Genomic DNA, 288,358 nt, shown 5'->3' on the forward strand with positions numbered 1-288,358 from the left:
TGATGGATGTACTATTAGGTCAGCATACCAGATCCATTCTTTGAATTTGTGGACATGCTGTTTGCTATGCCATGTCCTTCTTCCTGCTCTTCCATGCCTTTCATAGGAGCGAAGCACCTCTCCTGTATAAAGACAGGCTGAGAGAGCTGGACTTAATCAGTTTGGGGAAGAGAAGACTCCAGGGAGAACTTAGAACAGCATTTCTATGCCTAAAGAGGCTGACAAGAAATCTGAAGAGGCACTTTTTACATGAGCATGTAGGGACAGGACAAGAGGGAATTATTTTAAGCTGACAGAGGGGAGATTTAGATTAGACATTAAGACTAGACATTGTGACTGTCTCATCCCTGTCAGTGTTCAAAGCCAGGTTGGATGGGGCTTGGAGAAACCTGGTCAAGTGGAAGGTGTACTTGCTCATGGTAGGGGGCTTGGAACTGCATGATCTTTAAGGTCCCTTCCAATCCAAACCATTCTGTGATTCTTTGATGCCAGGCTCCCACTATGGTAGCCTTCTTCAGCTCTTGTTTGTAACTTCTGTTGAGTAATACTGTGAGCTGGAAAACAACTTCTTTGCTTTCAGCAAGAAAGATAAGGCGATCCCATCAGCAGTTGAGTCCCCCAAGGGCACCTTGGGGGTCAGTCTCCAGAGGTGATGCAGTTGCACATCAGGCTGGAATATACAGAGGTCAAGCTTTGGAAAATCTTGTGACATGCCCAGAGAAGCTGTGGCCCCATCCCTGGAAGTGTTCAAGACCAGGTTGGCTGGGGCTTAGAGCAACCTGGTCTAGTGGAAAGTGTCCCTGCCCATGGCAGGGGGTGTGGAATGAGATGATCCTTAAGGTCCCTTCCAACCCTAACCATTCCATGATTTTTATTGCCCAGCCTACAGCTGGGCTTAGATAGACATAACTAAGCACTAAAGCCTGTTCTTTTTCTTGCTTCACTGTACAAGTGCATTCGTGAGGAGAGACTAAAACACAATTAGAAACAGTGTAGGTAAGTCCTAAGTGCATGTAATTTTGCAAGGGTAATATCATAAGCTGCATTTTCAAGAAATAATATTGTCCCTTTCAATAAACTTTCTTCAAGGTTTGTACCTAGTGAGTGATGTCAGAACTCATGTAATTTTATTCTGAGAGTGAAACAAGAAAAGTGCACCCATTTCTTTGTAAAAATAATTCACAATATCCTCATCCATATGGTGAAGGAAACCCTAGGAAAATATCATATTGTCCTTCCAAAAGGCAACATTCCTCCATGTACGGTAGGTACTTCCCTGTGATGTACCTGAAGTTCCCAGTAACTTCTTGCAGAATTCAGCTACCAAGTAATTGGGAAGGTGTTGAAAAAGTGTGAAGACCAGAGGAGCACAAGGATGTAAATGCTTATGCTAGGTCAAGATATCCCATCTATTCAGTTTTGATGTTTGACCTGTGACAGCACCAGAGGCTTCTGCAAAAGTGCATCAGGAAAAAATCGGTTTTGTAAAAACATGGGAGAGGAGAAATTGGGAACAAGTTGATATATCTGCCTCAGATGTAGTCAGAAGAAACAGGTAGGCAAATTGAATGCATCTGTATCAATTAAAAATGTCTCTATCAATTCTTTCCAGGGTGTGTCACCTTTATATGCTAAATTACATAAACTTCTGTAGGAATTATCTCAAACCGAACCCAGGGAAACGTCTGATAAACTGAAAGAAGTGCTATTAACACTGAAAACACACAAGAAAGTTATTGAAACATCAGACCACACCAAACTGACTGAAAGAGAATGCAAAGGATATCATTATTAAGAACCAATTAGCAGCCAATTGCTTACGTTTGCATCCTGTGGGTAACTTCCAGGAGCACAGCCTAGTTTATTTAATTCAAAGGGTTTCGGGAAAAAATGTGGTCTGGGTTTGCTCTGTACCACCTCCCTTGTGGCAACACACAGCTTCAGTAATGCTTTAATACAGCAGCAGAGGAGTGAAACAACGCAGGCGCTAAGGCTGTGGAAAACTCTTCATCCAGTCTGACAACTCAGAGGGAAGATGTCATTCTGACACTGAATGATTCGCTCCAGGTGTACATCTTGTGAAACAGGGAAATATGACACTTCCCTCTGTGCCAGAGGATAATTTTCTTACTCAGACGGTGAACAACGCACCTCTCAAAACTGATGTTTCTTTTATTTCGGAGTTTGCCAAGCATAAGAAACCAACAGGCATGAAAAGAATTGCGGTGCCAGAACTGTGAGTTGGAAACTTAAGCTTGGAAAACGCAATCTTATGCAGATGTGGGCAGGACTTTTCTATAGGCATGTGTCCTTATTGTGGAGGAGGTAAGGAAATCTTCCTTTACTTTGCCTCATAAAACAGCAAACTCATACTTTGCAAAGGTTTTCCACCTACAAATCACTATATAAACTTGGTGTGTGCTTTAATCAAGCTCTGGAAAGCAGTCTCTTGTATTTCTCAGGTACACCCACCTCTCCTACAATCCTATGAGTCAGCCAACATCCAGGAGCCTTCTTCCAGGAATCTGGCCTACTCAGAAACCCAGCTAACAAGCACTGGCAATAATCAGGGCAGAGGGCTGACACCATCTTGATAAAGGGGAAAAAACAGAAGAAGTTGGCAGAAACTCCTAACAATGTCTACACTGACCATTAAACAAAAGGCCCTAAAATTGCCATAGACTCCTCTTCAACTGTTTTCCTTTATCAACTACATAGTAAAAGAGGACCCCACTTCTCTGTCACCGATAACCCAACTTCTCTGATTTCAGTTATGCATCAGGCTTGGTTCAGAGTCAGCACATGTCACGGCTGAGGGTGAATTTCTGATGCCTAAAGAAAGAAAAAGGGCAACTGTTTTTGTCTACTGTCCTTTTGCCAACCAGTCATTAAATCCCAGCACAAAAGCTGAAAAAGCAGTGATGGGAGCACCCTCACGTGTTGGAACTTCCCAAATCAAAGCCAATAAGCAATGACAGCTGGCAGCTTTAGGTTTGGTCTTCCCCAGGCTGGTGAGACTGCAGGAGAGCAAACTGGCACCATGCTGGTGTCAAGATAAGCCAACAAAAGCCAGTGGCCTTCTATGCCAGGTGACCTAAAGCTGACCTGAGAGAAAGCTGAGATGGCAGTATTAGGAGTAAGAGGGTAATGCCCTACTCTTCCCACTGTCTTTCACTGGGGGACTGTAATCCCAGCTGACCTTGTTCTCACTGGTCTCTGTGGCAGCATCTGATGTCTGTCAGGGCTGCAAACAGCACAGAGCGCTTGGAGACTGCTCTCAAGAACTGCCCATTGCTGGAGGTGGTATCTAGCAGGTACCGCAACTCCCACAAAACATACTTCATCAGAAAGAGTAAGCATCTTGCCTGCTTCAGTCCTTCTGAGCATGTCACTCCATTGCTATGCTCTCTACACTGGGTGCCACTGACTGCCAACAGCACTTCAATTTAGTCTTCCATCTGCAAAGACAGCTACCTGGCTCAGCTAAAATAAGGAGGCAAATAGAACAGATGGGAAACTGCTTTCTTAGCCTGTGGAAGTCAGGGGGATTTTTGAGTTTTTCGTATCTTGCACTGAGGAAACAAGACCTCTCAAGGACTTTTGTGAAAAATAAGGTATCTCTGCCCGCTGCAGAAAAACTACTAAGCCACTAGCTCAGACACTTGGATAGAGCTGTGGAGCAAACAAAATGAGTTCTCACTTTTTCTAATTCAGAAAGTGCTGAAATCCCTCTCCCACGTAATCAGGGAGGGGGATTCAGCTATTCCAGGCAAATCTGTGCCTGATCTGTACCCATCAGTCCCCTTCCACCTCCCTTCTCCCCTCAGATTCCTATCTGGGTATGAGCAATCTTTCCTGTACAAAACAGTACATTTTTTGTGAAGCATACAGTTTTCAAAAATTTGCATTTCCAACAGCAACAGTTTCAGCAGAATATGTCACTGGCCATGGAGGTGCTGCAACCCTTCCTCTTCCCCATGGACGGAATTTCTTGGGATGTCTCTTACTGTGGCCACAACTAAGAGCAAAACTCACTGGTAAGTCCTGACCTGAACATATGCAGCCCAGTTTAACCAAATATTGGTCTTGTAACAGTGAGAAGAAAAAAAAGTTTTTCCTTTTTTTGTGTGTGCTTTTAATAATTCTCAGAACACAAAGACAACCCATAGCTGGTGCCCACATGAAAACCTAAAAACTTTCCCTTCAGCATCTGACTCTCTAATGCTATGCCATTCAAGTGAAAGTTAAATATAAGTTGGAATAACTGTCTGCAAGAATGGAAAAAGGTTGGAAAAGAAGACTTAAGATTTAAAATAAAAACAACTAAAATGCATAGGGAAAAGAAAATCAGAAAATCAGTCAAATTTATCTGAAATAATTACCTAAGGAAGAATAACTGCAAGTGCCAAAACTGGACAAGAGCATGGGTAGGTGATAACAGCTACGTGGAAGTCAGAGAGCAGGGCATCGAGGTTAAGAGGGCAGACACAGGGACCCTGTTTGCAGCACAGTAAGGACAACAGCCTGGGGAGGACAGCTCCCAACATGACTGTTTCACCACCTGCACAGCTGCTGTTGTACCAACAATAAGTCAGGTGGTAGCAACAGATAAATAAATGATCATTCACTGCAGCAAACCACAATGTGAGTGGAGCTGGATTCACCCCTCCACCAGGCTGCTTTGGGTAAGTTGTAGCTCTGCAGAGACTTGCACTTCCTTGTCCCTCTCACCTCTACACTGTTGGAAACCAAACCCTTGAAGTGTCTGTATGAACTGGCAGGCTGCCTGGCCACCCTTGTCAAAATGGCTTGGCAAATTTGAGCCGAGTACCGAATTGCTCACACAGGGACTGCTTCTACTTAATGAGCCACTTGATACCCAAGGCACGCAATTTCTCTGCACTCTTAGTAAACTGAAGGACCAGCTACACTCTGTATCTTGATAACAGTAAATCACCAACAGACCATGCACACAATACTTCAACATTGGAAAAAATTGGAACATTGACGTTCATGATGAAAAATACCCCACACAGTTTTAATGAGGGAATGAGCAAAAGGGAGATGAACAATGCTGAGGAACATCTTGTGCCATAGGCTGATTTACTGCAAGACCTTACTTGCCATGGAACTAAAGTTGTCCTCCACTAATTCCTGGCCTCAGCTTAGCTTTTAATAAAACTCAGTAAATCTTGCTTGCTCGGTCTTGCACTAGGCCACACTGGCCTAGCATATTACAAGTAATTTTCCTTTTCTTGCTTTTTTTTTTTCTGTAAAACCTGCAGCAAGTCATTGGATTTTCCCCACCTTCTGCCCACAAGAACAGTCCATTGTACTTAGTGAGGAAATCTTTCACAGTCTCAAGTACTGTGATACTAATAAATCTCTCAGACAACAGGTCACTGAGCATGAAAGCACACGCCCATGATGCCTTTCCCTTGCTAACCTTTTCTTTCCTTCTCCTTCCCAGCTTCTGAATCCAACCTGATCCAATTTCACTTGCACCTGGGATCTGTTCCTGAGAGCTTTACTCCAGGCACAAACAGCAAACCAGTGTGGTATAGCAAATACTGGACCTCCTTCTTCCCGTCTTTAACATATCCCTGAGGTGGTACAAAGCCTCACCTGCCTTCCCAGAAGCTACCCCTGATATGGAGCTCTGCTCCATAACAGGCTGCCCCTGGCCCTCCCACTGCTGGGTAGACTTCCCTAGTGCAAGTAGACCTGGACAGGGGAGCTTGGCTTCTGCTCTCCTGCCCAGACCCAGGGCACAAGGTACTACCAGAACATCAAGCTGCACATCATCATCACCCCTGAATGGCTAGGTCTCGCACAGGTGCAGAACATTAATGCTAACAAGAGGCCTATATGCCAGACAGCAGGTGGGCATATGCCTGACGAGCAGCTGAGCCAGGAGAATAGCCTCTCACTCAGAAACCTGCCTATGCTCAGCCAGTTCCCCAGCTTCCTACTGCAGGCATATACCTGGCAGGTCCCAACAACATGGTCCAGAGCACCTGTGGCGGCTAAAATGCCTGGGCCAGCTGAATGGAAGAGAGTGGCTTTTCCGCTGGCACAGTTAGGGCTGAACAAGTGGAAAGCTCTGGGCTGTGTGCTTTGGGATTTGACCAGCTCCACCCTCTGTGCGGCTCTTTAATAGCACGTGCCATGCTAAACAGCCTGATCCTGCATCAGTACTCTACAAAAATCCATCACCTCACTGGCACTGGTTAGCACCAGGCAGGATTATGACCCATTTAGCTGAACCAGGCTAACCACAAACAACAGACCAAAATGGTTTGTGAAACTGGACAGTTGTACTGTGAAACAGTACATTCTTTTAATGCAGTGTCTTGTTAGTCAACAGAGTCTGTAAGTGCGTTAGGGATTGGGCAACTCATTGCCAACAGTGCACCCAGCCAGATTTGAGCCACAGCATAGTTTGTCAGGCTAATGTAAAAAGCTGGTCCACCTTACTGTATGAAAAATACTCAGCACTGTGAATGGTTCCTACTGCAATGCCAAGAATAATACCAAGCGAGAGAAGAAAGTTACTCAAGTGAGTCTGGAAACCATTTTAACCCGGAATCAAATACAACTGGGTGTTTTTCTTGACAGAGTTTAAGCTACATTAGCAAAAGCGACATGATTTCAGCAATGTTTAAGTGTTTATAAAAGCCTAATGCAACAATGTTTTTACAGGGGGAAAAGACATTTTAAAGGTGTCTTGGAAATGCTAAATATACCATATTTGTAGCAATTCATTCATAACATTTTTCATCATATTTCTTCTGGAATAGACAAGTTCCTATAGCCAGCTGACAGAAAGATACAGATTAGCCCTGAAAATACCTCCATGCACTTCCACTGAAAGTTTGCCTGGGCACAGGAGTGTTAAATTTGCAACCTCTCGAGTTGTTGAGCCGGCTTACAGTTGGCAGCCACCTCCATTGGGAAAGCATGGCAGGCTGGAGTTGCTCCAGAGGTAATAACCTCTTCCCTGCCATCTTCATCTTCCAGGAGCAGTGCAGGGAAGAGAAGGCCCACCAGCTGCCCTGGTAGCAACAAGACAACAGAAAGATTACAAAACCTGTGCTTCCCCACAGCCTCCTCCCCTGCAAGCAGCTGTTGAAAGAAAAGATTTCTCCTGAAAAGCTGTAATTAAAATTTAATAAACTTTTTCATAAGGAGAAAGAAAAGTGTTCAAAAAACCTGACACTATTTCCATGAAAAAATACTACCAGAACTCCACAAAAAATCAAAAGTTTTAATTCTGGAACAATGACCATTTTACAAAGAGATTTTAGAGACTGAGTGTACATCTTCACAAAAGCAACAAACTAAGGCATGTTCTCCAAAGCCATGTTTAGAAATTAAGAGATTTTTAAAAGCCATGTGACTTGATCTCATTTAAACCTTATCAAGATACAGGCAGTAAAAATTCTAAAAGTCTGACTTACTTTTAGATGAAGTGGACTGTCAGTTTATACAACTGTCATGAGTATGAGCTAGATTAATTTCAAATCACTGAAATAAATATTCTAGTAAGAGCATGGAGCTGAAACATTATTTTAAAGTGCTCTTTAGAAACCCAACATTTCAATTATAATTAAGAAATGTTAAAGATCTTACATTCCTTACATATCAAGTCTGAAAGTACAGTATGTACACAATCTACAGTCTTGTTTTTATAAATAGGAAATAATTTATCTATATATCTCAAACATGACTACTAGCTGAAGGGAAGCTTATAGACTATTTCTATTTGACCTGAAAAAAGGAAAAAAAAAGTCATCCCATACATAGAGATATGGGAATGCTATATCCCCAGAACTGCCATTTTGGCTGATCTCCTTGATTAATTCTTATCTGGCAGATACTTCACCCACTCATGAAGCATCTGCCAGCACGTTGCCAGTAGAGAATGACAGCGTTTCCCTTGTAAAGGAATTGCTTGGGTCTCTAGAACTGGCAAGGCTGCTGCTAAGAGAATATGTAATGAGACCTAAGTCCCTTAATTAGAACAGAAGATATATGCACTGCAATGTACTAAAGTTTGCAGAGATAAAAGAACTCTGAACTAGACTGTCAAAAAACAAAAATTTGGATTTTTTTTTAGTTTTTGAATGAAATGTAGTGCTTATAAAAAATTAAGACAAAACTAACATGAGGCATTTGTGACAAAGTTAAAAGCCTATCTCAACTTTCTCATAAAGCCCTAATCAGTCCCTTTCAATCCAGAACCACAGTGTAGTTGCTAGTCAAGTCTCTCATCCCAACAGGACTCAGCCAAATCTCTCCAGCTCACTACTGGTGCTCTCTGATTCTCATGTAACGGTTCTGCAGCATGTGGCATTCCCCTATGCACAGGTTAAGCCTGCTTCACTCAGGACTAATACCAGGTACCTGTGAAATGCTAGTAGTGTACATCACTGTGCTCCCACACTGCACACACTTTCCAACAATCCCCGTCAAAGTACAACATGATAATATTTTCAAAAATACAAACCACCTTAAAACACAGAAGTGTTCATGAATGTACAATAAAAATATTTAACTTCCACCCATCGTTTTTCATTTCTTGGCTGCCACAAAGAGCAACTTTTTTTTTTTTCCCTTCCATTCTTTTCAATGATTTTGAAACTCGACTTTGTAATTTTCAGACAGATACAAGAGTATACCCACTCACATATAGTAACATGATTACAGTAAAATCAAAAGCCACAAAATAAAATTATGGTGAACATTCTGTAAGTGGAATTTTAACTTTTGGTCAACATTTCTGCTAGGCTAAAGGCCAAAATATGCTGTACAAAACCACATTAACATCTGCAAGAATAAGCCTCTTGTTTACTTTAGCCTCAGCTTAGTGTGTGGTCAGCCTGAACTATGCAACTTCTTAAAAGAGCAGGTAGATAGGAGACTGTAAAGCTCTATTTCTTCCTAGCTGTACCCATAAGCAGATTCTTCCCTTGTGAAACAACATTCACGTGAAAAAATTTACTGTGGCGCTCAGAATTCTGAGTTGAAGGCAAATGCAGGTGTATGAGCAACAAGTCGTCAAGGTGACAAACGATTCAATGGACTGCCCTCTTCTCCACCTGCAGCAAGCTTGAGCGTCTTTAGCTTTCGAGGGGGATGCTGGGGACTCTTACGAAGGTTGTCGTCCATCTGCAGGGAAATAATGAGAGCCGGATCTGGCAAACAGTAGAATACAGATTACACAATTGTCTGTTTGTCAGCGCTGCCATCATTAATGCTGGTTTGGGATATTTTTTTCCCCTGTTATTCCAGGCCCAGCTAAAACTGATGCCTTGGCTCCTTTCCACTCCCAAAGATATGCTTGTTTCATTCCACTAGCATATGGTGCATCAACCCCAAAGGGCAAATAGGTTGCTTCTGCTCAAATAATTCTATCAGCATTACTGAAGAAAGAAACACTGCTACCTTCTTCTAAGAGACCAATGTTTCAATTTTGTACCATAGCCAAATGCAGCAGCATTTTGAAAAAAAAAAAAAAAAAAAAAGCTGAAAAAAAAGAAAACTGATCAAAAGTCAAACTGCTAGTATCAATGGATGATTTTGCATGTTCAGCACCTTGCAAGAACAAACCTTTTTCAAATTAGAAATGTTCTGGAGGCGCTGAGTGAATTTAGATCAGTTACTGATTTCAAAAAGTATTTAATAAAGTGCTTCTGACAAGACCTTTTCAAAGACATGTTAAAATTAATCTCTGAAATATAAAGATTCTACATTTTCATAGGAAATCAATCTAATGCCCTGTGCATAATGTGGTATCAAAGACAGTCTAGTTACTACAGAATAAAGCAAATTGCAGAAGACAGCACAGGGTAGTTCTCCAGAGATTGTCTAGTCCATCCCACTTCACGACAGGAGTCTTTAAAAACTTCCACAGCCACTTCAATACCACAAAAAGGAGACACAATCCATACCTAAAGCTACAGAAGCTGTTCATAGTTAATGATTTATTTCCTACTCTGGTCTTTTCCAGGAAAAAATGCCTCCTATCCTTCTAGTTAAAGTGTTCCGTCTGTATCAGAACACTAATTCTTCACAAGTCTTTTTCACATGAGTTGCATAGCTTTTGATAGGTGCTAAGTGACACAGCCTTAGAGACAAAGAATACAAAGAAATAAAAGCTGGATGTAGAACAAGCAGAAGGAAGAGTGACTGTACGTTAGTGACTACAGCGTTCAGTTGGGAGCAAGGAGAGCTGGCAATTGGTCTTAACTTGAAGGACCATTTCTGGGTCTTGATCAATACATTTCATTTCTTTCCTGGAATGTACTTGCAGAAAGACATCTTCTTTAGTTCGTATGCACACTTGCAAGATAATGCTTTTGATTGTAATGAAAATACTTTTGAAGTACAAGGCTTCATTATTATTTTCAAATGACATAATTCTTCCTGCCTCTCTACATAAAGTAACTCACTTAGAAAAGAAGCAGTTAAAATAAAATGTCCACCACACAGCTGCATTTGTCATGCAAAAGTATCTGTGAACAGGTAACCACAATGAAGCAGGAATATTAGAGATTGAAGCAAACATAACCTTTTCAATCAAGTTGGATTCCTTATTTACAAGCTGTGTGAGTTTCTGCAGATTAGCATCTGCTGTATCCTGTCCAGCCGGAGAATGGCCTGGAGGGTGAAGGCAGAAAGATGAAGAGTGAAAAGCTATTTAGAAAAGCCTTTAAATCCTTAAAAATGAACCCACATTGGAGAGAAAGTTCATAAAGTATTTTTACGCAAACAAGAAATTAAGTGTAAATGCCATTCTAAGTGAGAAAACCAAGAGTATTAAGCATAAGCCATAGCATACATGTGTATTTTTGGCAATGCTTGCAGAGCACAACTCACTACCTCATTTCCCCACAGAAGCTCTAGCATAAACTACATAAAATCTAATTCTGCCTTGGTTCGCAGATGGAATACTGAAGTCCTAATCCAAACAAGACTACAGATGACAAAAAGGGGGAAATAAACAAAGCTTACCTGAGGCAGTTAACCTGAAGTAGCAAGTTAAAATATCATCACAGAATCGACACAGATTGGGAAGCTGTTTCAAATGCTCTTGTAGATGTACTCTGGGGAAGCACACTTTATAAATTGGCGCAAGGAAACCAAACACAAAGGCATCCAAGGTGGTAGGCCTGAAAAGAGTGACAAAACAAAACAAAAACCCAAAGTGACTGAAGTACAACATTAAGACTGCTACAATATAACTGCTTTGTGTGTATGTCAAACACAACTTAGGACAGAACAGAGCCAGCTTTTCCAGCATTCCATCTTTTCACATAAATCTGTTAAATGCTTTGATTTCAAATCAATCTGGTAAGTGTACAGATGATCTACTGAGTTCAGCACCTCTGAACTAGAGACATACTGGCAAGCTGAAACACTAACTTCAGCATTAAAATCCAGTCATAGTCATGCTGATAAGCCACTCTAAACCATATTTCTGCAGTATAAAAGCCAAACTGTATGTCAGGGGACCAGGATCCTCTCCCACAAAGTGGTCCAACTTCACTGGCTAAAGGAAGAGATCATTCTTTTTAGGAACTGCTGGCACTATGCCACTGGCAATGTATGTTTCCTGCTCTGTGGACGTACCACAGGAAGAGGAGCGCTCCCAGACATACACCCTCCACCCATGAAGGTGCTGGTATCACCCCCCGGCTTAAAGCAGTTTTTCTACATACAAGCACAGGAGGCAACATTCACGGGCTAGAAAATCACCCGTTAGTGCAACATTAACTCATCAAGCACCCGACATTTTCTTAGCAGCTGTAGTCTGCCCCTCTGGAAAAATTCAGGATAAGGGAGACACCACATTGCCTTACTCCAAATGTCTTCTTAGTGACCTGTTTATTTATTCAAATTTATCTGTAAAGCAGAGTGTGAGATGTGAAACTACTGTGCAGCACTTTTTATGTTCAAAGAGATAAAAAAAACAAACCAAAACAAAAAAAGAAACTTGTGCTCACACAGTCATGTGGTACCTGCATTATTAGTCATTAAAAAGAAACAAAACCTTCAAAACCAAAATACAAACAACAGAACAAAACAAAACAAAAAAAATCACACTCACGTATCTCCAAAGAAAAACTGAGATGTTCCCAATCTCTTCGACAGGAGATTTAGGCACTCCTTGGCATCTCTGTATATCTGATAAGACACAAAACTGGCTAAGAGCCCTAGGTTTAGCAAGGCTACTATGCATAACATCATTCATTATTTGACAGCGTGCTAGGCTGTTTCAATTCTCGTCTTTGACAGCATCAACTTACAAATTCTTTATTACACAACACATACTTGTGCTTCCACTTCAGGGAGAGTGTAGAGTGGAGGCCCTCCCCTGGTCAGCAAAATCCTGTTCAGCGCTTCCCTGGACATCTTTCCAGGCAGATACAAACTCAGTGGGAAGGTAATCCTTGAGGCAAACCATGGTTTTGTCACACTGCAGTAATTTTCAGCATCAACCCAGAAAGTGTGCAGCTGTATCAACACAAAGAAAAATGTGACTGGAATTTCAGCAAGAAAAGTAGATACTTCTCAAAAGTTTGATGTGCAAGGCCTCTGTCACAGAAACAGTAGCACCAGTAGCACTGTAATTTAAAGCAATCAGGCTCCATAAAGAACTATACTCATTCTTTAAGTGTAGGAGTATATAATTAAGACAACAACTTCCACCTAAAGAAAACAACAAAGATATTACAGACCTATACACACATGCATAAAATTACATACACACTCATGTTTATGTATGTGCACATATCCACACTCAAATGCACACACACTACACATAGAAAACATATTACAAAAAATGTTGTATGCATACAGTACCAGGTTGAGGTTTCTGTAATATTCTTTCTAATTTTATACAAATCTTAAAGTTTTATAAATGGTGGCTTGTAATCCTGCAGGTCAGCTGAAGAGGCTAGTCTATGGTATCATCTGGTCAGAATGTTTTTTTCCTGTACAACTGAAGCCAAAGTCATTCAAGAGATCTGATGTCTGAGGATTTTTATAGCTGTAATATACTTACACTAAATTGGTGAGGGCATGCATCCATGTGTTATTTAGAAATTAAATATGAAATTATTTTGATTTCTCAAAAGTTCTACCTGAACTGTTCAAAAGGTTTAAACAGTTGTGCACCCCACATCAGACATAACACAACTTTTTCAGAACACTCAAGTGAAAAACAAACAGCAACAATAAGCTGCTTTCAGGATATTGTTTCCTGAAAAGCACATAAAATAAAAGCAAATCATAGATGCCTTTTAAAATGTGTTTCATACATTCATTATTATTACTTCATACCCCACAAATAAGTACTGCATTCAGCCCTGGGGCCCCCAATACAAAAGGGACGGGAACCTGCTTGAACAAGTCCAGAGGAGGCTATGAGGATGATTCTATGGCTGGAGCACCTCTGCTACGCAAACAGCCTTGTTCAGCCTGGAGAAGAGAAGGCTGCGTGGAAAACTCACAGCAGCTTCCCAGTATCTGAAGGAGGCCTATAAGAATGTCAAAGAGGGACTCTTCATCAGGGACTGTAGAAACAGAGTACGGCGTATTGGATTCAAACTTACACAGGAGATTCGTGTTAGATGTAAGGAAGAAGTCCTTTACTACAAGGGCGCTCTGCATTTGGCAGTAACAGAAAAATAACTTCTTTTTCTCCCTCTCAGTAGCTAGTGCAGTGCTGTGTTTTTGACTTTAGCCTGAGAACAATGCTGGTAACACACCGATGTTTCAGTTGTTGCTAAGTAATTCTTTCTCCAATCACGGACTTTTCAGTCTCATGCTCTACCAGTGAGGAGGGACACAAGAAGCCAGGAGGGAGCACAGACAAGACACTTGACCCAAACTAGCCAAAGGAGTTTGTGGTATTCCATACCACAGCATGTCATGCCCAGTATATAAACTGGAGGAAATACCTGGAAGGCCCAGATCACTGCGCAGGTCAGGCTGGGTATCAGTTGGTGAGTGGTGAACAACTGTACTGTGAATCACTTGTGTTTATTGTTTTCTTAGAATCCTAGAATAGTTAGGGTTGGAAAGGACCTTAAGATCATCTAGTTCCAACCCCCTTGCCATGGGCAGGGACACCTCACAATAAACCGTGCTGCCCAAGGCTTTGTCCAACCTGGCCTTGAACACTGCCAGGGATGGAGCATTCATAACCTCCCTGGACAACCCATTCCAGTGCCTCACCACACTTACAATAAAGAACTTCCTCCTATATCGAATCTAAACTTCCCCTGGTTAGGTTTTAACCCGTTACCCCTTGTCCTATCACTACAGTCCCTAATGAAGAGTCCCTCCCAGCATCCCTATAGGCCCCCTTCAGATACTGGAAAGCTGCGATGAGGTCTCCAAGTCGCCTCCCCTTCCGCAGGCTGAACAGCCCCAACTTTCTCAGCCTATCTTCATACAGGAGGTGCTCCAGTCCCCTGATCATCCTTGTGGCCCTCCTCTGCACTTGTTCCAACACCTCCGTGTCCTTTTTATGTTGATGACACCAGAACTGCACACAATACTCCAAGTCAGGTCTCACAAGAGCAGAGTAGAGGGGCAGGATCACCGCCTTCAACCTGCTAGTCACACTCCTTTTGATGCAGCCCAGGATACGGTTGGCTTTCTGGGCTGCAAGCGCACACTGCAGCCGGCTCATGTTAATTTTCTCATCGACCAACACCCCCAAGTCCTTCTCCGCAGGGCTGCTCTGAATCTCTTCTCTGCCCAACCTGTAGCTGTGCCTGGGATTGCCCTGACCCAGTTGTAGGACCTTGCACTTGGCATGGTTAAACTTCGTAAGGCTAGCATCAGCCCACCTCACAAGCGTGTCGAGGTCCCTCTGGATGGCATTCCTTCCCTCCAGCATATCAACCGAACCACACAGCTTGGTGTCATTGGCAAACTTGCTGAGGGCGCACTCAATCCCAGCGTCCACGTCACCGACAAAGATGTTGAACAAGACCGGTCCCAACACCGATCCCTGAGGGACACCACTTGCTACTGGTCTGCAGCTGGACATCGAGCCATTGACCACAATATGGCCATCCAGCCAATTCTTTATCCACCGAGCGGTTCATCTGTCAAATTGATGTCTCTCCAACTTAGAGACAAGGATGTCATGTGGGAGTTTTCCTTTTCTCCTTTTAGTTTTATATTCTCTCCCCTTGTTATTTCCCTTATCATTATCATTATTGGTGGTAGCAGTAGTAGTTCTGGTTTATACCTTAGTTACTGGACTGCTCTTCTCTTAATCTGTGGGAGCTACATTCTTAACGATTCTTCTCCCCATCCCTCCAGGAGCAGGGAGAAAGGAAGAAGGGGGGGACTGAGCAAGCAGCTGCGTGTTTCTGGGTTACTAGCTGGGCTTAAACCTCAAAAGAGGGTAGTGAGGCACTGGAACAGGCTGCCTGAGGAGCAGTGATGGACAGAGTATTGGGCAACCCGGTCTACTGAAAGGAGTCCCTGCCTATGGCAGGGACCTTAAAGATGATCTTTAAGGTCCTTTCCAACCCAAGCAATTCTATGAGTCCATGAAATACACTCTTCTTTCCTTTACAAAAGTTGCTAGGCAGTATTTCCAAAATTGCACTAATTCTAGCCAGGACTATGGCTGAGAGACTTTAGTGTCTCTCACACTGGGCACTTCTTGTACCATTCACTTCCAAAAATTCTCAATACTTACCAGAGAAGGAAGCAGCTTCTCTTCAAGTAGTGCAATATATGCCAGTGTATCAGCCCCTTGTTTTGCAGACAATTCATAATCAGCATTGTATTTCTACAAATTAAGAAAAAAAAAAAAATTACATACTATAAATAGCGTTACTGGGAACTTTCCAAAAAGATGATTAGCACAACCCGAAGTTGTTTCAAATTTAACACCTATCAAGTCAGCAAATAAAACAACATTTTTCGGGACAGAAATCATGCACTCACTAGAATTTCCTTTGTTCTTCAGGCCAGCAATGTCAAACCTCCTTGCATCTCCCTTTTCTACATCCTCATTCTTAGATTTTTGGGCCCTCCTATTCCCACAGTAACTCTTGTGTCTCCCTCCTACTGCTTTCCAAGCAACTGTCCAGTGATACAGAGGCAATTTTTCAGTACTTATGGATGTAACAAACCTCTGGAAAGACCTCACCTTTATCTTTGAAGAAGAATCTGACACTTAAGCTGGTGCAAGCATAAAAAAGGCACATATTCTCATCTTTTGCTTTTGACTACCATTCTAAAAGTTGAGAAATTGGATGCTAACAATATAAAGGACCAAATGCACAGTGAAATTAATGCAGTTACAGTGGACTGAGCTTTTAATTCTGACACTGGATCCTCTTAAAGCATTATCTGAAGAGTTGATAAGGTTTTTAAGAGGGAGATAAACTTAGTCAAACAAAGGGTCAGTGCTGACCCTTAGATATCTAAAATGAAGTATATTATTCAAACATTTTAAGCCAAGGAGGGTTTTTTTCCTAACATTAATGAATCTTTGGTATTCAAATTACTATGACGCTTCTGAATTTTAAAACAACCGTCTAAAATTCCACCTCTAATAGGCAGTTTTCAGATCCTGCTTTTCTGCCCCCAAAGTTTTAAAGTTTCACTTTAAATCTTGACTAGGCAGGAACTGAGTTTCTAATGTAAAAGCAGAACAGTGAGCTGGAAAATAACCTTAGAAATAAAACGATGATGCAATGCTTTACTAGACATCTTTATACTTTGTCAAAGAAGAAATCATATAGCTTTATTCTTTGTGAATAAAACATGAAGAAATCTGCAAAAGGCAAGCAGGAGTTGACTACATGAGAACATGATGTGCATCAAGAAATGCTTGCAGACATTTTTACACTACAGGCTATAGAAAAACTACGTAGATTAAAACTGACACCATATTATCCTTTAAAAAAGAGCACTCACAGATGATTATCCATTTAAGCAGTTAAAACCACACTTCCTAAACTGTGATATCCTAAGTCTGCAAAGTCATAATGGTGGTAAAAGTGTTATAATTAGGAGCAGGGTGCTCAGTGAGAAACTGTTCAATTAAGGCAAATTTGTTGTCCTTTTCAATGAATATTTTTCTCATGCCTATTTATGTATCTTTCACATAACTACCCATCAAACTTTCAAACAACTATCTCTTATCCACCATTTTGCAATTCTCATGCATGTATTAGCAACAAGAAAGCTCTGGGTGTGAACTGAGTTCCAAGTTTTCAGAAGCCTGTATCATTGTATACAGTTGACAAGAGCCACTATGAGGCAGAGAAAACAAACCTTTTGGAAGTGACCTACCTGCTTTCTTAAAAAGTTTAGTATTTTTGCTGGCTGAGAAATGACAATGTCTTCTGATATGAGGACTGGCACATCCCCTAGAAGGCATAAATAACACAGTCAACAATTTATGTGGATTAGTTCTAACTTAATTAGAAAGCAATCAAGTCACTTCATCTACTTTTCCTCATGTTTGGATCTTACTAACATGTACACACAAACTATGCTTTAACTAGTAGGGGAGTTCCACCAAGGTCACAAATACATTTAGGGTATTATGGCCTTCATTAATAACAACACATAAGAAAGAGCCCAATGTTTTCTGGTAAATCGCTGATACTTCGAGAACCAGGCTCCTTGTCCAGATTTCAGATATTAATTTTAAGACAAAAATTCTAAGACAGTCCAACTGCTCTCTCAACTCATTCACCTCTCGACCTCTCCTTCCTTCTACGCCTATTTTTCCCTCCCATTCCCCTCTAAATCATAGAATCATAGAACAGTTTGGGTTGGAAAGGACCTTAAATCACCTAGTTATAATCCCCCTGCAAAGGGTAGGGATAATTCACACTAGACTGTGTCACCCAAAACTCCATCCAAGCCAGCACTGAACGCTGCCAGGGATCGAGCATTTACCACTTCTTTGGGCAGCCTGTTCCAGCCCCTCACCATCCTCACGGTAAAGAACTTCTTCCTTATATCTAATCTGAACTTCCCCTGATTAAATTTAAACCCACTACCTCTTGGCCTATCGCTACAGTCCCTGATGAAGAGTCCCTTTCCCGCATCCTTGCAGGCCCTCTTCAAATACCGGAAGGCTGCTATGAGGTCTCCACGCAGCCTCTCTTTTCCAGGCTGAACAGCCCCAGCTTTCTCAGCCTGTCTTCATAAGGCAGGTGCTCCAGTCCCCTGATCATCCTCATGGCCCTCTTCTGGACTTGCTCCAGCAGCTCCATGTCCTTCTTATGCTGAGGACACCAAAACTGCACACAGTACTCTAGTCTTTCTAGAGTCACTGCCCACGCTACCACTGCATAATCATGAACCTAGTACTTCCCTTCTGCCAGAAGCCTACTGGTCAGACGTTACTCATCAGATTGCAGGATCAAAGACTGCACACTGTAAAATTTCTGTAACAGGTCTATCTTATAGCAAATTCCCAACATAACTGCCACAATGAGCCTATCATGACTGTGCTGCTAAATACTATTAAAGTAACAATTATCAGCAACACTTAACTATTTGGATATTTTTCTTCATAGATATTATGTATTTTGGCTATGAAGTATTTGGCAAGTACACCCAGCTAGTTCTTGGTATTTTCTTCTAACAGAAAACAATAAGCTTAAAAGCAAGAGCCAAAGGTACTACTTCTGCATGGATACAGTAATGCCTAAACTGATAATGTGGAAAGTGTAAAGTAAAAAAGTACTTTAACCCTGCAGTGATTTTACCTCCCTGGAATACACCAAGACAGTGCTGAGCAAACAGATAAGCAATGCATAGAAGTATCTGACACAAAGAAGTCCTCTCTGATGCCTGATCTTCAACTTCCCCAGCAACTAGGTTGTTAGTCACCTTTTCTGAGTCAGCCTCTCTAACTCAGCACAGTACTACACATCCCAGCTAGTGTAAGTTTATACTCTTTGAAGCTCACATTCCACTTCCAGCTGTATCAGCCCATTAAATTATGTATAATTCTTTAATTATATAACATTATTTCCATACACAAGTCTAGTTACTACCATCATAAACAGACAGGGCGCAAAAAGCTTAAGAATTTGTTTTCATTATACAACAATTTAGACTGCTGACAGGAACAGGTATGTCCTTGGCACTACTGCTTTGTTGACTGCCTGCTGCTTCACCCATACCCATTTTAATAAACTGTCCTTTAAGGCACTTTATTTGTCTTCCTTTGTTTTATTCCCACAGATTCATCACACTTGATCCTGCAGTCATTTACTGATGTGTGGTGAAAGCAGTCAGCCTTCACCGGGCCAGGTTACACCCTTGAACACAAACCCAAAGCAAATGCAGAAAGAACACAGAAATTGGAACCCACGTTTATGACTTGGCTATGATTAAAGAATAAAGAACTCAAGGATGGTACCTTTGCGAGCTCTCCATGAATTATTTATAGTATTCACTGTCAGGGGAGCACCAGAAAATTTGGCATAAGCCTGCAATAAAGATTAGGGGAAGTAAGTCCGGTGTGTAAGAGAAGTGTAAGACAGCACTTCAGGAATTATTTTAAACAGATGCGGGCACTGAGGACCGACTCAAAGGACACGCACCGGGAGGCGTATTCGGTTTTAGTCAGTCGTCAGTGCCCTGATGCACTTCTAGGCAATGCCGGCCGCGCAGGCCGAGGCCAGGCAGCCCACCGCAAGGCACGATGCCCTCGGAAAGAGCAACATCCCGGGACGCCGCTGCCGCGCGCTCCGCAAGGCGCCACCACGGGCCCATTCATCCTCACCTCCCACCTACCCCCGGCCGAACACGGCGGCAGCGGCGGCCCCTCGCCCAGCACAAGGCTCGCCCTAGGGGGACGAGGGCGGGCGCGCCCAGCGGCGCCGGCGCCGCCTCTCCCGGGAGAAAGGGTGCCGCCGACAGCCGTGCCGGCGGCAGGCGAGACCCGGGGTGCCGTCTCGCCGTCCCTCCGTCCCTCCGTCCCTCCCTCCCTCCCTCCCTCCCGAGGCGGGTGGCGGCCGACAGCAGTTACCATGACGGTTAGAGACTCCGGGTGCACTGACGGCAGCCCCCAGCCACCTCCCCAGCAGCTCAGCTCCATGGGAGCCGCCATCTTGTCCGCGCGGTGCTGCTGCCCTCGCATGGCGACGCCGGAGCGCCCCCGGCCGAGCCCCGGGGAAGGACAAGTCGCCGGGTGGGCCGTGGCCCTGTGGCCGGGAGGCTGCGAGGCACTCCCGTGTCACGGTGTTCGGAGCCTCCAGATCGCCGCCGCCGGCTGCCGAGGCCCGAGGGCGAGACCTTTGGAGGCGTCGCTGGGGGTAGGGGCGTCGGCTGCTCCAAGCCTTTTACCTGTGAGGGGACGCCGCCTGCGCTGAGGCGCCATCGTTTTACTCTGGGGCTCCTGCTGCTGCATTGCTTGAACCCAGCTCTCTGGCTCCGTTACTACACAGGAAGCTGTGACTTCCCAAAAGAGCAAATGTGGCTTTCGAGCAAATGTGAAGATCACTTGCCAGGAATTCGGCTTTAAAAATAAGGAATTCTGATGATATGGTACCAGTTTTGACCAGGTTATAATGATAACCCTTTCAGGGTTTTGGTTTTTTTTTGTTGTGTTTTGTTTAGTTTTTTCTTTTTTTGTTTGGGTTTTTTTTTGTTTGTTTGTTTTTTCCTATGGACTATTGGAAGCATCAAATTGTCAGCTGTTTCATTTCAGCGTTGGTGCAGACATGCCAGAGCATGTCTGTATATTACATCAACTAAAATGTTTCCATCCTTCCCACACAATTGACTTAAAAAAAACCCGTGTGCAGACCACCCTTACTCGTGTCTTCTGTGTATGAAGAAATGAGGAGAACGAGGTCAAAGCTTCATCTTCACCCCACCCCAGATCCGTGGTTTCAGATCCGCATGAATTTTGTGGCAGAAACGTATGGCAAATCTACAACACAGATCTTGAGACCGTTCTGCACCAGCTTATGAGGAGTACAGGAGAGGAAACATGTATCCATTTCTTTTCCTCAGGAATAAACACACCACTGGCAATATTAACAGTAGGGAGAAAAAAAAAAACAAACAATCAAACAAAAAGAAAAAATACACAACAAAACCCACTTTTTTTTTTTTGTTGGTTGGTTTTTGGGGGGGTTTGAATTTTTGTTTTAACTGCTAAATTTCTTCCTGTAAAGAAGTACTTAAGGTACATATTCTTAAGGACACCTTTGTTCTCTTTTCTGCCCTACAGGGACCAGCTAACTTCTAGTCACTGCCTCTGAGTACTTTGCTTTGGCCCTATGCCCTCACTGGGATGTGCAAGGGAGATTCCGAACAATGAACAGCTGTGATCCCAATCATCTGTTTCTATAAGGAGGATGACCTGGCAGGACGTTCTTAGTCAGGCTGCAAGGAGGCTTAGCAGGTAAATGTTAGAGTAAAATTTCTTTGCATTGCCTTGGGGCCCAATTCATCTCTGTGCTGTTCTGGAGTCCAGAGCAAAGATGGAAGGTAATCTGCATCTTCCCTCACCCATCCAAAAGCTCTTCAGGAACTTTTCCTCTTGGTTGCCTGAGTGGAATTCCTGTTAGTGCATCGAGAATGGATATGTGCCTTGACTTGAAAAAGTAGAGCCGTGTTTCTGAAAAAGTAAAATTTCTTCTGAAACCCATGTTTGAAACCCTATGTTCTAAAAAATTTGTATGAAAATGTGGCAGGATCAATCCCAGAAGTGTTGACACAAATATGGAAGGAAGTGGCTTAGAGCTGATATTTCGCTTTCGTTAACTAAGACTCTACATCTTAATTGACTCTTGCCCATTAATCCTGATTTTTAATCATCCATATAATTCCATAAAAACAGTGAGTCTCCTGATTCATATTAAGAGCAAAATATGAAAGCTGAATTAAGCAGCAGGGATTCCTTTCTACTTCCCCTGCCTCATTACTTGGAGTTTGAGCAAGTCATGGACATTTCCACAATGCAGCTTCTATAATGTTGGCAGCTTGTCTGTATTCTACGTGCTTAGAATTTTACTGATTTATGTGAACTAAACATTTAACTAAAAATTAAACTAAAAATATTTTAACAGTTGAGGTTACCTGCAGATTCTACATATAAAATTAAACTCATATATATTTCTGTAAGAAAGTTACTTGCAAAATGTTACTGGCTTTATGAAAGTCTCCTTAAAAACAAAATGCCTTAATAATCACATTTTGATTCTTATCCAAGATACTAACCTCCAGTAAGTTAAGCTGGAGTATGTACTTCAGATAATACACAAAAGTGAGAAGGCAATAGCTACTATTCCATTGTTTTTATTGAAAATTACAATTATAAGGTCAAATAGCCCCTTCCAGACAGCAGATAAACATTATACTTTGTGAAAATTCTTTAAAGAATGTTGTGCTTGAACACAAAATTCCTTTCAGGAGTATATCTGTAACATTCTCCAATAATAAAGCTCATCACAGAAATGAAAACTGGAAAAATTGCAGTGAGCTTTATGTGTACTAGCTAAGTTCACCTAAACATGGACTTAAGCTTCTGTTTATAAATACTGTGAACTGGTTGCCTTCTGTTATATTGTATTCTGCAGCATGCTGTATTTGCTAATATTGCTTCCATGCGCATTCTTAGCAAATAAGCACAAAGAATAAGCAGATGTAGAGTACAAACGGAATATGACCCTCATAAAAATAACCAATACATAAAATACTACAAACAACACCCTCCTCCCATAAGGTTGATAAGCACCAGTGCAAGAGACTTCTCTGTAATTAAATGAGAAGTGAAAATTGATAAGTTGTGATTATTTAACAAATACTTTTGACAGAGATGGGATTTTCTTCTTTTTTCAAGAAAATATTTCTGATGTTTTGATAAAGTCGAATAAATGGCATAATAAATGGTTTCATATAGAATAATAGAATCATAGAATAGTTAGGGTTGGAAAGGACCTTAAGATCATCTAGTTCCAACCCCCTTGCCATGGGCAGGGACACCTCACAATAAACCGTGCTGCCCAAGGCTTTGTCCAACCTGGCCTTGAACACTGCCAGGGATGGAGCATTCACAACCTCTCTGGGCAACCCATTCCAGTGCCTCACCACCCTAACAGGAAAAAACTTCTCCCTTATATCCAATCTAAACTTCCCCTGATTAAGTTTTAACCCATTACCCCTTGTCCTGTCACTACAGTCCCTAATGAAGAGTCCCTCCCCAGCATCCCCCTTCAGATACTGGAAAGCTGCGATGAGGTCTCCACGCAGCCTTCTCTTCTCCAGGCTGAACAGCCCCAGCTTTCTCAGCCTGTCTTCATACGGAGTGCTCCAGTTCCCTGATCATCCTTGCGGCCCTCCTCTGCACTTGTTCCAACACCTCCGTGTCCTTTTTACGTTGAGGACACCAGAACTGTACACAGTACTCCAAGTGAGGTCTCACAAGAGCAGAGGGGCAGGATCACCGCCTTCGACCTGCTGGTCACGCTCCTCTTGATGCAGCCCAGGATACGGTTGGCTTTCTGGGCTGTGAGCGCACACTGCAGCCGGCTCATGTTAATTTTCTCATCGACCAACACCCCCAAGTCCTTCTCCGCAGGGCTGCTCTGAATCTCTTCTCTGCCCAATCTGTAGCTGTGCCTGGGATTGCTCTGACCCAGGTGTAGGACCTTGCACTTGGCATGGTTAAACTTCGTAAGGCTGGCATCAGCCCACCTCACAAGCATGTCAAGGTCCCTCTGGATGGCATTCCTTCCCTTCAGCGTATCAACTGAACCACACAGCTTGGTGTCATCGGCAAACTTGCTGAGGGCACACTAAAGTCCCACTGCCCTTGTCACCGACAAAGATGTTGAACAAGACCAGTCCCAACACCCATCCCTGAGGGACACCACTCGCTACTGGTCTCCAGCTGGACATTGGGCCATTGACCAAAACTCTCCATATGGCCATCCAGCCAGTTCTTTATCCACCAAGTGGTCCACCTATCAAATTGATCTCTCTCCACTTTAGAGACAAGGATGTCACGTGGGACAGTGTCAGACACTTTGCACAAGTCCAGGTAGATGACATCAACTGCTCTACCCCTGTCCATCAGTTCCATAGCCCCATCACAGAAGGCCACCAAATTGGTCAGGCAGGATTTCCCCTTAGTGAAGCCATACTGGCCATCACCAACCACCTTGTTGTTTTTCATGTGCCTTAGCATGCCTTCCAGGAGAATCTGCTCCAAGATTTTGCCAGGCACAGAGGTGAGACTGACTGCTCTGTAGTTCCCTGGGTCATCCCTTTTCCCCTTCTTGAAAATGGGGGTTATATTTCTCTTTTTCCAGTCGTTGGGAACTTCACCTGACTGCCATGATTTTTCAAACATGATGGACAATGGCTTAGGACCTTCATTTGCCAGCTCCTTCAGGACCCGTGGATGGATTTCTTCAGGTCCCATGGACTTGTGTACGTTCAGGTTTTTAAGATGGTCTCAAACCATATCCTCTCTTACAGTGGGCCCAAGGTCTTCATTCTCACAGTCCCTTCGTCTGCCTTCCAAGTCTTGGGTGGTGCGGTCAGAGCATTTGCCAGTGAAGACCAAGGCAAAGAAGTCATTCAGAACCTCAGCCTTCTCCAAATCCTGTGTAGCCAGTTCTGCTAATATCTTCCAGAAGGGGCCTACGTTGTCCCTAGTCTGTTTTTTATTCACTATATAATGTATAATTGATGGTGTTCTCTTAGATAGATGAAAGCAAAATTTTACTATCCTTTTATCCCCTTTCTTTTGTCTGCTTAGTAAATGCTTTAATACAGAACTGTGATGATTTTGCAGATGTTTTTGTGTCGGGCATTTAAGCCTCTGTTTTCAAAGAATGTTTTTTGGTGATGCAGGTCTTCCCCTTAATAGATAGTAGAGCAACATCAACACTGCTCTAGCTCCATGTATTAACCTCTGCAGCATCTGTGCCACCTCCATCCTTTAGCTTGGGGAGGAGTTCTGAACTGAGACAGAAGCTTCTAGGGAGCTTGTGGCACTTTAAGTTCTTCCTTCCTTTTTCATTCCACACCCTTGCCTCCTGCTATACCTCCTTTCAGCTTCCCTCTTTCTCCATGCCCTATAGTACTTGGCATCTACTGCTCTGTTTTTCACACTCCATTGTGCAGCTCTCTTGCCAGCCTAATGACACCACCATGTCATCCTGTCACTTAGCGCTGCAGGGGCAAGGATAGTGGAAGTGGAGGCAAGGCATTTCCTGCTGTGTGCAGATGTATATATGGAAGAGCAGCAGCGTGAGGAGGAGGAATAGTTCTGTGCTGGGACACGAGGGGTACAGGGGAGCACCATCCAGCCTGGCAATAGGCAGAGGAAGGAATGAGCAACTGAAGGAATGGTTTCTGTTACACAGAGAAGCTACGAAGTAGGGAGTGATACAGGGTATATACCAAGCAGGGCAGGCAAATACAGAGTGAGTATGGTCCAGCTGGATGTATTTGGAATCTCAACACAGCTGCACCGGAGAGGAGCCCGCCCTCGTGCTCTGCCTGGGGACAGGGCCTTCAGTGTGCCCTGCTGCCCCTGCCCTGCACTGTGCTGTTTCTTGCCTTCCACACAATGAGTGCCCCAAGGGCTGATCTCTGGTGCTTGTTAGCTGTATACGCCAAGCCTGATGTGACTGAACATTATTCAACACTATTTTTCTCACTGAACACAAAATTTTCCTCCTATTCTTGCCTTTCTTTTAATGATGTAAATAATATCAGACAGTTACAGCTATTGCAGCTGCATGCTGAGTAGGTAGCAAACTATGAGGGGATCAACCATTGCTTCCTGGGTTTCAGGGAGCAAATCATTTCAGGGATCAACCATTGCTTCCTGGGTTTCAAATGTGGGAGTCTGCAGGGCTGAGGCACAGAGAAGCACAGGACAAAGAGAGCAATGCAGCAGGTTGGGAAGCCTACCACATGCTGTCAGCTCCATGGGGTCCTGTGGAAGACTCCTTCTGTGAGCACGGGGGCTGCTTGATGGATGGTTTCATGTGGGCATGAAGATACTGGTGGTGCTGTTCAGCCCTGAAAGGGCTTGCTCGCTCACTCACTTGCTCCTTTTCTCCTGTCCTTTCTAAACACCAGCGATGTAGAGGCTAGAATTTTCTGAACTAAAGGGGAAACAGTGGGATAATGACATCCCAGGGCACACACAATACTGAAAATTGTCGTAGTTGGAAACAGAATGTTTTTTTAAAAAATGAGTTTGGTAAAGTTATCAGGTCTGGGGGTTTGTTAAGACAAGCAGCCTTTTCCAGTAGCCTCAACCCAGGCAGTTTGAGCTCTCCCAATGCTCCTGAACTCTCATAGTGAAATGAAAGAGCAGGTAAGACATTCCTCACTTTGCCAGTTAGAGTCTTCTAGAAACCCAACCTGCCCAGTGTGCAATCAGCATGGCCCTTTTGGTGACACTCTTAGATAAGGAAAAGTGGAAGAGTTAAACTCCTGCCAAGACCAAACCTACAGACCAATGCATCTCCACCTGTTTTGAATTCAATGCCATCAAATACGCTTCCGTTTCCAGGGCTCCTCAAAGGGCAGACTTCAACCAGGATTCTGACAGACTGTTATTTTGCTGAACCTCAGCAAGACTGTGAGGGTGATGAGACACTGGCACAGGTTGCCCAGAGAAGCTGTGGCTGCCCCATCCCTGGAAGTCTTCAAGGCCAGTGGATGGGGCTTTGAGCAACCTGATCTAGCAGAAGGTGCCCCTGTCCGTGCCAGCGGGATTTGGAACGAGATGGCCCCTTCCAACCCAAATCATTCTGTGACTCTGATCTTCAGCTCTGCCCAGGCTCTGTGGACCCCCACCAACGCCGGTCGTTCCGAGCTCGGCCCCCGACCGTTCCTTCCTTTTTGGACCACCTCAGGGCTCGGCCTTTCCCGGGCGCAACCCTACTCCCCTTCCCCCCCGCTTAGGGGGCAGGGTAGGCAGGGTAGCCCGGGCCAATGGCCTACCGCCCGCCGCCGTCCCTCCCCGGACAGGGGGCCACCGCCCTTAAACTGGGGGGCCCGGAGCAGAAGGTCTGCCGTCCTGCGCCGCGCTCCTCGGCCTGCGCGTCATGGGGTGTGAGCGCGGCGCCGCTCTGCTACTGCTGTCTCTCGCCCTGCAGCTGTGCTCGGGCCGCGCCGCCTCGCCCGCTCCCCGAGGTAAGCACCTCTCCGACCCTGCCTCCCTCCCGCTAGCACCCTTGACAGTCCCCTCTCTCATCCAGGACGGCATTGGGTTTGCAGCGCCTTGTCGCCCCAGGAGGAAGCCGTGTGCCGGCAGGGAATGCGGTGGGGAGTCGCCAGCTCCGCCGGCACGTGCACATCTGCAGCCGGAGTTGTCGCGGGCAGCTGGTTTCTGCTGGCCGGCGGGGTGCTGAGAGCAGGCGGGAGCCGCCGGCTGCCCGGGACGCCTTGGCTCGCCCGCAGGGGGGACCCGGAGAAGGTGGTGGTGGTGTTGGTGTAGCCTCCCCATCAGCCATCCCCCTGAAATAAGCAAAAGATGCTCTGGTTTTATAGAGGTGCTGGTAGGTGTGTTGAATATCTGAAGGGCTCTTCTTCCGTTTCAGGTCCTCTCGAGAGGCGAATTAGTGAGCTAGGAAAACTCCTTGGAAAACTACTTCATAAAGTGCGCAAGAAAAATATTACCTTCCAAATCCATAATTACTTTGATAATATCATGCACATAGTAAATCTTTATTTTAGAGCATGCATGAAATGTGTGGTATTGTTACCCAGCAGTAGCTTCTGACTGGAACCAGCTCAGCTACCAAATGCAGCAGTTAGTGTAACTTGATGCGGCTCCGGCAGTCTTAGAAGTGTGCGTTCTTCTCTCTGCGTTTTTAACCCCTCCATTGTCTTACGAAATGATCTTTGATATTTTAATCGGCTACTTCATTCTTTATTTAAGTGAAGCAGATCTAAAAGATAGTCATTCAGATTAATTTACTTGTATTACCGAAAGCTTTTATTAAAGTCCTTCTTGATGTAAAAACATTTCAGAAAATTGTTATATTGAGAAGTAGGGTGTTGCCATACTTAAATACAAACAAACAAAAAACACCAAAAAAAACCAATTGAGGCAGATCTCCAGCTTGTAAGGGGCAGTGGCCTGTGAAAGGTGCCACTTTCAACAACGTAAAGTGTTCACCTTGTTAACAGTCATTAGAAGCCGTTGCAGTGGGGTTAGGGTTTCACTCCAGGTGCCTAAGCCATCATTACTTACCTTGAAAAGTGCTGAACAATGTTAAGTTTACAGTTATTATGGTTAGCTGTGAGCGGAGAAGAACCTTGGAGGGTCTCAAAAAGCTGGTGTGACATGGCAGCAGGATTAAGGGAAAGAAAAGAGTCTTTTATTTTGAACTCCATTCTCTTATGTGCCACTAATTTCACTCCTCCATGCCTCCATCTCTTAGGGTTTTATGTCCTGTTTTTTAGTTCTCATCTGAAGGGATAGCCTTGATGTTTTTGGGCAGATCTCCAGAGCGGTTTGCCACTGTCTCAAGGTGTAGCTGATCCCTCGTTAGCATTTTCACAGGAGGTTGAGCAGCTCCCTTCTAAAAACCACAGGAAGCAGGTGAGGGAAAGAATTCCTGGTCAGTCTCTTGAGTGGGCTCTGTTTAGCCCCCTGGGTATGCATGCTTGTGCTCAGAGGCATGCCCGAGTCTTCACTTTCCCTGCATGGATTGAAAACAGCTGCTTGTGCCTTACAGCACTGGCAGTCCTTTTCTATCCATTTGTTTTAAGTCTAGTGTTCCAGAGAGACAAAGAGAGAAAGATGAGATTCTTCTAAAAATTGAATCTGAAATCCTTGTGAATCTTTTTTTTATCTTGTTCCTTCCAAACAAGCAGTTGTCTCTGTAGAGTCCAAGAGCTGTCTCTCTGACAGCTCTACTGAGGATATAAAATTAGTTTTCATAACCCCATTGCACTTCTGCTAGCCACTTTTGCTAGCATGTGTGTAATTTACACTAAGGATGGATCCATACACGGACTGCATCTACATGCTAGTCAGTAGAAATATGCCAAGAGAGGGCTCCATAACACGGGTGCTGAAGGATCCAGTTGAAGCAATGTGGTTTATAGAACACACCTAGCAAACCAATTTGAGCACTGGTTTCAATATGCAAATTTCGGCAAACGTTTTCCATGAGGTTAGACAGACATTTGCCAGTGTTTAGTCATTACTTTAGTAATACCTCTCCTATATTTTTAAGTGTTCGACTGTAGCAGAAATTAATTAGTCTCACAGAAATTGATATAAAATCTGCCAACAGACCTAGAAGGATTAGATAAAATGTATAGCTATATTTTATTTTGTCTGAGACTTAAATACGGTATTGTGCTGCTCTAGGTGAGAAGATACAGCTCTATTTTATGAATGATTATTACCTGCAAAATGCTGTTGTATATAGTTGTGAGTTGCATTTCAGTCTCTTGCTTGGGCAATTGCTTTGCTCTTTGTACCCTGAACATGATAAAATGCCCAGCCTTTTGCCTCTGCTGTCTGGGTCCCTGTTTTCAGTGGGAGCAGCAGTTGTCCTGGGATGCTGTAAATCTGAACTGACTGAAAAAGAAGTCCTTTGATCAGATCCATCTCAGATACGTGTTTCTTACTTGTTTGACAACAGTATAATAAGTGCATGCAAATCAAGGGCCTGATTCTTATTGTATTGTGTCCTGGAAACTATCCATAGTCATGGAATCCTTAGACCTAATACAAGTGTAGACTTAAGCAATGATCTGTATTTCAATGGTTTCATGAGATGAAGGGGAAAATCTCTTTATTTTTGGGAATTGCATTATCGTCTAGATGAATGGATGCTCCAGAATGAGCAGTGGAAGCAGCGTGATCCCAGGGCCTAATGTAAGGTTATATACCCCGTGGCTGAGTGTAGGTCTGTGTGCTTATGGGGTGGTCCTGGGTGCTCTTTAGTCTCCTCCTGCTTGTAGCATATGGAAACACTGCATTGGTAGGATGACCCCATCATCTTAGTCAATGAAGACAGCTTTGAGGTCATGCTGGGTAGAAAGGACTCCTATCCAAAGTTCCATTGGTTTTTGGCCTGGAAAACTGAAGTGGCACAACCTCAGGCTCCAATCAATATGCTGTCATCTGCTTTTGCTGTCTGACTGGTGTTTAGGGCTCTTCTCCAGTGGCAGCTCTAGAGTATTCTGCTGGTGTGGGAGAAAAATATGGCCCAGCTATGATAGGCCTATGGAATGGCAGTGGTATACTGTGGCTAAATGGGCAATTATATTTAAATAACACTTGTGCATAGTCATTCATCAGACTTTATTGGAAGGGTATAATATATACACTTCTTAAGTAACAGTGGGTTGAAATAGAGATTATCAAAAAACTAGCGGAATAGTTTATTGAGTTTGGAGCCATCATGGATTTGGGAACATCGAGGAAAACCCCAGTTCATGTTTCAGTGCTGTAAGGGGAGGTAGCTGACATATACATGTTTGCATAATGTCATATATATGTCATAATGCTTTTCACTAATTCATTGTGCAGAAATTGCAAGAAAAATTTGAAATGGCTTTTACAGTTCCTTCAAGGTTTGTTCTTTTTTTTTTTTTTGGGGGGGGGGGGGGTGCAGTGTTGTTTTTTTTTGTGTGTGTGTTTTTTTTTGTTTTGGTTTTTTACTTTATCTGTGCCAGAAGGAAAAGATAAGTCTTATTTATATAATACAGCTTCTTAGATGTCAGTGAACTGAGAAGGATCTTATGAACATCATATTGCTTACTTTGCTTTTTAGAATTTTAATTGGTGCACTGTAAATGTCATCAAAATGGTTCTTGGGATAAGTACACTGGAAATCTGAATTTTTTGATGCTGAATCCTCAGATGGGGAGGAGAATCAAAAGAATGCAACTCCCCTGGGCTGAGATAAAAACGGTTTAGTAACTAAGGTATAACACAAATCACTACTGCTACCACCAATAATAATGATGATAAAGGAAATAATAAGGTAACAAGGGAAGAGAATACAACATCTCACCACCCGCTGACCAATAACTTGCCCCACCCTGCCCAACCGAGCACCTAGTCTGATACCTAGTCCAGCCCCGCAGTGAACTAGCCCTTCCGGGTAACTCTTAGTTGCATCCTGGGCATGACATGCTGTGGTATGGAATACTTCTTTGGTCAGTTTGGGTCAGGTGTCCTGTCTCTGCTTCCTCCCCGCTTTTTCCTCCTCCCTGGCAGAACATGAGGCTCAGAAAGTCCTTGGCCAAACTAAACATTTGAGCAGTAACTAAAAACATCAGTGTTATTAGCGCTGTTCCCAGGCCAAAAGTCGAAAAACACAGAGCTGCACCAGCTACTAAGAAGGAGAAAAATGACTGCTACTGCTGAACCCAGGACAAAATGTGAATGCAAGCATCTGATTATGATAGCAGAAATAGGTTAAAAAGCTTTCTGCTGAGGTGCATCCTCAGAAGAGAAAAATTTCATAGCTCTACCTGAAAATACTGAGTGCTGCAGTTTGAAGACTAGATATTTCTATATTAGTAAACTTACCAACAATTCTTGTTTAAAAAAAAAAAAGTTGCTAAAAGATAATCCACTGCAACAAAATCTGTATAATATTTTGACAGACTCCTAGAATAGTTTTCATGGAAGGGCCCCTTGAATATTACCGAGTCCAGACCCCCTGCCATGTGCAGGGACATGTTTCACTAGATAAGGTTGCTTTAAATGTCCCTGCTGATGCCAGAGCGATTGGACTAGCTGATTTTTAAAGATGTTATTAATTTTTGTTTTTGTATTCTTTAGGTAGGACAACTTGGGTTCATTTTAAAATATCCATATGGAAATAGCAAAGAGCGTATAATCTGCAATGGTTGGCTTTAGACTGCATTCTTCTTTGGTCATTTTAATTTTTAAATTGCTGTTGAAACTCGCTTATTTTTCAGTTTTTGATCTTCTTCCGTATTCCAACGAGAGAGTGGTAACAAACTTCTTGCAACAAGCACTTAGTGATCCTATGCTGAATGATGTGTATTTGCTCTCATCGTTCAAACTGCAGCCAAAGAGCACAGCCACTGTATTTGGCCTGTATTCACCAGCTGACAACAGCAAGTATTTTGAATTTACAGTCATGGGACGGATGAATAAAGGTGAGTTGTTTGAAGTATGCATGAAGTATTGTGGGGGGAAAACCACTGTTGGTTCCACAGTTAATGGTGTGTCACGGATGTTGAAAACTGCGTGATTAACCTTTGTGCTTGAGTAATTCCTGTTGCATGCTGTCACCGTTTAGCCCCCACCCCCCCCCCCCACCCCAAGATAAAATTGTTGGTTACATCCTCTCTCACTCCCCTTCACTTTTGTTCGTCTTGCTGGGTGCTGCTCTTTCCTGTCCAGGGGAAGCTGACCTGACCATCACCTGGTATCTCCACTATGCTCTGAGCAATCCTGAGAAGGGAGTTAAAAAAATGTAATATGCAGAAAGGAGTCAGTTCGGGGATTTTTTTGGTGGTTTTTTTTTTTTCATTTGGGTGTTTTTTTCCATTCCCTTTTTTAATTTTCCCCCTTGGGACAATCACTGGTTCTTATTACTCAGGAATGCAAGGGACACACGCACATGCCGCCTCATGCATATGAAGGGCAGGTTTTTGTTCTGCTGACCCTGGAGGTTAGATGTGACTATGCAAGACAAACATTCCTAGCACTTGCAGGATCTTTTGGGTGAATTCAAATGTGTGTTCTCTGCTTACTGAAATTAGTTAATCAGGAATCAGAGTAAGAACTTCAGCAGACTTTTAGATATGGAGAGCTTGCATTGCTCTCTAGACCACACTTAGAATATACTGCAATTTTAAGATCCAGTGAAAAATTAGTGAATTATGCAAATTAGTGTTGTGCTGTTGACTTCACTACTGCCATGATAATTTGCTGCTACAAATGTTGTAAGCAGGTAGCTAAGGACAGTATACTGAGAAACTCTACTGGTAAACTTTAGTTCATACGTAGGAAAATGACTCTGTGTACAGAGGAAAAGCACACCTTTTGCTTGGGAAATGTAGGGGGATGAGTTAGATGTAATGTTGGTAGTTTCATCAGGTCTGCCGAAGTCCTTCTGAGTGTGGGGAATAGGAGCATTTGTCCTGTGTGTGTGTTGGGGGTGGCCACACAGCCTTATCAGTGTCACACATTTCCTAACACTGACTTACCTGATCGGTAAAGAAATGATAGATCACACATACATCCCCTCTCTCACTTCCGCCCTCTCATACGCACAGAATTATGTGTGTAAATTTTATATATAGGTCTGCGTAGGTATACACAGAAATACGTCTATATCCATACAATTGTGAATACATCAAACTCTTCTGACATTCAAAAATACCTGCATAACTGATTGTTAGTGATATGCTTTAACAGACAGAAGAGACATACTGGGGAAGGTTATGTGGTTTCCTTCGGTTTTGTCCTCAGTATGTTAGTGTTGTATTTGAGAAGTGTCTGTAATAGGATGATGCCATATAGATAGGCAACAACATAAAGAAACTTGTCCTGTCAGTGACCAATGTTGAGTTGATGGGAAAGATCTGTAACCTGCCAGTTGTAGAGGTCTCTTTGCCTGCTTATTGCTTCAGTACACCTTGTTGAAGGTGTATGGTAGTTTGTGAGTAGTAGTTGGTATTTACCCAGGTGATTTCTCTGGAAGTGTCATATGTGCTGCTTTATACATACGTCTGCTTTATACAGTAAGTTAAACTACATCCAGGAAATCATTGTGTGAGCTGAGAGTATGAGGTGTGGGGGCTGTTTGTGATCCTGTCAAGATGGGAGATCACCACTTAAGCGCTCATTTGCCATCTTAGCAAAATGCAGGGTCTAAATATCTATAGTTTTGGAAGGGTGTGCATATGCATGGTGTCTTCCCTTATGCACCTAAATCTGATCTAAGTAGTCCAAAGCAGACCTTAGTTATCCTATATTAAGTGCCACATTGACATCTGTGTTCCAAATGGTTTGTTCTGGTTTTGCTGTGGTATATCTGGTAGTAAAATGTTCATAATGCCTAAATGTTTTTAAAGCGCAGGTCTGAATTTCTGGGCAAGTGTTCAGCTTCTTTTGGTTAGACCAATGTACTTTTCAGAGGCAAATAGCATTGGTGGGGTTTTTTTTGAATGATTCTGTTACAGATTAAACAGCAGTAAGTGCTTAACAGTGATGTAACAACAATTCTGTGAAGCAGTTCATATTTACTTGCAGGTTTACTAATTTCATTTAAAATCTGTTTCTTAAATGGTACAGGTGAGCCACTTACTTTAATGAAAGTCAGTGTAGAATATCGCAGCAGCAAACACGTAATGCAGGGGCTTGGATGAGTTAAATCTTATAGAGGCAGAGGCAAAATCTCCCTTTGAAAGCCTACTCTAGTTAACCAGATGGATATTTGGCTCTGCCTGAGGAAGGAATATTTGAGCCACCTTCCAAGCCAGTGCTTATTGTCCTGAAACTATTCTGGCAGGGTACATTATGTCTGCCACCATCTTTTCATTCTTTCTCTAGCTTACAGCTGTGTTTGGTCAATCTGAATGCAGGGCCATGATCCAAAGACCATACTTTCGTATGACCAGGTGTGCATAATATTCACACAAATATAACGCCTGTGAGGTGCTCTATCCTGCCAGATCTTTGAGGTTGCCAAGAAACGCTACCTTTTAGCAAGTTACAAGTAACCTCATGCATCTTTGTGGAAATCTCAGCTCTGGCAGTGTCTTGACATAGACAGCAGTAAAAATATTCCTGATACTGATCACAGCTTCTGGGACATTAGCAAGAGCATAGAATCTAAAGATGGAGACATACCCTGACCTATTTATGCTGGTATAAATCTGAATTCTTTTAATCGTTAGGCTGAACAATTAGAAAAATAGTTGGGAACGTGTACTCAGTAACTCAGAAGGTCACCAACAAACAGAGGTATTGCAGCATCAAAGAAGGTACATTAGTAGCTGAGAGATGGAAAGCTAATTTGTTGAATGAATAGAAATGGGTTGAATTCAGTAGGTGTTATTAGCTCTGAACCTAGTAAGAGTTTTTCCCTTCACTCTATCCACGATTGTAGTTTACCTCATGTTAACACAGGTTATAAACACAGGTATGAAGGTCAGAGTATTTGTGAGCTCTTCCTTGATGCAATAGTAGCAGCCCTCTGGACTTCAAAGAGCCAGTACTTAACTGTTCAGGTGCCCATCATCTGTGTGGCTTGACATCTCAATGCACATAACTTATCATGAGGAAATAAGAGACATACAGGCTAGTGATCAGTGGGATCTTTGAAACAAGGTCTGACTAACAGTGTAGAGCAATTATATACTCTCTAGATGCACTCGGCTTGTTGCTTCTGAAGATACGCGTTAGCAGAGCCTGGGAGAGATTTTGTAGAGAACTAGCTAGTTGGTCTGAGAGATTTAGCTTGCAGATCCTGGGTTACCAATCCAATTTCCTTAGGAAAGAGGCAGTTTTTCAATATTATGCTGCAAGTTTTTGTTTGCTGTTGTGTTTTTCTGAAGGTGAATTTTACGTCATAAAATGAAAATTTGTTGGGTGAATTATCAAGTAGGTCTTTCACTAATGCCTTAAAAATAGTTGAGAAGGGGCTTAGTCATCTCTAGGGGTGGAATATATCTTCTGTGCATTATATTTTGGTTTTACTGTTTGTTGCAGAGAAATGCTGGTTACTGGCTCGGACTCATGCTTCCTTTGGTTTCCTTAATGCTGCATTTGGATACACTGTCAGATAGCCTCACTCAGTGCAATATGAATCACTGAAACTGATTTTTCTAGTTGTACTTTTCTGCTGCAGAGTATTTCTGGGTATCAGATATGTACTTGCCAAAGTGCTGACTGGAAGCTCTCCATTGCACCCTTTACTTTTACCACTTGTATTTTGGCATATTTTGGCCTGTAAAGTGATTTTGGGTAAACCAGTTAGAGAGGCCTGGACAGAGTAGGGAAACACACTCTGCAGGCAGCAGTGCTTTAAAGACGGGGAGTCATGCAAGATTCCTGGTAATCCTGCTCTGAAAGTCAATGTCTCATTTATTATTACTCATTTATTATTACCATTTATATCTGCATATGGAATGCATTTGCAAAAGCTGACATGTGGAAATATACCAGAAGAATTGCAGATTTCCACATGACCTTGCTTGACCAACCTTGGGTTATCAGCTGCCCTCTGATAGTTCATCTGTGTATTTTGTACTAGTGGTGCTGCGCTATCTGAAGAGTGATGGGAGGTTGAATTCAGTGATCTTTAGCAACGTCCAGCTGGCTGATGGGAAACCCCATGCTGTCATCGTATGGCTGAGTGGCCTGCAGCAGGGATCAAGCACCGTAGAGTTGTATCTGGACTGCCTGCAAGTAGGTGCCATTCAGGACCTGCCAAAAGCGTTTTCAGCTCTGTCTCAGATGTTGGCGGTGGTAGAGTTACGCACTTTCCAGGAGAAGCCACAGGTGAGCTGAAAAACTGGGAGCAGGCTGAGCACTTAAAGGGATCACCAGGGATCCTCTGTATCATTGTCTCCTGACCTCAGCCCATGCAGTGGCCAAGCTCTGTACAATGTGCTTCAGTAACCTTAGTATTAACTTGTGAAATAAATATAAGTTCCATATAGAGCAGGTGAAACCTTAGTTTCATTGAACCCTGTAATAATAGTTATGCTGTTTGTTTGAAACACAGTTTTGTAGCTTATTAAAAAAAACAATAATAAATTGCTGCCTGCCTTATTTCAGGCTAAATTTCTTGGGGATTGAACCTTTTGCAAGGATTGAGCTGGTGCAGTAATGGCAGCTCTTCATCAGTTTCTAACAGCTGTTCAGTATGAGCAGCCCTTGGCTGCGTAATGTGGCTTTACGCTTCATGATAAGCCACATGGACTAAAAAGACAAAAGAGGGGGACTTGCATGGTGTAAGGGTCCAGTCCCCATCTGTTTGACTACAATAGCTTTTTTTTTTTCTCTGTCTGAGGTTTGCATAGCTTCCTGTCACCTCCATATCAACAGTCTGAGGTAAACAGTGTCTTCTACAAACAGCTTCCTTTGTTGTTGATGCAACATATGCATTAGAAGGCATAAAGGCATACTGCCCCCAAGGTTGCCCCATTGCTTTGTTTCATTTCGGGCTTGAAAATGATCCTGTTTATATGGAGAACTGCTAAGCTGCCACGTTCTTTACATGAATGTAAACCTGACTGGGAGTGGTGGGGGAAAGATTACTTTGTATTCTATGTCACGGATATAAAAATATGTGAACTTCCTGGTATGTGAGATCATATGAATCAGAACAGTAAAAAAAAATAAAGTTTGAAATAAAACCACAGCTATGTAAAAGTCTGGAAGGCAAAGCTTAGGAATTTTATTACAATTCAGATGGTGATGGGTGGTCCTGAAGGGGATGGTGTAGGAGCCCTGCTCGGGGAAATGGACAACCTCCCCAAAAAAATAATTTACTTTGTCTGATACTTCACACTTTTTCCATTGTCCCAGAATTGTGGACTCTGTTTTTCTTGTGATTCCAGGATGCACTAGATGAGCTGAAGCTGGTAACTGGAGGAACACTTGCCCAAGTGGGGAACCTGCAGGATTGTTTTCTTCAACAAATTGAACCTGTTCCTCAGTACACTGGTAAGGCCTGCAACCAGAAATTTAAATTGTTCCTTAGGATCCCAGTGCAAGAAGCTAATGTGATGAATATTAATAAGGTGGAGAAACTCTAGGGATAAGTAATAACAGTTGTTTGACTGAACTACAGCCATGATAATTTCCTGTAAATGTTTTAGAAATAGCTCAGTTTGGAGAAAAAACAGTCACTGTTGCTGGTGATAAAGCGATGAGGAGTGTTCCTACTGAAGGAGAAGTCTTAATGATTAAAAGAGGCTTTTTAGCCTTATTTAGAAGACAGACTTTTGTGAGCCTGATCTATTGGTGTCGACTTCGTAATATTTTAAGTATTCAAGTTGCAGACAGGAAGCAGTCCTAAGTGTGATACACTGCTACAGGCATAGTGAAAATAGGTAGGTAGAGTAGCAAGACCTGTCAATGTACACTACAATGGCCAGTATTCATATTTTGATCACTGGAGTGTACCTGAGAGGGGAGGAATGGGGTGTGAAGAAGGACACAGGAGACTGCAGAGCATGTTGGTGCTACAGCTGCAGAGCCCATGGGTGCAGGAGGGGAGAGCCATCACGAGGCAACCACTAGCCCTGCTGCAAGTTAGCCAAGGCTTGTGTCACCTGTTGAACTGGAAACCTGCTCCAGAACCAATTCCTTTTCTGCATGTGCTGAGCATTATGGAGACTGAGCAGGGAACAGGGAAGAGAGGAAGGAGCTGAAGCATACTGAGATTTCTGCAGGTCCCCAGGAGGTGGGTGAAAAACCCCCTGTGATGGGCAAGCGTACTCTCTAGCCTCTCAACCCAGTAAACCTGGGGTAGACTGCCCCACCTCTATTCCTTCCTAGTCCTTGTTTATCTGCCATCCTGCTGTGGGTGTGAGGGACAAGAATGGGTTCACGCTGTGTGTGCAGTATGTTAATATGTGACAACTGGGCAGGGGGAGAAGTGAGTGCCAGGTTTGAAATGGGATCACTAAGAAGTTCTCTCTCTCACACCATTTCCTGCCTCGCCTGCTTATATACACCCCCCACCCCAGCACCCCAGCAACCCTGCAGAATTGCTAGTTTTGATTAGAATAGAGTCAAGGTACACAAATTTTATATGAGGGCATCCTGAGTATATTATATGAATGTAAGAGTCAGTGGTGTGCAGCAGTAACAAAATCTGTTTTGCCTTTTAATTATTTAAATCCTCAATTGTATGTGCTTCTGTTTTCTTGCTCGTTAACATGTGTATCTAGGCAAAAAACAGAGTTTTATCAAAAGTCTATCTTTTCCCCCTAAATCGACAGACATTTACACATAGAAAGGAGGGGCAATTCAGTGTTTCCTCCTCTAGAAACTCGCAGCTCTGTGAATGAGGTTTCCAGATTGCAGACTTGCACCTTTCTCATTTATAACTTTTTGCTCATTAATCAATAACACAAATGGCAGCAACACCGAGACATACTGTCTCTCCCTGGCTGCCTCTGCCTGGCTGAGCCTCTCAGATTCAGTTGCTTATTACCTTCAAGTGGAATTAGTATCATATTAATAATAAAACAACTTGCATGAATATATTCAAAGTCTACGTAGTCAAATCCACCAAAGGAAAGTCACAAATGTTCCAACCGCGATATTAACTCAGCTGCATTGCACTTGGTATATGCTTCATGGTGTCCTTTTACAGGAGCAATATATCAGACAACCACAATTTGCCTTCAGCAAGAAAAAGCTGGAATGCAAAAGCTTAGCTGTATAGGGATGTGAGACCTATGTATCTTGGTAAAAGTGTGTGGTTTTATATTAATTGGAAAATGCTTGGGAAAGCATTGGATGGAAGAGGGACCCAAGCAAGCTGAATAATATTTAAGGATTACTTCCTTCCAGCTCAGTGGTGATGCATCCCGACAAAGAGGAAGTCAGACAAAAATGCCAGGAGGCCTGTGTGGATGAACAAGAGCTCCTGGACAAACTCAGACACAAAAAGAAAGCCTACAGAGGACAGAAGGACAGGTAGCCTGGAGGAATACAGAGAAAATGTCTGACCAGCCAGGATCAGGTTAGGAAAGCCAAAGCCCTCACAGAATTAAATCTGACCAGGGACAACAAGGAGAGCTTGTCCTTGTTAAGGACAAGAAGAAAAACCTCTGAAGGTACAGTGAGGGTAAAAGGAAGATGTCAGAAAGTGTGAGACTTCTATGGAAGGAAACGGGAGACCTGGTTACCCGCGACATGGAGAAGGCCGAGGTACTCAATGACTTTTTTGCCTTGTCTTCCTTCACTGGCAAGAGCTCCAGTCACACTGCCCAGTTGCAGAAGACAAAGGCAGGGACTGAGAGAATGAAGAACTGCCTGTTGTAGAAGAAGATCAGGTTTGAGACCATCAGTGGAACCTGAAGGTGCACAAGTCCATGGGACCTGATGAGAGGCATCTGTGCGTCCTGAGGGAACTGGCAGATGAAGTTGCCAAGACATTATCTATCATATTTGAGAAGTCATGTCAGTCAGGTGAAGTTCCCACTGACTAGAAAAGGGGAAACATAACCCCCACTTTTAAAAAGGGGGAAAAAGGAAGAGGCAGGGAACTATAGGCCAGTCAGTCTCACCTCAATGCCTGGCAAGATCATGGGGCAGATCCTCATAGCAGTTTCTGTATGCTATGACAGATGGACAATAAGGGGGTGTTTGGTGACAGCCAACATGGCTTTACTATGGGCAAATCATGTGACAAATTTGGTGGCTTTCTATGATGGGGACACAACATTGGTAGATAAGGGAGGAGTGACAGATAATCTGTGTGGACTTGTACAAAGCATCTGACACTGTCCCACGTTGCATCCTTGTCTCTAAACTGGAGAAGCATGGATTTGACAGGTGGACTGCTTGGTGGATAAGGATGGCCACATGCAGAGAGTTGTGGTCAATGGCTTTATGTCCAAGGGGAGACCACTGACAAGTGGTGTCCCTCAGGGGTTGGTGTTTGGACCTGTTGTGTTCAACATCTTTGTCAGTGACATGGACATTGGGATTGAGCGCACCCTCAGCAAGTTCGTCGATGACACCAAGCTGTGTGGTGCAGTCGACACACTGGAGAGAAAAAACGCCATTCAGAGGGACCTGCACAGGCTCAAGAGGTGGGCCCAGTGTAAAACTTAGGAAGTTCAAAAAGGCCAACTGCAGGGTCCTGCCCCTGGATCAGGGCAATCCCAAGCACAACTACAGGCAGGGCAGTCCCGAGGAGAAGGACTTTGGAGGTGTTGGTTGACAAGAAGCTCAACGTGACCCAGCAGTGTGCTCTTGCAGCCGAGGAAGACAACTGTGTGCTTCAAAAGGAGTGTGACTAGCCGGTCAAGGGAGGTGATTCTCCCCCTCTTCACTCTCGTGAGATCCCACCTGCTGTACTGAGTTCAGCTTTGAGCCCCACAACGTAAGAGGCATGTGTAGCTGCTTGAACATGTCCAGGGGAGGCTCTAAAGAGGATCAGAGGGCTGCAGCATCTCTCCTATGAAGAGGCTGAGAGAGCTGGGTTTAGTTCAGCCTGGAGAAGAGAAGGCTCAGGGGAGACCCTATAACAGTCTTCCAGTACCTAAAAAAGGCTAGCAAGAAATCTGGAGAGGAATATTTTACAAGAGTATGTAAGTGGCAGGTCAAGGGGAAATGGTTTTAAGCTGACAGAGGAGAGATTTAAATTAGCTATTAGGAAGAAATTCTTTTACTATGAGGGTGGTGAGGCACTGGAACAGGTTGCCCAGAGAAGTTGTGATTGCTCATTTGGTAAATGAGATTAGTATGTTGCATATAATCATCATCATAAGATCATTCAGGTCAGAATGAAACTTTTGAGGTTATCTAGTTCATGTAGGGTACCTGAATCTGACATAATTAAAAAAATATAGCGTGTTGCACCAGACCAAAGGTTCTTCTAACCTAGCTAGTGTTAGAGACTAATATAGACCCAAGGACAAGAATTAAGAGTGGAGTTACAGTGTGGTTTTCCCTCAATGCTGTCCTGTTTTCCAGCAGTTCATAGTATATAGAGCCCTCCCTCAGAGATGGAGTCTTTGTGTTTTGTACTTGTCCTGGTTAATTTTTTTCCTAGCAGCTGGTGCAGTGCTGTGCTTTGGCTTTAGTCTGAGAATAATGCTGGAAATGCACCAGTGTTTTAGTTGTTGCTAAGTAATGCTTACCCTGATCAAGGACTTTTCAGTCTAATGCTCTGCCAATGAGGAGGGGCACAAGAAGCTGGGAAGGAGCAGAGACAAGACACCTGACCCAAACTAGCCAAAGAGATATTCCATCCCACAGCACATCATGCCCAGTATATAAACAGGGGGGAGTCACCCAGAAGGGTCTGATTGCTGCTTGGGTTGGGCTGGGTATCTGTCAGCGGGTGGTGAGCAACTATATTGTACATCACTTGTGTTTATTGAGTGTTTTTTTTTATTTTCACCTTTTAATTTTCACTTATTTGTAGTATTATTACATTTTACTTTAGTTATTAAGCTGTTCTTATCTCAACCCACTGGGTTTACATTCTTTCAGTTTTCCCCCCCATCTTGCCCAGGGAGGTAGGAAGCAGAGGGTAGTGAGTGAGTGGCTGTGTGGTACTTGGTTGCCAGCTGGTTTTAAACCGACACTATATATGTTTCTTTCCATGAGTCTGTCCAGTCAGTTTTGAATGCTTGATTAAGAATGTCTCCTGGTAAGAAATTCATCATGTCTGTGGAGATACCTTCTTCTATTTACTTTGAACCTGCCTCTTCTAGTTCCATGTGCAACTTCTATACGTAGCTTTTTTGATGGAGGATTATAGGCTGACAGGAAACTTCTCTTGTCAGCCATGACCTACAATTTAATCATGGCTGGATCTCTGCCCAGGTAACCACAGTCTCTTTGAATGATGTTTCAGGACTCTGACTTTGCCAAATGGGGGCAAGTAGGGTACTTGAACCAGTGTTGTTCCTAAGAAAGCTAGAAGTATCTGTGAGGCATTTAATTACACAAGCTAGTGTTTGTGCATTTGTCCTGCCTCTGCCAATTAGCTGTGCAATGGAGCTGATGCCCTCTTCTAAATCCAAGGCCCTGTGCTGGAACATGTTGCCCAGAGAAGTTGTCAGTGGAAGTGTTCGAAGTCAGGTTGGGCTGAGCTTTGGGCAATTTAACCTAGTGAAACATGTCATTGCAATGGCAAAGGTGTTGGACTAGGTTATCTTTAATGGTCTCTTCAAACCCAAACCATGCTATGAGTCTATGCTGCAGACAAGCAAAAAAAAAAAACCACACACACACACAGAAACCAAACAACAACAACAAAAAACCCAAGCAAAACAAGAACAGACCCTAGCAATCTGTCCTAGCAGCCTGTGTGCCAAAGTTCCAGTGTGGGATTGTGAAATACCCGTGATTCTGGTGCCTTCCTCACAGATAAAACTAAGACAAGGTTGGGACTAGAACAGGGGCAGGTTCTGGAGCAGGTGGTTCACAAGTTTTTAAACTTACGCAGTGTTTTGATGAGAAAGTCCGAAATGAAGAAAACTTAGTATGTTAGGAGTGGGATAATTCCCACTAGACATGGTTTGAAGTTTGAACCAGTAACGTAAATGTTAAGAAAAGCGTTTTTCACATAATTTTTCAGTACTCACAAAAGTGATACATGAATAAATCTCCCTGAAGCCATTGGATGTAATATCAAAATACCCTGCCTGATTAGAAGGCAGATTAGAGCATATATTTGTGAAATTTGTTAAGACATACAGACTTGGAGAAGTAAAAAAATGGCTGCTCAAGAGAGCTACAAACTCAGAAGTGAGCCACAAATAGAAGCTACTACAAGGTAATGTACTAACCATGCTCTCTGCTACTCTTCTGTCACTAGGTCAAAACTAGTGTTTCATTTAACAGCTGGGCGTCTCGTGATCTTGGCTTATGGACAGATGTAACTTTTGGTCTTGTCTTGGAGGTCTTCAGTTTGTTGCTTGTTATTGAGAACTGGCTTTAGTGTGAATTCATAGCATGTTGGGAATCCATGCAAACTCTGCACCTCCTAGAAGCAAAGGCAGCCATGAAATGTGTGTACAATGTGATGAGCTGCCATTTGGAAGAAAAGCCAATTGCAGGTCTTAAAAGGACTGTTTCCATCAGAGCGGGCACTCCTGATGCATGGTCAGAGCTGCACAATGAGTTTGCTCAGAAAGCTGGATAACTTCACTTTGAAAGTGTGCAGGAATCAATTGTGGTGACATGGAATACACTTACAAAGGGTGACTTCCCATTGTCTGCTGAGATACTTCATGCCCACCTTGCCCTCCTGCCCCAGATGAGTTACCGCTATAAGCTTGAAATCCTAAGGTGTCACTTAAGGTTGCTGGTCTCAGGTGTGGAGGGAACCAGTAGCGCTGATGGCATTAGTTCCTAGTGGTGCTAGGCCCTACTAGAGAGCCTTGCCACTGCAATAATGGTAGAAAAACAGACTCATTTTCTCTCCATGGAGAGATTTTTGATTTGCCTGTTTCTGTGATACACAGTGGAGCTCAGTCTAGAAAACCGTTAAGTATGCAAATCACTATAAAAATTGGAAATAGATACTGTGTTTGGTCTACGGATTCCTACAGGGCTTAAGTAACAGTAATGTCTGCCCTCCTTAGCTCTTCATGGTGTTTCCACCTTGTATCTCAAAATTATCATGGCAAATAAGGGAGAGTTGTGTGCACACTTTCGCATTGTTTTTTCCCTGCAGGTGATTTTAATAGGCAGCTAATGGGTCAGATGATGCAGATGAACCAGATACTGGGAGATGTGAAAGACCTTCTCAGGCAACAGGTACTGTATAAAGGCTTCAGTGTGAAATATCCCAAGCTTGCAATTTTAATAGAGTTGGTGAGAAATTCACATAAGCAATAAACTCCTGTGTAGAGTTCATTGACTCAGAGGTACAACACAGTGGAGAAGAAATAACCGTATAGGTCCTGGTACCCTGGGTTTGCTATGGAGGATCACTGAATGTAGGAGTGCTTATTCAGATACAGAAAATCTTATGTCTTAAGTGAAGAGGAACTAGAGTAACCATCCTAGCTTGCTGTTAGGTAGAGGTAGGTCTATCAGAACTGAACTTACGTTTGTTTCACTTGCTTGTGGGTATCAGAACGTGGTGGCACAAGCCTTTGGTTAAGTATGTTATTCCTAAGGGTCTGCTGATGATGGCTGAAGTATAGCAACCGTTATCACTGCCCTTAATTTTATGGTATAAAGAACACCTGTATCAAGATAGACTATCTATATTGCATGGTTGGAGAAGAAATCGTAGAATCATAGAATAGTTAGGGTTGGAAAGGACCTTAACATCATCTAGTTCCAATCCACCTGCCGTGGGCAGGGACACGTCACACTAGACCACGTTGCCCAAGGCTCTGTCCAACCTGGCCTTGATCACTGCCAGGGATGGAGCATTTACCACTTCTTTGGGCAACCTATTCCAGTGTCTCACCACCCTCACAGTAAAGAGCTTCTTCCTTATATCTAAGATGAACTTTTCCCTGTTGTAGTTTGAACCCATTATCCCTTGTCCTGTTGCTATGGTCCCTGGTGAATGGTAATGGCTCCTCTGGCAGCCAGGTGCAAAATAACTTGCCTGTATCCAAATAACATTTGGTTTCTATATCCTCAAGGTCAAAGAAACAACTTTTCTGAGAAATACCATAGCTGAGTGCCAAGCATGTGGTAAGTATTCCTGGTATTCCCAGTAAAAGGCAATCAGATGAGATGTACAGTCATTTAAAAACTAGTATTCATTGCATCAGCTTTATGTTGTTTCTAAGAAGTACTCTTAAAAAATATTACTTTTCAGTGTTTTAGATATATTGGACACAAATTTAAAATGGATTTTCATTAGATAAAAAGCTTTCAGTTTCCATAGGCCTGATAATCATCTATCAGGGGATAAACCCCTACTAAATCAAGCAGTACCACTCACCCTGTACTGTCAGTTCTTGCTCTGCTGGAAAGCTGCGCCATGTGTTCCTGGGGAGAGAGACAATGCATGCCAGGAATCTTATGAACAATCTTAGTAGGAGAACAAAGGAGGAATCATGTTCTGCTCTAGCTGGTATTGTCAGTCTGAGGAAGATCCTATGCAGTCCACCTGAAAGTCATCTGATTCTGAGTAGGCAGTCACTGGTGAACAGCAGGAAGACCCAAAACATGGTCTCCATCTTTTCACTAAATAGAAGCAATACTTTCCTAAATGCCACTGCATGGACCTCCTCCATGACTGACAATCAGGACATACATGCACTCAGTATAAAAACCAGAATACCCCCTCACTGAGTGGGGCAAAAGGCTTTAAACTCATCAAGCCTTTTAGTTTATTTCTTCTGTCAGCCTCATCAAAACTCAAGTTGAGCTCCCACCAGATTAACCTTTATGTGTAAGTCTGCATGCATGAGTACCAAGGTTCAGCACCTGCCAGTCTCAAACAAACTTTGTTGTTCCCTGGGCCTGGTCTCTGTGCACATAAGCCAGTGTACTTGCATGTCCTTCTGTGTACTCATGGGCTGCCAGCTGCTGCTTCTTTATTCCTCTTATTTGTAGACTGTCAGATGTGCTCTTGAAAAGTCATGGCACTGTTTTTCTTATGAAGTGGTAGTGTTGCCAATTTAGCCAGAGAAATGTGTTGTACTATGACACGAGTCCCTTGGGGCATCCGAGGTCACTGGCTTTCAGTTTCCTCCCTCTGGCCAGAAACAGATCTGTGCTGGGACTAACCTAGCAGGAAGGCTCCCATGTGTAGCCAGAAGCACGTGGATCTAACAAAATAGCCTTAATTTCCCCTGTCTGGGGACACAACAAGCTCCTGGGCCATTCCCTGCAGGATGTCTCTTCAGCCACAGCACAGCTGGTAGCAGCGTTGTGCAGAAACACCAAGCCCCTGCTGTGCAGCCTCCTGGGGATTTCTTCAGAGCACTTGCCAGCTAAAAGCCATGATGGATGTTTCTTTCAGTCGCTGAAACTGTTGTTCTTTCTGCATTAAAGGTTTGGGAACTGTGAATTTTCCAACTCAGCTTCCTAGGCGAAGTAAACCCAAATGCGAAGTTAATTCCTGCTTCAGGGGAGTCAGGTGCATGGAGACAGCAGAGGGATTTCAGTGTGGCCCCTGCCCTGAAGGACTCACGGGAAATGGAGTTACCTGCTCAGATATTGATGAGGTAAAAAATAGTGACTTTCACTGAATTTTAAAAAAAAAAAGGATGGGGGGGGAAAAGCTAAAAAGCAACTGTTTCATACATATCAATGGGTTGCTGGTCCTTGCTGTCTTCAGCATTTGCTGACTGCTTGTGCGGTAAATATTTATTCATTCTGATTTGATTCCACCTCCTTATTTTGCTGTTGCTGCAACTTTATGGAGGTTATATGTGTTAAAACTTGAAATACCCTGGTGAGTTGAGAAGTCACTTAAAGGACTTTAATTTTGGAAAAAAAACCCAACCAAAACAAACAAAAGAAGCTTTTGATGTAGTTGTTTTTATTCCCCAAGAAGATGCAGCAGCTTTTGTTACAGGCTTCAGAAGCCCTTCTTATCAATATGGGCTTGTTTCTTTGAATTGTAGTGCTTCTGAACCAGCCTTGAAGACCAAAGTCTTCTCTTCAACCCAGACTGGAGCAATGTTTTTCAGCCTTGTGTTAAAAGTCTGTGAAAGAAAATAAACATTTATTGTTATTGTTGCTTTTTTCTTCTTTATGGTTGTGTTGAAAGCTGATAATGTTGACTTAAATTTGCTTTTTTTTTCCCTTGTGTTATGTTAGAAAGTCAGAGCTTGCTTGTACTAAGGACTGAGTTAATAAATTGACATCTGAAGCAGTTAAATAAAATCTGTGTTAATTGGAATGTGACATTCAGAACATAAACAACAAAACCACTTCCCAGTTCACCACTTTTTTTCTGTATGATGATTTTTGCCATTGCTCTTTAGTGATTTTTCTGGAAAAACACCTGGATGTAGTAGACCAGGGAACCAGGAGAACTAGGTCATTAACTGTGCCTGCAGATAGCACCATACTACCAACATGGCTGCCTAATGATGTAGCACAGCAAAAGCAATTCCTTTTTTCTCCTTCCCAGGCAATAGGAGATGTGCTTTGACTGCTCTTTTGGTTTACTCCCTCCTGTAGGCCATCAGCAGAAAGGATGCAATGTGTCGAACTTTTATCTGCTTGTGGAAAAGTAAGTGGGTTGAGTGTGGCAGCTTCCCGAGTTGCAGGCAATATCTTTTGTTTTGCCTCACATGACATGTGCTATGTCTACTGCAACAGAAGGTGCAAAAAACGGAGGTGAAGCCCTGAAATGTGAATGCAAGAGGTGAAGCTGAAAGAGCTGTGGTGAGAGTCTCAAGCCAGCCTAGCTGCAGCCTACCAGTACAGATAGTTTCCTCCTCCTGAACCATACCTAGACTGAGGTGGAGCATGGTGATAATCTCCCTGCCATTTTCAGAGTTGGAGCAACACTACTCTTGACAGCAGTGGCAGGAAAACAAACTGAGACTGGTCTGTTGTAATATGCTTTCTTATATGAGGCCTTTACATGAACACTGCTACTAAAATGTCACGTAGTCTGGTGTGGGTCTTTTCACCAGTAAATAACTTTTAACAGCTGGATTTTCACTTACGGTTGTGCAGGGGGGGAAAGAGGTAATAAATGGCAATAGCTTTTCATTTTCATTCTCTAATAAGAGAGGATGTGTCATATTTGGTTTCCTGAGTTAGCTGAGAGTATGAAGTAATATTTTTTTATTATTTTTGAAAGCTTTTTTGGAATCTTCTGGGAGAGCACCTTTCTACTGACTAAACTATTTCTGTACTTCCTAGTAGCTGGCATTTAAAAAGAAGTTCATATAAAAATTCTGATAAAAACAAATCTAGAAGATGCCTCACTCAGTGCTGCCGTAATCTTTTCTGAGGTTTTTAGCATCTCTGCAATATGCTCCCTTATTCATTACCAGTTTGAAGACATTACTTTCATATCCCGTATCTTGGGAGCTGCAGCTCTGCTCTGTTTATGTGTAACTTGAGTGCCCTCTGCTGCCTGTAATAAAAAATCCACATCAAATAAGGAGCACAAAATGTCTGTCCTAGGTTTTACGTTTTCCTTATGCTAGTTGTGGACCTACTTCTAATAGATCTTTCCATCAAACACACTTTGATATTAAACATGCCTTTTCTTGCTCCATGACATATGTGTTTAGTTACAAGTTGTATGTTTGTTGTAGGTGGGTATCTTCTGGCTTGTTCTCCCTCCATCTTGCAGATGTTTTTCTGTTACTGATCAAAGAGGGGAGAAAAATGCATATTTTTAAAGCTCTTTTCTGTTTCTTTCTCATATTTCTTATTTACTGTTATCTTTGAGCCATGTGTAGCATGATGGTATGTTGAAGTTTTCAGTACCCTTAGAAATACTACCTAGTATGGAGAGGCAGCAAAACAGGATGTGGTTTCCCAAACTGGCACCCACAAGGCAGGTGAAATGGGTCATAACTGTTCTGTAAGGCTACATGATGGCAGGAAAGCAGATGGTGCCTTCAGGCCAAGGGTGACGCTGTGAGCGTGTGGAATTCTGGGAGAAGTACCAGTGGGCCTCAAGTCTAGAAATGCGTGAGTGCCACTGACACATCCTTGCTCATCTGCCTTATGTTTGGGTTACTTCTGGCTGTGAGACTTGCCCAAATATAAATGAGGGGAGATGCTGCTGCCACTTTTGTGTGCACAAAACAAAACTGGAGGACCATTTGATGGGTTGTAGTTATACAGCTGTCTGTCCTGGTATTATGGTTGGGTTGCTTCCAGGGGGCTCTCAGCTTCCAAGGGAATTGAACCTACCCAGCAAAAAGGACTGGCATCAGAGCTTAGGGCATCAACTGCAGGCTATCATGGAAGATTGCAGACAGCTGAAGACCTACTGGGATAAGAAGTATCTGCAGAGTCTGTTCCTCTCTAAGCCAGTTCTGAACAGAAGACATACAGACATTACACATAGCAATGCTGTTGACTGAGAAGTCTGTGTGCATAGTCAGGATCTGGATGTTACTGAAGCACAAACGTGCTCGGTTCATTTTTTCTTTGCAGTGTCGTTACAACCCTTGCTTCCCTGGAGTGCGATGTGTGAACACTGCTCCGGGTTTCCGATGTGAGTCTTGTCCCCCAGGATATACAGGACAAACCGTGCAAGGGATAGGCCTCAGCTATGCCAAGAGCAATAAGCAGGTGAGTGGCAGCATCCCTGTGGCAACCGCCATTGCAAGTTGCTGATTTATATCAATGCATCTCTATTGTACTTTATTTATACTTCAGTCATTCCATAAATGCCTTGTGTAGTTAGGCAGAGCTGAGTGTTTCAATCAGAAGATCTGAGTTGTGTTTGCTTGGCTTTAATGGGAGTATTAAGAGTCGAATACTCAGATTAGTATATAAACAAGAAAAAATGTCAGTAGCTTCACAGGTATTTCTGATCAAGGGCACTCTGTTGATATCTGCAAACTGCCTTTGAATTAGGAAGAGTGTGATAGAAAAGGCCTATTGTCATTTTTTTCATGTTTCTGTAGCATCCACCTTACAGTTGTCTAAACTCTTGTGGGCAAACCAGAAGCCCATCCTAAGTCTGAAATTTTCTGTATCACAGAGATCCATTGGAAGGTATGCCTATGGGTATGTCTGTGCCATTCTGAGAGTGATTTCAGGAGAGTCTATGACTCTTTTCTAGACTTAAATTTCAGTGGCTTTTCTTCAGACTTGGATCTCAGATTGACACTGTTCCTATCACATGATGATTTGTTTTGTTGCTAGGTCTGCTTAGATATTGATGAATGTCAGAATGGTGGACTTGGACTCTGCGTTCCAAATTCCCATTGCATAAACACTTTGGTAAGCACCTTTTCATTTGTGGCTTTAAAAAATCAACTGTTCTAAAATTCCTTGAGGCTAGGATTGGATTTATGGCTCTGATTGATGAGCTGAATAATACAGTTTGTTGGCTTCATCTAAATCAAACAATCGTTTCCTCTTTTCCTGTCTATTAATAAAAAATCAATACTTTATTTGTCATTAACATGTCCCTTTGAGCTGTATGCTTATTGATTTCCCTGAGGAATGTCAGGAACTCTTCTCTCCACATCATCCACTTATGTGTGTTTGTGAGTATGCTATTGCAAGGAACCTCCTTTGAAAAATTAAATCTTTGCTTCTCCTCTTCCCACTTGGGAACTGCTGCAGCAAGCTGTTCTAGGTGCTCTTTACATAGGAGTGACGTCTTCACTTTGTTAGGGTATTTACAGAGTACCAGGTATCTTCCTTAATAAGTACAGGGAGGAGGAGAGCTGCGATTGGTACATTTTTAATACACATAGGTATTTAGTCTAGGAGAGCAAGCATAACAGAAGTACAAACAGCTATGCTTTGAAAGGTTTGAAAGATATTAGGCTCCAAAAGAACAGGGCTCACAAACCTTTTAAATGCTATGGAGCAAGTTAGACCTTTCACTTAGAATCACAGAATCAGAATTATTTAGGTTGAAAAAGACCCTTAAGATCATAAAGTCCAACCATTTACCTAACACTGCCAAGTGCACCACTAAACCATGTCCCTAAGTGCCACATCTGTGTATCTTTTAAATAACTCAAGGGACAGTGACTCAACCATTTCCCTGGGCAGCCTGTTCCAGTGCTTGATAGCCCTTTTGGTGAATTTTTTTTTTTCTAATATCCAATCAAAACCTCCACTTGCACAGCTTGAGGACATTCCCTCTTGTTCTATCACTTGACACCTCATTACATGCTTCTTTTCAGGTAGCTGTAGGAAGAGATAAGGTCTCCCCTGAGCCTGCTTTTCTCCAGCCTAAACAACCCCAGTTCTTTCACTTGTTCCTCATCATGCTTGTGCTCTAGACCCTTCACCAGCTTTGTTTCCCTTCTCTGGACCCACTCCAGCTCCTCAATTATCTCTCTTGTCGTGAGGGGCCCAGAACTGATCACAGGATTCAAGGTACGGCCTCACCAGTGCCCAGTAGAGGGGGATGATCACTGCCCTGGGCCTCCTGGCCATGCTATTGCTGATACAGGCCAGGATGCTGTTGGCCTTCTTGGCTGCCTGGCCACAAGCTGGATCATGTTCAGCTCCGTCAGTCAGCACCCACAGTTCCTTTTCCATGAGCAGCTTTCCAGCCACTCTTCCCCAAGCCTGTAGCATTGCATGGGGTTGTTGTGGCCCAAGTGCAGGACCTGACACTTTGCCTTGTTGAACCTCGTACCACTGGCCACAGCCCATTGATCCAGTCTGCCCAGATCCCTCTGCAGGGTCTTCCTCCCCTCCAGCAGACAAATGCTCCCACTCAACTGGGTGTTGTCTGCAAACCTGCTGAGAGTGTATTTGATCCTCTAATCCACATCAAAGATAAGACTTTAGTAACTTTGATTTACTATAAAATAAAGATATTAAACAGAACTGGCCCCAGTACTGAGCCTTGGGGAACACCACCTGTGACTGGCTGCCAACTGGATTTAACTCCATTCACATCCACTCTTGGGGCCCAGCCACCCAGACAGTTCTTTACCCAGTGAAAAGTAACGAGCAAGCAACGAGCAGCCAGTTTCTCCAGGCGAATGCCCTGGGAAATGGTGTCAAAGGCTTTGCTAAGGTCCAGGTAAACAACAGTCACAGCCTTTTCATCATTCACTGAGCAGGTGACCTTGTCATAGGAGATCAGGTTGGTCAAGCAGGATCTGTCCTTCATAAACACGTGCTGACTGGGCCTGATCACCTGGTTGTCCCATATGTGCCACTTATGCTACTGTAAATACTGTTCTGCTATAGCTGGGTGTACAAAGCAGGCTTTCTCCGTTACAAGGGAAAGTTTGAAAGTATCCTGTGGGTGTAAAAGTGGTCCTTTGTGCAGCTAAGTATTGTTGAGGCTATTAGTAGTGTTTGAAATGATTGCTTGCTTTGTGAATAACGTTGTTTTTCTAGGGCTGCTTTCAATGTTCAGTATGATTTGTGGTTTGGATTTTTTTGTGTGGTTTTTAATTTGGGGGTTTTTAATATCTAGAACATTTCTATCACTTGCTGTATCTTACTGCATGACTAGATATAACTAGTTCTCTTCAGGAAGTCATGAGGACCTGTTTGTAGATGGCAACAAGTGTCCTGCCATCTGTCAAAACAGCAGTGTGGGTTTCTTACTCCTGTCTCCTTTACAAACAGTTTGGTCTGGAAGTGCTGCCTTAAAGGCTATTTTAATGCATACCAGGGCTTGATATAGGGCAGAATTTACTGAGTGAATTCAGGACACGCCAGAAGATATTAGCCTGGCATCCATTAGGAGAAAGTGCACAGGCCGGTATGTTTTATATAGGCTATACCATTTGCATAGCCCAGTGATTATTTTACTCCTCATATATCTGCCTATATTCATCTTCAGCGTGGAAGTATGCAGACAGCACAGAGTTAAAGTTTGGAATGAAGCTAGGAACATAGGACAAAAATAATACCCAGATGGGCAGAAAATGTATATGTCTGTGATGGCTGACTAGGACAGTCCTGACAGTTCCCTTTACAAGATTTGTATGGGAAGAGTGATGGTGTGAGAAGCGCCTCAATTTTACCAAGGGATGGATGCACAAGTTTGATGGAGATCTAACTGTTTCTGTTTCTCAACATGTCAAAAATAATTATTCTTTATAAGAGAAAAAAAAATTGTTTTCAATAAACTTTTATGTCATAGGTTACAAATCTACAAGTGTGTGAGTTTTGGGGTTGGGTTTTTTTGAGACAAAAGCCATATTAAGGGTCAAAAGAAGAGCCCTTCTTACCAGCATTTATCCATTTATATCTCATGGTGATCATCCCAGCACACACTTCCTTGGCTTAGCTCCTTGGGGTTTGTTTACACAAGAGAGTGGCATAATATAAAATATATATATGCATCTAGGTAAACCACTGGAAAAGGTGACGTGGATGTTCTTATTGCAGTGTAAATGAGGATGACTATGTCTTCAGCTCCTGAATTCTTTTCTGAAGACCAACATTTAACTCAAATTGGCTTACAAACATACAAGTTAAGAAAAAAAAAAAAGGAGCAAAGACATGCTGAACTTTCTTGTCTCTCACTGATTAAAAATTGTGCCTAGTTGAGTTTATTAAAAACTGATGGATCTGCTTTACACTGAAATAAGAGCATCCAGTCTGATTAAACAGGTGCTGCTTACAATTTTACATGTTTTGGCTACCTGGAAGCTGCCTGGAAGCAGCTCAGACTGATGCTGGCAGGAGCAAGGCATCATGAAGAAGCTTTTGCTGCTGCATAACTTTTCTCTGGCTTAACAAAAGACTCATCTAAAAGGCAGCAGTTGAGCATATTTTTCGACTTTCACCAAGGGAACCAAACCTGATTTTTGTGTAGGAAATAGTTTGTTCACAGTGCAAAGAGGCCTCATTGGATGAAAGACTACACTTGCACAGCATAAGCAGTGTGGCATGAATCTTGCCCACGTGTCTGTTTTAAAAGAAAAAAAGTCCCGTTAAAGGGCTGGCTAGTAACTTTTTGTTCTTACAGGGGTCTTACCACTGTGGCCAGTGCAAACCAGGATACACAGGAGACCAAATCAGGGGATGTCAAGCTGAAAGAAGCTGCAGAAATCGAGCCCTCAATCCATGCAGTGTCCATGCTCGTTGTATTGAGGAAAGGAGAGGAGAGGTTACATGTATTGTGAGTTCATAAATTCATGCTTTTGTACAATGAAAAATAGCCTTTTTTAGGCTGGAACTGGGAAGGTCTTTGTGTTGGGTATTTTAACTGGATCCTAACTGGGCACACTAGCCCAGACCAGCTATGAAAATAACCAGGCTAAGTCTGTCTTGCAATTGCTTTCTTCTTGCAGCATCTCTCACGGCTGCATCTAAGGCAGCCATGCTCATTTACCGTATTTACTGTGTCTATACAATTAGATCATTTGGGAATGGCTTTTATAGACTTTCTATAGTCTCCTCAGAAAGGACTGTTGAATGTCACTCTACAGAAGACATCACAAGGACAAATTCCTCTCCTGCTACTCATCTGCATAGCTGTGGGATCCTCTCTGCATACCCAGTGTGCCTGTACTTGCCTGCTGACAGAGATGATGTTTTTCTAAGTGAGACCAAGACCACAGATTCTAGATGTAGGGAGGCTGTACTGTGCTTTCCAGCCATGGAACCAGAGGAGCGCCAAGTGGCACATAACTTCCATTGTAAGAATGTAACTGAAGTATATTACTTAGTTTTTCCAGCTTGCAGGGAGAAACAAGAGACTAATCCTGTGTCCTAAATCTGGATACAGTGCATGCTTTTGCTGGCACTTGTTTTGGTCTCATTTTTAAGTACATCTGTTTCAAAAAGAATCTGAGATATTTTAAGTCCGTACTGTAATGGTAAGATAGCTAGAAACTTGTGTTAGGCAAGCCCTCATTTTAAGGATAGGACAGAGTTTGACATGCACTTCTATGCATCAATCTTCAGTTACAAGACAAATTAGGTGTTAATTTTAAATAGTACCACTCTAATTGGCTAAGAGAAACTTGCATGCAAAAGCACTTGCTTTGCTGATGCAAATTTAGTAACTGTCAGCGCAGTTCTATCTTAAAACTTCCTCTAGTTGCAGGCGTATTCTTGAGATACTGAACAAAACACAGTCATCCCATCAAGCCATGGTCCCCTTGCTGACTACTAGCTGCATATTCTAGGTCGCATCTTCCTGGTCAGTGTCTAAAATAAATCTATAAGCTTCCACTGATACCATTGTGTTGCAGACACACATTCCATTTAGCATCAAGTCTTGGCTCTTTCTAGCTGTGTCTAGATGTAGAAAGCTTGAAACAAAAGTTTTCTTTCCGCATTTTTGAGAGATGGTGAAACGTACCTCACTGTAGTTCAGGGACTGTCCATTCCTGGTGTACGTTTGTGTTTTCAAGACTGTTGTGGGGTTTCCTTCTTGAATATTGCTATAGTGACTCATTAACCTTTTGGTAGTACTACCATGGTGTTTTATTGATAGTGTGGCATTGGCTGGGCTGGTGATGGTTATATTTGTGGAAAAGATGTTGACATTGATGGCTACCCTAATGAAGAACTCTCATGCTCTGCTGAAAACTGCAGAAAAGTAAGACATTCTTTCTTAATCCTATAATAATTCAGAGAATGAAGGGGTAAAGAGGAAGAGTGAAAGAAACACGATTAGATGTATTAATCTTTTTTCAAGGAATTTAATTTATCTGGCTAAATTGTTTTACGTTTTATTCATTGATTAATTAAAACAGTAATAGAAAAGGTCACTGAAATTATGAAGGCATCCAGTTTACCCATAGAGCACTAGACAAGTCTCATTTTATGTCTAGGACAATTGCAGATTTGTCCCAAACTCTGGACAAGAAGATGCAGATGGTGATGGGATTGGAGATGCCTGTGATGATGATGCAGATGGAGATGGCATTCCCAATGAGCAGGTGCTGTGTATAGATCTGGGGGGAGGGGAGGGTCTGTGTAAACAGTAGGATTTCACACTAGTGCAGTAGGCAGTGATTTTGAAATGTGGCTCACTACTATTTGCCAGTGATTATGTCATACATTCAGAGTAAGCAGCTGTCTAAATCTTGTCTTTTTCTTTTACAGAATGCTCGCTATTATAAGACCTAAAAAACCCAGCCTGTTTCACAGAGCCTTAAATCCCTCTGTGAGGGATTTACTAGTGTATGCTCCATTATATTTTATCATTGAATTCTAGAGCTTTTTGCATACAGAACTTGTGTCCTTGTCACACTTTCCTATAGCATGGCCTTCAGGAACATTACCTTCATTAGTGTCTTTTTAAATAGTAGGTTGACCTCACATCATATTCCACGAGGGATCCAAACCCCACGCAAATTAATGGGTGTCTTGCCAATTGCTTGAAGAAAGCTTTGAATCATGTTCTGAAAGTGAAAGAGGTTTCCATGTGGGTACACTACTGCAGAATGTATCAAGAGATTAAAATCAGACCATAAAAGCTCTTCTGTGTTCACCCCATACCCTCACAAGCCCACTGTGGTTCTACATGAAGATCTTTCTGTGGTATTGTGTAATGCACTTCCAAGATAGAAAAAAGAGCACTCTATTCAGATTACAAATGTCCATACGGAGCTAGGACAGACTGGCAATCACAGAAGGTCTGTCCCAGGCTGTTCTGCCACAGAAGCGAAGCCTAAATCCAGGTAGCTTGAAGCAACTGGTTTTATTAATGTTCTACAAGGAAACATGTTAAATCCTCCTTTAACTGTAAATCTATATGCAGTTTCAAGACCTTTGCAACCAGTAACTTCTGTATTGTTGCTAAGCTGTGTTCTGCGTCCATGGGTGCAAGAGGGTGAGATCATGGGTGTACTAGATGGCAAGGGAAAGTTTACACCAGTTTGAAATAAAGTCTTCTCCATGTGCTTCCTGATGATCTTAAGAAAGTCAATAACAGTTTGACAAAAAAAAAAAGCAAAAAGCAAAAAAACCCCAAAACAAACAAACAAACCCCAAAACAACATCCAAACCAACTTGTGTACTTTTGTGTCAGAAAGTCATGTTTTTCGAAGTGTTTCAGCTTTGGTTTGAGTCTCTACCAGAAGGCGGCAGTGGACTTTCACTGAGAGCATCTGACAAACCCTGTTAGGGTCCCTGAGCTACAGCTTTTGAGGAAGACCATGTAGGAAAGCCAGGGCACCAAAACAGGTTACTCAGTTACTCACTTTGGACAAAATGAGAATCAGAAGTCAAAGTTATAATTAAAGGCTTATGATCTGCATGTTTATATTTACTGTTCCCCCAGCATGATTCAAAGGAGAACTCTAAGGGACACATGAAATCTTATCTAGAGCTAATCATAGAATCATAGGTTGTTTTGGGTTGGAAAGAACCTTAAGATCAAGTTCCAATCACCCTGCCATGGGCAGGGACACCTCGCCTTAGACCATGTTGCTCAAGGCTCTGTCCAACCTGGTCTTGAACACTCTTAGGGATGTTCCTGTTCCAGCGTCTCAACACCCACACAGTAAAGGATGTCTTCCCTCTATATAACCTAAACTTCCTCTGTTTAAGTATGAACCCATTACACCTTTGTCTTGTCACTACAGTCCCTAATGAAGAGTCCCTCTCCAGCATCCTTGTAGGCTCCCTTCAGGTACTAGAAGGCTGCTCTGAGGTCTCCACACAGCCTTCTCTTCTCCAGGCTGAACAGCCTTGCTCAGCCTATCTTCATATGGGAGGTGCTCAAGCCCCCTGATCATCCTCGTGGCCCTCCTTTGGACTTGTTCCAACAGCTCCATGTCCTTTTTATGTTGAGGACACCAGAACTGCACACAATACTCCAAGTGAGGTCTCACAAGAGCAGAGTAGAGGGGCAGGATCACCTCCTTCATCCTGCTGGTCATGCTCCTTTTGATGCAGCCCAGGATACAGTTGGCTTTCTGGCCTATGAGCACACACTGCTGAGCCATGTTCAGTTCCTTTTCTCATCAACCAACATCCCCAACTCCTTCTCCGCAGGGCTGCTCTGAATCTCTTTTCTGCCCAACCTGTAGCTGTGCCTGGGATTGCTCCAACCCAGGTGTAGGACCTTGCCCTTTGCTTTGGTGAACTTCATGAGTCTGGCATTGGCCACACCTCAAGCATGTCAAGTTCACTCTGGATGATATCCCTTCCCTCTTGCGTATCAACCGAACCAGACAGCTTGGTGTCAGCAATATTCACGTAAAATGTAAACTGCCCACAGTAATACTTTTTAATGAAAATAGACGTGAATGTAAGAGTTTTATAAATCCACAAAAGTAGAAATTAAGTATTTGGGACCCAATTTGTGCCTGATTTGGATCTGTGTCTCTTGCAGGATAACTGTGTCTTGGTTCCCAATGTTAATCAGAGAAATAGCGACCAAGATATATTTGGAGATGCTTGTGACAACTGCCGCAATGTTCTGAATAATGACCAAAGAGACACAGATGGTGATGGGAAAGGAGATGCTTGTGATGATGACATGGATGGAGATGGTTGGTCATTCTTCACTTCCAGCTTCTCTGATGTTCTTGAAACTTGCCCAGAATGTGCCATGTGTTAGGAGATTTCCTGTCACCAGTTGCATTGTCTTTGTGAAACCTGTATTTCCAGTCCTTTTCATTTATATTAATATGTAACTTTTAGCCTTCATTGGAAGCCCCAGACACTGTAACAGATAAACCTAGCCATGGTTTTTGTGTAAGTTAGGGTCATTAGTCATTCAGTAATTCCTTAAAGGTACAAACATGCCCCAGAGTACCCAGCTGCTGCCTATCCCAGATGCTGAAGAGCCACAGAATTTGTATTGCTGTAGGAGCTTAAAAGAAGAATCACAACCCTTCAAACGTAATAACAAAGGTGAAATGTTCCATCTTCTAAGCTGTGAAACAGGAACAGGATAGCATGAATTGTATATAATTCATGAAGTGTGTGTGATGGGGTTGAAAGCTGTTCTTTAGTAAGATGTTTCTAACTTCTGTTAAGTGAACGGATGCACATGTAAGAAGGCTCTGCTGTGTGGGCTTATAATGTCATTCCAAGATGAAGTAGCTGCTGAAGAGGAATAGCATCTTTACTGTTCTTGATGTTTATGTTGTCCAGTAACAAATGAAGGAATTGTTTTTAACTAACATCTTGTTTTTCAATAGGTATTAAGAACCTTTTGGATAATTGTCAGAGAATCCCCAACCAGGACCAGGAGGACACAGATAGTGATGGTGTTGGTGATGCCTGTGATAGCTGCCCTACAATCAGCAACCCAAATCAGGTCAGCAGGCACAAGGAAAAAATACCCTCATTGAGGGATAGGTGCTTTTGAGGCTAAAAAAGGAGATGAGAATCAAGCACCTCATGCAGGGTATTTACCTTTTTAACAGTAGGTATTTGGGCAGGTTTTATGGAGCTTCAGAGTCTCCTGACAATGGGAAAAGGGAGGTACCAGGTGTATTATCATAGTTTGGGATGTTGTTAGCACTTTTGCCCTGACAGTATCTTCTGCTGGAGTGCTCTGAAATATGGGCGTGCTCCAATCCCACAGAGTCCAATGCCAGACCCAACACAGTGGTGTGATTTAGTTACACTTGATATTTCTTTATTTAGGACAAAATCCCAGTGTCCTTATTTAGTAAAACTTTTTGTTGCTGCTAGGTGAGAAGTCAGTGAGACTTTTCATGTTTTGAATTCTGATTAAGCCCCTTGTGACTAACAAAAATTGCTGGAAACTTTATAGAAACAGTAGATTTTCAAAGCTGCTGAAGACATCAGCTGTGGTTAGAAATGAGGGATACTTATTTCCAGTAGTAGAAGAATTTTGCTTGAACTACTCACCTTGCTTGAGCTGCTCCAATCAAGTTTAACCCTGTTTACTCATTGTCTGTTGGTTTTGTTTTCTTCTTCTTCCTTTAAATAAACTATCTTTTTGGTTAAATGGATGATGCAAACAAGAATATATGTTTTGTGAAACAAATGTTTTTCCATGCTTTTATTTTAATTGCATTTGATTTGGTTGTGTTTTGGTTTAGTACTGCCATTTTAGTAGATGCTCTCAGCAGCTGATACTGGAACTTTCACTGTTTCCTTTTGCAGTCAGATGTTGACAACGACCTGGTTGGAGATTCCTGTGATACCAATCAGGACAGGTATGCTGTGTTATGGCTTGTAACAGCAGCAGGGAAGGGGAGAGGCCTGTCTTGAGCTCAATCAAGCTCAGACTTCCTGGAGACCTTTAATCCCTCAGACTAGCCTGAATTTAACTCCAGTACCTCCTCAAAGGTGTTATTTCAGGAAACATTGTTTGAACCATCAGCCTTGTTGTGTCATTTCCCTGCGGCAGTACAGTTAAGAGCTTTTCACCTTTAGCCCCATGTTCACACAGGCTTCCTGCAAGTTCCTGTGGAAGTGACATTCAGTGCAGTTCTCTGGCTGTAAAACCCAGAGCACTCCTCAGAACTTTAGTGAGGTAAAAGGCTTTTTTCTTTTATTTTCATTCCTCTTTTCTTTCTTTTTCAATCCAGCAGGAATTTCAGTTAAGGGCTGCATGTTTTCCCATAAGAATCTAATGTTCCAGAAACAGAATTTTATTACTAAGTGTAAATTAAAATAAAACATATAAAAAAAAAAAAAAAGATAAGCCCCTTTGCTTTAGCACAGCAAGAGTGACAGTGCTCCTTTCTGGCTTTACACACCCTGAGCATTCATGGGGCATGTCCTGTGACAAACTGCTCACACCTGCCTGGAAGCAGCTTCTGCATAACCAGCATTAGGGGTGGCAAGTGCTCCCCTGCTCTCCATACTTAAATGAAGAAGAAAGGGAAGTGATAAATCCTGTGCTGGCACAGCATGTTGTCAGCCACAGGTGGCTGCAAGGTCTTACCCCCAGGTGGTTAGTGGGTGCTGCTGCCTGGGATGATAAGTGCAGGGAGCCCACTTCCTGACCTCCACAGGGAGCGTTCCCAGTCTTGGGCCACTAGCTGCAAAGGGGCCCAGCTGAGAGCTGTTTTAGGTAGATAATGGCCTTGGTTTTTTCCTGGTTTAAAAAGGGACATGGTTTCTTTTCCTCAAACCTAGCTAATATGTATGAAGCATTTCCTGATAGAAACACTATAGTTCTGCCTGAGGTTAACCTTTCAGTAAATGTATGTGCATGGTCCTCATTGTATTTCATCTTAAGAATATGCAAATACCAGTTGCTCTGACCTAAAAGTACTTTTCTTAAGCAGCGAAAGATGGGTGGGAATATGCATAGCTGTAAGTTGCAGCACTGCCCTAATTTGGCTGCATGTCACCTGCTTTGCCTGGGTTCAGCATAAAGCTACTGAGAGGAAACATGCCTGCTTATCACCAGGAACTATTTGATTTATGGTATATGTACAAGACACACCTGATTTCAGGCCATTTTTTTTTGCACAGATGCACTTAACTGTTGGCATGGAGAAACAATGCAGCCACCCCATAACTTCCCAAACTCTTTTTCTGTAGTCTTTCCCCATTCCTTGTGACTCTTTACTGTAACCAGCTGATGTTTGGGGCGGTGCTTGGGAGCTACAAACTGCTCTGTTTCTCTCTATGCAGCTCGCCTGCTGGACTGTAACATAAGAAAACTTGATATGCAGGAGGGGGAAAGTGGTGCTTGGTTTTAAACAAGTCTGATTTCCCGTGTTCCTGCAGAGTCTTCCATAAATTCTTATTCACACTCACACCTACCTGCACGTTCATGAGCAGCAAGACACTTGTGGACAACATGTCTGACAAGGGACATCAGCTGTTGAGTACTTGCTGTCTCCTGGATGCCTTTGATTGATGACACTGAACTTGTTGGATGTGTCTTACACATGCTTTAGGTGTGGATGTCATTTGAGATCTTGGGCTTTGGTACCTTTTCCCACTCCCTGTAAGGTTTCTTTTTCTTGTCTGAGTATTTTTATAGCTCCAGGCTTAGTCTTTACATTCCTGCTGCTTTATTGTATGGTCTGTGTTTGCTGCTTGTCTCCTTGCTGTTCAGCCACCTGAGTGACAAGAGGTTGTGGTGACCACTGTCTGTTTCCTGTTATGGCATGCCTCCAGTGCAATTCCCACTTGAGTACCCATGCTGTCCCCCATGCAGAGGCAAGAGCTGATGCTGGCATGCCGTTTCTTTCTGTTTCTTTGCTCATAGTGATGGCGATGGGCACCAGGACAGCACAGACAATTGCCCCACCATCATCAACAGCTCCCAGCTGGACACGGATAAGGACGGGTTAGGTGATGAGTGTGATGAGGATGATGATAATGATGGCATTCCTGACCTCTTGCCCCCCGGCCCTGACAATTGTAGGCTGGTCCCCAACCCAGGGCAGGAAGATGATAATGGTAAGATGGGCCTTCAGGAGCCATTTCAGTGCTTAGGCACTGTGTCCTTCCCCAGGCACTACACATGTGCACCAGGATCCAACACAGTCACTGCATCTGCATACACTAGTGCCAGGAGGGAACCCAACACACAGGGACCCTTTGGCCCAGGCAGGGGACTTCGAGTCCCCTCCCCAGGCACTACAGCCATCAGGGCTGAGACTTCAGCTGCTTCTCAAACACCTTGATCCACCCAGAGGTGGCTACTTGCTAAATCATAAACCTTTCACTTCTCTGATGCATTCAGGTGATGGAGTTGGGGATATCTGTGAGTCCGATTTTGACCAGGATGCAGTGATTGATCGGATTGATGTGTGCCCTGAGAACGCAGAGATCACCTTGACAGACTTCAGGGCCTATCAGACAGTGGTGCTGGACCCAGAGGGAGATGCGCAGATTGATCCCAACTGGGTGGTTCTTAACCAGGTAAAAATACATCTAATTTTTCTTACCTAGCTGAGAAAGATCTTTTGAAAACCACAGTAAAACTGTCTCTGTAATTGCTGGACCTCTGACAAACAAGTGGAAAGTGGAAGCTGTTGTTGGTTGACTATTTTACAGGAGTTATAACAAAGAAACATTTTTTTAGCATATGATAGCTTTGGTGCTTCTCATAGTCTAAAATAACTACAGGGTGGTCAGCTTCTTCTGGGTAGATTTCACTGCTGCGAAGAAGGTGAGTACACGACTTTTGTGTCACACTATTTAAGTATTTCTGTAGCAACAGTTTCATGAATCCTTCCCAAAATTTTGGAAGTCTGACCTGCTGTGTAGCAGAGCATTTACTCTAGATGGAGTCCAGTAACTGTTACTTATACTAACAAATCTTAGCGTCCAGGAGGCTAATGTGTTCTGAGTCACAGGGAATGTGCAGTTTATTCCCACTGGCAAAGTCACTGCCAAGCCAGCTGAGATGTATACGCCTTCCTTAACTCAGTCCCAGCAGTCAGTTTAATCCCAAATTCCATGATCAAACTGTACAAGCTAAGGGTAGGAAAAGCTCTCTTCCGCCCCAGCCCTCTGGTTCAGTGTTTTGCAGAATCAAATTTTGCAGTAGGAAAGGCAAATCATTCCTGACTCAGGGCACACAAGCAGCTGAAACATTAGTATTTTATTATAGTCCTCATTGTAATTCAGATTAATTATAAATAAATATATAAAGAGATTATAGAATCGTAGAATAATTAGGGTTGGAAAGGACCTTAAGGTCACTGAGTTCCAACCTCCTTGCCTTGGGCAGGGACACCTCCCACTAAACCATGCTACCCAAGGCTCTGTCCAGCCTGGCCTTAAACACCGACAGGGTTATAAATTATTATTAATATTATAATATTATTTCATATTACATATTATAATTATATATTTATATTGACATTTTTATTTATATTATTATTTGTATATTATAAATATTATAAATCATTATTTGTATTATATAGAATTATAAATAAATATCTATAAAATGATTTAATTAATTACAAGTGTTACTGTGAGCAAAGGGAGGAGATGAGTTGAGGGAGTGCTAGAGGGAGGCAGAAGGGGCTGCCAGGTGTAGCCAGTTCAGCTCATCACAGACGCCAAACAGCCTAAATTTACTCTTACAGGGCATGGAAATTGTGCAGACTATGAACAGTGATCCTGGCCTTGCTGTTGGTAAGTACCTTTTCTGAGGTTCAAGCTTTACAGCAAAAAACTTAGAGCATGTGAACTCATTTTCTGCAGACTTAATTTAACCCATGTGTCCCCCTCAGGTTACACGGCTTTTAACGGCGTTGACTTTGAGGGCACTTTCCATGTGAACACCGTGACAGATGATGACTACGCTGGCTTTATTTTTGGTTATCAAGACAGCTCTAGCTTTTATGTGGTAATGTGGAAACAGACTGAACAGACGTACTGGCAAGCGACTCCCTTCAGAGCTGTTGCAGAGCCTGGCATTCAGCTAAAGGTACTGGTCATAGCTCCTAGCTTGTGACACGGCAGTCACCACAGCCTGGCTATGCCATCCTGCCGTGGGTTGGCTGTGCCACCAGACTATCTGACTACTGTGGGCTAAGCCATCATGCTGTGCATTTGCCAAGCCATCACTGCATGGTGGCTGCTCTGCCTTACTGCTATTGTCTCCCTGAAACGCGCAAAACTGCCACACAGCCCTTTCAATAGCAGTATTTGTTAGGGAAATATATGCAGTCTTGCCCTTGCTCATCAGCTGGAGGGCTTAGTCTCTGCTGTCATTGTGCTCTGACTGTAGCTGGTCAAACTGCCTCCTTGTCCTTATTTTCCGTGCAAGCAGTGGCTCGAGTTAAAAAAAAGAAGTTAGGAGCATGTGAGCAGGAGGGAGGGTGCTTCTGCAGACCTGCTCCCCTTTACAGAAGGACTTATAGCTCCTGAAAATCACATTTCTCTGTGATTGGCATTGGCAAATTGTATTTCTGCAGGCTGTGAAATCCAAGACGGGCCCTGGTGAGCACCTTCGCAACTCCCTCTGGCACACGGGGGACACCACTGACCAGGTCAGGCTGCTGTGGAAGGACCCCCGAAATGTAGGGTGGAAAGACAAAGTCTCCTACCGCTGGTTCTTGCAGCATAGACCTCAGATCGGTTACATCAGGTAAGAGAGGAAAGGATAGATATGGTGAGTACAGATACATGTCTGCCTAAACTGTTGTTTCTCAACACCTAATTCAGACAACAACCTGGGAACTTGTGAGATGTTTGAGCTTTACACTGATGAAGCCTTGTAACAGGCTAGACTTTTGAAATTCAGCCTGCAATACTTTCCTTAGGAAACATAATTCCAAGTTATGCCTGTTTGTAACCCGAGTTTTATGCCATCTGGGTGTTGTAACTGGTTACTACCTTAATAAGCCCTTTCCTGGCTTTAATACCTTGTTTACTAAGCAACTGATGGCCACTTATCTCATAGAATCATAGAATAGTTAGGGTTGGAAAGGACCTTAACATCATCTAGTTCCAACCCCCTGCCATGGGCAGGGACACCTCACGCTAAATCATATCACCCAAGGGCTCGTCCAACCTGGTCTTGAACACTGCCAGGGATGGAGCATTCACAACCTCCCTGGGCAACTCATTCCAGTGCCTCACCACCCTAACAGGAAAGAATTTCCTCCTTATATCCAATCTAAACTTCCCCTGTTTAAGTTTTAACCCGTTACCCCTTGTCCTATCACTACAGCCCCTAATGAAGAGTCTCTCCCCAGCATCCCTATAGGCCCCCTTCAGATATTGGAAGGCTGCTATGAGGTCTCCACGCAGCCTTCTCTTCTCCAGGCTGAACAGCCCCAGCTTCCTCAGCCTGTCTTCAGACAGGAGGTTCTCCAGTCCCCTGATCATCCTCATTTCAAAATTTCTTAATTTTGATCCCTTAGAGTATTTTTGTTGGAATCATGATAGTTCATTTACAGATTCTGGGATAACAGAATTGGTAAAAGTTGTCCACTTAAAAGGTTATGATCCTAACTAAGATCAGTAATTGTTGTGACACGATAGATTTGAGATTACATAGCATATATTCAGAAAGTTTGTCAAAGCTGTGTAATGCATGTTATTTATTTTGTTATTTGAAAAACATAAAAGAAATCACCCCTCAGGAAGGAGCATTTCATTCTGCACCATCCAGGTCAACAGGAATTATACCTGTAGATCAATGGCAGTGTTAAAATGCAAAAAAACCAAACAAACAAAAAAAACCTGGCATCATCAGCTCAGTTTTGCAGCATTGTAATAGAACAGAAATAGATGCATGTCAGTTGTTCTTCAAAAAATCACTGCCATGCAGTTGAGATGCAGTAACTTGATATTATATTTATTCCAGTTTTCTGGTGCAGAGCATCATCTTCATTGGTAATGGGAATGAGCATATTTGACTTCCTGCTAAAGTGGATTATGAGTATTTATTCTATCAGTTGTGTCCCAGCCACAGGGCAGTTGTGAATAGGTCTTGGGTGGCAACTTTTGTTTAGTCCAAGCTGTTTGTGAAGCTGCTTCACAAGCAAACATCTGCCTGTGGTTGCAGTCTCTAGCCAGCCTGATTAATGCCCCCTGCAACTGGGAAAGCTAGCGAAGTCAGTGTCACAGTCCTTCAGAAATTAAAGGCAGCCAGGCCTAAAGTGAACCTCTGCCAGCTCTCTGTCTAAATCTTGCTGCGGTCTGTTTAGTCCAGGTGCCACAGACCATAATGCGTCTAGCAAAGGTTTTCTGAGGCATCAAGGAAGCATAGGAAAAAGTCACTTGAGGCAAGACTCTCCCACAGAAATCTATTCATTGTACAGACGCTTTTGAACTACCTCAGCAAATCAGGAAATAAACTCAGGAACATAACAGGAATTGACGGTTGTTTTTTTTTCTTATTTTATAAAAAGACACAGGAACTTTCTTTCACTTTACCACTCTCTGTTTTCTTGCATGTCAGGGTCCTCATCCAAACAGGGTCTTTCAGGCTCATCATCCTCTAAGTCACTTACCCAGTACCCCAGAGGCCGAGGACTTGGTGCAGACAGCGTTGCAGCATCCCAGCTAGCTCCAGCATGGTTCTGCTGAAGCCCTAAATGCAGGGCACATGCTGGGAAGCTTGCAGGGCACAGCTCTTCCCAGAGCTGCTTGGGAATTTGCAACAACGAAATGCCAGATCATCAGAACTGTTCCTGGAATTAATCACAGTCACATTTTTAAAGAAACTCACAGTGAAGTTTAACATTCAAAATGGTTTGTTTGAAACTTTGCCTATTAAAAGAGAAAAAAAGGTTTAGCTTCAAACTGTGTGAGACAATATCCATCTGGCCTTCTTCAACTGGCCTAATCTGGTTCTCCCTTTCTCCTGTAACTGTTGACTGTGGAAATTTTCAGAGTTAAAGCTCTCAACCTGACTGACTACACAAAAAATATTCCAGGGCTTTTGTAGGATGTGTAAAAAACCCCCAAACCCACCAAAACACCCTCCCTCTCCAGCTCTTGACAGCATGCAGCATTACTGCAGTCCCCGGACTCCAAGAGGAGCTATCTTAGCTTCTTTTTCTCCTATGAGAAGCAGAGAGAATACCATTTCCAAGGCTGGAGCTGCCATCGATAATGAGATTACTTTCATGAATGTTGCAGCCCTGGAAAAGACATAATGGACCTTCTGTCTGCTTTCATTAAGGGCAAGATTTTATGAAGGCTCTGACCTAGTGGCAGACTCTGGTGTAACTATAGACACCACGATGCGTGGAGGACGGCTTGGAGTTTTCTGCTTCTCTCAGGAAAACATTATTTGGTCCAACCTGAAATACCGCTGCAATGGTAATGTTGCTTTTACATCATTTTAGCTAACAACTAGCAAATGACCATGAAGTAGTGTGGTAGTGTGGCTGCTGGATTAAGCCATTTTGCATCCCTTCCATTGCTTTTCGTCCACAAGTTATTCACAGCTGTGAAACTTCTCCCCTGACACCAGCAGCATGCTCCAGCCCAGCCAGACGGGAACTGACACCTCACAACTGCTCCTCCCAGAGCAGTCACTCTGCTGCAGAGATTGTGCCAACTAAGTAGTATAGCTGTCATCAGAGAATTAAATACGTTATTTAAAACCAACCAACCGTGAGCTGTACACACACAATATACATTCTGGGGCCATTATACATGTAGGATGCCTTGAGCTGTAAATACAGCATGAAAGAAATCTGGAGAGCCACTGGGATCAGTCACCAGGCATCAGTATCACACGTGTATTTGTTGGTTGCTCCTGTCTGTGTTAGGACAAGATCATGAGATGTGCTTTGTCCCATGGAGGAATCCTTCTCAGACTGTCGGATCATGCTGGCTTACACCTCTTGGGGTCAGAGCCTCCCATCTTAGCCCTGATCTCCCACTGTATAGAGTAACTCAATCCTTGGTCACTCACACAGAAGCTGTTTGTGTCAGGACATTTCTGCCCTGGCAACACTACCTTGCTGGTAGTGAGGTTGGAGAGGCTGCCCCGCTCCTCTCAGCATCAACCCTTACCTGACCAAAGCAGCCTTCAGAAAACAAGTTACTAGCCAAGTTGGAATAGTTTCTCTGTCTGCTGTCTGTGGATCCAAGAAGCCAAGACCATGTCTGCGGTGGACACAGCCACTGCACAGCCAGACCCTGGCTCCGTGGTGTGTTCCGATGATGGACCCTGGTTCCTGGGCACTCGGCATGCTTATAGCTAGTGCTTGGACGTCATGGTTAAACAGGGAAACTTTTAGACAGTGGTACTTTCAATTATAAATTACTTGATAAGAGTCTGAAAACAGACGCTTATCAAGTAATTTTCGCAGACATATGTGATTTCCCAGCAATAATATTTCAAAGCTGCTGCTGAAGCCATAGATACTGTACTGGCAGTGAGCAGGTAGTGACTTTGCTGCAGGCACTTCAGTAGGTCGATTAAACCCACTCAGAGAAGTCTCTGGAGTCCCGAAGCATCCTGCTTTCATTTTAGAAAAAGCTTAAAAGGAATTTTCAAGCCTCAAAAAAAGGTCAACAAAAAGCAAAGAACTTGCCCTTTTTTGCTGTATACTGTGTGTATTTACATAGTTACTTCCTTTTTGAGTTTAGTTACCTGTCCTGCATCAGGGTGGAAATAACCAAAATAAAGCTGAGGTCATGCAGTTGAGCTTCATTGTTGAGACTCCATCTTTGGCTGCAGCTTTAGCTCTATGGTTAGCTCTGTAGCTGTCCAGATACAATGGGAGCTGGCAAAGGCACCCTGCAAATTCAACACTTCCAGAAGAACTGTAGTTGCTCTTATGACATTGACCCACCTCCAGCTTAACTTTACCAAAGTGGTTTTCTTCTACCAGTCCTTGAATTAATGTTTCTGTCTCTTCTTGCGGCATGGGAAACCATTACAGGGAAGTTGAATTAGGAGCCATGAGAAACAGAGGCGCTGACATAGAGACATGTCTGGGGTACAGAGAAAGACAACCACATTTTCTGCCTTTCCAGTCAGCATTTACTAATAAAAATATAGATGTGGAAGCCACAAAATTTTTGGATGGAAATGTAATTTGAAGGTTGGTAGTGCTCCATTATGGGCTGGCGCCATAGCATGCACTGTCTAGTTAGCCTCCCTCTGCTTTTCAGTGGTATACAGCTAAAACTGAGAACAGTCCCTGTTCATTCTTAATGCATAAACAAAAGAGAAGGCATGGTACCTAAAGAAGAATATGCAGGTAATTCATTAATTGAAGTGCTCCCTTGTTTTGTCAGAAGAGACTAAACTTTTCCATATTTTCCTATTTTCAGATACCATCCCAGAGGACTTTCAAGAATTTCAAGCTCAGCAATTTGGAGTTGGGGATATTTAAGAACAAGCAAACTAACACTGCTATTGCAAACAATAAACCAATATATTTTAAATCCTTATATGATTGTTGTTGTTGGAGTGCACACTGCAGCTTGTTCTCATTGATGTGACTTTATCAGACTTCTTTTTTGTATAAAAGTAAAAATAAAAAGGAGACAAAATAGCCTGGAGCTTCACTTGTTTTTGAATTTGCCCTGAAATCTAGGGAGCAGCATGTAATGGGGTGACACGTGGTTTCTCAGCAAAAGTTTGAATCTATTGCTATTTTGGATTTGATATTAAAGAGAGTGGGGAAGAAAGTGCAATTTTGTCTATCTGAAATGTGTCAGAAACAACAGGTTGCAACCCGTCACAAAGTGGTTGGGAGCAGTCTGGCAAAGCCAAGCGCTTTTTAGTACCTTTCCAGTCCTGCTAGGATAGTTTTCTCTCCTGTGGAGCAGTTCAACTCCTTTGGTAGGCCTCCTCTAAGAACTCTATTAGACCTCCCTCCCTGCCCTCCCACTCCCAGGAAACTGTGAGTAACACTGTCACATCCTGTAAAAGCCAAAAAGCTGACTGCAGGGCATTGTATTCACAGCTTATTACTTGCATGTGACTAAACAAAAAAAAAAAAAAGGACATAGGGAAATAAATGCAGAGTCACCTATACAGAGAAAATGATCCTAATTTTCACATATGCAAAGCCAGGCTTTGACCTGCTGTCTGCACTCAGAGCACTCTCTCAGCAGGTACTGCACTCATGAAAAGTCACCAAGTTAAAACCCCAAACCACTGCATGAAGCATTAGCAACCATTAAGAAAGGACTAAAAAACAAACAATAAAAAAACCACCCTATCACAATGCACCCTGTAATTTGAAGTATAGAAAGGTGTTGGATACCATGTGATTTCTCCTATATTCTTCTTCAAGCTGAAGTAAGGAAAGGGAGGGTGGGACAAGCTCCAAGGACAGCTGAAGAGAAGGATATTGCAGCCTCTAGAGTAATTGCTTTAAAAGGGACAATGGAAATGGTATTTCAGCAGGCAGGGAGTATGGTGAGGGTTTAAAAAAACAGAAGTAGCCCTGAGCAAATGAAAAGCTGTGGCTCCTTCCCAGCATGAGAGCACAGGGAAAATGTGGAGTTATCAGGTGAGTGCATCAAAACAATAAAAACATTTCCTGTTCTCAGTACAGTAAAAATGCCATTGAAGTTTATGGTGCTAGCAAAAGCTTGGGGTCCAGGAAGAGTTTTCACTCGGGGCCTGTCCATAATCACCAAGGCTTCTGGGAGCAGCACAGCCCTGGGACCTGACTCACGAGGGATCCCAGAGTCACAACGCTGGAGCACTCATCTGGCACAGCACTTAATTGTGAAAGGGCCTCCCGTGTCAGTCCTCCTTTCCCCTTGGCTTCACCAAACCCAACTTCAATCACTAGGTTTTCAACTGAGGACTGGAAGGCTAGTTACTTTGAAGCAACACAGAGGGTATTGTCACATTATGCTTAGAAGATGAGAATAAACATCTTTTTCTAGCTGAACATAGGCTGTAACTGCAGTATTATTTGTTTATGAAAGAGAACACAGACTATGAAGCAAATTTGTGTCTTCCTTCTCCTGCACTTGCATTTCACTGGATGGAGCTGCCCTTTACCAGGCAGAAATGCTCTCTGGATGGTTTGGGTGCAGTCTGAGCAGGAGCAGTTTCTCATTCTGTGCTGTGTGAGCCTGCAGCACACACATCTTGCACAAGTGGTCTGTTCCTCACAGTGGGTGCCACAGGCCTGGCCCACCATGCCCTGCCTGCAGCGTGTGCTGGTCAGAGCATGCCAGCACATAGCAGCTCCACCAGGAAACATCCGAACTCCTGCCAGCCTCTGAACCTCCACCCATTGTGTCCTCTCCCATGGCTGGAGGCTCTCCTGGTACAGGGGCTGGGAAGGGAGCACCCTGGCTGTTGGTCACACCAGCTTGCCACCTTTGAATCTGGCCATTCCCAGGCTCTCTTCAAGTCTATGCCACTGTCACTGCCACTGGAGACTGGAAGGAAGGAGGCTCTTGTGCTGTCAAAGTCAATTGCATGAAGCTGTGAGCTTCTAACCTCCCCCAGGAGAAAACACACTGCCTTTGTCAGCCGGCAGCCACAGAAACCAGTGGCAGCTCAGGCAGCTCGAGCTCTTCCTTTGTTTCAGAAGGTGCTGTTGGAACATTACAGCAGGCTGCCAGAGCTCACTGCCTGTTGTGTTGACACACCAACTGCTGGAACTGAGGAACAGCGAACCGAGGAATAGTGAAGTCCGGCTGTTGCAGACAAACATTTGCCCCTGGGTCATGGTCTGGGCTTGGGAAGCCTCCTGCCCTTCACCTTCCCATCAGAGACAGTGCGGTCCCTTGTGTGTGTTTAAACAAGCTCCTCTTGCATCACCACCTCTTTCTGGATGATTCTGCAGCACAGATATAGCTCCATGTGTGGCCTCTGGCAAGTGAAAATGCTGCAATCCTACATCTTTCAAACCCTATGTGTAGCTTTCCCTTGCCCCCACCACCTGCAGAGCAGAGCAGCACTCTGCTGGAGAGCCAGCTGCAGAGTCCTGGGGCTCTTGCGCCAGGGTCTGTCGTCTCACCACAGGTTAACTCTTTCCTGCATGCTACAAACACTGTGACAAACACAGTTCAAATGCTTCTGTTCTCCTGGTTTGAAATGCCAGGGGAGAACATCCTGCCGTGGTGCTGCAGGGTGAGGTGAAGGCAGGGGTGGGCACAACAGCAGCAGGCTGCTGAGCAAAGACTGCTTGCTCTCACAGACTCTTTGCACTGCTCAGGAGCCACCTGCACCATGTTCAAAAGACAGAGCCTACCACTACGCACACCAGAGCTGCATGGAGAACAGCAGCCTCCATTCCACCCTATGAAACTTGGTCAGCAGCTTCTCATAGCCACAGGGAACCCACGTCTTGGTGTGATCTATGGCACAGACACAACCAGCCCCAGCAGGCAGGCTGCAGCCAGCCGATGCTGATACAAGACTGCAACAGCCCAAATGCGGATGGCAGGAAGCAAGGACTGCAGGGCGGTGCAGGGAGATGCAGCACTTTCCCCGGTGTGGATCTAGGCGTCTTATTCAGCTGCTATCCACCACACCATCCAGGCAAGTGAGAAAACAAATGAGAAATCCTTGTCTATCCTTGGCCTGGGAAATATTCTGTTTGTGCTGTCAGAGGTATCCGACACATCTCAGAGCTCGATTGTACAGATGAATCTGTGCAACCTGTCATCTTGTGAAGGTCACACTCTGGAGGGATTCAAAACCGTATAGACAGGGAAGACATGTAATATTCCATAGGCCAACATGTTCATTGCTAAACAATGTCCCAGTGTAGTGAATAAAAATGATCAACCAGTTTACCATTACTGCCTCAGCAACTCCTTACCTCATATATTTGTATATGTCTCAAGTTTCTCCCAAAATAAATGGACTTTTCAATTTTTATACAGAAGACCAATTCATTTCAAATGTAAGAAAAACTTTATTGGTCCATTAAACATTAAATCTATAACAATACATTCACTCAGTATACAAAAGGAAGTGTTCATAAAAACCATTAACATGCTTTAAAAAAGGCAAAGCTGTTGACTATTTTACAATTAAGATCTTAAAACTCTGACTTCTTTACCAACCCTTAAAAGTCAAAGTGTTACAGTTACTACAGATCACAAAAACTCACAAAAAAAGTTCAATAAATGAGCAAACCTCCACTTCCCTGGGCTACAGCTTAATAAAATAAAAAAGAAACAAAACACACACACACCAAAAAAGTTCCCTTGAGATATTAAGAACCTTGTAAAAGACTAATTAAAATCCCCTCATTGCTAAGAAAATGCATTTACATTTTGACTACTTTGCATCCAGTTTTCAAACATGGCATATACCAGACCGGGCACTGCTCCTCGTGGTAAACAAAAAGCGGACAGTGAACCCGTATGTTCTCAGTAACTATTTTCTCACCTTGCATATGGCAAGTTGAACAATTTTCTCTGAAAGTCAATGCTTTTTGCCTTAAGTCTGTCTGTATGGATGCCCAACGACACCTAAGCACCTGGACATGTGTTGGTTAAAGGAGAAGTAAAGCCCTGGTATGAGTTAAAAGGTATTATTTCCCCATAGCTTTCCAAAATTCTTGTTGGCTTCACACCGAGGCTTCTTTGGCAAACATGTGGCTGCAGTGGTGCACCCCGCAGCTCTGCTGAGCAAAAGCCCTGGAAGCTTTCAGCTGCTGGAGAGGTCTCAAAGCTGATCACTGTGGCTCTGAAGAAGTTTGTGCAAATGGCTGCCCAGCACAGCCCTGGGAGCTATTGGAGACTGGCAAATGGGGCTTGTATCTAAATAAATTCCACCTTTAAAAAAAAGCATTATTGAACAGGTGGGAATGAGTCAAAACCAGGTTTGATAAACAACCAACAAACCAAATCAAAGCTGGATTTAAGACCCCCTTGACACCTACAGAGTTTCATCTGGCATTAGAAAGCAGCCACCATGCCAGTCTCCTGAAGTTTCTACTTCAAACCCTGCACAGTGTGCCTGCACCCCTGGCAGTGTTCAAGGCCAGGCTGGACAGAGCCTTGGTTGACATGGTTTAGGGTGAGGTGTCCCTGCCCATGGCAGGGGCATTGGAACCAGATGATCTTAAGATCCTTTCCAACCCTAACTAGTCTATGATTCTATCTCCACCCGTGGGCACATGGGCATTCTGCCATCAGGATGTTGAAAACACAGAGAGATACCAGTTCCCAAGTTATGTATTCTGTTACAAGAACAAAAAGCCAAAGCTTTCTAAGCACTCGACCGCTGGCATTCCCTTGCACAGTCATGTGAAATGCTCAGTTCAAATTACTGTTTACAAAATTGAAAACACAAAGTAAGATGTCATGGCGCTCATTATGTGTTTTCCTCCCACAAGAACTCGTAGGCCATTTCAAAATACAAAGAAGCAGTTTTCATAGAGAAAACTGATCCATATAATCAACTATGATCCTTGACTTTAACACTGCAGTTTGTCCTGCTATAAAAGGAAAGGATCAACAAGACATAGCAAAGAATTCTTTGCTAGTTTCTAGCACCAAAGACATCCCACTTGACAGGAAGCAGAATGGGAGTGAAGCAGGTTTACAATGCCTTTAAAAACAATCCAAGGAGAAAAAGGCAAATAAAACAGGGAGAGACAACCAGCAAACAAAAGACATTGCTTCTAAAGCCCAGAAGGAAAGATGAGAGCAAAACTGTAGCTTAAGTTTTAGCTTAAGTCTGCGTGGAGACTTGAGCTAACCCATCTAGCCACACAGGTACAGTCTCATGGTATCATGCTTCAGCAACGTATTCAGGAGAAAAGCCTAACAGCTGATAGCAGAAAATCTTTATAGCTAGTCAGCTATAAAAGCAGTCAGCGGATTATTCTGTTACCAGTCTGTTCAGAGATGCCCATGATAGCATGGGCTGCTAGCCAAAGTTCGAGCAGTCTGTCTTGAGCTCCCAAATTTTGCTGATGCACTGGTCAAAACCAGAGAACTGTTAAAGGACAGCTTTTTTCAATAGTGCAACAGTTACTTCATTAATAGGAACGTTCTAGCCCAGAAATGGCCACACCAGTGGCCGATGAAGCATTTGTACGTGCACAGTTCATAATCTCAAAGCGCTTCTAGATCTGTAAAAAGGTGCTAAAACACAAAATAAATAAATAAATAAACATGCAGCGTTTATGATTCTGGGGGGGACAAGCCCTCGTTCTGACTATGCATAGATTAGCAACACTGAATTACCCATTTCAGATGAAAGTGGCCCAACCCAGCCACGATTTACTGAATTAGCTGGGCAAGTACAAGCTTTTTGAACCCCATGGAAATGCTTGAAGTGCAGAGCTAAGAGTATCACAAGCATGTAACAATACTGATGTGTGACCACAGTGCTGTTCCTTACTAGGCATCCAGCTGCAAGGGCTGCCTGCACGCTTTGAGGAACTAGGTGGTAAACAGCAAACAAGCACACTCATCTGCTTTCCAAACATTCATAATGAGGTTTTATGGTATCACTTATTAGTGCACCTATCTGGATTCAGATATTTGCTCTCTGAGTCCATCCCACCGATTCTACCCCAAATAAGAACCAGTCATGACTGCCGCTCTCAGTTGCCTTCATGAGAAAAACTAAAACTGTTCCAGTCTCGGACAGTGCAGCAGTGAGGCTCCAGATATCCTTTCTTACGACAGACAACTTGAAAAAGTAGAAAGGTGCTGATAAAATTATTTCACCTTCCCAGCGTAACTAACTTGTGCCAGCAGTCAGCTCCTCCAAGAGTTCATTACATGATACCACTAGTATTAACTAGAGGAAACTTAGTACTGGACATGTTCTCTAGTCTTCCTGTGTTTGTAACGACAGCTTCCTCACTTCATACCACCCAAAAATACTAGGAGCCAGAAATGCTGCTCTGCTTAAGCCTGAGAATTCAATGAACAATTGCAGCACAAGGCAGGATAGACACCAAGCAGCTAACCGCCTCAAGCAGAGCAGACACCTGCACTTTCAGATATGGGGAGAGAAAGTTAACTGTTTACAGTTTAAATGTAAATGCAAGCAACAACTACTCATTTACTTAGAAAAGCATCAGGCTATTTGTGAGTCTTCCCAGATCACCTTACACTGTGCAATAGTATCTGAGACAGTCTCCCCTAAGAGGTTTGTCAAGCACATATTATTTTAGTCTTCCACATGCACCATGGGTCTGACTTCAGTCTTGGACACACCAGCACGATGCACAAGGCAGTATTACCCAGTCACAGGCTCAGTTCAGGTTTTCCAGTTCCAATGCCACCTGAATTATCAGCTATCACACCAATAGGTAGGAAGGCACTTCTTCAGAAGGTTTTAAAAGCCCAATTGTGTGAGTTGTTTGGAATCTATGAACTGGGCATTTGAATCCTCAACCCTTGCTGAGGATTTTGTTAAGTAGTTGCACATGGAAGTTCACAGTGCAGATTTTACAGTGAATGGTAAGGCTGTAACACTTGCTTGGCCAGCAGGGAGCCATGCCTGAGGATCTAGGGGTGTTGAACACCCAGGTGCCAAGAGTTACTGATTCATTAGAAAGGCCTGTAGATACACAGCTGGATCTGCGACTGCAGCACGGACAAACAGGTCAAAGTTATTTTCAGGGTGATTTCCCACAGTGTTTGCTCAGAAGTAGACAAAGCAGTGTGGTCAGGCACTGGTCCATTCCCACCCTACCTATACCAGCAGATCTAGATGCTTAAGGTCAATAGTGGAAAGAAATGATGAAGTAGCAACTCAGTGAGGCAAGGGCTGCGTAAAAAGAATGGACTTATGCCTCACTATGGACTTCACTCTTACAACCCTGTTTTGTCCGTGTAAAAACTACTTCTTTACATACAAACTATAAAAAAAAATGAGCACAATGAGGTGCAGGGAGTCCCTATGCAGGCAGATACTGCCTACATAAAATAAGTCTCTTTGTAAACAAATAAGAACATCCAATGGCCAAGGTATATGTTAAGGTCATCCACATTTATGACTGCTATCAGAAAACAGTTACCATTCCCTGCCTTATAACCTGACATAGTGTATGCCTTCTTCTGCAGCGCTCCATGCCCAGATTGTTCTGTTAGAAAACACATTGCTAATTAAAAAAACCAAAGTTTAGTTTCTCATAGTACAACACACATGGCAACAGAAGGTAACTCCTGCAAGCCTCTATACTTTAGGGAAAGCCTTCACTAAGGGAGGAGCAAAAGCCTGGACTGTCTCAGCTGCAGCTCACAGCTCTAGCACTAGATCAAGATTGTTTGTTAGAATAACTGCTGTGAGTTAGGCAGGACAGCTGTTAGTCATCATTGCACAGCCCATAAGCTCTTATCTTAGGGATGAGATAAAGGCCTCTATATTGACAATGTGTTAACAAAGGCCCTCTTCTGCTGCAGAAGGATCTGTGTGATGGGACTTCAAATGCAGAGAGAGACACACTGATGGGCCCCCATGCCAGCAGAGCTCTTGCCGAGATTAGAACCTTCCAGCAGAAGCAAAAGGGAAGGGGAAAAACTCTGCTTTCCTCTCCAGAGCTATTTGTTGCTCTTCTAACTCCATGTCAAAGCTAAGCTTCAACTGCTTTTTCCCCCTAGATACACACAGGAAGAGCAGCAGGGGAGTCACTTCTGGACAGATTCTTCCTTCCCTTAGATCTCATGACATGTATTTTGAGGCTTTTAATCACCAAGGGTAAGTGGTGTAAATACGCAGGACTGCAGACCTGTAGAATTTGTTTGAGGTAAGAGTACATGGGATTGGGAAGATCGCATCCCTAGCAAGCTCTAAGCAGGACAGAAGCCTTAAGATAACCATAGCAAAAAGGCAGCTAAAATGGTAATGAAAACAAGAGCAGAACTGAGGTCTGTTACTTTAGGATTACTCTCCAGGTGTGCATCAGCAATTATTGCAACAGATCAAATAAGGCATGCAAATATTTTGGCCACCACCCTGGCCTCTATTTTGTGCTTGACTTTGTTTTGCAGAAACTACTGGTACTTTTAAGGCTCCTTCATATATCAAAACAAGAACTGCTATGTCTGTTGATTTTGTTTATATCTTGCACATTTTATATTGTGTGTAGATATATGTAGGGAGAAAAAAGCCAAAACCTCTAAGACTAGCATAAGTCACAAATTCACCCCATTGGAACGTAGACAACCATACTAGGTTCAATCTTATTCAGCATTTAGGGCATCTGAGCTGTTGTTCTACCACCATATTGTCTGCTTAAAGCCAACGAAAGTGACATTGTACAGTTTAATATTGTCAAGTCAGTCATATGCACTAAAGCAGCTGCTGTTACATTTGTGTCTTCTGGTTTTGTTTTTCTGACTGCTTACCCCACTGCTTGAAATAGAAAGTCTCCAAAAGAAGTCTAGTCTCCATTAACGGATTGGTTGGCTAAGTTCCAACCCAACAGCAAAACTAACATCAACAGAGGAGTATAAAAATACAGCAGTTAGAAAGAATACTTTCCAATCAACATGCAGGCAGAAAAGGAACATGATGCACCACAGTCCTTTTCTGACCATCAAAGTATTTAAAATATTATAAAATTAGTAACAGATACAGAAGTGAAGATCCTGGGAGGTCTTTAGACACAAGCTGAAACAGCAAGGTAGGAAAGTAAGCGAGCACTCCACTTTTAAATTTGACAGCAACTGGCAGTGCTCATGTAATTAGCATTTTGCCAACAGCAAACATCCTGAATAGAGAATGTACCATATCTTAAATCCTGGTGCACTACATTCAACATGCAATTTAGGAGAGCTGGCAAAGCAAAGTTGGACAAAATTCAGAGTTTAAGAATTTTTGCATAGAAATCCCCTTCTGTTAACCACTGGACCAGATCTGAATTGCATAAAATATTCAGGTGCCTTTAAAAGTTATAACAGAATAAATACTCTATTATCATTGGTACATTCCTTTCTCAATCTAGGTAGACAATAACTTAATGTATTTAATATTTAGATAAAGAATTTTTACTAGATGCTTTGGCAATCAAATTCTTACATATTCTCTATTTCTAAAGAAGTATTTAGTTAAGTTTCTGGAAAAAAAATATCTGGATAATACTTACAAGAATTATATGCTGTACAGAACAGCAGTCCAAATCATCACTGCAAACTGTAAAGGACACAGTTAATAGAAGAGTATGGAAAGGAATGTATATTTGCTAGAAGATAGCCAGCATTCACAGGAAGGAAGAAGATATATCTGGCCAATGAAGCCAGAGAAAGATTGTCAGTTATTTTAAAAGCATTTTCTTACTTCAATTTATGCAAAAACTCTGTTTCCTACACTCCACACATCAATATTACAAAGATTTGGAAGAGATTTGTAATCTCTTAGGTAATGCTTGTTCGTGAAAATTTAAAAAGGTAAAAAAAAGTCTTCAATCCTGTCTTTAGTCAGACTAAAAACTTACTCACAGGTACCTTATGATAAATGGGGAAATAGGTGTTTCCTCATTACAAAATTACTTGTATTTTATTTGTAAGGGGGGGGGGGAGGATGGGGGAGGGAGAAAAAAATATATAAACCCAGAAAGACTTTCTGAGTGTTCACACTGAGAACTCTCTGGTTGGGCAACAGAGTGGAGCAATGAGAGTCCACAGGTACAGGCAGACACAAACCCAACATGAGGCCATCTTAATCCAGAAGATGGACCAGGTTCCGGTGAAGAACTTTTCAATCTGAGCACTTTCATAACTGTGAAAGGAAAAAGAAATAAAAGCAATAAACTCACTATTTATATCTCAGACTGCAGACTCCCCCGTTTTTTCAAATGGCTCACAGACTTCAACTAGGTTAACCCAGACACAAAACAGGGGAGAGGAGCCCTTTGTAGAGCAATACCTTGCACAGGAATCATCCAGGAAAGACTTGGAGTGCCTCTTCCAGCTTCTTATTTAAGAAGAGAAGACACACTAACGGCAGAAGTTCCATTCACATCTCCCCTTTCAGTGCAGAGGACTGCTAATTAATTAATTATTTCTCAGCTTTATAGAAATATACTTACTGGAACCAGTGAGTTACTGTCATCATCACGTAGAGCGAAGCCAAGAAGAAAACAAAGTGGAAATAGGCATAACTGTACACCGTGCCTTTCTTCTCGTCATAAATCACAGACTGGCCTCCCCTTTTTTCAACGTGCTCTTCAGCATCAGCTGTTAAAAGACAGGAAAAAGAAATATTTTGCAAATTTGATGAGAAATGAAAGCAACAGCTGGCTTCACCAAGAACACAGCAAAATATCCATGTTGTGTTTTAGGAAAGAATGAATACATAGCAACACTCTCCTTGCTTTCAGGGCATGGACCTAAGCCTTTAGTAAAAGAAACTGGACTGCCACTGAAACCCACCTCCTATCAGCCTTCTGGCCCACAAGCTAGTTTTTTAGCATTTGGGCCTTTAAAGTGCTCTACCTGCACACACAATACTCTTCTGGCAAGTTCAAGCTGATAACCCTGATTGTACCAAGTCTGTAAACAGGGCACGCACGTCCCCGTTCATTCCTGAACCGCAGTCTATGCAAAGCTGCTGAGCCAAAAATCTAGCAGGCAATCACACCCAGAAGCATGCAAAGAGCAGAGATTACTCTGTTGCAGTAACGAAATGTCCTTTAAGAAATCATTAACTAACCTGCTGTTTTAAATGGTATTGTTACATCACCTGCTTCCTTCCCTAGCCTAACTTTGAGCACTTCAGCTGCTTCAGTTTTATATTCAACAGCACAAGCAGGTCTCTATCTGCAGCTGTGTCCTTACTCTCTTGGCTTTGGTCTGAAAACTGTGAGTGAGGTAAATTGTGTGGTGAAAAATGTAATTACCGTCTCCATCAGGCATGCAGCAAAAGCAGCAACGAGCTACCTGTGGAACAGACAACAGGAAAGGTAAGAGTTGTGCTACAGCAAAGAGGCAGAACAGTTGGTAAAGGAAGGTCTGCTATGTCTAGGTTACAGACCCTAATGTAGACAAGTCTAGTTTGTATGTCCAGCCAGGACAAAAGTCAAATTAGGATTTGCCAAGTAGTTCATAACAGTTTCTAAGCTTTGGGAAAACCTACTCCATAAGATTTTGAGCAAATTAACTATTCTTTAAGGATTACTCCACCCATCTTATATAACCCATGGTCAAACACAAGTGCAAATACTTATGACAAAATGGTGGAACAGCTATAGCTATAGTACAGCAGTTGCACATTAATAGTTCAGACGGTACTTACCTCCTCAGACGTGCATTTCAGTGCTTTTTAAATAAAAAATAACTCTACTGAAATTAAAGGGTAAGGAACTTTCAAAACCTTGCCACATGGGTTGGAAATCAAAACTACACAAGTGTAAGTAAGTCAGAAATGTACTTATCTTTGAAGGATTTTGCTGAAAAGAAGCCAGAATGAGTACAAGCAGAATAAGTAAAATCAGAAATCTGGCTTTACTCCTTTACATAAATTAAGAAAGGAAAAGGAAAGCTGAAACTTACACTTCTTGTGTTAAGTGGTAATGTATATGGGAAAAGGATGCTGACCATCCAATAAATATAAGTGCATTTTCTGCACCATATCACAGTGCAAGTCAGCACCTTCTATAGTGTATCACCCACATTATTTGTCCCAATAAAATCCTACTCTGTGTTTTATTTTGGTTGTGGTCTGATGAAGACAATGAACTCTGTTAGGAAAATTCCTTTCCCTAACTATTATATCAATTGGGATTTATAATACGAAAGTGCATTAACTTCGTTTACTTGTATTAGTTCACAGCATATACTGCAATGTAATGATGTAGTGGAGTTTTACTGGAGGCTTTGGTAGTGCTCATGCTTCAATAAAATAAACCTCAGGACTGCCCAGCCCTGGAAAGAAGGACTTTGCTTCTTGGAAGGTTACAGCTGTCCATGAAGCATGAAAGACACCCCTGGACAAGCAAGATAATGCCAGCATCCTAGCCCCTCCAACATATCTTTGAAACTCTCCCAAGCATCCTGGATAAGTAACTATTGCAAGACTGACCCCAGGGATGTCTGATCAATGGACAAGTGGCAAGAACACTGCGGAAACAAAGTTGTTTTGCGAAATTTTACTATGACTAGTAAAACCCACCACACCCAGTGGTGTGGGTGTCAGGGATTAGTCAGACAGAGCTACACCTGAATGCTTGAAGGGTATGGTAGGAGGACCCTGTGTAAAACCATTTGGGGTGCCCCAATCTGTCTGAGACACCCCATGCGCATGAATAAATATTTACCCTTGTGATTCCAGACTTTGTGTTCTAGCCTCTCTCCTTGGTTGGCACAGGCCAGTTGCAAGTTTTTGTAACATGCCCAACTGATACCTACCCTGAAGAAGTCTAACCACCCTGATAAACAGTAAGCAAGTTATTGTGCCTGGACAAGATAAAAGGAAGCCATGGGACACTATATCCTTGAAATAGCAACAAAAGTAGACCAAAATGTGGGAATCAGCAAGTTTTGAGAAACATAGTAACAGACAACAGGGCATGTGCAAGAATGGAGTTCATCTAGTGGACACAATGGGGAAGACTATCAAAGACCACCAGAAGACCCTGGACGACCACCTAAGAGACTGTGTGCACATGCGTATAGGACACTTACATTACAATAATGAGTTATAAGAAAATTATGAATATGCTAATGGTTTATTGGAAAAGTAATGCATATGTATGTTTTATCCTGACAAAAAACTCATAGTTAAACTGCCATGCACGCATGTTAGGTGGAGCGATCCCCTGTGTGTCCAGTGCTGCAATAAAGGATGCCTGCTTTCTAAAACTCCACATTGAGTCTTAGAGAGTTCTTTGACTGAGTTTCACAGTAACACAACAATCAGATAGTAAGCTTTTAAGGTAAATTTTCCAATGGGAACATCAAATGGCAGTTTTTACCCTGCATATCCATGATCAAATGTACTCACAGGTTCACAAACTCATAAAAAGCCAAAAAGCTTATTCTTTTCTGAGCCTGGCTGAGTCTCAATAAAACCCTTACTCTGCATTTTTTCTACTGCTGTGCCAAGCCTCACCTACAGCCTGAGCAACCCTCGCGTTGCACTCACATGCTGAAGCAATGTGACTTAATTGCAACCTCTTAATCAGTTGTAATTAAGTTGCTGCACACACAGAGTGAGGAAATTAGTAATGCCGACACACATACTCCTAGCCCCTTGTAATGCTTGTTTGTCTTGAGAACACAGGCAGACCTTTCCACACCACAAGCAACTGCAGAGCTCCATTCAGGCTCCTGGCCAGAAGACAAAGGCCCTTTGCAACAGGGAAGGCAATCAGAGTGCAATTAGTGGCTCTTCACCAGTCATTTCTTTATGTTTATGCTTGGCGGCTCTTGTGTCCCTCTCTAAAACCAAACGATCTGGAAATAATGCTGTCGGCAAGCACTGGGGCGGTGAGCTGCACCTTCTGGGGAAGGGGCACATCCAGGGCCCGCTGTGTCAGCCACCCCAACCCCATTGCAGCTCCTGCCCCAGGAAGGTTAAAAGCATAAGTTAAAACTGCAGATGTCAATAACACCAACAGCAAGAAAGCTACGGATTCATCCTCCAAACACATACACACGTTTGGAGAGTGACACCAGCAAGCCTAATTAAGGGGCAACTGTTACACAGCAAAACACCACTCGTTTCCCAGTGCATCCTGGGTGTTTCCAGGATAAGGTGGCCAAAGAAAAAGGCAGGTAAAATGAAGAAAACGGTCCTGCTGAAACAGGGACAAGAAACATAATCCAAGATGAAATCATAGGCAAAAAGAGAGGAAGTACTTATGTGTGGAAATAAAAATAAGAGATAGGATCTTGGGATGACTCAGTTGCTATGAGAACAAAGGCAATAAGTACTGAAAAGATTCAGGAACACCACAACTTCTTCTTCTGATAGCTTCCTAGCAGACTTTTCCTTTAAATGAGAGGACATGAGCTTGTGTGGGGCACAGGAAGATTTACAGGAAGTGTGCAGGATGTTAAATAAACTACAAAAGCAGCAGATTATTTGAGTACATAAAGGTATCTCCATGGGACGAGCAAGACCTGCAGAACGGCCAATGTGGGCAAGTATTCTGGTATGGACTCCAGGTATAGTCTGGTTTGGTCTGGTCTAGCAACCAGAACCTGCACGCTACGAACAAGCTTTTGTTTTCACCTAATTACAGGTTACTTAGCCATGAAAAAAAAACAACAAGAAAAGCACATGAGGAAGCCTGCACAGAAATCCTGTGGGAGAAAGCAAGAACTCACTTCACTTTCGGGTGTTCCATATATGCCCCTCAGTGCTTCTGAGCTTGCACGTGTTGTTGAGGTCAAACTAGGAGCAAAAGAAGATAATGTCAAAACCCTCGGCACAAGGATAAGCCTAAGCATGATTTCGCAACACCACAGCAAACATAAATAGTTGCTTCCGTGCCTAAGCTAAGCATTTGCCTACAGCATCGAGCACTAAGCATGTGAAAAGTTTGTTCTGTGTGAGTATACACCAGCCACAGCCAGTCACTGGCCAACTCAGGCTGAATCATGAGTTTAAAAGGAGGTGAATTCATCACAATCATACAGCAGCAAAAACAGCTAAATGATCCAATTCAGAAGAGATCTCCCCTGCTGTGCACAACCAATGCTTTTATGTTAACTTTACAGCCATCACTTTGGCTCAGCATTTCTGTAAAGGCTTTCTGGCTAAGGAACAGGTCACTGGCAGCAGTTTGATTTCAAAAGTAAATTACCAACAGTGTACCAGTGGTCAGAAATCACTTTCTTGCATGACTGTAGTTGTCTGGGGGGAATCATATCATCAATTAGGTTGGAAAAGACCTTTAAGATCTTTGAGTCCAATCCTTTCTAGTTTCTTCTGAGAATAACCATTTCTTGCCCAGTCTTCCCCGTTCAGAATGTGTAATGCAAATCTACCTTCACCCACAGGGAGACATGTGTTAATGCTTTGCTGCACACACTACACCTTAGTAAGCAATACTTAAAAACCTTTCCCTTGAAGGCCTTCTTACCTACCCGGCTACCTGGCGCACTTCCCCTGCAGGTTATGTGAAAGTTGTCTGCGTTCCTGAAACACTTTCCTGAGGCACTGAAAATACTGTTCTAATGCAAACTAAACACATGATATCCATATATTTCATATCAGAATTAAAAGAAACACATGCATATTTGACAGCATAATAATAGCTGTGCTACTTCTTCAGAAATTCTGGTTTTCACTTCAAAATTAGAAAGGAGTTTCAGTATGTGAATTTTGAAGTGGACTGATTCAGAAGCAGAACTTGCTCAAAAACCTGCAGCAGGCAGGCAGCGCTGTTTCCTGATAACCTGCACAGCCAAAACAGGCAATACAGGTGACAACACATCACCTTTCAAATAAAAGCAACTCCTCACCTCCCCATCCTGAAGCATGACTGAATTTATTGATGTGAGCTGCAATGATACAAGGTGAGCATCACAAGTGTATGGGCACAAACAGATTTTTCTGGATAAGGAGATCACTGGCAAATCCTGATGGCAATACTGCACTCATCACTTGCTTAAAGGAAGACCTAAACCCTCCCAGTTTTGTTAATTTGAAAGACCCTCAGGGAACAGTCTTAGCCTCTGCCAGGAGGCTACAGAAATTTCAGGTACCTTTGCAGATGGTCAGAACTGCATAGTTTTTCTTGCAGAAAGAGTAAATTCAGAATCAAACCACCCTGAGACTGTCTGAGATCCTGGACAGCTGGAAACTTTTCCCCCTCCACCTCCAGATGTAAAATGCTCTATTTGGTTTTAATGAAATGTATTTGTTTCAAAAGTTGTACTATCTTGTTGAACATTTTTGGCTAAAACATCTAACCATTCTGAAACTGGGGGAGAATGTGAACCTTCCAGCTCAGTTCTATTTCTCCCCGCTATTTTGTCTGCATGAGGCAAGCTATACGCCTTCTCTAGTTAGACCATGACATTACATTTACAGTGAGGCAAGTGCAAACCCTCAGACTTACCAAGAATATAAAATGCAGCCAAACAAAATGGTAGTACCCAGGCCAGTAACTAGGTTTTCATCTCTGTGCAGGTCTTGACTAAATTCAGGTACACAGATTGTGATGTTCCGATTGTTTTCATCCAGGACTTCACAAAAGAAAACAAACAAAAAAGTACAGTTAACAAAGCTCATTCCACTGCATTTCAAAGTAGTCATCAGACTGACGGTATTCAGCAATATATCTTTATTAATTCAGACACTGGTATATTTCAGTTGTTTCTATCTACCTTCTAAAAAGTTCATCCAGAAAAAATTACATAAATCTGATGTGGCATATTCTGTGTTTCAGGCAAAACAAAAATGCAGCTAAGTAGTGTACTTAAATTTCTTATTTGATGAGAGCAGACAAACAAGGAAAAAGACTGGTGAACTGTGAAACAGGAAGTTGGAAGTTTACCACCATTTCATCCAGGACAACATATAAGAACAAGGTAGTAGAGTCTCAAGACCATAAATTTCTTTGGCAGCAGAGGTGCCTTGAGGACAACTGTGAAATTCATACTCAGTGAAAGAAGATGGTGTGTAGTTGCCCTGTTCTCAGATGCATATACAGAGGCCCAAAGTAAAGGAGATGCACCGCTTACAGGCAAGATTTTATCTGAACATCTAAACAAATACTACTCCTAGGTCCCTGAAATGAAATTAACTCCTTGTTCTAAGATGCATCTGGCTTTTTGGTGTGCGGAGTCAAGGTAAGGCAGAGGCAAGTCAAGCATTACCCCAAAGCAGGAGATGTCACCTGCACCTTATTTCAAATCAAGAGCTTTTGGAGCCAGTGCTGTTCAGACAAACTGTGTTCCTATCTCCTCTTTTCTCCAGCAGCCACACTGCACGCCCATTGGGAGAGCACAACTGTTTGTAAGAGCAGAGGGCAAAATGAAGTAAAGGCTGCATCCCAGTTAAAAATAAACTCAAAGCCAGTATTCTGACCTGCTGGGGGAGGACTTTGCATGGCCCCACAGAGCTGCACAAACATCTTTATCAGCGGACAGCAGGGACAGCATGGGGGTGGGAGCAGAAGAAGGGACAGCAAGCCTTGGAAGGCAAGATGGAACATTGCGGCCAGAGATGTGTAGAAGCCTCTACCTGTCCATCAGGGACACCTCTGCAGCAAGGCAGATCCACTGTTTAGCAGGCCTTTTAGCTAACTCTGGCACCAAAAAGCTAAGGCACATTGTGATAAGCACAGGTTCAGTAGACATTACCTTTTGTTTGCCCGTTCCTTCTTAAGACATTTGCAACTCTGCTTTTTGTTGTAAGTTGTAAATACTTGTGGCTTTCATTTACTTCAGGCCTGGTTTACAAAGTGGCTGAATGGCAAGAAGGCCAGTTTGAAAGTCCCTCCTTGAGGAATGAATCAACATTAGATAAATTCATGGCAAATCTGAGTAACAGGCCATGGGACACCTTAGCGTTAGCACCCCACACATTGTCCAGCACATGCCACTGTAAAAGCAGCAAAGGCGAATATGAGAGTCCTTATCACACAAACAGGGAAGAAAGGAACATCTCAGAGAGGATGACAACCATGAGAGTTCTCTGACCTGAGAAGATAAGGAAGAGCAACAGATTCAGAAGGTCTGAGAGAGTGTGCTTGATGCGTACTCTGACCAATGCAGTAACCACACTTGCAGTACATACAAAAAGAATCATAGCATTCATTTAACTGCTGAAGACTTTGTCTGTCACAAGCACAAAAGAACACAGGGCCTATGATTTAATGCCACACATCACTTTCTTCCTCCCTTTTTTTAACATTGTGTCAAGTCTTGTGAGTAATTCAGATGCCTTCTAAATTAACTTATATGTTCATTCAAAAACACTGCTTAAGCTCCTTAAATAAATCTTCCACCTAAATACTGTCTGTCCACCTTAGCTCTAGAAGACATTTTTGTGTGTGCCTGTGCCTACACAAGTTTGGGAGAGATTCTTTCCCCCATCTCTCCCCCTTCTTCTTAAGAGGTGTCTATAAAAACTTCCTCCTGCCAACAGACTTGTTCTCTTCTAGTTACTATTTCAGCTCTTCCAGTTGAGCAATAATAAAGAAGGGTTCAAATTAGCATTACTAATTTGAACCAGAAAAGTCCTCTTCAAGTGAAAAGAATGCTCCCTGTCCAAACAGGTGAATGTGATTGTTAACTGGGAAAAGGAAAGTTTGACTTGTGTTTGTAATGTCTTGTTGGTTTTCTGTAGCATAAAGAATTGGAAACTCCAGGGAGTTCCCTTCTCCTGGTTTGCAGTGCCAACGGTTAGAAGGCAAGTCAAGTGGAATACAGAATCTGTGCTGAAGAGCATCATCTCAAACAACTGCAACCTAACTCCACGTCCTTTCTCAGAATGTCTTCTTTCAAAATGGAAGACAAGTTTTTGCTTCATAAGGAGTCCACAGCTAAAGCTATCTAGCATAACAATTATAGAAGTGATTTTAGTATCAACTGTGATGGCCAGCACTTACTAAGCGCTGGGAACCTAGTAAAATTTTTGATGGAACTGATCACACAGCTTCTTCCAACAGCATCTAAGCGCCATTTGTTCCAACTCCTTTCCCATGATGTGACCAAACACATTATATATTGTATGAGAACATGCACTTGCCACACAAGGAATAGGCTAGAAGACTCTAGGAAATTTGATGGCAGGAAACAGGTACATGGAGAGTGCCAATTTCATGGTTTCTCTGCTGCTGGAATTATTTCTAGTGTTTGCAATTTCTTCTGCATAGGCCAGAACAGACCAAAGCCAGCACTCCAATATCCCTAAATTTTTTAATTCATGTTTGTTAAATTCTAGCTTTTAATACATGTCTAAAAGAATTCACGTAGAACATTACATAACTTACTAGTTTCTGGTGGCTTGCTGGACAGTGCAGAGAAAGTGAGGTACATGACGTAGCAGCTGATAACGCCTGACTGCAGCAAACCAGAATGGGGCTGGCCTTTACAACAAAGGGGAAAACAAGTTATTTTTGCAGACAATTTAACAAACTGAAAAACAAAATCATATCCTTTAAAGAGCAGCACATCAGTATCCTTCAGAAGTGTATCTTTCATGTTTTATGAAAAGAAGTGTATCTTTCATGGTTTAGAGCCATTCATACATTTTTAAGTCAGTTTAGATACCCTTCCAGCAGCATGTAAAGAGAAAAGAGTGTCCTTTAGTTCTGATGGCTGTTTTAGAATGGTATTAAAGATTCCCTGAAAGTGGTGAATCACCCCTCTATTCTCACCAAAAGCACCAACTTTCCAAAACCTCTTGACGTGACAGTTTTATTTGCCTGTAAATTTTGTGTTGGAGTAACTCAAATTACTATTTCCAAGTCCAATATATGCAAGATAATAACAGCACACATATATGCTTCATATACTGAAACATAAAATACTCTTGTCAACTCCTCCAGGCCCAAAATTTACAGATGGTAAACCACAAGCAGTCAAAAGTAAATGGTGGATGAATTTGTCAGCTATTACTCAACTGCTATCACTGCAAGAGTTGTGTAAGCTCCACAGTGCATTACCAGCCTAAAGCTTTCTTCACACTATGCCTGCCTGATGGCACACCCAAAATGTCTCACAGTTTTCTAGTTTTAGCAGTTGAGCTGATGACCAGCAACAGCACTTCATGGTGTAGATAAAGGATAGGGGCAAGAGCAACACCAGCTCTGAACTATCTTGAGATTTTCTGCCTGGACACGGCTCATGCCCCCAGGCACACACCTGTGACAGCACCAGAGATCCAAGAGGAAAAATAGATCAGTGGACTCACGATTCTGGACACAGGGCGATATGGCCACCAGTGACACAAAGAGGCACAGGCCACCGTGAACACCAATCAGGACTTTGTTGTACATGCAGCCCTCTGAGTGTGTGTAGAAAAGAGCCATGAGCACCAGGGCTGCCACAGCAATGGAGTACAACGTGAGAGTGACCAGAGCAAGCAAACCGTTCCACATCTGCTTGTGCTTTGCACCTGCAGTCCTGCGGAGAGAGAGAGAGACAGTACCTTATCTTTGTCTTCCCTTCCCTAAAAGAATTAAATTCTACATAACTGAATTATTCATATCCTCTAATACAAAAGAGTGCTTACTTTCCTGAAATGTGTAGGTCACTACATCAACAAGGCCCTTGCAAGGGTCCTCCCGTGAAACAGACGTAAACATTCCTTAGCATTAGTGTTTATCTTCTGTATTATCATGGCCAGCTGTTTCTATAATCATAGCCCAGCATGACTCCTAGACCTTTCAATGTCTGGGATCAGCCCACCAGCACATCTCATCCAAATACCTCAGGGATTTCCTCAGTAGGAACTCAGACTGTCGCAGGTTTAGCTAGCAAGCAGTGCTCTTCACAAAAGGACAGCAAAGGCACGTTGTTTGGCATGGCCTCTCTTCCGCTCCTTGCGCCACCTTGACAGTTTTACCACCCCTTCATTCAAAAAGCCTCATCTCCGTTTGAGTCTATCTCATCAATTTCCCTCAACTAAAGCGCAGTTCACCTTGTATTCTTCTCTTCGCCTTCCAGACTCCTCTTGCAAAGATCACCAGTTTTTTAGGGGCAGCAACTAAAAACGCTGTTTTGTCACAAAGGGATTTTTGGTGCTTGGGTTGTTTTTCTTGTTTTGCTTATTGTTGTTTCGTTTTGTGCAAACATGACTTATTTTTAAAAGAGCACCTAATGGAGGGAGTGCTAAAGTTAAATGCTGCTGCTGGAAAAGAAAAGCAGCTACAGGAATTAGCCATAACAAAACTGTGTGATATAAGGAGTTCTCACCTCTTCCTCCTTGAAAAGGTTTGCTAAAATTCTTTCTTGTCAGTCAGTACGATGATTGGAACAAGAGAGGACTGCAAAGGTTTGTAGAGGAAGAAATGAGAAACAGAAAGGATGGAGGTGGAGGCTGGAGTTCTTGCATGTATGTGGGAGAACAATTTAAATATTTTAAATTTATGAGAGGCTAAGAGCTAGGAGGGTAATAGCAAATATGCCTGAACCAGAAATGAAGTCAATACCAAAATGGGGTATACGTGGGTTGATAATGGAATCTTTCATATATATATGAAAAAAGTTGAAGAGAAAGTAGCAGTTCTCATGTCAAGAAACAATTTAAAAAAATGGATGTGCATTAAAATGAAACAAAAAAAGCAGGATTTACCATTTTATATCACTGTATACAGTTTCACTGTTACATTTTGCAAATCTAGTTTTACCCTCTTGCACCACTGTTTCTTAGCAGATATGTTTTCATATAAAATATAAAATAACTTCAAGGTTTTTGCATGCTAACATGCTACTGATTATCAGAAGCTAAGCAATTCCATGTAAGAATAGATCAGCAGAGTAGAAGTGAATAAAGAGAAAACATCTGGGGAAGGAAAAAGTGGATGAAGCAAAGGTGAACAGCTCTAAACATTGAAATGAAGGGTCTTCTTTCAAAAATTACATCCATGCTATTTTTAAATTCCTTGTTATGAGCAATGTAATGTTCAGGAGTCCACTAGAATTTTATGCAAGTAACTATTTGCCCAACACATACCAATTTTTATTCCATTTGTGTGTAAACTCAACAAGCAGGATGAGCTGAATGGCAATGAAAAGGAAACCTCCAGTTGCTCCTACGTAGCGCCAGGCTGCAAAGCAGAGGCAGAAAATAGGTCAAACTGCAGTCGCCTTTCCCTTGAGATAAAATGGAATCACTGTCTATGCAGTGAAGCCGTAAATGCCGTTTAAAGATCTCAAGCCCGCAGACGTAGCAGAAGATTTCAGCTGAAAAGCCAACTCAGCTAACTGAAGATTAGCTACCTCATGAATTCAGCTTCCAATGTACTCCCCTTTCAAAATAAGCCTGTTAGGACACTTATGGAGTTTCCATAACCTAGAGAATTTTCGTGGGGACTATGAGTTACTATATTCAGACAGAAAATACTGAAACCTTTATTTGCGACTGGTGGCATGAAGACATTCCACAGGAATCTAAACCCTGAAATTGCAAGGTACTGGAACACAGTACTATAAAGGGCAATTTCTTTCCGTCCAAATTCCAGTACCACAGAAAAACAAAGGCGGAGCTTACCTACTTACAAATGTTGTCCCGAGCCACTCCCAAAGAGACTGGAACACTTGGTATTCACTTTTAAGAGAGGTTGTTTGACTACTTAACCACTGACCTACATATACTGTATTTAGGTAGCTGTTTGGATACTTCAGACAATAGATATCTTACGTACAACATCAGATGTATCTGAGAAAATACAGGTACCTATTTAAATGTTTAGTTGCTTAAACAGCTTGCGCAGCATGCTATGCAGTACATAGCCTGTACATGACTCCAAGTACGCAGCTGATTTCAGATGACACCTGTAAAACTCAAGTTCAGGGACTGACTGTTTATCAGGATGTGCAGACTACAGGTTCAGAGAGAGAAGTCAGAAGGCAATTTCAGGAAGAAAGCTTGTTATGCTGTATCTCCACTCTGGGTTAGGCTGGTTTCCCTTTGAGAAACAGCATTCCTAACCAACGCAAAAAGTTCTGCTTCCCCTTTTCTCCAGACGCTTCAGTTCAAAATTAAAAGGGTCACTTGCAAAGATGATAAGCAGTCTCTCTTGCTTATGAGTACAATGCATTGCACAAGTGCATCTTTCTAATCCAAACAGTGATTAGATACTAAGGACAAGTACATATAGCCATCCCATGACTTCATGGGCGAGAGGAACAGGGATAAGGAGACCTTCACTTCCGGGGCATCTAACTGAGCCAGGACCAAACAATGCCTGTCTGGTGCCAGGGTGTCTTCCAAAACTAGAAATGCTTCAAGGCACAGCATCCTCAGCAGAGCACCCCAAAAAGTCTAATTTTACCTTCATGCATTTACACCACCAGCCTGACAGCTAACATCCCAAATTCTTTCGCAGCACTGCAGGTTTCCAGCAGCAAACACCAGCATCCAGAAAGGCACTGTGCTCCCTCAAGAACCAGCACCTCTCCATAAACACAGCATGAATCTGGCTGCTGCACTACTGCAGAGCAACCTGCACAAGCCAAACTAACAAGTGGCTCTATGCCCTTGAGAGAAGCATTTCTTGTGCACCATTACAGCTCTTCCCATCTTAAACAATCTGAAGGACAGCACCTACCCATTTGGCCTGCTCCTGGTCAGAAAAAAACATGCTCTTTACTGCATGTAAACTACATGAGCTTTTCTCATGAAAAGACCATCTACTTTCATGAGAGGACCACCTACTCTGTACACAGTTTCCCTCAAACTTTGCTTGAAGAAACATGGTAATATGAATGAAGCAGCACTACAAAACAAGGACATACCATTGAGGAAAGTGTCCTGATCAGGAATGAAGAAAGCTCCTGAGCACATTGCTGCCAGAAGTATAAGTTTAATCAGCCAGAATCTAGACAAGAGGAGAGGGGAAAAAAAAAGTCATTTGGTTACAATAGGCATTAGAGGTCTTCAAGTCAACTATCATGAGAGAAATCTTTATTTAAAGCCTGAGATCGAACAAAAGAAAACCCCCCTTTGATGACTGACTGACGCTTTAGTTAGTTCTCACTTGACTGCATTATTTCTGACAAAAGCAGAAAATCAGCTTTTGGGTTGGGTTGGGGTTTTTCTGCTTAGTGCTACATCCAGCTGGAAAGCAGGCAACACAAACTGGTAAAGAAAAGTGGAAATGAAGCAGTCAAACAAATACTCACCCATTATGAACGTATGCGCGGCAGCTTTTGCTGCTGTTAATTTTGATGGTGAATAAGAAGAACAAAAAGAAGAAACAGGCCATTCCAAAACAGACTTTGTACACTGCAGAGTATCCCACCAACTTCTCACACATCTCACCCGCCTGAATACTCTTGCACATCTGCTTGTAGAAGGGAATCTGAAAAGCACATGTTACAAGCTGTTAGATAGGACACAGGACTCCTTGTAACCAAGCATGTCTGCATCTGCTCACCACCAACTTTTCACTGGCTTCTTTTAACATATTTCTTTCTTGATAACCCCCTGCCTGGATTTAAGGTTCAAGAGACATAAATGTAAAACACAAAGGACTGGAGTTGTCTAGAGCCTCCAGTCTCAACTCCCTCCACATGCTTTGCGGGTACAAGTCCATCTTTCTTTCCTTTACTGCCCATCCCCTAAACCTAGGGACCCTCTCCCACCTTCCCATGCTTAACAGAAGACTTTGATTGCTTCAGTAATCAAGGAGGGGCATGCAGGGGGCTGCAAGGCAGGAAGTTTTGGCTCATGCTTCCCTCCATGGATATGTAGACCAAAGCACACGCAAGTGGCACAGGGGCAGCAACCCCCTCCTCTCCATCACAGCCTCTGAAAGGGCATTGTGCCAGCTGCTCTGATTTTGCTTTAAATTAACAGAGAGGCAGGAAAATTCCACCGTTCTGTTGACTCATTAAATATTTGCCTTTGAGGCCCTACTCTTGCCACAAGGGGAAAGCAAACAGCTGCACCTTTTGGCTTCAGTCTCACATGCAGAAATGACACTGGGTGCTCAAAAAATCAGGTCTGTGTGGCCAGGACCCAGTCCTGTGCGGTGCCTCCATGTAGACACCCCCCTTGCAGCCAGGGAGCCACTGAGCTGTGCAGAAATACAGACATTTGGTTAGAAAACCACTGTCGGTTTCTAAGAAAAAGCCTCTCTGTATGCTCACAGGTCTCAGCTGAGGCTGGTGAGACCAGTCGAACAACACACCAAACCCCCTGGAGTTGACTGCTGCTACCTGCACAGGTCACTGGAGGAGAGAGAAGACATGTCTGCCAGGACACAACATGTAGAAATAAGTACCTTGGGCAAGGGAGATGGGAATCAAACTTCAGAAAGCATTCAGCCAGGAAAGATTTTGCTCAGGAAAAATATGCAAAGACTGTGGGCAACACCATCCTTGAACAATTCCAAGAAGTTAGCAAAGATAGCAGACACTGCTTCCCTCAGCCTGCAGGTCGGTACACAAAACCAAGACAGGAAAGAACAAACAGGGCCCAAGAGCAAGTGATCAGGCAGTTTTTCCAGCTGGGTAGAAAGAAAGCCGAGATGCAGGAAACAAGGGGTAAACATGTAAACTGCAGGCTTTCAGCCACTAGTTTCTGTAAGCCTGCTTCTGTCAGCAGGGTATGCAACTTTCCCTGACATGCCAGCAACCCAAACCAGTCAGGAGCTCAACAACCCTCTTGCAGCTTCCCAAAACCAGCAAGTATTTTGGCAGCTCACAGCAAAGTTAGGTTGCTGTGCTAAGGGCAGCTAACATAACTACAGTATTGAGCTGATTCTAGATGGGCTAGAACCAGCCAACGAGACAAAAAGCAGGTCTCAATGCAGCTGCGCAGTGTTACAGGAGCAGATTCAAGCTGGACCACTCTGAGATGCTCTTTCAGGAGTAACTCAGAGGTGAGCAGCCACCGTGTGAGAAGCTGGACAGTAAATGAGGAGCTGTGGCTAACTTGCATCCAAGAGTTTTTAGAGAGGTGCTGAGAAATTGCCTGGAGCAGCAGGCTTTTCCCAGGTGTTGAAAGGCTATAAGCCATCAGATTGGGCAAACATGCCAGCATTCAAAACAAGCAAATGGATTGACTGGAATAATTAAGAGACCTATCAATGCCGCAGGGAAGCCAGGGCAAGCCAAGAGACCACAGCAATCCCAAGGAAAGCAATTGGCCTATCAATTTTTGCTTTCCAGTTCTTTGCTTATAAGATCAGTCAGCAGAGACTACAAAGATGTATAATAGCAAACTAACAATATTTCTGAGAAAATTGTGGATTTGCTTGCTATAGATGACCAAGGAGACAGATTTCTGCAACATCTGTACTTGGAACCAAGCAGCATTTTGCTTGAGACTTACAGAACAAAATAAAAAAAACACCCTGGCACCTGATTAATTGACTAAATTAAAACCAGATCTTTGTGTAACCGTAAGTGGGCATCTTCTTCAATTGCATAGGTTTCTACAGATGGGGTTTTGACCCTATATGTTCTTTTCTCCATTTAGTAGTAATTTCTTTACAGATCTGGCTGAGAGAAAATGGATGGATTCACAAGAACAATAGCTCAGTTTGTGCCTACACAAGCAACAAAGACCTCAGCTGTCATGTAGTATGCACAACACTATGCAGTAGCAAGTGATGACCGCAGGAACGGTCCTGTGGGATTGAACACCGTTATTGGAGACCCATGAACCTGAAGGAACAGAACAAGAATAAAACCAAACTCCTGGGGACCCCAGCAGATAATAAGCACGAGCACAATGCTGGTGACAAAAGCACTGATATAATGAAAAGAGCATGTTTTTGTGAGAGGATGATCTACTGGTGGGAGCAATTTATCAAGGCTTATGTGACTTTTTCACTGAAGGTTAAAAAAGACTAGGTTTTGGGAGGGGTTTTTTGTTGTTTTGCTGCGTTTTTTTTTTTAAGTTCTCTGTCTCTGAAATACGTTCAGCTGCTGAACAGCCTGCCCAGCCCACGTGATTTACCAGGCTTTCCGTTTGCTGGGTGGTTTTGCCAGCTGTTAAATCATGGATTAACTATTTGCCAAGTTTGATATAGTGAAATATTTACTTTAAAACTTTAAAAGCAACATAAGCTAATTTTTCTTTTGGCATCTGAGTAGGGGACAAAGCATTCTTCCTGCAGAAACTCAGTATCCGCTCAGATAACGTAAATGCCGCTATTGCTGCACAAGCAATGATGTTATCATAGCAATGTCAGCAATTTCCCGAGTGCAGTGAAACCCTTTGAGATGATAGCAACATCTACAGAAACAGGGACAGGCAGCCCTGAACTTGCTTTCCCCTCACCGTGAACTGCTGCTCCCCAAAATAAATGCAGTTCAAGAATCAATCCAACACAGCAGCACAATGTCCAGGCTGAGGCTTGGTCACTTCTCCTGCCTGTACCCAAGCTTGTGAACGCAGAAGCGCAGAAAATAGCTTTGGAGGGAGAACTGGAAGGAAGAAGTGTGTAGAAATGGGCCTGAAGAGCCAGAACAAGACCGCTTTCATCTGGATGTCCTCATTCAACAGAGGGAGAATGTGGCAGATGAACTTTGCTATAGAAGCAGAGGAAGCATGAAAGAAAATCTGTGTAGGTGGAGAGACAAGGGCAAAAACACATGCAATCTTGCATCTTGATGATCTTAAAAGTCTTTTCCAACCCGGCTGAGTCTCTGATTCTCTGATCTACGGCTAAATTTTCATCAGAGATATGCAATGGGCATCTGCACTTAAAATCCCCATTTTTAGTAGCAAAGTTGAATTTTAGCATACTGTAATACAGTTAAGGTCCAAGATACAAACCTGGCTAGGGAAAGAAGCCTGAAACCATGCTCTGCCAGAACACAAAGCCATCTAGAACTGAAATGCTTTGACAAAACTGAACTGGTTGTTACTGGGTTTTGTTTTCCTGAAAACATCTTTCTTAATTTTCCTTTCATTATTTAAGTAGGACCTGGATATTTTCAGTGTAAAACATTAGTTTTGCAACAGGTTTAACAGTAAAAATTTAATTTAAAAAAACCAAAACACTACTTCAAAAGACCAAAGCAATTTTCTTCCTTTTCTTCTCTCAATTACCCTTTTGAATCCTGTCAAATTCAACTATTTGCTTCAACAGAACATCTTTGAGTAAAGTTGTATCTGTTTTTAAAAAAAAAACCCAACAGAATTACTGGAAAAAGAAAATTATATATGGATATATGCATAGAAACACTTCAAGTTGGATGCTGCTTTGCTTCATTTTGGAACAGAATCAAGTCTCTAAACCATTTTGTGTAACTGAATATTGGTCTTTTGTGTGTTTCTGTCCACATGACTGAGGCTCTCATGTCTTGATTGATGCTCTACCCCATCATTTGGCTTGATACACAACCTTGCTCCTCTGAAATCTATTCTACACACCACTATCCAAAATAGTTTCCTGGTCAAAACTACCCACTCCTTCCCTACCCCTCCTGTGCCTCTTACTTCTTCCACAGAAATCAAACACAAATGCCTTAGTTTCTTTGGACATTTTTCAGAATTTAACCCTTTAGGGCTCTCTTGGTGTCCCATGGGTGCAGGAACAGCTCAGGAGAAAACTCCCCCCACAAAAGACAAGTGTCCAACTCTTAAGGCTCATCACAAAATATGATGTCCTTAAAATCTTGCTGGTTAGACTAGGAACTAAGGTTTTGAAATGATACCCAGGTACAGTGTCCTCCCACTGACACATGGTTCCATCTATCTGCTAGCTTTGGTGAGGATGTGGAAGCTGAGACCCCTGTGACAGGGACTCATTTTTCCAGCCACATTGCAGGGCACAGAGTGGTCCCCAGCTCCGGGCTGGGAGCTGCAGAGTCTGGAAAACTGTCATAAATGTTTTTTAATAGGCAGAATGCATGACCATGGGGGTAGATTAATACAACAAAACAAATACAAACTTTTTTTTACAAGTCTATTTAAGGTGTCCTTAAAAGATGTACGTTCACTGCTGCTTCCTCTCAAAAAAATGCCAAAGGACCAAGTGCTACAATAAATACTTTTAGAAGTACTTTAGACTTGGGAATTTATAGTTAATCAACAAAAAAAAAAAAAAAAGACTGACAAGGGGGAGATTCCTTTCATGTAACAGTGTCCTTGAACTCTAAACTGGTAAAGAAGACACATGGTTGCCTGCCAAGATTATGGCTCCGTAAAGGACTGCACTAAAATTTTATTTTTTATTTTCATAATAATTTTAAAAAATCTGATTAAAATTAATTAGAAGTCTGTTTCCTCTCAAGGAAGAGGGTTGAGGTCCTAGAAGCATGATGCACAGCGTTTGCTTACAGCCCAGCTTCAGGACTTACGAGTGCTCCACAATCCAGCCAAAAGCAGAGGAATCAGTAAGTTCCCAGCACTTTCAAAACACTTTCAAAGCACAGTTCATCACTGGGAAACTGAGGACTGGTTAGCCTGAATAAATATTTCCAAGGTGCACTCTATTACACCTGGGCTGAATTAGCTTCAGGAGTCTTTGAACTTTCAACAGCCCCAAACATAATTATTAAATTAGAGAGCAGATAAAGGAAGCCTACTTTCATATGGTGCATTTACCATTCAAAGACATCAAATGTTCTAAATTAAGAGGGTGATTATCTTTCCACTTCACACTAACAGCTACTTTATGCTATTTCTTCCCACACTGAGCTTTCAAGACTATGAACTGGAAAAGAAATTTGGCAATACTGAAAAGGATGTTGTTGAAGGCTTCCTGAATCACTTTTCTGTTGGATAAAGACAGAGTATTTTTGTTAGGGGTACAAGCTGCATTAAAACCACACTACTGATGGAAAATGACTTTATGAAATTTGGATATGAGCACGTAATTTGTCTCCTACACAGTTGAGTTCCCTGGGTTATTCACTTTTTTGCCAAGCTAAGCATCCAGTAAGTCAAAGTAATTCTTGGCAAGCAAATTCAGCATGCACATGTTGAGCAGTCACAGCTCACAGGCAAGCATCATGCCTGTATTGGGTACTCTTTCAGGGCGGTCAGCAACTGCTGGTAGCCAGGGGTAAGAAGGTGGTGGTAGAACAACTCAAGCAAAGTGCTAGTAAAAGAAAGAAAATCAGGACAGAACATACAAAGAGGGTACAATGGGAAGAAAGAAAGGTCACTGGCAGCACAGCAGAGAAACCCTTAAACTAGCCCTATCCTAAGCCTGCTGGTTCATCTGTGTTGCAGCCATAGGGTGCAAACACCTTGATCTTGAATGGTGAAGAGCTAAGTGTTTCACAGAAAACTGCAAGTCAAGCACAGAAGGTAAGCTCAAACAGCAATTGGTTAAATGAGGAAACAGCCTTAACTGTGCACTCACTGGCACTCGGTCTTGGGAGGGTAACACAAAACAACTAGGTGACCTTCTTAGTGAGGGAACCATTCTGAACCTCCAGGGCATGCACAGCCTTGAAGCAGGCCCAATGGTGAGTTTGGTGGAGAAACTTCAAGAATTAAACAATCCAGTCATTGTTCCCTCTACTTAAAAAAACAACTTCTTTTCTTGTAGTTTGTAGGGGATGAGAGAGAGGATTTGTGCTATTGAGAGCAGCTTGGGCAGCTGAAGAAACCAAACCGAAGACAAGGTACATCGGGTCCAGTGTTGAGACTGCAAGCAGGCTGCTGAGCATTTAGCTTAGGAAAGTTATATTAAGACTCTGAAAGAAACCTGAGTTTTAAAATCTAGTTTTAGCCACAGCTCTTTCATGCTTTAGAAGCTTTTTAATTAAAAAGACAATTAGAGATGAATAATATCTTCTGTGGTTACAGCCCATGTGAATAAACTGACTCAACACACACTGAAGAAAACCCCTTGTAAAGGATCTGCATGGCAGTAGTCTGTCACACAGCACCAAGAACACAGAATTAAAATTATAAATACAACACTTGAACAGCTGTTTTCTAATTCGCTACTTCTGCTACTAAACAAGTTGCCAGAGGCGAATTCAATGCTGGACTGAATTGATTTGTTCTACTATAACATGTCCCCTAATGGGCTTTAGTGACACTACCTGTGCAGCAAACCTGGGATGGGTTCACTGCAGAGCAATGAAAGAGGAGGAAGACTGCTAGTCCTGTGTCCCTTGACTCTTCATGTTGTGAAACACACTCAACAGGTGAGAAATTGACAGGAGGGAGACCCATTTCCTCCCGGGGCAGCAGTGGGTTCATCTGTCTTACTCACGTGCGTTTTCATCTCGTTAGCTACTGTTGTTGACATCATGACACAACAGATGATAGTCACCAGCATGAAGTAAAGCGCATACATGAAGCGGGTGCTGGTTGACTGTTTGATCTTGGGGCAGCATTTGCAGCACAAGGAACAGGCAGCAATACCGCAGCAGCAGGCCAACTGGAAAGGAAGACAAAAAACACAAGTCATTCCATCACCCCCTTTAGGTTTCTATTGCAAAAGTCAGTCAGGGAATCTGTGAGACTTTCTGTAAAACTCCAGAATTTCTTAAGTCCTCTCTTCTCAGCCGAGCAGCATTTAAGTGGAAGCAGATTGCCTTGTTTATCAGAAGTCACTAGGTTGAAGCACATCAGCTTCTAGTTTTCCCACACGCTAAAGCTGAGTGAAGAGGATGAGGAGGAATTGATCCAGATTTTCTTAATCCTGCTCTTTACTATTGCTGTGCAACTCATGGTCCTGACATGTTTCACCCAGCAGAACAGGCATTGCAATGGTAAATCTCTGTTTTCTGCAATACACTCTCCCTCCTCTGTAGTGATAAAACAAATCTGCACAAGAGGGGCACAGACCCCCAGATTGTTTACTTCTAACATAAAGACAAAACAATTTGGTTTTTAAGACAAGCTGGAGGCTTTGTTTCAAAACAAGCTGTGCAGATCCATTTCAATTCACCAGAACCATACTGTCCTTTTTAGGTCCCATTTCTGGTGCACACACAAACAAAAAACTGTTCTTTTCTGTAATTTCTGATACAGAACTTTTTATGCTACCAAAGACTTTGAGCAAATCAAAGCGAACAGGAAAACTGCTGAACTCTTGGAAAACTTTCAGCAACACTCTGGGATAGCGGTCTGAAGGCTTTGTAAACAGACAACAGCTACAAAGAAAGCCAAACAAACCCAAACAAACAAACAAACAACAAGCTACAAAAGTTCTAAATATTTTGGGAAGTAGAGAAAGACTCTGGAAATACTGGCCTTGCTGTGAACAAAGACAGCTGAGCTTGAAGGACCCAAAATACAACGGCATCATCCTGTACTCAAGAAAGCCAGAGAAGAAAGAAGACAAAAGAAAGAAAGGCAAATTCACAGTTATTTCACCCTTTGCAAAGGTGAAAATGGGGATCCCACATACAGGATGGCAAGGGGAAAAAATCACAGCTGCAAGGAAAATAATAGCAAATCACACTTCAGCTGCTACTGTCTCCAGTGTTTAATCATTATTAGAGACACTATTCCTTGTGTATTTTAGTTCTTTTTACCTGCAACTGAGGGTCCACCAAGACAAAAACCAGGAAGCACAGCAAAAAGCACATAATGGCCTTATTCAACAGGGAAAAGGTACTGGATAAATCCTACAAGGGCTCTACCTTGATGCTTATTATTTCCTAACTGTTAGCGGTATCATTAACTTTCAAAGAAGCTGGATTCACCTTCCCTGCCTTCTACATTTAGAAAAGTCATATATAAAAATATAAGCCTTATTTTTATACATAAGGCAGCACTGTTCTTGGCCAAGCCAGTCCTTGCAATAGGCAGCAGCTTCAAATGGCTCATGTGTTACCCCAGCAGCCGTGACCACAGGAAGCATTTTTGGACATCAGCAGGCAGCCAGGAGCAGGGAACATTTCTTCCAGGTCTCAGTGCTGCCAACCCAGAGTGACCTGAGCCCACAGCATTCCCATTTTTGAGGGTCTCACTGTGGCAGGTGTGTAGCACAGGGGTGGTCTGTGGCCAGTGCCAGGGACTCAAGAAGACCGAGGTTGCTTTTTCCCAGTGTTTCCTCATCCCTCAGAGGGACCATGGATCAGAGGATCCCCTGCTGTCTAGCAAGCAGCTGTACAAGAGGGATGGGTTTTCTTAGCCCTTGACAAGGGACTCAAAATTCACAAGTGCCACATTCGAGTCACCCAGACAAACTTTACTGGCTTGTATGTGCCTTTTTCCTCCCAGGAAATTTCCTCTTCCAGCACCAATGACTGTCCAACCCAGAAAAGAGAGTTTCATGTGCCTGTTTGCAGACACATATCTGACGTAAAACCACAGAGTCTCACAACCAACACGGGTGATCAAACATTATTTTGAAGAAGTGTCTTGAAAAGATTCCCAGCTTATCGTTTCCTTGCCATGTCTATCTGCTGCAACACCCAAGATCGGGCTTCCTCCCTTCAGCTCTGCAGAAAGCAGGTGGCAGAGGCCCTTGCCTCACTCAACAACAGCTCTTGGGTTTGCAGGAGACATGAAACAGAGAGAGTCCAAGCCTGCTCCCACGTTGCCCTTCCCTCCATCCACCGCTGGATCTCACGCCAGCAGAGATGGAGGCCTCAAAGCACACAGCTGCTAAAACTGCTGCTGCTGCAAAGCAGAAATTCGCCCCAAAACACACAAAGCTCCAACTGTGGGGAATAAACAGAATGGGCTCGTGCTGGCACCAAAGCTGGAAATTGATGTGCATAAGCACATCGTGCAAGTATACTTTCAAAATAGAAGGCAGTGATGGCGGGGTGGCAATTTAATTTTTTATAGGTAGTGAAATTAAGTTAACTTTTACAGCATCAATACAATTCCAAGAAACAAGAAAGCTATCGTAAGTTACTGACTCAGTAAACAAACGGAATAGTAGCATTTCAAAACAAAAGTGTACCAAGAAAGTATAATTCATCCACTCCAGAATTGTGGGAGGAAAAAACAAATTAAAAAAAAATTAAGATTAAAGGTCCTTTCAGTCTGTACCAGAGAGATCCAAAGATCCCACAGAGAACTTCAACTGCTGGACACACTTGCCATAACACTAAAAACTACAGTACAAAAGTAAAAAGGTATGCAGCTTTGGCATTTGTAAGGGAAACATTTTCCTAAACCAGGCGCTAGAGAGCTCTGCCAGTGAAATCCCATTTGCATCCAGCAAAGTGTCTGCTATTCCAGTCCTGGGTCTCTGGACCTGCTATTTAAAGGAACAAATACTTATATGGAATATATAGTTCAATTTATGCATTGTACCACATTACTTGGAGAGACTTTAATGATAGTTTCTAATACTGAACATGCACCCTATAAATTGGCAATACTTGTGAAAATACCAGTGTCTTCATCTTTTTTCAGCACTCCTTTCTGCACTCTGAATAGCCATGGAAACCACAGAAAGTTGGTTAGGTTATTCAGCCACAGTCCCAGGCTGGGTGGTTTGGGGTTTTACCCCTTTTTTTTCTTTTTCTTTTTTTTTTTTTCCCCTTTTTTAAACTCTGGTTATGACTAACTACATTCCATAGTAGGCCACCATGAAAGAAGTGTTACCCAAAAAGTAAATCAAAACAGTCTCTGTCCCAACGAGTAAGACGCTGGCTACAACCCACTGACCTGAGAGGTGTCAAAATCTTTGGGTGACAGGCTTCAAAGCCCACATACACAACAAGTTCTCTGTTAAGAAGTTGCAGTCAACATGCAGCTAAACTACACAGCCGCTTTTCCATGGGCATGGCCCATCTCACCTTGCCTCTGCCTTTTGACTGCAGAGAGGATCTGCCCAGGGGCTCAGGACCCACTGGTGCAGAATTGCAAGCCAGTAACAAACCCTTCCCACGTCAAAAAAGATGACTGTGAAAAAATGCAGGTAACGTCATAAATCTTTTACAGGTTTAGCTATCATTAAACTAAAGCTCCTCCAAAAGATGCAGAAGGAACCCATCAGTGGTTTTCAAGACACAGACAACCCAAGGCCTGTGATAGGTGCCCTCAGGCAGGCCTTGGGAATCCTGGTCTGTATCTACAGAGCTTCTTCCAAGGCCAGGGTCCCCAGGAGCGCAGGGCAATGGCATCCAAAGGCCAGGCTTCCCTGGCAGGAGTCTCATGCTGCAGTGGGTTCTGGCTTCATCTTTCTCACGCAAATGCACTCAGCAGCCAGGCAGCAAGTACAGCTGCCCCAGCTTCACATCCCCTCACCAGGTGAACACCACAGTCTGACAATCATTACAAGCACTACGCAAGTATTTATGCTTCCCCCAAATACTTAGGATGAGCTCACACTGACCCACTGCGTACACCAGCCGCCTGCTGTGCTCGGTGCTACCCTTTCAGATCTCAAGGAGGGTGAAGTGCCAGCTTGCCTGAGATCCCAAAACTTGAAAATCTAGTTAGTGTACCTGAAAGCAGACTGTGCCGTGATCCGCACTGCCAGGACCATGGCTGACCTGACTGGTTCCACAGCAGCAGCTGGGGAAGGCTGCCTGGGGAGCGTTCCTGATGAAAAAGAGTCAAAGCGCAGCTTCACAGGCGTTTCTAACGGTAGCCATGCTGGCTGCACAGCCACTGCTCCCCCCAGCCTTTCTCCTCTGCTGGCCACTCGCTCACTCCTAATCTGGCATCGCACCTCAGTAGCCCTGACTGTTGTTTCTGCTGCTGGGGGTGACCAAACAGAACAACCTACTGGGTAAAATAAACTAAAGAAAGTGTGGAAATGCCATATCAGCACTTCTCAGCTCAACGGTGGGAATCATTTTACCACTTCAAGTGAGGGCACAGTGCACAGACAGAAGGAGAGAGCAGAGGCAGATGTCCCACACCAGTCCTGCGTGCTTTGACCCTTCTCTGACCAGATGTTTCAGTGGCATTTTCCTAGCACCCCATTCAATTTGAGAGCAGTAGGGTACTGGCAGTGAAGAGGAACAGTGATTTCTACATGCACACAGTGAGGAGCAGAAGCAAGCAGACTGTGTAACAGCCCTAACTGTGCAAATCACTTTTACAAGTATAGGCTGGCCTGAACATATTTGCATGCTCCCATTCTATGCCAGCCTGGGCAGTTCCTATGGTTAACAAGAGTTAGGTTAACAAAACAAGGTAAAAATAGGCTTACCAACCTGAGCACAAGCTATTGGCTCCCTGCAATGAATACTCCACCAACATAAACTTAACATCTAACACACACACACACACACACACACACACAAGACTTGATTTTTGCAAGCTGTGATCCAATCTGATAGATCAGTGAAATGAGGTGTGACAGTAATGTTAAGCACACACACAACTACTTACATACAAGACTGAGAAGTTAATGTGTCCTGACTACTACTTTTAGAGAGACAGTGACATTTTTAGAAGGTATTTTCCACAGATGTTTCCAAAAAAGTCTCAGAGGTCCCAGAAAATATTTTGCGTAGCCATTAGAACAAAGTGAGGAGTTTCAGGATCCCTGCCCAAAATAGCCTATGGTATTTTTAAATTATACAAACCATAGGGAAGTATCAAGCTTATCACAACAAAGCACTCTTCCTTTTGGGAGTCTTCAACAGAAGTGGTAACAATCAAAGGGAAGAAGAGCATTGGAAAAAAAAAAAAAAAAAGAGTGCATACTTTAATGAAAGGAGGACTCAACAGTGTTTCATCTCTTCCCTCCCATCTGACTGCCCAGCCTGAGCAGCTGGGTAGACCTCATGCCTTCTGGCTTGTCCACCGAGCACAGGAATGTGCCTTGCTGAAGCTTCTTTTCATGGGGCGCCTGCAGCAGTTTAGCTTTTCATGCACTGCGTGATTACTTGACTACCAGCACTATCCAGGCCCTAAAATGTGCAGAGAATGCAGTCACTGAGCTGCTAACAGCAACATCTATATAAACACCCAAAAACCTACTCTCACAGCTACATGCAGCACCCAAGCAGGCTGGAAAAGCAAAGCAGCCAGCCCTGCATGAACAAACATCCTGAAGCAGTTATACACCAGCCCTTGGACTTTTAGTTTCATGCAAGAGCCAACCCCTTTGTAAGCGCACTGGTTCATGAAACCAAGATGCTTGCTGCCAGGTGTCCCAGGTGTGAGCTGGGCTCACACTATTATTGAAACCACCCTCTGCTATGCATACACATTTTGCAAAGGTTTCTTCAACCAGACACATGGTCACACAGTAGTTTGTCCTCTGAAGCAACTAAGCTCACCAAAGAGACTTCATTCTGTCCTTTGTCTGACTTAACTGGCTTTTCACTGCTGCTTCTTTACTGCTCAGACTCACCACATGGCTTAAGCCAAGACGTCTTCTGACCAGCATACCAGTTAATCAAGTGACGATCTATTTTTGGGAGCGCACCTCATGCTGCAAACTGTGCACAATTAAAACCGACTTCAGACTACAGTCACGCCAGCTGCTGCCCAAACACTGCTTTCAATGAGGCTTTCCTGCCCCACGTGTCCAAAGCAAAAGGGCTTGTGCTCTGCACCGAGGGCCAGAACTGCCACACAGCACAGAGCAGCACTAAATCTAGGTGAGAAAGCAGTATCCAGGATGGCCACGCCAAGAGCTAAACTGCACGTGAGCCACTGACAGGCTCGGCCAGAGCTGAAGCTAAGCTGAACTGGGGACAATTCCCTTCTGTCTCCATTCCTCAACATTCTCAAGCATTACTAAGTGGTGACTCAGCTCAGCAACAGACAATAATGTCACTGCAAAACGTCTAAAGACTGCACAACTGCTCCTCTCCTGACGATTTTGGAAAAATCAAGACAATTGTTTAGTCTGCCATGAGCCCCGCAATGCATCACATCACCCAGTTCCCCAGCAGTATGGCTATTTTTCATTAGCATAGACCATCTGGATTTGACAGCAGTATGAGGTGGACTGTCTGTCCCTTTGGTTGCTTATAGCTATCACCAAAACCATAAAAAAAAAAAAACCTCCCACCTTCTAATTTGTCTGCTGCAGTTCCTAGGCACTGTTCTTGATGCAGCTTTCTCCACTAGCTTACAGGGCCTTTTAATTACCTGGTCTTTTCTCCCCACTCATCAAAGAAGGAACCCAAGCCATTTACCCTCAGTCTCATTTGAAGGCTTTCAGACTTTTCCTCCCAGCACCTAAATTGTTTGGGGTTTATTCCTGCACTCCCTCAGATTTCTCCTACAAAATCATGGCAGCATCATCAGCCCCACTGCAAAGCACCCAGCCCTGGCTCCTCTCCCCAGTGTGTGCAGCCACAGAGGGGGTGAGACTCTCCTGCAAAGCCTGCCCTCCATGCACATCTTGCATAGGCAGCCAGTGGCTGTACCTAAAAGGTAAGTTTTATTTGCGCTGGGGCTATGCCACGGGAGTTACATGTAAGAGCATCTAGCAAGCCAAACACTTTGTTAATGGTTCAATAGCACCCTCTGCTCTACCTGCCCTTCAATCATGCCTATGTGCTTTTGGGAGCAATTTTAAACATACTCTCAGGTCACTGCTGAAAAGAAACCACTATTTTCATCAGTGATCTGATCCTGAAGCTTCCTTGCATCGATCCCTTGACAATCTCCATTAAAAGCAAACTCTGCTGGGTGACAGGTTCAACTGGCCTTTCCTATCATTTCATATTTCACAGTTTTCTCATTCCAGCTCATGCTGCAGACGCCTCTCTGCCTTTCACAGCAGAAGACCTGTTAACAGAACAACTGGAAGATTAAAAAGACAAGTCAGCAATGCAAAGTCTGACAACTTGAGGCCATCACTTCATACAGTGAGCAGGTTTTCCGCAGGTTAGCTCTGATGTTTGAGACCAGGACTCTAGAGGTTGAGCGGCTGATGCAGATGAAATGTGGTGCACAGCCAGGGACAGAGATTGAAGGGCAGGGCAGTAACTGCTTAAGTCCATGTACCACTGCAGTGAAGAAGCAGTTCAAATGAAACGTCTGTATGCATGAACTTAAAAGCATCTATCTGGAACAACTGCTTCACTTCTGAGTGAATTAAAAGCTCTGAGCTGTTCCACAAAGATGTTGTGTCTTTAAAAGGTGGTTCCATTACTGAGTCCAAGAGGACTTTAAGGCAGGGAAAAAAAAAAAAAAAAGACATAACAAAGATATACAAACACAAGCTGAGAAAGCTGGGGCTGTTCAGCCTGGAGAAGAGAAGGCTGCGTGGACACCTCATAGCAGCCTTCCAGTATCTGAAGGGGGCCTACAAGGATGCTGGAGAGGGACTCTTCATCATGGCATGTAGTGATAGGACCAGGGGTAATAGGTTTAAACTTAAACAGGAGAGATTTAGATTGGATATTAGGAAGTTCTTCCCCATGAGGGTGCTGAGGCGCTGGCACGGGGTGCCCAGAGAAGCTGTGGCTGCCCCATCCCTGGCAGTGTTCAAGGCCAGGTTGGATGGGCTTGGAGCAACCTGGTCTAGTGGAAAGTGCCCCTGCCTATGGCAGGGGAGTTGGAATCAGACGATCTTAAGGTCCTTTCCAACCCAAACCATTCTGACTCTATGATTAACACTTCGTACAAAGTTACAGAAACTGCTGGTACAAAACAGGAACTGATGATATCATGAATATCATATCATATCACCACATCATATTAAAAAAAATTTAAAAAATCTGCCTGCTCAAAGCACTGTTAAAGGTGTTTCAGTTTAGATCAGTGTCTCCAGGAGCCAACTTCATAAGCTTCATACATTTCCAGATTGGCAGGCTCAAGATGGATCCTCCTCACATCTTCTATTGCTTACTTCTTGATAAGCATTTCAAAATACAGTGAGTACTCAAGAAGTATCTTGAATAGTACTCCTGAACACTGTTTTGCCAGTGACTGTAATATAAGCCAAGGAAAAAAAAAAACGTATAAGATAGGTCTCTTCACACTAAGAATGCTAAGAATGGTTCCTGCTAAAACTCAGTGTGAGAGACGACAGGTTGACAAGTTTTGTATCAGCCCTGCGCTAGACAGAAAGAAGTGCAAAACTTTTCATTTTTCACCTGTGAACATTTGTATGTTTAGATACTTGAGCACACACCACCTCTAATTGCTGGAAGCTCCAACCACTAAACTGCACACATCAGTCCACACATAGTTATCACTAATTAAAATGAAATGACATTACTGGGTGTGTCAGGACTCCCTTCAAAACAAACAAGGGGGCACCTTCCCCCACATGCTATCATGGATGAACACTATTGTCATTCTCAGCTCTGACTGCCCCAGTCCCTCACTGTCTCATGCTGTAGCACATACTGACATTGAAGGTGTCTCTTCAGTGACCTGAATAATGCAGTAGGCAAAATTCAGTTGGTAGAATGGTTGATCACAGCCTAAAATTCTAGGAGGTCAGGAAATAAACATGTAAAAACATATTGGAGCCCACACAGTTAAGAAAGAAATGAAAGTGCCATTAGTTCAGGTATGCAAAGGACCTTGGAAGCAATCTAAGGTCCACGCATCTTCACACGGCTAAGTTGAGAACACCACCTAGCCTCAGCAGGTATTTGGGATGACAGTAGTCAGCAGCAGTTGCCAGCTCCATATGAGAGCTTATCCTGTAGTCATAGCTCAGGCTTCCAGGCTCCCCCAAAACAAGAGTGTCTTGCGCCACCAACTGCAAGTGCATCCCCTGTAATGAAAGTCTCAGTGACAGCAAAAGCACCCTGGAATACCTACAGTTGCAAAAATCAAAATAAAAGCAGTACTAGGACTTATATCCTTCTGCAGAAAAGTATCCCCTTGTCCTTAAAAGTGAAGGTCCTGTTCTTATACTGCCTTCACTCCACAGCTGTAGAGCCATGTATATTTAAGCTGTTTCTTTAAACCCAGAATGCAACCAACCTACAGGATGTGAGAGAAAAAGACTAAAAAAAATATATCAAGCAGCAATGGAAGATTAAGCAGGAATGAGAAAAACTATCTTCTGCTAGAATGAGACAGTCTCTTCTGCTTCTTATGCAGTGCCAGGGCAAAGATTCCAACATAGTGACGCAAGTGTCGGATGATACAACACTTCAAGGATCTCACTGTCTTTTGGTTGCCTTTTCTTCCCTATCTAATCATTTTTGACTCCAGCAGCAAATCTTATCCAGCTACAGCAGGCAGATAGGGGCCTCAAAGATACTACATTATTACTATTTCCTTGAAAATAGGCAAAAGGTTTAGCAGACAAAAATGATCTCTCAAACCTGAGCAAGGAAAAGTCTGCAACACGAGTTCCGTATTTAACAGGTAGGGAATAGATGTAAGCTCAATGGACAAAGCTGCAGAAAAGTAGGCTTTGCTAATTCAGTTGTTCAGGCAGCCAGTTATTTAAAACAAAACCTCCATGTTTCTGCAAACTGGGGAAAAAAGTTCTTCACAAATCTGTTTTTCCTAACTGCATTTAAGTGGAATGAACTACAATACAGACCACAGACAGCTAGTTTCTTCTTCGGCCACGATTAATAGCACTGGCGGTGGCTTGAAAAGGCAGGATGTGTTTTGGGGAGCACCATGTGGAGTGGAGCCAGGAACCATTCCACAGCACTGCAGCATATCACACCATGCACATGCTCCCACCAACGCCCCAGCATCCCCAGGGGACACAAACCTGGACGAGGATGACAGAGCCACCCTTTTCACCCTGTGATGAAAAGAGAAGACCACGAGGACAGGACTGCAAGATCCTCCTCAGCCTGCAGATGCAAACAGACAGTAGTAGAGAGGCATGCAGCCATGGAGCACATGGCAGGGCTTCCCTCCCTTGATCCAAAAGCCATGAGCCTCAGAAGTCGTAAGACTGGCTGAGGCAATTACAAATAAAGCATTTATTTTCTATTAAAAAAAATATCCAAAACCTAAACCCAAAACCAAACCCCTAACCCCCCAAACTTTAGAATAAAGAGGTCTGGGTATAAATAAAAATCTTACACCCTTATTGCATTTACTATAGCATATGATAGAATTCTAAGTGCCGAACAATACTAAGAAAATCACTCAAGATTTAATAGACCTTCAGAAATAGCTTTATAAGCTTTGATAACTACCAGTTCTTATTGAAAAATCCACCTTCTTGAAAAAATCCAGTTACAAAATACTGCCCCCCGCCCCCCCTCCCCCCCAATTAATGTTAACAATATAAATTACATTTGTTTAACTCTGGAAAAAACATATTCATTGTAATAAAGATTTTCTGCAACAGCTGCTTTTCTTAACCATGATCTCAACTTTATTCCCTTGAGAATAACTACTGAAGAAAAGCCAAATGTAAAATTCTGTTTCCCGTCAATTTAAGCAGATGTTTTTATGTAATCAAAAGCATTGTGGAGGCCCAAGCCAAACTGTATTCTCACTGTGTTCTCAAAATAGGCCTACCAACGAAGCACTAGCAAAAGAAGAAACACTTAGCAAGCTTATTACAGCTCAGAAACCTAAAAACTGCAGTTCTCTTCGAAACAAGGTTGTACACTGCTTGATAAAAAACAACTTCAGAAATTACAATTTATAAATGGCCAAGTTCCCTGAAACCAAGTTCCCAGGGTCCCCCTGGCAAGGATACAAGTCACACAGCAACATTAATTAAGACTATTCTAAATAATTTTTGAGTGCAAAATCAGCATAACCGAAGTACATTGAAGTTTGGCAGCTTGCCGCTGTATCCTTTAACAACAGGAATCTGGGCTGTGAAGCCTGAATTCATTTACTGACAGGCACCATCAACCAGATGTATAGCGTGGTTTGACCCAAAAGTACGGATCACTCTGCGTCTACTTCACACCAGGAAAATTTGCTGGCATTACTCAAGGAGAATAAAATGGGTATTCAGGTGATGTTAACTCACAACAGAACTCTGATATCAGCTACGGACATCCACATTGGGTAACTGCAGCTTCACAGCTCAGAAGGATAATACCAAAGTTTGCAGGCAGTTCTAGGAAAGCAGATCCACAGAAACAGAGATGGACACAAGATATATACAGGACAAAAGTACTTTTTCTAAAAACCCCTTGCCCCATGGGATATCAACCCCATTATATACATTTTAGGGAAAAAGGAGTTACCCAACCTCAATGTAGGTTTTCAGGACTTGTATGAAGTTCCATCTGTCCTCAGGCACACCATCTCTGTTTCTGGAGACAGGGTCAACTGCATCTTTGGGGGAACATTTAAGGAGCAGCCAAATTCCTTCTCAGTTTTCCAGCTTGATTATCACTACCCATAAAATACCTGAGGAAGCTGGGTTGGGAGGGAAAGAAGAACTTCTATCCCTTTTGTTTTTTCTGGTGAATGTTAAGTAAACATCCCCTCATCAAGGCTGGAATAAATCAAGCCATGAAGGCAGACCATTTTTCTTTTAACAAAAGTTACACTGCATGCTATCGAAATGTGGTTTAAGCCATTTATCATCTTAGCCTGTAAAAAGGTTATCCACACTAAGTTTGCTGGTGTAACTCCAGCAATATGCCATACTTAGCACAGATAAGCCTTACATCCAGAATAGCGCTTCAGCCAGCAGGATACATCTCCCCAGGGTATTACATAATTTTGGCACTATGACTGCATGCACTTCAGAGCTTTTGCTTTGGCTCCAGCATCACTGAGGAGTTCAGTTTATTCACAGACTCCACAGTGACACATCAGTGTCAGTAAAGCACATTACTTTCAGCTATTACTATGCAGTGGCTTTAAGAATGCCTCAAAGTTTGGTCACACTAAAGCCATGCCATTCACCACACAAGTCTCACAACGGTTCCTGCCTCTTGGCATTGAGTTACTTCTCCATGAGCTACACCAAGAAAAAGCCATGCAAATGCAAACGGCCACGAACCACGGCAGTAACAGCACCCACTAACAGCACTTTGTGAGCTGCTCCAGAAGCTGCTTCACAAGCTGCCAAAACGGACGCGAAGCAGCAGTCAGGGAGGCGTCCTGCTCTAAGAGGAGCATCAGCAAATGAGGTTGGTTACTGCTGTCTCCCGAGACCACCCAGGGCTGCTTGGCAAGGCATGGGGAAGCTCCTGGAGGGGATGTGTGCAGAGGCACGCTCAGCAATCCTCCCAGCCCAATGGAGACTGGAAGAACCATAGCCAGAAGACCAAGGCTAGCCCGGGATTCAACCTTCAGGAGAGATCTGAGGCTTTCTTCCAATTGGTTCACACAAAAGCATGGGAATAATGAGACGCTGAGGGTGGACAGAGTGATCAAAGACAAAACAACGCTAGACTTAAAACCGCAAAGTGTTTAAATATGTAAAACAACAAGAATACACTAATTGGCTAGTCCATTGCATATGAGACATGGGCAGTAAGCAGTACACGTGTAGTAATGGGTTTCTATTGCAGAAGCCGAGATTTGGGAAAATGAAGCACAAAATAAAGTGCCTGGCGGTGATGCAGTCTAACACCACACTAGAGAGGCAACTAATAAGGACAGGAATCCTTCCCTGGAGCGAAACTAAGGAGGAGGTCTGGACACGGCCTTGCTACCACCTTTCTCCTGCAAGTCCATGGTCCTTCATTCATGAGAGGCGGTGCAGTCAAGAAACAAGGTGCACCCTGGTAAGACATGGAGCACTGACTCCCCACCATAGGTGCTGAAGGTCCTGCACTGCCCTCCGTCACCACTTGCTCTCATCCCTCACTTCCTCCTCCAGCACCTGCACTTGCTGATTTGAAGCCCACAAGCCAGATTTGAAGGAGTTTGTGGAAGGCTCTGAGGAGCGCCAGGCAGCCAGCAGTTAAGAGAAATGTTAAGTCCATTCCACTTCTTACACTTCTCGCCTCCCCAGCACCAGGCACCAGTGGCGATTACCTGACCGCCTCTCGTCGCTTCGAATAATCCGTCACCCCTGTGGGAGCTGCTCCTCTCAGGGCAGGCTGCAGCATCCCCGTCCCACCCGAACCCCGCTGCGCGGCGCAGGCGGAGATGCACCCAGTGGAGGCAGGCGGCGACCAGCTTCCCCCCCGAAACACGCGGGGAATCCACCAGGACCCTCCCCTGAAACACCGCTGTAAGCACTCGAACAGCCCGGCCCTACGCACAGGCGCCTCCGCGGCACTCGGCTCCCCCAGTTTAACGCCCGACCTGCGCTTGGAAGACGGCTCCCGCGGAGCCTTACCGCGGAGATCGCCAGGCTCCGGCCAGGGGCAGCGGAAGGACGCGGACCCCCGGCCCTGACCTGTCCCGTCCTGTCCCGGGCTCTCCGTGCCTCGCCACGGGCGTCACCACTCTGGCGCTACCCCGGCTCCCCAGGCAGCCGCCGCACCGCCGGCAGGGCCCGGCGTCGCGTCCCGGGGATGCCCCGCTCCGGCGCGCTGCGGTGCGGCTGGCGGCTCCCGCACCTCCCGCCGAGCACCTGCCGGCCTCCCGCGCGCCAGCCCCGTACCTGGCCGGCGCAGCAGTGCGCGGACATGCCGGCGGCGCGGCGCGGCCTGGCTCCCCCGCTGCCTCTCTCATGCGGGAGCGGTCCGGGCCGGGCTGGGCTGGGCTGGGCTGGGCACGGCGCGGAGGGCAGCAGAGCGAGCGCCACCGCCTCCGCCCCGCCGCCGACCGCGACGCCCTCAGCCCGGCCCCGCTGCCTGGCTTCCGCTGTCGTCAGCCCGCGCCGCGGGGGGGGCCCGCGCCCGCAGCGAGCGTGGCGGGCGGCGGGCGGGTGTCGCTGTGTGTCCCCCCCGAGGCGGGTCCGCGGCCCCCGGCGGAGGGCTCGGTGCCCCCAGAGCGGCCGGGGTCCCGCATCGCGTCCTGCCCGGCAGCCGGCGCGCCGCGGGCGAGCCTGTCCCCTTCGCTTCCCGAGGCGGCAGAAGCAGCTGCTCCGTCCGCAGCTGACACGTTAAGAGTGAATCCGTGCGGGACCGTCCCCGCCGGGCTGTGCCAGTCGCCTGCTCGTACACCAGCTAAAGCACCTGCTTTTTAGCAGTCAGAATTTCACGAATTCACGGAATAAGGGGTATAAACAGGTGGATCTTAAAACACCAGGCGTCAAATTTAACACTACAGAGCACCAGCCTCGGTTTCAAACTGCCTTGCGGCGCCCCACGGCCATTAACAGCCCGACACCTTTATGGAAAAGTCAGGGCTGCTCAAAGAGTGGCTTGAGGGCTGTGCTTTCCTAGCAGAAGCTGAGACCTTTCCCAGTGTTTCCAAAATACTCTCTTCAGCATCAGTTGCGAGGACCCAGGTGTAGCACTAAACGGTGGTTGAGGATCTGCTCTTTTCCGGTACGGTGATGGACGTCTTTGCTGAAGTTCTCTATGGAAAGACTCACGCTGTATGCTTGCTTGCCTCTGTGTATGTGCTCTTTAATACTGAAATTCTCTGGAGCTTTGTTTATAGTCTTAAACTGCCCTAACTTTAGGAATTCAGTGTGTCTCAAAGCTGTTAAACTGCATGCAGGTACACACATGTAGATAACGTAGCTACACCTTCCGAAAAGGACATTGGTGTGGATTGCAGTATGTATTGTGTAAAACCCCTTCCTCGTTCCACATTTGGTGTGTGTAAACAAAGAGGAAGTCAACACTTTAGGAAGTGGATCATCCGATGAATCGTTACGTAGTTTAGTGTTATACTGGGGGTGGAAGAGAGCAGCGTTACCTTGAGGGTAGTTTGTAAAAAGCAGACATGTGCTGTGCTTTTACTGGTGCTCTAATATCTGTACATACTCAGCTATTTACCACTGAAACAAGATTCATTCTGTCAAGCAGATGGTTATTTAGCTCAAAGGACACTGATGCAAAGGGTTGACCAATGTACAGGGGGGTAGTGCAGGGGGGGTAGTACAGGGGGGTTGGACGGGGGATTGTGCAAGGGGGTTAGAGGAATTTGTTTGCTAGAGGAATTTGTTTAAACAAATAGACTATCTGTTGTAAATGCCTGCTAAGCAAAACAGAGGCCTCCGGTCCTGTTAATGAACAGATGCCTGAAACCTCCGGTCCTGTTAATGAGCAGATGCCTGAATCTACTGATAAAGGGAAAAGCAGAGGATTTACAGCTGGAACACTGATCAAACTCTACTGATAAGGGGAAGGAGCAGAGAATTTATGGCTGGGAAACTGACCAAACTCTACTGATAAAGGGGAGAAGCAGAGAATTTACGGCTGGGATAATGACCAAACTCTAAGGCCACATGTAAAGACTAGAAAAGGTGAAAAGTGCAAGAAGAGGAAGACTCATTTACTTCATCTTGAAGACCCCTGCCCAGAGGAGGAAGACTCATTTACTTCATCTTGAGACCCCTGCCCACGACCGGAGGGGGGCACTGCGCAGGCGCAGAGGACTTTCTGGCTCATTATAATACGAAGCGGGGATAGGACATGAATATGTATAGGCGTATTGTGTAACCTCATGAATATATATAACTTTAGAGAATAAATGTAGAGGGAAACAACACTGAGATACGCATATCTTTGAGGAATTATCCCTATGCGTCTCAGCGCTGAATAAAAAGCATACCTACTTTACAACTTTTAATGAGTTGTGGAGTTTATCCACGCATCAACACCACACCAGCCTGTGGGCATCCCAGAGTACCCCACCACAGTGCAAGCACTGATGGGATGACACTCCTGCCCTGAAGAAGCAAGAGCAGCCCCAGCCTCAGGTCAGGACTAGGTGTTGGAGTCTCAGCACACCATCTCCAGTCTGCAGCTCCTTTCCCCAGAGGCAGGGCTGAAGAGACAGAATCAAGACTTGAACAACAGACAGGAAAGCAGTGTGGCCAGCAAACAGGCAGTGGAAAACCACTGCTGGTTTTAACTTCAAAACATAGCTTCCTGAAGCACGTGGTTAAGCATGGGAACGTGAGCATCACAGCAAAGTAACAACTCAGTACACTGCAGTCATCTTCTATTTCTTGTCTAAGCTTCCTACACAGTCACCAGATGCTGACTGGTCAAGCTTTGCTTAATTTCCACATCTGCAAAATCAACTCAAAACACGAAGGAGAATTTGAGGTTTAATATAGAAATGAAACTGTCTTGCAAGGAGAAGCTGATGCAGGTGACATATGGTGGAAGAGCCCTAGGTGGCTGTTCTACACATCAGCATGTCTGCAATAGGAAGGCGCATTTACTGAGTGGGGAACACTGTTAATTCCCTGCTGCATGCAGCCCTCTTTTAAGTGCCAGCCAACACTGCTATCACCAACATGAGTAAAGCCAGCCTTTGCACTGAAGAGCAGAGCTCTATAATGCACTTCTCAATTGGTCAGAGCCCCAGAGCCTGGGATGTGCAACCTGGCTTCCTGAGTGAAAAATTCATCACCAGAAAGGCTTGAACTTTCCTGCTGTGCTACTGGCAGGCATGAAGCAGGCTAATCGCAAAGCAATGAGCAGCTGTTACTGCGTGAAAAGAACTGTCACTCTGAAACTATCAATGCATTTAGAATAAGGTTTACCCATCCAATACATACTCTGAAACCAGAGAAGGCTAATCTGATTCGCTCGCCATGAATCTTCAACTCATAATCCCTGCCTCAAACTATTCATTTTGGCAGGGTGTCTCTTTGAAGAGATGTTAAATCCTATTTAGGGCTTTCAAGTGACAGGGAGTCCATAGCATCGGCAGAGAAAGGCAAAGTGCTTTGGCCTTACTTTGTATAAGGAATTTTATGAACATACTTTTAGAAGGATTTAGTGAGACAGGCAGAATGGGGGCAAGAAATGGCCCCATAGAAAGTAAATCAGCAAATGGATCAAATTAAAAGTCTGGTCTCAGTTCAGGTGCCAGGGAGCGAGAAATGAAGAATAGAACTGAGTTAGAAGCTGTAACTACATAGCACTTGCCAGAAATCCCCCGGGTAAGAAGCCTGTTTGCCCTGGGAGCAAGCTGCATTGTCATTCAGCATGTGCACAAGCAGAGCACAGTGGCAGAACCTGAAGCCCCAGAAGCACTTCCCTTCAAGTCATTTACCTTTGGGCAGCCTACAAAACTCTGCCTTCAAGGTATCCAACCAGTTTCATATGCACCAGTGACCATGGCACATCAGCTTTGCTCAGGTCACCAGGAAAATTACTACCCTTGAATCCCAACTGCAGTTACACTTGCAGATGTTACACCTTTACGTGCACCCACTTTACTCATTCCCTACTCATTTCTGCATGGATGACTGTAATAGAAGAAGAGGTTCTCACTGTCCTCCTTCACTGTGAGAAGAATGCAGTGTTATTACCTCTATAGAGAACTTAAAAGTTATTAGTGGTGAAGCAGAAAGCTTTTTTGGCATAGCACAGGGAAATTGTAATTTACCAGGAATGCAAAACACACTCTGCTTCTTCAGTACTTGCATAGTATGACCCAGCTCAGTGTATTTTAGGGTAAGAATATTAGGAGTTATGCCATTTTCTTCATACCTTCCAAAAGGAAGCTGCAACTTGGAATGGTGTTTTCAATGTTGTGTAGTTTCAAGATTTTTCAGTAATTAAAGGATTTTGGGTTGTGCCAGCTAGCAAAAGGAAGAGCACAAAGAGAGTGCATCCAATGAGAAGGAGAAATCTACCACTTTGCTGTTTTTCAGGTGTAATGAGATAACAGAAAAACTTTCCAAGCTTAAATGCATTCAGAAAGAAAACAAAACCAGATTGTTACACATTGTGGTGGCCTCTTACATAAAATTAGTTCAGCTTCATAGTGTAAATTTAGACTTTATATGCTTGTTAAAATACAAAAGATGTGAAATGGCTTTTTAGGTAAAGGTCTATTTTGCTCGAGTGTAGTAATTAGACACTAGTCAAAAATGAGGTTATGGGAGGGAGGGGAAATGCCTGTGCAAGTAAGTGCATGCACACATTCTGAAAACCGCAGCTCAGATCCCAACTGGACCTCTTTTACAGCTAATGGCTTGACTGCTGCAATGGTTGCTGGAATGCTTTCCTCTGGAAAAGGTATTCTGGTGAAGAGGAGCACCATGCAAAGGCATGATCAGACCATCCTTGCTTTGCAGTCTGGGTGGCTGCAGGCCATGATAAATGCATGACTTTCTCTTTTTTTTCTAAGTATACACCAGAACCTGGATTATGGACCACTTCTCCCCAGATCCTCTTAGGTAGCTAAAAGCTTTCAGAAGGTATGGCCTTTGGACATCTTCCAAAAGCCAGTGTATCCAGGAATCATGCCAGGACCAGCTGCCACAGCACAGTATAGCCCAGCTGTAGATTGACAAAAAGCAAGGGGGCATCCCTTATAGCATATATCAAATATAGCGGTATTCATTACTGCTATAGTTGGAGGATCACCTTCAAGTTTGTGAAGGTCTGGGGAGGCACTCAGAGCAACTGTAATAGCAAAGAGAGCACTGAATGATCTGCCAGCACATGGCAAGGATAACCTGCAACTACAGACCTCTTAGATGGGGCTGATAAGAGACTGTTGGTGCATGTGGGGACAGACAAGCACATGCCATTGGCCTTTCCAGAATATCACATTTCTCATAATGCTAAATAGTGGTATCTTGTATTATCTCTTTATTAGTGGTCAGTAATACACACTAGGAAAAAAAAAAAGAAAGAAGCTATGCACTTCAGTAGTCAAATTTGGCTGATTTTGATCAAATTAAATGTTTTAAATCACTTACTTGACTTGATAGAAAGCATTTCATAGCATTTGAATATTTTAGTATTAAAGAAATCCCCAAGGCTGGTATTTCCAGGTAAATCTGCTCAAAACCCCAAACACCTCACCTTTTATTTTGAGAATGATAGTTTAATAAACTGGTTGCTTAGTCGTTTTTTCACTCCAGTGTTGAAGTGGATTAAAATCTGCACTTTCTATTAAGGAAACACACCAACTAGACCTTTCTCAGTGGGCTAATTTTTGCTACCGAAGTACAGAAGAGTAGCATTACACAGCTTTGCACTGAACTCTCCAAGTGATGCATTTGCATGCTCATTGTTGATCCTTTTTAGCACAATACTGTGCAACGCCAATTATGAGTGTAATTCTTTCTGACCTCACAGCAACTGTATGCAGTATCGCTTTTCATTCCTAAATTAGGATTTTATTCTAGAATGTTTTGGGTTTCTCGATCACAGCTAAGACCCTTACCTTGCAAATAACTGACACAGACACTTGACACGGGTGACACTGAGGAAACATGGTGCTAGAAGAGACAGCAGCTTCTCCCAGCACATTTACACGTTTCTGACACTCAGGTAATCACCCAGCAGCAAGGAGTCTGGTGCTGCCTTGAGGCAGGAAGTCTTACTGAGGTTAATGAGTAAGTGAGTAAGAGGCAGGAAAACTGCATGCCCCAGAGTTACAAGATAAGGACAATTAAAAGAAGTTCTACAAGAATAGGAAGGCTATCAGGATTAAGCTGCATGCTGAGAGGGAGCCCGGTTGTCCATCCTTACAAGGAGCCTCAAGCTACCTTGATGATTCTCGGAGTCAGAAGTGTTGGCTTAAGATCACACAGTTGTTACCACATCCGACCACCTACCTTACTCCTCTGCCAGATGCTGCCCCTAGTGGCACGGAAAACTGGTGCGGTTCAGGATTTCAACTGCCCCAGTTAAATCTGACAGATTAAAACTGGTTTCTACCATCATGTATAAAGATAAAAAACACGGTGGCACTGTCTTTCTGCACTGACGACTTCCTCAGGATGCTGATGTGAGAAAATCAGAGTAGCTTCTGACATATGGGTAAGTTTCAACTAATAAGAAACAGACAGCTTGAGATTCATCAACCCAGTAGTAAACTTCTTCAGAATTGCCAGACTGCCGTATTTTATCTTTTGTCAATGAACTTCTTCTGGAGAGAGAGATATTCAGTCACAGATTGCAAATCTGCGCAGGCTAACATAAGCATCCTTTGAGGATACCTGCTTACTAGCCTGGCCCAAACTCGAGGTTTCCCCAGACCAAAGCACATAGCTGTCCTGAGTTCAGCAGTAGCAGTCATTTTTACTCCTTCTTGCAGCGCTGTGTTTCTGACTTTAGGCCTGGGAACAGAGCTGATAACACTGATGTTTAGTTTGACCAAGGACTTTGTGACATGTATTGAAGTCAGCTTAATATAACTGTCAATGTCCCTAATGAAGTGGCACAAATCTCTTGTGGTAGGCAATATACCATGTTTTACTAACACTTTCTAATTACGAGTAGGGTGATGCGCCCCCTCTCCTCCTCTCTTCTCTGCATACCATTCTGTTCCTATCCCAATAATGAATGCTGTTGGTATGAAGGCTTCTGGGCACAATTTGAGCTGACAGCACAAGAGGAAATGGTCACAACAGTGATGGCCTCTGAGCTGACTACAGAAACCCTCTTAGAAAAAAACTTGTTCAGGACCTGTCTGCCTGTGGATTCTGTGGAAGGAAAAGACAGAAACACACACACAACCCCCTGACCTTTTGTTTGAAAGAGTTAAGAGCTTCTAAAAGTAAATAAATTGAAGATTTTCTGAATAAATTGTTTGCAAATAGAAAAAACAAAACAAAAACAAATAAAATAGAACAGAGACTATATGAGGCTAGTTCAGTGGCATCAAAACTAAGATTTTAGTCCAGCTGTGCTTGGGGAAGCTTGAGAATGAGAAATTGGCATTACAAAATGAACACTGTTTTGCCAAGTGCAGTTCTCAAGCTAGCAAGAACAGGGCTGCTTCTGCACCTTTCCAGGTAGTGGTGGTGGAACCAGGGGGAACACAGGAGCAGCAAATCTAATTCTCAGCAGGTCCTTGGAAAGACTGGTATTGACAGAAGGCTCTCTTAGGCAGTGTTGTTTTTTGGAACCAAAAGACACTGCAGCTGTGCATGTCTTTTCCCCAGCCTCTCACAGTACTGGGTTATCAGCAAGGTGTATGTCAAAACACAGCCTGCCATACGTATTTAAAGCACTCAATTTAGTTCTCTGAGAAGTCTCTCTGTCTCAACCTAACAAACTACATCCTAACCTATACCTGTTTTATCCTGTGATTTTATTACAGCCTTGTAGAGAGAATACCTTACCTCAGAGACACAGTTGACATAGTTGAGTATGAAATACAAGGTGGAGCAGAGGAATTCAAAGAAAAGAAGGCCTAGCTACAGCGTCTTTTGCAACCATCTCTCCCTTTTCCCAGAGAAGCAAATGAGTATTGAAAGGGCACAGGTGAAACCTGCTCTGTAAAGGAATCATTGCATAGGAGCAGATGTAGCATTAACAGTCACGCACTGTTAATGAAGTGCAGTGAAGAAACAGCTGAGTAGGAGTTGAGCAAGCAGTGTACCTGCAGTGTAACTGCAAAGCAACAACTGTATACTACAACTCAATCTGGCTCTGAGCCTTCTGGGTCAGAACAAAAAGACTGCAGAGATTACGCAGTGTTGGCACCAGTCAAGAAGCAGGAGACAAGATGAGGCTGTGATAATTAGCTGTCCTTGTTCTCCATGCCACCATAAGTAATACTAGTATCTGTGAGAAAATGAAATCAATTTTTTTTTGACAGAGAGCGCCTTCCCTTTCTTGCACTGTTGCCACAATAAATGCAGCAAAACTCACTGTGTACTTCCCCTTCTGTATTTGTTACACACTGTGGCAACAAAGTGCAAGAAGAAAACAAATGTTTATTTGTATAAACACTATCAGTATAGAAGTTGCTCAAATTCCATTAAGTCTCTAGGTAAGAGACATGGAGTTTGCAAAGACAAGTACTAACCTTTCAGAAAGAAAGAGCAGTGACTCATGATAAAAAAGTTGGTAAGGGCAGAACTACTATCTTAACCAAAGACAGAAAGTAATCAGATTATGTTCCAGTGTGCAACCGTACAATTTAGACTGTTGCACAAGCACATGCAAGAAGGCTCAAGACAAACTAGCCCTGACTGCTGGGGTTCTGAACAGAAGCCAAGTAGACTGCAGCAGCTGTACATTCAGTAAGTTGATGTGATAAAAGAGAAATTGCCAATGCTGAAGCATAATTAACATGATAAAGCTTACAAGGTAACCAAGTCACAAATTAAACAGTATTTAGATGACCCAAATACTCCTTCCAGAGTTCTGACCTGCCTTCACTTATAAATGATAGGTTTTTTCACATTATGAAAAATATATGGGCTGGCAGACAGCCATAGGTACATCAAAGATCCAGGTGAAAAGTGTGTTATTTGTAGTTTTCCTCCATAGGGTATACATCTGTGAGCAATAGCATGTAATTCAGCGTAAAGGCTCTGCAGAAATGAAGCTGTGTAAATCTGTAGATATCAAGCAGTTTTGACAGCACAAGTCAAAGTACCAAGACATCAAAACCAGAGAAAGGAATCTTCTTTTTTTGTTTAAAACCACGTTTATTAAAAATGCAGGGTTAATTAAATCACTGTTTCATCACAGAAATATTAAATTCACATTTTGCATATTGAAATATTACAAAATAACCATCTGATGGCTATTATAGTTTTCTTTCAATGACTGGGACTTGGGCCATTTTCATCCATCACCCACAGCTATCAAAAAATCAGCTTTTTTGGTAATCCTGAAAAATATAAATCACACTGTTACCAAAGTAAAGGAGTACAGCCCCCTCCTCAGGATTTTAGTATTCATTTGATACTGTTCCTCAGATGCATCTTCTCTGAGCTGCTTAATACTGTTTGCCGCAGCAGTAGTACATGATAACTTTTTCCAATGAATCAATCTATGACACGATGCTAGAACCCAAGCGCACTTGAATCAGTATGCATACTTCAAATGAGTCCCAAATTCTGTAATTGTGTTAACTGCATTTGAGATACATGTAAGTATTTCTCTTTGTTGGTTTAAAAAGCTAGCCAGTTAGTTGTACTTTTAAACCTAAAAAAGGCAAGCTATTCTAAGGCTTAACCCTGCCCCACCACACATATATATTCAATGATTTTTCTTAGGTGCTATCATCATCCAGCAATAAGCTGTCAGCAGGAAGTAACCCTTTTAGGGTCTGCCTCATTGTTTAATAACATCTTTGTTTAGTATCACCTGTAAAGATGATGAGGCCAGTACTTTTTTGATTCTATTCCAGATCTTGTCCTGTCACTTCTTCATCTGCTACTTATTTGTAATGTAGGTAGAATAAACCATAGCTGCCTTCTGGGATGGATATCAAGCTTATTATGAAAGAACCCAACAGTTTTTACCTGCCCTATAGGCAGAGGTCTCCTCTAAAATACACTAACACTGAATCACACCCATGAACTTTAAACGAATGTCCAAACAACACGAATTCTTAACTTTAGATACAATGTTGTTTTTTTTTCCACAAACCAATATAGAATGGTTCTGAAATTAGACAGGTTCCTTACACCGCATTAACTACGGAAAAAGTTTAGTGCTGTATCTTTTATATCTGTTTTGCGAACCTACAAGTCTGTAGAAATGCAGATTAATAGGACTAGAAATTAGTGTCCTGGGGAAGCAGTGCTGCTTTTGATTACATGTTTGCCAGAGTGGAGAAGATGGACAATGATGTCATCATAGCATCAGCGTCTCCACATACCTCACTGATAAGAAATAAGTGGTAGCAATACCTAAAAATGCTGCATGCTTAATACTTTTTATGGGTGGTCATCCATCTAATGAGTTTTGTCCTGACAATAAACACACTTTCTTGAGAAGTACAGCTGCCACACATTTCAGTTGAGTGAACACACCCCACAAGCTACAGAGGCTTGTTCTTGTGGAAAAGCAGCTCTTACACTGATGGCATGTATCTTTCCCTCCTGCCAGCCAGCCCCTGGTACCATTTTATAAGAGGGTACCCATCAGTAATCAGTTCATCATGCTAAGTTCCAGAATGCTACCTCAACAGGGCTAAGGGAAAGAGAATGCACTGGGCAGGATGAAAGCACAGGCCAGCATAAGAATTTTAGGGAATGCAATTTATTTTTTTGAAATTACTTTTGCACATTTCCACTCTTAATATGAATAAAAATGTGCTGTACTTTGAATTTTATTTAAACAAAGACAGTAGGATATTCTTCCAAAGCAATATTCAGATTTTAACTTTAGAAGGATGTCATAACCATGTAAGGATGTCATATGAAATCCAGGGTAGATTTGCTAGTTCTGACACTGGCTCTCTCCTTTAACATTTGCTGCCTAGCAGATGATCTACCTTTGAGATCCTCTGATTCTGTCAGCTCAGCTAAGGCAGTTACAGAATACAATGGAAAATTCACAACACAAACCCCATCATGTTTCCATTACCATTATATTGCTTTTTATACTGATACTTAAATGTCTCAAAAAGTAATGCTGACTTCCTAAATGCCTTTGTTGCAGCCAAAATTTGAGATTAGAATCTTAAGATAGTGAAGTAATGCATTTTACTCTTTAATTTGACACAGAGAAACAACAAGCGCCTAAAAAGTAAGTTGGACTCTAATAATGTAGCTGTCTCTCTGAATCTGAGAGGAAATGCACTTTCATGGAAGCATCTCCGTTCTAAAAATGTATCACTCTGGTATTAAAACAATCTCATACTGGCCATAGCAATGATGCTAACCTGACGGCTGCTATCTATCATATTCTAGCTGTTAAGATGACCAACTCCCAGTTTAAGAACTAGTATTTGCCATTCTACTAAGAATTCTAGGTAATCTAGCGGCAAATACAAGTCTTGAGTACTCAGAGCTTTTGCAGTCTTAACAGTTCACTTGCTTCTTCACTCCTAAGAAAGTACAGAAATGTCTTCTGAATCCAGTTTACATTCTGCCATTTGTTAGAATAACATGCTTTGTTTCTCTCTCACACCCTCCTTTTTTTTTTTTTTTTAAGTAATGTAAAGTTATTTCCACCTCAGTAGGATGTCTCGGGAAAAAAAAACAACAACACAGGGGTGGGAAACCATAATAGCCTGTGTTTTAAGGGGCAGTACCAAACCCCATTGTAGAAATTAACAGAATTGGGTATTTCTCCTAACAAACAGATTTCCAAGAGATACTTTTTTTTTCATACTAGAAATATGTTGGAATACAGAACTAAGTCATTCTCACCAGCTCCAGCTGGTGTTGGTGCCCATGGGTGTACTGCATTCAGAATTTTTGTTTTGAAACACCACAGGTATCACATTTTCTCTGAGCATGTAGCAAGGTTACCTTGATCTACTCCATCTGTTCTTTTTCTTTTTAAATTTGGAAGTGAATTTTGTTGCTCCTTCATGACTTCTCCAGGACAGTTGGGTCTTGGCAACTGATTTCCTGGCGTTGGTCCTGGTCGGTTACTGAAATACTTTTGTTTCAATGCCTTAATGATGGGAGAAAATAACACAGTAGTTAAAGTGTCAGAGCACCATCTATAAAGAGGTTACAATGACGTAAAGCACTTGCAATTGGGATTTCAAAACTACTTGGATACTTTTATAGCAGGTCACCTTGTGGCAAACCAAGATTCTGTGATCTCAATGACTACCCGTCACACTTTGATTTGTAAGCCAAAAAATAATTACTTTTAACTAGTACTCAAACACCCTAACAAAACTCTAGACAACACTGCAGGTGGTTTTCTACAAACAGCAGACTTCTAGCTCTGAAAAGCTCACATTCTGAATAGACAGATGAGACAAGAGGATAAAGAAGTAGTAATAAAGAAAGATCAGAATATATCCAAAGTCTTGATCTGACCCAAGACCTGGACATCAGCTATTCTGCTAGCTTTTAAGATAGGTCTTTCCCCAAAATTTAACTGTGCTATTTCTCACTGTAAATTCTGAGAAAAACTTAATTAGATCATAAGATAAACACAGGTGAGCAGGGTTAATTTCATGTACTGGAATTACAAACCCTATTTTAAAATTTCAAAATTCCAGAGCTTCCATAAATGGTGGTTAAGGAAAAGAGGCTAAACTCTCTCTTAGTTCATCATTACTTTTGCTGATGTCCTCTACATGGCATTCAATGCCAGCTATATATTAAGCTAATACAGTAAGTGCAGGTTGTTTCCTGCCTTAAACTGTGGTGTTGCCAATAAAAATGCTAGACTAGAAAAATAATGTATATTTAATATTCAAGTTACTATCCTACTATATGCCCTGTAAAATTACCTCATTTGTACAAACTAGTACAGAGATGTCCCAAGCATAGCAGAACTAACTAGCTGGAAATTTATAGCGAAAGTTCCTAAAGATGGTAACCAAAAAAAACTTGAATGTGCTCTGGAAAAGTCTTCTAGTAAAAAGATACATGCATTGATGTCCTGGATTTGGATCTGCCTTGCTTAACAAGCAATGAGGGAATCCTGCCCTTCAGAGGCCAACTCTTTCTCGCATGCTTCCTTAACAGTACTGGGTGATGGAATATGGTTTTGGAACTGCCAACTGCTGTATCTTCCTCATAGCAGAATGCAATATTCTGAACTAGAACATTCTGCAAGGTTTTCATTCAAAATCCTTCATTTAGTCCCATCAAGGACTAGGGAAATCAAGATCAGTTTCACCCCAGTGTAATGGAAAAGGATATTCAGATTATAGTTCCGGTTTAAAACACCATAGAATATCACGTTAAAAAAGAATCCAAAAAAAGTTTAAATGAAATTGAAAAAGAGACTGAATGAAGTAAGGATGAAAACCTTTCAAACCCAGGGAATAAGACATGCTACGTTAACACTAAAGTTTCAAGCTTTAGGTGGCTGTATTTTGAATGTCAGATATGAAGAATGTCTGAATGCCATGATTCATACAAATTTTAGTTGTCTACCTTTGATATATATTGGAACAGGCACGGCTAGTCAGCATTATTCAGGCCTGTTAGAGTTCTTACTATGGAAATATGTTTCTAGTATTACATAGACAAAGCTATACGACATTACATTTCAAACCTGGCTTACTAGCTTCAAGGTACATTTACATCCAGTATTAATGGTAGGTTAACAAACATTAGGATATAATGCAAATGTACTATACCTGAGTAGCTGTAAGCCTCATGCAAGGATTAAATGTGAATAAGCCTTGCAGAAGATCAAGCAAATCATCACCAGCTGCACTGAAGATATGGTGAAGGGGCATTCCAGGAAAAGACTTAAATGTGACATAATCTGGAAGACTTGTCATCCCCTAGAAACGTGTATAAAACAGAATATATGTTTTTCAAGTTAGCACAGAGAACTGCTGTCTTTCATCAGAAACAAACTATCTTTCAAAACACCTTGCTAATTCTTTGTCAATGAAATAAAATTAATTTAAGAACAGCAGCTCCCGAAGACTTTTTTAAAAAAAAAAAAAACCAACACCCAAAAAACTGTTACAATTATTTCTCACTTCTAAGTGCTTTCCTTTCCCTGCTTTAGTGGTGCCCAGTCCAAAAGGAACACTGCAGACAAATGATGTAAAACTTTTTTTGTGCGTGTGTGTGAACTGACATGGTAGAAGAGACAAGATCCACAAAAGAGTCACAAAAATGCAGTCTGCATTTTCTTCAAGTTAATAATACACTGTCCTCCTCCTCCAAGTTATCTGATCATCCAAAGCATTTTGAAAGGCACAATCGAAACTTTTTATCTAGGGAGTGGGGAGAGAGAAAGAAAATAGGCAGGTAGCAGCAGATGAATTGCACACTTTTTTTTCTCCTGTAGGTATGAAATCAATCCCATTGTATTCAAACTCTATCATAAAAATTATCATGTAGCAGACAATTATCCAAGCATAATATTTTAATATATTAAATATTTTAAAATTAATATTGTATTATTGTATTTTAAAATACAATATTAACACTGAAGTGGAAAATGCGCTCAATTACAATCCTGACAATAAAGCTTTCAATTCTTGAAAGGCATGGGTTTGCAAATTAATTTGGGAATGCATCATCTCTGTCATGCTAGTATCTCCTGTTCTCTCCTTTCCCCACCTATATCTTAACTCTTCCTCTTCAAAGCAAGCAGAACTGTCACTGCAAAAATCTTCATGCCTTTCATTTAGAATCTCAATGCAGTAACAGAATTGTGTTGGGCTACAAATGCCTTACACAGTATTTCTCCATACAGCTATAGCTCCATTTGGTGATTGCTTACTACGGCATTCAAGCACCATTTACACAAAGGAAAAGTGGCATAGAGAAGGAGCAGAGGCGGGACAGGATGACTTGTCTAGAGGGTGCTTTCACGACTCAGTTACAAAAAAGGATGGTCTGATGCTGTGTTTTTTAACCTGTGCAAATATCCAACTACGGCATAGCAGCCCAGCAGCTACGCTGCGGGAACATCATCACATGGCCTGTGTTTTCATAGGTTTGTGGCACATAGGATAGATAAAGCGCATATTCTTCTGGCTTTTGCCAGTTGTTGAACCCATGGGTGTAGTCCATCAACAGAGCACAATTGCTCACCTTTTCCAGGAAAATACATAAAAAAACCCAACAGACTTGTAGAATACTTCTAAAGATGGGCCCTATTGTCTACAATGTTGTTTACTTTCTGGTCTGCTCCTCAAGATGATGTTCATTAACTTACATGCTCGGACTTGTTTTCAAGTGTTAAATGTTGTATAACTGGCTACAGACAGAGCATGAAAAGAATGCGCTTGATGCAGAAAGGCTGAGCAAACTTACAGGTCATTATTTTTTTTTAAATGTACATTTCTTTACTGTAAGGGCGGTGAGGCACTGGAATGGGTTGCCCAGGGAAGACATGGAACTGTTGGAACAAGTCCAGAGAAGGGCCATGAGGATGATCAGGGGACTGGAGCACCTCCCATATGAAGACAGGCTGAGAAAGTTGGGGCTGTTCAGCCTGGAGAAGAGAAGGCTGCGTGGAGACCTCATAGCAGCCTTCCAGTATCTGAAGGGAGCCTATAGGGATGCTGGGGAGGGACTCTTCATTAGGGACTGTAGTGATAGGACAAGGGGTAATGGGTTAAAACTTAAACAGGGGAGGTTTAGATTGAATATAAGGAGGAAATTCTTTCCTGTTAGGGTGGTGAGGCACTGGAATGGGTTGCTCAGAGAGGTTGTGAATGCTCCATCCCTGGCAGTGTCCAAGGCCAGTTTGGACAGACATGGTTTAGGGTGAGGTGTCCCTGCCTGTGGCAAGGGGCTTGGAACTAGATGATCTTAAGGTCCTTTCCAACCCTAACTATTCTATGATTCTATAATCAGGGAGTTCTGGAGCCCCTGTGCCCATCCGCTGGTCCAAGCTGCCCATCTGAAGAAGCCATGCCTTGCTTCCTGTCAGTCTGCCTAATAACCTTGGTTAGGTTACATCATTGTGTTTGACCTGGTATTACTGAATTTATTGTCATCTCGGAGATAGCTATACTACTAATTTGTGTTGGTTTCAGTACCATTACTCCGAGATAAACTGTTTTCCCTAAAGCTGTTGGTCTGGTGTTTCTTACTATACCCCAAATCTCTAACTTATCTAGGCCAAACTAAGAGCCTAAAAATTGTTCCTACTTCTGAAAGCTATTAAAGGCTTTCAGGTTAAAGCAGACTAATTAACCTAGCATCTCAAAAATATAAAGCAGGAACAATAACTTCATACCAATATCCATGGGAAACTGTGGATCAACACAGAAAGGTAATCAAGAAGTTCCATTACTGTTGCTTAGTGCTAACAACACTGCTATACTAACCAAAGATTTACTGAGAGAGACAATAAATCTTAGCTGCTTATCCTACTTTGTGAGATCAGGCAGCTGCATTCTGAAAATCCACTTGAGTATTCTGGTACACTCCTTAATTTTAAAAGCTAAAACAGAGAGTTATCAAGTGAAACTAATGTCAGTCTGATAAACAAAAGAACTTACAGGCCACAGGTCTTCTGTTGGAGTGCCTAGTGTTTCAAATATCTTTGTTAGCTGGTCAAGATCAGAGTCTCCAGGTAAAAAGGGAACCTAGAAGAAGGCAACAACATTTGATTGAATTAACTTCTGAATTTTAGTTCTAGAGAAAAACTGTGAGCTATGCCTCCTAACTGCAGGGCAAAACATCTTTATGTATCAGATGCCCACAAAGATACACAATATTTGGGGGTTTCTAATGATGTCCAAATAGATTCTGAAGGTTTCTTGCAACCCAGGTTTGACAGCACTGACTTGATAGCAGAAAGCTAACTGTAAACTAAACCACCAGCATATTTATGTAAAATAACTAAACACAGGAAATGTTTTACATCTCATTTGCCAGTTTAAAGTTGATAGGTCACAGTGATCTTTCCATAATCTGCTCCCTGAAGTAAGGTTTTATATATAATCAAAACATTTAAAGTGAATTGTAGCTAGATTACACAAGCAGCAGTAAGACTGATGGAATGAGGGAGAGTAGTGACCCACAAGGAGAGAAGCTGCCTAATCAGTGTCATACCTCATTTAAACTAAGCAGAAGACAGAAAAGAGGTTACCTGCCCTGTTCAACTTGTAGCTTGCATATCAGGTACCCAATGCCAAGAAAAAAGGGACTTTGTAGCAAAAGCAAAATTATGAGCAATTATAGGCCGTAATGAACAGAGACTTCCAATGACTGTGATGTTTATGGAACCTTAATCTATTCCAAACCTTCACTTTTCTTACTGCTACCAAGTTTTTGGGAGCTTTTTTCCCTCTCCTTTTCTTTCTTTCCAAAAATCGCCTAATTGCCTTTGCTTGCACTGAAGGGCAAATCCATAATGCTTACATTTCAAGACTTACCCTAAGAAGCAGTTCAGCTAAAATACAACCAACAGCCCACATATCGACACCAACACCATACATTCTAGCACCAAACAACAGTTCTGGGGCTCGGTACCACCTGAAAAACACACACATTTTGGAGAAAACTCACAAAAGGGAATCCTTTGCATATTTTGCAGACCTGCTTTTTAAAGTCTATCTTAAATAAGCATGCCATAAACATTAATAAATATTTTAATTGGGTCAAGCTTTAGCCTTGTAATAGGGAATGTGAATAGCTACAAAAAGAAGATTCTCAGTGTCAAGATTAACAAAAAGTAACAGCTGCCTTGCTCTGAAAGCCAGGCTCACAGGCAGATACATATTATTTCCACATGTTTCAAAAGAGTATCACACACCGGAACAACCCCACCAATGCGTGCTCCAGCAGTACTTACAGAGCCTCTGCTGAGCAATGCTTTCTTATGTTTCTTTGGGAGGCTCTTGCCACTACAGCCACATCACATGAGCTGGATGTCAAACTTTCAAGATGTTGATTTGGCATGGCACATTTCAAGAGTCACTGCAAAACAGCTACACAATCACTATGTAATTAAAAAACAGTGTCTTACCTTGTTACTACTTGGTGTGTGTAAACTCTGTTTGGGCTTCCAAAAGATTTTGCCAAGCCAAAATCAGCCAATTTTAAAACCCCATTTTCATCTAGCAACAAATTATTTGGTTTAAGATCCTGTCAGTACAGAAAGCAAAGAATGACTTTTTGTCAGTGTTGATAAAAAACAGGCATATAATGAACCTCCTGGCAAGTGTGCTATCACAGTATTCTAATATACAGGCTTCTGATTCTATTGTAAGTCTACATTATGAAGAAAAAAAAAACAACTAAAAAACCACCCACCAACCCTGGAAATCAAGTATTTAATCATACACAAAAAACATAGTGAAACACGCTGTCCTGGGTTCAGAGGTAGCAGTGATTTTTCTCCTGCTGGTGCAGTGCTGCGTTTCTGACTTCCAGCCTGGGAACAATGCTGATAACACCGATGTTTTTAGTTGTTGCCAAGTAATGTTTACTCTGACCAAGGACTTCCTGTGTCTCATGCTCTGCCAGGGAGGAAAGGAAGTTGGGAAGAAGCAGAGACAGGACACCTGACCCAAACTAACCAAAGGGGTATTCCATACCACAGCATGTCATGCCCAGTATATGAACTGGGGGCAGTTACCTGGAAGTACTAGATCACAGCAAGCAGCTGCATGGTTCTGAGTTACCAGCTGGGCTTAAAAAAGGACACACACCCATTTGAATATTATCATATCTAAGCTGCAGAATTGTTGGATTCTTTAGAAAAAAAGACAAACCACAACAGAACAGTATCTCCCAATAGGTTTCAGCTTTGCTGAAGTAACAGCAGTTCTATCTTGACTGCATAGCTGCCAAATGTATAACAGAAAGACCTTGCAAGTATTTCAATTAACTGTAGGAATCATGGAAGTGATACAATTTAATACAGTAATAGTGTCCTGTGGGTTGACCTCTGGCCAGCAAAGATGCACCCACACAGCCATTTGATCACGCTATTCTGATTTCTTCTCTTGCCTCCGCCCCAGCAGGACAGGGGAGAGAACATGAGCAGCAAAAGTGAGAAAACTCTGGGAGCAATATTACAGCAGTTTAACAGATAAAGGAGAGGGGAAAAAAGCAACAAGGCAAACAAGCAATGCAACAGAAATTAATCACTACCTTCCACAGCAGATAGTACCCAGACAGTCTATAAACAGCAGCCACCATGGAAACCCCAACACCCCCTTCTTCCTCTAGCCCAGTCTTTATTGCTGAGCACAGCGTTGCATGGCATGCAGTATTCCTCTGCCCAGCTTGAGTCAGCCATCCCAGCTCTGTCCCCTCCCCAGTTCTTGTCCACCCCCAGCCTCCTTGCTGAAAAGCAAGGAAGCCCTGACAGCACCCAAGCATTGTTCAGCTATAGACAAACATCAGTGTGTTACCAGAACTGTTTCAAGCACAAATAAAAAAAAAACAAAAACAAACAAACAACACACACTGCACATCTTACAGGCTGTTTTGAAAGTTCAGCCTATCCCAGCCAGACCCAATTCAGTGTTCACCAAAGTTACATGTAAGTTGAGGCACTAAATAACCACATCAATAATTCTTACACTCCTGGTACTGCTACTGTCTCTCCAGCTAGCACGCACACCTACGGACTAACAGTGTCCAAGCTTCAAAACTATCATTAGACTTCAGGCTCAAATTCCATCAAATGTGACTTTTGTTACAGCATCCAGGCTGTCAATTTAGTACATGCTTACCCTGTGTAGAATCCAGTGCTGATGCAAATATTCTAATCCTTGAAGGGTCATCAGCATATATGCCTTGATATGAGACTGTGTCAACACAATACTAGTATCCTTTATAATAACCTGTAAAGTGTTAGATTGATAGTAAGTCTTACCATGCAAGATTAACTTACTTCCATTCTTCCAGATCAAAAGTTATTTCATCCTTTAAGATCAAATTTAAATTGGCAATCATGTATTTTCTACCATTCTCACCTTTTTTTTTTTTTCCCCAGGAAAATGTCTATTCTGGAGATCAGAAATTGAAATGGGGAGTCCAGACATCCTACATGAACTTTGCATAACAGGCAAATGAGAAAGTGGTGGTGGGGGGGGGGGGGGGAATGCAAGTATATTATTTTATCTCAATTCCAGTTTGATACCCAGGCTTTACAAGATAAAGATGTATACACAAAAATTATAAATGTGTTAGTGAATTTGAAATTATGTTCCCGCTTATTCCTTCTTTCTTTATGCAACCTACATATCTGGTCTTTGTGAATGCAATGGTTCCCTCTTCTATTTCCAAGAAGATAGGAAGTATGACAACTTTACTGTATTTTAACTAATTGCTTACATTTTCTACATTCTCTGCTTTTTTAACATGAAAATTCTATGTAAACATCCTGTTTGAAAGTATTTTCTATATTATGCCCCAACATGCTTATTAATATTACAGTCCAGTTCAGTAACAGCATTTCCTAAGTTTTAAGTTGAGACTTACAAAAATAACTAAGACTACACAAATTTTCATGTATGCAGCACATGCACAATCACAACAGGCTACAGTCCAAAATGGTGGCCTGAGTGACACCACAATACAGTTAAATGCTCCACATACCACTATGTAGTACAGAAGTATTTTATTCCTCTTTGTTCACTATTACCTTCTTCAGCTCTAAATGTTGCATAGCTACTAAATCAACAGAATAAATCCTCTAAGGAGTCTACTCATTAACTTCTTTTAGCAAAAACCTGATCTAACCTTTTCAGTCTTGCATTCATCTGGCTTTCAGCTAGCCTGTCAATGTTTTAACATTTTAAATGCAATCCCTAGTTCTTACCAGCATGCGTAATAATCCTGCTTAACAACTACATTAATTTCAATCCAGAGTAGACATAATGTGTGCATATACAGATCTGACATGAACTGCTATCTAGGACAGTTTTCCAAAACAAAAAATCTTGCCCCATACTATCTCATATAAAGACTTCCATAAAACCAAACTGACTTAAGGCCTTGGAGAATGAAGATACTGACTTGCAAGTACTTAGCATCATTACATTTTTAAGAATGGATCAGGTGCATGTGACTTTAGCACCAGCTCATCACTTGGTACACTTTAGTATTGCACTTATTTGACCATGTTTGATGATACTATGCTTAGCACTTGCACTCTGAGAGACTGATCTATGGATTGAGGTACTAGAAAACTAACATAGTAAACAATCTGTTTCCTGAAGACCATGCTGACAAATATTTAAAACCAAAGGCATTATCAGCTGAGAACTCACAGAAACTGTGAAATTGCTCAAACTACTTTTAAGACATGATCTTAACCAACTGGCAACGTAAGTCACCTTTCTCATATGGGCAAATGTACTCTTGTTAAAACAGTATTAAAAAAATAAAAAACAAACATTTGAAGATATGGAAATAAAAGTAATTAAAAATCTTACCTCTAGATCTGTTTCCATAAAATCAAATACCAAACTAATATTGGACTTGTGTCCAAATGCATCTTGAAGCTGTAAAACCAAACACATTTTGATGAAGCTACCCTTGTACTTCGAGTTTTCTAAATTTATGCACCATTGTAGTCTGCATGTGGATTTTCAGCTTGCTGAACTGGTTTAAATTTTTCAACTTGCAATACAAAAATTCTTATTCAGTTTAGCTTCTTAATTCAGTCTCACATTATTAAAAAAAAAAAAAAAAAAAGAATTTTCACTGTGTCAGCGACAACAGGCAATTTAACCTTGTCCTCTCCCCAGACTTTGCTGTTCTACAAAACTCCGACCCTTCTGTGAGACCAGACTAAGTTTTCCTATGGATTCAGCTCTGTGTATCTGCTTCCTGTAAGCATGCAGTACTTAGAAATTTTAAAGTATCTTTAGGTCCAGCTATCTGCAGCTGAAAGCCAACCAAAATGCAACTGAAATGGTACAGGTTTTCCTCTTCCAACAGAGGTTTTAGATACCAGCACAAAAACCTAATAAGCCAAATGAATCCCACTTTATCACTGCTTATGAAAGCCTGCTTTACACTGTCACCAGTTCCATATGAAGCAAACAATCAGCTAAATTCAGCACTGTACTCACCTGTAAGTCTATCAAGAGAGATGTAAAATCAGGTAATCTAAATTTCCACAATTCTCGCCACCATTAACATTCACACAGCCTCGGGCTAAAAAGTAATACGATTTCAAAGCAAACTACTTTGTCCTTGTTACTGAAACAGTTGGGTTTTGGTTTTGTTTTTGGTTTGTTGTTTTTTTTTTATTTTTTTTTTTTTTGCTATAACAATTGGTTTATTGCCCATTTTGGGCTAGAAAAAAATAGCTGAAATAAAATCAAGTATCATGTCCATGACCCAACTAATTCTAAATTTCAGTCTGAGTCTGTACCAAAAGTATTTGAGGACTGATTCTAGAAGTAGCATTCATTTTACTTACACCAATAATATTTGGATGACTTAGCTCCTGTAACAATTTTATCTCCCTGAGGGCTGTTCTGTTGATTCCTACATTGAAGAAAAAAAAAAAAAGGAAGAAAAAACCCCAAAGATGAGAGACAGAACAAAATTTAAAACTTTGGATTAGCTCCAAAGAAATCTCCTACTCTGTTAATCATGGACAATTTAGTACTGCAACATAACTTTCACATGACTCAACAATTTGTTAAACAACAAATATTGCCATAGGTGAGATTTCTGCAGAATAAAAGTGAATGTACACTTTCTTCCACAACAAATAAATTCTACACCACAGTAACCTGGTTTAGATTATGAAGCAAAATGTTCCCCCTTTGGCAAAGAGGGAAATTCTAAGCAAAAACCTCGGGGTGGGGGGCAGGGAAGAGAAAATCACAATTCTCTGGCAGCCTGCTCAGCTGTGAGGACTCTGGGATTGGTGCTCAGTTTCTCTTAAAAGTTCTCCCCTTCAAACAGAATTGGAGAATTCACTACAGAGATTCTTCACTGGGAAGCTGGTAACCTGATGCAGGATACGTGAAAAATAGCAGCCTACGCACATACAAGATTCTACTGCACCACACAGGCTGTAAAAGAAGACCAGGATTATTGGGTTTTTACTTGCTATATCCATGCCTAAAGGCTAGTCAGAGCACACAACCAAAGAACGCTACTCTACAGACCCAATTTCTCAACAGAAGACAGACTCATATAAATACAAGAGTTATAAGATTGTTGTTTTTATCAACTTTTGTCTCACCAAAAATCACAAAAATAGAGCAAAGGAAACACCTGAAAACAGAGATAAATACTCCCACCCATCTTAAAATATTTAAGACAGAGACATGCATCAATACAAAAAGGTATTCTAAACTCAGTGCTGCAAAGATTATTATTCTATGCTATATATTCCTGTTTGTATTCATCTTAAACTGAGAAAACTAAGTGGTTATATACTCATATTTAGATCTCTACTATGCATGCAGATAGCTCTGCTGCTTTTTTCCGTCCCTGCAGTTTGGGAACCAAAGCCCTACTAAGTCTTATGTAACAGCTGAGCTCATTTTCCTCAGTTGAGGTGTAACAAATTAAAAGGTCTCAATTTACAACAACAAAGCAAATAAAGTAGCAAGAATTTGGTTTATTACTCACCATCTTTAGCTTCTGATCTATGTCCCAGCTTAATCTGAAAAGAAATGTTTCGTATTATATAAGGTTCAGCTATCTGTCCCAAAGGTAGGGGGCACACTATTTAGCATTGCTCTTCTAAGACACAATGAGTTTCAGTACCATGAAGCACTTTACCAGCTAGGGTTGGTTTTGGTTTGTTTTTTTCTCTTTAAAAATAATAGTCTCTACAGTATTAGTTTTTAAAAAAGCTTAAGAATAGACATGATGGTGCTGAAAACAGACATAATGCAAACTGGCTGCACAAAATGCTTTGTAGCCACAAAGCTTTATTATACTACTAATGTGCTTCTCCTTAGAAAAAAATGAGAGCAAAGTAACTGACAGTTGTCTTAGAATGATTGTAGTAAAATCAGCATACTCTGTAAACAGGAGCTGGTCCTATCTCAGTCATCTACTATCCTGAAATTTTCAAGTCTAGAACCCTACCATTGCTATTTCCAGATTATAAAAGTTAAGAAAACATTCTGATAGAAACAAGAATGCTTTAAGCAATATGCTGCCAGTAACAGCCATAAAGTATTATAATGCTAAAAGGGATTAGTGTATCAAACAAAATTACATACTATTGATACAGTTTGACTTGCTTAGTAAGGGAGGCTCTTTAACTAACCAAAGCACTGTAATGTGCATTTTTTCATCCCCTACAAAGTACTAGAGCTAATCACCTGGTTTTAATACAAAACCTTCTTGCAATCTCTTAGAATCATAGAATAGTTAGGGTTGGAAAGGACCTTAAGATCATCTAGCTCCAACCCCCCCCCCGCCATCTTCGGATGGTATGGACTGAAATTGAAACAAGATGTTAATATTTTCCATTGAAACTGTTAAATCATGTAAATGTCAAACTGCTTATTTTGCTTGGCTATTCCCACATCTAATCTACTGTAAGCTAGGCCTGCGAAATATAACCACATTGCTAGAATAGGATGTAAGCATATTGTAAAATGGACTCTCTGTCCATATGAAGCAACTGCAACAAATGTTGAAAGTAGTCCAAGGAGCTTATGTAATCAGAACATAAACTGTGCATGCTTAAGCTAAAAGGTAACTAAAGGATAAGTGATGAAGAAGGAAAAATCCCCCGAGGAAGTAAACGGCCGCCGGGAGGGTCTAAAGGTCCAGTAATGTCAATAGATGGCAGCAGAGACCATGAAATAACGAACTTCATGCCTACGCAACCAGTGCTTGGAATGGAGGGAGACACGCTAAATAATTCTCGAAAAGTTTATGTATAGGTATTACGTAAAAAAATATAAACTATGTACTGACAGCTATTACTCGGGAGCACTTATGGAAGAGAATCCCCAGTGCTACCCCAGGGCCACTAATAAAGAACACCTGCTTAACTGTATCTCGTGCTGTTGAGTCACTTTGTTTCAAAACACTTTATGACAACATACGTTTTCAACATTTGTATTCAAGCAGGTATATTAGAAGATCTTGTCTCGAAAAAAAATTTGTCAAAAAAAAACCCCAACCAAACAACCTACCATAAACTTAATCAGTGGTAGCATTTCTGCACTGAAGAAAATCAGGGACAGGAGGAGGCAAGATTGTGGGGGAGTGGAGCAAACTCACACGTTATTAGGGACTAACAAAGTCTGAAGTTTAGAAGTGTGTGTGGTTTGTTGTTTTGGGGATCTTTTTGTTGTTGGTTTGGTTGGTTATTGTTGGTTTTATTTTAATTTATTTTTAGAAATCCAATAAATAACCGAAATCTCAAGCTGCAAACCAGGCTACCTTTCAGAAACACAAGACACAGATGTTGAAGACAAGTTATTTACATCATTTGAACAAAACACTCTAGGAACAGGAACACATATTCTCCCATTATCAATCAAACCGGTAAAAAAAATTAAAATAGGTCATTAGGCAAACCAAAAGCAACCGGACACTTGATCACTGTCGTGGTTTAAGCCCAGCTGGTAACCCAGAACCATGCAGCCACTCACTCACTCACTCCCTCCTTTTCTTCCCTCTCCCACTCCCGGAGGGATGGGGAGAACAGAATGAATATAAATCCAACGGGCTGAGATAAGAACAGTCCAGCAACTAAGGTGTAACACAAAATCAGTACTGCTACCACCAATAATAATAATGGTAAGGGAAATAACAAGGGGGGAGACTATAAAACTAAAAGGAGAAAGAAAGAAAACAATAAACACAAGCGATGCACAACACAACTGCTCACGACCTGCTGCCTGATACCCATCCCAACCCCAGCAGCAATCTGGGCCTTCCAGGTGACTCTGCCTGGTTTATATACTGGACATGACCTGCTGTGGTATGGAATACCACTTTGGCTAATTTGGCTCAGGTCTCCTGTCTTTGCTTCCTGCCGGTTTCTTGTGCCCCTCCTCACTGGCAGAGCACGAGCCTGAAAAGTCCCTATCAGAATAAGCGTTACTTTGAAACAACTAAAACATTGGCGCTTTACCAGCGTTGTTCTCAGACTGAACTCGAAAATACAGCACTGCACCAGCTACTAAGTATAACAGTAATTGTTACAACTGAGCCCCGGACAATCGCACAACGGGAGAATACTCCCGATACTCACCTTTTTAATGGCCACGATTCGGTCGGTGTTCTTGTCCTTCGCCTTATAGACGGTAGCAAACTAAGAGAGAGACGCCAGCGTCACAGCCGGGCAGGCGATCCGGCAGCCGCGAGGCCCCCGTTGCGAAGCTGCTGGCGCTTTCCCTCAGGAGGCGGTCACGGAACTCTGTTGCGGCTCGCTGTCAGGAGACAACCTGCCTCCCCAGCCGCCTTGTCTCCCCCCATCCCCACCTCCGCCCTACAAGCGCGGCACCCCCAGCCTCACAGCGGGGCAGCCCCGAGCGGAAGGCGAGCTGCGGCTAAGCCTCCGCGCAGCCGCCGAAGCCCGCTCAGGCCGCTCACCTGCCCCTCTCCCAGGAAGTTCAACTTCTCATAGCGCTTGGCGCGCGCGCGCACATCCATGGCGACGGCGGAGGCGGCGGCAGGGGCACCGTGCGGGCCTTTAACTCTGACCGTTTCCGGCCCGCCGAACTCGCCCGCCCCTGTGACGGCTGCCTCAAGCCCCGCCCCCGCGGAGCGCGCAGGCAGCGGCTGCACTCAGCGCTGCCGGAAGTAGGCTCCAGCTGCTGCCGGCCCCGCCTGCCCCCCGGGAGCAGTGGGGGCCCGAATGGCACCCAGACACAGACGACTAGTGGGCTGTGCGCTGCACACCCGTAACAGCGTCCTCTGGAGGGGCCAGAAACCCCCGCCGTGCCGGAGCACCCCGGTTTCACTGTGCTCCCAAGCCCAGGCCTCATGCTTGGTCACTGCCGAGACCTGCGCAATAGCTCAGCCACCCCTCAGAACACTGCAGCGTTCCCTCCCTGCCCCCAGAGTCGTTCCTCATGAAACGTCCCAATCTTCTGACGTGGCAAAATAGAATGCCGTAGTTATATGGTCAAGTGTGCAAATGGCTAATTAGGAAACATTTTAACGGTGTGGACATCAAGTATAGTCAATGCTAGTTAGCCATCAACAGAAAACCCTCCTCAATCACAAATTAATATCGTGTATTGTGTCAGCCTTCTCACCTGCTTTATGAGAGTGTATTAAAGCTATTGGTATACAATCATTTTTAATCTTAAAGGAAATATCTTTATTGTGAATACGACACTTCACTCTCCAACAATGGCTTGTGAACTATCTTCCATACTTATTCTGGACCTCCACGCTGTAAAAGAAAAGCAAGAGTTAAATATATTCCACTAAAAGAAAGGGAAATGGAGGTAAAATCTTTTCACACTGTTACAGCCTAACACACAGTGTTCTGGTTTTAACTTCTGGTGTATGTATCGATTTTTAATCTACATAAGAACATGTGCAGAGTGTCAAATACCTGCATCTGCTGCTAACACCTCATTTTTTCTCAGGGGAGGATACAAAAAGATCAGCACGTGCAACCTACAATTACAGCTGCATCCACTTCTTCTCTGAAGAAACCTGTCTTTGACTCGCTTTAGAAAGGTCTGGCGATCACAGCAGTAATAAACATAACTTTTAAAATTATTTTCCAAACTAAAATTATTCCAAAGTAAAACCAAAGCCAAAGTCAGCCATTACAATCTTTATGAGAAATCAGAGAGGTATTCCATTCATATTTTCCCCAAAAAATTATTTTATGATCTATCTCACTGTTAGAAAATTTATGCTAGAGGTCAAGGAGTGTATTGCTATGGGAAGCAACTAATTTCTAATTATCATACTCTACCCACAAACACATGGGAAAACTGACTTTTAACTTACTAACATGGTTACACTGAGGGCGTCTTTATCATTTAACAAAGCTATGGCAAGCTGCTTCTCACATCAAACTCAAACCGTCTCACAATTTTTTCATATTTTGTGCATTCTCCCTTTTTAAGCATCAGTATTTGCAGTAGAGAACTGTTACAGAGCAGGTTTTCTTGCCTTTCATGTATGATACCTTATTTGCAAATATTGCAGAAAATATCCATATCAAATTTAATGAAATGCTTCCACTACTAGAAATACAAGAGTTAACTTATTAACAACTCATAAAAAATAGTTTGAGAAGTATTCTGGACTTAAAACCTTCACTGGCTTAAGTATGGACTCCTGTCCTCCCATTCAGCACATTCAAATTACACACAAAACAGCTGCTGCAAAAAAGCTGCAATGAGGGTGATTAATGCAGGCTCTGACTATCACCAGGTATCTGCATGTCTGTTTTATGTCTGTATTTCTCTACTCAGCAATACACAAGCTACTAATTAGTGAAAATTGGGTACCTTCAGTACTAAGAATTTGCAGGTTGGGTATTGTGCATCAAAGCCACGAAAGCTCAGAGCACACACACAGAAAGAATTACGAGGTAGTAAAATATCTGAAACTTTGGGAAAGGTGCAGAAGGAACCTAAACGCTACATATGTACAGACAACACACACTAATAAATGAAACTTACTTGAATATAGCCAATCTCTTCATCTGTCATAAGTTTCCTTCTGTATTTCTGAGGTAAGGTTCTTACTAACTCGTAAGTGTCTGGTGTACCTTGTACTCTACTAACAGACGGCGACGCTCTGCCTCCTAGAGACTCCTGTGCTTTTGAAGCATGAACAGATGGCACACTTGCTGGTGAGGATTCCTGTACTGAAACCCAAATTGCAAAACCATTTACAGAAATGTAACAACACTGTAAAATTAATTAATGGGCAGCAAATAAAAATTACCAGTTATTAACAGTTACCTTCTTTGTAACAAATACTTAAAAGATTTAAACATTCTACTTCTCACAGCATGTTTTTATTTTTGTTATATGTATCAAGAGCATAGTGAAAAAAGTCTGACAGTAGGAGAAAGCATATTCAAGTGGCAGAAATACCGATTCAGGAATAGAAGATAAAATCAGCATATATCCTAACAGGCTTCTTCACTGGGAAGCTGTACTTATCAAAAAAACATAAAGTGTGTGGAGGCAGCTAGGTAGAAAGATAACCAAGATAAATAACTAAGATCCAGTGAGATTATGCTTTTTGTTTACTGCGACTGTAAAGTCAGACGACTGAAATAAAGGTAGCGAGTTGTGAGCTTTATCTTTTTGTAAAAAAGAGATGAAGCTCACAACCACAACATACCACAACATGCAATGCGGTGTTGTACCCTTTTCTAACATAAAAAATGACATCCTATCAGATTTTGTTAATGATGTGTAGAATGACCACGAAATACCAGATTATCAACAATCAGTGTTTATGAATGCAGAGACCAAGAAGTACATAAAGCACAGCACAGGTGAGGGCTAGGAGCTAGGCTTCGGGAATTCACATTAAAGAAGTTGTCTTGATTTTGAAGATAGGAGAAGAGATGATAAAAGGGCAGCACTGTCCAAGTCAGCACCAGAAACCTTAGGTCTGTCCCACCATGGTTGACTGTAATGCAGAAATATGCAACTACCCCACCTCGCAGGATGGAGTCTCACAGCAGTATGCTTACTTCATAAACACCCGGAGGTGTATATGTAAGGTTAAAACACCTGATAAAGTAGAAAGCTTCCATGGGGAGACCTCTCAGTACTCCTGAAAAATGAGCCAGACAAATGCAACATCTAAACAACTGGGAAGGTGGGCCTATATAACTATATGCAGCATCAAGACTAGGTGAGTCAGAGAATGCAAGGAGTTAAAATACCATAGTGCTGCCTGCCTCAATCCCTCCTGTCTCTAACAAGGCCAGTGAGGACACGAGAGGAGACAGTTTTAGCCATAGTGGGCTTGAGTCAATGGCAGGATTGGGGCATCAAACACCTGTGGCTATGTGATTGAACCACTACTGGTTTAAAATAAAGACAAAAAAAAGTCACCCCTGAGAGGCATATTCAGAAGTTCTCTGTCAGAGGACTGTATCTGAAGATCCCAAGTTGATCAGGTGGTTGAGGAACAATGGAAGGTCCCAAAAAGCACGGCAGATGAAAGCCCATCAGAAGGAGCACACTTTGAACAAGGGCAAAGTATTTTTGTTTCAAGAAATAGCACACCTTATGTAAGAAAAAACCCAAGAAACAGCTTCTCCAAAATTGTTCCACACACCACAAAAATGTCTAGAGATTTGCCAAGGATTTTCCACTATTGTATGTTTCAGTCTGAAGTGCAGTTGGAGTACATGCATTAGCCAATTAAAAACATCAGAGGACAAGTCTCAGCAGTACCAGACTGTTGCTTTAGCTCGAACACAGTCACTACTACACCTTCCTGTTCTCTGTTTGAGGTCATCATGTTGCAGGAGTAACACAGTAACAATTCTGTTGGCCTTTCAAGCACCCAGGCCCTAAATGTTCAAGCTCTACCTGCAAAGCTCTGTTTGGCTATGCAGAAGGAACAGCCTGGTACACTGAAATGCAGTCATTGCTACAGCATTCAAGCAAAATGAGGTAGACTGCAATTTACCAGTGAGATGACAGAACGTGGTTAAGGTAGAAAAGTCTAACATACTTAAAAGATATAGCCCCAAAAATCTTCTGATGCAGACATAAACAGGAGGTAAGCAGCACGTTTTCAAGCCTCTTGAGACAGCAGTTCATTGGCATGAGAGGTGCTGTATTTGGCTGAACTATGCACAACATACAGAATTCTGACAAAGCTATTGCAGAAAACAGTTCCTGGAGGGTTTTGATGTGCACTGTAGATATTTTGGAATGTTAATGAATAAGCTAAGTCACAAATGCGATAATGCTGTGGCAAGTATTGTGGTGTGGTACCATTTATACAGAAGTGAGAGGTTCTGTATAAAAGAGGCTCCTTCAGATGCCTCCTACTTTAGTTTCAAATGCTTTGCTGACTGAAAAGGAGTATTAAACCAAATTATCGCTCATGTAACTTTGATGTTTAAATATAACAGTATTTGGAATCCTGTAAATATCAACATAGATGGAGGCATAAAAAATAATGTCAAAGATTGCAATTTTTTTTTTTCTCAGCATTAATTAGTAGCACAAGGAAATACTTTTTAAAATATATGGCTATAATCACGGTTTTAAATACTGCAGACAGCACACACCCTGACTAGAAAAGATGAGGAAAATGCAACATAATTTCTGCAAATACAAACTGACTTGGGCATAATCATTTCAGGCAAATATTAGTATTTGGAAAAATGGGATTCTTCCTGAATCTGCCTTGACCAAGAAATAAAGTCATGCATGTATTATGTGTATTCCCACGTATAGTCTGAAGAGTCAAAGAGCTACCTTCAACTAAAACAACCACTTTTCAGAAACTGCTTCAAATCAGTTGACTTGCATTGCTGAAACAGAAAAATTGTGTGCCAATTCTTAAATAAAACAGTTAATGCAAAAAAAAATAAATGAGGTGCAGATCGGACCTACAGTTGAAATACTTACTTTTAGGTCTGGGACCACTCAATCTGTCAGGGAACTTAATTAACGGAGTATGTGGCTTCACTACCTGGAACAAGGCAAGGTATGGGAGAAACAGCGAGAGTAAAATATATTTCTAGAACACATTACCTCCACAAAAGTAAAATGGAACATACAATGTATTAAACAACCACTTCTATCCTGCTGCTTTCTGCACCACCACTGATACACTTGCTACCTATTTAAATTCTGTATTTACTCCAGGAGAAGTGTCAATTTTAAAGGTACTCCTCCGCCCTAATATCCAGAGCAGGAACAAGCATTCTCTTCCTTTTCTCACTGCAGTCTATATGTGTGTGCGCAAGAACTGCTACCGCGGACACACAAATTAGAACTTTTAACACATGGACTTACTAGCTGTGCTCTGCCCGTATGCTTGTTCAGCTGGCTGGACAAAACTGACTACCTCCATTAAAAAAAAAAACCAAACCTATAAATTACAAAGCTTGTAGCCGAAGCCACACTGCTTATTCTTAAAACATGTCTTCTCAAGAACACTCCACGTCTCACCTTCACCTTGAAAAAGGATGGCTTAGAAAGGCGCTGCCGGCTAGCCCCCTCCCCTCCCGCACACCGCACCAGATGGTGCCGGCTGCTCCACAGCAGCCTTCGGAAACACAACCCAGCACCAACAACTAGCGGGCCCTGCCGCGCGTCTCCTCCCCCGCGCCAAGGGCACCAGCCTCCCTGAGACTCCTCAGGCGCCGGCCGCCGCAGGCCTCGGGGCAACACACGAAACGAGGCCCACCTCAGAGCGGAGACGGGCTTCCGGCCCCAACCACCCCTTCCGCGGTCCCCGTTAGCGAGCGCTGCTACCTGAACGACCCTGGCTGCGGCCGCCATCTTACTGCCCATGACGACCCCTCGCCACGGCGCCCCGCCGCCGGCTTCTGAGAAGCAGCGCCGGGCCCCTCCCACAGCCGGCCTGTGGGCGGGCATACGCCTGTGGCGAGGTACACAGCAAAACCCACCGCACAGCCTTGACGAAAACAGCGTGTTGTCTTTATTGGGTGAGAACACGTCCCGCCCATCCCCCGAAAACGTAAAAATCACTTGCGAAGTTAAAAGCGACAGTCTTTTAACATTACGTGCGATGATGTGCTCAGTTTCTCAAGCATAAAACAAAGATGTGGGTTATTCAGTGAAAAAGTCAATTTAAAATAGCGCTTAAGACGAAGTCATCCCTTTGCCTGCACTTTGCCTAGCATTCACATATTTTGCTATGTGGGATGGCAGGCACGGATTGTATCCAGTGCTGGACAACTGGGCTGTAACTAAGCAGCACATAGCACAGGCACAACCGATTACTACGGGCAGAAAACGTTCACTGTAAAATTGAGCATACATAAAAATTTAAACACTTCATTAATGCTTTAATAATACAAAAAAAAGAAAATAAACCCCAAAGATCTTCCAGTTTGGACTCCACACAGGGCTTGGGTTAAGCTGAATTTTACATAAAACCTTGAAATGTATCAATTCTTCTTTTTAACTTGGGAGAGTATAGCTATAAGTGGTCTTTTCAGATAGTTTCATAAGCCATGGCTCCTGTTCAAACATTTACTGTATACCAGGAACTAAATTTCACTTCAAAGAATTGTGTGACTACATTCTCAGTCTCTTCAGTGAACAGACACCCCCAGAAAGGTCAAATTGTGTTTTCATAATGTGTATTAATTTATTAAATTCAGGAGAGTGAGTATGTACACTATATGAAAAAAATTAAAGACCACCTCTCCCAACTCAGATTTTTTTTTCAAGCTGTAGAACAACTGCCTTTAAAGATGGATCTTCTGCCCAGTTAACTCTGCTTCCAAGTATGATGCACTGTAAGAAAGGAAGTTTGGTTAAAAAAAAAACAAACAAAAATCATGAAAAATATTATTCCCACTAAATTCTCTCAAAATCTGTCCGGTTTTCAATTTTTAATTTGGAAGCCCTTTAAATTCACAGCAGTATTTGAAGTAGGTGGGATGGGACAAAGAAGAAAAGTAATTCAGATCCTGTTGCCAATGCATAGGTAAAAAAATAAGTGGTGCTTTGAACTCCCCAGAGATGCTTGCACACTATCCCTATTTTTAACATAGGAATTTAGAGGATTTGTTTTTTAACACATAAAGTTTGCCTCAAACTTAAGATACCACAGTTGACATTCTCACCCTGCCATTCTGGACTGAAAAAGGGAATTATTAAAGTTAACCAATAGAAGATTTGCTCTACTTATGGCTCGGAAGATCTCAGGAATACAAAACCCGGAGATCTAATCTAAACCCCACTAAAATGTTTAATTTCTTGTTCTCAATATGAGATCTAACCTTGTTATCAATGCAAGCTAGTAGTAGATGGCATGCAACACAAAACCATGCAACTCGCTTTTCTGTCTTTGAAATTCTTCTGATCATCAAATTCACAGTGTGATTATATCCTGTCTTTACCTGAAGCCCCCCACTCTGTCCTCTCCCTTCCCCATTTTTTTTAAATAAACTTTGTACATGCTGAACTGGGATTTCATAGCCTGTTTGCAGATAAAACTTGAGAGCAGTTACAATTTACTGTGTAAATTAAGTGTGCCTCCCATCTTTGTACCTAGGTCACTAATCCATGTGGCTAGGCAAAGGAAGCCAGGACAAATCACACAGTGAGAGGCACAGTTCCTGGCTGCAGCACAGCATATGTGACCTTTACTGAAGTGCCCCTCTGAGCACAGGATGCTCCAGAGGCCCCTTCACCCTATACCAAACCATGAGCTTTTCTTCCTCGCTTTGTCTTCACACTCCAGATGACGTGCCAGCCAGCTACATAGATTCAGGCTAGTCTGCAGCATCTGATACCAAATGAGTAACCAAAAGACAGAAAGTTACTGGAGATGGGCCATGGGTGCAGGCCAAGGCTTTCACAAGGCTTCAGTGGGCAACACAGAGAAAGCACAGCTGGTCAGAAGGGCAGAGTGCAGAGCAGCAGCCTGGCTCAGTGGTATCATGGGATTAAGACCTACTTATTTTTCCTAACCATGAGATAGGGGAACTGATTTGGGGGGGTGTAGGGGTGACTTTTGACTTTCAGCATAAGGAAATACAGCCACTGCTTTAACAGACATTCTTTGAGAAAATGCATTGTTTTTATACCTTTAAGGGAATAAAAAGAGTAAGACAGATTGATAGACTGTCTTGAAATTCCATAAATATTAAAAAAAAACCTCTGACAATTTAATGCTTGCAACCTTTAAAGCAATAAAGATTTATTCAGTTTTCCTTTCATATAGCTGTTTTTCCATTACTATTGTTAAAGTCATTAGAAAACAGAACGTTGCCCAAAGTTACGTTTACTAGACACTATATTATTGTTATTATTGCAAAACTGCACTCTGGCTTTTAAAAGCTGAAACACCTTACCTGCAATACATTTTGAATTACTGAAGTAATCTTTCTCTCTTTCTGGTAGGCAATACGCATCTCCTCCAGCACTTTCACCTCCCCAGTTGTTTGTTTCTCCTTTAGTTTGTTCATCATGTCATGGATTTCCATTAGTTTCTGTCTTCCGACTTTTTTTAGTACTTTTTCCATTATGAGGAAAATGAAGTGTTAAAGAATAGTAAGATGATCAGCAGAACTAAAGATCTGCTTTTTATCTCACAAAACATCTAAGGCACTCCCACTGCAATACCCTTAACCTCACACTCCATCCCTTCCCACAGTATATATCAAGATATTCCTTTCACACAAGAGGCAGTATGTCCTATGGGTACCTGGTATCAAAGCACATTCATTGTTTCCCTGGCTGCTAGCAAAACAGAAAGTACTTTGTACACTGTCTCTTATTTTCATCAGACGCAGACTGTAATTCGAGTATCTGTTCTACATCTCACCTACAGTTGTCACAATTTTCATTGTCAGATGTTTAAGATCTTTCCCCCTTTTTCAGATTTGACTGGAAACAAATTCTAAAGTTGTACAAGAGGTATGTGTACCACATCAGTGAATATTACCAGTGTTCTATAGGAAGCCAGGCTAAAAAATAGACTGAATAAAGCTATTTAGAGGCAGTTCTTACATTGGAAGAATGCTGACACAGCATTCCTCCCCTTATTTCTGAAGATATTAGGGGCGTTCACTTTTTCAAAAAAGATAGATACTTCCTTGCATTAATTTCATTACTGTCAACATACACACCACTTTGTATGCATGAAACACAGTGACTGTTAAAACTGTTGGCAAACCTGGTCATGTGACAGTAGGTTCACTCAAGAAAATAGATTCCGAAGGCTGACCGCATCTAAATTTGACTCACTCTAACAAGCCTACTGAATACCAACATACATACAAAGATTCTTTGCAAGTAAATTCCATCCCCTATTCTGCAAACATTTCATAAAGGTGCAATCTGCCAAAAAAAGGTACTTTAGATATTGATTTAAATTACTAGATGATGCGTAATTTTCTGGGGAGCTTACACTAATAATAAAACACCACCACATTCTTTGAGAATCTTTTCGTGTCTCCCATTCTAATGGTCAGTCTCATGCTCAAGTAGACAACACTGCAGCTCATTTTTGCAGTACTTCCTGCTCTTTTCAGAAGTTTTATAACTGTGTTGAGCATCTGGTAGTTACTTCAGATGTAAATTAATACTGCTACAAGAACCTTAAAACATGAACTGTACATTCAAACAAAGTCAGTATAGCTAACATGCTTACAAAGTCTTTCCTTTTGAATGTCAGCCACTTTCTGTTCCTTTTCACGTACTTGCTGGAAAAAAGGAAAAAAAAATATTTCTTAGACTCCTGGCTCCAAAATATTTTGAAAAATGCTAACTCCAATCACAAAAGCAGTTAAGGGCAGCTCTAGAAACAGACTTTCTTACATACTCACTTTAAGTAATAAATTCAGTGACTTTAACACCAGTAGGCACTGCACCTTTTGGGCCACACATTTAGCTTCAAAGGACTTGTAAAATCTAAATACTTTCAAACTGCGTTTGTGCCTATCATGTTGACCTGAACAACTGCAATAGAAGCTATGACTGCCACTTACCTGCTGACATACAGCTACTGCCTCGCTGAGCCTTACTATGTCTTGCAGAGTTTCCAGCATCAGTCTAAGGAAGGAACACAGTTGCATACATTAAGAGTATTAATGAGTCAACAGCATAAATGTTTTAATCAAGGTTATTTGGATTAAACAAAAAAAATCCCCAATCCCCTCCCCCCCCACACCAAACTGCATTTTTTTTTTTTTAACAGTAATTATACTAAGTATTGTTGTAGGAGCCAAACAGCCTCCTTAATTTCCCTCAGTTTCTCAGTTTCAGTTAAGTCTGTCTAACATTTCAAATCACAAAGCTTGAAAGGCATCACAGAAGCCTAACCACTTGAGAATGGCTAATTGAAGCTCTTGAATTCTGGCATGGGGCAGGGACATCATGATGATGCAATGTTTTCAGCTGCATTTCTGACAGAAGTTAAATTTCTTATATTACGCTTCAGATGTGTTCACCTGTTCATATTGGGCAGGAAATTAAAAGCTGATTCTAAACATGTTCAAAACTTTCTGTCCTTTTTCAAGGACATTCAACTTCTACACAACAAATTAATGAAATAATGAAGGCAGGAAAGCAGCGCCAAGGCCCTGTTACAAGCCTGTAATATGTGCTCAGCTATTATAAATGTAGATAACTCATGTATTAAAGGCAAAAAAATTCTTCACTACAAACAGTTCTCACTAGTAAATAAAAAATTATGATCTCGGTAATCAAAGATTGGTTAGTTCAGATGTAAATCCACCCTGGGTGTAAGAGTCCTGATCATGCAGATTCCAGCCAGAAGGTGGACGGTATATCATTCAGTCAGAACTGGAAGAAAGAAGCTTGCTTTTTAAAAAAGGTACAATGCAGTAATGCAGAAATGTATCAGAGAAAACTCTGTAAAGACCATTCCTTTCCAGCCATCCTTTTCCCAAGAACACCTTACTGTGAGTCATTATCATTTTGCTTCATTTTGTCTCTCAGGGCAGCCATAACCTGCATCCTGCATAGCATGGAGAAAAAATAAAACTGATGAGAACTTACATGAAACTGGGAGAAACAGACTGAGACAAGTAACAGAAAATATATTTCCTAGGCTCCATTTATAGCTACTTTAATATTGGAATTATATATATAAAATTCTCAGTACCTTTTAAATATCATGCTTCTTAAATAAAGGGGCTTAATCCTCGGGACAAAAAAGGTTCATCTATGATTACTGGTGAGTGGCAACTCCCTTCTCTCTTGCAAACAAACTAAGAAACCATTAATCCCACAATCTGCAGAAGGTAAACTGGGCAAAGGTGGGAATTCAAATGAACAGCCATGCAACACAGGAAATACGTAATATTTATCCTATCAACTACCTTTTCATAAGCATTTGTAAAATGCAGCCAAGAAATATGTTTACCGATTCATACAGTCAGACTTCCACAGTTTTGCAGAAACCTCTGAGTTTACATATTTCAACTTGATTCCTCCTTCCTCCCCTTTCCCCCCAGTATCACCAATTGTATTCCTACTGGTTCAGTGTTAGTAAAAGTCACTCATGTTTGTACCACACCCTGTATCACTTTGAAATCCTGTTTTAATCAGAATTATGTATACATGTATGTGTGTACGCACAAACAGAAAACCTCCAAATAAACAGGAAGAAAATTCTACCTTTGCAAGGCTAACGTCTTGCTCCAGAAAGAGGCTTTTTCATTCTCAATGTCTTTTTTATAATCTTCTATGACACTGAAGGAAAAAAAAACCACAAAACCAACAACCCAAAACTAAACACACACACACAAAACGACACAACACCCCCCTCCCCAAGAAAACAGAATCCTAAACACTATGAAGATATCAAAAAAATCTAAAAGCAGTGTCACAACTTTAACTTGCTCTCTAAGTATCTAAAGATTTTTTCCTGTAAACCACAAATTATTAAGGCTAGGAGTATTTTAGCATGCTCAACTTGTATTAGTGAACTCTAGCCATCTGTAAAGAGCACTGCAAATTTAGAAGCCACATCAGATACAAAACTACATCATCAGACTGAGCAAAATATTTCTTCCCCCATAATTTCCTTTATTTTCACCAGACTTCTGCAAAGTAATGATGGTTAATCCAGAGATTTACTATACAGCAGTAGCTAGAGAGGACCTCCAAACTCAGTTCTTAGCCCTTATCTTCATTTAAAATACATCAGAAGTTTTAAGTTATCCAATGACGTACATCTGCACAGGCTTTTGCTTGCCAGCGTAAGAGTCAGCTGCTTTACCTGCAAAGACAGAATGTCATTAACAAAAAAGGCACAACAGAGATTTTTAAATGCAATCTACAGAGCATAAAGCAGCCTGACAACTGTACTAACAAAGTATTTCTTAATTCTCCCTCCACACCTTATCATCTCTTCCACTATTAGTGAGCTATATGTAAGAAATTACTAGGCTTTACTGTATTTCCATTTAGCGCTTTTGAGACATGTCAAAGCTAGTTGGCAGCACTGCTCTATCTATGCAGCCTGGCTGGTTCAGTGGAAGATACAGGCAACGGAAACACGATAGGAACAAGAAAAAAAGCCTTAAATCAGTATTGCTGCCAAGCACTTAGGCACACTTAAATAATCATCGCTTGTCTGAATGTCAGAGAAGCCGAAAGTAGAAACCGAAGGAGAGAAAGAGCAGTGAGCAATAACCGGACGGCAGCTTTATAAGCATTTAAACATGTTTCCAACAGCTGTCTAGAAACTGAAGTCAGATAATCGGTTAAGAAAAACATTTCATTGTTGTAATGAACACTTTTGATAACTTCAAAACATTTACGTCTATTACAACGTTACGTTCAGGGAGGGCAGAGGGGGTTGCTGGAGGGAGCCAGCGCAGGGAGAAGCTCACCGGCGTCAGCTACAGCGCTGCACTCCAATAACTGCTGCTTCATCTGGTCCTTCAGGCTGCAGCAGAAGGACAATGGTCAGGCCCCGCGCCGCTGCCCCGAGCAGCGGGCGCCAAAGGGGCCCCGCAGCACCACCCGGCCCCCAGCACTGACCGAAGCAAACAGAGCACGTCCACCGCGTCTAGGGCCTGCTGCTCATCCTCCGGCGGCTGCTGCGGCGGCGACTGCTGCTGTTGCTCCGCCGCCGCCATGACTGCCCCGCACTCCGTTCAAGCTGCGCGGGGCAGGGACACCCAGCAGCCCGCGCGCGGCGGGCGGGCCCTGGGAAGGAGCCTGCTCTCCGCCCGCCTCCCCTCTCCACAAGGGGGTGCTTCGGTAGAACGGGAGCGGAGTCGAGGAGCAGCGCACAAACGGGACGGGGGGGGGGGGGGGCAGGCAAAGAGCAGGTAATAGCCTCGGACCCGTTTTCTCCTTCAGGAAGCTACACACAATTAACATAAGTATACTACAGTAAATAAATACTGCGATAACAGAGCTACGCTGCCACTCGACTAGTACAGACACCACATCAGACATGGGCCTCTGCAGCCGCGCCAGGGCCCACCCACCCCAACGCTGCTCACAGCCTCAATGCCTCAGCGGTAGGCGCGAGTTACCTGTACGACTACAAAATAAAAACCACACAGAAGAAAATGAAATACTTTATTAAACATCCCAAAGTATAAGCAAAATTCATAATAAGGGTTTATAAAAACAATGTTGGCACTGACTTTGTGTGGGAGGTAAAGCTTTTTAGTTATTGACAGACTCGGCTAGATTCCAGATGACAGGTGAGTTCAGCTGTTCGATGGTGCTTATCTTGATGGTTTTAGAGCTAGCATATTTTTTCTTGATTGCCTGCAGAGGTAACTTTGATTCAGTTTACTCTGTTCATAAATTTACACTATTCCAGCTTTCCCAAGCCTTTAATGGCCAAGCCAAACCCATCCTGGCACACACACCCAGTTCATGGCTGGCTCACACCACTTTGGCAAGAGCTTCAGTTGAAGTCTGAGAGCAGTAGCACAGCTAAGCCAGCCTCAGAGCACCACACATTCCCCACACATACTCCCCAACTGCACCACACATATTCCCACCTGCATCATGAGATTCTTACTTTCTCCTTGGTGGTAGCCTTATTCGCAAGAACTACATTCTTTGCTATGTGCTGCATAACTGGGAGGAGGTCACTCTCAGTGTAAGATGTGTAGCACTGTAGAGTTTCTCTCTGAAAGGAAGGGAAATCATTAGACAACCTTACCAGAACAACCCATTTATCTGTTTATCTTCTCTTGGGCAGTTTTGGTCTCCTGCCTGCCAGAGGACGGTTAACAATTACTGCCCCTTTTTAACAAGTCACTGAGAGACAAGCAAATGCTGAAATACCACAAGGAAGCAGAAGGTGGATACTTGGCCTTTTAAGCTGGTGGAGATGGAGAGCAGGTCCCAAACTGGGTGATCTGACAAGCATAACTTACCCACTCACATCCCTTGAGAAGTTTCAGAGACAAACAAGAAGCAGCTGCTGCAGTCTTGGATGGAGGGAAGTGAACCATATCATAGTCCAGAATGGTCAACTCCATCAGGTATTCGGCCAGAACACGCTGTCTTGTGTTTACCTACAGAAGGAGAGTTGAATATTGGCTATCTCTGAGGCAAGAGCATCCTGTCAAACCTTTGTTTAATCAAGCAGGAAGAAATACTTCCTTAGCAAGCGTTTTGAGAGCTAAGGACTCGAGACTTAAGTGGCTTAATAGCAGAGCAGTTCTGAGCTGTATTAGGCTGCTTAGTCTAAGACCACTCCTTTCAATAGCAGTTACCTGCAGTACCAGGCAGATTTTTTAACTCCGATTTTGGGTGGGTTAGGCTCATGTGACTGAAAGCAAGCAAGACCTGTTTCTACATGGGAGACAGGCCTTAACCAGGCTTAGCTGCTAAACTTTTGTTATACTCAAGTTCTGAACCTTTTAAACAACCTGCCACAATTGAAAATGGCATTTTCCAGATGCTGCTTATATCAACATGTGTTCTCAGCTCTACCTTTGCAACTTCTAAAGCCATATTTAGGAATTGTGAAGCTAGGGGACAATTCAGATGAAAATTCAGGGCTTGCAGGATCTGAAGCTCCATCTGGATGATTTGTCTGGTTGTATAAGTGTTACTGGTTACATAGACAAGGTCTGCAGCATGCAAGGGACGCTGTTCTTCATATTTGCTGGCAATGAACATAGCTGTGACACCAACCAGCTGCAGCATCTTCTTAGAAACAGTATTGTCCTGTAGGAAGAAGCAGTAGAGATTTATATGAATCATAGGCCTGAGCTCAGAGCACAGCTTTTCAATGTAGCCTGTGTAAGATTTGTTCAATGGCAGGATGTTCATATTTGCATATACAGAGTAACTGTACATCATCTCTTGCAGTCATCTGCAGGGGTTTTGGAAGGCTTTGAGATCAAATCAGGTAGAAGAGGAAGCAGTTTTGATACATCAAATCCCTCTTCACAGCTGAGGGGGTTATGTGGTGCATAAAATTCAACATCAAATGCCATTTGTTGGTCAGCTATATTTTGTTAAGGGTTACATGTCTATGATGGTATTACAGATCAGTGCTGCCTGTGCTTTTGCTTACAGAAGAAGGAATTTCCTGACACATGGCAGAGACACTCACCTGCAGGAAGCAATCTATGATGGCAACTGACAAGTACAAGGTATCCTGAAGGAGTTTGAAGCTTATCTGTACTTGCACAAGCCAGTCTATTAGTACAGCACGCATTTTCCCATTGATTTCTTGCCCAGTCAAGTATTTGGGTCTGATAGTTCGATTTTCCTGTGTGGAAGGAATAGAGTTAATAAATCTTGTCACTTAGCTACAGCATTACTATGTCTAGCCTCTGTGGCATCTTACAGCTTATCAGAGCTCAGTATAGGCAAAACCTACAGGCATAGGGTTTCCTTGTTTACTAGAGATGGGCTAGAAAGAACATGGTATTAGTACTACTAGTTGATTTATCTAACAACCAGTATGTGTTTATGTAATCAGCTCAGTTTAATCTTGCATTTTAAGTTGGGATATCCCTTACTAGTGCCTCAGGAAAATTCATGGGTGAAAGTGAATACCAGCTCCAAACCACACCTACGACAGGTTCAGTGTGTCAGGAGATGCCCCCTGAGCTCTGATCTACTTCTACCAACCTCAAGCTCTCTCAGATACTGGTAGATGTCCTTCGCATAGTCGTGGAAGTACTCTGGGTCGTTATCATCTTCATCAGCTACATTTTCCACATGAAGCAAGTCATGAGAACAAGCCTGACGCATCACATCATCTGATGGTGCACATGCAGGTATTTCCATGGGGATTTGGGAATGAGACTCCAGCTGCAAGGAAATTCAGGATCAGCCCAGGCAGTACTTCCCTCAGCCCACTGCGGGCCGGGCAAAGGAAAGCTCCTGTGGGGTGAGCTACACCCAGCAAGGCACTGAACTGCTCACGACCTCTATCCGAGGGCACGACTGAGGGCCCCTGCTCAGCACGGCCTCACCGCATACCCAGCCGTGGCAGAGGGCGCACCGCCTCGGGCCGTACCTGTTGCGAATGGGGTTCTGGCTTCGGCTCCGGCGCTGTTGGCGGCGCCCCCTTCTTGGGAGCGGCTCTCCTCTTCCTCCTGGTAACGTGGTTCGCCTTGGGACTGGAGCGCAAGGGTCTGCCGTCCGGCTCCCCCCCGCCGCCTCCACCGATCGCCGCATTTCTGGTGGCCCCCTGTGCCTTTGGCTCGGTGACGCGGTTGCCGATGTCCACCAGCGCCGTGCGGGAACTCGGCCTCGTACTGGGGCCGGCCACCGCGGATCTCCTGAGGACCGGCAGCCCGCTGTCTCCGCCTGGCTGCTGGGGGTGCTGCGGGAAGAGAGGGGGCCGGGCGGTCAGCGGGAACGGGGGAGAGGAAAGGGACTGCACGGCTGCACCCCCGAAGCCGGAGAGTCGGGGGAGATGGATCGGGGGAATGGTGCACGCGCCGCGCTGTCCACCTGCCCCCACCCTGAAACAGGTGTGTCCGGAGAAAAGCCGCGGGGGGGACTGCAGGGGTACATGAGCTCACACCCACGAAGCAGGAGGGCTACAGACGTGACTCCGGGGAGCAGTGCTACTGCTCCTGAGAGCTGAAGGGGAACCCGGGAGGACCGAGGGAGTACCTAAGGAGAAGCGTGCGCCCCACACCTCCACCCTCCCCGCTCACAGGGAACTAGGGCGCGGCGCGCCCCGCACCTGCCCGCGAGCCCGCAGAGCTTCGGGGCGCAGGGAGGGGAAGGTGTCAGCAAGACACGGATGACCGCCACCCTCACATGAGAGCGAGCAGGCACCCAGCCACCTAACCGAGTACCGCTGGGCCGGTCTTGTCCTTACCCAAGAAATCGTCTGCGACATGCTAGGGCAGCGGGGAGAAGCGGAGAGCAGAACGATGGACGCAGCGCTGAGCACGAAAACAAGGCGCTGGCTAGCCGCTGCCTATTTATAGAACCCGTCCGCCGCCTCTTATTGGCTGCCGGCGGTCCTCCCTCAGCGCGTTCTTGTGGCTACCGGCGGCGGAAACCGGCGTTCACCGTGTTACGGCCTGGGCGGACGGGGGCGTCCTTGTGCCGAGGTTGGGGCCTCCTCGCGCCGAGGTTGGGGCCTCCTCGCCCGGGGTGCAGCGGTGAGCGCCTGGAGGCGGCTCGGAACAGTTCTCGGTGTCCTGCCTTGGGCTGGCTCCGGCACTGCCCGGAGACGAGCCAGAGCGTGGCATTCATACCGGAGGGTTCTTGCCGTGCTGTGTGCGTCCCACCTCACGTTTTAACCAGAAAAGCCAAGGTGCACTGCATAAACCGGTATTGAAAACTACATTTATTCTTTCCTCATTACATGTACATAGATCACTTACTGCCAGTTTGTTGTAAATCTTTGCTTCGTCTTTGAAAGTGTTCTGTTGCCTCTGGCTGCACACAAGCAACTGACTACCTGGAATGCTCCCCACCACAGCATTTATTAACCATGTACATCAGTTGGCCCATACCGGTGATTTGAAAACCTGCCCTTACAGCACAGCTGCAATACATCTCATGGGGGGAAAGCCTAAACCCTTTTTTTTTGAGGTTTATTGCCAGATACGGGCTCTTTTTAAACAACTTTAAGATAGACAATGTTCGTTGCTGTTGTCTTTATGTCAGGATAGCAGGAAAGCCACTGTGCATGTGCTGGGGTCACATGGGAAGAGCTACCAAATGCAAGTGAAGATGCAGATTTTTGCTTGCCTGTGAAGTAGCCAGGCATGAGCTGATCTTCACTGCTGTAATCATCCAATGAGGTCCCAGCCACCTTCATTTGCTTGTGGTCCTGTTGCTAGCAGCTGAAGTGTGCAATCAGCATTTGCTCAGAGAAGTTGTGTCAAGCATTAAGGCTTTTCAGTGATGTTACACTAACTTGATTTGAAAAAGGAAGAATTTGAAAAAAAGTAGGGAAAAACCACCTACCTATCCCCACAGAGCTATTTCTGGGTTTGTTGAAATGCTCCCAGCTCCAGTCCAGCCATGGCAAACACCAGTGGCACATGTAAATAGTAACTGAAGCTTTTTGTTCGAGAATGGTTTTCAGAGCAAAGGGATCACCCTGCTTACAGGCTGAGTGTAATTGCAGCACTGTTATTCAAGTGACCTGGGCCTTCTGGAGGAGGTGACATGAGAAAACCACTGCCAAAGGCAAGAACTGAAGAAAACAGGTTCGAGTTCTGGGCACTCTGCTGGCTCTGCAGCACAACCCTGAGAAATGAGGGACTGTTACCTGTGCAGTCAACATTCATCACTACATGCAAAAGCAATGCAACTTCCAGAAACGTTCTGAGCACAGTTTTTCAAGTCAGTCCTGTACTGCAGACAGTGTTTAACACAGCACCAGAGGAAGAGAATGGATTGTAAACTTGTTTGTAAGAGTCACAGAAGAAACTGTGTAAACAAGAGCAGACGAATTGCTCAAGGACATTCCGAACTGCGCTGCTGGTGGGTCTGATCATGTAATTCCTACATCAGTCTACCCTTAAATTCCACTAACATGAAGTCTGGCCTTTATAACAATACTCAGGTGCTGATCAGTATATCAGTAATATAAATTTATACCAGAACAAGAAAACAGTATGACGAAGTAAGGCTGCTGTGACACACAGGTGAAAGATGTTACTCATTCTCACTAACCACTGAACAGACTTGCTGAATTCCATAGGAAATATCTAAGGGCTTCAGACAAGAAGGGGGCACAGCAAGACTGTAAACAGATGTAAGGGAAACTACCTCTGAAGACACGGTATTACCCTGTTGACAGGTTTTCACTAAAGACAGATTTGTTTTCTTCACAGTATGAAGACCCCAACACACATTATTTTTTCTTAAACACTCTTTCTCTTTTGAGGCAAGAAGTCTGAATTTACAGTTTGTTTCTGCAACCTGTCAAGCCGCAGACTAATGTCACAGCTCACCATTCCAAACCTGAACTGCTTCCTTTGGTAATAATTGAAGGTACACCTGGCTACAGGACATCTGCAGCTCTGCTATGGTATTACAAAAAAAATCGAGTCAACACAGTAATGTATGTTGAAGAGGTGAAGTTCAGGTGAGTGCTAGGATGGTCACTGATTAATTACTTTAATTTTTGAACTGTTGCATTTGCAGTTTTTCAGAGAAAAAGTACCAAAAAAAAATTGTTTTACAGGTTTTTTTTTTTTGATTTTCTCAGGAAACAGAGAAGTGTCTGCAACTTTCTCCCCTCCCTATTTCTCACTGTTAACTGTGGATTTCTCTCCTTAAAAAACATAATTTGATACAAATTTTCACTGGTAACATCTATTTGCTCACTAAAATTAAGTTTAGAAATCAGATCTGTTTGCCAAAATATAACATAAAAACTGTGTATTTATATTATCTAACAAAGACTGCAAAACACGACTTCACGTTGTTTTTTACTCCCCATAAAAAACATGCTGTTTTTCACCCGGAATCTTCAAGCTATGTCTGCATTCTAATATAAATTATTTCCATTTCCCACTACTAATATGAAATGATAATCATGATGTTCCATACTTAAGACAAAGTATGGAATATATCCCTGCTCATCCACAAGTTGCAAGACTTCTGTTTAATAAGCACTACGTACAGTATTTAAGATCTGCATAATTTTCACATATACAGCAAATACTCAAGTCCATCTAATTTTCTTTACAAAAGCATCTTGATGCAATTTTAATAAAGACAGTATGCTTAAAAATCTCAAATATATAGTACATTTGTTCCTGTACATGTATGTGCAATATCTCCTGGCAGAAATACGAACACAGAATACTATGGCTTCCCCATTTACACCTCCTTTGGCAAACACAACTTTGTATCACATGATGTAAGTACCATCTTTGAAGTATTTCATGGATTCTAGTTGCTGAGTCATTGCAAGGACATCCTGAAACCCCGTACTGAGTCCAGACATGTGCTGAAAATAAGCTTCCTTCTCCACTTGGACAGTTAGGTTGTTTACACCAGCATCTTTCAGAATGGCTGTAACCTGAACAGAACAGTATGGTTAACATTAGCATTACATCTCCCAGTAACTTGCAGCACTGTGGCTCTGAAGTACTGTAGATTAAAAAAAATATCATCATAAAGAATTCAGTTTTCTGGGAAGAGAAGACTAGCTCCAGAGGGTATGGCTCTGCAACTTCTGCATATGGGGTAGCTCTCAGGGTCTTGCATAGGAAGTATCCTTTTAAGGAAAAGAGAAACCCAAGGCAGACAGATACTAGTAAGCTACTTATAAACCCATGACTAACACGCAGCTATCCCTACTGCTTACTGCCTGTTTTGCAGCATGAAATCCACCTCACCTACTTTTCTCAGAGCAGATGTAGTACCACTTTCAACAGTGAGGAAAAGAAAAAAAAAGCAAACCACCTTTTCAAATAGCTCTTCATGCAATTCCAAGCTAGCAGGCAAGGGGAGTACAGCACTAGAGACCAGCTCTGAGACATTAACTAATAGTTGCAAAAATAATCACAAGCAGCAGCTTCAAACTTCAGTTTACAACTGAAATTAAAACAGCAGGGTGTAAAAACCTTGCACTCACCTGCTGTACAATTCTCTGTTCCATCACATCTGGTATCACTTGCACATGTATTGTACCTGCCACAACACTTGCAGAATGACACCAAAAATGAGGATCTCTGTATGATATGACTCCCTCTATTTTTTGAATCTGCAAAGAAATTACATTAGCAGCATTTAATTTAAGAGCACATTTTAAACGCGTGTATGTACATAGCTATTGGTGACAAATACTTCACAGGGAAACAAAGCTGGACAGCAAAGCAGCTTTCCAGCTAAGACACATTCAGAAATACGTAGAACTCAAAAGTCACCTTGCTACTACGGTCAAAGACTAGAAGCTAAAAGTAAAACTAAATGAAAACCCCAGAAAAGTGCAATGTTAAACAGGATGAGAAAAAAAAAAACAAATAAACCTACAATTTAGGGCACAGATCCCAGCCACATCAATAGACACACTGAAGAGAAAACTGGCTGGGTATTTACCCATTTCTAGGGCATTTGTTACCTCACTAAGCAGGATAAGCAGCTATTTAGTTATCATAGCTGGACTTAAGTCAGAGATACAGTATTTTCCCATAACCTGTCACTTTTTTAAAATTGATTTTTGCACTTGGTCTGTCTGGGATGGATTGGACTTTTTTTCACAACAGCCAGTAAGATGCCGTGCTTTGCATCTGTGTTCTGGTAGCAGATCAGTGTTTGTCTATAGCTGAACAATGCTTGGGTGCTGTCAGAGCTTTCTTGCTTTTCAGCAAGGAGGCTGGGGGTGGGCAAGAATTGGGGAGGGGACAGAGCTGGGATGGCTGACCCAAGTTGGGCAGAGGAATACTGCATGCCATGCAACACTGTGCTCAGCAATAAAGACTGGGCTAGAGGAAGAAGGGGGTGTTGGGGCTTCCATGGTGGCTGCTGTTTATAGACTGCCTGCGTACTATCTGTTCTGCAACTTGGTGCACTGCTTTACCCCCCCCCCCCCCCCCCCATATTAAACTGAGTTTAAATTGCTCCCCAGTTTTTCTTGCTTTTACTCGTCTTGTTTTCTCCCATTCCACTGGCAGCAGTGGTGGTAAAGTGGGGAGCAAGCAAGCGACTGCTGGCTGGGGTAGCAAGCATATTGCTTTCCTGTGATGTATTTTTTTTAATGCTTTTCCTATTATATTTTAATGAACTGCTCTTCGATTGCTTTCAGTAAGTATTTTACTTTTCCTCAGTCTCCCAGAATTGCTGTTTTCCCTCATCATAAAGTGAAAGCCCACTCTGCACCTCAGTTTTCTTTCACTACACAAGCCTCTCACAGACAATTTCCATTTATTCTTTCTTGCTCTGCAAAATCATGGAGCAGATCCTCCTGGAAGCGTTCTCATGCAGACAAGTACACAAGTCCTCCTCTACTAATTAAGAGGCAATACAGGCTCAAGATACAATTCTGTAGCCTGAACTGTACACATCAAGTTTAAAAAGACTGCAGGCTTTTGTGACTTGCTATGTTACTTTCTCAGTACTAAGTACCTTTCCCATGCTGTTAGTGTACTTATCTGAAATCACAGTACTACACATAAAAGCAAAAAACTAGTTCAAGTTCTTTTAGTTGCAAAATAACTTTTATCAGTAGAACTCCCAATCCTGTCATATCTCTGTAGAACAGACTTAAAACAACTTGAGACATGAAGTTGTCTAAGACAACAAAGGCTGTCATACTGAACTGCTCAAGTTTACCAAGTGTTTGCATCGGAAAACACTTAGAATTGTAGTTCTGACCTTTTCTAAAGCAGCATGCAGATCCTTCTCCTGATCTGGAGGTATCCTCAACAAAAGCACTTGACAGGCATCTTTCAATAGAGGGATAACGCTAAGAAAAATCAATGTAGCAATAAAAAGAGAGCAGAGTGGATCAGCTATGAGCCATCCAAATTGCTGAATAAATATCGTGGATACAATAACACCAATACTGCCAAGAGTATCGGCTAACACATGCAGAAACACACCTGAAAACAAAATAAACTGATTAAGTTGAACAGTTCTGTTTAAAAGGTACCTATATGCTCAATAAAAGAAACACAGTATGGCTTAATAAAGATAATAAACACACCTCAAGCAACTATTAGAGGCAACTATCTTCCCAACCCAGTGCAAAACCACCCCAAAGCATTTATCTTTTTTATATGTAATTAGAAATCAACAATAATATTTCTAATATTTAATTGGATATCAACAATATTCGCTTAGAAATCAGTATTTTAGTTAGAAAAAAACCCAACAAACCACCCATTTTTACTCGCCAGTGCAATGATCTAAGCAGGCATTTGCAGATTAAACTGAATGTGAGTACTCTTGAAATTGTTAGTGTGATTCACACTATACAGCATATTCATTTAACTCTATACAGAAGGACTCACTGATTCCCAGAAGAGGTTAAAAATATCACTGTAAATACACTGGCCTGACAGATACTAATGCATGACTTGGATTTTGTATGCTGATTCTGCTCCAGTTTTGCAAGAATATTGTCTATCTGTTACTGCTAGGAACTTTACACAGTTTATTGCTTTAATGGTGGGTGACACTCAATGGGCATAGGAAAGTAATCTCTAAACATTTGTAAGGTCAGTGCTAGTTAAGCATCAGGGTTTTAAAGAATAATGAAATAGCTAAGAGTATGGGCAGACTTCACAAAAAAGCCAGACAACAGAATAGCCAATTTGAATTTGGATGTAAAATAACCAATGGAATATGAGACTATTCACTAAAATGCTTATGCTCTGACAAGCTTACACAAAAAAATCATTCCTTTCTAGTTTTTTATAAGCCAGGCAGTTGGTAAATAACTACTTCCTAACTACTAGGGCAAAAATTCCAAGAAGGAGCTCTGCTGTAGTTTTATATATATTACCCTTCTTGGTTAGCTTCTGATTTTAGAGTTGAAAAAGACAGTTTCATCTTTACCACCTTATCTTCTGAGTCACAGACAGAAGCATATTGCAGATTGCTGGTATGCATTTGTTCTTTTACTCCTTATCCCTCATCCCAGTGTTTTTACAGCCAGAGGTCACATGCTACCTAGAAGCATGGTAATATCTTTATAGATAGAGACCTTGTACTTTATTTTTCAAACAGAACTTAGGAACAAGGACTTCAAGCTTATTCAATAATATTGACTGTTTATTGATATTAGCGAACACTGCAAATTAATGCTTTCTATTGATCCCCACGTATTACCCACATCTCAGAAAGCCACACAAAGAAACATTTCAAGCTATGTTCCTTCAGCTTAAACTCATTGATGAATCAACAGTTTGAAAAATTCATGTATACCATACTAAACGACTGTCAGATCACTTCTGGAGAGAGATTTTAGGAATGATGCATAGCAATAGGTCTCATTCTGAAAATCTTCAAAAGTCTGCTGGAAATCACATACACCATTTATGGTCCAACAATGTGTACTTGCCTCTCATGTTGGTGTTCATGCCTCCTCCAGAAGACCCGTGGGAATGTCCATGGCCGTGCCCATGGTCACTGTGTGAATGGCCATGCCCATGGCTGTGGCTGTGCCCATGGTGAGAATGGCTGTGATCATGTGAGTGACAGCCTCCCCGAGAAGCCCCATGGGAGTGCGCGTGGCTAAAGGCACAGATACCAACGAGGTTTACGATCAGCCCTCCAACAGAGACTGGCTGTGAGAGGGAGAAAAGTTGTGAACTTCACTGCCTCTTCCCAGGTATTCAAGTTTGCTTTCTAGAACATGGTAATCAAGAGTCACTGTGCACCTAATTAAGGAAAACTGTGAAAGCATTAACATAAGAAGAAGGATTATTCTAATATGGATTCCTCACCATATTCCCTTCAGTATACAAGCTAGTTTCAAAGGAGTCTTCTTCCCCTCTCAAAAAGATCCACTTTCCCTAACCCTCTCCAAACCCCCACCCAATAACCACCACCAGAATGCAAAACCTAATATACACAAATCGGGGCAAGATAGCAAATTTAGTTTTAAGAAAGGGTGATTGATTTTATTTACTTTCAAGAAGAGATAAAGTGGTTTGAACACAAGCTTTGCTTCGCTTTCACTGGCAAAAAAGAAAAAAAAATGTATATTCTATCTAGGACATGCACACCCATCTGAAGTTGTACTTGGCTGAAGAGTGAACAATTATTGCTTTACTGGTTGAGTTGTACGTTTTATCTCTCTGCCTATTTTTCTACTCTCCTCTTGAAAAACTAGCAAAGTATAAGAGTTAACACCAGCTAACAAAGGAGTTAAGCAAGTCCTACTTGGGAATCATTAGGCCTCTCCTTGGCTATGAAAGCCTGTGCTTTTGTGGAGGGGGTAACCTCTTCCATTCCCAAGAAACAAAATCAGTAGTTAAAATGGAGCAAGCATTAAAGATTAAAAAGAACGAAAAATCAGGCCTTGATTCCAGCATTGCACATTTCTTATTGTGTCTACATAAAAATCTTTCTCTTTGTTACCGAAGACAGCAGGAGAGCACAAATTCTTGTGTGTGTGTGGGGAGACAAAACAAATGAAGCTGGAAATGTGATAAATGAATGCTTGGATTTGCAGTCTCAGTTAAACATAAAATTGAAGGAAATAAGCCATTACTTTTGCAAGAAACACATGGAAGCTTGAGAATTTAAGCGGGGAGCCCCTGAAGAGGCTGTGGAAGGAGACACCGGTGTAGTTAACTACGCACATCTTCATGATTGTTTATGCCACACTAACACACTCAGCACAACGTTATGAATCCTGTCTGATTTTTCAGCTTTCTCAGAGACTAACACAAAATCTTTTCTGTAATAATTAGCCTTGGTATATGTAACAGCAGAACCAAATTTAGTCTTGTACAGATTCTTTAGTATCTTTCACTGTGGAAAGACCACCATCTAAAAAGATTAGAGCTGTAACATCTTAGGAAAGAAATCAATTTAGCTGTCATAATTGAATTACATTCTCCCCTATGTAGTTTTGTATTTTAAAACTAGATGTAGTTTGGATTTTAAAATTAGAATATGTCAAAAAGTCAAGGCACACTTTAGATCTCTTGTGTATGCTATTTTAGTCTGCCTTTTTCTTTCTAAATTAAGATAAACATAAAAGAACCACTAACTGCCAAAAAACATTCAATCTGAATGATGACACTTACAGTTAGCATGTTTGTATCTATGTCTGGAGGATCTACCAATCTGGCCACTGATTCCATGAAGACAAAGAAAGCAATTACCATCAGAAAGAGTCCATTAATAAAACCAGAGAGAATTTCTACACGTCCATACCTGAAAGCAAACACAGGTACTTTTGAGAGTGAAAAATGGTTACTCTTAACAAATTTCAGAATTATAATATGTAAAGTTACAATACATTTAATACAGCATTAAGATGGCTTTGATTTTTTTCCCTCAAAGACACAGGGTCAGGCGTCCTGTCTCTGCTCCCTCAAGGCTTCTCATGCCCCTCTTCACTGGTGAGGCATGAGGTTGAAAAGTCTTTGATCAGACTAAGTGCTCCTGAGCAACAACTAAAACATTGGTTTGTTATCAGCATTGTTCTCAGGCTAAAGTTGAAAATACAGTACTGCACTAGGTACTAGAAAGGAGAAAAATAACTGTTACAGCTGAACCCAGGACAGTATATAAAAGATATAAAACTGCCCATTCAGGACTTTGAAACTGCTAAACTGCTTATGCAATTTAACCGTACAGATTTTGATTATGTCAGCAAAATTTAAATCCTCTTATGAATGCTGACTTTCAACATGTATTTTTGTCTGGCATACATACATACATGGAGCAAGTCAATTTCTAAATAATATTAACAGTGATAAAGTTTTATTTGTAGAGATAAATTAAGATGGTATTTCAGACACACTTTCACAGAGGTAAGGAATGAACAGCATGAACACAAATGGAACAGAAGAAACACAGCAAAACACTGACAGACACATGTACCATTAAAACATTTGAAACATTCTCTATAGCAGGGTGTTTTGAAAATGAGCAAGTGGAATAATTTTCAGATAGTCCTTAAGAACCTAGTATACATACCCATAGGAAAATATGCGAGTTGCTTTCCATCTTGTCATCAGAGCTGCAAAAAGCCCCATCACTAATGCAGAACAATCAAAAAGCATGTGAAATCCATCAGAAATAAGACCAAGGCTATTGGTCCATACACCATAAAACAGCTCCACAAAAGTGAAAGCCTGAAATGAAAAAAAAAAAAAAGCAAGAGGAAAAAAAAAGCTTTATTTTTCCCTTGAATATTAACTTGTAGTTTGATGTCTTGGTAGCTAGTGGGAAACTCTTTTCATAGGATACTCCACAGTTTTGAATGGTATTGTTCGAAGTATTTCTAGAACATTTTCTCTTGCTCCAACAAAATATAAGTGATATATTCCAAGTCTATGAAGAGACATTTCTGAACCTACCCTCTTAAAAGCCTTAGACCTAAAGAAACAACCGTCTGCAGGAGTAAATTTAAATTTTCATTTAGAATTTTAAACTAACATTGCGCACACAAAATTTTAAGCATTTTGTCATTAAACAGTGTAACAACTCTGATCTGATCTATTATTAATGCAAACACAGTGCTGTCTATACATCTGAAACAATTTTCTTGACAATTAGTTGACTGCTTATATCTTAGGAATTAGTTTTGAGAAGGTTACACAAACATTTTTATTACATACATTTTCCCTATATGGTTTACTATTATTAATTTGTATGCCTATAAACTTTCCAATCTTTCATATTCCATAATGGAATTCCTTAAAGTTATCATGAGTACTTCTCCCTATCTTCCTGGATAATTGCCAAGGGGAAAAGAGAGATCTTTGCAAATGAAGTCCTATCAGTTTTGCTTACTGAATCATTTTTTCCTACCTGAGAAAGAGAGATCCTAGAAATAAAACCAGCCTCCTCCAAAATGACAGTGATTAATCCTACACTTACTACTTTATTGTCCCCATCCTTGAAGACCCTATCAGATTCAGCTTATCTGCTGGTAACATTGAGATACTTCAATCTTAAATGTACCACCATACAAGTATTTACTTACTGGTGTAAGAGTTACATAGAGAACCAGACCCGCAGTGTGACAAAAAATCAAAACGACCTTCCACTTACTTTAAGATTATTGTAAGAATATTCTGTTTTAACATTTCATCTGATGAAACTATTCTACCAGGGGTCACTTTAAAGACAATTAATAATGGGAATTAAAGAGTAACTCTTCTTACTGTACTATGCATGTACTACTGTCATTCGGTTTGAAAATAAGAAAACAAAACCCCATGCACTTACCAGGTTTAGGCACAAGAAATAGAAGATCTGCCTAGAGTCATACTCCTCAAGGATTTGTTTCAGTGACTCCTTAATAAACCGAGGTAATGACTGGGAGCTCTGCTGTAATGCGTCACCCATGAAGTTATACAGAGGAGTGCCTTCAGGGGAATAGCCAATAAGGGTACCCTTTTGCCCTTTCCTGGAGGGGGAGGACAGGATATTGGCAGCTGCAAGGAAAGTATTGAAGTTTTTGTTGCTGTTTCTAAGCTTCACAGCTACTTTATAACATGTTTTACCAGCAAAGCTTACAGGAAATACGCAGGCAGCAAAGTGACTGTCAACTTCATCTTGAGGTTTATTATTAGATTTCATTGCTATGTAAGATTAGAGCATTACTTCCGCAACAAAACAGGCCTATTACTTCTTCATCCAAACGAATTCTGCACACATCCATTTTTTGACTGGCTCCCCAGTCACATGAAAAACAGATTTATTAAAAGATAAATAAGAATACGTACATAAAATGAAGAAGACAGCACTCACTACCACCCCTCCAGAGAGAACGTGCTCTGTGCTTTCATGGTGTGGTGGCTTGCTCATAGCTCGAAGCTGGTCTGTTATTGGATGTGTCCAAAAATTGCCGAAAAGCAGTGCACTAATGAAAGTAAGAAAGGATCCATATCGAGCACACGTGGAAGCTTCCATCTTGACAGAGCATATAGATTCCACATAGAAATCCAGGATCACAACAAAAAAGATGACTGTTACAAAAGGCATGATGAGAGAAGACCAAGACTCTACTTTACTCTGCAACAAAAAATACATTTCAAACAGTGTTGTTTGTCATTAGATGTGGTTATATGTACACTGACTAGCATAAAATATAGTTCACTTTCATTACAAATGTTTTCAACAATCCATCACAACATAAATACTTTTACACTTTCGATTTATCATATAAACCCAGAATTCCAGATATAGAGAGACACATATAACTAAGAGGCACCACAGTACTTTATTTTAAATACTTCCATGCCCTTACAAGCAATGCTACATGCAACACAATGTTTGCAAGTATACTCTCCCCTAAGCATGCAGGCATAGCAAACACGTATTTAAATTACAACAATCTATTCCTCAGGAATAAGGAAGCCCTGTATTTATACAGTCATCAATACTTGTGCGATGATAGTACATGAATCCAGGATATAGTATCTGAGCTAGAAAAATGAAATAAAGTTACCACACAAACAGGAAATTAAGATATCACACAGACACACATCAAAATATAGAGGGAAAATTTCAAACAGAGCTTACTACAAAAATAACGATGGCAACTTTTTAAAGTTGGCAATTTTAAAGCTATTTTAACGGAAAGATTTAAACTGCACTTCACAAGAAGCATTATAAAAAATGACTGATTTTTGTACTTGCTACCTTACCTCTGTTGTCAGAGAGAGGACAATGACCCAAGGGGACAAAAGAAGGACAGAAACAAGATGAGACAAAGCTTGTAGACGCTTGGCTCCACCTACATCTACAGATAGTTTTCTGGAAGCCATGTGGAAACCAGCCTTACAGCACAATGCCAGTACCAGAAGCAGTACTCCTCCCTGGAAGCACAGAGGGATCCTGTTAGCATTTCTTAAGAGCCCAATACCTCACTCCAACGTGACTGAAAAAAAGATTAAAATGCTTTCCTTATCAACAGAAGGCAAAGGCAGGCTATTTACTGTAATTGTTATTCTAGTTAAAAACAGTAGCACAGCATACATGGTTATACCTCAGCTGTACATAGGACATATACTATTATAGGATATAGGATACATACTATTCACTAGGATATATACTATTCACAACAGCCTGGTATGACTTGAAGTTTAAAACTCTCAGTAATGTTAATCTGTATACAACAGTGATTTGGTGTGAAGAGCACATGAGGAAAAAGAAAAATCACAGGAAATGTGGCTTTCCACCTATTATTAAAAAAGTGTTGGAAGCATACATAAAGCCCAAAAGTGCCATGTCACCTTAGTCTCTAAGCTTCTCTTAACCTTTTCCTTCACTTACCTTTAATTGCACCATACCACATTTCTTCACAATATTTCCTTTCAAAATTGTTCTATAAATGAATCACAAGATACACACACAGCATCTCATCTCCCTTAGGTCACAGTTGCTTTACACACAGTTAACCAGTCTCTCTTAACATTTGATTTATTTTTACATAAATACTTTCTCAGCTGCTGCATATATATTTTTTTCCCCTGGTTTAGTCCTCAGTGCAGCCACTTTATCAACAAGACTAAGCTAGGGTTTGGCTTGTGGTACTGAAGCTGCTCAGAGTCAATCAGGATGTAAAAATTACAGTGCTAGTTCAGTTCCAACATGGGGTGGGGATGATGAACATTTTGGTTTTGATTTAGGTTTGGATTAGCTCTAAGTTGGTGAAACTGTTATCTGCAAAACTTAGATAAATATTAGCCTACTAAAATATAAGTTATTTACCTTGTGATCTGCAACACCTAGGAAAGCAATTATTGTATACAGAACATGGGTAAGAGCACTGTCATGATGCCCCTCAGCTAAATAAAAGAAAGTTAAGGCAGAATTTCATTTGATGATTTTTTTTTCCCTTTAATCCAAAGAACAGGTAAAGGTAGTAGAAGACAACAGAACGCAGAAGTAAGCAAACTGAGCTTTAGGGTTTGTCAGATTCTTAAAATTTAGAAAATATTAAAATATTTCCACAGAAAATAGGTAGTTAAAAATATGGGGGGGGGGGTGTGTGTGTACATTTTAAACATAAGACCATAGTCACTGCTGAATACTGCACAGTGGTATCATGGTACAGGATTTAAGTTAATTTTGGCAACCAGACTTTGAAAAATATATTCAAGAGCATTAAAAATTAGATCAATTTTCATAAAAAGCACTAAAACAGTGATGTATCTAAAGTTTCATCATTCCAGTTTCTAAATACTTAAACTTTGAAAAAAAAAGAGTAATTGACAAGTACAATGCATCAAATATTAAAATCATAGTAACTTTTGGGAAAACTAGAGGGCACTTTAACAATAAATTTATTTACTGAAAACTCAATTGATTAATCAATGCTATCCCTGAATATACTATTTGCATGTTTAATTCCATGTTTTTATTATTTCTTCACTAAGTTTACTGTCACCTTGTTTGGTTTTACTGCCCATTGTTAGATGTACCACTTTTTGCCAGAATGCTTTACCATGTTGAGATGAACTGTTGAAAACTTACTTCAGAATTACTTCCAATTTACTCAGTGACTTTTAAAGCATGTTAGTAAGCTTCCACTTTGCAGCTTAACATCCATTGTTGGAGCTACTGCAGGCTACTTCACATTACTTTTCAGCCCAGCAACTGAACTGAGATTACCGCATTTGCAGAAGCACAGTAATTCTTTGAGATACCCTGCAATACCTGAGAACTCCTGGCAGACAGGAAAAGCCTGGCGACTGGAAAAAGGGAAACACTGTGTCCATTTGTAAGAAGGGTAGAAAGAAAGACCCTGGGAACTACCAACCTGTCAGCCTCACCTCTGTGTCTGGGAAGACCATGAAACAGATCCTCCTAGAAGCTGTGCTAAGGCACATGGAGGACAGGAAGGTGATTCAAGCACGGCTTCATCAAGGGCAAGTCCTGTCTGACCAACCTAGTGGCCTTCCGTGACAGAGTGACTACATCAGCGCAGACCTCATCTATATGGACTTCTGTAAGGCCTTTGACCAGGTCCCCTGCAACATCCTTCTCCCTAAATTTGGGAGATGGATTTGGTGGATGGACTTCAGTGGATAATGAACTAGCTGGATGGCTGCATCCAGAGAGTAGTGGTGTTCCCCAGGGGCCTGTACTGGGACCAGTACTATTTAATGTCTTCATCAATGACACAGACAGCAGGATTAAGTGCACTCTCAGCAAATCTGAAAATAACATTGAGCTGAATGGCACAGTCAACATGCCTGAGGAACAGGATGCCATCCAGAGGGACCAGGACAGGCTTGAGAAGAGGCCAAGTGCAAGGTCCTGCATCTTGGTCAGGGCAACCCCTGGTATCAATATAGGCTGAGGGATGAAGAGGTTGACAGCAGTCCTGTGGAGAGGAACTTGAGGGTACTGGTGAATGAAAAGCTGAACATGAGCTGGCAGTGTGCAATTACAGCCCAGAAAGCCAGTAATGACATGGGTTGCACTAAAAAAAGCGTGACCAGCAGGTCAAAGGAGGTGGTCCTGCCCCTCTCCTCTGCTCTCATGAGACCCCAGTTGGAGTATTGTGTCCAGCTCTGGAGTCCTCAGTACAGGAAGGACATGGATCTGTTGGAATAAGTCCAGAAGAGGGACACAAGAAAGATGAGAGGGATGGTGTACCTCTCCATGGGAAGGCCTGAGAGGGTTCAATATTTTTAGCCTGGAGAAGAGAAGGCTCTGGAGAGGCTTTTCCATAATCAAAGAGGGCTTCTAGGAAAGATGGCGTCAGACTTTTTAGCAGGGCCTGTAGCAGTAAAACAAGGGGTAATGGCTTTAAACTAGAAGAGGGGAGATTCAGACTAGAGATAAGGTGGTAAATGACCCATCCCTGGAAACATTCAAGGTCAGGTTGGATGGGACTTTGATCAACCTGATCTTGTTGCAGATGTCCTGCCGTACTGCAGGGGGGTTGTACTAAATGACCTTTAAAGCTCCCTTCCAACCCAAACCATTCTGTGATTCTGTGTATCTTTCTGGATATATAGAAAAGACTGCCAGCCAGCCTGTCAACCATTTACTGCACACAGGCTACAGTCACTATGTCTAGAGTTCCTAATGAAAAAGGATAAAACTGGTTAAAGCTCTAGAGGGCAGGGGGCCCAAGAATGCTGGCTGATATTTAAGGATCATGTGCTGCAAGCTCAGGAGAGTTGCATCCCGACTAGAAGGAAATGGGGCAAGAAGACCAGGGGCCTCCATGGATGGATAACCACCTGCTGAGAAAACTCTGAGGGAAAAAACTTACAGAAGGTGAAGCAGGGACAGGCAGCCTGGATGGAATACAGGACATTGTCCAGGAAGCTAGGGATCAGGTTGGGAAAGCTAAGGCCTAGTTAAGAGTTGAATCTGGCCCGGATGCCAAGGGTAACAGGAAAGGTTTCTATAGATATGTCGCAAACAGAAGACGGATAGGGATAACATGGGCTCTCTCTGGAAGGAAACGGGAGAACTGGCTACCCAGGATTTGGAGAAGGCTGAGGATCTCAATGACTTCTTTGCCTCAGTCTTCACTGGCAAATGCTCTGACCATGCTCTCAAGTCTTGGAAGGCAGATGCAGGTGCTAGGAGAATGAAAATTCCACTGCAGGAGAGGATCAGGTTCAAGATCATCTTAGGAACCTGAATGTGCACAACTCCATGGGACCTGATAAAATCCATGAGTGGGTCCTGAAGGAGCTGGTGAATGAAGTTGCTAAGCCACTGTCCATCATATTTGAAAGATCATGGCAGTCAGGTGAAGGCAGTCAGGTGGAAATAGGGAAATATAACGCCCATTTTCAAGAAGGGGGAAATGGATGACCCGGGGAATTACAGAGCAGTCAGTCTCACCTTTGTGCCTGGCAGGATTATGGAGCAGATCTTCCTAGAAACCATGCTAAGGCACATGAAAAACAACAAGGTGCTTGGTGACAGCCAGCATGGCTTCACTAAGGGGAAATCCTGCCTGACCAATTTGGTGGCCTTCTATGATGGGGCTACAGAACTGATGGACAGGGGTAGAGCAGCTGATGTCACCTACCTGGACTTGTGCAAAGCGTTCGACACTGTCCCACACGACATCCTTGTCTCTACATTGGAGAGACATCAATTTGATGGATGGACCACTCAGTGGATAAAGAACTGGCTGGGTGGCCACACACAAAGAGTTGTGGTCAGCAGCTCAGTGTCCAACTGGAGACCAGTAACGAGTGGTGTCCCTCAGGTACCGTGGTTGGGACCAATCCTGTTCAACATCTTTGTTGGTGACATGGACAGTGGGACTGAGTACACCCTCAGCAAGTCTGCCAATGACACTAAGCTGTATGGCTCAGCTGATACCCTGGAGGGAAGGAATGCCAGCCAGAGGGACTTTGACACACTTGAGAGGTAGGCCAATGCCAACCTTATGAAATTCAACAATGCAAAGTGCAAGGTCCTACACCTGGGTCGGAGCAATCCCAGGCACAGCTACAGGCTGGGAAGAAGAGAGATTCAAAGCAGCCCTTTGGAGTAGGACTTGGGGGTGCTGGTGGATGAAAAGCTGAACACGACCCAGCAATGTACAGCTGCAGACCAGAAAGCCGACAGTGACATGGGCTGCATCAAAAGGAGTGTGACCAGCAGGTTGAAGGAGGTGATCCTGCCCCTATACTCTGTTCTCGTGAGAACCTGCTTGGAGTATTGTGTACAGTTCTGGTGTCCTCAACAGAAGAAGGACACAGAGCTGTTGGAACAAGTTGAGAGGAGGGCCACAAGGATCATCAAGGGACTGGAGCACCTCCCATATGAAGATAGGCTGAGAAAGTTGGCGCTGTTCAGCCTGGAAAAGAGAAGGCTGCGTGGAGACCTCATAGCAGTCTTCCAGTATCTGAAGGGGGCCTAGAAAGGTGCTGGAGAAGAATTCTTCATCAGGGACTGTAGTGATAGGAGAAGAGGTAATGGGTTAAAACTTAAACAGGGGAAGTTCAGGTTAGATATAAGGAAGAAGTTCTTTACTCTGAGGCTGGCAAAGGAATTGGAATGGGTTGCCCAGAGAAGTGGTAAATGCTGGGTCCCTGCTGTGTTCAAGGTCAGGCTGGAGACAGCCTTGGGAGACATGACCTATTGTGAGGAGTCCCTGCCCATCATGGCAGGGGGCTGGAACTAGATGATCTTAAGAACCTTTCCATCCCAAACCATTTTACAATTCTATGATTAACAGAGCTGATGAAAAACATTTCTGGCAATCCTAAATGGGCTGGTATGTGCAAATGGGCAGGGAGACTTTACCTTTTAGATTTTTTTACTTTTTAGATTTAAAATCTATAGCTGTGTTCTAAGTTATCAAACTAAGCAATGCCATTTATTTGGCTGTAAATATTAATATTTAGACATAAAAGTAAGATCTTATGCTAGAACATTATTAGTAGATAAGATTCCTATCAAGAAAGATGCAAGCATATTTAACTCAGTGCATTCAACTTTACGTTCTCCCTGCTCCAGTAATAATAGTCACTTGCTTTTACACATAACAAGAAAGGATACGATGTTCTGCTATTTTAGCCATGAGGTCATCATTATCAAAAAGCAGTAAGCAGATTACAGCTATGATGAAAAATGCAGCACCTCTTGTCTGTAAAAAAAATAATAAAAATACCAAAATAAACCAAACACAAAAACCAAACAAAGACCACTCAGAATATTTTTATAATGTGCTGTAACAGTTTAACATAAAAAAATCCAGGAAATCAGTTCCTTCCTTCCTCCCCTCTCCTGGTCAAGATAAACATATTTTAGTTCTGTAAGAAAACATGAGAAAAAAAAAATGTGCTACTTAAGCCTGATGATTTAATATTTTGTAGCATCAGGGAGCTGTGAAGAAGATCTAGTGGACAAACTGTAGAATTTTGTCTTAGGGGAATAAAGGCTAGAGCACTGTACAAAGGCTATGAGTAAGCAGAGCTTTGCAGCAACTGTTTTTATGGGGAATGGACAAAAGCAAGTATGAAATCTCAGCTTGCAGAGCTTCCAGCAGACTTAAAACACTGCAATTTTGGTAGTCATCATCTTGGCAAGACACCGAGGTCTACACCTAAAAAATAATATTACAATTAATTTTCTGAAGCCAAATATAGCTATCACATTCTTGTTTCAGAAAGTCAGCTGTCTTCTCTTTACCACAGTTCACTTCATAAAGCTGAAATATTCAGAGGACAGGGTTATCACTCCCTTGTTTCTGCTGCCTCACATGTGCATCTTAACTGTCAAGTATGGTCCACTAAGGTAGAGACTGACAAAAAAGCTCTCTACACCTTTGGGTGACTGGCTGGAGATAAGATTTGTCTTCTAGATTAAGAAATTCACGCTGATCGCTATAGTATCTCAGTTTGAGGGGGGCAGGAGTGTCAGAGCAGATGACTGTGGTATTCACTCTAACAGCACCCTAAAAGTCATTACGGGACTCCAGCAGCAGTTATGAGACAGAGATTTCAAAATTCCCAGCCTAAGGCAGCACCAAAGACAGCCTTCCTCTTACACAACAAGTACTCTAGCCTCAGGTATATGATATTGTAAGGCATCCTTCTCCAATTGCCACTATTTTTGAGTGAGAGTGGCCAAGATTCCTAGGTGCTGGGATAAGGTTATTCTATCTTGGGCTGATAAGGCACAGTTAGGGAACACCTTGTGAAATTGTTTGTAATGGAACTCAGACAAAGGATGTCAGAAGTACAGATTTCTGATTACATGAAGCACTGTGCCCAAGTATTCAGCACATACAGGCTCATGCAGACATTAAAATACTTAAGAGAACCTTCTGGCAGAAAAAAACAAAGTTTGTGAAAAGCTACTGACACTGAAAGGACAGGCAATGATATGGAGACTGTACTGTGGGACTGCAGCGCCTAAAGGGCAGGACCACTACACACACACGTCCGCTCATCAGTTTGAACTCCAAACCACGTTACAAAGATTGCTGAAGTGCAAAAATAATTCTCAATATTCTTTTCCCCATATAAACAGAGAAACTTCTCAGGCATGTGCTACAGATCACCAAGAGCTTCACCCACTGTTTCTCTCTTAATGCTGTGTTTATTATTTCACTAATTAAGCTACACAAAGCACAGTTTCGATGAATATAGATCCCAAACACCATTCCAGGTAAAGAAGTACTTGAACTTTTAGCATTCACTAGTTCTTAAATTTGATAAAGTACATTTTTAAATACCTTTGCTGGTCCTCCACCTGAGCTTGTGAACAAGACACTAAGGAGTGACAGCACAACCACATCACTGTGCTCAAACAGCAACAATGTCCTATAAAAAAAGTGAAATAAACACTTATGCCCAGTCACAAGGAGTTTCCATCACAAGCTTGATATTTACGATTTCAGCTAAAATTCAATGACAGAGCAGTCAAAGACTTAGCCTGTGATTTCAACACCAAATTTAAACAATTCAAAAGGATAAATGCAAATCTATTTGCCTTCAGCAGCAATAGCTCTGGCTGTGGACAGCTAGACATATCACAAAACAAGAACTTCGTAACTCAAGGAACAGATAAAAATTATTCATTTATAAACTGCTTTAAACTGTACTTTCTTCTAATAACACAACAAGATACTAACTTGATCAAGATGGAATTGTTATTCTTATTACAACACCTCATCTAAACCAAAGTTTCTGGTTCCCAGAAAAAAAGAGGTCTTGTTCTGTTGTACTACATGCATTTTATTGAGGTGTTGATCTAGCAGTTTATGCAACCTCAGAACCTCTCAATTGCTGAAAATAAGAAATTCTGACTTTCACACCATCTCCTTCAGAACACAAAGGCTGACTAACAAGCTATACTGACAGCTTTCCAGAGCAGAACATGAAAGTAATAATTGCTGTCAAGTTTACCAAGTGTTTCTGTCATTCTCTGCGTAAAAATACAGTCTGCTAGGGTCCACTTTACTGGTTCTGTTTGGGAAGACTGCCAGCACCCAGAAAGGCACCACAGTATTAACAAATCCTGTTATTCTCTGGTATGCCTTTTCCTTTGTTGGCCTAAAACCTCAACTTCTAAAATGTACAATTTAAGGCTTTACCTGCCTCTTGCTAATGAAAGATGCTTTCTAATACATTAACCTTCATTTTTTGAATTCTCATGTTATTCTTTAATAGTTACTCAACACTGCTAACAAACAGCACAAGCGATTTTACTGGGAGTATACATATGCACTAATGCTACCCAATTCCACCACAGCATTGGCACGTGGCCAGGTAAAGAAGTGCCCTGTAACAAATGCAGAAACTGATTCTAGTCAACTGGTACAAATGCAGAAACTGATTCTAGTCAACTGGTATGGGAATACAAGCTGCTACCACTGGCTGTCAAGCCATGGACTTCAAACAGTTAATTCAACAATTTGAGTTAAATTAATGAGACTATGGAAATTACAAAAACTACATTCACTGTAACAGCCAGTTCTCTTGTTATATCATTCACATCAGCAGTTCAAGCACTATCAAGAATTTCCCTAGCATCCTGTCTCAAGAATGAATAAAGACAATTACAAGTTCTACAGAGAATTATACATAGTTTTTCCAAAGGAAAGCACAACAGAGTTCACAGGAAAAAGCACAAAGATTTATTTAAAACCTCAAACACTAAAGCAAGAGGCTGGCGTTATGGGCTGATGGACAGAAAATAATAAACAATGCAGCAAGACATGGGAAGATCACAAAAAATAGCATAAAAGGAGAAACCATTCTTCATTGTAAATATGTAATTACCTCAGTGGTCCACAAAGAGTAAGGCCAAAAAACCACAAGAGTGAAATGATACATCCCACAACAGCATGCTTAAAAATTCTCATCCACTGCAAGAGAAAGGTATTTCATTATAAATTTCTCCACAGTTTCAAAATAAACACCCCATTATTAGTATTTTTTCAGCAGAGTAGCTGTGGAAATAGAGTGTAAAACATATGCTCTGCAAATCCTGCAGAATTTAGAGTATGATTATCTTCCTTCCTACTTTGTCAGGCAACTAAAGCTTGGAGATATTAAGAACCAGAATTACTTATTTCTTTTTTACCACAGTAGTACATTTTCTAGTATAGTCTGAAGTCTCTTTAACAAAAAGCCTGGAAAGAAGGCTGAAAAAAAATCAAGTTCATTTATCTGCCAAAGACGCTGGTTATTTTGTAAATTATTGTCTATATATCTGATAAATATTTATTTAACTAGATCAAACATCCAAGACAAAGAGACTAAGACCTTAAGTCTACGAATATTTATGCATATATTAAATTCTTTCTTCAGGAAGCATGTTCTAATTCAGCTATTCTATACACTATTAACTTTAAATGTAAGTTTTTTAATAAAAGTAATTCCTTTTGGAAATACATGAGAAAGACAAAGTGCCTATGGCAAACATCATCTTCAAATCCAGGAATAAAAATGTTAGCAACAGTGAAACTATAAAGGGATGAATTTTTCTCAACACAAATCAAAGATGCAGTTTATACCTGTCTAATCATGAAAGCATCTGACATTTGGCAGTCCTTCAGATCCCTTCTACTTAGCATTTACCCCAATAACACTGTGCACAGATCAGGTTTTGTGCACACATAAACCGAAGAGGAGTAAGGGGCAGATGAAGAAAAATTGTTTCTTATAAAACAGCAGGTTCCAACCTGCCCTGCTCTAGCTTCTCAGGATACTAGGAACTGAATACAGATCTGAAGAGCAGTTAGACTAGCCCCTTATCACAATGCACCATGCAGAAAGCACTCTTTTAGCATAGGGAACATGACTGGGGCACTCTGACATTCCGGCAGTCCAGAAACTGTCCCACTAAACTGTCAAAGTCAGTGAAGCAGACTAAGCTCTTTTTGAAAATCCAGTCCTCAAAACAGGTGCTTGTATGGAGCCAAGGAGCAATCATTAAACAATACTCTCAAAAGGAGCTGACAAAAGCTAAAATACTGACTTGCAAAATTTTACAGTGCACTAGGCAAAAAGTTACTTACACCCCTTCTGGAAACTGCAACCATATCTTCCAAGTGGAATACTCTCTGTTCTGCTTTCACTTTTGGCAAGAACCAAGTTGTCAAGGATATCTACAAAGATGTGAATCACTATTACATAGACCAACTCACCTGACGCTTGGTTACCACTTTTCCAGAGGAGAATGGTTTTTGAAACAAAACCATAAAAAATGCCGACCTGTTAAAAGGAGAAAATGTTCTCTATTAGTGTATTAGTTCACAGTTTTTTATTCAAAGCAGTTCAAAATAACCAGGTCTCTCACATCAGGCTCAGTTTACAAAACGTCTTCCTCTACATTTTTCATGAGCAGGCCTGACTATACTCACTGCTTTTATTTTCCCTGATGCATTACATGTGTCAGATACCAGTATAAATGTGATGCCAAGTGAGCTGCAGTTCTGGTAAACTTTAAAGGCAAGTTCTTTAGAGAACGGCTAATGAGAAGTCTACCTATGCTTTACAGATTTGCGATCTCAGAAGTTTTGAGGAAAAATAGTACTATGGCTTTTTACTGGCAAGATACATACACCCATTTATATGGAATGTGAACACACAGTCTTTGTTGAAAATGGTAATAAACAGTGTACGTGTTCCTCAAATTGGATCAAGAGTGAAGAGGAAAGACTATGATGGTTGGGAATATGCAGGTAAGGGGAGCATGCAAGCAAGAGGGCCAGAAATGTAAACAAATTTGAAATAAAAGATAAAACTGAAGTTCCAAGTGTTTCAGCCCTTGTAAGTTTATTACAGAAATGCTCTTCCATATCTTATCAGTTAATCATGATGCAGGATTGCATCGGCAAAGGTTGTTTCTGTATATTGGCTATCAGTTTCTACACTGTAGCTCTTTATCAGGGGAAAAGGAGCAGTTGGAAGCTCAAAAAAACTACAGGAATACAAATTACAAGGAAGAAAGCATGTCTTCTACACCCTTGAGAAAATCTGGACATTCCCAAGCCTCCTATAGTCAGCACTGTCATAATGTGATCAATTTCATAGTAGCAAAACCACTTAAGTTTCTTGAGGGTACACAGGAGTTACAGAGATTTCTGGATAAACCAGGAGATGGAAAGCCACCAAGTGTATGAAAATTAACAAAACCAAGTACAAGATTCTGCATCTGGGGTGGGGTAATTCTGGTTAATACTGTATTAATTGCAGGGCGAGAGGCTGGTGAGCAGCCTCATTGAAGAAGATCACAGAATCACAGAATTGTTGGGAATGGAAAGTACCTCTGAGATCATGCAGCCCAATCTCCATGACAAGGCAGGGCCCCCTAAAGCACGTTACACAGGAACACATCCAGGTGGGTTTTGAATGTCTCCAGAGAGGGAGACTCCACAACCTCCCTGGGCAGCCTGTTCCAGTGCTCTGTCACTCTCAATGTAAAGAAGTTCTTCCTTGTGTTGATGTGAAACTTCTTGTGGTTTGGTTTATGGCCATTGCTCCTCGTCCTGTCCGTGGGCACTACTGAAAAGAGGTTGGCACCATCCTCCTGACACCCACCTTTGAGTATCTATATGCATTAATGAGATCCCCTCTCAGTCTCCTCTCAGCTAAACAGGCCCAGCTCCTGCAGTCTCTTCTCATAAGAGAGATGCTCCAGAGGCCTGACCATCCCTGTGGCCCTTTGCTGGACTCTCGTGGCTCCTTGTTTGTCTTGTGCTGAGGAGCCCAGAACTGGGCACAGGACTCCAGATGTGGCCTCACCAGGGTCGAGCAGAGGGGGAGGATTACCTCCCTCAACCTGCTGGCCACACTCCTCCCCATGCACCCCACGTTACAACTGGCCCTCCTGGCTGTAAGGGCACACTGACGGCTCATAGTCAACTTGTCATCCACCAACACTCCCAGGTCCATCTCAGCTGAGCTGCTCTACAGGTCAGCACTCATCTGTCCTGGTCCTGGGGTTCTTCCGCCCCAGGCGCAGTGCCCTACACTTGCCCTTGTTGAACCTCATTAAGTTTATCTCTGCTCAATTCTCCAGCCCATCAAGGTCCTGCTGAATGGCAGCACAGCCTCCAGGTGTATCAGCCACTGCTCCTAGCTTTGTATCATCAGGAAACCTAATCTGGAGGTCTGGGTTGATGGCAAGTTGAATGTGAGTCAACAGTGTGCCCTGGCAGCCAAAAGGACCAACCATGCCCCAGGGTGCATCAAGAACATCATAGCAAGCAGGTCAAGGATAGTAATTGTTCCACTTTACACTGCACTGGTGTGACCCCACAATGAGTACTGTGTGTGGTTCTAGGTGCCTCAACATATGAAGGCCATCATGCTATTAGAGAGTGTCTGGAGGAGGACAACTAAGATGTTGGAAGACCTTGAGGGAAAGACTTGTAAATCACTTGGTTTGCTCAGTTTAGCAAAGACAAGGCTCAGGGAGTGTCCTTACCACAGCCTACAACTGCCTCAAGGGGGGCAGCAGAGGAGGAGGTGCTGGTCTCCTCTCTATGGTGACTAGCGATGGAACATGAGGAGATGGAACTGAAACTGTTTCAGCGGAAGTTCAGGTTAGACATTAGGAAAAGGCTCTTCACTGAGTGGGTGGTTAGTCACTGGAACAGACTCCCAGGGAAGTGATCACAGCACCAAACCTGTCAGAGTTCAGGGAACATGTGGACAATGCTCTTAGTCATATGGATTAGTTTTAGGTAGTCCTGTGAGGAGCAGGTGGTTTTACTGATTTTCTTTATGGGTTGCTTTAAGCTTGAGATATGATTATGAAATTATAGCGAGCAGAGATACAAAGGAAAACCATTGCTATGAACAGAACATTTCCTGGATACACTGCTATGCCTTCTCCTTGATTACTCTGTAACAACATAATGCAGGGTATAAGCTTGACGGTGACAGAGAACGCCGTGGACAAGGCATGATGTTAGGGCGGTGGACAAGGCTTCCCCCCGGCACACTCACCCCAGCTGCACTATAAAGATAAACTGCACGAGATGCACCGCTTTCAGGAGATCGTAAGATTCAAACAGACCCACGGCTTTCAAACACTTGGTGAAGCACAGCAGCGCGATGTACCGGGTCAGCCTGCAAGAGGAGAGAGGGCAGCTAAGGCCCGCCGCCGCGCACTCGCCGCCGCTCCGGGCCCGGGCCCGGGCCCGGGCCCCGCCGCCAGCCCTGCCCCTCCCCGCGGCCCGGCAGCAGGAGGCCGCCGGCTACGCGAGGCTGAAGGGGGAAGCCCGCTGCTGCCCAGAGGGACGTTCGGCGACTGGCAGCCCCCTCGCCGCTCCCCCCCGCCGCCATTACCGGGCGCTGGGCGCATCCACGGGCCCCAACACTCCGCCGCCGGCCAAGGCCTGCCCGCTGTACTTGTCCTCCATGGCGGAGCGGGCGGCGGGCGCGGCCCGGCGCTCCTGCGCGGGAAGGCTACGAGCGCTCAGGCGCCGCTCACCCCCCGCGGCCGCCGCTTCCCCACGGAACCGCTGTAGGCCAGCGGACCGCGTAAGCCACGGCCAAAGGGCAAGGAGCGGAGACGGGAAATCGTTTCCGGGGCACGGGAAGGGGGAAAAGCCTTTCCCTTCCCCCGTTGCACTTTTCCCTCCGTTCCCCCCTACTGCCTCTTCCTCCCTTTCCCCCGTCCCCCTGTACCCTGAGAACGGGGCTGTATGATATCATCTGGTATCAGAAGTATAGTGCAGCCGTTCTAACTAATAAAATGATATATACCAGTCACGGGACGCTTTTCTGTCAGGGAATAGCAGGAATTGGCTGCAGTGAATTATATCACCCTTTTCTTTCCGTCTGAAGAAGTTGGTCAGTATGTACAGCCTTGCAATTTGTTTCATTGAAAGGGAAAGTGAATTGTGGAATTGCATTTTATTTTTATGCAAGCCTGTCTATTTTGTATTCTGTAGAAAGCCTTACTGTCCTGACCACTATCAGGACCAAGCAGCAGGAGAGGATCTTCCTGCTCATGGCTCTGAGCTAGTAAGTGCTTCCACCAAAAATACATTCAGTTTTTCACTTTTTTTTTTTTTTTTTTTTTCCTTCCCAGGACCATTGCTGCATATCATTCACTGAGTATCTCTTCTTTTCTTCTTCTCTCCCTTGAACTTCACCAGTCTGGTATGGTCCTAGTTTCCTAGATGAATTTCTATTTATGCAGCTTTCTGGGATCATATTTTTTGTTTAACACCTATCAACTGAAATGGAGTCCACCCCCAGCAGCCTGGTGATTCTGTCGGTGAGCCAGGAACCTTGGCACATGTGCCCTGTGAGTTGCAGAAGCACTTTCATTGCTTTGAATAACCCAGTATTTGTTCTGGCACATCTGGCAGTGCTTTATAGTTGTCCTCCTCCCCTTGATGCCACCGTTGTACACTTTTTGGACAAGGCATCAACATCACCATGCTTCTACCCAAGTCTGATCCTGCTTGCAAAGCCACTGTATGTCTCTTCATGCATGCACTAGGTTGGTCAGGGTTTTCTGGTAACAGTCACGAATTTGGGAAGTCCTTGACAATGGTGAGTTTTGGTGTTTATCATTGAAATGCCTGACACTCAGTTGGTGTCACCTCACCTCCAGTGTGCCGCTAGGGTCTCTGCACAGGGATTACTTCATTCACAGATGAAGTGGAGCAACGTGTTGGGTGACACACCAAGTGTGTAACAGTTTGCAGAGATGCTACAGAGGAGCACAGGGGACGAATATGTGCAGTTCAAACTTACGGGACAATTGAGGCAAGATGTTGAAGATGTCCGTGTGGTGAGCTAACAGCTTTCTTCCTGGTTTCAGGACATCCAAACACATAGTTTTGGTCCTTACATCAGCAATGAGGCAGATCAAAGAAATCAGAAATCAACGTGAGGGGAGGCGGAGTGGAGGAGGAATGGCACAGGGAAAGGGGTACAGATAAGTGTCTCAGAGGGGAGAGACTGGAGAGGTGAGAAGGAGGAGGATGTAAATATTGCTTTGACCATTTCAAGTCCGATTCTCTGTTAAGTGAATCTGAGCAATGGCCAGCTGCATTCTTTTTGATTTCTTCAGAGTAATGAACTTGGGTAACTTTAAATTTCGGGGTGGGAACCCAGAGGAGTATGGCTGCTGGCAAATAAAAATTTCAGAATCTCACAGGTCAGAAATCAAAGTGGTGGGGTTTTTTTTGTGTGTGTGTGGTGTTTTATTTTATTTTATTTTATTTTAATTTTATTTGCAAACTTGCAAATTGTTCCCATTGCAGGTGGAGTCCTCTTGCATGGCAAACATAAACCATAAGACATGCTGGCTCTGCTATTTCAGCTGCCTTGTGAAGACTCCATAAACGTTTAATCCACAGGTCCAAAAGCCTTCATTTCACAGCTTGAAGTTCCCTGAAGCCCATAGATCAACCAGAAGGTGACAATAACATTAGAAGTCAGAGCAATAAATAAATGAATAAATAAATAAATTTAGTTACGTGCCATATGCGGTGTGTCCGGGAGATGGAGATGTTGGCAAACAGCAGAAGAGAGAGCACTGCACAGACTAGAGGCAGCGGTGAGTGAGCCGAGCAGGGGGACCCAGTGGAGTAGGAGCGGGCTAAGGGTAAGAGTCAGCCCCCTGGGTCAAGCCGTGCGCAGAGGTAAAGAAAGAAAGGCTAGAGAGGAACAGAGGAGGGTTTTCTGGGGCCAAAATTGGGAGAAACGCAACAAAATAGAGGTATGAGTTAAATGTCAACGTTGCAAAGACCAGGGGATGCAGGCATGGATCCTGAACACTTGGTAAGCCACAATGGCTGTCCTGTCTCACCTGTACATACAGAAGCATACCTAAGATATGAGCTTATGCATGTGTAGATCTGCCTGTGGTCATACTGGAAATTCCCCCCTGGCTTGTTAGCCTCGTGCTGTGAGTAGTGGTTTGATTTGGCCAAAAGGTGTCTTGCTGTCAGCGTGTGAACTCTATTATGTGTGAAAACATACTGTGTCTCCACTAGTTGTGAAAATACACATTACTGGACCCTGCCAGGGATCATTGTGAGAATGATTAGAAGTGCGTATTCATGTATTAAAGTGGAGGACCACTGCACACATAGATGGCTACTGCCCTTCTGTAAATCTGGGGGCAGGTGACTGAAAAACAGAATTGCAGAAGAAAAAGCAGCTTGTGAAACTGGTTAGGATTGTTCAAGGGAATGGTGAAAACAAATTACCCTTAACTATAGCAAAGTTGGAGTCTGCAAGGACAGCTGAAGGAGGGAGAAACTAAAGTCTCAGAAAGAACAGACACAAACCCATAGACTTTCTGATTTAAAAAAAGCCTACATAAAGAGGATATGGTGTTCATGGATAAGGTTTGAAAAGCTTTTTATTTAAAGTCTGCAAAATACACAGAAATGGTGAGAAAATTAAGACATAAAATCAGGTATAAACATTTGTTGTGGAATAATAAACCTGATTGTTGCTGCAATCTAGTGAGACCCAGGGAAACTTGGAAGAGAAAGGCTGAGAGAAATTTGGGAGGATAATTGTTTTCGTTTTTTCCACTAAATGAGACCTTGGGAGAGTTGAAGCAAAAAAAAAAAAAGAAAAAAGAAAAAAGAAAAAAGACCTGAGCCACGTTCTAAGTGATGTGTTTCTTTTTGCTGCTTCAAGATTACACTTAACTATGGTAGATTAAGAAAAAAAACAAACAAAAAACCAACCAAAAATCAATCCCCAGAATACCCTCTCCCTCAAAGCAAAAGAATTTGTGCTTAAATTTGTGCTAGTGAAGAGCTGCAGTAATTTCAAGATTGGACTTTTGGTCTGTCAAAAGAGATTAAGCATTTTCCTTCTGGGTGGAAGGAAATTATGTGTGTGGGTGTCACCACACTGGACTCAAGAGTTACTGTTTGGAGACCACTCTGGAGTCGGGTCTGAGGTGGAGTGCCCTCAGAACAGTGTCAGATGTCCTGGTGGGGGAGCTCTGGCAAAGCTGTGCTGCCGGTGGGCCTTTATTCCACGTTATTCTTTTATTAAGAGTTTTGTTTAGAAAATATCTTAATGGCTTTGTATTCATTGAGTAATGGTGACACAAATACTGTTCCGGGAAAAGCTCACTGGGGTTAACTAAATAATTGGAGTGGCAGAACATGTCTTCTCTTTCTGATTTGGCATGAGAGGACAATGACTTTGCTGGGACTTGGCTTCTGCATTTCTTCCTTCTGATTCTAATGCTAGCTTTGCTCTTTCATTTTTCAGCTAGCAGAGAACAGCTGAGCAGACAGCATCATGGGGAAGTGCACAGACATCAGTGGTTCACGAATTTCAGTTCAGTCATGACTGACCCACAGTAATTTGCAGAAATTTGTCAGGACTGGTGTCTGAGGATGCGTGGAAAGGAGAGCAGCTGTCTCTGAAATAACAGCATGACTTAGTTTGCTGTGAATCTCCATCTCTTCTTGTGCTGCTGTTGTATATTCATGCACATCACTATGTAAACAAGTGGAATTACAGCGAAAGAAAAAAAAAGCTTCTGTTGTAGTAATTTTTATAAGATAAATGACATAGCGAGAAAGCTTTATTTTGACTTAAAAATGACATTTTTTCTGCTACAAAGCTGCAGTGTTAACTATGTAGCGGGCTTGAGAAGGGAGAAAAGAATTGATAGAAAATCAGAAAAGCGCCTGAAAATCAGGGTCACTTTAGAGGCTTTACTGATTTCCTGTAATGTGACATAAGCCATCTATTGTATTTTGCTGGGAAATTTGTAGCTGAGGTCAATGTAGCAGAAAATAAAAGTTGAGAAAACATGCACAGAGTGGCTATGCTGGAATGAGTGCTGTGTTTCTTATTGAACTGGTCACAGAGGATGGTGCCTGTTCAAATTTACATAAAACAAATGGTAGAGTGTCTGCTAGACTATATTCTAACATGTGTGTTACTTCCTGTCAGCTTAATTTTGCATTATCAGAAAGCTTTTGTTTAGCTATAAGCAGCTTTTGTTACTCAGACTCGTTAACACAGGTCTCTGGCAATTGTTTTCCCTTCTCTCCCCACTGCGGGCTGTCGGCAATGAGCAGTGGTGCTCGCTGCAGCCCCTTTGCCATCTTTCTGTTGTGGTTTTAGCTCTGCCATGCTCGGCACAGATGGGGTCACTGGTGGGGATGTGGCCATTCCGATCTAGGGGACGGTCAACCTCTTCTATCTAGCTCCACACTCAGGTGCATGTCCCTGCTGAGAATTAGTCTGCAGTCTGATCTGGGTTTTCCCCAAGAAAAGCAAGAGATTGCAGAGATTGATTCTCCATGCCATGTCCCCGCCTCTGGGTTTGGCCCTTTGCTGGTGGTGATGCATGCAGAGAGGTAACCATCTCCCAGGGTCATGCGTATGGTTTCCTAAAGTCTTTAGTAGAGGGAACACCTACAGCAAGAGCCAGCAAAGTGAGGTGGCTTCCCAGAAAGCCAGTTCAGCACTGAACCTCGGTCCTAGACCAGTGATTTAGCTACAAGGTCAATACCTCATTCATTATGACTACCTAATAATAAAGCTGAAATAAATACTAGAAATTGTCTCAGAGAATTTTTTGCAACTTTCCTGTCAGGATTAATTAGGTGCTATGAGCAGAGCACCCGAAACATTAGAAATGATTCACTGCTTTCCTTCCTAAGGACGTAAATTAACACATGTTCTGTTTTGCTGATAGGGAATTTTGCTTGAGGAAACTCAAAAAGCTTGGCTAAGTGTGAGTAGACAGATGCATGATGCTAACTTTCTATCTGAAAACAGCAACTTCAGTTAGCTCTTACTTTGTGTTGTCTTCCCTCCTCTGTGACAGTCCTGACTAACAAGGAACACATGCTGCTCAGAAGCTGAAACATAGAAACCTCTTTTAACAGCATTTTGCCTCAAATTTTCCCCTTCCCCAGCATGGCTGAGGGCAGCAATTATGGAATCACAGTCACGTGAACATTAGCAAGAAAAACATTGTTCTCTTCAACCTCCTGGATAATATGGAGATAAAAGCATTAATGGTCGGTTTACACCAGCCCACCTACATTTTCTAGCATTAGTAAAAATTAAAGAGAGCTGATAATGCAGCAGGGGAGATGTTGGAGACATGGTGAATTCAAGGCAATAGATGGTGTAAATGTTGTTAACTGCTTCACTGCCCTCCTGCCTCCCCCCAGATAATGCTCAGGGGCTTAAAAAAAAAAAGGCCTATGGCATGTGTTAAAAAAGTATAATGAAACACGCTTTAAAACCCCTACATCTGGGCTATGTTCTGATAGGCTGTGCCTCACTGTATATGGCTTTGTGCTGTTGTAAGCTATGTACAGCTCATAAGTAGGTGCTTGGACCTCCTGGCTGTGGAGGACTGCAGATGTATGGCATGGATGGAGGGCAAGCCCAGCCTTGGGAACAAACCTGGCCCTATTAATAACTCATAGTACTCATAGGTGTATTCAGAAAGCTCTCAGTGCCGACAGAGATAAATGGAAGCTGTAGGAAAGTGATAGAAAGCAGAGTTCAGACTACTCTCTGTGGGTGATATTCCTCTTCATGTTTTATTTCCAGTTATTTTAAAATTAAGCCATAAATTGAAGGCAGAATTCACATTACGCATTCATCTTCTCTCCTGCAGGCCCCCGGAGGACAGCTGGTCTACTTTATGAAGATGCAGAGCAGAGGGTTTCTGACCATTGTTGAGGTCTTGTGTCTGTGTATATGTATTGCTTGGACAGGCAGGTGTTTTGTGTTGTCCTGGGATAGATCATGCTTTTTTTCCCATATGGTTACTTGTTAACATCCATACTGCTATCCCTCAGGTCTTGTTTCGGTAAGACATAATGCAGGGCCTGGTCCCTGGAGAGCCAGGACTTATCCTGGGGATACTTTTTTGCCCCTATTGGAACATAGGGTTGAATACAAGCGTTATTTGGGTTTAAAAAATATCATTATGAAAGCAAGTAAGGTGAGGAGAAGTGGGAAGAAAAATGAACAAAAGGCACTATGAACAAAGGAATATTTTTACTGCCAAAACCATAGCTATTAATGACATGTAGATTGTCTAGAATGACTTTCTAACCACTGAATCATTCACTAAATCCGAATGAAACTTTTGGTGCTATTGAGGCATTTAGGATGGTCTTAATCCATGTTGAATCTCTGTTGTCTGGTAGGTGGGTCAGACTCATACTGAAGACTCTTCCCTAGTGGGTCACCAATGTAGGTCTCTCTCCTCCATCTGGCTGCATATTTTCACAAACCTCTGGGAACTGAATGTTTCTAGGGCCTCTACTGCTCCATCAGTAGCTAAGGCTGGCCAACAAGTAAAAGTATCTTAGGAAGAGATGAAAGCAAAGCCAGTGAAATTACCTGTAGGCAATGCCTAGGAAAGCAGGCTGGTAGAAAAGCACACATCCAGCAGCAGTGAACCCAGCTAGGAAATTAAGCGGTGAACGTGCCTGAGCACTGGCCTGAAGTTGTGAAATGGTTTGTTTGGCTTCTGGCACACGTGGCCGGACTGTCTTGTGGTGTGGGCTTGGTTCTTGCCCCAGGGAAACTCATTGTCATGACTGCTCACTGACAGTATACCCTGTGAGAGCTTGTGGCCTGGAGGCAGGGTGCAATGGTGGCTGGCTGGCTGGCCTCCCAAGAAAGGAGCTTTGTGGAGTTGCTGGGTACCAAATGAGTTAGCTTGTCCTTGTGTTGTGGAAGGAAGGGAACCTGAGGGATAAATCCTATAACTTCTTGTCGGAGAAGCGATGGAAATGGAAACCAAAGCTAAAAATGCAGTAGGGAGGATTGCAAAGAAAGGATCAGTTGGATTAACATGGCGGTGGTCTGATGAACTTCTTGCTTCTTTTTCTTTTGTAATCGGGTACTGCCTACAGCTCTGAGCTCATGTTTTTGTACTCCGCAGCTTGCTCCATCTGCTTCCACTTGCTCTTTGGCAAGGCTGAGTGTTTTTGTGGCTGGGCTACAGAGTACCAGGCTCTTTGGCACAGCTGGTGGCTGGGATCAAGGCTTGTGTTGCATTGCGTGGCTTGGCAGTCCCTGTTTCCTCTCACTGCAAACCCTTTTGGCTTTTGCCACCCAGGCTTGTTATTTCCTAACTGAGTGTAGCCTCCCTCCACCAATCTAATGGTGCAGCATTACCCTCCCAGCAGCAAGAATTAGCCCTTGTAAACAGTACTAGCTTCCCTCTCAAATGGAGCAAGAAGAGCCTGTGGCATAGAGGCTACAAACATGTTCCTTCTTACCTCACAAGTGAAAACCCTCTTCTAACACAGCTTCCTTGCCTTTTGCGGCGGGGAGGGGGTGTCTAAGGGACTGCAAGTGTATTTCACACAGATCTGTAAGATTCTCTGTTTCAGGTAGTAAAAAATAGCAAGAAATGACATGGTCAGCAGGACAATTCCCCAGATAACTGTGGAAACATGTTTAATCTTATGTTGCTGTGAGCCCATTGTTTATTTGTTGATGCCAGTAGTCAGAACGTTTATCATAGCTGCTCTGAATTATCTCAACATGTCATGGTGTCATTCAGGGCGAGAGTCTCCCTTTGAAGTGGCCTTTCTTTCAGTAGGTGGAGTTAGCAAAGGAGAAAGGATTTAGTCAAGGTTATTAGAACAGCCTGAGATCGCTGAGCTTACTTGTAGTGGATAGTCCTGCATGAATGGTTGTTTTGTTTGCACTAGGAGAGCAGCAGATGATAGGTAGCCCTGTAGGATCATGGGTGATGAAGGGCAAGATCTGACACTGGTATCCACAAGTGCACATCCACTGAAACCAGCGGAGTGGCCTATTGTGCCAAGTCTAAGTGTCTAGTCTAAGTGCCAAGACAGATGGGGTGTGGAAGAAGGAGATTACCAGAATTCAGGAGAAAGCACTTGTCTAGGTAGTTACTTCATACTGGAGATGGTCAAACTGCTTTCTGTCTCCTGATAAACAATTACTGGGATTATGAGCTGATGGAGATGTCATGTTTGAGTCCTTATAGTGCAGCCTATTACCAAGGCTCATTTTTGTCCTGTCTGGAGCAGCTGAAAGCACTTGAAATGTGCCATGACATGGAGAGCTTGAGATTTACAGCCGTGGGGCAGGCTGGAGGGATGGTGCTAGCTCTGCTGAGCTCAGAGCTGGTCGAACACAAAGAAGCTCAGCCTGGGCCTGGTATGCTGAGAGGCTCAGCCAGAGCGAGTGCATGCTACATGCATGTAGTGTTACTAGTCAGCTCAGCATCAGGCCACACGATTCCAAGATGGGCAAAGCAAGCTGGTTCCTTCCTTTGATCTGCCCCATAGACGTGTCTAATGTGTCTGGGATGGTGCTGGTGCAAAATTGGCTTCAGCCTGGCAACTGCTGCGAGTTCCCTCATGCAGGCTGGGATATCAGAGGAGCAATGCACCTTCACTGAGGCAGTATATTGACCCTGTAACCTCTGGAGATGCAGCTCTGGAGAACCCTGAAGCTGCGGAGGGGATGGAACAAGGAGAGACGGCAGGGCTTACATCTGAGCTGCCAGGAGAGAGATATTTCAGCTCTGCTGGCAGCCACATTGCACAAGAGGATCTGAGAAGAAGCCTAGGGATTTAACTGATGCATCTTACAGCTTGATATCTTCTGCAGCATCAACAGAGCAACACTTGTATGTGGTCCTGTTAGGAAGTTTGGTATCAGTACCAATAATAACCAAGACCCATCCTTTTTGTTCCTTTTCTCCACAAAAAAAGAGCTGTTTTAGCCATATGGAGTGCACCTCTGTATGCTTGCACCTAGCACATGGACCTATGGGCTGATTTCAGCTAGAGCTGCAGAAGCATTCATTCCGAATAGTTTTCATGAAAAGGACAGCCTGGATAAGGAGCAGAGATGCCACAGAGGGCTCCTTTGAGGGGCTGGCACCACTCTGTGTTCATCCTTTGTTGAGCCCCATAGAAAATCTACATGGGAAAGGGATATTTAGATGTTCCTCATAAAAGCAGTCTTCACCCAAAGTTTGTGCTTGATTAGAAAACCTAAGCCTGAGAGGCAAAGTGTCAGGAAACCACGCTTCAGCAGCTCAGTGGCTCCTGGTGCTGCTTCTCCTTCCCTCACTCTCTTTAATGGATGTGCGCACCTGAGGACGGGTTTGGCTGGGAGCACGCAGGCATCCTGGCACTCAAGGAGCTGAACTACATGGAGAAGCTCACCTGATTTACAGCATGCTGGTGTGCTGGGGGCATGCTGTGAGCTGAGCTTTGTGGGAGAGAAGGCTCGGAGTGAACCAGGGAACGGAGCAGGTTTTGATGCTGAAGTTATGGAAGAGGCAACTCCATCCTACACGCTTGTTTTCTTCTCCAGGAGCACTCCTATAAAATGTAGTTCACTGTAGGGCACTGTCCCATTTGCCTAAATGTTTTGACACTGTTAGTTATCATCTGGTTTTATTGGTACTCTTTGGGGTTTTGTTGGTTCACAGAGACCAAGCCCTCAGGGCATATGACAAGTGATATGAGCTAGAAAGACAAGCATCTTCATACTTCAAGGAGTCACGTTTCTTTACTGTAAACATGTAGAAATTCTTTGCTAACAACACAATATGGGAAAAGCAAACTTTGATGAAAACTAGATCAAAGAATGACTGAGCCAATGCAGTTCATATGAAAATAAAAAACAATACTCAAACTAAGAAAAAGCCAGGAGCTTTCTTGGCTTCTTGCAAGAAGTTGAAACATTTTAATTGCGAATGCCATTGCAGCTTGTGTTTTTCTTGAGGTTTGCAAAATTGCAGCTAGCCCTTTTGTTCTCCTTTTTGCATCTCTACACTTCTTATTTTTAGACATTACCACAGAAGAACCCATGTGTTATGAGAAAGATTGGTGTTACTGTATTTCTGGCCAGATTCAAGTGAGGAATCTTCAGAATCTTTCCTGGAAGAAAAGTCATGTGATGTTGTCATTTTTCTAAATCAGGTAGTTTTGGACTCTGGAAAGCTATGCCTCAGGCTACTGGTTGCTCTGCAAATAAAAACATACAACTCTGTATACTGGAATATTGAGTTACCTGTTTTGCTGAACCCTACATTGTACATGTAACTATTTAACAGGGACAAAATTCACAGGGCGAGCTTCCCATTTATGTTACAGTTTCACTGCCACCTTGGCAGTACTGTTGAATACTGATGCTGACATATGTGCATACACACATATGCACCAACAACTACACACAAATGTATGCATGTGCTTATCCTAAAATGCATACATGTTACATCTGTATATAAACACTTTTTAAACAGGTGAATCCAGACAGCACATATGAAACTTTTGGTTTACGTGTGATGAGGCCCTCAGTGACATGGTTGAGTGGTGAATTTGGCAGTGAAGGCTGGACTTGATGATCTTAAAGGTCTTTTCCAACCAAGCTGATTCTGTGATTCTATGATTGTAGTGTTCTCCTCTTGACACCAGTGGAAGGTTGGTCATGTGAAGGGTCAAGGGTCATCCCCTTTTGGCATATCTGTACTGCTGATACAAACACCCCATCTAAATCCTGATCATGTGGAGATCAATGGCAGTTCTGTCATTGATTCCAGAGCAATGAGGAGTTGGCCCAAAATTTCAATTGACACTACCTTCTTAATAGATTTGTCTATTAAATTTAAATTGCCAGAGACTATAAGATAAACACTGAGAGTAAAAAAATGTAATAAAATGCTTTAATTTATTTCTGGGTCTATCAAACTTTTGTGATGATCGTATTTTTATGTCCTTAGTTTTCATTTTGAAATAACCAATAACACTGTGATGGGAGATCTCCTAATTTCCTGTTAATAGAGTTTCAATTGAAAAGCATTTTTCAATGGGAAAGCTGCCCATTTAAATTATGGATGGAAATTTTGTTCCATTTTTAAGCTCTTTTCTTCTGGCTGGAGATCCTTGAGTCATAAGGCTTTTATAGGTTTTTAACAATACATAACAACAGCAGAATTGACAGTTCCATCTACAAAGATGTTGAAGCGTATTATGGTTATAAAAGAGAAGGGCAAAATCAACGAATCACGAGAGAGTCCTATTCACCTGCAGCCCCTCCCCAGTCCTGAAACCTGTGTCGCTCTCCTCCCGTGGTGGTGACTTGCCTGTGTCACTCCAAGACCAGACAGGCAGAGGACTGCTTGAAGTGAGAACCCCAGGAGAGCTGTGACCCTCAGTGAAGGCAGAATAGGAATGTCCTCATGACCCTGACCTCTTATCAGACCTGCTGGAACCATGGTCCCACCTCATTTAGAGCAGAGGGGAGGCAAAACTTAGGGATGAGGATGTATCTCCTTTCCAGTGTCCTGATGCTCTGAGGTGGCCTGGGCTGTGCAGCTGTATCCCTGGGCAGGATAACTGTGTGAGCTCACACGGGAGTGAGACCTGCAAATGTTCAGAATCTCTAATTTAGGCGTATATACTTTATCTTTTCTTTCTTGGAATCATACTCATAACCGTATCTGTATCCCTATCCATACACATAGATATATATGCCCCATGTTTTCAGTAAGAGGCAGGAATTTCTTGCTTCTGGTGAAGCTGTGGGAATACCTGGTGGACAAAGGGTGGGAAGGGCAGGTAGTGGGCAGAGGTGCAGGCCAAAAGGGGCATCTCAAGGTTATACCAAGCCACAGGCACAATGAAATCTGAGTGTGAGGTCCTGGTCCTGCTGAAGTAAATGGAAAATCTCACACTGCCTCTAGAGGCAATATTTCATCCAGTATCCAGTATGAGCAAGATATTAAAAAGGAACTGATTAAAAAGAAGAAACCCTAATAACCAGTGACCATGGAAAGGAAAACAGGAAGAGTACACGACATCTTAATGAGGCTTTAGTTTAGCAACACACTTTATTCTCTTAGGGACTGATGCAGAGTAAGAGTGATTCCTTGACTCCAGGTTTATCTGCTTTATTGGTTTTGTGTCACTGCCATAATTTTATCCGCTTCTTTCTTCCTTTAAAAATGATACTGTAAGAGGCCTCTAAAACTAAAACATACAGTGAGTAGACTCTTCTGCATTCATTTTACGTTGCAAGTCAGGGTCCTATGTTTAAATTTGGTGTCTCAAGGTGCACTTTGAGGCTTGTTGTAGCTTTATAAATGGCCACTATGTCGGAATAGGAAAAGGAGAATTCTGTCCTCGAGGCTCATTTTGATGTCCCTCTGATTTGAGATTATTACCGCAGTGTGTTGCATCAGTCATGTTGGTTATGCAGTAAATGACCTTGACTGGAGCCATTAATCAACAAATCATCAGCAAGATAAAAACTTATTGTCTTTTCTTGTGCTTTTGGATATAAAGGACAGTGTCTGATTGTACCCAAGCCACTGTAATCAGAAGAAAAATGCTGCTGGCTTCCTTGTGAGTTAGTGTGGTTTTGTTTTTCATGGTGCCAGGTTTTCCTGGTGAGGATGTGAAGTCCTGTCAGCTGATACTAGGGGATGTTTTGCTGGCTGCTCACCTGTTGCCAAGGAAATTCAGAGGCTGGAATTTCTTGATTTTAAGGATGTGAGCAAGTTATTTGGGAGAGCTTCCCTGGGGACTCAAACTGAAGGCAAGTGCACAGGCAGCTTTGCTTGGAATAGTGATTTTGTAAGACCAAATAAGCATAAAAAAAATGTGTATAGCATCTGCTTCTGCTAATTATTTGAAGGTTGTTGTATCTCTCATTCTGAAGAGGTGCAGGGGGACAAGGGAAGAATGTTTTATCATCTTGGAGTGAGAGAAGATTAATATTTACAATCCAGTGCTTTTTGGTGTTGCTTGTCCAGAACACTGACTGCTTCTGTGATTCCCAAGGATTTTTGGTGTTGCTTGTCCAGAACACTGGCTGCTTTTGTGATTCCCTTCATTATGGCTCCAAGCTCAGTTCAATTTTCCTGACATATATATTTGTATTTTACCCTTAGCAGAGTTGGATCTTAAGATAAATATGGATTTTGCAGTGTTTCTGCTGCTTACAGGAATGCCTTAGTTAACCTCGCAGGTATGTCTGATAGAAGAGGGAGAATATCAATAAAACTTAACTTGAACAGCCTTGAAATGTGGTACCCATGTGTAACATGACTCAGTGACATGCACTTACACCTGATTGATAGATTTTTAAAACATTTCAGAGTCAGCTCTGAGCTGATGCAGCTTTGTGCAGCTCTTTCTTACATTTCCAGTTCACATTTGTAAATATCTACTCATCCATGCCAAACTCTAGAAGTCCCCTCTGTCCCTCCTGAAAGCTTCAGATTACATTCAGTACTGTACAATGTTGAAGTGAGCTCAAACCCTGTCTTGCCTCTGTTCACAGCACAATTCTTGGAGGAGCCAGATTCCCCGGGTAACTGATAATCTCTACAACAGAGGAAATTCAGGGAAATTGTCCTTTGTTTTCAGCAGGAATATACCAAGAAACACTCCACATTCTGTTTTCTAAGTACTTGTATCTCACTTTCTTTGTGTAGTTAAATGATTTGCAGTGAATGATATGCATAATCCACTTTGCTATTGTGTGATGCATTGCAAATGTGTTAGCAATTTTTTTTAGGGCGGGGACTGTTGAATGGTCATGTGCGTGCATACACTGTATGGGGATGGGGCATGGTTTCTAAGGGTTACCATTCTCTATGCCTGGTAAAGCTGGGTCTTAAGTCTTAATTTTTGCCAAAGAAGGAGATGCAATTATACATTCATACTTCTGTGCAGGAAATTTCTGAAACAAAACCCACAGCACCAGTAGAACAAACACACCCAATTTAAGGGCACTAATAAATGTACTGTTTTGCATTACACACATTAAAACCATGACATATAGTACTCCTACCCACCCATACTTATTTTTGGTGATGATGATAAGAGGGACAATTAAGATTTCTTGTGGGAATCACAGAGATCAGCTGGTAATTCAGCTAAATTACAGTTTTGCTAATGTGCTCAGAGCCTGGCAAAATTCTGCTAGAAGTGAATTGCTTGTATCTGTGAGTGCATGCATTAAAACAATAAAGGCTTGAGACAATACTGTTGGGTTGCCATACGGGATGGTAAACCTACTTATTCCACTGAGTGACATGGGAGCTCAAGGAGATCAGTTGTAGGCAGGAAAACTAACCTTGGTCTTGCAAACACTTCTGCATGTGCTCAGTTTTAAAGCTGCTTCTATCTATCCTCAAGGGCTGAGAGATGAGTTGATTTTTAAGAGCTAGCAGGTCTGTAGGCTAATAGCATCCCAGTATTGGACCATAGGAGAATAAGGAAGAAATCTGTCACAAGATGTGTCTATTAATTCACCAAATGTATTTAAGTTTTAATTATTTATAGCATTTCAGAGTATGTTAGTAAATGTTCTGTAATGTATTGATAATAGTAATGAAGTCTGAGTAATTCAAGATATAATTACATCATCTTGCTATTAAATCATGCTTAGAAGTAGAAGAGAAAGCACCAGTATGAGTTCAAACAACAAAATATGATTCAGCAAAAAAAAAAGTGTTGGTTGCACAATATTTCTAAAACTTTCAGGAATATTGAGTAGTATCTCTACTTATCTTAATAGATGGGAGTATTTAGATCAGTTGGATAACTTGTATATTGGTTTACTCATAGTATGTGCGGTAAGAGAAGCAGACTGTTGTATAATTTATATTTAAAAGGTATCCAGAAACCACAAAAAAACTCCCAAACATGCTCCCCATCACTTTATTCATGAAAGAGGCATTGCTACCTTGCATATAACAGGCTGGCACAGCAGGAATGAGACCTGACATATACATGGTGTTGCGGGGTTGACCAGCACAGGTGTAAAAGCTACTGCTGGCCCCCACTGCTGGTAGGTCCAGAGGGCTTGTCCTGGCTGTCCTGGATGATGACTGCCATGAGGAAAATGTCTCCCCCACAGCAAGCTAAGGTTAGATCTTGCGGAGGCATCCCAGCTTTCAACCAAGATACTGGGCTGTGAAAAGGGCTGTCACAGCTGGTGGGCAGCTGTGTCTGAGATCCCTGCTCATCTTGTGTCATCCACTTTGTATTGCTCTCCTTTACCTCCTCTGTAGGGCTCTCATTGAGAGATCACCAACATGTACCCCTTATAAACAGATCGATAGACTGTAAAGAATGATCATTAGGAAGATAAGACCTCCCTAACTCATTGGCAATTATTTTATGATATTTCTGATTAATGGTTCCATTTTAGTCATTTCAGTGCTCAGCAGTCTTCATTTGTTAGTGTTGATTATGGAAGTCTGTGCCTTGCCTGAATCCGAGTTATTTTGACCAACAAATGTGCATTAAAATCAATAGAAATGTCATTAGCATCCCAGTGCTGTGAAAGATAATACAACCATTTCTCATGCATTCAGTTTATTAAAATTTGCTAAAGTGTGAAATATGTATGACAAGTAATGATGTTTTAATCTTTCGCCAAGGTAACAATTGAAAGCTGATTGATTCCATTCAGTAATTATAAAATCAAAATGATGGAAGATTGTAATCAAGAAGGATTCTGTCTCATACTTTGTCACGCCTCCATGTGAGATAAAATTCTCATTTATAACTTCTTTTTTATCTGAAAAGAAATCAAACTCCTATTTGCCCCAGTTTAAATCTCATGGCTAGTTGGATAATAAACTTCTTTTTTTCTTCTCTGATGAGGAGATAAAAGCAGCCTTCACCCACCGAGGGGTCATATGCTACAGTACCTTAAAATCTCTCAGTTTCCAGGTATCCTTGCACAGAACAAGGCTGAGAGGATGACTGCATTGCACTGCTGCAGTGCTGGCAGTTATTGTGGTCTTTGTGAGACAGCTGAACACCCAGTCCTTCCTCCTTCCCCTCCAAGAAAAGGCAGTGTCTGTTTCTTAATCAAAACATTGAAATGTCCTCAGAGCCTGACAGGGTCTGTGAGTGATGCATGGAACCAGGCTAGGTGTGCTGCTCTGCCAGAAACATGCAGAAACAGTCCCATGGGCTGCTCAGCATCTCACTTGCTGGTGAGGCACCCCTGAGACCCTGGATGAACCAGCCAAAAGGTTGATCCTCCAAAACTGCTCATTAATGTTTTGCTTGAAGTTACCCAAAAGAGGTGCCACTCTGCTCTTGGTTGGCATTTCACTGTAATAGCAAGATCCAGTGATAGGACAGACCTGGTTTTGTTTCTGACTCTGTAGTTCATCTTCTGCATGGCCTTGGGCAAATCCTTCCCTTCTCCCCACCTCCCCTTGCTCACTCAACCCTCTTCCGAACTGTGTAATGGAAGCAGACATGACTTACTGCAGTGCTGAGGCTGGTTGGGTCTACATAACTAAATAAACAAGAAAGGCAGAATGGTGTAATTTTATAAAGGGATTCAGCTTGGCAAGGTCTTGTATCAACTAGAGATGAAAAACATTGTGGTGTGTTGAGGTTTATCAAACCACTTCTGCTCTCTCCTTACCCTTGGAAGAAAGGGGAAGCTCACAGCTGGGGAACACAAACAATCATAGGTGGCAAGTTCCAAACTACCAATGCAACTGAAAGATTAATTACAAATGGTCTGAAACCTAAGCAGGGAGTCAAAAGAAACCCAGCTTGTCTCTTCACTTGCTTGAGAATGAAGTAAGTAAGAGTAGTCTGCAGACCAGATATCTGCTCAGAGATGTCCTGGATCAGAAAGCAGTTTCCTTTCTGGACTGCTTGTTTTTGATATCCAAATTGGGGAAGCATTCAGCTATTTTTAAGTATAGAGGAATGTCTCTCTGAAACACTGACATTTTAGGGTAGGCTGAGTGCTCTGCAATGAAACCCCAGATGCAGTGTAGTTGGTGGGTGGCCTCAGACAAATTTTAATTTGGAACAGGGCCCAAGCATATCCCAAAGAACAGGAGAAGGAAGCTTTGGTTTAGCCAAATCTCTAAGCATGTGCTTAACCATTGAAATTAATGAGAAAAGCATATACTTTAGTCTTCTCCTGACTTGTACCATAACAGCTGATTAACAAATACTGACCTGCTGAGACACTGCATAAAACAGAGATATGTACAATGGGGACACACCATTTAAAATAGCAGATTGGTTTGGTTTTCTAGTGATGTAGCAGAAGCAGAATTTGGCCCTGTGCTCTGTGGAAGAAGAAAATTTTAAATCATTATTAACTGCAGCTTCTCAGTACAACATTTTACATTATGCAGCTTAATGGCTGTCTGCTAGAAAAGAGGAATTCTCTGTTTCAGTCTTCTAACAGGATTTTTGGCATTCTGCTCATTAGAAGGGTTATTTTCTTTAACTGTATTGCTGTAGGAATGCATCTTTTAAGTATCCTGCTGCATTATTTTGACATAACCTTCACTGCTTTTCAGCTTACAGTTCCTGGATTTTTTTTTTTTTTTTTTCTCCCAGTAAGAAGTGATGTTTCTGTGTGTGGTTTTTCTGAAGAACCTTGAGGGATCATCAGGGAAAATCCCTAATATATGCTTTGGCTTGATAATTCCAGGGTCAGACTGATTTTCAGAATTGGTCTTCTTGCACTTGCTGATGAATCGGACCATGCAGCTAGCATATGAGATCTAGCCAGCAGCACACAGAACACATTAGGAAAACAAAGAGAATGTGAGATTAAATTGAGGCAAGAACAACATTTTCTCACCATTCTGCATGAAGGCAGAAGATGCTCTGAATGGATACAGACTCAATTTTCTTATTGGACCAATGGCCTCTTCCCCCATCAGATTATTCAAAGGTAAATTTGCTTTTCGCTTTCTCACACAGACCATTTTCCCTCACTTGTTTATTAATAACATTATTTGTAAAATGCTAACTTCATTGTCTGCACTGTTATGATGTTATCTCTATGTGCTTCTGTGAGAATGTAACAATGTCATGAAAAAAATTATGTAAAAATGAGGTGGGTACATAAAATGGGATTGACAAAATGTAATAAATCACTGCTGGGCTGAAGAACAGAGCTGCATGTGTAATGAAATATTTCAGCATTACATCATCGTTTATGTAACATCTGGCAGAGCCTTGTATTTCAGTGCTGCTTTGAATCAGGCTCATTTTTTCTCTCCGAGAAAAGAGAAAAACAAGCCATTAGGCTTTACACACATAAAAAAGAAAAAAAAAAGGAAAAAGAAATCCTTGAAACATCCATGTGAGGTTACCCTGAGAAGTTCTGCCATCCCCATCTTGATGCAGATAATACAATATATGATATGCCTGACATCCAAGGAGGATTTTTTCATCTTTATAGGAGAAACACATTTTTAATGTGAAGGGATTTTTTGAGGTTGCACAGTTAATTTCCCCAAATAAAAGTTTTTCTAATTTGCATCATTATACCTAACCTGGGGCCAGACTTCTAGCAAAAAACCCAGGTGTGAATTACACATACTTGAGTGTTTTCCAAAAGGAATTTTTTTTTCCCAGAGGAGAATTTAATTATCTTACTGCCATTGTGCACTCCTGGTCCTGTTTCACACAGACATTAATGTTCTTTCAGTATGGACTCCTCCATCACAGGCTGCCAGCACAGCCTTTCTTGTCCCTGGGGTTAATCACTGTGCCCAGTGTCACCTGGGGTGCCAGGCAGAACAACATGATGTGCCACTGTTGTGAATGTTAGTTGAAATTAGCTGTTGCAGTAAATGAAGTCAGAAATGGAAGTGTCTGCTACAGTCTTTGAACCTGACCTGGCCAAACTCAGAGGAAGTTTTGCTATTAATTTTGAGGGGCCTTGGCTTTTCCCTTGTGCTTTTTGCCCCAGAAACCCCCTGGGAGGTCCTGGTGTGGTGGCCACAGTGCTGTGCATTGTGATGCCGGGACGCAGGCTACTGTCCCTCCCAGCAGCAGTGACACTCTTCTCCACACTCTCAGTGGGTGGCAGCTGCCCAAGATGCAGGTATGGGGCATTGGCAAGAACCCACTGTATCTAAAAATGGACTTTTTGCTTTCTTTTGTCAATCCTTTACAGTTCGAGGAGGAAATAGGACAGGTTGCCAGAGAGAAACCACTCTTTGATTACCTTCTTTTCAGTTAATCAAATATCATGCAGATAAGCCACTGTGACCATAAGCACTCCAGGGATTTTAATACAGTACATTTATCCAGCAGCATAGGTCTGGCTATACATAGATACATACACAGAACTAGTTGTTATAGCTATTAAACTCCCTCTTCAAGTTTTCCCAAGGTTTGTACAGAATGGTAGATCTTGATATGCTTTTGAGTAAAGTGCAGTATATGAGTTTGGTTTTTCATGGCAGAAATGGCAAGGTGAAGTTTGGAGCAGTCTGGATACAACAGTTAGTTTCGTTAGAAACAGAGTTAGTTTCTGTAGAAACCAACTGTATTGTGGTGCAGGCATCTGTATTGCTTTTGTTCTTTCTGAGCAACTGTTGGAGTTACTGAGAAATTTGTTTGCTTAATTTTTTAAACCAGCAGTGGCTTCTATTGATGTTCATTTGGAGGAGAAGTAACTGTACAGCATGAATGTTGCAAGCAGCAGGACAGAATAAAATTGACAAAGGTAAAAGAAGGAGGCAATGGGCATCTGTTTGAAGTATAAGATTTGGAGTCAGGATGTCTTATTCCTATTTCTGATTTTCCTGCAGGTACCCTGGGGAAAAGGAATCACTATCAAGGGTGAAAGCTGGCCAGGCACAGGGCCACAATGACTTACTAGCAGCAGAGGCAGCAGTGGGATGTTTTAGGATGAAAACCCCTCTTTCCAGCACCTGAGGTTCTTGGATTAATGTATTTTCCCTTTCTTCTAGGAGTGTCAATGTACAGCTGACCTAGGGATTTCCAAGGAGAAGGAGAAACATTTTTACAACGCAGAGTCATGTCCATTATATTTTTGACAGTGGGCATTGCAGGAGTAGAAGCAGACTGCTGCATCAGGGTAGTACTGGTCAGGAGCAGGGTAAGCTTGGAGAACAACTGGTGGTAGAGGCTAAGATCACCTTGGGGTGAAAATGGAGTTATGATGATGACATCTCAACCAACTCCTTCTCCCATGACAAAAAATGAATTGCCATGGCTTGAGTGGTGGGCCTTTGCAGTAAGGTAGCAGTAGATGTTGCCTCTGCACTGGGATTTCTGCAAGACATGAAGTGAGACCTCCAGTGATCTTAGCTTTCTTTGCATTTACAGTTTGTATCTGTGCCCCTCACACTGTCATAGCCACAATTTAAACAGAGTAATAGAAGACTAAATTATCTAATGCTAATAAGGTTCTTTGTCCCCTGGGAAGGATCACAAAAATATAAGCTGACAACGCAAGTGCATCAGTGAGGACTCAAGGAGAAAAGAAGAGTTCTTATTTGATAAAATACTGGCTGAATGGTGGGTGTGATATTTTTCAATCTCTGATTTCTTCACTTTCCACACCTGTCTGTGAGGAAATCTGGGTCCTCTCCTGGGCTGAGATGCTGTTGTCATACAGCAGTTCAGGATCTCCTGGTTTTGACCAGTGAAGTCCAAGGAAAGACATACAGCTTGCTTCCTTTCCCATGCATAAACCCCTTCCTCCAGTGGTTCAGTAATCAGGAGCTCTGGCCCTTAGCTTCGTGGATCACAGCTCTGCTCTTAGGGTGTGCCTCCCTGTTGAAGACTGAGCTGTATTTCAGTAAAATAGAACGAAAAGACCCTCTCTCTTGATGTTCTTTATTTTGCCCTTGTCAAGGTCGTGAGCTGGTGAGGAGCTGTTCCTGTTTTCTGCTTTTTCAGAATAATTGCTTCTGCTTTCATCAAAACCCATTTGGGATCTTGGTGAAAGAGGAGACAAGCCTACATGGTCACAGGACACATCTGATTACATTAAGGCTGTCAGGCAGTCCACTACTGTGCCAAGCAGGAAAGAGCATTTTACTCTTTAAGAGAACAGTAGTGTGCTGAAGGTTTATTCAAGTGGTAGGTCAGCTGCTAATATGTACCACTGGGACAAGAAATGAGTATGCCCAGCCTGCCAAGAAGACTATAGCATTTCTGGAGAAGTGAGAGGGGTCACCTGCTGGGGAAGAGGTCTCAAATGGCCCAAGGAGCAGTGGTGCATGGGAGGGCAGAGGTACTGGAGCGGGCTTGCTCCTGCCACTGGCCTTGTGACTAGTCCCTGTTCACACAGTCACCAAGGTCCTGTGGTTTTGCAGCAAGGGCCCTTGTGATTTCACTCTGCAAAGGAAGAGGTAAAGCATGGGTTTTTCCATTTCTGTCAGCCTCTGCCTGTAATGAGCTTTGCAGCCATGCTGCCTGTTGGGATTTATGGATATGTTACTCACATCTGTTTGCCTGATGACTTGGCTCAAATTAAGGGCAAGTTGAGGCTAGGATCCAGGCACCTCCATGCTGGCAATCATTAAAATGGCTCTCTTTCCCTGAAGCTTGTGCCCAGTGCTTGAGGTCCACTTCACCAACACTTACACTGAGCATGGGCAGTTGTCACCATCACTGCCACCACTGTCCACCTGGACTAAAGGCTGTGAGTAACCAGCATGGCACACCAGCCTGCTGGCAGAAGGACAGTAATCATCCAGCCCCTGGACATCACTCAGCAATTAAAGTGTTGAATAGTCTGAATGAGTTAATTCATTACCTAGCAACTGTTTCCCTTCTGGCATAACAGATAGAGGAGCAGTAATGGTCACAGGGAAAGAATTTTTGTGTGGGGATTCAGAACAGTGTTATTTCAGATTTGTTTCTTTACTTTTTGACAGCTGTTTATCATTGCACAGACGTATGTACCAATATTTTTTCCCATCATTTCTACAGCATGAAGCTGCACTTATTTCCCAGATCTTCTATTTAATTCAGCCAAGCAATATTCAATTACGTATTTAAGCAGGAAGTTAGGGACAAGCAAGGCTGGGCTCGAAGAAGAATCGATTGGTAAAATTACAGTTTTTGGAAAAGTGCCTCCAGCAGGCTCTGCTCCCTGCATGTCTTTCTCTTGATTCTGGGGAGTTGCAGGGACAGGGGAAAGCAGAAAGGAGGCAAATCCTTCATCACCTACCAAGGCTCCCTGTTCCCACTAGGCTAATACTGTTTGGCAGGGCTCTTCTGGCAGGAGAAGTACTGAAGTGAATAGCTATCAGTGTCAATTGGTAGGCTGAAGACTGCCATCAGGACACAACATTTCAGACCCATGCAAAATATTCGAAGAATTATGGCTGCCTGAAGTTGGTCCTGCCTTGTTTCTTCCCCATGATGATTATTTATGGTGACATTACTAAATATTGGCCTATTCATGCTTGCTCTTCCATTGTGTTTTGTTTGCTTTGAGCCGGTGATGTTTGGCTGACACATGACAAGTTGGTCCTGATTTATTGCCAATAAGGTCAGAATCAAAATCGTTATTTGAATACAGTAAGTTTGGGATATAGAGTTGTTTTTATTTTTGTTTTTATTGTTGGTTTCCCCCTCCTCCCCCCCTTTGTTCTCTGCTATTTGATAGTTTGCTTCCAAGGTTCCTTCCCACTGACTTCCAGTAGAGGCTTCTTGCTTTATAAACAAATAGATTGATTTCCAATATGGACTTTTAGTTCCTCGAAAAAAGATCTCTTCAGGAGAAATTGGCAGTTCTCTCTGTATGTATTTTCTTATTTGCATTAACTTGGAGGGGTTTGGAACCCAGAGACAAGATTTAAGTCAACAAATCCCTCTCCCTCTTATCCAATTTAGTTGTTTTAACATAATACAACCATTTTCTAAGTCAAACTGATGGAGCGCTTCCTAAAGGCATTACACCAACTGTATATCTGGAATCATATTTGCCTTCTTTTATTGCATTAGCACCAGGCTTGAACTTTTCAAATTTGCATTGTGCTTTGCAGAAGTTCTCAGGATATTTGAAGCAGTTTATAGCTGGAATCTGGTGTGTTTTAAACAGAGACTGGAGAGTGAATTACAGAGCAAAGCTCATGTAGAGATGAGATTTTAATTTCATGGAATAAGTAGAAACTGGAATGTGAAAGCAAGAGGAATATTGCATTTGTTGGGTGGTTTTCAAGGCACCACAAAGTGGGTGCTGTGGTACAACAGTGTTTCTGTGTGTCTTACCAGACTCTTTAAAAGGTTTTGTTTCTTCCCTTTGAAAAAGGTGCTGCATAAAAGTCTGACATGTAACAAAGGTATATAAGCAGAGATTGCCAAGGGGATTGCACTGAACACCTGGGATGTAATCCAGCAATGCTTCTGCACTGGCTTTGGCAAGTATGTCTCTTGGTATTTGAACCATATGGTATTTTGCCATATGGGTTGCCATATTGGGCATCCTCCTTAAGATATGCTTGTAATACTAAAGAGGAGAATTTTCAAAGACACAAATGAGACTCTTATGCTTATCTGTGCTTTTGAATATCTCCTTCCTTGTTCTTGAGTGGTTATTTCAGTGATATTTCTTTGCCACCCAGAGCAGTGAATAGTTAGGAATGAGCTGACCAAAGCAAGCTGTACAGAAAATAAGCCCAGGAATACACACTGGAGGTGTGAGAGGAAAAAGAAAGCTCAGATGGCATCAGTTCAGGCAAACAACTGAGGTCCCCAAGCTATGGAGTGGAGAGATATGTTGATGCCCTCCGTATGAATAGGACCTCAGTGCCTCTGGCCCCAGGGGAGTTTGCTTGAAACCCTTCCAGTTTCTCAGTGGTAGGGGCATAGTTGAACCACAGCCAAAATGACTACTCACATGTTTGTGAGATCTGACTGGTGCTTAGATGATAAAAATCCCAGTGCTCACAAGTGGATGCCTCAGGCCACTATTAAAAGTTTATGGAAGTACCTGATTGCAGCCTGGTGTCATTTAGTACCTCTTTCCACCTTCCACAGAAGAAACCAACTAATTCCTTTGTTAAGTTGTGGCTCTTTCACACATGCTGGCAGACAAATGGGTGCAAGGGAGGTTGTTGGTGTGCAGTGCTGGGTCCAAGAAATCACCTTTCAGAAGAAGAGTAAATTAGCAGTGGAGCGCTGAAGGGTACTTGCAATTGCAATTCCTGTATGATGAGTCTGGCCCACTTCAGAAGCATTCATTCCCACTCCCTACCCTCCTCCAAAGTGTCACAACCAGCTATTAGGCAATAGCTTAACATCTAAAAAAATAGTATCAGGATTATGAATAATGAATTGGCATACGATAGATGCCAGCTGGAGGGTATTCTTTGTTTTAAGTGCAAACCTTACATTTTAATAAATAATCATAATAGTAAAATCCATTTTGAGGTCTGTACCACAATTCATTGAACAAGATTACTTAAAAAAAAACAGTGAAGCCCACTACTTGCAAATGGCACTTAAAATGCCTGGGCTCCCAGTATAGACATGTTAGAAGATTCTCTTGGTATTTTTCCTGTGGAGCATATCCTGCCAGGTGTGGCAGGCATTCCTTGGGGATAGAAAGTAGCCTCATGCCCACTTGAAGGATCAAAGAAACCTGTGTGATGATTGTGGCCAGGATTTTTGGTGGTCAGGGGATAATTTCTGATGGTTGGTGACCTCTTCACAAACCCACGGAAGGAGGTGTGCTCAGCGAACCGTGATATAAGGAAGAAGTCCTTTACTGTGATGGTGGTGAGGCACTGGAATGGGGTAGGGAAGTGGTAAATGCTCCATCCCCAGCAGTGTTCAAGGCCAGATTGGACAGAGCCTTGGGTGACATGCTTTAGTGTGAGGTGTCCCTGCCCATGGCAAGGGGGTTGGAACTAAATGATCTTAAGGTCCTTTCCAACCCAAACTATTCTGTGATTCTGTGATTCTATGATCAGGAAAAGTGTTTAGCCTGGGTCCTTTTGGCAATAGGTGTTCATGACATGGGTCATTTGGGGTCTCCTGATACTTCTGCTGCTTTTACCCTGCCCTCCCTACAGCAGGGATTAGCTTCTCTCTGTAGTAAGGATAGGGCATTCTGTACTCTCCCTGCAAAAAGAAGTTAACCATCGCTAAATTTGTACCCAAATTTTTCCACAAAAAAAAAAAAAAAAAAAGAGTTTGTGGTATGGAAGAGGTGCATGGTCTGACAGAAGTAGCTCCTGCTGACAGTGCGCTAGCCCCACCCCCACTGGTGGCTGCAGCACCCTCTCCGAGATGTTAAATAGAGTGTTTAAAGCATCTCAGTGCTTTACCATTGACTGGCCACATGAGCAATTCTCCTTACAGCCCGATTTCTCCTTTACTATTGGTTATATTAGGAAAGAGATGAAAAATATAAAAGCAACATTGCAGAGAATAGGTCAGTTTATTAAGGCTGTCTCATCAAATTGGCTGTTTTAAAAATCTAATAGATGAACATAAAGAGCTGATCTTTGTGAGAAAAAAAAAACACATCATGCAGTTCAGCCCCTCTGCTTTTTATTACTGGGCTTTGCAGGAGAACCACAAAGCTGAAGTATGCTTGACCTCTTGCCAAATGAGTAGTAGCATGTTTTTACCTCAGATAATCACATTTTGTCACCGTTTCAAACTGCACCAAGTTGTCATTATCTACCAGATGTATTTTCACTTGCCATATGTCATTAATGCAATTTTTCTCTGTGTGTTATCAAGCAGCTTTTAGATCAATGCCCCAACACATGGTGCTCAGGGTTTATGTAGCTTATAAATATTGAAGGGGCTCATGATGTTGTGGTTTTGAGGGATCTCTCTCCTCAGTCTAGTCCTGTACAGACATGCTCCTCTCTCCTGCATGTGGCTTGTGACCAAAAACAAGGGGACACCACTGCGGTGCTCACGGTAATTGACAATGGTGGGGAAAGACTGCTGGAGACATTTCTTAGCACGAATATGTTGGTGGGGAAAGATAATAGAAACACCCAAAGCATAATATCCCTTTCTTATGCTTTTCCTTTTCTGTGTTGTACATCATGGATAACCAAATGGTCAAAACTGAAGCCGAAATCCCAGGGAGGGTTATGATAAAGCTGTGTAAAAAAAGGAAGGACTGCCTTCCGGCCCTGGGCTGTGATCCTCCTTGCTCGCAGACAGGCGTCGCACTGATTGACTTCCAGCCACACACCACTGCCAGCCTACACCTAATGGGCTGTCTGCTGTCCTCTAGGTTTATTTCAATCCTGTATGTTTAAAGGTGAGAGTGTTGCCCTAGCAGAACTGGTACACCAAGACATTTGCTGTAGTAGGAACAAAATGCAGAGACTGTGGAGAGCCGTGCTCATATCCAGCACTTGGATGACAGCCCATGTGGCACAAATGACAGGCCAGGTTTGCGCCTTGGATGAGAACTTGATATTCACTGCATATGCAATGGGCAGGAATATTCAGTGTGTAAGCAGGGGATGGGGAGTGCATCCTCTCCTTCTCAGCTCCCCAGCCCAAGTCTCACAGGATCATCCTTTGGCTTACATTGTAATTTTACCTCTAATATCAGTGTTTTTTTAACTCAACATTTAAACTGGCCTAGGAGATCAGCAACAAACTGTCCTAACTTGATTTTCCTAAACTGGGATCTTGTTCACCACTGTCTTCTCAGCACATAGATTTTCAGATGTCCTTGTTTCTTTAATGCAGTTATGAAAGGAAGCTGTTCTGTGTAACCTGATGGATCTACTTACAGGGTAGAGAAGAAGCACAATACAAGCCAAAATTTTGCTTCTCCTTAATCCAGAAATTAATTTACCAGCAGAGGGCTCTTTCATGATTATATTTTTATATTTGCTGGGTTTTTTTTTCCTTTACTAAGGTTATAATGAGGTTTAAAGAAAAAGATAGAGAATGTATGAAGCTGTCTATGTCCACAGAGTTTAGGGAAGTTGTGGGCTCTGGCTCTCTGGGTGTGCTGAGGGTATTGTTTCTCCATGTGGGGCAGCTTGGGCAGGCATGGGGCAGCTCTTGGCCACGGGACCTGTGCTCTGCTGGCAGATTACACTCCAGGGATGAGGCAGCTTGTGAGATTTTGCTGGGATAAAGGGCAGGGTTTTGGAAAGCGAATTTTTTGGGGGAATCTTTCAAACCTGACTTGGGCTACAGCCAGCATCTTGGGAGAGGGGACTGCAAAGCACAGTCCCATGGATGGTCAAGGGAGGATAACAGAAAGGAGTAACTGCTGCCAGTGGCTCATCCACCAGAGCCAAGTGACCCAGTGAGCAGCAAGTGGCATGCTGGGGGTCAGTGAGAGCAGGGATGTCCCCTACGGCCCCTGGGAAGATGTCCTGGCCTCAGCACCCCTGGGGCTGCTGCCCTTCACAGCAGGCAGGGCATGGAGGCTGACACAGGGTCTCCTCTCTCTTTCTTACCCTGAGCCCTTTGAATGAAACCCCAACATTCAGTGCCTGTGGCCTTTTGCTAAACACTAAAACACTGTCACAGTAGATGCTGATAATAACACACAGCAAATACTACATATTGTCACATGGGAATCTGTTTGAAAATAAGCTGTAGGAACTCTCTAGATTAACATCTGTTCTGTCTTATGCAATGCAGTGATTTTTCCAGTCATAGAAGGTGGAATATTTATTATTTCAACTGAGTTCCTAAAAATACAGGGGAGGAATAAAATCAAGAGGAAAAGTCAGGTTTTCAGAGGGTTTGCATAGATCACAATGTTTATTCTTTCCTACCTTCATATTGTAGGCAGAGGACTTCTGTCCTCTTCATCCTTCTGGGACTTGTAGAACTATATCTTGAGTCGAGCCAAACAGCACAACTTTAATTTATCAATTAAGTTGATATTTCAGGAAAAAAAAATAATCTCCCTTTATTATTTTGTTTTATGAAATGTGAAAAGTGGTGAAATTCACTGTATTTTTTTATGACTTTGGAACTCACCTAGTGATCTCAGAGGCTTACAACCTTGGCTATATAAGCACATGTAAAATCTGTGTCAGGATATTACTAGGCCTAAATGTGTTGAACTTTAGGAGGTGGTGGTCAGTCCTGGGCCAGTTGTTTGGTGCACAGAGGGAGTGGGAGCTCTGGAGGCTTTCCTGGTCTTCAGAATTGGTGTAGATGAGAGCACTGTAATCTCTGGGTTACATTGTTCTCTGGACATGCCTGTGAGATAGTGTCTGTGTTTGCAGAGGTGGAGGATGATTCACAGAATGGGCTGAGCAATTTATCTCCAGGAGCTGAACTCATGTCTCTAATGCCCCAAAACAGCCTTCAAGCCACTAGGCTGTTCTGAACATAACACCTGGCGCCAAAAGATGATTATTAGAAGCCTACAGGCTATATAATAACCACTGTTGCTAGGAAGCCCCAGATTTCCATGGACAATATGAACAAAATCAAGTCCCTTCATGGTTGCTTGGCACGTCCTGTCGTTTTGGATGCACAGCACACCAGAAGTGGTGAGTTCCTGTGACAGAAAGGTGCTTCTCTCCTGCAAGGGAAGGGAGCCCTGGGGAGACAGCTCTGGGCAAGCAAACGCCCATCACCTTTGCTACAGTGCAGGGATCTCTGCTTCGTCAGGAAGACTGCATCTTATTTGGGGTGAAATTTGTTGCGTTTGATGCCTTTAAAAAGTGCTGCACCAGAGCAGTGTCTTAGAGGAAAATTCCAGTGATTTTTCGAAATTCTAGCCCATTATTGAGAGCAGTGGGATTACCTTTGGAAAAAAAAACCCCAAATATTGTATTTATATGAGACTGATCATCAGTCAGTCAAAGAAAGAAGAAAACCCAACAACCAAGAAAAGCAAATGGTGATAAAGATCCCAGATAAAGTCACTCTTCTCAGTGTGCAGCAAGTCTGATGAACTGAAATAGAAAGTCCTTCCCATTTATTTCAAAAGTAATTGACTTTGAACTCTTTGAGTAAGTTGTGGTCTGTATTTAATTTCTTGTCCAAGGAAAAGAGTGTAATGTCGTTTTCATTATGGGTCCTATTAGCTTTAATGTCAGATGCACAGCTGAATCCCTTGCATCAGGTTCCAAATTTACCCCCAATATCAGTGTGCTTAGGACTCAAACAAAAATCAGCCTTTCATCTCCCAGTTGCTTAAAGGATCATGCCATAATACCACATTTATTAATTCAAAATCTCTCTTGTCTGTACATGAACAAATGGAGCTGAGTATTCAGAGGAAGGCAGAGAAAGTGTGAAGACTGTAATTTAACTTTCAGACAGTAATGCAGCCTATTAACCCGAAATATTCTTACACTTCTAACAAATGTATGCATTTTTTTCCTTTGACTGCCTGAACAGATATATTCAGCACCTCAGGCTGCCAAGGTCACGGATTCAAACTTCTGTCTTTCTTGCAGGACCTCATTACCTTTTGAATAACATACGTACTTTGTTAGGTTTGTCATCATCGGTTCCAACATGGATGGGGCATCCGCATGCAGCTGACCCCTAAGGATGCCCCGAGGAATCACGGTGGAGTTTTCCTCATGAGTTTGAGTTTGGGTGAGTTCCCGTCAGTGCTGTATTAGAACAATCATCTGAAGACAAAGGAATGGTGCTTGGATTTGTGCATCATGTTTTGTCTGTTCCAGTATGAAGGATGTGATCTGATCCCACAGAGCTTCCCGTAATAAAAACATTACATGTGCACTTGTTGTCTACTTTACCTGGATACATACAAGCTCTCTGTAAAATCTCCTGTCTTTTTTACTTGTCACATTGACTTGTTTAGCCAGAGATTGCTTAGAGGAAAAAACAGTTGTGATAATTAAACTCCAATGATTTATACTGGCAGTTTGGGGACATTGTACTTTCAAACACAAACAAGAAGATTGGAAACATCATCCAGAAAGACATCTTTATGGAGAAAAGATGACTCTTGTAAAGTCACGGCTCCATATGGCAGTGTGTGCTGGAAAGGCAGCAAACATTAAACATGAGCCCCCTTGAAACACCCTTTAAAATTCTTGAAAAATGTAAACATTTTTGTGACCATTGTGTGAATGAAGATTAGGGTCCATCTGCTTGCATTTATCAGCCTGTGCTCTGAAAATTAAGGCAACTCTGTTTTTGAGTGCTCCGGTAGGGAGAAGCCATGAACTTGAGGCATGGACAGGAGATGGGGCTGTGCCTGGGTCCCCACAGGGAGCTTTCTCTACTTAGGACAGAGCATCCCTCCTATTCTCATAGTTGAACAATTATAGAAGCCTAAAGGAAACTGGAACACTGGATCATAAATCTGTTTTAAAATGACACTATACTATTTTTAAGTGCCTCTCCTTTTTAAAAGAATGAAAAAGAAATTATGTGATCGAATACGTCTGCTTCCCAAGAGAATATCACTGAGTTTTTGTGTGCAGAGAATCAGAAGAAAAGATTTTTTCCAGAGCTGGTGTCATTTTGCTGATACTTACTTGTGTTTTTTCTGATAAAACCAGAAGACAGGTGAAAGTATTCCTGCACACCAGTGTGTAACAGTGTATCCAGAGGAACCCAGCCGATGCTCTGATGAAGCTGAAGAACAGCCTGGATGTAGGTGTTCGTGCCTGACTTGGTGCAGCCCAGTATTCTGTGCTATTCTTCATTGTGTTTATCTCCTCTTGTTATTCATGACAACAGACGTACTGATCTGCTTCACTTGGATCAAATTCTGACAGCTTGATGTTGTTTCTAGAAGGACATTCTTGTACCTGTGGAGCACCAGTTCTGTTCTTGCGTTTTGCCTTTTTCTCACTGGTTCATATACTCTTCTTTTATCACTGGTTGTATATTCAATCCATCCAATTTTGTCATCATGTTTATGTCAAAACTGTTTGTGTCTGTTTTCCTGGGCTTATCCCAGGACCTTTCTAGAGCTCCTTTTCCATAGCTCAATTGAAGGTTTTATAAACTGCTTTGTACCAAGCTCTGCTACAGGTTTGCGGAATTTTTATTTTCCCTAATTACAGACTTTTTATTTGTCTTTTGGTACTATAAGCTGTCACAGACCATTTTGTTTGAGAATATGACTCTTATCCCCAGCCATAACAGCAATTTTGCTGTCAATATTACAATCTTGTGAAGGTCATAGCAGAAAGGGCAATCTGAGAAGTTGCAGAATAGCTCCACTGTAAAGGTCAAGCTCATATGTACTGCACTGGATGGACTATGTACAGCACTCTAGAGGCTCGGAATAACACATCTGAGTAAATGAGTAATGAAACTAAAGCCAGAGGTTATTTTTTAACACAAAGGTCCAATGTGGTGTACCTGAGGTTGCTTTTGACCAGGATTGCCAATTTTACACGCGGATCATTCAGGCTGCCTAGAATACCGTGGCCTTACAGTATCTTTTGTCTTTCAAAACAAGCCCTAACCTTCCTCCAGAGCTAAGGTATTTGGACCCAGCTGTTATGGTAAGCAGATACAACTTACCATCATGATAAAAGAGTAGTCATCTCCTCCACAACAAAGGCACCTTTCCAAATTCGAGATTTCATCAGACGTCATGATATAAAGTTAGTTCTGTTGCAAACAGCTCCTGTACACAGTTGCTTCTGTGTAACAGGCTACGGGCACCGAGAAGGATTTACTATTAATTTTTAGTGTACTGTTAAGATCTTGTCTGAAGATTTTGATGCTATTGACTAAGTACTATTGCTCTGATGGCAAGCAGATGATGCTTAGAGGGCCATGTTTTTAGTCCTTCACAGCAGACATGCAGAAAGCTGTAGAAGTGTCTGACTGTACATTGCTAGACTGACATATGCTGTTCCTTGAAGTCTTACCTGTCTTCTGTCTTCTTCAATGTATTCATGAGACATTTCCTTTTTATGGCACATATATTACCACATCATCTCAGTACTTCAGCATCTAAGCTGTGTTTATCCTTGCAACCTGCCATGAATAGGGAAGGATTTTTATCCTCGCATTTTTTGTAGAGTGAAGAATTGCCAGGAAGGTATTAAGTGACTTGTTGAAGATCACAAAGCTATTACAGGCCAGGAAATCCTAAATTTGAAACTCATATGGTAATGATGATACCATCCTTCCTCCAAGACTGTGAGAAGAGGCACTTTCTAGCATTAAGGGTCAGCCTTACCAACAGACTGATAACACATGAATGTGTCTGTCTTGTGGGCCTGCTGTGACTTGGCAGAGCCCTTGGGCAGTGCTTTCAGTTGGAAGTGTGTGAGTACTTTTGTCTTTGAAAACTTAGCTCTCAGAGCCATTTGGTGGAAAGAAACATGTATTTTCTCTGTGTTTGTGCTTCCAAGGAAACCTGGTTAGAGGCAACAAGCAGCAACAAGAGCTTTGGTGTGTTTTTGCCAGACTATTTTTAGACATAGGTGTGAGACATAGGCATTTTCTGTGCATTGCATCATGTTTGCTGGCTGCACTTTTATCTCCTGATGACCCTGAAGCAGCAAAGTTGTGCTTGTTCAACACTCGCTTGCTGGGAAGCAGCAGAAATGGTCACCAATTTGAATGGTCCCAACCATCTGATTTCCAGAGCTGGCTTCAGAAAACAAGTTCTGGAAAACAACTTCAGAAAACAAGTTCTAGACAAGGTTTTCTGAGGCACTTGTTGGATGAGAGGACGAATTTTCCTGCATGGCCTGGCTGTGAAGTGGTAGCACATGAGATGGTTGACTTCATACTTTATGAGAGTCTCCTAATGCACCTGCCTTTTCTTTCTTCAGGTCTGGAAGTGTGGTTGGCCATGGGGAAGTGTTTCAGAGTTGGGGTGGCTGTAATACTGAGATCTGTCCTAAACCTCATGTTATTCAACATTGCCATCAGTGACCCTTGTTCCAAAGGTAAAATAGCTTCTGTTTAACATTTTGGGCCACCACAAGGATTAGTGGATGTTGCCAGAAGGATTAGTAATTACTGCTGAGAACAGCACACTCAGAAGAAGTGCACCCATTTAAACCAAGTTTCAGTGTACTAAAACTAAGTAATACATTTAGTGGGAGGTGTCCCTGCCCATGGCAGGGGGGTTGGAACTAGATGATCTTAAGGCCCTTTCCAGTCCTAACTATTCTATGATTCTATGATCAAAGACAGAGGGCGGCTGTATCTTCTTACCACATGGTACACCTTGGGCACCAGCATTGACCTGGGCAAAGTTAAGGCAGTGATTCCCCCATGAGGGGACTCATCCTCTCAAAAGAGGGTTGTGGAGAAGCTGATCCCACCAGGCTCACCTCAATTTAGTGCATGCAGAATCTTGGATCAAAGCATTGTTATCTGTGTTATCTGTTAGAGAAGTGATTTACTTGTGGTGAGAAACACTTTGGTGGGGAGAGAGTAGTGGCTATTAAAAGAGCATTTAATGTAGCGGAGAAAGGCCTAACTGCTTGGAGCTTTATCGTATGGTATTTCTGGAATAAACCATGGAGGCAGGAGATGGGGTTTCTTTTTCCTGATGTTTTCATACCAAGATTGGATGCTCAGACAGACCAAAATGTCTTAGTCAGACCAAAATCAGCTGCTCTTTGGCCAGGTCAGATGAATCCTGCCCAGCATCCTCTGTAAACATGGTCCATGTTAAATTGGGCAATGTTTTATAAACCGAGTTGTCCTGGGCCCTCCTTGGAGATGATCTCTAAAGGACAATCTCACCAGGTGCCCAAACATCCCCTCTGCCAGATGTGACAGCCACAGGCAGCTGTGCTGTCACCTTATGGCTGCCCTGCAGAGACCCACTGCCTTGTCCCTGCAGCTGCTGCACTGCTTCTGCCTTTGAAGGGAGCCTTCTCTAGAAATAGTCCAGTATCTTTATTAATTACACTTGTTATGTTTGTGATTTAGAGAAGCCCATTTTGAGACTGGCATATATGGGGTCACTTTTTTGAGTGGCTTTTATTTCTAAGAAACATATCCATAAGTATATACCAAATATGAAATTGCTTTTACACCTGTCCTTATGCATAGATGGGTAGAAAACAATAAAGTTCAGAAATAAACATTCCCATATAGACAAAGCAAAAAAAATTTACACTGCAGGCAACAATTCAGTCACAAAAGAAGCTGTTTTAAATATTCCACCAATTCTCCTCCAGCCATTAGAGGAGGTGCAGCAGGGACCAGCCCATCAGTCACTGATCAGTGAAACTGTTCAGAATCTTCTTCCTGAATGGAAGAGTTCAAAACAAGAGTGGAGCCTCTGTTTAGAGGTAAGCACAGGCTGATGACCCATAAGACCCATGTCTGTGTCCCATGTCTGCAGGCGTGAGACAGGTCAGTATGCAGGTCCAACAGGCTCGCTGACCTTGGTGAGGAGGTGACACTGGCTGCTGAGGCTAGTACAAGGGAAACGTCACTGCATTTGTCAGAATCTTGAGGTAAGACAGACACAGAATCCAACACAATTTCAGTCTGGTGTTCACCTGAGTAATTCACTTTTTGCAGTTATGCCCAAATGCTGTTTTGTCACATGGGGCCATGTCCAAGGCTGGCAATACTCCAGTCCTCAAGATGCTATGTTTTCGTGTTCTGACTGCTGACTGGAGTGCCAGCAGCTAAAAGCAGAGCTGTCCAGGAGGGTGGGCAGGAGGTGCTAGGCTCACAGCTGTGATGGCTGTGGGGGGCACTGACCAGGGCTTCCTCAGTGATGGTTGCAACCCAAGTGCCAGGAGGAGGCTGCTGAAGCATCTTTCTCCTTGAGGTAATTATTCTTTGGTGAGGAGTTTAATCTAGGTGTCCCTTTCCCAGAATTTTTAATGATATCTAGCACAGGCAGTTGTTCTGGACCACAAGTTGGTATTTAAATTCGTGTCGGTGTGGCACCTTCACCCTCTTTTTTGCCTTTCTGTATGAGTCCTGCCCTGTCCTCTTCCTGATGTGTATTTGGCTTCTGTCTGCCAAATATTTCCCTCACTCCTACCATCAGGTAATGCAGATGGGTACTGAAGAGGTCTCCAGGCATCTGAATTTACTGTAGAAGATTTATTTGCTCCTGCACATACGCTGGATTCATAAGATCGCAGGCAAGAGTTTTTTCCCCTCCTAGAGAAAGCATCCAAGGAGTGACACACACAGAGACAGGGCAGATACTGGCCCATCCTTTCTATTGCCATGGTTAGCCTGAAGCATTCCTGTTTCCTTTTCTGAAGTGAAATGGTCTACGTGTGGCAAGTGATATGCGCACCACCCCTGGTGCGCATGTGAGGGCTCATGCCCAAGCCCCCTGACAAAACATCAGAGCAGGCTTGCTGCCTCTGCAGCCTGCCCCAGAGGTGGCTGCCCCTGCCCAGGGCACCAAGATGCTGGCAGGGAGCTTCCCACCACCTTTGCAGATGTGGCCTATGGATATGGTACTGCATCTGTCAGCAAGGCAACACAGAGAGTACCCTAAAGGCTGCCTTTCGAGTAAGGCTTATCAATCATTTCATGATGGATATTCCCATCTGCATAAAGTGAGAAGTGATATTTATTCTCTTTTTACTGGTGCCTTAAAATTTTAAATGGAATGGAAAATAATTAGGATTTATATGGCTCCTCTCACTCTTCCCTATTCCAAAGCACTTTTACGGAGCAGTTAAGTTGGGATATAGTGCTGGTAATGCAGTGACTCTGGGAAAACGTGGGAATCTGAACTGCACCGTATATCACTTCACCCACTTCTGCTGGATGTGATGCAGACGCCATTTGATCTTTTAAAATAGCTATTTCATACTTGCCCTTGATTTTGACCTGTTAAATCCGAGCTATTAAATATGTGCCTTGGTACTTTTTTTGTAACACCTTTTTAAAAGGGAATTTAGCTCTTGTAAAAGTTGCCAGATTAAGGTAGGTTTATGGAATATGCAGTCTTATCCCTTACTAAGGATGACAAGGCATTCAAAGCTTCAGGGGGATTGTAAGAAGCATCAAATCAGCAGCCAAACCTCTCCAGAGCTTCGTCTGTCTGTAGGGCTTCTCCAGCAAGACTGACCTGATTTGGTGTCCACTTCTTGTAAATAACACTGTTCCCAGGGATAAAGAAATGGACCTTTTCCTTGCAGGAGCTAACTTTTCAAAACAAATGACAACTCCCTTTCCTTGCAGACAGCTTTATTTACCTGTAAAATACAATGACTCCCACGTTTTGGGGAGGTGTGCAGGTGGCTGCTGTGCCCTGCGGTTCCTCTGCAGGGATGTTGATACTGATAGCAGGGCAGCACAGGGCAGCTCCCCTTAACCAGCCAGCCTCTGGAGAAGCAAACGTAATTTCATCCAGCTTTTTAACCCGCTCAGTGCTTCAGAGCAGCAGGTGGTGCTTTCTCATTAAATGTGAGCCGAAGCTGCAGCAGCTGCATAAAGCTTTGAGATATTATTAATCCAGAAATACTGGCATATGTGTTTATTAATAGCCATATACTCCTAAACACACTGCTCCATACCAGGTTTCAGCTCCTGTGATCATTCATTTCTTGTCCTCCCATTCTTGCCTTTAAAATGAAGTGGTAAATAGTTATTTCTGTACCCCAGACTCTTCCCATTAGTCTTCATTAATGATTATTTCTGTCACTTTCAAGCTGGTTCACTAAAAATTATACATGTATAATTGACGAAACCCCTCTCTCATTTCATCTCAGGCAACATTATTTGGTGTCAAGTGAGAACATAATCCCACTGAAGTGTATGTAAGAGTTGAATTTAGCTCAAAGGCTGCACTGTACTAAAAGCTTTCCTGCCCTATTGTAGGTTGTAACCAATATTTTTACTGTAAGAAATCATGAGCTCATTAAATGCAGTATCACACCTCCGAAAAACCATCAGGAGAGCATGTAACAACTCCAGCTGAAAGAAAAAAAATAATCAGGTTTAAAAAGAACTCCAAAGCCCCCCAAAATATTTAGGGCTGCTATAAACAGAGAAGCACACTGTATTTGAGTTGTAATCAGTAATGGTTAAATTCTTCTTTCAGACTCTCATAAATCAGAGTAGGCCCACTGCCTTTAATATAGTTATGCTGAAATTACACTGGTGTAGACAGATCATTTTGGCCCTACAAACTTGGCATTTGTCATTGTAGGTCTGACCCAAGCTCCATGGAAGCCCTTGGGAATATTTGTATTCAGATAATGGGATTTGGATTGGATGGTGTAAATTTAACATGAATCATAATTAGCTCAATTTGGTAATTGTATGGCTCATAACACGTAAGACAGCCATGTGAGCACTGGTCCTGTTGCTTAGGAATGGAAGTGAAACCATCAAGTCTTTCACTTAGTCCACCTAATTGCAATCAGATTTGGTGATTTAAGTAATTACCAAACCAGAACGAGCTTGGGGTGCTGACCTCATATAATGGGTTCTTGTCTCCTGATGCCAGGTTGGCAGAGAAGTGATTCTTCACTTTTACTTCTTGTAAGTCTTGGCCATTCATAACACTCATCTCATAATGTTGGTGTTGTTAATTGATTTTAATGTTTTGTATGCTACAGGAATAGCATTACCTTGCCTACTGTGTTTGCTTAGTTCATTATGTTCTATGCATGTAGTGGGCAAGAGGACGTAGAGGTCACAAAGCCTATTTCTGACCTCATTTACATTGGAGGAATTTGATGAACTTTAATGAAATTATTCCTAATTTATAGCAGTGCAGTGTAAATACAAGGCTGAGATCTACTGTAATTCTCTCCATCTGCTAGAGTGATACTGCCCATAGGAAGGATGAGAGCGAACTGCGGTTGATGTATATATGTACATTTACATAATGATTCTTTAAGATGGCTGTTCATGTTCAAAAGGAAAAAAATGCTTTGTGTTCACCAGAGATTTTTCTGGAGATATTATATTGGTGCTGACGATAGCAAAATTTAGCCCAGTGTATTGCATGCTTGGAAGTGAAATAACAACCAACAGATACATCCCTTTTCTGAAATCCTCTTGCTGTAGAAATTCTCTGTCACCTTCTATATTGATGAAAGGAAACCAGCAACTACCAGCTGGTATAAAGAGAAGAAGCTTTTCTTCCAGCCCATATCTAAGAGACAAGCAGATGAAGGAAAAGGATGCTTTTGTATCAATATCACATAAAGGGTAATGAAATTGGAAATAGATTCATGATTTACTGTTCCTCCAGCAGCACACTTAAGTATATGGGAAAATTGTCTTTCAGTATATACAGTAGCTGCTTACATAGCATGACCAAAGAAAGAGCCTGCAAATATGAAAGGTCCCAGATGAATGAGGCCTGAAATGGAAAACCTCTGTTGCTATAGCAGATAGGATTGTGTGGCTTTTATGTGCCTTGCTAGTAATTTGCCTTTGATCTTTGGCTACCAGAAACATTGATTTAGTGGGCTGTAAAGCCCCCTTTCTCCACCTGCCATCTAAATAGTTAAAAATTGTGTTACAACCATCCTTTTTTCTAGGTCAACCGGGGAAGCCATCACCTGGGAGATGGGGAGAAATGGTGGTGTAAATTCTGTTCAAGGTTCCATATCACTTACTATGCCAGAGAAAATTCAAGATATGTCTCTCAGCTGCAGAACGCTTTCACTGTGGCAAGGAAGAGGGTGCTGTAAATCAGTCAGGAATGGAAGAGTATTTGCTAGCAGAGGTGAGCAGGACCTCCTCTGAGCTTCGTTCTGAGAAAAGCACAGCCCGTCAGGGGGGAACAGCCTCATCTGTGACATGTTGGCTGGCCTTTTCCAATGGAGCTGCTGTGCCTGTGGAGGCAAATCCCCTCTCTTTCAATTGAATGACCCCAGACTGCTGCCGTGCTTTCCCAAACCTCTCTTTTTTGTTAGGGTGGATGGCAAGCAGCTTCCCAAAGCCTTGGTGCTTGTGAGTGTGAACGGGAGACTAGCTGAAATCTCGAAATGCTGTGTGGTACTGGAGAGCCTTGTTTCTAAATTTGATTTGAGACAGTACCAGCCTGCTTGAGATGTGGTCTCTGTGTGCCAGCATGCATGATGGAGGAACAGGCTTGGGTGTGGGAAGCACACAGGCTCTTTGTGTAATCCAGCTTGTAACCAGGTGTGCAGTGCAATTTCTTTTCCATATTAATATTCCTTGGGCAGGCCCTGGAACTGTATCTGTTTCTTAGATCTCTCCAGTTAATGAAATGGCCAAATACAATCATCTAGCAATAGAATTGCACTTCAGCAATACAAACAAAAAGATCCTAATTTACATTTGTGCCAATACCATTAATGTAAATTGGTTATTAGCTATTTATGCTAAAAAGCTGTAATAAAAAGCATAAGGGTAGTTTTATTAACTACATTTTGCCCTGCAAAATCCATGCTAGAAGGCAAATTTTGCAATCAGTGATTTTCTTTTCTCAGAGAATATGGCATTTGCTCCACCTAACTAACATATTTATAAACAAATTACTACCCCCTTTTCTGCACTTTGCATTTTATAACACATCACTGCTATGAAGTTAATAGGACAGCCGTGTGCAATGCCTTTGTAATTCAATTGCAATGTTTGATTGTTCTTTACCCTATTATCCTCATGTATATGTAGGAAGGGGTAATTAAAGAAAAAATGGCATTTACAAACAATTATAATGCAGGAATAACAAGGAAGGAAATGGGTTTCAATCATTGCTTTTTAATAGGGATGTGGGGAGGGATGGGGATAGCAGGAAAATAGAGCAACACCTGATTGTCCCTTCTGGTTTTAGTCTCCTCATACATCTGGGGGAAGGTTTTCTAAGGTACATGGGCCAGTTTTTCTTTTATATGGTACTGCAATACCTGTGCTGGTGGAAGGGAGAGCCTGTGACCACCTTGATTTCTAGCACAGCCATTCCAGTGTCATCCTGCATCACCTGGGTCCCCTCCTGAGCCTTTTTACAGTACTTGCTTGAGCACTAGGTCCCCTTCCCCACTAGTCAGGCACACAGGCAGTGATGCCCAGAGGATGGCTGCTGAAAAGCAGACAAAGGAAGTGGGAAATGGCATGCTGTTTGGAAAGAAGTCCAGAGGTACAGTGTACATGTGCAAAGAAGACCCCTGCCCTAGTGCTGCTGTGTAAAGTGGCAGTGCAGATTAAAATGTTGTATGAGGTATGCAGTCCCAGACACAGCAACTGATGTTATTACCGAAGTAGACTTGAACGAGACTTTCTTTTGATAGCAGAGCCCACTAAGCAATGCTGACCTCTGGCTCTCCTTGTGATGCCTTCCTTGGTCAGCAGCAGGTCTCAAAACCAGCCTTCAAAATGCAGTCCAGCAGAACAAGCCAGCTTCCCTCGGCTGGTCCCACAGCACAGGTATATCCACACCAACCAGCTGACCTGGTGCAGCTTGGGGGGCTCTATGAGGGTTGGGACCCCCAGCAGGAGGAGTAAGAGGGAGGAAGGAGAAAGGAGTGACACTGGGAACTACAGCCTACGTACGTGTTGTGCAGAATGACTTTTACTGCCCACCGCGAGCGATGGACAGGGGGAGCTCACAGACTGGCTCTGTGGGGACTCGGGATTCCATGCGCATTGCAAAATTTGGCATCAATGTGAGGGGGCATGTGGTGATGTCCGAGAGCTGGGCTGTGTGGGAGCTGCTCCCAGGCGGTGAGAGGCTGTGTGCTCGGATCTCCACGCTCCCAGGCACAGCCCCTTCCCAATGGCAGGCAGTGCGCCTGGGTGATCACTCGTGTGTGCTCTCTGCCCTCACCATGGCCGGCTGCTGGGGCTGAGGCTCTGCTCTATTTCTCTGCCATGAGGAGCTGAGTTTGGGAGCTGGACCGTGGTACCTTGGCATGGGAGCAGCTCCAGGACATTTTGGATCCAAGGAGTGATTCTGAGCAAACAAACGGAGCTGGGTGTGATTTGAGGGTGTCACATAAGCCTCTCTCAGCCACCTGCCTTTTTCAGGGGTAGAACATCAGGCCTCCAAACCACACCTTCTGATTTGGCTTTGCCACCACACAGGTGGTGGTTTCAGACAGGTCCTTGATTCGCTTGCTCACTGTAACCCCCTTTGACTGAAGCTCTTTTGGGGAAGCCAGGAATGAGAGACATGAAAGATGCATGCTTTTCCTTTTCCAGAAATCCAAATAGTTTTTAATTCAAACAAAACTGCAATATCCCTAATAGAAACTGAGAATTTGGAGGTCATTTATACTCTTTTATATTTCCTTAAAGAATACATTTCATTCTGAAGAATGATAATAACTTCAGCTTAATGAATTCACATATTCCAGTGGAATTTCAATCTTTCACATTGGTATTAAAGGTTAGCATTAAATTATATTCTTAAATTATAGTGTCATCTAGCCCAGCAATGTTTGATCTCTAACAGGCTGATGTTAGTTATCTTAAGGCAAATAAGCTAGTTTGGATAAGAGGGAGGTAAATCTATCTTCTGTGAAAAGAGATTTATAAAGCTGTGGCTAAATAATAGCTAGCAACCAGCTTCTGTGCACAGAAATATTTTTAACCCCATGAATATTGGCATTTGCCATGTGGGGATGTATAGGAGAGACGGAGCATATATATTCCGTGACACAAAGTAGTCTGGTGCTCCAGTTATTCTCGTAAGGAAGAGCACTAGGCTATTTTTTGTTGTGAGTCATTATCGGAGGCTCTTCGGTTGTTTGCATTTGGTGACCCTGAGGTATGTTGTTCTTAGAGGTTTGTTTTTGGTAGCCAGGAAGGGAGTGCCATGCTCTCCTCTGGCCACCTGGTTGGGAGTCATAACATTGGTGGCTCTGGCTGCAGGGTAAAGCATGAAAAACAAGTTAATAATTGACTTATGCTCCTTGTTTTTCATTCTTGGGACTACAGACATAGAAATGATAACATCTGTTTTTGAAAACCCTTTTTACATTCAATAGAATGTTTTTTACATCTCATGTTAAAAACAACAACAGAAATGGTAGGCCATGGAATGGGTGATTTGCTGTCTATTTTTAACAAGTGTCCTTTAAAGAAGGAGAGATCAGACACCACTAGGGGATATCGTGCAGCATTCAAGAAACTTTGTGAATCACCCGCGATAGGCTGAGACTGCCATTCTTTGTATGACTTTCCAAGTTCACATAAAGGTTATATGGCTACCCAGATGAAAAGCAGTCTCATCTGTTTTTTTTTTCTACCACAGCCTTTTTCCATTACTAAAAATGAGGATTGTGATGAATCATGTCTTAAGCTGAACATCAAACACAAGTCTGTAGTCTTCAGTGAGCATTAAATATAGATGTTAATATAAATAGAGAAGAGGAGGTTATTATGTAGGAAGGAGGAGGATAACAGCAAGGCACAAGTCAGCTATTTAACATGTGCTTTCTGTCCCTTTGGTATCCTATGTTCTTTTATCTGGGAAGAAGCGGGCAATGGGTTAGCAAGATCCTGGCATAGGTTATAGGCTCTCATCAAAAAATTGGGCATGAGTCACTATAATCTATGAAGCAATTGTGATTCTGCTCTATCTTTGTAAATATCTGAACACATATTTCACCCCACTTTATACTTGTATGGCTTCCTCCAGCAGCGTTTTGTGTTACTGCTAGCACACATGGCAAGAGGGAACACCTGAACTTAAACTTTTCTCTTTCACAAAGGGACCTGGTTGTAGAGAGCCTGCAGTTGAGCCTGGCCTTCCCACCAGTGTCTCTGCTCAGGACCTCAAGGCTCTGATCTTCCCTCCATGCCCTCTGTAAGCAACTAGAAGCAGTGCTCTGCTCTTCCTCATTTGGCTCAGAGTGTGAACAGTTTTTGTTTTCTGATGAAGATTTGTTTAAGTGGGCCTGTTTGTAACATGCTGCCACTATAGCCTTCAACACTACAGTGTTCTGCTTGCTGGGGGACTCCTGGCTGTGTCTTGTCTGGAGCCTGTGTCTCCAAAGGCCTCGGTGCTCAGTCCATGTGCTGGATTTTAAGCCTATCACCAAGGTAAATCAACAAAATTCAGCAACTTCTCTCTCCAAACTGCCTTGGATGCCCCCTCCAGCTGCCTGGCTTGTTGCAGATTCTGGTGAAGGGAACAGACTGTAATGACCTTAGAGTTTGGATCAGCTCCACCATTGCTCCCAGTGTCACTCATGGTTCTTTGACAGCAAGGGATGCAACACCCTTACATTGCAGAGCCCTCTGTTCTCCTTGCTCCCATGAGGCCTTTCCTTCAGAAAATTCCAGGCAGGCAGGGCACCCAGCATAATGAGGGAGTATTACTACAGGCTGAAAGCGGGATGGGCTGTTGGTCCTCCATCTGTGGCTTGAGGGCAGAACCTGAGAGGTGTGTTAGAGAAAATAAACTTGATGGCGCAGGCAACCATTTTGACCAGGCTAAGGTCAGACCTGTCACCAAGCTAGCTTCCTTTTGGTAAAGAGATGCTTGTCATAGAATAGTTAGGGTTGGAAAGGACCTTAAGATCATCTAGTTCCAACCCCCCTGCCATGGGCAGGGACACCTCACACTAAACCATGCCACCCAAAGCTTCGTCCAACCTGGCCTTGAACACTGACAGGGATGGAGCATTCACAACCTCCCTGGGCAACCCATTCCAGTGCCTCACCACCCTCACAGTAAAGTTTAATTCTAACTGGGCCTTAGCTTTCCTAACCTGGTCCCTAGCTTCCTGGACAACATCCCCGTATTCTTCCCAGGCTGCCTGTCCTTGCTTCCACCTTTTATAGGCCCCTTTTTTCCTTTGAATTTTCCTCAGCAGCTCCTTATCCATCCAAGGAGGTCTCCTGGCCCTCCTGCTGCACTTCCTTCTAGTTGGGATGCAACACTCCTGGGCTTGTAGCAGGTGATCCTTGAATATCAACCATCCATCCACTCTTAGAGACTGATGGGTCTTGCTGTATTTCAGTCTATATTAAATCGCAATTATCCATTTGATTTGACATTTCAATCATCCTGTTTTTCTATTGAGAAAATACAAAATGCCCTTGATCATTAAAATATCCAAGCTAGTCACCTTACTTTACAGATTACCCAAACTATGTTGTGCTGAAATAACAACACATTTGTACTTTTTGGGTGTGGAGTTCGTCTGATACAGAGTTTTACAGATCTGATTCATCTGGTTTTTCAAAATTAGAAACTTAACAATGAGATATAATGGATCAGTCTTCAATGATTACAAGCACTTTGTAAGTGTAGGTTAAGACACAAAAATTTTCTAAACCCATTTAACATTTAGGAAAGAGAATCAAAAGTCATAATTCAAATACAACCCCTCTAATTAATTCATCTAAAGATACAAAATGGTCCATTAGAAAGTGTATGAGGATATTGTTAGCAGAAAAAGAGTCATATCTACTTTTCATATACATGTCTTTAGTGGATGTCTTCAATGAGCACAAGAGCCCTTTCTGATTGAGCTTAATTGTTACTCATCAACACCACCGCACCAACTGTCCTGAAGTGGTAGTTTAGGTATCAGCACTCTTCAAATATCAGGATATTGAATTAATCATGAAGGGGTTTTCATTAGCACTGGAAAAAACCTGCCTCAATTTAAAAGATTTTCTTTAAAAAATATCTGGTCAAGGATCATTTCAACCTTTAAAGGAAACTGAAATGCATGTGATAAGCTCAGCAAAGCTGCTGTGCCCTGTTCTGATCCTGACCTCTCTGGGAACTCCTATTAGCACTGTCTCTGGTCTTTCCCTGGAGGTCCTTCTTGCTTTAAATGTCTCATTTTCTCCCATATTTAGTAAGTCTTGCAGTAGGACACAACATTCCCTCTAGACTCTTTGCTTGCCTTTAGCTTCTTATAAAGTCTCAAGCATGTTATGCCACAAAATAATTTTTGCTGTGTACTTGCCAGAAACTTGCCACTTGATTTACTTTAATAATGACCATTAATACTTGTCATCAAAGGATGAAAGTTTCTTATAACAAAGAGATGCTAGGAGGGTTTTGAAGTGTCTCTGTTGAACTGTAGGGAAGTAGAGTCCAGGCAAAACACTCTGCCAGATACCTTTGATACCTGCCACAGGTTTGAAGTTGCTTGCCCTGGGGATGTAAGCTAGCTGAAGCCCCCATGGACACAGAAGAGCACAGAAGGCAAGACCTAGTGACTTCACAGAGGCTAGAGAAAACGAGTTTTTCAGCATAATCCTAGGAGGCAGAGGTACAGCACAATCCTTCCAAGTAAGCAGCCATTTGAGATATGCTGAATCTAATTATGGGAAACTTCTCTGTAATGAACTTTCTGTTCCTGATCTGACTTAAAGATGTGTGTAACTATTAATATGGTGTGACTCTAATATCTGTATAGTCTTGCCATCTGTGAAACATGAAAACTGGGAAAACTGGAAAGACCCTCAAGAACTCGCCAAGTTTGTCTCCTTCCAGTGTGTTAGGATGGGTTGTTTTTGTGACCATCCCTCTATGCAAGGCTTTGCGGGCAGTCTTTTCAGGTGAGTTGTTTCAGGGCTTCGCTATCCTTGCTCCTGGAGAGCTTCTCATGATGTCTAGCTTGCATCCAGCCAGCTTGCTGCAGTACGCCTACTCTGTCTGGTCTGCTCCTCCACAGACATGGGGACAGCCAGTTTGTTTCCTCTTTGCCGTAACCTTTTATGTATTTGAAGCTGAATTCCCTGCAGCCACTGTCTTGATCAGTGTTTTGGAGATAACATTCTCCAGGAGTTTGGTGCTCCAGAGTTTTCGGAAAGGCAATGGAAACCAACAGCTGTATAAACTCTCCCAGCCACTGCTAATAAACTTCCCACTCTCTGCCCTGAGATGTCTGATGGCACATGCCGTGAAATGTCAGAGATGGAAAGCCCCTTAGGCACAGAGCCCATCTTTTCTTTGGAGGATGAGAGCAACCGACTGTGAATCTGTCTGACATGCTGTAATGATGCTAAGTGCGGCTCTGCTTAGTACTGCTGCCCATCCAGCAGCCCACGCAAGCCTGCGATTTTCCTCGTACTCAGTACCTGAACACGTGGCCTCTAATCATGTCCAAAATAGTTATTTACTATCCAGTTATCACTGTTAGACTTTACTGATACTCTTGAGAGTCAGCTATCAGCACTTTGAATTCCAGTTTGCGCAGAAATGGCAGTACAGACTTCCTTTCTTGTCTTTTCTTTCCTGTATATGGTAAGATGAAACAATGTGATTCACACCCAGGAGAATTCAGGACCATTACAAGGAGTGTGCTGAAAGCAGAGTCAGAACACTCCTTATACAAGCACCAAAACAAAGTCTGAGCATCCTGAGCACACAAAATGACTTGATTACAGTGATTCCTTATTTGAAGTATTAATTTTTAAATGATTCTTTGTTCCACAGTTATAATTATTTACGCTAATAGTAAGAGCTAATTGCTTCAGCCCCACTGATGAGACCAGGAGATAAACCCAGGAATAACTGCACGGGTGGTGGGACCACCTACCTGCTGACAGATTCCGTAACAATATTTGTGTTATATATGGCAAAAATCGGGCATAAAAGGTATGTCTCTGCTTGTATTACTACCTGATTCTTGAAGTCCCTAAGAATGCAGAGTGACTTCATACTTAAGCTGTAGCTTTTCAGCTTTACTATCTATTGTCTTCCCAAGAAATGTGAAAAGTCAGTATCTTGGGATTTGAAGGTGGGATCAAGTCACCATGAGATGACAAATTGATGTGATTTCAGCAGGCTGAGGACTTTAGCTGGAAGGGTTTTCTATGACTTATCTGAACCTGGTTTGGAGTACCAGAGCCTGTGTGTTTCAGTGTTCTCCACCAATGTTCTCCCAGCAGGGAACCAGTGTACCATTCCTAACACAGGCATTGCACTTTCTTGTATTTTCTCACTTGGGTTTATTTACTAGTAATTTTCTCTCATCATGTATCTTTTCCTTTTCTCTTAAATGTCTCCCAGGAGAGATTTCTGCAGGAGCAAAGAAGGAAAGCGTATGCACCTAGGTTCTTGTATTTGACCTTGGTTGAGGTTAATGAGACAATTAATTGCATACAAGGTACTGGCTCTTGGACTGTTTCACTTTGCTGTGTAAACAGTGTAACTAGTAACACTCAGTTGCTCTCTGCACCCTTAAATTACTCCTAAAAATTATTAATCAGGATTCTGTGAAAGCCTGAAGTATGTTTTCAAGCAACAAAGTCTCTCAATACCAAAAGACAAGAACTATCTGTTAAATACAAATTCATCCCTTCCCTCTCTCTCCTCTCACCACTTCTGTTATTACATGAGATTTAAATCTGTGTAATGAGATTTAAATCCACGCAAAGTCAGGACCTACAGAATTATTATTTCAGTGACATTTGAAACCAGGGGGATTTAATGTACAGTTTTATTTATTTATGCATGTAATGCTTAACCTGCTGAGAGTTCCTTGCAAGATGCTCAGTTTGCTGTTGCTGAGGAAGCTATAACACAGTAGTGATTGAGATCAGTGTAGAGTTCAAAACCTTTGCGGCATGAGCATGCTACATATCCTGGCATGCAAGAGGGCTGTTGCCAACACCTTAATGAAAATACTTAACCAAGTACTGTGATGGATATATCCATTCCATGTTGAAGTTCTGTTCCTGCTGTGCTATCAGTGAAGGGGAATCATGGGGTGAGGGCACAACTCAACCACTTCTGATCTGGGCTATACAGGGTTTCTTCCTGTCTCAGAAGCATCAAACAGGGAGTTCCATCCCCCTGATCTTCTTGCTCAGAGCAGGGCTGTTGGGGTGCATGGGGACCTATGTCACATCCCCCGGATAAAGTTTGTATTCCACCTGTGAAACTAGATTGAAGATACTAGGAAAAGTCAGTTTATTTCATGTTTTAGCGGTCCGTGAATCTCCATGTAGACTTACAGTATAGCATATAGAAGAAGTAGTAAGGAATCTGCTTGCTCCTTAGTAAGACTTTCCTGCTGCTGCCTCATCTCATTGGGAAATGTCTCTGAGGATGCAGTTTGCCGAAACAAGCAACTTGTGCCTTGCCCTGAGAAGTTGTGACAAGGCAAAAAAATACAGAAAACATGATTCTTTCCAGTGTTTCTACCTATGTGCCTGCTATCAGTTAGTGAGAGCTCATGTTGATTCATTGCCAGTAGAGGTCATGAAAAAAGGATGAGAATCATGAAAAGAGGCTAAGAATGGAAAAACAGGAATGGTAAGAAAAATTTTTGGAAGGCACCCTATTGCTGTCTTCTCTTTTTTTCCCATCTGATACACACTCCCTGACATTGGAACTGTTGCTCTCTAGAATAGACATGGATCAGTTCAACCTCTTTGGTAGTGTTTCTCATCCTACAGGAGAACCCAAGATGTTAGGTGGGGCATGGAAACATAGGAGAAGGTATGCTGGCTAGGTGGCCTTGTTAGTGGAGGGTAAAGCAGTAGGAAGGCAGAGGACCAAGGACAGTGTGGAAGGAGCTGGCATGAGCCAGAGACAAGCCCAGGTCTAAAGTGTGGCCACAGCTGAAGTGAACCACTTGATGGACTCTGAGACTGAATGTATGCATGGCTACCAGTGACCACACAGATGTTGCTACTGCTGCCCCTGTTACTTTGGGATATTTTTTCATATGTGCTTGCATTTCCTTTCCTTTCTTATCCTTCTTTGGTGTATCCAAGAAAATACTTCATCCCAGATATCACTGCTGGGATATATTCTGGACATGTAAAGAATCACCTTGTGCAGCAGGGATCAGATTATTCTTTATCTTGACTGCTGCTGTGCTCTTGATATCTTAATATTTATCCTTCATGAGTGTCAATGAAGAATGGGCCTTGTGCCCAGCTAGTTATAACTTGACTCTACGTTGCCAGGCACATAATATGATGCACATACTAAGTGAAGTTGTCACTTTCATCTTTTGAAGTCTACTTCATTTTGCTAGACGTAATAGCAAAACCATCCCCAAATGATGTAACTTCTAAAGCTTACACTTAAAAGTTCTACTTTACTAAGGCTCTTGCAATATTTTTTTCTGCATTCCAGCTCACCTTTTTAGTCTTAAAGTTTGAGTTTTAAGAAGCCCAAAGTTAAAGAACATTGTAACAGTTTGATGTGGTGTTTGATTAGTTTGAGATGGAGCTTCCAGTGGGGACTCCTCTATCTGACCTCCGACTCACTTACGAACCAAATCAACTTGGAAAGATTGTAAAGCCCTTGTTAATTTGTCAGGGAGCTGGGATAAGATTTGTGTCTGTAATCATACTTGAGGAGCCTTGGTAATCTATTCTGCAAATGCGCAGGTGTGAGTTTAAATTCAGCTGTTGTTTTCAGTGGAGTACTTGAGTATTTGAAGTTCAGCAGGAGCTGATGTGTTTTCCAGAACTAGATCCTAATTAGGTCCTGAAATTGGTACAGGTCAAATAATATCAGAAATAATATTTGAAAAGCAGCTGTGTATCATGTTCTAAATGAGAATGTACCTTTAAGTTTTCCTCTGTCTAGCGGGATCCTGTGATACAAAACAGTCATATTTGTCTGTTTACTAGCATTCTCCATGACATCTTAGTGAAAATTAAGAGATGGATATTTTCTGTGCCAGCATCACCCTGGCGTTTATTAACTGTCCAAGCTAAAAACTAACCTTACATAGAAATAATGAAAACATGAATCCAATGTGACTTAATCTCTATAGTTAATGGTCTCATTAGTAATGCCACTGTTTTAAATGATAGTAGAATTACTCAATATGCACATTAATGTAACACAGTGATAGATTATTAATTATCCAAATGTTGAAATAAATTCATTCCTCATATAATTCCAGGGAAGTCACATAATTCCATAAATAAAATTGATCCATGTTATTCTAGGTATGATTTTTATGACTCAATTAATACTGATTCACTATCTAAACATCTGATGAAAGCCCAGATAGGCTTTCTAAACAATCAGAAGACCACGAAACGAGTATTGGTGGCTTTTTTTAGGGTTGTAGAGCTGGAAGGCCTCAAGAGGCTGGAACACAGGAGCAATGATGCCCAGGTTATTCGTGGCAGATGTTTGCCTAATGTGCTCGGAAGAAATCTTGAATGATGGAGATTCCACACAGCAATCTATTCCCCTGCTTGACATCTGTAGCGTACATAAATCACAAGGCATTCAGGGATGCTGAAATCAGACATGCTATATGCCTGCCTTTTCTAACAATCAAAAAAATATTAGGGACTCAAGTAATTTTGATGATTTAGGTATTTGTGACCATGATTTTTATTTGTTACATTTGAAGGTCTATGTGTTAGTCAGACACATTGTGGTAGATCCAAAATCACATTGTGCAGCATTACCCACTAGATAATGATGTTATGACGTTAATATAAAACAAGCCCATCCAGACAGTTGGTCTATATCCTAACTTGTTGTTAGGTAAGTATGTGCTGAATCTTGTGTGAATGCCTCTAACTTGACACCGATGATCCCACTGAAGTACTCTCACCTAAAAAAACTCACCTTAATCCAGCAAAAAGAAGGTTCAGAGATCTGATTTTATCAGAGTTCCGTAACTGGAATAAATTAATTTTCTCAGTAACCATTAGGGGACTAGTTTGTGGTGCTTTAATGATATCTCTGCATGAATCAGTGTTTTACACAGAATTGCCTTGACTTTCACAAATATCTAGAGGGCGGCTAACTGATTGCCACCCTCCTTAAGCAGCATTGATTTCACTGCTGCAATATTCAGGTGATGAGGTAATTGCATCTTATCAGCTTATTGAAAAAGTCTAGTTAAAGCACTCAATGGCCATGGACTTATTCAACTTCCTCATTTCTCTTTGGTTGCTGTTCTCATTTTTATCTTTTGTTTTTTGATTCATTGGGTCTGAGCTCTGCAAAGTGCAGTGGAGGTCATGGCGTTGTTCTATATCAACAGATATCACAGGTTACCAGTACTTTTCCCCATTCTTGGCAAAGGTAGCAGCCTGTAGAAAGGTGCTGATGAACTCAGACCTTCCGTGGTGCTCACCGTGTCGGGCATAGGAAGGTAACTGGAGTTTGGCTCAGGAGAGAGTTTGTGCAAGCAATAGGTGTTAGGTTGACCATGGGAAGGTGGTATAGTACCTGAATGAGGTATTCATGCCAATGGACTCTGCGGTATAAGGGGAGATCTGGGAGTCACCACAAGTGCAATAACACAGGTTGCTCATGCTGTGAAACTTCACTGCCTGCTGGTGCTCGCATTGACAAGAATGCTATTAAATGCCAAATTGCCCATATTGGTTCAGAGAGCTTACAGGCTCTCTGATGGCATCCACAACTCTGCATGCAGTCCACAAAACACTTGCCCCAGTCTGAGCACAGCTACATCTTCACAAGAACTTTCTATATTTTTAGATTACTCTGGCAATTGCCTATTGATCACCAGCTGCCAGAAACTTTAATCTGATTACAGGCAATAAAACTGGTTTCTATCTCTGGCGCCTGACTCAGATTTCAGAGCAAGTATGACATCACCTCTGCTTGCATCTGTGTTGGGTAGCTAATGAAATTACACAAAGGGTTTGAAGACCATTAAAGTCAATGTTGATCCTTATTATTATTAAGAGCACTTTCAAATTTACTGCACCACAGGGCAGGCTTGAAAGCATCATTTTTCAAAGGTGTGTGCGTTGCATTGGATTGCAGTGAAGAGCTTTGCTGGCTGTGGAAGATGCCAGCAGAAAAGAGAATAAATTCTGAAATTAATTGCCTAAAAATCCACATAGCTCCTTTTCTGTACAGACCCACACACCCATTATTTGGTGATAGAGGGCAAAATAGTGACCCTGGGGTAAGAAAGCCCCTGGTGGGCTCCCGTGTGTGAGGAGTCAGTGGTTTGCAGAGGTTTTCTCCTGCAGCCTGCTGCGGCTCGGGGGGGCTGCATAGGGTCTCCTCTCCACCATGGGCACTGCTGAGCTCTGGACAGGGGCGCAAATCCCTCTCACGAATCCCAACATAAGTCTTGAAGTCCTCCCTTTGCCTGATCCTGCAGAATGGTTGGGGTTTCCAAAAGTTGGTATTGACATTTTGAGACTTCAACCAAAGATACCTAGATTCTTGATGACCACTTATGTGAAATGCCTTGGGTTCTCTGCTTTTACTTCTGTAGCTGCCTCAGCTTCTCTGTTTTATATGAAGGTGAATTCAAATGCAATAGATAAATAGTGATACTGCCAAAATGCAGAGCTATTTTGTGCCAAAGTCATTGCTCTGTTAAACGGTTTAAAGCACATTGTAACAACCTACACAAGTCATTCCCATGGATATTTTGTATCCGAATGTTCACTGCAACTCATGACATTGTTTATTCAGTCCATGTCCAGGATAAAAGAGAATTTTACTCCAAGCGGTGTGGATTTTTTTGTTAGAGTTTCTGACAGGTAAAATTGCTGACTAGAGACCCAAGAAAGTGGATGTGGAAGGAAGAGCTTTTTGCCCTAGTTTTGGTATGAGCAGGCTGAGCCTCTGGGGATCCCTGGATTTTGCTTAGGAGAAAGTGCCCCTCATTGGGCTTAAGTTACATATAATGTTTTTACAGACAGTGACAAAAACACAGATTGCTTATGTTACATGTGAGCTTTCAAGTCCAGGTCAGGAAGATGGCTTAAAAACTAAGCTGAGCAAGCACACAAAGGTTTCCTAAGAATGAGAACCTGCAGGCTGACGCAGGATGGGAAGCATGCAGATGTCTTCTCTGCAGAAGTGTTTGGTATGGGTCTCCACAGCAGTTTGACAGTGTTTCAGGGCCCAGACTGTCTGCTGTGTTAGGCAGTGCTAGCAGTGGGACTACTGTCATCTTTGCTCCTCTAGTAAGTTTGCCCCATGGAGAAGGCTGTCCCCAGCACAGGAGCAGGCTGGAGACACCTCTGCCATAATTCTGAGTTGTTGCTTAATCTCCTCAGTGGACAGGAATCAGCCCTGGCCTTGGGATACATGCTCATAAACATCTGCAACCCAGCAGTAGGTCCAAGGTAAGCACACAGGAGCACTGGGGCCTGGAGCAGAACATTGTATTTTGCAGATCCAACAGTTTGCAGGTGGAGCTGAAATGCTCATTCATGTATTTCCTACCTGCCTTTTGGTGCATTTGTGAGGGGAGCAGAGACATACTCACAGGAATCCTTAGAAACAGTTATTTCTGCCTTTCAATTTTGCATTGCCTCATCCCAGCAGGGTCAGCAAGCTTTCATAATGGTCTGTCTTGTCTAAGAGGTGGCTGTGGGAATGGTGTGCTGGTGGGTAGTGATGCCTGATTTTCCAAAGTGAGGCCATTTACAACAATGGAAAGGGTATAATCAAAATGAGTGTGTCATTTCAATCCTTTCTAAGCATCCCTCTATTGAATTTTAAATTTTATTTTTATTTAGATATATTTATATCTATATATATAAAGAGCCAATCACAGTATTGATAAACATTCCTTGGAACCACTCGGAGGTACAGCACCAGCCTCAGCACAACAGAACAGCATCAATTAATACTGGCCAGATAAGGAACTGCATAAAGAGACAACACAGGCAGGGATGGCCCTAAGTAAAAAGAACGAATTTCAATCAACAGGCTAGTCTGAGGAGTTGCCAAGAGGTCTGCATCTCACAAAAAGAAGTATCCCTCCTGTGGACACCACAGTTTCACTGTTGCTAAATACAAAAAGAGGAAATGACAGAGGCAAATTTTTAAAATAATTATGTGCTGTCCTTCATGAGTGCTTTTGTTCGCTGCATTTCCAGGTGTTGATTTGGATGGAATGGGCTCTTACTTATGATAGATTTTTTTTACCAGGTACTTGCCATGTCAGAACCTGGAGGCTCTGTCCCTGGCACAGCTAGGTTTATCTCCTAAAACAATCAGCCTGGCCAACAGCAGCAAGGTACTCTTTCCTGGGTAGCAGCCATAGATTTTCCTTTTTTAATGTTGGAATTCCACTACTGTCACATTAAGCACTATGACTGCAGTAATATTAGAACCAATGTCCTGAAAATCAGAAATTCCAGTGAAATTATGTACTATATAAGGTATTTTCCAGCCCTCTGCACCATCACTGAAGCCTTGCATATATTTTGCTCCTTCATTTTCATATATATTATATTGCCCACCAGTGTGCTGCAACAGTTTGCAAAACAGTGAGAACTAGTGGTGCAGTGCTTGGAGGCAGAGATCAGACTACAAGCATTTGATCTGCACTTGGAGCTTGTGGCTTTGAAATACAGAAGTTCTTTTTGGAAACTGCAAAAAATAATATTTTTGTTTTAGGTAAATGTCTGCTGGGGTACTGCTCAGGTTGCTCATGTACTAGGGTTTCAGTGGTGCTTGGAAATCTGATGGAAAACCAACCGCTCATGTAAGAAATTAAAATTGGGTTATTCAGTAAATGCCAAACGTGCGAAGTCCTCAGGTTAGAAAAGGCACATACCACTGCAATGAAACCAAGACTATGGCTCCAAAGCCATAGCATGTAACAGCTGTCTGGACACTAGGGGCAAATTTCTGACAAGCCTGAATAAAGCCCCTAGAAGCAAGAGCACTAAAAGTAGGTAATTACAAGAACAGTAGGTGTTAGCTGAGAGTCCAGCTGAGCATAGACTGACAGCTAAGTCTTTTTTGGCTTTGAGGTGCAGGGAGCCCTTGGATGCCTCAGTGGTGTGAGGGGAGGCTCTTGCCTATCCTTTCAATTGAAAAGACTTTTCTGAGAAATGCAAGAAGGTGAGGGGGCAAGCATGCCATTTGGTGATTTCACAGCTCACCTTCTGTAATTAAGGAAGAATGAAAAATCTTACCCCTTGTTGGGCAGCCTCCTCTATTGAACAGCCAAGACATTTTGCTTTGCCCTCACCAAGGCACTGCATTTAGCAAGGGCAAAAATCTTGATCAAAGATCAGCTACCAGCTCTATTAGGGTAAAGCAGCTCAAAGATCTTGGTTTATGGCTTTCTTCATCAGTCCGAGGTCTCAGGTCAAGTGAAGATATATCAATAAGATGTCCCAACACAGCCTTAGGAAGAGCAGCTACTCTGGCATCAGCTTTCATTGAGAATATAATGAAAATATGATGATTAAAACTTATAGCATAGTGTTTATTTCAAAACACATCTTCTCAAACTGGGGTTTTTGGGGGACATGATCTGGTACAGACACAGCCTGTGGTGGTTAGTGTTTGCCCTAGCTACTGCTGTCTATAGCTGCCACTGTTGACTGTGGTACCCAGCAGAAAACACTTAGGAAATTGTTTTTAAATTACCTCCATAGCAGGAGAGAACAGCCATCTAAAAGCAAGTTTGGAGTCATTAAGGGAGCTCATGCATATTATCTACAGTAGACCTAGTTATCATCCTATTATGGAGGATAATTATTATTATCCATTATTATTATCCAATATGGAGTCTACAGACTTCACTCCCATCAGACTGTGAGATATTAAGGTGAGTTTTCATGGGAATAGCCATGAAGATACCTGTTTGTTTAAGACTCATGCAGAAAGTATCTGTGATTCAACCACTTTTGCTAGTTGGCAGTTTGGTGTTAGCCAAGCCAGAGAACAACCTTCTATTTCCTTCTCTTCCTTCACCTTTTCCTCACATGTGTATTCACCTTCCCGTTCACTTATCTATCATTGATCATGAACTCAATACCAGCTCCACTGCTAGCTGGCAAGATTGCATTGGTCCAGGTTTATTCTAAAGGGCTCATTCAGTAAGTCTGTATCAGGTCCTGTTTTTTTTCTTTTTATCACCAGCTGACCCCTTTTCAAAATGCTAGGAATTTTCCTTCCCGTGTCAATTGTTACCTTTTTGGTAGAGTGAAAAGAGAACAGACAAAGGAAAAGAAAAACAAAACACAAACACAAACACCTAACTAGCATAAGTAGAAGGATAAATTAATATAAATGCATGGGCATACTGGAAAACACAATTCCTTCCCCATTGATGCTGTCTGCATTTCAAGATTTCAGAGCTGGGTTCCTCCTTCATGTTGATCAGCCTGCGGGCTGTAGAACCACACTTCAGTCACAATCCAACAGAATACAAGTTTTGTCACAGGTTACAGTAAAGAGCTTTGACTAATTTACAGGCTAAACCATGATATACTTCGCTAGCCTTCCACATTTCAACATTTCAACACATTTCAACATTCGCTTCAGAATAATTTACTGCCTATGCATTGGGTGTTCTATCTATACAAAACCATATTGCAGGCTGTTAACTTAAAAAAGATAGGAGAGTGAGAAACCATTCTAATTTCTCATCAGTGTAAGAAAAGATAAGAAAAAATATTAACACATTGGATAATAGGTTTCTGAATAGAATGGAATGGGTTTGCAAGAGAGGAGACATAGGCACTGATCCTGGTCTTTGTTAGCTCTGGAATAAATTCACTGGAATCAGTGTAACATATTATTCCCAACTTCAGGAATAATACGTTTTTAAAGAAGCAATTTATACAGGCCAGATTCTACTTTTATCTTCACAACTATGCACCTGTTAAAATGTTGTTAGTGTTAGTGGTGTCTCTGGTTTATATGAGTTTGCTGAATCAGATTCATGGGGCAGGAATCAACTACAATCTAGTTTTACATTTCATAGTCACATTCAAGTGGTAGCTGAAGACCTAAGAATAAGTAACATATGATCAGTACAGAAAGTTTTGTAAAAACACAAAAAATGCATTTTGGAGTTGTTGCTACGCTGCTTGCAATAATACCTAAACTGGCTTGGCTAAATGAGCTGACCCTAAGTGTGTTTATAGGATCTATCACGACAGTGCGGTCTGCTGCATAGACTCATGCTTGGCACCTCAGTCTCTAGGCTCCTGTGCTGCGGTTCCTGTTACGCTGCTTATCTCCCAGTGATAAGCACCTGCCCAGCACCATGGCAGCTTGGCCAGTGTGGGCTGGGTTTAGGAAATGCAACAGTATCCGAATGTCAGTGGTGGAGGTGATAATTGTGGTGGTGGGTGAAGTGAATGAGAGCTGTCAGAGGAAAACTAAGGAGAGGGGCTGAATTTCTGCAAGGGACAGTATTTTCATTAATTGTGCAAAGTTTCAAGTGCATTGGAACATAATGCACCATTTCACTGCCCTAATCCTTCTGTGGGAGCGAGACTATTATCCCTACTTCACATTTTTTGGAGAATGGGTTTACCAAGGCTATAATTTTCAAAGATTGGAAAACGTTTTTCTACCTTAAATGCGGAAGGGGTGCTTCAGTCTTGAACTTTTTATTTCAAAGATATGGCAGAGATCAGAAAGGAAGACAGCTGGAATTATCCAGAGTTGCTTCTTTAGTTTCATCAACCATTTTATCTTTTCAATGAGAAGGCTGTTTATCCTCTGGTTTTTTTTCTGTCAATTAAGTTATGTGAAGGGAGCCTGCAGGAAAGCTTGTAGGCATCTACCTACCTTTGGGAAAGTTTGGGAACTTCTGAAGTCTAAACCAGAATTTCGTCAAAACACAACAGCCGAGGCAGGCACCACTGGAGCAGAAAAGAGCTCTCATGAAAAGTGCCAGTTTGTATCTTCTGCAGCACCTTTTGCGCAGTCACATCTTCATAACACTTGTCAGGTGTCTGCCAGCAAAGGTGGGCTCAATCTCTGAATGACAGACAAGTTTACATGAGGTGATAATGGAAGACTATGTGGAAAAGCATCCTTTGTCCCTTAGGAACTACTTCTTTTAAAAAAGGGCATGATGGGATAGGATAGGATAGGATAGGATAGGATAGGATAGGATAGGATAGGATAGGATAGGATAGGATACAAAAGGAGAGGAAAGACTAAAGGAAAGGAGGAAAGCAAAGGAAGGGAAAGGAAAGCAAAGGGAAAAGGAAGGAAAATTATCTCACCCTCTACCCCATCTACCATACTTTCTGATCAATGCTTTTCAAGCAATTTGAAATCTCAGGCACTTTTCATCTTTGAATTCAGAGAACCTTTGTCTGAAGCAGTAAAATCATCAGCTAGCTAAGGCTGTTATTAGTGGAAGAGGATTAGTTTTCTTTTGATTATGGGAATGACCTTATAGAGAGCATTTGAAAGAGGCACGTTTTTCCTGCCAGTAGCCATGTTTTCCACCATTAACCTGCTTAACTAGAAGATGAAATTTTATTTACTTGTATTCTCAGAAGATATATGAAAAGGATTTTAAGACTTGGTTCTCCCAGGTTTTGTGTTAAAACCTTCCATGGAAATTTAGAGGATTGGACTGAAACATCTTTTTGGTTTAGACTAGACAAGCAGGAAGGTAGTAAGGGACATGTTACCAATATGGAAGGGAAAACAGTGGTTTCTTACTACAGTGCACTGTGCCCCCAGAACTTGTTTCTGACCCTTACCACTCCAGATTAAATATGCCAGGTCTTCAGCAGAGTCTCTTTGCGTTCCTACCTGTGTGAAAGAATTTCTGGGCCATATCTTGGGCAATATGAATTATATTTTTAGCTCAGACTGTTCTAAATAAAGCTGAGCGAGTTTGCAAATTCTCATCTGTCTATGGTTTCCCAAAATTTGACATCCCCTCTCTGTCTGCATTGCTCAACCAGGGCTCACACATGGCCAGGAAAGCCTTCTGGGAGGGTGATTCATCCCATCTTGAAGCACAACCATAGGTTAGCTGAGATGATTTTTCAGCCTATGGTTGCTTTGACTACACTGTACGTGTGCTTCGGGTGTTTGGTCCAAACGTTGGTGTCACAGTACGTCCAGCCCCCTGATGATGCTCATAGCTCTGATGTTCCTGGGGACCTGGCTCCAGAGCCTACCCCTACCTCACCCACAGGCCAGGACCTTGTTTTAGCCCACTGGGGCTGAGGAAGGGATCTGACTATTCCCTCTGATGGATAGCAGGAGCTGGGGATGCAGAGGTTAGCAAGATTAGCAGCACATGTGGCCTGTTGGGAGCTGGAACAGCATCAGTGGCGTGGCTCATCCTGTGTTTAGGTGCTGCCATCCTGCCAGTACAGCTGGTGGCTGAGCTGCGGTGGTGGGAGCCCTTTCCTTGCAGGTAGGCAGTGCTGCCAGCCCTCCTCGGGGTGGTTGTGGGGCCCTAACCTTAAACCTGTGGCTGGCAGGACTGCCTGGGAGAAGACACCGCGCTGTTGTGCCTCCGAGGGACTGCATTGCTGTTTCTGGGGTGATATGACAATGTAGAATCAGCAAAAAACCTGTAAGTACCAGATCTGCAGAAAGAAACCTCAGTCTGCTTCTGTCATCCTGTCTATTTTGACTGTTTCCCTGGTGCCCCTCATTCTTGCTGAGCTGTGGTATAACCTATTACTGCATCCCTGGCATCACACTGTGCAGAGCACTATCACACCTTGAGCATAAAGGTGCTATAAAAATGTAATTATATTATATGCCTGATATTAATATCATATTCTCTCAACTAATGGGGGACTTTGCAGTGCCCATTTAATTTCTCTAATGTTAACTTTCTAGACAAATTTAGCTATGGTACAAAGGTTTTATGTTGAACAGGATTTTTCCTTTGAATTTCCTTCCTGTTCTTCTTTTTCAGCTGAAGGTCTGATTCGGTAATGCACACTACTCTCCCTACTAGGTTGAATTCAGCACAAATGTCAGGAAGCTGAAAGAGCAATAGAGCTGCCTGTCTTCCACCTTGACCCTTTTTGTGGGCCTGCATTTTTATTAAACTGGAATATTCTCACTCTGAGGCACTGGTGGCTGAAGACAAAGAGATAACCATTTTCCTCATATATATAACAGCGAAATTTATTTACAGTGCATTACTTGTAATGTATTTAGCCAGTTGTTAAGCTCTGCCTTAAATTTTTATTTTAAAGATTAGGAAGCGTTTACTTACTCCATCTTGACCGTCTGAGGGCAGTGTCACCTAATACTTGCTAGAAGCGGTATTTCTGGTCACTGGATCTTGCCTGCACTGTACCCACCCTCTAATAATGCCATCTGAAACTCAGAGATGTCAAAAAGGGCCTTTTCACATATTTTAACTGCATCTGGGACTTGGATAGGTTGCACTCAATCCCAGGGTTAGAGTGTCTATTGGTGTAAATCTTTAGTGACACTGAATCCTGTTTGTAGGCATTCCACCTGACGGATTCATAGACCTGAAACTAGGTGGGATCATGACTGACCTTTAGGTCAGACCTCTCACAGACATACAAAGTAGTTTGCTACAGAGTGCTTCCTGCATGAAGCATTTAATGCTTGGCTAAAGTACAACTTTGAAAAGACTCTCCAGTCTTGTTTAAAAGATCTCAAGTGATAAAGAATCTACAGCAGTATTTGATAAATTCTTCCATAGGCAATCAAACTTTCTGTTAAAAACATCCATTTTATCTGAGATTAAATAAGTTTAAGTTCCAAAAGAGCTGGTTTATATTCAAGGATATCTCAGGAACTGTGCATTCCCATGAGCCAGAAATCAAGCAAAGGGGGCAGGAGGCTGGCATGGATGAACAAGGAACTCCTGTCAAAACTCAAACACAAGCAGGAGATACACAGGAGTTCAAAACAAGGACAGGCTGCTTTGGATGAATAGAGTGGAGCATGCAGAAATACAACGAGGAGATCCAAAGGTCCATTTGAAATACCTGGCTAAGGATGTCAAGGACAACAAGAAGGGCTTTTCCAAATACATAAATAATGGAGGGAAAACCAGGGGAAATGTGGGCCTGCTACGGAATGGGATCCTGGCAACAGAGGACGCAGAAAATGTTGAGATACTGAGTGCCTTCTTTGATTCAGCCTTGAATGCCAGCGCTGGCCCTCAGGAATCCCTGACCCCGGAGACCAAGGAGAAGATCTGGAGAAATTCTTTCCCTTGGTTGAGAAGCTTGGGTTAGAGATCATATAGATGAACTTAACACCCACAGATCCATGGGCCCTGACAGATGCACCCACAGTTCTGAGGGAGCTGGCAGACATCATTATTAGGCCACTCTTGATCATCTTTGGAAGGTCATGGCAACCAGAATAAATGCCTGAGGACTAGAAGAAAGCAAAAATCACCCCAGTCTTCAAAAAGGGCAAGAAAAATAACCCCGGGAACTACAGGCCAGTCAGCCTCACCTCCATCCCTGGAAAGGTGGTGGAATGGCTCATCCTGGAAGCCATCTCTAAGCATGTCAAGACAAGAGGAAGATCAAGAGTGGTCAGCATGGATTCACCAAAGGAAAATCACACTTAACACAGATGATCGCCTTCTGTGATAGGACTACTGGCAGGATTGATGAGGGGAGAGCGGTGGATGGTGTTTACCTTAACTTCAACAAGGCTTTCAACACTGTCTCCCATGACATCCTCATAAGCAAGCTTGGGAAGTGTGGGCTGGATGAGTGGACAGTGGGGTGGATTGAGAGCTGGCTGAATGGCAGAGTTCAGAGGGTTGTGATCAGTGGCACAGAGTTTAGTTGGAGACCTGTAAGTAGTGGTCTCCCCCAGGGGTCAATTTTGGATCCAGTGTTGTTTAACTTACTCATCAATGACTTGGATGAAGGGACCGAGTGCCTTCTCAGCAAGTTTGATGACAATACGAAACTGGGAGGAGCAGCTGACACCTCAGAGTACTGTACTGTCATTCAGAAGGACAGGCTGGAGAGATGGGCAGAGACAAACCTTTTTAATTCAACAATGGGAAGTACAGGGTACTGCATCTGGAGAGGTGTCCAAGTTCTAGATCAATGTCAATCAGGAAAAAGAAAAATCACAATTTCTGGCAGAGATGCGTGCAAAACCAAAAAGCTATGTTTATCAGCATAGTAATCCTAATGTGTTAAGAGTTGTTCACCCTGAACCTGTTGTCAGCTTAAAGCATTAAATGTAAGAGATTCTTCTTTCACATTTTCCAGATGATTTGTTCTGAGAAAGCTGGATACTGGCAGCAGAAGTACAGTGGTAAATGCAATACATTGAAACACACACATTTAATTAAACACCAGTGTATGAAATGAATGTTAGTAGTTGTTTAGACACTAGTAACTAGCTCTGGGCACTAAGGGTGATTCTAAACACACTGAAGAACAATTCTGAAACTAGAAAAAATTTGCTGGAAATTTATGTCTGGTGGGTGGGAAGTTGGCTCAACCATTTCTCTTTCCTTCACATATTTTTAAAGATCTTATATCATGTGAAAACACTTGCAGTATTGAACTGAAATCAGAAAAGTCTGGTTTAGGGTGGTACAGGACAGTGGTGAGGGAGCTGTGTCATTCTCTCCAGACTAGTTACTGAATTACAGCTAGTCCCTGAAGTCCCCATTAAGACTCACTGGAGCTCCCCACTGTTGTGACTTCCTTTCTGGGGAGCCTTCCAGCAAGTGCTCATTTTGGCAGGAGCTTTTTCCATCTGCTCCCTTGCCTTGGCCAGGCTCAAATGCAGAAATCCTTGCCTGCGTGGGGAGGAGCAACCACCAGCAATTCCCCAGCCCAGGCTCCCTGCCTGGTTGATATCTCAGAAGCACTACATCAGCAGGCAGGGAAGAGAAGAAGGGTATTGCTTCTTATACTCAACTTTTCTTCTTTTGGCCCAAGACCAGACAATTGCGTAGTTTTCCTCTCTTTTTCCAGCTTTTACACTTTGAGTACTCCTCTTACAGCCTGATGTGTGAATCCTCTCTCTGCCTGCTCTAACTCCAAGTCTTCCATAACCAAACCACTTCCCTCTGGTCTAATGTGTCAGAGACCCTCTCTCTTTTTCAATTTGGCTGGGAGAGTGAGAAGCTATGTGTTACATGGACAGATGTAGTAGGGTATAGGACCTGCAGACCAAAAGTATAAAGCTTTTACTTTGATATGTTCAACTTGGACTTTATGGCTACATAGAGCTATAACTTGCATGAGCTTCAGACACTTGGAGAAAGTCCTGCAAATTCCCAAGAGCTTTAGAAAATGTTCTTTGCACAGTTAGCTTGGCCCAACTCAACCCCTTTTGCACAGGCACAGGAGACTTGGGTTGCACAAGGCACATTGCAAGAATTGGTAATAGTCTGTACAAATCCTTGTGCCTTGGCTGCAGCCTGTCCGTGGCTGTCTTGGTTTCTTCCATCTGCTTTAACAAGTGCTGGTATAAATAGCTGTCTGGGTCTCCACATCTGGCCTAACTTCATTTACTAGTCTCATCACTAAGTAGACCTCCTTCCATTTTGTTTCTTTTGGCTAGTTACTAATAATTTTCCTACCTTGTAGCTCCCTAGTTTTGCCATCGCAGTCTTACCATTTGGCATAGTCTCTGGGCAATGAAAAGTCAGATGTCGTATTGGTTCAGAAACCTGACTACCTTCAGTAATGATCCACACCAGCCATAAATAGGAGAAGGCTGAAGAATGCCTCAGGTGATGGTACCCTTACAGCACACGATTTAAGTTGTTTTTTTGTTTTTTTTTTTGTGGTTTTTTTAAAGAAAAGAAAAAGAAAACTAATGATGAGACATCTTCCTGAAGGACATACTGAAACACTTTACACAGAGTGTGTTACCTGCACATAGATTAGGATGTACACCCTAACACGAGCCACTGTGCTCTTGACTTCATGCCATTTCCTTGCAAATTTTCCTGTTATCTAGAAGAGAAACAGAAGAAGGTGGAAGGATGCATTAGACTGCGTCCATTGACGAGTCTGTTGGAGAGAGCAGGCTCAGACAGACAAGGTGCCGGAGTGAGATATGAGTGCACTATTTCTTCTGCAGTCTTCATAGAGAGTTTCAAACCCAAAATTGTAGAATGTAGTTGTGAGCTGGTCAGATGGAAACATGTGTTCACTCCATGGTACATGTTAAAACAAGTTTGTTGTGTTCCGTCTTTACTTTGAGCCATTCTTGGTGACTTCAGCCACATCCTGGAAAGACTGGAGAGGAGGAAGTGCAGAAGGGAGCCAGTAGGCAAGTGGGTTAGGGTGTTTGGTTTATACTGTGCTTAGGGAAGCTGTTCAGCTTCAAAAGAAGATACCTGATTGGCAAGGAAGAGCATACAAAATAATTACACTAATTTTTTAAAACCTCATCACCACTTCTCAGTATTTGTTTTACCACCAGTTTTATTTGACAATAACCCTTCCCAGGCAATGCTATAATGGCTGCAACTTGATCTGTCACCTACTTATGTGGCAGGTGGGGCTAACAAAAGAGTTAGGAAACAGAACTGCTTTTTTGATTGGGGTCAAAAGGTAAAACACTATAAACTCTTTTTTTTTTGATATTACAGATCTTTGTTTTTATTGTTGTTTATACATACAGATGCCACCGAAAAAAACTTTGGTTCATTTGCCATTTCCTTTTTCAGCCAACACACAGTGCTTTGCTATTCAGTTCTCTGATGTTCCAGCAAATAGCCAGACAATTTTTAAAACAAAAATTCTCTTGGAGTTGGCATATTTTTCCTTCTGTTCATTTTTAGGTTTGGAAAATGGAAAAAGACTTCAGAAGCAACCTAAGTTTATTTTACAAGCAGAAATATGTTCACTGTTCATTTTTTTCCCTGTACCACAGTATCTTTTTCTCCATTTTATTGTCTCAGAGTTGATGCCAAATCTGGGTTTTTTAGGGCATATTTTGGATTTTCAGGATTTCTTAAGCACTTTTTTTTATGCATCATAGGAGTCAGAATCCATTTACTGCCAGATGACTAATGTTCACGCATGTTACTTAGCTGGATAGTTACAAGACTATACATATATTTGATCTATAATGTCCTAGAAAAACCTTTCTCCTCTGTCTCTTTATCTCATTCCTCCATGGTGTACCCTGCTTTCCTGGGGAGACAGAACTTATGCAGCTTCAGCCTCTCTTGGTCGCTCTGGTGACTTTTGATCTAGTTTGTCAATTTAAATCAGATTTGCAGGAGGTCAAGAGTGAGGTTCCTGCACATTTAATGAAAGTAGGAGGTCCATTAACAGATGGCTGCACTAACAGTATTGGCCACGCTCCCCTGTCCTCCTGCATGCCCCTTGCAGCTTCAGGCACAAGGAACGGATGCTGTGCTCAGAGCTGAACCCCATGGTGATTCCGAGCTGGATGAAATGCCACAGCGATGGCCACATGCTTTGTCCTGTGCTGTCAGCACGAGTGCCATCTCCTGCCTCGGGCTGTGGCTACCATGGGGGAGAAGTGCTGTGCTGTAGGAGGGGAATTTTTGGAGAGAAAATGCAGAACTCCAGCAGCTGGCATTGTGCTAACTCTAAGTGCGCGACGTCACTGTCTGCAGTGCAAGAGTGTCTACCTAGAAAACTCCTCAGCATGTGTGTGTGTATATATATATATCGGAGAAGCACTACAGCCAGTTTGAAGCAGAATATGTCAGTTTGCATGCCATTGGTGTACCATCACTGATACACTAATACACCTTCACTTAAGACTCAGATGGCTGGAATGCACATATGAGAGGTGACTCTGTGCTTCTTAGCCCTTGGAAGACAGTCTTGAAGAGGCTCTGAACCCCCCAGATCTCCCTGATGCCTTTACACATACACTTGTGTGAAGGGACCATGATATCTGCACTCTACTGTGTTAGGAAAAGCCATCCTGAGTTCAGCGTTTGTGAGTGGGGTGTGCTGCCCTATGCACTGTAACAGACCACTAACTTCTAGGGCTTGGACATGGCCAGCCTAACCTGGCTGTCTAACTTTGGCAGCTAACTTGCACTTAGATTTTAGACCCCTAGCGAAGCAGTTTTGCTGAGGTGCCTGTGCTCCTTGCCTAAGTGCGGGCAGGCAGGGTACTCCAGGAGGCTTTCAGAAGCCCCATGTTCTTTGGTTCACAGGGCATAGGTACTTATGTGCAAATTCTGCTTTTTTTGCTGACTAGCAGTTAACAGACATAGCTGCAAGCATGTGTCTGCAAGGTGATCTTGTACTGCTGCAACAGAGAAGTGCCTAACTGCACAGATAGATACAAAAACACTACTGCTGAAGGTATTACTGTAGATTTGAGTGAAATGTGCTTTGCCATTAAAGGCAATTTTCCTGTCACGGCTCCCAAACCTATGACTTTGCTGGAATATAAGGAAGGCTTCAGTGCCTTGACATGTCCTGAAGTTTATTTAATTAAAGGAAGACAGCGTACACTTTTGTGGCTTCAGGTAGGGCTGACATCATGATAGCTGCTCAGGTTTCAGTAATTCCTAAATGGTAGGAATAATCTGTAACCTTTCCAGCCAGCTAATTTTCTTATTTTAGACATCATCACACCAATATGAACAAGGAGGGCTGAAGAAGCAGATATAAATAGCAGTGAGCTGTGCTTATTTCTGATATTCTTACTGAGATTTTATGATGTGTTTTTTATTCTTCATCATATACCTTGAGATAGAAAAATGGTTAAAGGAGATTTTTTATCAAATGTGAAATAAACATTAGATTATTTCCTCAATCCTACTGCTATTTTTTTTCAGAGGAAATTAAAATGGAAAAAAAAAGATTTTTAGGGCCTATCATTTAGCAGATAGCCTTTCTTAGTAAAATGGTGTTATCTGCTGTGGTTTCTGAACATTTGGCATTCATTGCTAGAAATATTACCATTTTGTGCAATATTTTTGTTTATTTTTCATTCTGAATGCCTCCCATTACCAAAGTCCAAGCACATCCTAGTTGTTGTTCCGTTTTGAAGAAATAAAAGTGTGGATTAATGGACCCACAAATTCATGTATGAAGTTAAACACCTACTTAATTTTTTGAGGAATGCCCCTTTATGAATCACAGCAGTTAAATGAAATCTGCAGGTTTTAATAGATTTGTAAATACTGCAGCTTGTTTTTTTTTTACTGGGCTTACAAATTAATACCTTTACAAGGAGTGTTACCTCCATGTATTCTGCCTTTTTCACTACACATTCAGTATATTAAAGGGTAGAGTAATTTAAGTGCCTCAACTTCTGAATTTTACCAAAATCCCAGGTTTGGTCAAATATCAGGTAATACGCATGGGTGGATTATAGGATATAATGCCTGTTTGTTGCTTCTCTTTATAATGACATATATGACAGTGGCTCTCTGGCCAGCTTTTAACTTTAGAGATAAGCATTGTTAACATATGGAACATGCTCCATAGAGGAAAATAACTTCCATTTAGATCATGTGGATCAAGTGAATCAATGCGCTTACTTATATTGCGAAGACACAAAAACTCAATCTCTAGATAAATAACAAAATAAATAGAGGCCATTGCTCTGGGTTCTTTTTTGGTCCTTCACACTGTTTCCATCTTCAATGGCACAGCAACCATTAACACTAGGGAAGCAATACTAGCTGCCTGACAGTAACCTGAGGCTCCATCATGCAGAACAAAAAATGAAAAGCAAGGACAAATTCAAAAGGAATGCAGGGTACAGAGAAAGCTACTTAGTAAATGTTTATAGGTGGAACAGTTCTTCAATGTGCATGAGCACACTAGAAAGCAATACAGCCTCTGGGGCCCCTGTCTCTTCAGACAAAAGCCTGGAAATTTGCTTTTTGCTCAAGATGTCTTTACTGCAAGTATATCTTCAGACATGAGAAAAGAGTTGGAAGGGTACAGAGTAACAGATGACAAGTATGCAATAGTGATAAATAGGAGTTAAAAAAAAAAAAGGAGCAACACAAAAATTATACTTAGAACCCACACTGTTAATTGGAATCGAGTCACAGTGCTTTCTTTCTTGGAAAAAGAATAGTAATTTGTCTTCAGCTTTGGCAGACAAGCAGCATGCATAATAGCAAATAATGTTTGAAAGTAGAACAAGCCGACATGGCACCAAGTGAGATAAATGCTTATCTCATAATCATTAACTCCTGGCCTAGCTACTGCTTTGCATTGCCAAAAAATCAAGGATTTGGAGAGGAGTTATATAGGCTATATAGAATAGTTCCAAGGAGCAGCATCAGAAAATAGTTGCAACTGTATTTGCCTGTGATTATTAAAGTCCTATATAAACAAAGAAACAAAGAACATTTCCTTTTGGTGGTCCTAAATCACAGATTTGCTGTGGCAACTTCTAATCTTTGCTGCAGAAGTAGGTAATGTCTATGTCAGTCATGAACCAAATGCCTGCTTTTACTGGACTATCTTATCCGTTACCTGCCTCAACAGAGAAGCCCAGCTGTTCCTAGAAGGAAAGTGGTTGCAACAGCTTCTACATGACAGGTCAAAAGTGTTCTGGCCTCCTGCCTCAGCATGAAGCCAATCTACTGTGTTAAGCCATCTATTTAGCAAGATAACCATCTGTCTGGAGTAAGCTTGATGAGGCAATGGTTTTATTAATTTCTTATAATAAGTAAGATGAGCAGACGAGGCTGCCTGTGGCATTCAGATATGAGTATTTGACCTTTACAAATCATCTGCCTTCCTTTCTGGTGCAAAACCCGATCATCATCAGTGTATCAGAGTCATTACTGGATGAATCTTCCCAGGGCTTTGCAGTGAGCATGAGAAGGTCCGAACTTGTTTTTCACATCTGCAGCATAGGCACTTTTTAATCACCATGGCTAAATCACGAAAAAGCTATTTCCTCCAGGCTATTCTGCTTCCTCTACACTGAAGGGCATTGCATGTTATTCTAACTCTTCTAGATGAAACTAAAATTTCTGAAAAGCTATCTGCTCTTGGCTAGAAGAAGCTATTACTTTCCCTGGTAGCTTGTACAAAAGTTGCCACCCATACTGTTTAAAAACAATTTGACCTGCTCCTCAGCTGCCTTTCCTTCTTGACTTTCCATCCACTAGTTTTGCCTGTGCCTTTCTCCTGGAGCTTCAAATGGCCTATAGGACAGCATTTTCACTGCCTAAAAGGAGGCATGGCAGAGCACTTTGCTTTGCTCAATAACGTGTGTGTTTTGTTTGACAGTGTGTTCACTTTACCCCCACCACTTCACCATCCTGAGTTTTTCATATTCAAGGCTTAATTTGCCACTTTACTTCACTTTTCTGGTCTTCTGCTGGAATTTGTGTTGGAAAGCACCAAACCCAAAAGCGGCTGCCCCAGGTGAGGAGTCAGCATTGATGAACACTGAACTCAAGAGGGAAGGAGGTCCATGCAGCCTTCAAAGAGCTCAGCAGGCTGCTCCTTATGGTTATCAGTAAATCACTGCTGCAAAGTTTTTGTCCGATTCTCAGTAGTTGTCAGGGTTGTGCCTGAGAAGCTGTGGGTGACGCTGATCTAGGTTATTCTCGTTCACCTCTGCCGCCCCAGCCTCAAGCAAAGCCAGATGCCATTACTGTTGACATGGTAAATGGGTTGGCCTTGCTGGCAGGTCTGCAAGTCCCTCCTCTGCCTCTGCATGGGGACCTCTTTATCCCTGGGGACAGACCCTGCTTGGGCAGCAGCCACAGAGAAGACCCCTCAGATGACCTATGGCTCAGGTCAACATGTGATGACACACTGAGAACAAGAGCCATGCCCACCCTGTGGTCCACTCTATGCATGGTCCATTCTACGCATGGCCCTCACTGACCTGAGGACACTGCGGTGGCCTTTGCTGGTGCCCAGGAAGACACACTCAGCTTCAAGGACTGGAGGGATTCAAACCAACTTTGGGCATGCTGCAGCAGTTACAGTAAGGGAAGGGACACTGCTATAGGGAGAGGTTTATCCCAAATTTACCTAAATCTGGTCTGAAAACATGGCACATGCCTTACTCATTGTGAAGTTTAGATCTGCTGAAATATAATTTTTCCAGAAATGCTGCCCCATCAGCATTGCTGGGAGGCATTTGAGATTGAACAGGGAAAAAAGCCAGGGGAAACATTTAGCCAAAAAGGCACATGGCAGAAATAGTTGTAGGAAAGCCATAGGCCAGCACTACAGAAGCAGCATGACACAAAGACCTCTTACATTAGAGACCTTCTCCCAGAACAGCCAAAAACTTTGATGGTGGGAGACAGGATAGGCACAACTGGGAAAAGGTGTTTAAAAGAGCAGCTCAGAAAACTAGTACTTGTTAGCCCGCTTTGAACAAGCTGACGGAGAAAAGAAACTTAAAGATGTTAGGTGAAAATCCAGTGTATCTGCACTGCCATGGTGTGTTACAGGGTGAGGAGAAATGATGGGGCTTGCTGCAGACATGGTGTGAAAAGACCACCAGCTGCCATGTGGGTGCTCCCTCATCCTGCTACTGCAGTGACCTTTTCCACAGGATGTCACTTGTGCAGAGGCAAGGCTTGCTTCTCAGAGGGATGTGCACCCGCTTGGGGGGAAAGGTGGAGGCTGATTTTGCTTTTTGAGTGTTTCCCATGGGTATCTCTGAGGTGACAGAGGAGTCAGTCTCAGAAGCAGTTTACCATCCCCAGCTGCCTGGTCCCCAGAAGGCCAAATTCCCAAATAACCACATCCTGTCTCTCTAATTCCTTCCTGGCTTCAAGGAGAGCAGATGCTCTTCTCCCTCCTTCTTTCCTGGCTGTGGCAGGCCTGCTTCTGCAGTCAAGTGCTGCTCCCAGCAGCTGCTTTTTGCAGTTTCTGTGTGTGACCTTGCACATCCCCCTGGAAACAGTGAGTTTCCTTAGAAATAAAGGTTGCCATGCACATGCACCATGCTTTGCTATCAGGTGAAGATACTGGGGTTTTCCATTAAAAGTTTTCGTCCACGTAAGAGCGTAGTTCGTTTTCATGTTATACTTGCGTTACACCCACCTTGGTGCTAGCGCTGAGGAGAGGCAGGGCACACACACAGAGACCTCCAGTATCAAGGGTTAAAATAATACAGGCTGCTTGTAAGTAAATACCTTCAAGTGAGTAGCTATTAATAGCAAGAACATCCTGTTTAGAGGTGACTGAACTACACTTGGAGAGGAGGGTCTGACATAATGTGGGTTCCTTGGCACGTACCAGGATGTCTGGGGCTGGGGTCCAGCATGGCATGCTACCGCCAGGTCAACACCTATCCCGCTGAGCCTTTCTCTAGTGACTTACGGAGGACAGCCGCTGGTGGACCCACCCTTACCATCTCCCTTACCAGGACTTAATTTGTCCTTTGCGCATGCTTGCTTCCTTCACTGACTGTTTACTCCACACCTGAAGAAGAAGCCACCCTTGGGTGGAAGCTGAGCTCCTCCACCTGTTGCCCCAAGGCAGCAGGGTGGGCTTGTACCTCGTGGATGGGGTGGCGGAAAATACCAGTTCAGCTTCTCTAGCTGCCTAAATTCAACAGTGAAACCTCCGCTGCCCTTCGGAGGGCCGGCTCTCCGCAGTGGTGGCATGGCACAGGCGGCGCTGCTGCGCGTCCCCGGTGGAGGGGGCTGCCCCGGGAGCCACGCGGGGCCCATGCCGGGGACATGTGTGTGCGGCAGCGCCAGGACGTGCCCCCCTTGCCGGCAGCCCGGGTTCAATGTCCCTACAGGTGCTGGGCTCCCTGCGGCCGCCCTGAGGTGCCCGGGTAGCGATGCATGGGGTCAGCTAGCAGCAGAAGCGTCTCGGGCTGGCTTGCACCTCGGGCTGGGAGATAGCTGATCACTCATCTCGTGTTTCTGTGCTGCAACCGCACACCAGCTCTGCCTCACCCAGGCTGCCCGGTGGGCAACGGCAAAGGGGAACTGCTCTGTAATCACAGACATAAACACAGATGCGTTTGACCTCCTGAGGTCCTGACTTTAATCAAAATCACACACACCTCTCTGCAGCAATAAGGATCCTTTTTAAAAACAGAATGAAAAAAGGGGCAGTGTTCCTGTAACAAGGGAGCAGTTCTTAGGAAAGGAAACCTTATGAATTAGTGACAAGAATCCATGCATGCTTGCACAAAGTTGGAATAGTCTTTAAATAACACAAATGAGTTCTTGGGGATGTGATTATAAATACCTCATCAAAACGGCAAGGGAAACCCCAAAGAAAGCGACTTGTCCCTCTCTTTTGTTTGTTTTTGTTTTTTGTTTTTTTTTTTGGTAGACATTTCTAAAGAATTTCCTTTTAAAGTAGATTTCAGCCCTCCTTTAGTTTTATACTGTTCTGCACACAAGAACTCCTAACTTCTAAACACTGAACTTGCTCTATTGCATAGTCTTTGAGAGACAGAACCCAAGTGCTTAGTTTCTGGAGGGAGATGGGTATTTTATCTGCAGATGATGAAACTGATCTAATTACAATATTGCACTTGTGGTATGAATTTTCCATTGGCAAGTTTCAATGGTTCAGTGTAGATACCGTTTGTGATGAGGCTCTCGTCTTTAAAATTTCTGTGATACTTTGGAGCTGGAAGATACAGTGTGAAGGTGGTGTCACTATAGTTCACTCTAACCCTGCATATTTCAGGGGATTTCTGCTGGCTGCTGTTTCTAAAAATTAGTATATCAATATCCAGAATATGGGCAAGGCAAAACTTTATCTGTTCACTAGATCACTACTGACATTATTTGCATGACAAAAGTGCGTGTGGTTGCTAGAATACCCAAACAGGAGGAGATAAAGTCATTCTTCTTGATAAAGAGATGTCTCCTTTTCAAATTGTTTTTTAAATATGAAAGTAAAATGTTCAAATGAGTAACGTTAAGTCAGCCTGCTCCAGCTGGGAATCTGCCCCATGTAGTCATACTCAGAGAGATGGGTATTAATCTATTATTCAACTGCACAAAGTTCAGCAGAATAACTGTTCTCACTAATTGCTAATGGGTGAAATTGCTGGTGCTTATAGGGAGATATTCTGGTAACAGATAATTAAGCAACTAAGTAGTTGAAAATGTCAGGAGAGAAAAATGATCTTTTCACCTCACTGAGTTCATTTTTAAAACTGTGTCAGCTGAGCTCACTCTGCTCCCATACAGGCAGCCTGCAGCTCTGCTGGGGAGGTGGACTATGGCCACCATGCACACAGACAGAGGAGAAAATGAAGGAAACCCCCTTTTCTTGATCCTGCTCCAACAGCTGCACCCCCATGCTCAAGGAGGAGCTAGTAGTCTGCAGCAACTGCTACATGTGGCTCTTGTTTGCCTTGACTTTTAGAGCTAGGCCTTGATCATCACTTTCTTCACGGCTGAGACGTGTTACTCCTTCCCACTAGCCATGTCTCTGTGCTACAGCACCCAGAAGGTTCTCCTCCAGCCTGTGGTTCAGGTGTGCTCCTGGAGCTGCTCCTTTTCAGGAAGTGCCTCCTTTTACTTCCTGTTTCCCCCAGTTTCAGCCCCAGGAAGGTTGTGCATGTGAAATGCTGGTTGCCCACTGAGCTTGCATCTTCACTACCAGTGTCAGAGTCTAAATATAATTGCACTTTGGTAGCTATTTATACACATCACGAGGATGCCCTGAAGCATTCTCTCTCTCAGGTGTGAGCTTTTCCATGTTTGCACCTTTTGTGGTATGACCAAACATCCACTTGCAATTCCCTGTAATCCAGATAGGTAAGAGTGGAGAGTGTTTTCCGAGTTTTGCTGCTGACCACAGACAGCTGTTTCTGATTGTGTGTTAAGGAGTTTCTAATGAAGAGCAAGGCTCCCAATAAACAGGCTTTGCACCACTAAGTCCCAGGTGCTGTCCCTCCAAATATGAACTCTTTCTGCAGCCCTGACTGCCCACTCCATGCCAATGGCAAGCTGATGCTACAAGGAGTACATGTCTATCTTTAATGGTAACTGTTACAGTGAAAGATAATAAATATTGCAGCAACTTTCATCTCCAGGATGGCCACAGAACTACCAGCACATACTTGTTCAGATGTTCGCGTCGTGCTGAGCAGAGAACAATGCCACTCAGAGCCTTGTACTGGGGTTTGAGAGCTCAGTCTGGATGACTAGACTGCATTACCTCTCAGTTGGAGTGAATTGTCCTCATAGTCTGAAATGAAAAGTCATTAAGGTGAAAGGCTATGAGTGACAGATGTAGTCCATTACAGGTACACTTAAAAATTTTTCTATTGTGCTCACATATGGCCTGTTTAAATTCACCCTCACTGAGCATCAAGAAACCTCATCAAAAAAGAGCCCACTCCAGTAGTGCTTCAGTGGAGCAGATGAGAGCCTGCTTTTCAAGACAAGCTGAATGTAAGGTGGATGGAAAGGATGCAGTGGGCTTTTAGTCAGACCTGTATTGATTCTCATGTAAATAAGACACAAGGCAGATGTTCTCTGCAAATGACCGCCAGTGACTTCACATAACTCCCCTACACAATCAGAACTAACTACAGAAAGGCTGAACTTCTCTTACAAATAGCATTCTTTGAAAATAAATTAATGGGTAAAGAGGAGAACCTATAAAAGAGTGGATAGGAATTAGACTAAACATAAAGCAGTAGCAACTAGACTGAAGTAGGGAGACACAACAGAAAACTTAAAGAATTTACCAATTACATATATATTCAGTAGATGAGAACACTCAGCAGCCAGGGGCAATTCTGCACAATTCCCTAAAATACTAGATGGGGGATGAATGTGCATGTGGGTTTCTCAGGATCAAGGACATACTGGGATGTAGATAAGGAGATTTAGTGGCGGTCTTGGCAGTCCTGGGGTAATGGTTGGACTTGATGATCTTAAAGGTCTTTTCCAGCCTAGCTGATTCTATGGTTCCATGGTGTGTTCATCCAAAAGCTGTGGGTAAATGAAAAAGGGATTTCTGTGACCATAATCTGATAATCTATAGCATTGTGGGGTGAATGGCACGTTCAGGTGTTCACTGTGAGGGATTATGCTTTTGTCACATCCCACTATTTTCAGCCCAGAATGAGTGTGCTGAAACAATGCCTCTTTGCCTGTCCTTGCACAGTACAACTGAGTGAAAAACAGGCTTTGTAATTGTGTGGATATTCAAAAACAAAAATTACAGGAAGACCACCAAATAAAAAATAAAAAAGTTTAAGAAATCTCATTGAATTATTGCCCAAATGCTGGCTGACCTGTTAAAGATATTTCAGTTTAATTTTGGCATTGCTTAATGCTCTCCAAACCCTTTTTCTTATTTTAGGGGGGAAAGAGGATCAGTTTTTAAGTAGAGAATAAGGAATAGAAAATTTTGTTCTTCAACATCGAACGAATATAGAGCAGTATTTCTAAAACAAATTCCCAAATGTCAAAACCCACAAAAAATGTGAGCTTTGATATATTTTTGCCTTTTTTTTTTTCCTTGAAAACTTATCAAGTTTGACCCAATTCTTTCAAAAATAGCTATTTAAGAGATTCGCTCTTTGAGAAAAAGACTCCTTCCCTGTCTAACCTAGAGTTACAGCTGTTAGCTGCAGCCCCATGAGTTCAGCTTTCTTGCTGGGTCTGTAGCAGGCTGGTGTCTTCTGCTGACATAAATTCACCAGTGAGCCTCGTAACTCAGGAAACTATAAAATTGGTTGAGCTACACAGTTGTAAAACCAGGGGCTTGCAGCAGGGAATTAGGCATAGGCTGCTAACTTCACACTGTTGGGGAAAAAATAGAGTCTAAAGTTAATTAAAATCAAAAGAATCCCTCTGTAAATTATGTCTGAGGATGGTGGGGTGAAAAGGACAGAAGCAAAATGAATATTTAAAGCGGGGAACTTAAGTAGCTCTGGTAGGAGCTGGTATGGCTCACCTTTGGCCTCACTGTCTTTTTTTGCATCTAAAGAGAGTTACTTCTGGGTCTGCCCCTGAAATGCAGGGCGGGTCTGGAGCTCTCCATCTCCTGGTCCCCTGACTTGGACCTTGAGTTTGTGCATTGCTTTGGGCTGGGTGACGGAGAGGCTCCTGACTTTTTCCTGCTGCCCACGGTGCTGGCAGGGGAAAAGCCCCAGGCTGGCCTCTCAGGCACTCTAGGTGTGCAGAGGTGCACAGGGAGGCATGTGCTGTGAGGTACCACTGGCACAGGCATAAGCAGTCAAGGAGAGAAAGCCAAGGGGTGTGGAGCCTTACCTACACCTTCTACAGCTGAAAGGGCATGTGGAGACAGAGGGTACCTCTGGGGAGAGGAGTGGGGGATTGGCAGACCTTCATCTGCAGAAAAAGATGCTGCTAGTTAGAGCATCCCTCCCTGTGTCCCGCCAGCACACAGGTGCTATTTTCCTGCTTGCTACTGGATGGCATCACCCATCATCCAGCATCTTCTGCTAGAAGGGGGCTTCTTTGCACAGCTTGGAGGATGCATGAAACCTGAATGAGTACTCTCTTAATCCATTGCTTGGCATCATTGGATAAATTATGTTCTTGTTTAAACCTGCATCAAACTGTAGTAGCTCCACTAGAGCCTGAGGTATAATGCAGATTTATGCTATGCTGATTAGAAGTAGAGTTTGCTCCTGTTATTTTATAATGCAGTGACTGCAGTTTTACTAGTCCTTGTTGTACAGAGCAAAATTATTTGTATTTACTTGCTATGAATTTTAAGTGCATTTTGCTGTGATACCTTACCTAAAATGTCTTTGAGAAGTGTGGATCTCTCAGATAAATATATTCTTTTCTGCCAGTGAATTGTGGCCTAATGTCCTGAGCCATGCAGGATACATAAAGTACTAGTCTGTAATAGCATTTCACCTCAGCGAATCCAGCAGCTCCCACCATGTTATATACAACATTAGTGCATGACCTTTCAAAGGCCTCAGCAGCCAGTAAACCCATCTGTGGGCTGCCTTATTGCCTCTTCAGCTGGTGGGTAACCCACTGTCTTGTCATGACATGCACATTTTCCTTGGGTGAGGCACCACAGCACATCATCAGCTTTTCCTTGTGAAAGGAATCATTACCCAAAAGCCCATGAGTATATTTGTGGTGAAAACACCTGTAAACCCATTCTTCCCATCTCCTGTGGCCAGTTCTGTAACAAAACAAGGTGGATTTTACCTCCTGTGAGTAGCATTTTTACATCTAATGAGTTGCTACCTGCAAAAGCTTGTCAGAATGGCAAAATGTAGCAGGACGGGAATTCATCACACACATCCCTTTGTGAGCATTAAGTATTAAAAGCACTTGGCCCTCAAACCAGAAAGCCTCTGCCTGTGGCAGTAGACTGCTAGGACCAGAAATGTCACCTTACAAACAGGCTGATGGGGACAGCAGGAGTCAAGTACACACGAGGACTTGCTCTTCTTAACACTTTGTTCTGGTTATGCTGCTAATCATTCCTTTGTGATGGAATCTTTCTGGAAAACATTCTCCAGCTGTAGCAGAGAGCCTTAAAGCATCAAAATGCAGCAACTCATGAAAACAGACAATCTAAGTAAAAAATGGAGCAGAGAAATTAAAGCCCTCCAATGAGTAGCATTACTTTATAACAAGAGAGGGAATTGTAGTTTAGTCATGGTTGAATGTTTCCCTTTTCCTCTTAGCATTCACAGCCCCTTTTTATAATTGTGTTTTTGTGGAGAGAGAGAGGTGTTGGGATTCTCTGAGGTTTTGGGAATACCCTTGCATTATCCTGAAAGCACCTGTCTGTTCCCTCCATGACACAACCTTTAATCATGCCCTGGATGCAGTGAGACGAAATGGTCTTCTAATTTCATGGTTGAAGTCAGAAGAGATAATATCTGCTCAGTACCCTGCATAAAAATTGCTCTCCAGCATAAGCCTCCTGGAATTCTGCATTTGTGTCATCAAAACGATCAGGACGTGAGGATCCATCTGAGTGTGCATGATCTTTGTACGTGCTGAAAAATAGAATATCAGAGTTGCTTGACACTATATAAAATTTTAATAAAAGTTGAGTCACATAAAGCTTTCACTGCCTTCCCCTTTTATTTTCAATATATGTTCTAGCTGTGTCTGTGGAATACATCTTGTCAGTGTACATAGGCACAATCTGATTCATGTTGACATCTTGTAAAGACTGGGGAGGTGTTATTCAGGCAGCTGCAAGGGCTTCAGAGAGTGGGAAGAAACCCTGTATTATGCCCCCTCTAATGTCAGTTTTTAAAGGTTATCTCATTTGTGCAGCATGTTCAGAGACATCAAAACCAAGCTCCAGTAAGAAGCAGTCAGGAGAGGGTTAAGGAAGTCAGTGATGCCTGATGTTAACATCTTTCCTTTTTTTCAGCTTTGTAAAAGATAAACGTTTCAGATTTCAATCTGTGGTTCCCAGCAGTGCTTTGGGAACACTGCAGTAGGCCAGCAAAAATCGCTAATGCTGGGCCAAAACAAGATAATGCGTCTCAGCAGGAATGACATAATGCCCTAAAAGAAGACTATGATGTAATGCATATCTCACAAATCAGAGCCAATTTCCTTTAGAAAGCATTGAAGTCTAGCACTAATACTGCAATATGCAAAACTTTGGGCATTTAGAGATTTTCTTTTTTTCTTTTTCTTTAAAAAAAAAAAAAAAATTGTAAGCCTTATAGCATTTGTGCAGTCTGTCTCAATTACTAGAGAAGCTTCTCTCATTCCACACTTCCTTGCAATTTGCCTGCTTACTGAATGCCATTAAGCATTTCACCTTGGTTAAGGTGCCTGCAATATGTTAATAAGAATGCTGTAATTTATAGAGTTAACATGGCTGTTTTTGCAGGTGAGGCATAAAACGTATATAGTATATTACAGTAAATCCTGCTTAATGAAGGTGTTATGCAGGGATTTATTAGGTTCACTAATGTCTAACGGAAAAGTTAAGCAGTATTTGTGCTAAGCTCAGCTTGAGTTTCAGCCAGTGCAACTCCTTAGTCCTTGGTGGAGTTGCTCCCTGGAATAAGGTGAGCCAGATTTGGGTCCATGCAGTTTATAAACCATCTCAGTTAGTTTTCCTGTCTTTTATTAATAACCATGCTGTCAGAGCAGCAGGCTTGCTCGCCTGCTGCTCAGGGCTCCTGTGGTGCATGAGCCAGTGAGACTGGCGTGCTGGGAGCTGCTGCAGGGTTTATTTCCAAGTAGGGCATCTCTGAGCAAGCCTGCCAAGGTCCTGCACTCTTCACCTCAGCCCCTGCCAAAGTGGTGGAATGTCCTGGAGGGCCTCACTGTTCCCCTGGCCCCCTCATGATTTGCTGAAAGGAGATCGTTGTAATTCCCAGGCACAGAGATGCCTATGGGGCTGTGGCCCGCTCCCTTTGTGCACCATTCCAGGAGCAAGAGCAAGAGTTGCTGCCATCAGCTAGCTCTGCCCCTTGGAGCAGGACAAAGAGGGAGGTCTGGGTCTGCAGCCAGGGGAAAGCCATGGTGATTCCTGGCATTGGAGGGGATGGCAGCAGCCCTTGCAGGATGGAATGCGGCCCTGGCTACTGTGCAGCTGCATCAACCTACAGCTGTAATGTGGCACTGTATACCCCTTCACTGTGTCTTCATCTCACAAACACCATGTTGTTGGAGTTGGACCTCACATGCTTTCAAAATAAAAATACCTCCAGCTCTCCAGAACCACCCCTGATGAAGGCTGTGCATCCAGTTCAGGGCTGGGACCATGGACCAAGGACTTTTCAGAGATCCTGTCCTGTTCAGGGCAGGGATCCCTGGGCCAGAACCTGTTCTCCTGGGAAAGGAGAGCCATACTGCAGCCTCACATCAGCCTACAGAGATGTTCCCAGGGTTGTATACTGAGCAGCAGAGTCACTTCAAGCATGTGTGCACTGGAAACCAGTCTTTAAAAGATAACCAGTGAAAAAGCTCATGCACTGCAGCCCTATACCATGGCAGGCAGCTGCCAGCATGATTTTGACTGCCATGGTCCCTGTAACAGAGAGCTGATCTGTGCTGATTAAACCATCACAGTCAAGCAATTGAGGTATTAATATGTAACCTTAGCTGGCTCTTGTAAATTTGGGGTTTACATTTTTGCGTCTCTGTGTTAAGAAACATTCAGAATGTCAGATATTGAAGGCTTGTGTTTACTTGCCTACAAGATGCGACAACACTAACTGAGATTCAGCAGGCAAATAGACTTGTGACCTTGATGTAAAAATTAAGAAACCTCCATCAGTACCTCAAAGAGAGGGGGAAGCTGGCATCTGCTCCTGTTAGTTCAAGTCTGGACCTGCTTTTCATTCAGAATGACCTGCCTGCAAATGGAGGCTGCTGTGTTTTCTGTTACAGACTCCTTCTGAAGGAGACTGACCCAAGACACATGGCATCATTCAATTGGGAATAATGCTGGACATGCTTCGCAACCACACAAGTGAAAGGTGAGTTGCTGCCTGAAATTGTTTTAAAAACTCATTATCGTTAATAAATACCAAGCTGTGTTACGTGCACCATTTCATTAAAAGAGTATAGCCAGAAGGAGAGCTTAATTATCTTGTTCTAGCAAAAAGCTCTAGGGGCAAAAGGGGAACGTATAATTATAATGTCAATATGGCCCATCAGCCTGCTGGTGGACTGGTGAGACAGGGACCCAGCTCTCTAATCGTGACCTGGCCTCTGAAATATGTGCCTGTTGGGACAAGTCATTTAACTTCCTTTCTAACATGGGAGCTCTCATACTTCTAGAGCTAAGTAATCAAAGTCCCCTGGAGACTAATTTTTGTATAAAGGCTGGAGCACTAGTAATGTCTTTTGGCTTTTCCCCTTTACATTTATGTATACTTAAATCCCTACTCACCCTGTTCCAGCTGACTTGAACTCAGGAACCAGGATTACGTTGGCAAAGGAGTTATTGAATGACTGAATACCATAGCAGCCAATACACGGCCACATTCTGAAACTGCCCCGTATCAGTTGTCCTGAAACTATGCAGAAAACAACATAGCTGCTCATGCAGCCACATAGGACTAATTTTGGCATGAGTTGAGGAAAGAGAAGGGCAGGACCAGGTTCATGATATACCTACAACTACAAACTGAGTGCAATGGTTTGTACACCTCCTAATCAGTGCCAAGGGTGTTAGGGAGTAATAAAACTGTATTGTACAATACAAACCAGCACAGGATGTCCAGGAATCTTAAGTGTCCAATGATACTAGATGTTCACCCACATCCTCTATCTTTGCACCTACAGCTACCACTCCAGTCAAAAGAGTGCCATCACATAGATCTGGCCAGCTGTCTGCTGTCCCAGAGCTGTACTTCTGTGCAGCCATGTACTGCTTGTACCTGATAACCTGCTGTCTGCAGCTAGCGTGTTGCTTTGTGTACTTAATTAATCTCAACAGCTACGTTGCATGGTACTGAATGAAACATCTCACCTGGTGCAGAAGTAGCTTGGGTTTATGAATGTCCCCTGAGACTTTCAATGGTTTTGATGTGGTATCATGGGGGAAGCTTGCCTCCTATTACAGACTGCTATTTGGTGCAGGGTAAATCCCTATTGAGCTAGCAGATCATGGAAAATAATATACCCCTTTGCAGTACAGTGCTAGTGAGGTGAACAGCATAGCCTTTGGGCAAGTTAGCCCAGGAAAAACAATGCAGTTGTACTTCTGGCACCTCTGGTGCCAAAGCTTCCTTCAAGCTATGCAGGGTCTCTTTGTGCCAGAGCTTTCAGGGATGTGCTCATGGCCTTGTTTTCATGGCACCACTGCTTAGGAGAGAGCTAGGGGTCAGTCCTGCATCCTGCCTTTCTGCCTGAATATTTGCTGTGCCTCTAGCACTTCTCATTTCTGTATCTCAAAGGCTGCTCACTTGTTGAGTCTCTCATCTCCTTTTTGAGTGGAAGCCACTTAATCCTGCTTTCAGTGTATAGTGCATTCTACTAAGCAAAAAGAAGTGGTCTGCTTAGAAATGTTCCGTCGGATGAAAATTACAAGAGCTATGGCTAGAGAAGCCTTTCCCTAGCTGAGCAAGGAGTTGAGTGAAAAAGCATTTGAGAGAGAACTCATCAGCTCCTCCCTTCTTTCCCTATCCTACACGATGAGAACAATAGGTCTCTATGACATTAAAGGCAATAATTTAGAAGGAATTAGAAGGATATTGCTTTGCACACTGAATAGACAGCCTGTGGTCTTCACTAATGCAGACATTCGATGTCAAGCATGTACAGATGAATTTAAAAAACATTGGCTAATTTAGTCATCGCTGGTTACCACATGTAGAGCTAAAATAATCCAGGGCTGAATTTCACCCTCCTGAGTTGCAACTGATTACCTCTGGGGTACCTGTGTGCCTCTGTGTGAGAACTGTACAACTGGCTGAGCGTATCCTATCTTTTTTTCTTCCTCTGAGTCTTCGTATTTGCAGAGACATGAGGCTGAACCAAATGGACTAACAGTGGAATGAGAACATCCAAACCTAAAAGTAAGATCCAAAACGGTATTTGGGAATCAAGGTCTTGTTTGCACATCCAAACTGGCACTGAACTCAGTAGGAAGCTGTACATAAATGTCTTTGTGGGTCTGATCCTATTACCTAAAGTAGCAGCTGTGAAATGCATGTACTCTACATAACTGAGACAGGAAGGAAAGTGATTGCTGTCATCTTTGCTCCCTGAGAACTCAGAACATCCTCTTTTAGAATTTTGAAGGCCCCTTGTGAGCTGCTTCTAGGTGCTTCCAGTGCAATGATCCTGCAGTCTCTATGGTCTTTCATTAGTTGTGAGCAAGCTTGCAGTTAATTTTGTTGTGCCACGTGGCTGCAACGGACAGTGTCCCACTGCCTGTAGTGCTGAGGTTCAGATTTGGGTGACTGCCCACCCCTGTGCCTGGGCTTCCTCCCTTCAGACTTCATGGCTCTCTAGATGGTCTTAATTGAGAGGATGTGGAGGGTGGAGAGGGAGTGACAGAGACCTTGGGGTCATGCTTGATCAGGAGATCCTTCCTCCTCTTGATCTGAAGAGAACCCATCTGTCAGGGTCTGAGCGTAACTCACCACAACAAAAGCCCAGCAACCCACTCGCCTTCCCCTTGCAGAGAGCAGAGCCCCTTGAAAGCCATCACAGAGAGGTTTGGGAGCTCTGTGCCACTGCATGCATAGCTTCTGGAAATTGGCATACTGCAGCGTCTCTCTCTGCTGCTGTCACTGTTCTAGTGCCTTCCAGTTTTCCATTGCTAAGACAAGGGTGATTCACACTTGAATACTTTGTTCACCCAAGCAGCCCCTGGAGAGACAGTGCCTGTGGGATGGTTGCCTGTTCCCTATTGCAGGCCACAGAATGGTGGCTCCTGGCTGCTGGAGATCTCTCTGAAGGCAATGTGTATGCCTGTGTAGCTGAGCACAGTCCTGGCCTCTCACTCCCCTGCTGTTTTGCAGAGGGATTCACCTGGTCCCAGCTCTGTAGAAAAAAATAAATCACATCTGCAGCTATAGGCAGTGATGCTGAGGGCAGCAGCTCCAGTGCTAAGCAGATCACAGTCCCCTGAGACCCCATGCCCTGGGCAGTCAGAATCTGGTGACAGAGCAGTTCAAGATGCCTTTGGGCACTCCTTTAATTTCACCAAGCAGAACCTGTTCACAGCCCTGCATTAATGTTCTAACAAGCTACATTTTCATTTCACATTTCTGGTGGGTACTTGGAGGAGCTGAACATACCCAAGCTGCAGGATGCTGCAGCTGCAGATGAAGCAGAAGACGTGTTAACCCTGGTGCACAACAAGTGGAGAAATGTATGTTTCTGAGTTCTTGGCAGAGACTGCAGCCTCTGGGGGCATTGGTAGCTCTCAGCAGCATGTCAGTGATCAAATAAATACTCTAGATGACTTCAGCTGAGGGAAAGCCATGCTGCCCAGTGCTGTGGGCCAGGAAGGTTTTGGAGTGTGAGGGATGGGTGGCTGCAGCAGCCAGCCCTTTGGTGTTGCGAGGGCAGGGGTGCCCAGACCTCCTTATCCAAAACCATCACCTGGTGACCAAGGGTCCTGGCACCCTGTCAGGGCAACCACCACCCATCCATTCCCCATCAGGCGTTGTACTGTCACTCCTGTGAAAGTCCTGTGAATGCTAGGGCTGAAATAAGTAATTCATGACTTAGGGCAGAGCTGGTGGCACCTCCTGTTAAGAGGTCTGCACAGTATTTTTCCCTTGTAAGAGTCTGTTTCCAGTTGCTTCTCTTTTTGCCAAGTGTATCTGTCTCAAGCTGCTCTTTTATTTAAATTTAATCCAAAATAATGTCACTATGTCTAAAAGTGAGGGCACTGGAAAATATTCCTTTTGTAGTCTATTCACAACTGGGTATATATACGTGTATGCAATATCTGACTATACTTTCATGTTTTGCCTTCTGGAATGGGAGTGCAGACTGTCAGCAGGAGGAACTTTGCTGCAAGCACTGTTCACCTCAATGAGATCACTCGCTGAGGGTCTGCTGGAGCTGTGTGCAGATGTGGTTTCACCATGGCTCCAGCTGAAGTGAGCCTCCCAGCTTGTGGCTCCGCAGGCATGATGGTGAGCATGGCACAGACCCCCACTCCTGCCATACCTCTGACCTCTGATCTGGCTCATGCTCCTCCTGCCCTGGTTATCCCTTTTCCTTGTCCTTGCTGTAAGCAGCCAGTGCCCAGCTACTGGCCATATATACCTACCCCAGAGACAGTGACAGAGTGGGTTTCTATCAGCCAGTCTGAAGATTGGGCAGGGACTGAAAGCAGTGGAACAGATTTTGAAAGTGATTTAAAAGCAGTGGGAAAAGGGGCAGCTGAGGCTTTACTGCAGGATCTCTGCCAGTGGGAAACCAGGGCTTGTGGATCCTGTGCCTTGCTGTGGGGCTTCTTGAAACACAGGAGGTGATCTTTCCCTATTTTTGGCTGAGCGGTGTGGGAGCAAGCAAGCACTAGAGGGAATGTGAGAGTGTGACTCAGGAAGCAGTAGAAGGAGGGGAAAAAAGCTGGCTCCTCTACTTCTGACAATTATTTGCATAAGGATTCCTGCTTGGTTCAGTGTTAAGGATCCAAGGTTTTTGGTTCACAGGGACAGGTTTTCTTTGAAAAGGATAAATTTTCTGGATGTAAATGATGTCTGTATGTAAGATACACGTGCTGTCCCTGGAGTCTCTGTACTAAGAAAATGCAAACATCACACTGGCAGGGTACATGCAACATCAGTTGCCCAGAGCCCTATTTTTGAAGATGTTTTCATACACAAGTCATTCTGCAGCTCTTAATGTTTCACCTCAAGTCTATAATGTATCTCATGTATGTGACACATCTGTGTGACTGAAAGGCAGCTATCTCTGTCACCTGGAACCGAGGGGCAAGCCAGTGCATTGCCCCCTCGGGAATTAGGGCTATCAGTGCAATAAGCAAGAGCCTTGTAGCCAAATGTTTGTCCAGCACCTAGCAAAAGGAGGCTTAATCCAAGACTGGACTCCTAGTCAGGCTGAAATTGAAGTAATATTATAAAAATCAGTAATTTTAGCCAAGGGTATATGTAAGTCACCCCTCATATGAAAATGACACAAGATTCCACAAGCTTGCATACCAGATATTTCTTGTCTGTCTGTCTGTCTGTCTCTTACTACACAACTCTCCCCTGCTCTGCCAGCCCCCCTTTACTCCCAAACCTAAAGCATCATCAACCTTCTAGTGGCTCCGGGTTTACCTACATCCAACACATGTTCAGTCTGCAAGATCCCATGCTTGCTGGGGTTTGTTTGCACTGGGTGCAAACACCTGATGTTTCAAGGAAAGGGTTTTGAGGGGAAGAAACTGGATGTACATATATCTTGCTGTTTACTCAGGGTAAGAGTCTGGCCTCTCTACAGTGAATACTTTATAAGCAGAAATCATCATTATTCCCATGATCTAATTTATGCAGAAAATGGGGTGAGAGGGGCAGCACACTCTGCTCAAGGGCAGCTATTTCACCTGCAGTACTGCTGGCCAGGGCTCACAGCTCCCTCCTCAGCACAGCTCTGGGAACCCCATGGCCACTTGCTGTCCTGGGGAAGGAAATACACAAGTCATGCTCAACCTGAGCTGGAAGCAAAAAGGTATGAGGAGACATTGCTCGGGGCAGATGTTTTGTTTTTTTTTGCCCTAGTCCTTGCAGTCCTAGCTTTTGCAAGATCTGCGTTGCTTCTCTGGGCTGTAGGAACCCCATTGGACCTGCCTCATTCTTCAGGCAATCTGCAGTCTTTCCTCTGTTTCATCATTTTCTTCAATCTTGCATCTATTTTGCCATGTTTTCCAAGGTACCGGCAGTCTCCCCAGTGCTGTTGCAGCACCTAGCACAAGGAGGTCCTGACCTCATCTGGGCTTTTGTACTGCAAAAATATAGTTTGTCCTTTCTGCTTGTTTTTGTAAACTGCAATGCCTTATACTGACTCCAGTGGAAACGTGCTGCCTAAGGAATGTGGCCATAAGGAATGGAATGGTCTCATTGGACTGCACCAAAGCTCAGTGGGACTAATGCTTCATTTTGGTGAGGAGTGGGTGCTCAATGGGCAGTGGTACAATTGTACTTTCCAGCAGCTTCCCTAAAGGTATCCTTTGCTGATTGTATTTACCAACTTAGGTGTAACACTAGCATTTAGGTTAAGGGTTGGGCCGCTTCTCGCTGTGGAAATCCTTCTCTTCCAGCACACTCCCAGCATGAAGACAAAGGTTGACCCCTGATGGAGGCAAACTGGGGACATTTAAGGGAGAAGCCCAGTGGCAAATGTGTCGGCTTTGTTGCAGGCAGAAGGCTGCGCTGGCCTGAGGCACCCACCAGCATTGCATGCTCCCCTGAATGCCAGGGGATTTTGGGCAGCGGAATACCTTGCTAGGCATGCTGATGAAGAGATCTATCTACACTCCAGGACAGCAACTGAAATGTGAAGTATCTCCTTTACCAAATGCTTGCCTGAGGCTATAGCTGGTCTACTGACAGAGAAGTATAATGTCGTATTACTACTCCCACACAGTTCAGTCAGGATGCTGTGATGTGCTACTGCTTCTTTACAGAAAAATGGCAGGTGCCACAACAGGGCCTTTACTTTTCCTGTTATTATTCTTTGGGAAAAGTTGCATGGGGAGCTGTGCTGCGACATTTCCTCACTACTGAGTTTGTAATACCTTGGCTGGACTGCCTTTGGTCCTATGGAGGCAGTGCACTTTCTCCTCTAGGTAAATGTTAGTCTGTGTTTCATTTAAATATTAATTTGGGCTGGCACAATGTAGTGTGTAATATTGCCACTCTCTGTGAGGATTAGAGTGATTAGGAGTCTCAGAATACACTTTAATCAGTCAGTTCAATACTGCTGAGATTTGCAGTCTACCCTCTCCTATGCAACAGCCAGAGTCTTTCGACATGCTAACAAAATTGAAATGAGTTCCTTCATCTTAGACAAGGATAATTAATCTTCAAACACTGTTTATCTTAGCCCAAAAATCCTCAGAATTCAGAACCAAATTAATTTAAAGTCTAAATCTGCTTTAACTAGTAATTGGTTAATCAACGGGCTCGATGTGTAATTATATTCTTTGTTCACACTCCTTACAGGCTTGAAAAGACCATCTAATTCCTATGTTGCTTTCATTCCTATAATTAGGCCATGTGACATACAATGCTGTATGTATAGAGAACAAATTCTTTCCTGGAATAATTTCCTTGAGATTGTTTCTTACAGATGAATTTAGTCTTTTTTTTTTTTTTTTAACTTAGAAAAGCTTTCGTATGTTTTCTTGGTTATTTTGGATTTCTGTGACTCATTTAGAGATTGTGTGAAGAGTTTTAAGCTTTGAATCTTTGCTCTCTGCCTGTCACTGAAGAAATCTACACTGTGTTTTTATTTCCCTTACTTGCACTTGACACAGCTTTAATAGTTAAGGGATCCTTGCTCCCTCTGAATATTGATAGGATGTAGCAAATTCAAGACATTGTCATTCTTACTCTCTTTCAGAACAGAGCAGCCACAAAACCTATTAGCTGATGTTATTCTTGTGGACAGGAATTATTGTTGCTATTATGAATAGGAAGTCTGAGAATAAATTGGAGAAGGAAATCGTGGTTTTTTTAACACAGAGTTGTGGGTTGTCTTTGCTTAGTGGACACTGTCATAACCCCATTGTGGTCAGTGGCCTGGTCAGTGGTTTTCCTATTTCTGTTCACAGAATTTCCTATTTCCATCAGCTTCATGAGTGCTTATGTACCAGTACATATTAATATCCTCTCTTCTTCAGTAATGTCTCCTTGCTGAAACCTATTAAAACCCAATGCCTGTTTAAGACTATGCATACCTAAATGTATTCCATCTCTCATTCTTGTTAATGACACATAGATTATAACTTCAAGAAGCAAGTTGAAAACCTTCTCCTGGTGAATGAGATGCAGGAGAGATCAACTGCCAGCAACTTACTGATATATGCTCTCAGAGAACAGGGGAATATTAAGTTTTTAAGTGTTTGGATCCAAACCTCTGTTGATCTGTGTGGATCCATCTTGCCATTTTGCATAGTCCTTAGAAATGGAGCGTTTTATCTACGCGAAAACATTTAAAGCCTTAAAGAAAAATCCTCTCTTCTGATACCTAGTTAGGAACTTCAACAGCATGAAGGAAAATGGAAAGGGGAGGGATGAGAGACTTCACATGAGCAGCACTGGATATGTTATGGAGGCCGCAGGAGAGCCCTGTCCTTTGTCAATAGCCAGACAGCTCTAAGGCATGCATTCATCCTTGCTCCCAGCAGTGTGGGGCCAATATGGGCTGCCTGGAGCTCTGTGGAAGAGGTGGAGGGCAAGTAAGTAATTTCAAATCTGTTCAACATCAGGTCGAGAAGTAAGCAGTGAGCTGCAGTCTTGGGGTTGTTTTTCTGGTTGTACCCCACTGACAGAATGCACCTCTGGTTGGTCAGGGGATAGGGTCTCCTTCCTCTGGAAGAAGCACAAGGTCAAACTTACCAAAGGTATAGTCAGAAAGAGTCTTTCCCCCCAGGCAGCAATATCTTTTAAGATATCTACCCTTTAAAAGATTTCCTAGTGTTAGATTTCCAATAGCAATGTCAAAGCATATCATGGATTGAGAAAGCAACTGCAGCAATCATTTAAATCTATGTAGCTGAAGAGGTTTCCCTTCCCTCTCTACCAAATCCTGTGAGTCCTTCTCTGACCATTTGGTATTTTATATCCTGGTACCTTTGCTAAACAGACAGTTCTTCCTGCTTGCATTCACTGCTCCATACCCTTGCTCCTGAATATTAATTACAATGGTATATGTTACCATCCAGGGTTCTCTCACTTACTCATCTTTGCTGAAAACCATAGTAATCAGAACATTTCTCACCTCCCACCTGCACAGATGCTGCTTCTGCCCTTGTGCTGAGCCTGATCCAAGCCCCTGGAAAAGGCTTCCCTGGGCTTGCAATGAGCCACCCCTTTAATCTTTCTGCCAAGCAGAGTCACAACTAGGAACTCAAAGATTTAGGCAGAGAAGCAAACACTTGCAATGACTCTGTCCTTCCTAGAGGTCCTTTCTACAGCTGAAGGGTTGAAGCAAGGAATATGCATCAGCCCTGAGTTACTCTTCACCAGGCATGTGACTGAGGCCCCATCTGCTTCTTAGGCTCTCTCTGAAGTATCTTCATTCTGCAATGGTGAGGTTATGGGATCATTAAGTGTGTTGGTAATGAGAAGCAGTGAAAATTCAGTTTTAAAGCTCAGCATGTAAAGATTGCAAGAACAAATTAGCTGATCAAACCTGAACTTTTGCTCATGTTTATCATAAAGGAAAATGAAATTTGGGGAAAGAAATACAAGGGTTTGCTTTGGAAATGCTTGGCTCAGCTGTGGCCCAGGGTTTGTGACAGCTCTCAGCTTTGGGAGTCCAAGACCTGGGGCAGGCCCTAGGTAAGGATCTTGGGACATGCTTGGCCTCTGCCTAGGGCTGTGAAATGGAGCCCCAAATAGAGCACCTGCATGCAAAAACCATGTGTCAGCCTCCTCCTCTCCTGTCCCACCATGTGTACTGCTGGCTTTGGAATTATGAAGCTAAAAGTCTGTATTTGCTTTTATATTATTGCCAGCTTTGAGCCTCAGTGAGTCACATTTCCAAGGTTTTTATTCATATACATTGGAATAAAAAGCATTCTTGAAATGTTCTTAAAAAGAGAAAACAAAGAATAACCCAAATGACAACTGCAATTCTCCTGTAATTTCCTGCCTTTGATAGAGAGACTTTAAGAAGATAAACACACAAGACATGGTAAGATTCAGGAAGCAGGGGATGACAGAGAAATGATTCTTTGCCTGGGCTTTGAGAGTATACAGCAGTTCCATTCAAGCCATTAGGAAGGTGGAAAGAGGAAACATTCTGAAATTTCTATATTGTTTCTATGAGAAATCAGTTGAATCAAACTTGTTTTGAAATTTATATCACTTCAATATTTTAAGAATATGTTATTGGCACCTTTCTTAGAAAGGTCATAGACTGTTTTAGTTAGTGAAAACCTTTTATTCTGGCACCTTAACAAGTTGCTAAGACTGCCAGTAATGGCTTTATATTTATACATCAGAAAATGGCGACAATTTTTTCACTTCGTGTTTGTAAAGAGGAAAAAGTATCTCTCTCCCCATTTTCATTTCAAAAGAAAGTAATCTCTTGACTCATGAACCCATCCACCTTGAAAAATTGTGTCCAGAGTTGCTTTGTCCATGTCTTTCTGGGAGACCTGGGATTTCGTTACTCAATATTCACTGTACCCTTTCACAGTCAACCCTAGAGCAAATGAGGAAGGAAGTCTTTCATTCACCTAATGCACAACATCTAGACACTGCAGAGCTGCAAGCTTTGTTTTGTTTCCCATTTTTGTAAAAGGAAGCTAGGAGAAGAACAGAGTTAACACTCAACATACTGCTTGCAGGACAAGTGTTCAAATATCTCTGGTCTGTATAGGAGGCTGAATGCCATAGAAAGATACACTTTGGAGACTTAATTCTGCTCCTGTGCAATTAGATGAGCAAGGAGAGTTGACACAGGACAGATGGATGTAAAAAGAAGCACCTCAGTGAGACACAGGGCAAAGGGAACTTGACAGCATGCTACTTCTCTAGTTGACACTAGGCCCTTTGCTCTGCCTTGCCCTGAACCACTCAATATTTAGAGTAATTCTGTAATATATATAGAAGCTTGAGTTACTCAGAGTTTTTCAATGTCACAGTTCTTCCTTACCAACGTGGTGACACTGATTTAAAACTCCCAGGAACTGGCTGTCTTTTCAGGCCTCCCAGTATTGGACAGGGAGATACACTGAGGACAACATTCCTTTTGTTCCTCAATGAAATCCCCTTCCTTGCTCTACATTCTTGTCCACTGCATGGTAGCTTTTTGAGAGTTGTGTCATGTTGTGTGATCTCAGCATGACTCTGTAAACTCCTCTGCAGCTCCTGCACTTGGGATCACTACCCTTTACAGCTCTGGTTTTGGGAAGCCTCATACTCAGCAAGGCTTTGGCATTACCTTTAGAACAACAGCCGCTGCAGGGAACACATTTCTGCTATGCAACACCTCTGCAAACTGCTATGTAGAGTGGGCAAAAGCCTGCAGTAAAATTTGGACATAAAATAGTGAATTTCATTTTGAAAAAGAATCACTCCAAATTTCTGTTTTAACAGCCACAGTCAAAACATCTGCAGGACTATATTCTGTTGGGAATATATGCATCACTGAAATCTCGGAGCCTCCAGGCTTTCGTAGGTCTCTGGCAAACACTCTCCTAAGAAATGCAGTGGTGTTTCTGCTTAATTATAAAAATATCCTCTGCAAAGTGTATTTCTTTCCCTAGCAAATTCAGCCTCATCACAGGTCTAAATTTGCAGATAGAGGCAAGTATATTACAATGGTGATGACTGATTGGTGAAGATTTCTTGGGTTCAGAGTGTTCCCTAATGTAGGCCATTTTTCACCATGTAGAGTTGCCCAATAAGGATGTCATTTCCGTTGCTTAAATGTTGAAGCAACATCCACTTATCGTGGAGTTAAAATGACTGTTTATAGGGCAGCTATATATTGTTATCCATTTAGGATAGTGTTTGCTTTGCTTCTGGGGGCAAAATGACAATTGGACTTTCCTAATACTCATCGAACAGTATGAGAATGCCAAGAATACAGATCTGCACTGTGTCAAGCTGGGGGGTGGGTGAAGAGGGGGAGAAAAGGGAGACAAGAAAGAAGGACAGCTATTTTTTTGTGAAGATATGATGACTGTCAGATAAAAATGACAAAGCTGTACTTGTCATAAAATAAGTCACATTGCTGATCACCGGATAACTTTGATGTAGTATTCCACAATCATTTAACTGAGATTTCACGGCAAGATTAATGGTGAAGTTTTTTAAACATGCATGAAGAAGAGCTTTCTTCTAATATCCAATCATCAGACAGTCCTTATCTGGGGCTTATATTGATTGATTATGATTGGGATTAAACTAGAACATGACCTCTAAGTAAAAAAGAAAATTATGCAGATTTGAAAGTGAACCATCAAGCTTTTGGGTCTCAAAACCCATTTATGGCCTCCTATTGTTATATATACATACGTGTTGTTATATATGCATACATGTCTTTGCAGAATCAGTCCTGTTAACATGTGAAAAATCAGCAAGGAAAAAGCTCATCAAACTTCTCTGTCTTCTGTATCACAGAACACTGAGAATTAGGTTTAATACATCATTTTTGACATACAGAGCTCACACTGGAATTAGTTGTTTATGAGATTCTATGTGATCATAAGCAGTGCACATATTTGGAGTGAAAGCAGACCAATTTTCTTTTAAAAAATTGCTAGTTTCTAGCGTATGACATTGGATGAATTGTTATACATACTTTGGGATGGATGGTGACTGTAAATCTCACTTTGGACACTTCATGAAATATTTGTAGCATATTTTAAACTGGCTCAGGGGTGCCAATTATTCTCTAGTGCTCACCACCTACCTTGTGTTTTCATGGGGCACTTTGACTATAATGAAGTAAAGTTCGGGCGGTGCTGTCCAGCCACTGTGCTTGCCAGGCTGCAGCCAGCTGGAGACACCCTTGTGCCCAAGAGCCTCTCTTCTGCAGCTAAACACTGAAGAAATGCAACAGGACTTTTCAATTTCACCCTCTGTTAATTCCCCTCAAAATCAAGAAGGTTCACAGGACTGTTAAGTGTTTGACCTGATCAACTGCTGAAACCGGATTTGGAGTAGCTAGGCATATGGAAGGCGTCTGGGAGATACTAAGCTCAGCCATGATAGCTCTAAAGACCACCTTGTCCTGAGCAAAGTGATCAGATCAAATAGAAGATCCTATTCACCTTCATATTGTATTGCTTTGTACGGCAGAGCCACACAGCTCTCTCTGGCTGAGGTTGATGCTGTGTTAGCAGGCCACAGCATGCCTGCAAGCTGGTTGGACCAGCATGCCTGGGTCCCACCCTTTGCATGCCCTTACCAGCAATGCATTTTCACTTGTGCACTGGGCTCTCCATGTTTTGTCTAAAAGAGACTTTTTGTAGCCTTCTTGAGACCCATCACATAATGGGGAGTTTATGGAGCTTGCTTAGACCTGCTGTTAAGTGCTGCACTGTTACATTGATCCCCTAATTGAAAGTCATAGCCGGATGAGAAAGATGAAACAGGAGACAAATAAAGCTGCCCTGTCAGGAGGTGGAATATTACCCCAAGAAGGAAAAACAAGGGTGCACTCCCTCACTACAGAGTGAGGCTTCAGGTGCCTCCAAACCTGGTTGAGGTGAGCTGGGGTATAGATAGCAGATACACTTCTGAAGGGTGTCCATGTCTCACCTGTCACACCTATGCTTGAAAAACATGCTCACTGCAAAAAAAAAAAAAAAGGTCTTAAATCAATGCATGGGCCATCACCTCTCACTAAAAACAGGGGGGACAACCAAAGTGGACTGTGACAGCATCCAAAACATGAAACTAATTTGCATTTAGTTGTAGAGGAAAACCACCATGGCAATGTCCCATCAGGTGGCCAGTGGTTTATTTCAGAAAGGTACCCTTGGGCTCATAGAGGGCTGAGAAATGCTTCATGGTAACTGTGCTTCCTCCGTAGCTTGTTCCCCGTGCCTGTGCTGCAGCTGGGCAGTGCTGAGCAGAAATATTTCCCCACTGCTTCCCCAGGGAAAAAGGCAGGAATAATGAAAGCAGATTTCCCCATGCTTTTAAACCTCTTGTTTCTCTTCTCAGGCACAGTGAGTTTGGGGGCACCTCTTTTCTTTTCCTCCCATGATAAACCCTGAAATTCTTAAAAGGCTGCATTCAAAAAAAGATATGTCAGTCCAACAAATCTTTTGTGGAAAGGCTTTCAAAATAGACAAAAATATATCCATTGTCTCTTCTTTCTCCTGGACCTTTTTCAGGCTTCTTATTTGCATCTTGATCTTATTTGGGCTAAGTATAAAGAAGGTATAAAAGGGGGCTAATAAAACTTTAGGATTTGTAGCTGGAAGAGAAGTATGTAGGTGAGAGATACTATCAAGAGCTTGATTTTCAAAAGGAAATGTAAAGGGAATGGAGGTGGAGCCCTAACACTTCCTCATGATCCTGGGATTGGAGGCTGTACTGCAGATCAGTTTACTTACATGTGGGACACAGGTAAAGGTGGCACAATCCAGATCCAATTTATAAATTTTGACTTGGGTAAGGATGTTCATCCAATTCTCTCTCAATGGTTTTATACATCGTATTTTAGTTTATGGAACTGTGTGAAAACATCTGACTTGAAAAATTAAGTAATGTTCAACCATTTAAAATAAAACAGAAACCTGTTTTTATAAGTTAAGTATCTAGGGACCAGAATCACATTATGTCTGCAATCTGGGGAAAAATGAAAACAATAGTAAACATTGATTTACAGCAATATCTGCAGTTTACTTTGGAATACTGTAAACTGTGTTGTTGTAACATGAGTGTCATGAGTTTTAATGGCACAGGGAAGCATGATAGAACAGATTTTTATCAAAGTGTATTATAGCAGAGAGTCTTATAACAAGAGCAGAATATATTTATGTCATACTCAAAATGTCATTTCAGTCACAGACAAGACTGATGAGGAAAAATGATTAGACACAGAGATTCAGTTTATCTTTCTTTTCCAGAATGGGGACTTTTGATGATCTTTCTTTAGGTTGCCATGCTTAAACCCCAAATTTCCAGCCTCTGTTTGCACTATTTTCTTTTCATTTTTTACCCAGCTGTTGGAAATCAATAAAGCTTCACTAGTAAAACAAAACCTTTTGGCCCTATTTTCTTGTAGATGAAGCTGAAAAATACCCCCATCGCAAAGCACCACCACATTTCTTTGATTAATTATGGTCTGAATATGGAAACAAATCCTCTTACCCTCAGCCCTATAGATGGGAGTTTTTGTGTGAGCAACTCCACCAGCCCTGATCCTCCAGTTCTGCATCCTTGTCCTGCATCACTGCAAGCATCTAACACCACTGCCAAAGCCTATAGACAGTATATTCCTAGGGAATTTAAGGAACTTCAGAGCAGCCTTCAGAGGCTTGATCTGCTGTCAGCACTTGCTACAGTCACCAAAGAAGTTCAAAGTTCCCAGACAACGACATACTGCCATATTACCTGGTAAAACTTTGGGAACATTTTGAGGGTTGATGCACAAAGTAAAATGCTGTAAGTGTTCCCAAAGAGAGTTTTGGACCATACAAGTGAGATTCAGCCGCTGCTGTTTTCAGTGAGCTTATAATTGTTACTGGCAAACTATGCCCAGAGTTTTATAAAAGTTGAACAGGCCCCCCCCCCCCCCCGCAGCTGTAATTCAAGTTCTGCTCTTTAGTGGAAGAAAGGAAAAGAAAATCTTCCTTTCTTTGTATTTGCTTAATTCAGAGCATATGGGATTTAATGAATTTGTGCAATTTTAAGATCAGAACTAAGTTGGTTTGTGTAGTAACACCCCTCCCACTCCTACCCTCTCGACTCCAAACCAAATGACTAGATATTTAATCCAAAATGAGGCTATTGGAGCTAGCTGCATTTACCACGTACAACTTTGTATGCACTTTTTTTTCCTTCTTGAAGAGGCTATATATACACAGACCTTCTAATGCCACTGGATGCCCCATTCCTAGTGAGAGAAAACTTTTGTTTTTACTGAACAGCTGCTTTGTCAGTATGTCCTGGACTGTGTTGCAGTTGTTGGCCTCATGCTTCCTGCATAGGCACCAAAATTACACAGATTCTCTACTGCCCGTTGCTCCTAGGTAGGTGAAACTTGCCCATTCTCTATACTTCCACACCTCCCTGCCTCCACTTTTTAATGACTGACAGTTTTATGGGGGAAAAATCAAGCTGCAATGGTTTGATGTCATGCTTCTGACATCACTAATGAACTCACAGCATGGCAAATGCTTATATCTAGCTCTGGTCCAGCTTCTCCCATTTATGTTGCATCACATGTGCAGGTTCACTAACCACAGGATATTAGCCAGAGAAAATGGTGTCCCGTAATTTAAAGTACAAATATATTAGTGGAATTTCAAAGCAATAGAAAAGGAGCTTCTATTCATCACACATCAACATCTTCCTGCTGTTCAGAGACTAAACATGCACAAAACCAGTAGGAGGTTGTTATGTTCCAGTTAGCAACTGCTGTACAGAAAAAGAAAATCCTGATGTGAATTGTTCAGGCTGTCAAACTCAGACACATCTCACAACCCTGACAGCCCATCTCTGGGTTAAATTCAAACATCTATGGCCATGCAGTTCAAAAGGTGGAGTGGTAACAGCAGGAATGAAAATGTAGACCCAAGAGTTATTGTCAACACAGCCACATGGCACAGAGGCAATGCATTATAATATTTCAGCTATATGTCATCCATGCAGTGGATTAAACACCTGCTATTGCTTTACGGATTTTGCAAATCTGACCAGGAACCTTTACATTTGGTTATGTTTTTCTGACATTGTTTTTGAATTATACAGGACTAAAAGCATGACATACCTTTCTTCCTTTGATTTAATTTTGCAAATTTGATCTCCCTTTCATAATAGCACCTGCTAAAGCACAGATTTCTTGCAGATTTTAAGTCCCTTCAGAGGGTAAATCATCCTGATAAGGAAGCTGTTTCTCAGCACATCATTGCCTCATTACACAGTGAATGTCATAGAGAAGTGCAAATGCATCAGCTGGCCAGTATTCATGCACAAACCTTTGAGCAGCCTGGGTCCAAGTTTTTTAATGCTCTGTGCCTACATGAAATGTCCTATGTCTGCATCAGTGCGTCAGAGTCATAGGTCTGGCTATGTATCTCAGTAGCTCTGACTCTTTCCTCTGCTTGCACCAACTCTGTCAGCCCAGAAAGGACTGGGAGCAGGTAGGCTGGGTGGGAGCCATAGATATTTTGGACAACTGAATACTCATGCTCAAGTCAAAAAAAGAGGAGTGGTGGGAAGCAGCTCTCTGCATTCCATTACTGACTCTGGCCTCACTCCTTCACTGATATCTCAGACTCCAGACCTCTGGAGGGACTGCAAAACCCACCTGCATGTGCAGGAGCAGGCAGGTGAATGGAAAAGGTTATGTTTCTTTCCGTAGAGTGTTACAGGCAGACTGTCTTTGTTATAGGTATGTGCAGTTCAGTGTATCTGGTATCATAATATTGGGATTTTTTCCTCTCAGTTGCCCATGTTATTAGAAATACAGATGAAGAAGTTGGATCTTTTTCCCGCAAGTGTCAGTGAAGAGCAGCATTCTTTCTGCATCACCTAGAGGAGCTACTTCTTTTGCAGAGTTTTGTTTCCTGCTGTATAGCAGGGTCGGAAGGAGATAGAAAAGGTGCTCAAGTGATTTTTTTCCAAGGCTAGACTCCTGTCTAACAATGACAACATAAGACATCTTCCTGAAACTACAGAGAACATCCACCCTGTCTGGCTGTGTTCAGTGAAGTCAGCAATAAAAGAAGCAGAGAACCTGAACTGGCAAGTGTAAGCAAACATATGTATCTATTTGATCTAAACAGGCTTGAGAGAAAGGAGCATCCTCACTGCTTCCTTTTGGTTGAGTAAAGGCTGATGAGAGAAGATTTCATGGTAGCCAAAAAGGTTCTCTAATGCTACAGACAAAGGCCACATGGGTTAAAATGTGCTGTAGGAGAATAAAAAAAATGTGTAGCAGAGAAGGAAGGAGTAAGAGAGGTGTTACATTGCCTTGAAGGAGACACTGTTAAGACCAAATTTAATGCAGCTCAAAGAGAACAGCAGGTCAAATTATACATTCCTGAAGGTCTCTATGTACAGCAGAATGCATGGATTCCCTGCTGATGCTAGTATGAAATGCATGTATTTTTCTGTGCAGCATATAATAAAGTCTCCAAACTAGGAAACATTAATTTTCACAAAGGCAGTAGAGGTTTGAACTTACGGTCTTCCCATGGGTATGCTGTAAAATTTGTGAGCTCAGATAATTGGCATTGCCAGGGAAGGTCACGAAAGTGCGATCACTCTGTATTGTACCAGGGGATTTAAGACTCACATACGTTCTGAACTGTGATAATAATAATAATAATAATACAAAATGCTCTTTTAAGACAATTTTATTTTGGTGTTTTTTTGCTGGGAGAAGGCTTTAATAGACCACAGCTATGCAAATGTGTACTTGAAAAGCTTTCACATAAGCTGTGTTTGCATTCCCAGACAAGTGTTAATGACAGCACTCTTTTGTATAATAATTTTTGCTTCTAAATTTTTATAAACTTTGCATCCAACAGCAGTTTTAATACTGTTGCTTGCTATTGTGTGTTTCTAAAGAACACATTTGGTTGCACAGTTGCTTGATTGCCAATTGTAATTTTTTGATATTTAGGTGGCTGCTAACATTGAAGGTACCAGGATAAAATATCTTCAAGAGTACTGGATGTGTTACTGAGGATGGCTCCAAAACCTTGCCAGTCCACAGGAACTGTGGGTGAAAGAGCCAGTCCTGAAAATAAGACACACGCACAGCAAAGCATCTGACTGAGATTTAGAGTGGAACGTTTTGAAACCCAAGTAACTTCATCCAGCTCACATCCTGGTTTCACTTGGATATAGCATTGGATCTATCTGGGAATGTTACTGTTTATTTTCTTACTAAGCTTACGCTTATTTGGGGCGGAGGGAAATATTCTGACAAATGTATTAAATAGTATAGTCCAGACAGATACACTGCAAAACGTCTTAAAACAGTGCTTAATCCTCTTGTTCACCTCCCTGGCACCTATTTTAAATAAGAGAAAACATCTGAAAGTCCAGTAAGCGTAATGAAAACAACTTCTCTTTGTGAACTTCATTGTTCGTATTACAGAAAATAGTCTGTTAGAAGCACAGTCTCACCAAAGGTAGCTTAAAATCCCTTTCCTCCAACTTCCACAGGAAGATGGAAGAAACTCATTCGAATTTTTGAGAAGTTTTTCAGCACTGTGTTTTTAACAGTAAAGTTTTAGATACTGGTCAGTAGGGTTTGCTGGGTTTGGGATTTAAAAAAGCCTCCACAAAGACGGTTGCCTCACTGTAATGCATTCAATGCCAATGGGATGTTGACTTAAATGACTCAAATGATTTCTGAAGATCTGACTCCAACATCATGGCTAGAAATACTTTTTTCTTTCAGTAAGTGATTACTGGTATGATGATCTGTATTGAGTCTGTAAAGCCATCCATGCCAGGCAGTTATCTTACAAAGACATTGTAAATTTGCCTGTGATGTGTATGTATCAATTAAACCTTCTGTTGAGCCAAGGAAGTCAAGGCTGGCACTTGTCTTCTTTCATTTGCCTCCTTTCAATGAATGATCTCCCATTCCTTGTTTACCCCACACTCTCCTGAACCTCCCTGCTAGCTTTGAAAAGAAGCTGAATTTCCCACTTTGTATCAGGCATATAGACCTCGGCACTGCTTTCCAATAGCCATAGGAATTGAACAAAGCTGGCCACATCTTGCTAACATGAGGAATTTTTCTTCTGTGGATTCATGCAAGAGTATGATTTATTTCATAGTGAGCATAACATTTGGGTAACATCCTGTATTTCAGCAGCTACTTTCAAGAAAGAAGGAGCTTGGAGAAATATTACAGCAAGCCATAGCTTTGGTGTTTATATCAGTGCAAGATGTATGAAAGACTGCAGACATGGCTATTGGCATCAGGGCAGCAAAACGTGTGGTAGGGCTGTGAGCACCAGGGCTCTCACTCTGTCTGGCTTTTCCCCTTTTCTCTTCCTCAATTTCTATTTAAAAATTTCATGGGATTTCTTTGAGAAGTACTTAAATTAATTGGCACAAGTGTCATTGCCCAATCGAACACTCAAGTGAAATGGTATATTTTTACACATCCAGCACACTTAAATGCTATTTTGGGGACCTGGACAGCATGCAGGCTGAGTAGTCCGAACACGCAATTTTCTACATTTAGTTCACTGGTTACCAGCCAGTCCAGGTTGATGGAGACTGACATTTCTTCGTAGTGCCTTGTGACAACTTACGTGATCGCAGCAGCTGATCTTAAGTGGGTATTAGTATCAAAACAGTCAATCAATATCAACATTAAGTGGTAGCTTTACTGCAAATCCTCCAAGAGAGAGACTAAGACGCAGGGAATACATTGGACTACTTAGCCTTTATTTCTTAAATATGCAGCAAGGCTTAAGGATGGGCTTTGACAGCAACATGAATTTGGTAGCTGGTATCAGTAAGAGCCTTCTGGATAGACTAATGGTGCTGCTGGGTGCTTGGTGGCCTTCCCCATGGCAGGGCAGGACTGAAGTTGGGAGTAGAGCAGCATTTCTGTCTCTGCTGCCGCAGTGGCTTTGAGCAACAGCAACTTCATTAAAAGAGGCAGTAATATTTATAAGGAAGAAAAGAAAACCAACCCCCAAACCCAAATATGTACCTGGAAAGCCAAAGTGCAGATGGCAGTGACATTTGAGGGAAGACACATATGAACTATGTCTTTGGAAACCCAATGATCATTTATAGATATAGACAGGCTGTCAAAGCCACTAAAACTTGAAACTACTTCAGTAAATACTTGTGTGATTAGAGATACAGTGACTATTTTGAAAGGCACTGGCTAGAGGGAAAAGATTTTTTTTTTTTTTTGAGACAGGGACTGCAAATGGCAGATGATCCTGGATTAACTTATTAAATAACAGTCAGGAAAAAAAGTGGTCAGACAAAGGAAACCCCAAAAGCTCATGACTATGAGAATGAATATGGTAAGACCTCAGGCAAAGACAGTGGAGGACAATTGCTTCAGAGTTAATTGATAGTGTTTCAAGTGTACAATACATCCTAGCTAACACTATATTGCTTATTCTAGTTACTGATAAGTTTAGGATTCCCTAATAGAATACGGATGGTTATAAAGACTGATAAAGTGGAAAGCTGTAAGTCGGAGGTGCTGCTAGGTGCTTATAGTCAAAGAGATGTTCGCATTTTCTGGCGTGTGTGCCATTTGCAGCTCTCTGGCTTTGCTTCCCACGGGGACTGAAGAAACTAATGTCTGAGTAATGGGATATAGGATTTTTAAAAGGTTTCTTGAAGTAATTAAACAACTGAGTGATGCTGTCAGCAGCATGACTTTACCCTGTTGTATGCACTGGGAAAAGTATTCTTATTAAAAAAAAAAAAAAATGCTATAACAGGAGAGAGCTATGTACCTCACAAGATGATCAGCAAATCTACTGCATTCATTTAAGTATCTTCTTGAACATATGTATTTTTAACCATACAATAGAATTGCCCAAAGTATTACTATAATATCACAGATTTTTACAGACTATGCTCATCAGTGCTTGAATTTAGAGGTGAAATGATGTGGAGGAGGAGAAGGGAAATTCCATCATGTGTTACAAAGTGTACAGTCAAGCTATTTCAAGGAACAGCCTCATACATCTTTGACACATAGCAAAAACCCTAAAGAAGTTACTTGAGTTTTGTATTTTGGTGATGTTGTGGCTAAAGTTTTTGCTATCTCCTGCGATTTGCTCGGAGGACATTTCTCTTCCAGACAATTTTAGGAGGAAAATGTTCTTGCATTTCATGGGAAAGTGCAATATTAATTCTGACTTATTAAACTGTTTCAGAGAAGGATTTCATAGCATCACAGAGATGTGAAATGTCAAACACCTACATGCTGTATTCCATCTTTCTGCTAATGCCTAACTATTCCCTGTGCTATGCAGAGTGTGTTCCAGCCCATGGTTATTTGACCCAAGGGACCGGGCTTGCCATAATATCAATTGAATGCCTTTTTCCAGTGTTCAGCCTCTATGTTCTTCTACTTTTATATCCTTGAGTACAAAGTTGCCTCTCCCTGGTGAAGCCACTTGCTCACTTCAACTCCCTGCTATGCCACTAGCACGTGCTTTGTGTAAAAATGTTTCTCACCCTTAAGTAGCAGTATGCTTGAGGTGGTGAAATCACCAAATGCACCTCAAAAAGCAAATGATAATTATGTCTGTTGATTGAGTGATAGTGTGGGGAAAAGTGTGTGTGCCTTCCATGGGGAAGCATGGCAGTGCTTGGATGCCATAGCAGGGCAGAGCAAGCTGGAGCCAAGAATGGACTGCCACCAACCTCCTCTCATGGACAGAAACTCCGATTTCCACTTCCTGTTGACTTCTAGAAGTCCAAGAAAGCCATAAAAATGTTGACATGCTCAATATCAAAGTGATTGCTTTGTCCAGGAGAAATAATTCTTTTAAATGTTAATTTAAGCAGAAAAATAAAATATATACTCTGAGTCAAGCCAGATGTCATTTCTCGTCTTGACCAATGAACCAGAAAACTGATTCATCCAGTACTCCACTTGAACTCTAACATACATAAAAAATTGGCTGTTGACCAGTGATCATTTCCCTGTGATCAGTATTTCTTCCTTTATTCAGTCTGTTATTGCATGTGGCTGAAGAGATATGAGACAGAAACAGATCTGACCCAGGATTTCTACTATTGTAGTGAATATCAGACAAAAAAGGCTTTCAGAAATTTCAATTTTGAAAATAACTTCAGTTTAAAAAAAGGAATTCAGTTCAAGTATTGCAGTCTGAGAACTTCTAATTAATGTGTCAATGAGCTGGAAGAATTTATCTGACAGACTTATTTGATGTTGATTGAATAATGCACATGTTAGGGCGCATAGAATTTATTTTACTAATTAGCAAAGATGGTGACTAAATTGATGCAATTTAAAGCATATCAACATATCATCAACATATATTTTCACTTGTGTCAGAAAATAAAGTCTTTGGAAGCTGAGATACGTTGAGCTGAGTGTTGTGTTAAGATCTGATTTTCTCATGCACTGACAGTCAGAAGGGACAGACTTTTTTAGCCTGGATTCATACATCCTGGTATGAAATGCCTGGGATTCATACAAGTGTTGCGTCAAAGTTCAAAAGTAGCAGCTTCCTGACTTGGTTCTGTACTGTT

The 288,358-nt window shown here is 42.6% G+C and overlaps 8 protein-coding genes and 2 long non-coding RNA genes across 15 annotated transcripts; 2 read left to right on the top strand and 8 right to left on the bottom strand.

The window, feature by feature from the left end:
* Positions 1-7,252: 7,252 nt before the first annotated feature.
* Positions 7,253-20,125, bottom strand: MTX3 (metaxin 3). 3 transcript variants are annotated; one of them, XM_061475883.1, is made up of 9 exons: positions 20,042-20,125; positions 19,430-19,499; positions 17,338-17,414; positions 15,731-15,823; positions 12,337-12,519; positions 12,113-12,189; positions 11,017-11,174; positions 10,574-10,662; positions 7,253-9,171 (listed from the first exon to the last, which is right to left on the bottom strand). In XM_061475883.1, exons 1-9 carry the CDS (start codon positions 20,120-20,122, stop codon positions 9,061-9,063), a joined length of 939 nt encoding a protein of 312 aa, XP_061331867.1. In that variant the 5' UTR covers positions 20,123-20,125; the 3' UTR covers positions 7,253-9,060. The 3 variants fall into 3 exon arrangements, with proteins under 3 accessions (XP_061331867.1, XP_061331869.1, XP_061331868.1); XM_061475885.1 differs by lacking the exon at positions 10,574-10,662; XM_061475884.1 differs by lacking the exon at positions 10,574-10,662 and having other exon boundaries at positions 7,253-9,197.
* Positions 20,126-26,985: 6,860 nt separating this feature from the next.
* Positions 26,986-70,117, top strand: THBS4 (thrombospondin 4). 2 transcript variants are annotated; one of them, XM_061475713.1, is made up of 22 exons: positions 26,989-27,186; positions 31,951-32,154; positions 36,264-36,511; positions 37,576-37,681; positions 44,391-44,473; positions 45,319-45,370; positions 46,682-46,854; positions 49,766-49,903; positions 50,483-50,560; positions 54,243-54,395; positions 55,719-55,823; positions 56,059-56,166; positions 58,569-58,728; positions 59,383-59,501; positions 60,320-60,372; positions 62,388-62,581; positions 62,868-63,046; positions 64,222-64,270; positions 64,369-64,565; positions 65,056-65,228; positions 67,776-67,915; positions 69,887-70,117. In XM_061475713.1, exons 1-22 carry the CDS (start codon positions 27,099-27,101, stop codon positions 69,946-69,948), a joined length of 2,862 nt encoding a protein of 953 aa, XP_061331697.1. In that variant the 5' UTR covers positions 26,989-27,098; the 3' UTR covers positions 69,949-70,117. The 2 variants fall into 2 exon arrangements, with proteins under 2 accessions (XP_061331699.1, XP_061331697.1); XM_061475715.1 differs by lacking the exon at positions 67,776-67,915 and having other exon boundaries at positions 26,986-27,186.
* A 9,618-nt stretch (positions 70,118-79,735) lies between these two features.
* On the bottom strand, positions 79,736-115,528 carry SERINC5 (serine incorporator 5). 2 transcript variants are annotated; one of them, XM_061475777.1, is made up of 12 exons: positions 115,354-115,528; positions 101,269-101,436; positions 94,259-94,437; positions 93,872-93,954; positions 92,088-92,181; positions 90,324-90,535; positions 89,401-89,496; positions 86,521-86,647; positions 84,782-84,848; positions 81,352-81,391; positions 80,542-80,689; positions 79,736-80,231 (listed from the first exon to the last, which is right to left on the bottom strand). In XM_061475777.1, exons 1-12 carry the CDS (start codon positions 115,378-115,380, stop codon positions 80,084-80,086), a joined length of 1,389 nt encoding a protein of 462 aa, XP_061331761.1. In that variant the 5' UTR covers positions 115,381-115,528; the 3' UTR covers positions 79,736-80,083. The 2 variants fall into 2 exon arrangements, with proteins under 2 accessions (XP_061331761.1, XP_061331762.1); XM_061475778.1 differs by lacking the exon at positions 115,354-115,528 and adding an exon at positions 102,841-104,968.
* LOC133280811 (uncharacterized) lies at positions 94,988-102,164 on the top strand. Its single transcript, XR_009747292.1, has 3 exons — positions 94,988-95,079; positions 95,230-95,347; positions 102,033-102,164. It is a non-coding gene; the product is annotated as an uncharacterized LOC133280811 (long non-coding RNA).
* Positions 115,529-124,247: 8,719 nt separating the features above from the next.
* CDK7 (cyclin dependent kinase 7) lies at positions 124,248-141,724 on the bottom strand. Its single transcript, XM_061475882.1, has 12 exons — positions 141,649-141,724; positions 141,308-141,367; positions 138,712-138,745; positions 137,543-137,610; positions 136,548-136,616; positions 134,841-134,951; positions 133,124-133,242; positions 132,531-132,630; positions 131,652-131,738; positions 128,814-128,963; positions 127,012-127,159; positions 124,248-124,415 (listed from the first exon to the last, which is right to left on the bottom strand). Exons 1-12 carry the CDS (start codon positions 141,706-141,708, stop codon positions 124,390-124,392), a joined length of 1,032 nt encoding a protein of 343 aa, XP_061331866.1. The 5' UTR covers positions 141,709-141,724; the 3' UTR covers positions 124,248-124,389.
* Positions 141,725-142,293: 569 nt separating this feature from the next.
* On the bottom strand, positions 142,294-147,594 carry KGD4 (alpha-ketoglutarate dehydrogenase subunit 4). The gene is made up of 4 exons (XM_061475742.1): positions 147,495-147,594; positions 146,643-146,706; positions 143,709-143,896; positions 142,294-142,456 (listed from the first exon to the last, which is right to left on the bottom strand). Exons 1-4 carry the CDS (start codon positions 147,531-147,533, stop codon positions 142,439-142,441), a joined length of 309 nt encoding a protein of 102 aa, XP_061331726.1. The 5' UTR covers positions 147,534-147,594; the 3' UTR covers positions 142,294-142,438.
* Positions 147,595-148,226: 632 nt separating this feature from the next.
* Positions 148,227-153,942, bottom strand: CENPH (centromere protein H). 2 transcript variants are annotated; one of them, XM_061475749.1, is made up of 6 exons: positions 153,363-153,942; positions 152,644-152,700; positions 151,705-151,772; positions 151,372-151,419; positions 150,071-150,231; positions 148,227-148,505 (listed from the first exon to the last, which is right to left on the bottom strand). In XM_061475749.1, exons 2-6 carry the CDS (start codon positions 152,697-152,699, stop codon positions 148,422-148,424), a joined length of 417 nt encoding a protein of 138 aa, XP_061331733.1. In that variant the 5' UTR covers position 152,700; positions 153,363-153,942; the 3' UTR covers positions 148,227-148,421. The 2 variants fall into 2 exon arrangements, with proteins under 2 accessions (XP_061331733.1, XP_061331732.1); XM_061475748.1 differs by lacking the exon at positions 153,363-153,942 and having other exon boundaries at positions 152,644-153,227.
* A 639-nt stretch (positions 153,943-154,581) lies between these two features.
* Positions 154,582-154,802, bottom strand: LOC133280800 (uncharacterized). The gene is made up of 2 exons (XR_009747289.1): positions 154,734-154,802; positions 154,582-154,638 (listed from the first exon to the last, which is right to left on the bottom strand). It is a non-coding gene; the product is annotated as an uncharacterized LOC133280800 (long non-coding RNA).
* Positions 154,803-155,372: 570 nt separating this feature from the next.
* Positions 155,373-159,401, bottom strand: CCNB1 (cyclin B1). Its single transcript, XM_061475747.1, has 9 exons — positions 159,193-159,401; positions 159,019-159,085; positions 158,203-158,691; positions 157,812-157,994; positions 157,288-157,446; positions 156,660-156,896; positions 156,098-156,238; positions 155,737-155,847; positions 155,373-155,477 (listed from the first exon to the last, which is right to left on the bottom strand). The coding sequence occupies exons 1-9, from the start codon at positions 159,399-159,401 to the stop codon at positions 155,373-155,375; spliced, it is 1,701 nt and encodes a 566-aa protein (XP_061331731.1).
* Positions 159,402-161,531: 2,130 nt separating this feature from the next.
* Positions 161,532-185,300, bottom strand: SLC30A5 (solute carrier family 30 member 5). Its single transcript, XM_061475875.1, has 16 exons — positions 185,048-185,300; positions 184,706-184,828; positions 181,897-181,963; positions 180,527-180,612; positions 178,978-179,065; positions 177,297-177,384; positions 172,521-172,597; positions 171,455-171,625; positions 170,531-170,819; positions 170,031-170,239; positions 168,774-168,931; positions 167,876-168,005; positions 166,180-166,405; positions 164,490-164,716; positions 162,751-162,879; positions 161,532-162,192 (listed from the first exon to the last, which is right to left on the bottom strand). Exons 1-16 carry the CDS (start codon positions 185,119-185,121, stop codon positions 162,022-162,024), a joined length of 2,313 nt encoding a protein of 770 aa, XP_061331859.1. The 5' UTR covers positions 185,122-185,300; the 3' UTR covers positions 161,532-162,021.
* Between the last annotated feature and the right edge of the window lie 103,058 nt (positions 185,301-288,358).

Source organism: Pezoporus flaviventris, unplaced genomic scaffold (genome assembly GCF_033815535.1).
Source record: "Pezoporus flaviventris isolate CSIRO_AGI_PZ_B2104156 unplaced genomic scaffold, CSIRO_AGI_Pfla_v1 ptg000090l, whole genome shotgun sequence".
Classification (NCBI taxonomy): Eukaryota; Metazoa; Chordata; class Aves; order Psittaciformes; family Psittacidae; genus Pezoporus; species Pezoporus flaviventris.

Bases quoted from the DNA above. Each gene is read 5' to 3' on its own strand.
- MTX3 (XM_061475883.1), bottom strand. From the start codon at position 20,122: ATGGCGGCTCCCATGGAGCTGAGCTGCTGGGGAGGTGGCTGGGGGCTG. The intron at 12,520-15,730 runs GTAAGTATTGAG...GTGTTGATACAG, and splicing joins AGAAGCTGCTTCCTTCTCTG to CTGCACACTTTCTGGGTTGA. The intron at 11,175-12,112 runs GTGAGTGTGATT...CACTCTTTTCAG, and splicing joins CAGTTTTTCTTTGGAGATAC to GCCTACCACCTTGGATGCCT.
- THBS4 (XM_061475713.1), top strand. From the start codon at position 27,099: ATGGGGTGTGAGCGCGGCGCCGCTCTGCTACTGCTGTCTCTCGCCCTG. The intron at 36,512-37,575 runs GTGAGCTGAAAA...TTGTGATTCCAG, and splicing joins CTTTCCAGGAGAAGCCACAG to GATGCACTAGATGAGCTGAA. The intron at 65,229-67,775 runs GTAAGAGAGGAA...GCTTTCATTAAG, and splicing joins CCTCAGATCGGTTACATCAG to GGCAAGATTTTATGAAGGCT.
- SERINC5 (XM_061475777.1), bottom strand. From the start codon at position 115,380: ATGTCCGCGCACTGCTGCGCCGGCCAG. The intron at 94,438-101,268 runs GTGAGTAAGACA...TGTGCTTTTCAG, and splicing joins CTAACGAGATGAAAACGCAC to ATTCCCTTCTACAAGCAGAT. The intron at 93,955-94,258 runs GTGAGTATTTGT...CCTCTTGTCTAG, and splicing joins CGCGCATACGTTCATAATGG to ATTCTGGCTGATTAAACTTA.
- CDK7 (XM_061475882.1), bottom strand. From the start codon at position 141,708: ATGGATGTGCGCGCGCGCGCCAAGCGCTATGAGAAGTTGAACTTCCTG. The intron at 134,952-136,547 runs GTAAGATTTTTA...AACACTTTACAG, and splicing joins TTATGGAAACAGATCTAGAG to GTTATTATAAAGGATACTAG. The intron at 128,964-131,651 runs GTAAGTTCTTTT...ACACGTTTCTAG, and splicing joins CAACAGAAGACCTGTGGCCT to GGGATGACAAGTCTTCCAGA.
- KGD4 (XM_061475742.1), bottom strand. From the start codon at position 147,533: ATGGGCAGTAAGATGGCGGCCGCAGCCAGGGTCGTTCAG. The intron at 146,707-147,494 runs GTAGCAGCGCTC...GCCTTGTTCCAG, and splicing joins CCGCAGCCAGGGTCGTTCAG to GTAGTGAAGCCACATACTCC. The intron at 143,897-146,642 runs GTAAGTATTTCA...TTTGGGTTTCAG, and splicing joins GAGTGGTCCCAGACCTAAAA to TACAGGAATCCTCACCAGCA.
- CENPH (XM_061475748.1), bottom strand. From the start codon at position 152,711: ATGCTATGCAGGATGCAGGTTATGGCTGCCCTGAGAGACAAAATGAAG. The intron at 151,420-151,704 runs GTGGCAGTCATA...TTTTCCAGCAAG, and splicing joins AGCTGTATGTCAGCAGGTAA to TACGTGAAAAGGAACAGAAA. The intron at 148,506-150,070 runs GTAAGGTGTTTC...CCTTTCTTACAG, and splicing joins TAATTCAAAATGTATTGCAG to TGCATCATACTTGGAAGCAG.
- CCNB1 (XM_061475747.1), bottom strand. From the start codon at position 159,401: ATGAATGCCACGCTCTGGCTCGTCTCCGGGCAGTGCCGGAGCCAGCCC. The intron at 156,897-157,287 runs GTGAGTGTCTCT...TTCTTCCTACAG, and splicing joins TCATAGATTGCTTCCTGCAG to GACAATACTGTTTCTAAGAA. The intron at 155,478-155,736 runs GTAAGAATCTCA...TTACCTCTGCAG, and splicing joins AGGCTACCACCAAGGAGAAA to GCAATCAAGAAAAAATATGC.
- SLC30A5 (XM_061475875.1), bottom strand. From the start codon at position 185,121: ATGGAGGACAAGTACAGCGGGCAGGCCTTGGCCGGCGGCGGAGTGTTG. The intron at 177,385-178,977 runs GTATTTAAAAAT...TTTTTTTTACAG, and splicing joins CAGGTGGAGGACCAGCAAAG to ACAAGAGGTGCTGCATTTTT. The intron at 168,006-168,773 runs GTATGTATACTA...GTTTGCTTTCAG, and splicing joins ACTCGCATATTTTCCTATGG to GTATGGACGTGTAGAAATTC.